Source organism: Falco biarmicus, chromosome 13, assembly GCF_023638135.1.
Source record: "Falco biarmicus isolate bFalBia1 chromosome 13, bFalBia1.pri, whole genome shotgun sequence".
NCBI lineage: Eukaryota > Metazoa > Chordata > Aves > Falconiformes > Falconidae > Falco > Falco biarmicus.
Genome location: NC_079300.1, coordinates 6,092,225 through 6,342,099, shown reverse-complemented (window position 1 = coordinate 6,342,099; position 249,875 = coordinate 6,092,225). Strand labels below are relative to the sequence as shown.

General features: G+C 48.5%; 4 protein-coding genes across 10 annotated transcripts; all 4 read left to right on the top strand.

The window, feature by feature from the left end:
• Window positions 1-11,572: 11,572 nt before the first annotated feature.
• On the top strand, window positions 11,573-174,714 carry TNIK (TRAF2 and NCK interacting kinase). 6 transcript variants are annotated; one of them, XM_056358792.1, is made up of 33 exons: window positions 11,573-11,909; window positions 39,962-40,027; window positions 97,415-97,471; window positions 102,256-102,381; window positions 110,241-110,351; window positions 112,714-112,804; window positions 114,180-114,310; window positions 118,765-118,819; window positions 119,628-119,706; window positions 123,951-124,126; window positions 125,716-125,782; window positions 127,183-127,387; window positions 136,179-136,289; window positions 136,771-136,857; window positions 138,060-138,260; window positions 142,565-142,729; window positions 144,643-144,882; window positions 147,204-147,310; window positions 150,035-150,198; window positions 151,371-151,468; window positions 152,189-152,212; window positions 155,737-155,921; window positions 158,130-158,256; window positions 160,466-160,630; window positions 164,100-164,214; window positions 164,781-164,951; window positions 165,209-165,352; window positions 166,936-167,070; window positions 167,335-167,435; window positions 168,939-169,088; window positions 170,349-170,508; window positions 171,103-171,242; window positions 173,133-174,714. In XM_056358792.1, the coding sequence occupies exons 1-33, from the start codon at window positions 11,853-11,855 to the stop codon at window positions 173,214-173,216; spliced, it is 4,095 nt and encodes a 1,364-aa protein (XP_056214767.1). In that variant the 5' UTR covers window positions 11,573-11,852; the 3' UTR covers window positions 173,217-174,714. The 6 variants fall into 6 exon arrangements, with proteins under 6 accessions (XP_056214767.1, XP_056214771.1, XP_056214769.1 ...); XM_056358796.1 differs by lacking the exon at window positions 160,466-160,630; XM_056358794.1 differs by lacking the exon at window positions 136,771-136,857 and having other exon boundaries at window positions 11,574-11,909.
• A 6,226-nt stretch (window positions 174,715-180,940) lies between these two features.
• On the top strand, window positions 180,941-193,393 carry SLC2A2 (solute carrier family 2 member 2). The gene is made up of 11 exons (XM_056358799.1): window positions 180,941-181,113; window positions 181,796-181,891; window positions 182,429-182,703; window positions 183,207-183,331; window positions 184,124-184,239; window positions 185,439-185,601; window positions 186,447-186,634; window positions 187,727-187,831; window positions 189,720-189,821; window positions 190,699-190,902; window positions 191,110-193,393. Exons 1-11 carry the CDS (start codon window positions 181,081-181,083, stop codon window positions 191,299-191,301), a joined length of 1,599 nt encoding a protein of 532 aa, XP_056214774.1. The 5' UTR covers window positions 180,941-181,080; the 3' UTR covers window positions 191,302-193,393.
• Window positions 193,394-199,477: 6,084 nt separating this feature from the next.
• On the top strand, window positions 199,478-208,049 carry EIF5A2 (eukaryotic translation initiation factor 5A2). Of its 2 annotated transcripts, none has more exons than XM_056358800.1 (5): window positions 199,478-199,625; window positions 199,951-200,140; window positions 201,543-201,647; window positions 203,211-203,342; window positions 204,034-208,049. In XM_056358800.1, the coding sequence occupies exons 2-5, from the start codon at window positions 199,976-199,978 to the stop codon at window positions 204,091-204,093; spliced, it is 462 nt and encodes a 153-aa protein (XP_056214775.1). In that variant the 5' UTR covers window positions 199,478-199,625; window positions 199,951-199,975; the 3' UTR covers window positions 204,094-208,049. The 2 variants fall into 2 exon arrangements, with proteins under 2 accessions (XP_056214775.1, XP_056214776.1); XM_056358801.1 differs by lacking the exon at window positions 199,478-199,625 and adding an exon at window positions 199,710-199,728.
• Window positions 208,050-208,346: 297 nt separating this feature from the next.
• Window positions 208,347-210,475, top strand: RPL22L1 (ribosomal protein L22 like 1). Its single transcript, XM_056358802.1, has 4 exons — window positions 208,347-208,490; window positions 208,787-208,879; window positions 209,288-209,409; window positions 210,223-210,475. Exons 1-4 carry the CDS (start codon window positions 208,482-208,484, stop codon window positions 210,365-210,367), a joined length of 369 nt encoding a protein of 122 aa, XP_056214777.1. The 5' UTR covers window positions 208,347-208,481; the 3' UTR covers window positions 210,368-210,475.
• The last annotated feature ends 39,400 nt before the right edge of the window (window positions 210,476-249,875 follow it).

Here is a 249,875-nt window from a genome sequence, read left to right as displayed (position 1 = left end):
GGAAGATGTTTGTCCTCAGGTGTCTCATGTTTTCTACATACCAAATCCCAGGTGAACCCCGTAGACCTGTTAGGACTGTATGTTGACCAGCACATACTGACTGGAAAGGTTAAGGCAGATACTGGGACTAGAATGACATTGTATGGATGTAACCTGTGTGTTGAATTGCATGAAGGAATTTAAGCTGTATTTCCGTGGGGCCACGCTAGTGTGATTTCACCAATGGGTAGCTTTTAGGTAACATCCCACCTAACTCCTCTTGTGCCTGCCGCAGCCCGAGGGACCAGAGGAAGAGCAGCCACCTGACTGAGGCGAGTGTCGGGATGCTGTGCAGCAGCTGAGGGATGCTAGGCTAAATGGAGCTGCAGCCTACGGCCCTCTGGGGACCACATGATGGGACCAAAGTGTCCATCTCCACACCTCCTAGGACTCCACTTCCAATTTGGGATAATCCTGCCATCAAGATAATGTTGGCTGCAGCTGGGGACACACCGGGGACCTGAAGCCCTGCAATGCAGGAACTTGAAGGACTTTTCCCTGGGTGCTGCTCCCCGGCTCGGTGGGGAGCCCTTGCTCCATCTCACCCTCTCCATCCCAGCCCTTGCCTGCAGCACTGCCCATCTGCATCCCCTCCAGCACCAGGAGGGAGATGCTGGAGGCCTGATGCTGCCCAGCAGTGGTGCGTCGCCCAGGCGAGCTGGTGCAGAGCAATGGATTAAACCTGCCTGAGGGATCATTGCTGGAGAGAGATGTTTTTCCGTGCATCTAAATCCTCCCTGAAAACAAGGGCTGGGTGACTGGGCTCCTCTAGAGGGTGCTGCGGGCTCAGCCTGCTCACCTGCCGGAGATGGGTGTCCGCGTTACCGGGGGGGCTGCAAGCCCCGACCCCAGGGTGCTGGGTGCTGCTGTGCCTGCAGCACCCCACAGCCGCAGCTATGCGGGAGGGGCAGGCTGCAGCTGCAGCACGTAACCCCATCGGGCTCCCTCCTCCACCGTGCCCGGACTCCCCTGGGAGCCTGGCCCTTTCTCTGGCGAAGGGATGCAAACCCCCCACGGGAGTGCACCCCAAATCCAGCATTGCTGGCTGCACCAAAGGTGGGCTGCTCTGGGGGCTCGCAGGTCAGCGCCTTCCCCTCTCCTCTGAGCATGGTCATGCTGAGCCACTTAAAAATGAAATACTATGTATACCTTGCTTAAATACATTCCCTGCCTAAAATGTTGCTCCCGGAAGGCTGTATTAGCTCTCAAATGACTTGCTGCAATATATATTTCCACTTTTGTTTCCTTGCAGACCATATCTGTATGACATCAATTGTACTGGCTAAGAATGCTTACAAACCTATTTCCTGCTGCAGGATGATCACATTATACACAATTACACACTCTAGGAATTTCTCCTGAGATCCAGCTGGGTACAGGCTGGAGTGGTGGAGGAGCCGGAGCGTGTGTGGAATAATGAATCATTCATTCAAAACTCCACGCTGACTTCAAGCTCTTGGGTTGTGCGAGTCTGTGGTGAGCTGCACTAGCTGCTTGTACCCTAAAAAAAAAAAAAAACCAAAAACCAACAACAAAAACAAACAACCAAAACCCCCCAACCCCCTGAATCATCTAAATCATTCCAAATTTGGTTTCTACTGTGTCTGTATGCTTTCTGTGTCTTTCCATTTCATTATTTATTTTTTTTTTACCATATCAGAAAGGTTTATGCAGAATTTATGCAAAATGTCTCAGCAGAAGAAGCCTCCCTGAGCTGACACATGCTGTTTCAAACAGAACCTTTCTCAGCAGGAGCAAAATCCAGTTGTCCAGGTCCACAAGGTTCCTGTCCTCAGAAGACTCGGACCAGTATGGCTTGTCCTGTGTTACTGGTGGTGATGGCAGCAGCAGCAACACTATTATGGATTTGCATTGCTGCACCATGGTGCACTGTTCCAGGATCCTGTGCTGCTAAGGGACCTAAAACCACAGCATTTCCCTGCCCTGCAAATCTGACACACTTGTATAGGACAGAGCCGACTGGAAACATGGAGATGCTGTTTGTCCTCATGGTGGGTAGTGATCTCATGCGCAGGGTTTCCTTTTTTTCTGTCAGTAAGTAAACCGATGCTTTTCTTCAAACCACTAGTGGCTCCCTCCAGCAACCCCATGTGTTGTAATGTCGTGGGAGGGACACGGAGATGATGCACGGACATGATGAAACGCCCCAGTGAGGAGTATGAAGCCCATCAGGCCATGCTGACCATCCCTGGATGCAGGGCTCTGGCACAGCCACGGTGCTGGGGCTGCTGCAGCCGTTGCAACACCCCAGGAAACCGAGCTGCCACTTTTCTTTTCTGCTTCCTGGCTAAGTGATGCCAGAAGCAGCTCTCCTGCTCTGCACCACTCACTCTGGCCTGCTGAAGCATCCCCCTGCATGGCACGATTTCAACTGTTTCCCTGAAATCCAGCTACATTTTATTCACATCATTATCTGCCAGCTCAAAAGGCTGGAGCATATTTGTTAGCTAAAGATTTCCTTTTAGGGAGCTGGCGGCAGATTATCCTGGCTGTTTCTAACGATGTGTAATCTAAGCTGTCACCCACATTTCCAATATTTTACTTCTGGTAAGACTACAGCAAGGCTGGAATGGAGCCGAGGCACTGGAGAGCCCTCCTCATGCAGGATGAGATGGTCTCTTCAGCCTGGGACCTCACAGATCACATCACCTCCACCCTCAGGACATCTGAATTCACCTTTAGTTTCTTTAACTTTCCCAAGGATCATATTCTATTGCTTTCCTAAGGCTATGGCTTTCAGGTTTTTATTGCTTTTTAAATAAGAACTGAAAGTCACATATAGACATGTGGTTCCAGGATCCACAAAAGTGCTGAATATAGCAAGAGCTGGGACAAAACCCAAGCGAGCTGTCTCTATCCTCTCTCCATGGTAACACCCAGATGTGCCGTTCGGAAGACCCATCCTTTCTGAACAGCCTTGTGCACTCTCCTTTTGTTCATTATAACTTATGTTCGTATTTACTTCTGCAAAAAGAAGCTAATAGGTAATATAGTGATAAACAGGCTTTTTGCTAGTTTTCTGATTTTGCACATTTCACCATCCAGGTGAGTTTAGCCAGTGCCTAGCATCTTCTTGATAAAATTAGAGTGGACATTCTTTAATGCTACATGAGATAATGTAATTTTGACCCTTCGTGCTTCTCTCTTTCTGATTAAACAGCTACTGCTGTTGGTGGTTTTACTGTGTTTAACCTGAACTCGGTATTAGGCTGACGTGCTCGTTATGTTCCCAAACTGCTTGCTTAATCCGCAGTGTCAGGATGTGAAACAAAACACAGGCAATACTGGTAAGGGCAAACACAGCTGTTTTGCATGCCTGGAAGAAACTGTTGTCTTATAGTTGTCTTACAGGTTTTTTCATTATTTTTAATGGGTAATTTCAGGTCAGCTGCATCTTAGATCTTCCAGTAGACAAGGGCACAAAAGTATCTCCTGCCTTTGCTGCTGCCCCGAGACTTTCAGTTGGCTCCTTGGCAGAGGCTGGTTTGGAAAAGCACCAGTAAGAGTATAGTGTATGGGTAAACATTGTGTTAGTACAACAGCATCAAAGATGTGGTCCTACCTCCAAAATAAACTATAAACCAGACATTTCAATGATGCATATTAAACTTGATGTGACTTCCCAAAATATCTCCTGTAAAGAGAGCAATGAGAGAAGCTCCCAGTAGAGCTGATGTTTTGGCTGTCCAGAGCCTTGCACTGGACATAGCTGGAGCACCGCTTTGACAGAGCCAGGCAGTAGCAATGGACAAAGAAGACACTCTCCAGTTGCTGTCATCTGTGGTTTGTCTCTTCCCACTCATCACCGCATGCTTTCAGGGACCTGATCTTGTAACTGTTGGGAGGCCAAAGCTCTTGGTAACCTCAGTGCAGGCTACAGCACTGTCAGTGCCAGCAGCCACAGAGAATCACAGACTTCTGAAACCGCGAGATCAGTTAAACATGTAAAGTCACTTTTCAAAACCTCTTTAATATGCTGGCTGCTTTGAGCCTGTAGGGGCCAGAATTTAAAAAAAAAATTTCCAGTTCATCCTTCCCACTCAGGACTGGTGCACTGGGGAAATGGGGCTCAGTCATGCCTTTGTTGTTTGGGGTCTATCTACCCTTCTTGCCAAGGTTTTTCGGAGTGTTCTGTTTAGTTCCCAGCTGATGGCTTCCTCCCTGCAAGCTACTCGTGACAGCCCGGACTACGGGCTCCGGTGTGGGCAGGGTTCCCCCGGCTGTGAGGAGCAGCCCACTCTTTTCTGCTTTCTTAACTGAAGATGGAGTCATTCCACCGAACACGCAGCACGCCTTTCAGAGACATTTTCAAAACCACCTAGTTTCCTGCTGGTGTTTTGGTAGTTTCTGAGAAATCACGTGTTAACACTAATATAATCAGTTTATTAAATATATCCGTTTTCTTTTGTTCTATACATCCCCGAACTGAACCGAGTGTTGGCTATGCTGTTCCCACCCTGGATGTCACTTCATTTCCAGGCCTTTGCTGACCAGTTGGGTGCTGCACAGTGAGGTGAGCCCCTGTCCCTTCTTCAGGGGTTGGCCTCCTGGCACTACCTAACACTTGTGTTTTCAGGACTTTTTCCCTGCTATAATTACCCAAAGTCCTTGTTGTCTGTATTTGTGGCTTTCTGGAGGTATTTCTTGGTGGTGTGGTGGGTTAGCCTTGGCCCTTGAGGGGTCAGCCATCCTTTCATGCTACATTTGTAGTTGAATTAACAGCATTAGGCAGTAAGCCAAATGGCAGTGGTGAGGACGTGGCCATATTGGCCAGGGCTCTTGTTTGGCTTTTCACCCTTTTGGAGACTTTTCCATCTGTACGTGATGTTAATGACTTTAGCTGGGATTTGTAGGAGTGAAGGCTGTTCTATATTGCAGGCTGAAAAGGGCTTTTTGAGGATCACAAAACTGATGTCAAAGTCTGCTGTTTGGCAGAGTTTTCTGACATGATCTGTAAATCAGAGTATGCAAGCTCTACAGGACCTCCTGGGCTTGAAGCCAGCCTCCATCCACATCCCTGCCATGCAGTAGCATGCTGCAGAAGACCTCCCATGCGTAATGTCCAGACTCAACCGGTTCCTTTCTGAGATGGTGAAGTGATATTTTTGGGTGCTCTGATGATGACTTTCTCTTTCAGCCAGTCATAAAGTCCCACGCCTTTGAAATTTTCCATCCGTTTCATGAGTGCAGCATGTCTTGCCTTCAATGAACGTTAGGGTTAGCTTTTTTTGAGTTTTTCCCTATTATGACAGGACCTAGAAACCACCCCACCACCACCACCCCCTTTTTTTTGTTGTTAGCAAAAAAACATTTTCATCTAATTCCAGGAGGAGTGCTTTCATAGACTGCCACATCTCCAGGAAAGCATGAGGAAGTAAACACCTCCGAGCAAAGCCTCCACAGAAAGGCAACAGCAGCTGGCTCAAACCCTGCCTTCCTACTCAGACACTAACACTTTAAGCACTACTCAGCCGATTACTTTAGGTTGCATTAAGTACCTTCAGTTGTTTTCTGATTTGCTTCTGCTTTGGTCATTGACAAGAAGTGGGAAGCCTGCAATACCAGACTTGAAAAGTCTGTTCTGTGGATTAACCTTTTGGTTTGGTTTTGGTGTGGGGTTTGTTTTTTTTTTTTTTCAAACAAAAGGCTTTTGCTGGGTGAAATGATAAGTATACAACATGCTTCCAAAAAGGCAGAAGCGTAGTGCCTTTGTGGCTCTACCTTCTTTGCAGAACAACAGAACTCACAAGCCATGGTGAAGACACCAATCATCAAAAATAAATGAAAATCTGGAAAAAACATATATGCCAAGGAGGTTTTGGATGCGGATTGTCCCTGATCTCACAGGTCCCTGAACACCCTGTGTGCCTGGACACTGCTGAAGCCCTACGGGGCCTTCATTGTCAGCACCTCTGCTAACTGCAATGCACCCTTCCAGTTTTGTAACCCCTTTCCTGAGGAGAGATGTTGAACCCTACCCACACCTTAGGAACAAATTATCATTTTAAAAAAAAACCACCTCACTGTTCCTGAAATATGTCTTAATTAACTCTCAGCAAATTTGCATTTGACAAAAGATAGAGCCAGTTTCTCTTGTTCTACTGACCTATGCTGAGTGCCAGATGGGGGTGGCTTTGGGTCAGGTGTTTCCCAGGCCTGGGGCTGCCTTTGGTCTGCAAGGCAAGCCAAGAAAGAAGAGAGGAAGAGAGAATATAAATACTGGTTGTCTTAGGGTAGCTCAGCTCCAGACTGATCAGCATAAAGAACATATTGGGATGCTAAATAATTTTGATAAAAGGCACTTGAAAAAAGGAGCAGCTGTTCTGCCCTGTGGACAGGGTTGTAAAGCAGGTATTTACGGGCAGAGGCCCCCGGAGGACTTTCCTGCTGCAGCAGGTAGGTTCTGGAGAACGTTCTGATCCAGCAGCTCCCATGTTCTGGACCTTATGCATACCGATATTATCCTTGAGATCTCGGCAAAGAAAGGAAAAATTAGTATTCCCCTGTGGGACTGTGAGAACATGATTTGCTGGGGGAAAGGCTGCACTAGATTTCCTGCAAGCAGTGCAGAAATGGGATTTTGATTGGTTTCTAAACAGTCACAACTGGCACATTTTAAATGATTATAAAAGACTTGACACCCTCCTGAAGAGCAGGGTTGCCCTTTGGTGGTTTGTTTTTTTTTCTTTGCAGAAGAGACACAAAGGAAAGAGGTTAATTGACAAGACAAAGTCCTACATTGCTAATGCAGCATGTTCCCAAACAGTGACAGGGAAATGTGTCCTGAATCAACAACGCATTAGGGCTCTGATCCCGTAGCCACACTGATGGGAGACCCAACAAAGGCATCAATGCCTGCTTGCATCTGCTGGGGAGACACACACATTATTATGTACAATTCTGCTTTACCTAAATATTGCAACTTTATATTTAAGTTTTAGTAGTCTGGTAAATAATACAAAGCCACTTCAAAGGGTGTGAGCACTTGCTGCCCTGGAAAAAGCTCCTTTAACTCATGCAAGGCAGACAGCGAGTCTCATCTACATAAACCAGGGAAGGGCACAGCAAGCATCCTGCTTCTTTTAGCACCTTGCTGGCCTTGCTGGAGGAAGGCTTCTAGGCTGTTGTCTCCTTGGTGGCTTTGACCCATGGTGGCAGCCCTCAAGAGAAGGCAAATGCAACTCCTGTGGAAGAGGCATAAAAGAAACCCTGTGCTGGTCCTTGGTGCTGAATATTTGGGGGAAGAACGGCAGCTTGGAGGGGTGCTGTGGGCGAGTTAAGCTCCTGGAAGTCTACCATCTACCTTCTCTTTCTCTGCAGTGCCCCAGGACTTTGCTATTTAAATGCACCGTGCTGTTCCCTGGGTATGAATCTGTGGAGGTAGGTTTTTGCAAAGAGCCCTCGATGATTTTCCATTTACTCCCCCATTGCAGCGATTACAGGGTTTTGTAGTTGAACAATGCTTAAGTGAGGGAGCGATTAACTCTTTACAGGTTTTGTTGGTGGTGGTTTTTTTATATAGGAAAAATCCTGGCAGCAGGGTTCACGTATGTAGTCCTGCTCAGCTCCAAGCATGCCATGGAAAAACACTTCTCTCCCTGGAGAGGAACCCATATCAGCAGAAGGACGAGCAATCAGTAAATGGTAATGAATCAGTTAAAGTGCATTTGAGAAGATCAATAGATGCAGTTTAGGGACACATGTAGCTATTCATTTCTGAGTGTCTCTTAACACAGCTGCATGTTAGCCTAAAACCCAATTATTATGCATTTAACAGAGTATTAATTTTTCAGCAGCCCCCATTCAGTTTGGGCAGTCATCTACCTGCTGCATTACATGGGCACACACTGGAGTAAACCAGCCTGGACTTTAGGGAACCAGAAAAATTACGCTGACTCCAGCCATGGGGCAGAATGGTCACAGAATTATTGGCAGCAAGTGACCCTTGCGTGCTGGAGGAAAAAATCATGTGTCAGGGCCTAAAATAGGGCCCAAATGCACTTTCTTGTTTGCTTCGTTCCTTTCCTTGCTAATCTGGACAATGATCCAAAGCACCTGAAAGCTCTTGCTAATCAGACAAGGCCTTATGTGCATACGCCCCCTCATGATATAATTAACAGTGGCGGCACTGTTAGATAATTAAATTTAGGTTTATGCAGAGGTCAAATGACCTGGATGGTTTATATGTGAGCAGATGCCTTCCAGTGAATAAATCAAAAATACTGACCCTGACATTAGCCCCCCACTGCCAACAGCAGGGCTTTGGTTCATTAAGGTGTTCATTGCTCACTGGGCCTGACCAAGGCTGGGGACTGCCACTCTGCAGGAAAAAAAGACATTTTCACTTTTCCCTGCTTTCCAAGTGGGGGTGAAATGGCAAACTTGCTACAAAATGGTCCCAGCTTCTGCGGCAGTGAAAATGCCAGGTATGGAGCTGATGAGAGATGCAGGGAGCTGAGCTAGGAGGGGCTGCGTCTTCTTCAACGGCTTTTGCTTCATGAAGGATGGGATGTGGCAGCTCAGTGCCTTTGTCTGGCTGGGCAGTGCCCTTCCTATGCTGCGGCTCACATGCAGCCATGCCAGTGCAGCAATGCAGCCAGGCTGGCTGGAGCGCAGGGCATCATGTGATGGGACCACGATGAGACACAACGGGGTCCAGCCGCCATTCCCAAGGGCACCCCCCTAGGTGGAAACACAATTTTGTGCTGAACTGACTCACAACAAAATATTCTGGGCCAATTCAACTGAGTACCCTGTTTTGAGTCACAGTGACTCCAACTGCAAGATTTTGTTTAGATGCTTCTGGCAGAAATAGAGAGTGCCACAGATATACACCTCCTTGTAAAAAAAATTTAAAAAATAAACCAAACAAACCAAAAAAACCAAACCCCAACATCTTGGAAACTACATTTTCTATAGAAAAAAGCTTCCTGCAGAAAATGACTTGCCAGCTCTAGCTCCTTTTGCAGCAAGGCCAGGCACTGGTACAGCCAGTGGCAGCCGCAGCATCTCAGGAGGTCGCGGGGTGCACACCTCCCTGCCGGGGCTGCTCCTGTTCCTGAAGCAGCCTGGAAACAGCAGCCCCCACTGGGACTTCCCTTTCACCTCATGCTAACACTTCATGCATTTCTTATGTCAGCGATATCAGAGAGTCCTCTACATTTTTACCACCTTGATAGACAGGGAATACATCATAATTAAACCCCGGGTTAGCTTGGGACTTTGTATTCATGCTGAGGATCAGGGCATTCTATTTGCAGGACTGGGCATATATGTATATACGTTTTTTAATCCTTACGTGTTTGACAAATAATTCCATGTATTTTTGGATGGCAAGTACATTAGAGCAAGTCAGGTTCCTCTTTCATCCTGTTTATTCTTCCCTTCTCTCCCTGAGAACAATGAAAGCAGGAGGAAGTCTCGCATTGGTTTGTTACTAGTTTCCAGGCAGTTTTTCTTCCAGCTTCACAACTACAAGCACAACATTGCAATACCCAGGTTTGAACAGACACAGACAACATCTGGTTTAAAACAACACCCCAGCACTGCAGAAGATTCAGGAGGGTGCTCAGACGGTCCCTGGTGTTTATTTTATCGCGTTTAGCATTTTGATCAGATTTAAATGCAAGTGAGGACTAATTTCTGTGCAAGATATCAAGGAGCAATGATTTGTAGCTTGGAAGAAGGGGATAAATCCAGGCAGGCTGCTGTTGCTGCAGGTGCTGTGCAACCCTGTGGACCTCACTCACGGCAGGCAGCTTCCACTATGGGCCACTTCAGCAGTTCATTAACAAAAAAAAGAAAATCACATTTTGCTGTGCCCTCGCAGCCTTTGCAAGCTGAAACACCGGCACCACCGCTCCCCTCCTCAGCCCCTCTCAGCCCTGCTGCCATCAGGACTAATAAGACTAACAAGCCGCTGATGCAGTCCCTCCGCTGCGGGCTACCCAGCGAGCAGAGGGTGGAGGCACTGGCAGCACCAACTTCTGCAACCGCCTCGGCGGATTCTGTTGCTCCTGGGGAGGTTTTGGCATCTCCTTCTGGCCTTTCGTCCGTCTGTCCTTCCCAGCCCAGCCCAGCCAGGCTGCACGTCCAGCACCAGCTGCGGCACGCAGTCTTCCCGCGACGGCACTGTTGTTTGCAATACAATTTATTATATCTTTCTTGAAGCGCGTCTCCAATCAGAAAGTATAAGAAAATCCCATCCGCCTGCCAATTGACTCATGTGTAGGGTTTCCGCTTCCCAGATCTGCATATTGTAAGCTCCTGACACAAGTTGATGTTGTAAGTACAGCTTCCATACGGTTCTCTCAAAGGCAACAGATTTTTTATACATATATATTTATATATGGCACCTGGTTTGGCAGAAACCACATCCGAAAAAGGGAAATAAGGAAAACAGTAAGAGCTGAATCTACCTAGTTATTGCTGGCTTTGGAGGGGGGGGTGGCCAATTCCAAAGGCAGCGTAAATCTCTTATTCTTACTCAGGAACAGCATGGGAGCCCATAGGGCTATCATGGCTCCCGAGAGCAGAGGGAACAGGTCACAAACCCAGATCCGACATCTGCATCCAGCCAGAGAAGGGCCATTTCTCAACCTGAGCATCCCGAGATGCCTGAAGCAGACAGATGGCTGCTCCTCTGGCACCAAGCAAGACCAGGCCCTAGCGCTTCCCAGTACTCCAGTCTGGCAGAATTTGGGCTTAGCACCTGAGATTTGGCAACTTTTCCCACCAGACCTGACAGGCACAACAGCTCTGGCACTGGGGTAGGGATCTAGGTAGCCTGGATTTGTCTGCCCACTGTTTGTCACGGGGTCTACGTGCCAAATAAACCTGTGCATGGGGCTTTGCGATGAGGTGCACCAGGGCTGGAAGCCTCAGGACAGGCAGCGTAGTTCTCACAGGTGTTGTCCTGGGCAGGCACACCTCAGTCCCCGTCCGCACGGCCCTCCGGAGGGTCCTGATGCCATGAGCAAGCGGCACGTGCTGCGAGGCGCTTCCCCAGCCCCAAGCCTCGACACCCCGGTGGGTATGGCGACCATGGCGGAGGCAGGCGGTGGAGCCCACCCTGGCAGGCAACAGGGTGAGGGTGGCGGACCGAGGCCTCAGGGTGGGCTGTGGGGCTGGCACCAAGCCCTCAATGTGACCAGGCCCCCAGGGTGGGCTGTGGGGCCAGGACCGATCCCTCGTGGAGGGTGGCGGGACTAAGCCTGAGCCCCCAGGGTGGGCTGTGGGGCTGGGACCGAGCCCTCAGGGTGGGTCGCTGGGCCAGGATGGGAACGAGCCCTCAGGGTGGGCTGCGGGGCGGTAGGGGCTCTGCCTGCGGGGCCGGGCCCGGTCCCTCAGGGAGGGTCGCGGAGCTGACACCGGGCTCCGGGCGGGCTGCGGGGCCGGGCCCGAGCGCGGAGGCCCAGAGCGGGAAGGGCTCTGCCCGCCCCCCGCCCGCCCCCGCCCCCTGGCGGCGGGGCCCGGCGCCGCCCCCGCCCCGCTCCGCGGCCGCCCCCTCCCCGCGCCGTGACAGACAGCTCCGGCGGCGCGCTCGGCCGGGGAGGCGGCGATGCGATGCGCCGCCGCCGCCGCCGCCATCCCGGCGCAGCCCGCGGCGTGCCCTGCCTGCCGGCAGCCCGCGGCCGCCCCTAGCCGCGCTGCAGGCGGAAGGGCAGGGGCGGCGGCGGCGGCTTCTCCTTCCCGGCGCCCCGCATGAGGAGAGGCGTTAAATAGCGCCAGCGCCGCGGCGGCCGCCACTGCCCGCTCGCTGGCGGCGGGGCCGCCTGGCCGGCGGCGGAAACATGGCGAGCGACTCCCCGGCGCGGAGCCTGGACGAGATCGACCTCTCGGCGCTGCGGGTGAGGCGCGCCGCCGGCTCGGGGGGGTACGGGAGAGGCGCCCCCCCCACCCCCCCCATCCGTCCATTCATCCCCGGGGCGGGGTGGGGGGGGCTGCGTGTGCACGCGTGTGTGTGCGTGTGCGCGCGCGGCTGGATGTGCCCGTGCGCCCGCACGTATGTCAGTACTGGTGCATAAGCGTGTGCGCGTGCATGCGTGCAGCCGTGTGTACACATGTGTGCATGCACCGCTGCACATGTGTGCCGGCGCGCACGGCCCCGTACGCACACGCCCGTGCGCGGCCGCGGGTACGCAGGTGTGTGTGTGCGCGGGTGTGTGTGCGCGGGTGCGTGTGCGCGGGTGCGGGCGGCGGCGCGGCTGGGGCAGCCCGTCCCCTCCGGGCACCGGCGGCGGCCGGGGCCGGTCCCCTGCAGCCGGCTGGCCCTGCGGCGGCGGGGCTGGGCGCTGCGTGCACGCACCGTGCGACACGCGTGGACACGGGGATGGGGAGCGCGGAGCCGGCCATCGGGGTGCGGGAGTGGGGCTGCACCACCCCCACCCCCCAGACTCCGCTTCCCCGCACGGCGCGGACACCGCAGCCCATCCATCCATCTCCTGCCGGGCCCCTTCGCTCGGTCTCCTCGCCCCCCCACCCCGAAAATGAAGCTCGTCATGTACCCTTGAAATGTCGGGCTTGTCAAACGTGTCAGCCTCTGCGTGGGCTGTGGCCTGATGTCACCCCCGGTCTATTTTTCCTCTGACTTTCTTCTTTTTCCCATTTTCTTCATCCTTTTGGTCATAAGAACAGCTGGTTGGTGACGAGCACGGGGAGTCATGTAGAGAAGCAGCGTTTATCCGGGAGGCAACAGCGAGGCTGCTTCTCTCAACCTGCTGGCATAGATAAATAAGTAAAATTAAGCAGAATCCACTGAAGATTTGCACAAGTGTATTTTTAGAAATATTATTTGCTTCAGTGCAAGAAAAAAAAAAGGGAGTCTATCTTTATTCGCTCGCCCTACTTTCTTCCTGGTGAGTTTCTGGTTGATTAATAGTGTAAATGATTGCTCAGCAATACAGGGTGTAGATGGGATTGGAGCAGGGGAACCATCCGGCTTAAAAACAGACCTGGAGCTCTTGTTTCCTCTCTTTGGTGGAAGGTGCCTCGAGAGAGAGGTTGCTGAAGCCAGTGGAATTAATCCAGGAAAGCAGTATTGTTTTTTGGGGGAAGGGGGCCCCCTCCTTCTCCCCCAGCCCCTGAAAATCAGATTTTTTACTTTTTATCTTTTTAACATCTGTGTTGGGAAGTTCATCTGAACTAGGGCACCATGTCTTTTTAAAATTGTATCCACACACGCTTAGGGGATTTTTTTCCTGTGTTTGTGGCTTTTTAATAGCAATGCACACCAGATACAGTCAGGGTTTTGTTTTTGCTTTAGGAGGAAATGTACATTCCCTCCCTCCCCCTGAGACCCACCGGCAGCGCCTGGTCTGCGGTGCTGGCATATCAGGGAAACCAGAGACAAGGGGACCTGAAACGCCGACTGACAGTGGGGTGGGGGTGCCCGGGTGTGTGCCCCCCTCTGCCCAGCCGTGGCCACTTGGGCAGGACCCCAGGGGCCGCAGCGGGGCTGCCCACCTCCCCCTGCCTGCCCGGTGGTCTGGTCACTTGGACCTCTGCCCCCTCCCAAGGGGAGAGACCTGCTGTGGTGCTTTCCTGTAAATGATGAGAGGTGTGTTGGTTTGTAAGTGAGGCAAGAATAGGAGCTTAATTTGCCAAGGAATAGATCTTCTTCTAAACTAAGCTCTCTTAGCACTTAGAATAATTGTTAAAGGTCATAAATTCAGCAGAAAGGGCAAGAAGCGTGAATCATTCCACAGGGTCTGAATCAGAAATCAATAGTAAATTTGCTGCTTGAGCACAAAACATGGCAGGGAGGAGTAATACCTCAAGCCCTGCAAAATTCCATTTATTAGAAAAGAAGTGTCACATTGCTGCGGGTTTGTAGATGAGTCTGGATGGAGGAGACGTTGCTCTTGTGCCTACGTGTTTGAAGGGGTGAGGGATGGCTGTGTGAAATGCTGGGAGCAGGTAGTGACTCAAAATCTGGCGAAGGGGGTGATTCGTTCCTAGCAGTGGGGAAAGGAAACACTTGGGCCACTTATCTCCCAAGTTTGAGTCACCGAAATATTCCAGGAGGCTGGTTTTATGAACAGCAAGTGAACGTATGTAAAGAAGGTGGACCTTTGACTGCCAGTTCACTCTGTCCTTTGCTTTGGCTTCCCTACTTCTGTCACAAGGGAGGAAGGTGGATTTGCAGGATGAGAGCGTGCTGTTGAAGGCTGAGCATGGCTTGGCACAAGCAGAACCCTGCACACCATCATTCCTTTCAGCTTGCCTCTCCCCGCTAGCTTACAGGGTAGGATTTGTAGACCTGGGCTGAGAGGTAACATAGGAGGTAGGCGCTTCGGGTTTTGCCACACTAGTTTATCTTGGCTACGTAGTCGAGCTCCACCGCAGCAGTGCATGTGCTGGGCCAGGAACAAAGCACTGAATTCTGATTAAAATGCATGGCCTGGTGCATCGAGTAAGCACACTTGGGGCTGGCTCCTGCCTTCTTTGCGACACGTTTCTATCCATCATTGTGCACCGTGCTCATTGCCATGGTACCCAGGTGTCCCCGTGTCGGTGCAGAGGGCTCAGCGTGCGAGGAAAGGGCAGGGTGAAGCCGTGGACATCAGAGATATTCTTAAAATAGAGACCTGGTGGTGGTGCTGATAATGAGTATTGTTAATGTTGCAGAAAACTGCAATTTTAAAATGATGAGGCCATTGAACAGGTAGTGCTGCATATTATACTGACAAGGGGATAAGATAAACTACATTATAATGTTCTTTTGTACGGGCAAAGAGATATTTTTGCTAGTCCACTCAGCATGTTTAATAGCCGAATGACCTGGCAGCACTATTAGCAGAATAATGATTAACACGGGGATTTGCACAGGCTGTTGACGGGCACATTTGAGAAGCAGATTTTGCAGTAAAATGAGAGTGAGTGTGGGAAGGGATGCAGTGGGCCATGCTCTCTGGTGGTAAATGCACAGCTGATCCCAATAGGAGAGCAAGCAGAAAGATGGGGTTGGGTTTTGGGTTTTTTTTTTCACCACTTTTTTTTTTTTTTTTTTTCTCGGCAAATGCAAGAGCCTGTCATATCTTGCTGAAGGCAGTGGCCTTGATCCTTCTAAAATATTCAGGTCAATAGCTTTTCCTCTGCTGCATCCATCTGCAGGGCTGGGCCTCTGGCTGATCTACCAGCGGTGGCAGTGGGCTCTTCTGCAGTAGCTGCCACAGCTGGATTCATTTGCAGTGCTTTGCAAGGTGTGTGGGAGGTGATAAAAGCTCTCTGGGAGGAAAGCCTTTCTCAGGGAGCTGATAAAACCTGCGGGGTGGGACCGGCTTGGGGCAAGCAAACCCCCCTGCTCACAGCTGCTCCTTGTCTGCTTGGCAAGGGGCTTGCCCTGGGCTTGGGTCCCAGCTGAAGGCTGGGGGCTTGCAAGGCTCACCTGGGTTGTACAGCTTGGCTGAGGGTTTCCTGCAAGCCTGGGAATTTAAAAAGATACTTTTTGGGAAAGAAGTGATTGTTTTCTTCATGTACCTGGATGTTGGTTTTGTTTTAAACTCGTTAACAAAACGCAAGCTTTTGTTATTTACTTGAGGAAAGCGCTGACCGTGCACTCTCTGGAAACTGGATCCTAAAATCGTTAGTTGTTTTGGAAATGCCTGCCCTTTAATGCTCAGGCTTGGAGAGGAGACAGCATAGAATTAAGGAGCCGGTGGGTATTAGCTGTTGCTGGGAGGAATTGGATCAAACCCAAAAATGTCACTATTCTAGCTTTGCTTTGTATAGAAGTGAAGTTTCAGTGGCCATTTGTTTGCATTAGTTGATCACTGTCAATGAAGATAAAAGCTCTTATATTAAAAAAAAAAGGAAAAAAACCCTAAACCCCAAACACAAAACTCAAACAAACGTGCTGGCATCGTCTGTTTCCAGAACTTGATCAGTTTATGGCATATTTCAGCATCATTAAAGATTTAGGAGAAGTTCTAATGGGGAGTAAGCACTGCAGGCCATCACTCAGGAGCATTATCCTGGCAGCATTATGTTAGGTTTCTTCTTCCAGCACCTTTAAAAAAACCTCAACAGAATTTGGGCAGCTTTTGTGAAGGTCACCCTCTTTCTAAACAGAAAGAGGAACGAATTTGACTAGAGACTACTTCTGTAGATTAAAAAAAGACACAAAAAGCTTATTTATTTGCGCTGTGTTTTACATGATATGCTACCATGCAAAATTTGGGACATATCTTCAACAAATAATTATATATACCCGCAATTTCTTAGGACAGATGCTCTCTGGAGTCTTCCATCAGGGACTTTATCAGTCCTCTTCCAGTGTTATTCAGTGCATGTGTAAGCTGTGGACCATGACTGTGTCCATGTACTCTGTATATTTTTGAGCTTGCTTTTTTTTAAACTGTAAAACCTTGGCAGCACAATACTGGTGGTTGAAGCATCCCAAAGGGATGACAGTGTCCAATTCTAAGCCTTTTTTCTGCATCTTGCTTCCATTCCTTGAGCCAGGAGTGCTGATGGTGGTGCAAACGTTTATCTTTTGCACATGCATATATATTATTGTATGTGTGCTTATAAAAAGTTACCACAGAAACAAGGCTGTCTTCTGTCTAATCCTTCTGCATCATTGATTATTTTTTTTGGTTTTCACCTTTTGGAGTTGTGCAGCCCAGATGCTGCTGTTCTGTAGTTCTCCATGTGTCCTTCAGCACTGGTGCTGTGGTTACTCTTTCTTATCTTTGGAGATCTTCCACCACATGAAAGTGCATGGTGTTTTTAAAGGCAGGAAGAGTCTCTGTTCTCATTAGTGTTCCTGTGCTGGTCAGCCGTAAAAATGAATAATTTGGAGTGAATTTATAGCAAAACATATGTTTGGGGAGGTTGAAGTTTGAGCAGAAACGTTTTGTTGAATTGAGGTTTGGAGCAGCAAAGAGTATTTGATTGGTGTACATATTTAAAATAAAGTGTCTGATTTTTAATCCATGCAAGAAGTAGTTAAAAAGGAGAAGTTTTATCCTTGCTGTGTGAAGGCAGTTTTAGCTGCCAGGCCCTAGTAGATGTAGTGGTACAGTTTCCATGGGGTGAGGAGGGAAACAGTTTCCATTTGATCTTTATGTAAATCTCCACAAATAAGTTACCCAGCTAAGGAAGAGGTGTCCTTGGAAGTCATCATTCATGTGGGGCCAGGTCACATGAGAGCTGCTATCGCCTCCTGGGCTCCAGCTCTGAGCCGCTCTCTGCAAACCCTTGCCTGACTCAGTCTAATGCACCCCCAGTCACTTTGCAAGGGTAATGACAGACACCAGCGGGAGTTCTCTGCCTCTGACCTGCGCTCCAAGGACAGACTGTTGATCCCTGTCTCATTTCTTCATGCCACAAATATAAACGGGGAGAATCCTGTTAGATTTCCCATCCTTTCCCCGGTAAGAAGCTACCAACAGGCAAAAGGGTGCGTGGTGTGGAGGAGCAGCATCGGTAAAAGCTGTTGTGTCTTTAGGGTGGGGAGGATGGTGTTGAGGGTTCAGGACCTACCTCCTGAAGGCAGCTTCTCACCCGGGGATAGCCAGGAAACATACACACCATTTTCCCCTGGCTGCCACCTGCAGAAGAGACCAGGAGCGTTGTGGGGTAAGGCACAAACCCGCAGCAGAGCTGTACTGGGTCAGTGCCCTTCCCTCTCCTGGGGCTTTGGCTGACTCTTCCTCCCTGCTGGTGGCAGTTTTGGCTCTGGCTGCTCTGCAGGTGTCCTGCTTGCCCATAGGAAGCGTAGAGCCTCCATCACAGGAGGTTTCTGTTTACTGATGCTCAGGCATCTTCTTTGTTACCTTTCATGCAGCCATTAAAGCAGGCGGTGGGTCAAAACCCACTAGCCTAAGTCGTTGATAGCCCCATTAAATGAGGGGTGGCATTTCCCACTTATAAAGCCAGTAGCTTTGATTTCCATTCCCCTCCTCCTGTTTCTTATTGTCACTTTGAACCTGGGCTGCACATTGAAACTGACCGGCTGCATGCTCTGGGCTCAGTAAGACAGTTTGTCAGTGAGATTTGATGTTCTCCATGTAAATTGCTTGTGATTTCTAAAGGAGGATTGTCTAAGGAACACAGTCCTTGGGAGCCAGGGACTCCCCCTCTCTCTGCATTCCCCCTCCACAGGGGTTTCAAGAGGAACCCTGTGGGGGGCTGAGCATCCCCTTCCCGCAGAGGGCCAAGGATGCTCAGCACGTAGGGCCCCAGCCCTGGGGTGCTCCTGCAGTAGCTTGTTGGTGGAAGGAGAGGAGAAGCCACCAAGGTCAGAGAAACAGCGATAAGCCGTTTAGTCAGAACTCAGTTGTATCTCTCTGCATGCCTGACTTGATTTTGTAATGGCAAATCAGAAAACCTTCCTCCCCTTTGATCGAGAGTGTTGCTTTTCCATGTTAATTTTCTGCAGTGCTTGCCAGAAGTTCAAGGTTGTGTGTTGGTAGTAAATGACAGATGATTGTAATTGGGCAGGCAGCCCTGGAGTATCCAGATGCGTCTTGTGTAGCTGAGAACCGACATTTACCTCCTTCTATGCTAGGTGAGCAAACGGCGTGTCCTGCCCTGTGCTCAGCTGCCCAGCTACCCCGAGCGCAGCACAAGGCGTGCACATTGCTGCAGGTAACCAACTCTCATCTGCTACAGAAACCCTATTAGATATTAATGGCTTCATGTGAACACCACCGTCTCGCCAGGGAGCGAGACCTGAGCGGTTGACACGGTCCCATCCATCCTACACATACGCGCTCAGGCTGAAAACAACTGTGGCCTCTGGCAAGCGCAGTGGCCGCTTCGTTTGTGCAGTGGGCTGTGAACAGTGAGTTGCTCTTCTGAGTAAAGCCTTAGCAATGTGAGCTTAACATCCCCTCGGTTTTAAGTGCTGTCGCTGCAGCGAAGGTGGGTGGATGTGTTTCTGTTCATGTGAGTGCACGTGTGGTTTTCAGCTTCAGAGTGCGTGAAACCTTTTGTTACAGTTTTTGCTTGCTTCCTCCGGCAATGGCATTTCAGAGTGCAAAATGAAATAAATTGTTCTGAAAGCAGCGCTTCTTAGAAGCCAGGGATATTGGCTAGAGTCTTATGTTCCCCTCTAAACTGACAAAGAATCAAAAATTTAATTTGGGTGGCTGACACTTCCCCCCCTCCTTTTAAAAATTCTCTTCACTCCTAATTTTGAAACTCAGCAGGAAAAAGCCTACTGCCAGCTGAGTCATATGTTTAGTGCATGACAGAAGTGACTGTTTGGGACCATGCCCTTAATCTGCTGGATGGAGACTTCGGGATGCATTGGAGGCGGTAGAGCCTTTGCCGAGGAAGAGATCGCACAGCTTGAATCTAATAAAATGTGTCTAATAACCACTGTAGCATGGTACAGGAATACAAGAGATCAAAGCTTTGGAGGCATGCATTTTTGTAATTTGTGGGTCAGATCCTTGCAGGACTAATTGGGTGCTGTTTGATGTCCAGGCAACAATAGAAATCTCCCTGTAAATCAGTATGTATTTGCCTCTTCCTTTCTCTTTTGTACACAAGCATAAAAGCCTAGTGTGATTTTTTGAGATAAACTGGCAAAAGCGAAGGTACAGATCTCCCTGCCTCGCTGCCTTCTTTCTTAGATGTATTACAGTGTGGGCCATACAGCTGATACGGTGACCAAAACAACTGCGTTTACCCAGTAGCCGGTGGTCCCTCTAACGTGGGTGCTCCTGGAGCACTAAGCCTGCTGGTTATTGACTGCCGTGCTTCTGCTCCCCAAAGCATGAACCGAGGTGAAACCAGAGAAGAAGCTTTTTATGGGGCAGTTCATAGGATGTCCCTGGCTGTGGCTCGCTAGTCATGATACCAGGTGGTATCTCACCTTTGCAGGTGGTCACCCCCAAAACACAGCAAGTCAGATATGCTGTGTGCTCTGTGGGGGACACCTACGAAGTTCTTCTATTTTTTATATATGTAAATAATAATATGCACACAACATATATCCAGGTATAAAAAAATAAGCACAGATCTAGCCATCCTGAGTGGAGTTGGACAGCATGGTGGGCTCGTGTGCCTATGAATGACCCACCCTGTACCGGGTACATAGACCTTCTTCAAAACACAGGCCAAAATTTTTCCAAGCCACTCACATGGGAGATGTTGAATTAGCCATAGACATGTTATCACACCTGAAACCTGGCTGGAAAGGAAGGATTACAGTCCTTGAAATTAAGGTTTTGGTGTATGAATACTCACGGTAGGTGTTGGGGGGGGGGGGTGGGGAGGTGGAGCTCTCGTGTGTGTCTGTGGATGCTACTATTTTGGGAGGAAAGAAAGATGGGTGTGCAAGGAAACTGTATTCTTGGAGCAAGACCAGAGGGCAAGGCAACCAAATTGAAAGGGTTTTAAATGCATTTTCTGGCTATGCAGACAGGCTGTCTTCAACGCAATAAATCTTCAGCCTTTACGTATTGATTGGCTTCAGTAAATAGTGTGATGACTCTGCTCTCCTGTTGCTGTTCTGTGGGGATCGGTGTGTTACTATGGCTGGAGAGGCCGTAATAGCTAAATGGGATTCCAGTGGTGAGAGCAGTTTACAAATGCTCTCCAAAGTGAACCTTGCAGCCAGCGTGACTGTGTGTGACTGCTATAAATATAAACAGAGTGCTCTGCTGGTGACCGGGCTGGTAATGGCCGTGTTTTCTAATGGGCAAAAACCATGTTCCCTGCGCCAAGTGCCGTGCGGTGACTGTGCCCTGCCCTGGCAGGGATGCCATCTTCTGGTTCCCTGGTTGGGGAGCTGTGATGGGCGAGTAAAGGGAGCAGGAACGGAGCGGGGAGGCTGGGCTCCTGTTGGAACGTGGGGCTGCTTGGCTATGAAATGGGATGTGGCTGGAAATGCCTCCTTTTCTAGCCACCCTGCTCGTGATTGTAATAGGGTTTTTTTTTCAGTAGTCGTGTGTCACTGGGCATAGTTTGAAGCTCTTGGTGGTTTTTTGGTGTGGGGTGGGTTTTTTTGTGTTTTTTTGGTTTTTTTTTTTGTTTGTTTGCTTGTTTTGGGGGCGGGGCTTTGCCCCTGCTCTTGGAGGCAACACTGTGGTGTGGCAGCCCAAAGGTGGTTGTGTTTGAGCACTGGGCAAGCCCCAGATCTTTGGAAAATGGTCACGATAAAGTATGAACAGAGCAGGAGGGTGGCGGGGACAGCAGCTGGTTGTGTCTCTGGAGCAGCAGCGGGAGGAGGGATGGAAAGCTACTTTAGCTATTAGGTGCCGTAGCTGAAAACCCATCCAGAAGACTTCCTGCTGGCATGCTCATGTTTTGTGACAACCTGTTACTACACCATGGTGGAAAAGCTCTTCCAGAGGCAGTCTGGGCTGTGAGGTGAAATCCCAGGTTCCTCTGGAGATAGTGGATGGAGAGCTAGGCTAGAGCAGATGTAAAATTAGCATAACAATATGCCTTTAATTCAACTTGAAGGAAATAATTGAAGACTAGTTGTCACTTACGATGGTGACCTCTGCCAAGATGACTCATGCTGCAATATAATATGAGTCACTTGTTAATGATGGCCTGTTAAGGAGAAAGTGCCAAGTCCCGGTAACTTCTTCATTGTGCAATACAAAAGTCAGGATGAAGAAGGGCGTTCAGGATATTGTTGTCTAAAAATAGCTGATACTTAAGAGCACTGAAGCACCTTTACTTGCCTCTGGGGGACTCTAGCATGAAAAGGCAAAGGCCCTGAGTAGAAATGCTTCTTCTTCTTTAGCCTTGGTTTAAAAGAGCCACAGGACACGCTTTGTACCTCTCCTCCCCTGCCCTCTGTATTGATGTAGTGGGGACCCTGATAACTCTCCTTCCTGCCAGATGGCCCAACTGGCCGGAGGGCAAGTGCCTGCTGGTGGGAGGGAGGTGGGTGGGTGCTCAGTTGTGCGGTGAGCATGGAAAGCCATGGCCATCTCTGCAAAGGCTGCCCAGCAAGGAAGGTAGGAACGAGATCCTCCATGGGAAGGTCCCTGTGGTGCCGGCTGAAGACCCGCAGTTAGGAGCCTGGGGCTGGGGGAGTGGGAGGTGAAGAGCTAACTGTCTGTGGCCATGTCATGCCTGCAGTGAGGGCTTGGCCAGGCACAATGTGTCCGTGAACTCCTTGCCTCTGATATCTGCCAAATGGGTGCAGGATGAGAAGCTTTTTATGGCCATAAGGAACCTGTGGTGCTCCTGTAATTGATTTGAGCACATACTTGTTAATCATCTACCAGCTGCCTTAAATGCTTCCTTGTATTGGACTAGTTTTTTTCCCCTCAATAGATTAGGTTTTGCAATCCACAGAAGAAAGCAAGAGCCTGGTGCCAAGATGCTCGTGACCAGGGGCAGGAGCTCTCCAAGAAGTGATAGAGGGACTAGCTCCTGGGCTCAGCCTGGGAACCTGCGCTTTAGGCACGCTTTTCTCTGTCCCTTAACGTAGCAATGGGACAACACGAAGGTACAGCAGAGGGGCATCTTGCTCCTGGGAAAGGATTTCTAACTTTCAAAAGCCTGATGATTTTGTCTGTGGTCATACAATCCTGTAGAGTCCTGACACCAGAAGTTAACTTGAGAGGGTGGTAGTTTTTTTCTAGATCTCATAATTGTTGAGAAGCATGGAAAAAAGGCCTTCCTGAAAGATCATAATCCAAAGAACATATAGAAGACTCCATAGAGTTTGTTGAAAATTCAGAAGAAAAATTGGCAGTAAATACATGAGGCCATGCATTCTTTCTTCCCAGAGTGATGCACCACAACAGCTGGAGATCCTTGGGCAGCTTCAGCCATGCTCTTGTTTTCTCACCTCTCATGGGTGAGAAGCTCTCTACCTGCACCGTCCCTCACCTCTGCCATCGGCTTCAAGGTGTGTCTTGCCCTCTGGACCTTGCCTGTTTGCAGTCCAGACCAGACTGCCAGATCCTGCTGCCTTACGCAGTACCAGCGTGGCCCTCAAGGAGATAGGAGGATGGTGGTGAAGGGCTGTGGAGAAAGGTTGAGGCTTGAGGAGATGACAAGGGGTGGACCTGAAGGAGGAAAGCTTTGCACCCAGATATTGCTGTCAAGGCAATCTGAAGCAACCAAAGGACATTGAATGTACAAGGGTCGCGTTGCAGAAGGTCGGTGTGTAGTACCTTAGGAATAGATCTCTGAGGGGTGGAGGAACAGCTCTTCCCGGAAAGCAACTGCCAGCACAGTGGGAGCCAGATCTTCTATGCATCTTCATTTTGTCTTGCTCCTTTGATGATTATCATTTTCTTGAGCAAGTTCCTACCGCAGCGGCCCTGCTGCTGTGGCAGCTCTGGGGAGCTCTTGTCATGCCTTTCTTGCCATCGTTGTCAGCTTCAGCACCAGAGGGGACCCGCAGTAAGGAGGGGTTTTGCTCCTTGTTAGAGCAAACCAGTGCTTTTGGTTTTCACTGAGCAGCTGGATCCTGGGTGCCAGCTCCTCCGGGGGCGATCTCCAGACCGGCTCTTAGCAGTGGGGGTGTCCTGAGAGGACCATAGCTTATTTGCCATGAGTGGAGTTAGGGTTCCTATGTTGGGGTGGAGCAGTACAGGCTGAAGGGTGGCTGGGCTGCCTCTCCATCGCGTCTTACACGTGTTCAGACCTGGGAAGGCCAAGTGCCCTTTACATGGAGACCTGCGCTTCCAAGGTGTACCATCTCACAGCCTTTGAGAAGCAGGTGGAGTCAAAGCATTACACTTTTGAATAGGCAAAGGCTTTATCATGTGCTTCAAAGGGAGAGATGCCTTGTAGGTGGACAGACTGTACCCCCAAAAAAATGAAGTAGTATGGTTGACAAGGGAGACAGGGGCATGAGTTCAAAGCTGGAGTTGCTTTCTCAAGACCCTTTCACAATAAGTTGTGGTTTTGTTTTTGCCAGTTGACATGACCACTTCCGTGCTGCTGGTGTAAAGCACAGTGCCTACTCAGAGGAAATGTCCTCGAGAGAAGATGCCAGAGCCCTGCTCATTATCAGAAACGAGTAAAACTGCTCCAAGCTAATCTGGCTACCTAAAAATAGAAGTGGTGTTAGGGGGAGGGACTGTCTTCTATGTTCATTTGCCCTTGATTTTCATGACATTTTGCTGTTCTATATTGTGTGTCTTGTAGGGGAGACTGTGTGTCCTGGTCACACTGGAGCAATTCATGAGAGCATGTGCTCATGTCAAAAACCATCGGGGAGGAAGGCTGAGCAGCTTGTTCAGGATTTAGCAGTTAACTTGCAAAGTGCAGTGACTCAGGTTTATTCTTCTGTTCTCCAGCTCCTTGTAGGTTCACAGCCTCTGCCTTGGTGTGATCTTGAAGCCGTCCCTGGGGCAGGTCTGAAGAAGCCCTGTGACTGGTGGTGAGGCTGGGGGGTTGGGAGGGTCCCAGGTGCTGTGAGGTGGTGGGAACAGGGGGCATCTGTCATGTGCACCTTGCCAGGGTCATGCCTCGATTGAAGGCTGCAGTATCTGCTTTGCGATTAAGGGGAGAAGAAAAAATCACCTATGAGACTTAATTACTGTGGTGTTGTTGTTATTAAGCATTTAAAACCCAGGTTTCATTACTATCTTGTGATATCAGCATTTATGTTCTTTTAGTATTATGCAAGCAGCTCACCTTGTGATCATGAAGTACTGAAATGTGCTTTCTAATGCTTACCCTCTGTTTCTCAATAAGACCATAAAACCTCTTCTGCTTTCCGTTAATTATGGAACAATAGGACATTTCTCTTCTCTTTTAAACAGACCTGAGCTTTTTCTTGGGGGGTTGTTTTTTTTTCCCTCTTCAAGTTCTTGGGCCAGCTGCTCCTCCGAGACTTTTCTGGTCCATGTGGCTAGACCACGGTGGACAAACCTTCTGCCCTTCAGTGCACTGTCGTTTGCCAGTCAGGAAGAAGCAGGAGGTTTGTAGACTAATTGTAGGAGCAAAGGTCTTGCTGTACTGGAGCAGTCCCAGCTGGTGCAGTGGCTGTTGCTGGCCCTGATGCGGTCAATGCGATCTACCTACAAGGTTAGCTGAGGCAACTGGGAAAGATGGCAACAGGTCCAGACGGGGTAACCTCCTTCTTCGCCAAAATAGCTGAAATACTACCTTGCTTGTTGATATTCAGTTGTTTTCCAACTAGAAGCTTCTCTTTGACCCCAAAAGAAGCCTGTTCTGCACCCCACCAGGAGTGCTTGGCGTGCCCCAGCCAAAGGCTGCTTTGCCAGGAGCTGTGCGGTAAGCGAGGCCCCGTGAGCTGAGCTCTGGTTTTCTCTGTCGGAGCATCTGTGTGGGTCTGGATTTTCCCCACCGCGGCATCCAGCTTTTGTAGGACAGTGAGAGTAGATTTCTAGCTTTTCTTCTATCAGTCCAGTTCTGCCACTCAGCGGCATGTAGAGCCGGGGTGGGAGGGGGAAGGGTATCCTCTTCTGTGGTGGTGTTGCCTGTGGGTAATTCACAGGTGACGAGCTCAACGTGGTGGGTTCTCTTGATGCTTTGTTGGAAGAATCTTGCATTATTTCCTTGACTTACAGAGACCCAGAATTTAATCTTTCCTCTGAGCTTTCTCAAGAAGAAAGAAACTGTTGAGTTTTTTCTTCCCTGTAGAGGAAAAGAATTAAAATGTTTCTCTAAGCACAGATGTGGTTCAGTTTGCCTGAATACACTGAAGAGGATGTCTCCAGGCTCCATGACCAGCGCTGCTTCTCCACTCTTTCATGCTTTGCTTTAGGTACACATCTGGAGATGCATAACTCTTTTCAGATGCTAATGAGGAGTTTATAGATAAGATCCCCTGTGAGGAAAGGAATGCTAGAGCAGGGGAAATAAAGGTGAGGAGGGGTCAAGCATCTTCTCTAAGATTCACTTACAGGCAATGCAGCCCTGGCAGGAGTTGAGAGTAGAAGTCAAACCCTCTGGCCTTTATCCTGTGCTGTTGCCATTAAACTATGCTTTTCTAAGATTAGATAATCTTTGGGTTTGGTGTCTGCAAGACTTGATGAGCAAATTCCTTTGAATAAATGCTTTTCTTGTATACTTGCCAACAGAGAATGAGGTTTGGGACATGAGGGAAGGGAAATAACTTGCAGGTGTCAATTTTCAGGAGGTAAATGGGGAGGTAATACTCAACAGGTTAGAGTCCTTGGAAGGACTTGGTGGTGAGGATCACATCCTGCATCTGTGTTTCGGTGGCAGCGATAGGGGGAACCCAAGGTGTGAACATACCGCCAGCAGTCTGCCACGAATTTCAATATTACTGAACAGTCTGGAGCTCCGGCAACGGTGAGACTTGGCACTGGAGTTGGTTTGGGGTCTGGTATAGACGCTAAAGGCAACAGGGTTAACTTCATCTGAATGTTGGGGTTCCTGATGGATGCAGTTGCAGAACTGTAAATTTTCTTACCGTGTGAATTGTAGTAGCACAGTATTCAGTGTCACCCTGATGGAAAAGTCCGTTCTGGCTTTAGAGCACTTGCAGTCTGGGGAAACACTGATAGCTGAACTGGTTTCCCAGCATAATATTCCTTTCCAATACATCAGGTCTTCAGAGGAGGAAAGGATTACAAGGGCATGTTTGTCTTATAGTAATTTGTCTTCCTCGCTGTAGCCTGGGGCTGTAAAGTGGACCGGAGCTCAGCTGAGCACGCACCGCAGCTGGCTTTCAATAAAACTGCTGCAGCTGCCCTCCCTTCTGCCCAGCAGAGGTGGTGATGGGCCAGCTGGGTCTGCTAGGTGGGATGAGGTGATGCTGTCGTGTGGGTGCTGCAGACAGCTCTGAGGATTTAGGGTGGCCTGGCAGAGTTTGTTACGCTATTTGTTTTACTTTCTGAGACAATGTATTGCTGAAACTCTTGCATGGATTTGATTTCTGGTTATGAGCATCCTTATCTGCTCCTGTAGCCATTAGCTCTTTGTCTTGCCCACGTGGGAAGCTGTAAGTTACTTCGTCCGATAAGGCTTTTCTTATCAGCTCTGACGTTTGTTGTGTAGAAATATTCTAGGAACTATAAAAAAGGGGCTGGAGCTGGGAATTGCAGCTGAGGTGTTACGCTTCCCTGCAGAGACCAGTGAGATGTCAATGGGAAGTATGAATCTCTCCATGCGTCAGGCCAGGGTTGAGTTTCTTGGTTGTGTATCATGTCTAGAAAAAGAAGCACATGTCCTGAGGTTTCTTTTCCTTTCCTTCCTTACTTTGTGCAGCATCATCAAAATGTTTTTTTGCCTTTTAAACTCATCAGCCTGCTTGTGAAATACTCAGAGAAGCTTGGGCTGAGTTTGCATCACTGTCAGTGGGTTGCATCTTTTTGGAGCGGCTTTGATCTTGCTTACTCCGTGCTGAGTAATTTACACTCCTCTCACATGAGCAGCAGCTTCAATGGATATGCCGCCCTCTGAGAGTCTGGCCTTGTAAGCTCTCTCAGTTTCTCCTAATGGTAAGCATTTAAATGGTATTAAAGCTGCTTATCTGAGTGTTGTGCTTTTTTAGAGTCATTAACACCTCTGCAAAGAAAGTGTAAAACTCTAGTAAGGCAGCTGGTGGCACTTTGCAATGGTTTGAATGGTTACCCCCGTGTGCCGGTGCTGGTGAGGGTGTTATGGAGGGGTGGTGGTGGTGGCTGCAGTGCCTGCAGGTGCAGAGCTGGTGCTCCCATGGATGTTGAGGATCACCCTTGGGAGGTGTTGTTCCCATTCGGGGGGGGGGGGGGGTGGAATCGAAGCTCCCTTCTGGTGTGAGATCAGGCACCTCGAGTATTTATTGGTGCGGGCTGGGTTGTTCCTTCTCACCCCTGTGATTCCCCAGGGGCCAGAAATGTCCATCTCAGCATGTTTGCTGTATCTCATTTAATGGCACATTTCAAGTGATGTTAGCAATTTTCTTCTAAAGGATCTGTGCTATTCTGTTACCTTTACAAGGAGGCATTGATGTGCAAGGGTGATCCTGCCATGAAGCTGTCAAAAAAGGGGGGGGGGGGGGGGGGGGGGGGGGGAAGCTGGCTTTGTTCTTCACCTTGAACGTTGTCCTGTGCAGCAACAGTGCTATAGTGGTTTGATCTTCTTTGGGGCAACTGAGAGGTTCCACTCTTGCTCTCATTGCTTGGTCTGTTGAGCCAGTTTTGCTCTGTACTAAGTAACGGGAAATTATTATGACTAACGTTAGGCTGGTAGAAAAACTAATAGGAGTGAATAATAGCACAAGATACATGGAAATCAACATTTTTCTCCTTGGAGGCTCTAGATGTAATCCACTTAATATTCTGTGGAACACAAGATTAATTTTCTTCAGCATAATGTAGGCGAGGGCTTTTCTTTTTAGTTTGCTGGCAGAGGCACTGCTGCATTGCTAAAGCTGAGGGCAGGCGATTAGGAGGGGGGGAAGGATGCTGACCCAACTTCCAGAGAATTCAGAAATGGCAAAATCTGGGTAGAGGAGATTAAACTTGTGCCTTGCTGGCAGGACTTTTCTGCAAGAAGTGTGGCTGGGAGTGGGTGTCTTGCACTGGGATGGCCCTTGTTGTGTTTGCTCATCAGGCTTTGCTGTGTGGTAGGGTATCTTTCAGCTGTCTGGAGGTCTAAAATGCTGGGGAATGGATCTGATTTGCTAGGGCTGTGTGGTGAGACTCTCCTGGTAGGCTCCCAGTGCAGAGCCGGCATCTGCAGCATATGGAAACAAGCTCCAGCCTTGCACTTGTCCTCCTTCACAACATACCTTTGCTGTGATTTAAACTTGCAGAACTGCTAAGCTTTGTAGAGGTTCCTTTAAATTAATAAAGCAAACCCCCCATTCTTTTTATTTCACAGGATGGAAAGAATGCAGTGACTTGCCAAGCTTAAAGAGGAGTAGATACAGCAGAAATAAATAAATCAAGCTCATTTATTTTAAGTTGATTAATCTGATATGTTCATAGTTTTCTAAAATAAAGTCTAGCACCAGAGAGTTTAGCAAATCAAATAACAATAACAGCAATTGATTTAGAAACAGTTACAAATGTTTCCCATCCCTACACCCACATGATTAATCTCACCACTTACGACTGAGGGTCAGAACCTGCTTGGGGATGTGCCCTTGTCTCTGTGGGGTTGGAGAAGGTGGACCTGAAGAGCTGACCCCATGCCTGAGAACGGGGAAGGACTGTGGGCAGCTGGTGCGTGCGGGGCTCCTGGGGCACTGTGTGCCTGCAGGAGGGCTTGGTCTGCTGTCAGGTGGGATTTCTCTGATGAAAATCAAGTAGTATGGGCTCTGCCATGTGCTTTATTTTCCTATTTCATACTGGTCTTCAGCGGGCTGGTGCCTGTGGTCTTAGAAGACTTGTTTTGCTGCTATGCGCATGTTGTGTTAATGTTTCCAGCCTGCTTGTGTGAGCTAATAAAAACCCTGGAGCTCTAGCAAAGAGCATTTTGCTACGCAGAGGCCAGATAATGTCACAGCTGGCTCCAGGGAGCAGAGCTAGCAAAGAGCTCCCAAAGCAGGGAGGTGTCAGGGGCTGTAACGTGACGGGGAGCTCAACTGATCTCGTAAAGCAAAAGGTGGTGGCTGGATTTACAGGGCATCATGGTGACTGGCAAAGCAAAACCAGCAGATCTTCCTGGGCTGCCTGTGTGAGGAAGGTCCCTCTGCTCAGCCTTAGCTAAGTGCTATTCTGATGCATATATCAAATGAACTAACTAAATAGGCCTCGCCCCCACCCTGAGTTTAGTAATTTGGGGCACTGGGATATGAAATAAAAAGCATCTCCCTGAATTTACAGGAGTGTTTCACAATGTTAAGAAGCCACCAAGAAACATAGAAGTCTTGCTATGGGAAATTCTTTACGACCTGACAAAAAATTCTTGCAGATCACTTTAGCAACTGTGGATTGTCCCTGACTTTCAGGCCATCTTTTTGGCATGCATCAGGCAGGAGCTTGCTTTTTGCTGTGGGACCTTGTTTCCCCCCAGCTTAAGTTAGCGTCTGTCGAGACCAAACCTCCAGCCTCCCTGCCGAGTCTGGCATTTCAGGAGGCAGCCTGTGAAATGTAGGAAAAAGGTGAGAAGCCTTCCCTCCCCCTGCCCTACAACTTGTTAACTCTTGGGTTCGAAAGGTCTTTCCAGATACAAGACATGCCAATTAACATGTATTTGGTATTCTTTTAAATACATTTGCTGTTTTGTCAAGACAATTCATGTAAAGACCTGTTTATAGTGCATGGTTTGGGGAGCTTATTGAATATAGTTGTGGGTTTTTTTACAGTCTTATCTTGCAGAGGTTGGCAGCTAGTTGAATGCTCAATAATTTGGTGTGATATGCTCTACAAAATATCCTTTTTTGGGAAATGCTGCTACCAGAGAGTTTCCTGATCCTCTCCTGCTAACCACCGCTTGCAGAGCCAGGTGAGGAGCTGATGACAAGTGCGGGCTGTGGGTAAGCTCTTCAGAAAGCACTAAACCAGCTGATAACTCCACCTTCAGATAATCTGTGAAAATTGGACTGGTGTAAGAGAAACTCAACTGAATCCAGTAGGGAGGTGATGTTTCTCCAGACACACATATAGGGACTCTGTCTTGTTTTCAACAAAATGTTAAAAAGTAATGGAAATCACTTAAAGATTGCTTTGCCTTTTTTTTTCTTCCCCCCCCCCCCCCCCCCCCCCTTCTTTTTTCTTCTATATGCATCTGGAAGTGAGATGCTCTCCCATTTTAAGACATTCCTCTGGCTGCAACTCTCCCGACAAGGAAGCAGCAAGGCTGTCCTTTCTTGACAGAGGCAATCTCGGGTGGCTTACTTCTTCCCAAGTGGCAGTGGCTTGGAAAGAGGCAAGCTGGCTTCGGGGCTGTCACACCTACAGGCATCCACAGCCAACACCACGGATGTGACCTGCAGTTGGAGTCTGAATTTTTGCCTGCGTGCAAGAGAGGGCTCTGGTTTTGGTGTGAGCTTGGCATCAACCTTCCTTTTCAAAGCATGCCTCTAAGAGTGGGATGTTAAGAGCCTGTAGTTCCCGAAGCAGCTGCTTTGGTAAGTAATTAAACCAACTCCTCTGAGACCCCACAAACCTTTGACAGCATTTACTAGTAGGTAGTAATTTCAGCTTGATGCAAACGTTTGCTGGCTGAGGTGAGGCTCTTTATTTCTCAGAGGGATGAGATCTAAACATTTAGGAATAATATCTTATTGGTCTGAAACTGCAGATAAGTGACTTACAGTGAGGAGAGTGTCCAGCTGCTGTGCTCTAATTGATGTCTGCATCCAAAGAAGTGTGGTACAATACTAGTAGTGACTTTAGATCTTCTGGGGACTATAGATACGATTTATAATTGGCACTGTAGCTTTTTAGAGACACTGAGCTTAGCCAAGTCTTTTATAGATTCTCCTGTTGAAGTTGTGTGCTTGAATTAGACGTGTGTTGAAGTGGCTGATTTGTACTGAGGCTGCATTCATCTAACACAGCACTGAAAACCTCGGGGTTCACTTAGCAGTAGTGCTTTTGCTGGTGCTTCTGGGCTGATTGACTTCTAGCTCTTCTAGATGAACAGCCTTCTGTGAATTGGAAGGAGGGCTTATCACACAGCTGCAAACAATTTGTGGAATCTGTCCTGGCAATCTATGGGATGTGCTGTAGAGGTTTAAAAATGAGAGAGGGTTGTCTGATTTGGAGGGAATCCAGCTTCATTTGAAGGGTTGTCTTAAGGATCATTGAATATCTCAGCCTGCATCTTCTTACTGTGGTGAGACTCGTGGAGGCCAGATGTTGATCTTTATTACCTTCAAGTCAAAACTCATTGCCTCGTGGTTAAGTCACATCAGGATGAGATGGAGTCGCCTTGTTGCTAGTGGTTCTTAGGTCAGGCTTTTGAAGGAATGGAGAGGAGGCTTGGACCCTTCTTTTTTCGATGAGCATGTGTAGCTTGTGGATGGCGCTTCCTTAGGCTGGGCTGCTTCAGCCTACCCTGTTGAGTGAAGGTTAGCTTTATATTTGTCAGTGTAGTCATTGTTGTCCTCTCCTGGTATCACTGCTGCATCTTGGGCTGTGGGACCCTCTGTCTGCAGTGGTACAAATACATCATCTTGGTTGAGGAAATCTTTGCTTCCAGGTCTGCACATGCTCTTTAGTGCCTTGGAGCTCCCATGTTTCATATTTGTGGAGAGTGTACAGAATGGCTGCTTTTTCTATTGACGTGGTAGGAAGGAGCAACTAAACCAGAAGAACTCTAGTTTTGTGTGTGCAAGTGCTCGTCTGCGAGCAGGACATCTGGAATAGTCGATATATTGTAGCTTCAGTGGCTTGGCCTCAGCAGGACCAAGTGGGACTGGGCTGCCTGTCTGCGTGGGGGATGTTTTACTTTCCTTCCCTCAGTAGTGGTGCTGGCTATATGTTTGCTGGGTGGCAGCTACAAATCCACACTTGTGTCTTAAATTGAACAGGTAATAGTTGAAAAAGTAATCTAGCTTCATTGACTGAAAAGCTCAATGTGGTGGTTAGTTATTATTTAATTTTTCTGCTGCCAGCTGTTGGCAGGTCTTCACATTTTGGGTGGGAAAGAGATGCATGTTTGGTGACGGGAGCCTCATTGCAACAAGAGACTAGGGAGAGGAGTGTTGGAGACCCAGGGCAGCTGATTTGCGATTTAGGAAGAGGAGATGGGCAGAGGAGCACAGAAGTGTCTCTCAGTAGGGGCTGGAGGAACAGCTCCTTGTGATATGCTGAAGACGAATGGTTCAAATAGATTTGTAAACAGGCTTCTCTCAGCTGTCAAGTGGAGAAATTTTTCTTCTGTTAATAACTTAGCCTTGACAACAGTTTTTCTTATGTTGTATAAGAGTGTTGTTTCTTGAACATCTTCGTTTAAGATACAGAGCTGGGTGTTTGGGGGTGAGGGAGGACAAACTGCTTCTTCAAAATGAAAACAAAACCCTCAGCAAGTTCCTTATTACTCTTCCAAGTAGAGCAGCTTGTATTGCTTGAGTAGGCAGGAGGTGCAGTGGTAGATGGCATTGATGATAGCTTGTCTTGTGAGTCTCTGGATGGGTGGGCGAAGGAGGGGAAGAGTACCAAAGCTAGGAGAAGACGTGAGATTAAGCAATCCCTGTGAGGGCTGAATAGCACCCAGTAGTCCAGCCTGGTTCTGCTTCGTTGCTTGGCTTATACCTGAAGCAGAATATCTCAAAAATACCTGTGCAGCCTCTTGAGGTTTTTTGCACTGCTTTAATTAATGGGCAGGCTTAGGGCTATGTATGTGTGAAGGAAAGGTAGTGCTTGAAGCTCAAAAAGGTAATGCCCCCAGCCTCTGTTTCTGGAAGTTCCCAGTGATTTGGTTAGTATTTCATTGTCTTGGCCTCTGCCTTCCTGCTTTGCTTGCTGTTGTCTGCAGTTACATTAGCAATCCTCTCCTGGCTTGTGCGGTCCATCTTCGTATGACTCATGGGGCTGTTAACTAGAAGTGCCTTAGAGATGGAGACAACTAGTTGATTTATTAAAAAGCAACTGTGTCTTCAAGTACTCTTCAAACCACTCCATTTTTCTTTGAACTATGTGCCATTTGGGGTAGCTTCCCCAAGGCGGTGTGGACCTTGGGGGTTTTGGTGGTTTTTTTTTTTTTTAAATCATATGAGCGCTTCAGTTTTTTCTGTAGAAGCCGATGTAAAAAGTATGGCAAAATGAGTGAGCTGATGTGTCTTCAGAAGGAATAGCAGTTGACTTTGTAAGGCTTGAGATTACTTGGGTCCTGAAGCTTGGGAGATATGCCCGGCTGTCTACAGAACTTCTGACTTTGCTAACATGAAGGATGGCTTCACAGAGTGTGGCCCAGCTCGGGTGTTTGGCCTTGGGAAACAAAATCTGGGCAAGTATATAGTATGTGAACTAAAGGCTTGATTCTTATACTCGTTCCTCATAGAGATGTTTTGCATGACCAGAAATATATGACCCTGATGACAATTTTAAGTATCGAACTGTACTGCTGAAGGGCTTTTCTGTCTCTCCAGCATTCTTTGTGAAGCCTTTCTCATGCTTTGAATGAATGATCTTCTTCTGGTTGGAGGCTGATGGAGTTAGAAGACTCTACTTTCTCCAGGCAGTTGTGTACATACGCTACATCACAAGACAACCTCTTGTGTTGGGAGTGCTGCCCCTTGCCATCATGCCAAGCTGTGTGATGCTGGGTGGGATTACAGTTCTCCTGGCTGTCTGCGTGCCGTGGCATTGCCGTTAATTTACAAGATCCAACTGTTTGGGGAAGAATGACCCTTTGGTGCTTCCCAGTGCTGGAATCTTTCCTTGTGACTGCCAGGGCTTGTCTAAGCAGAGGCATCTGCATGCAGACAGAGCTCGCTGGGTCTAGTACTGAGGGTCATGAGTAAATGGCTTTGTAAGCCTGCCTTGGTTCTTGAGGATGCCTGATCAGTTTAATGGGATCTCCTGTTGAGGCTGTTTTTATTATGGAGCTGTAAGGCAGAGGCTCATAAAATCCTGATGTTTGGGAACATTAGTTGCACAGGCTTTATTCTTAATGGAGATTAAAAAACCTGCTCTCTTAGTGCCTTTAGCTAACCAGTGCCTGGGGATGCTCCTCTGTTACTGACCCATGACTGTGTGCTGCCTCCAGTTATGCAGTGCATTTTCCTTTCTCTAGGGTTATAACATTTGCTTAATGACTGGTTATCTCCGTGATTTTTGGCTGGAAGTTGTCATTAGTTGCTGAGAACTGGGGGACTAAGTGCACGATGATTAGAGAGGCTCTGATCTCTCATTTCCCCTCCCGTGCGTTCACAGCAATCGTAGTTTAATTGGTGTGCCCCTCAGTTCCCCCCCGCACATCTCTCCACTGTCTCCCCATGTAATGCTTTGTTACATACCTTTTGCATGGGCTAGAAGGGGGGAAAATGAGGCTCCTTCAAGGAAAACAAGCAAGTTTGGTGTACAGACTGTGTATAAATGCTTCTTGTGTTTGGACATCTGCATGGTTGTGTTTAAGGACAGGTAACTGGTGATCCGCGAACTCAGTGATCACCATAGCCAGCACCGATACATACCTGCAGCCCCCAACCCTTAGCTGACTTGGCTCTGGATATGGATATTCATAGAATCACAGACTGGTTTGGGTTGGAAGGGACCTTAAAGATCACTGAGTTCCAACCCCCTGCCCCGGGCAGGGCCACCTCCCCCCAGCCCAGGTTGCCCCCAGCCCCGTCCAGCCTGGCCTTGAGCCCTGCCAGGGACGGGGCACCCACAGCTGCTCTGGGCAGCCTGGGCCAGCGCCTCCCACCCTTGCAGCAAAGAGAGTACATTTACTCTCTAAATAGTCTCCTCAAGCAAAGTGTTGGCTCTTTTGTGCCTTGGACTTATTGAAACGTCATGGTTTAGGTGAGGACATCTTTCAGCTTTAGTCCTGCGGGGTCTGGGTTGGGCAGAGCTGAGTGGGTTTTAACCAGGAGCGTGCTCCTGCTGTGAGCCCTGCTGCTGCGTGCTCGATGCCGATAAGTCCTTCAAAAGGGATGCCTGTTTTGTTGCTGAAATTTGGATACATCCTGCTTTATCATCCACATACAGAAGTCCCTTTTCTGATAATGCAGCAGTTTGAAATACAGTGTTTATTGAAATAAAGTGGACTCTTTTTTTCTTCCCCCCCCCTCCCCCCCCCGGTATTGCCGAGAAAGATGATGCTCTTGCCTTGTTCTATGTCTCAGACGGGTTTTAGCCACTGAGACTTTAGTACCATTGATTTTCCTGGGAGGTGAGTGAGGAGCATAATAATTTCCCACTTGAATTTGAGCCTGTCCTGGCTGCAGCTGTGGGAGCCAGATCAGATCCCGGCACGGGAGAGCTCAAGTGCCAGCCTGCCCCTGGACGGAGGACCACTGGGTCTGCGCAGCCCTTGCATGGGTGCCACTGTGTAAAACATTTCCCATCCCATGAGCAACTGAAAGATCCACTTGTTGAGTGTTTTTCTGTTGCTTTATGAAGAGCCACATGCCTGAGTTCACTCGAGTTGTCTTCTGGCACAAGTACTGAGTAACTCATCCTCCTCAAGGAGGCTTTGTGTGCGGTGGCGGGCGAGTGGCCGTGCCAGGGCCGGTTGCACCTTCCTACAGAGAAAGCTCCAGCTGGGCTCTTCTGGGAACAGGGTGCTGAGCCCATACCACCCCAGAAGGCTTACTCTTTCCAAACTAAAAATAAGCTTTTTTCTTTCCTTAGCAGGAAATGGTCAAGCTGTGCATCACTGCAAGTCTAAAAATGGGAATAGCTGGTAGTAGGTGATGAGCAAATGTCCATTGGCATCCCTGCAGCTCTGCAACCCCAGCCTGCCCCTGCCCTGCCCACCCTTCTGGAGCTGGCTGGCATGGGGCAGTGGGTGCTGCTGGCCCCCACGGACCCAGGACGAGGTTGTCATTTCTGGTGGTTAGAGCTAATGTGGTCTGAAATCAGCCCTGCCTCGCTGCAGCATGTGGGTGTAGGGGTCTCCTGAACACATCCCCAGCTGGCGCTGGGTTTTGCCTCTCCTGCGTTTCTGCTCCCCTCCGTCGTTCGGGCAGGCTGGCAGGGAGGAGGGAGGGACCCCACCTTGGGGGTGTAAGGGCTCTCCGCAGAGTCCTGGTGCTACTGCAACCATACAAATACTTTTCTGCACGAAGGTGATGTAGAGCTAAAATTTATTTGTGGGTCTGTCTTAAATGCTGTTCCCCACGCCTCCCCACCCCCCGTTTTTAACGGTGCATCTTCTCCTAAACTAACAGATTGCCTCAATTATTTCCTTTGTATTTGTGGGCTTGTTATTTAGTCCAGATGTTTTTGGTTTTAAAAAATAATAATACAGTAGTGCTTATGAAGGCAGTCCGTGGTGTGGGAGGAGGTGGCTGCTGTAGCAGGAGGGTTGCAGCCTCACTGACCGCATATCCCTCTTGGATGGGGGAGAGGGCATCAGCAGAAGGTGATAGGTGCCAGGCTGGAAGCAGCTGTCTGTAATGAGCTTTGAGGCCACCCCCAGCCAAGTGCAACCCAGCACGCTGCCGTGATCTGCAGCACGGGCTATATTTGGTCTGAGATTACTCCCTGCCTGGCCCGGATTGGTGCTGGTCGGGGCTCTGCAGGGTGGATTTCTTTTCCCCTGGCTAACACAAAAGCCCCCGTGCAGTGTGCCACTGTATTTTCCTCCCTCACTGCCCATTCCTGCTTGAGCTGCTGTCACGACACTCGTACCCTCCTGAAGCATCTCAGCAGGGACTTTGCAGGGTGGAAGGTGCAGAGTGTGCCCCTGATCCCAGGGACAGATTATTCCCCAGCAGCTATTAAGGTGCAAAGCTCTTGCCTATGCAGGAGCCAGTCCAGGAGAGGCCAGTGGAAAGCAGAATATTCCCCCCTCCCCTGCCCACCCCATCCTCTGCTGTGTATTGTCTGGAAGGGCCATTAACAACACATTACTGCTGGGCACTAGCAGTGGTAGCTGGGCAGAAGGGCTGTCCCTTTGCCTGCTGCCTCTGAAGAAGCGAGGCTGAGGAGGGCAGGAGGAGAGGTCAGCCCCTTTGCTGGCTGACAGTGCGTTGCCGGCGTTCCCGGCGCGTTGCCATGGCTGTGCTGAGATGGGGCTGCTTGTGCCAGCAGTCAGGGGAGAAGTGTCACTCAGCCTCGCGCTGCAAAATGCCCAGTTACCTTGGCGATGCTTCTGGAAAAATGTGGAGAGGAAATGGGACGGAGGGGGGAAGATGCAGCAGAGAAATTGCTGTGGAGCAGGAGCTGTGGGTGGTGGGAGCGGTGGGGAAAAGACCTCCCAGTGCATGAGGTGCTCTGGGCCACAGTGGGGTGGTGGCAGGCATGGGGCTGGCGGGTCTGCAACCAGGTGGTAGATGGTAAACCTGATGGAGCCATGCCACGTCTGACATTTGGACATGTGCAAGTGAGGTGACTTGGGATGGCAGGATGGGGTACTCTTTGATTGGCGTATTTGTGGAAAGATGTTGGAAAACACATTGCAAAAGGGTGTTATTTTTATCAGCAATGGCCAACTGCATCCCTGGATGTTTCTTCAAACCTTCTGGTCGTTTGTCCTAGGCACAGCTTGCTTCTGGTGAATATTCAAAAATAGATATACTTGTAGCACTGGAAAAGCCTCTTTCAGAGTTTCAGCACTGCAGAGAACAACCCTTAGGAAAGAAACTCAAAAAAATAAACAGCAGCTGCTGCCACGTTTCCCCCCATCCTTTCTCACCCAGTGTGGAAACCCGGTGTACCCCCCGTTCCCTTTCCCATCTGTTCGTGGCATTTCCCTGCCTAGTACCAAGGCAGTGAAGCCACAGGCTGTCCGAACCCGGCCGAGATGCTGCATGCTAGAAACCTGTTGTGCCACAGCTTCATGCGTGGTGCCCGAGTGTCCAGCTGAAGGTTAGCTGGGGTATGTTTGCATCAGGATAGATGTGTCCTCGGTGGTCTGGGAGCCTTCCCCAGCACAGCTTCCCTGCCCTTGGCTGCAGATGGTCCCACCGAAGGCTGAGCTGGGGGTCTCGCCCTCGGAGCTCCCCGGGGCTTCCCATGCTGCAGCCTGAGGAAGCTGTGGGTGTGATGGGAGAAACAGGCAGAAGTGGGATGTGGCATTTCTAAATGTGAGGGGTAATCAGAGGGTTCGCTGTGACTCTGCCATGGAGGTGTGCCGAACCCCGGCAGGTACGTGGCAGCGCATGTTCTTGGCTGGGTGGAAAGCTGCTTCGGTCACGTCGAGACTTGGATTAATTTACTTACGGCATTGCTAATATGCTGAACCTTGCTTCTCAGCTGCTCACAAAGACCCAGTGTTTGACTTTTGGATGCAGAGGTCATCTTGAGCTGATGTGGGCTTTGTAATGAATGAAATCTCTGTGTCTGTAATGTGGTGGTGGTTGTCCCTCTCCTGTCTCCCAAGGAGTGCTGCCGGCTGATCCTCCTTTGCATGTTAGAGCCGTTAATTGACCCGTCTGCATCCTCTCGGATCACAACTGGCAGTCCTTTGCTCACTGGAATGCCAGATTGTTTGATAGTTCAAATGACTCAAAATCCAGCAGGGGACGTTGGGTGGGCTGGGTGACTGCAGGGGTGCATAGACCCCCGAGATGCTGGGATGGCTGCATCCACCGGCTTCCAGGGGGCTTGCGCCATCCAAAACTGGAGCAATGAGTATAGGAGAAGGAGGAGGAGCGGAAGAGTACATATAAATAAAGCTCCTGGAAGGGGAAGACCCACCGAGAGGAGAAAATAGCAGCGCTGGTTTATTCTTTCTCCGCTCTCCCTCGTACCTCTCTGCTTGCATCATCTTTTGTCTGTGCCGGCGATGCTCTCCAGTTTCCGTGTGTGTGTGACTGCCCTTCCCCTAGCTGGGTGCAGACTGGGGGTCTGGGGACAGGTTTTGGTGCTTCCGTGCCACCTTCCAAATCATTGTGTCCTTGTGTGGCACTGCCCTACATCTGCTTGTCTCAGTTGACAAACCAGAATGTCAAGGGCCAGGATGCACCAAACCAAAAGTGACATTTAAGCCAAGTAATGCTAATGCTGCTGACCTTAGGAATAGAGCAGGAAAACCCTGGTTTGAGCCCCAAAATTGCATCCTGCCAGTTAGCTTGTTTTATTCCAAAACTGATGCATAACCCCCCCGCCCTGTTTTCATAGCAAATAATTGCTGTTGCATTTAAAACGTACACTGAGCATTCCAATTTCAAGCAGATGACTGTGAAATGGATCAGTGCTCGCTCAGAGGCACCAGCCTGGTATCTCCCAGCCCAGATGCTGGGGGTGGGCAGAGCTGTGCTGCCGGCAGTGCTGCAGCTGCCCGTGCCGGCATGGCTTGGCTGGGCTGCTGCTGGGGCGGTGCCGCGCGTCTGCTCATCGTCACTGCAATGCTGATCCCTGGGCTGCCTGAAAAAAATTAAAACACTCGGAATGTTTGTCAGTGAAATGTTGATCTGTCTTTGTTAAATGTATGTTTTTGCGGAAATGCGTAAATATGTATTTTCTTCCTTTTCTCCTAGGATCCCGCAGGAATCTTTGAACTGGTGGAGCTTGTTGGCAATGGTACCTATGGGCAAGTCTATAAGGTAAGGGCTCCACCTGAAGTTTGCCTTGGCAGTGTGTTGAACATGGAGCATCCCAGCACATCGTCTTGGCTAGGTTTGGCTTGTTTCAGCCCTGACAAGAAGCCTTGCTGAACTCTGGCTTTTTGGTCTTGCGTGCAAGTACTGTGTGGTGCACACAGCTCTTATAATAAGCAATTCATATTAGTTCTGAAACTGTCACTAAAAAATAAATCGCCTTTTTCTCTCCCCCCAGTTACTTTTTATTGATTATATGATGAAGAGGGAGTGAAAAGTCTGCGCTTTAATAGATAAATCTCGATCTCTTCTGAGAGCCGAGTTTACGGCTGCGATAGGCTGCCAAATGAGTTTGCTACAGTCTAGTGCTCTGCTCATGCACGGGCTGGCTGCCGCCCTTCCACCGGCACAAACCTGCTGCAGGATTAAAAACGCAACAGTCAATAGGCTTGCATTAAATTTCTATAAACATCTAAAAGCAGCTCTCCAGATGAATAGTGAGGGGACTGTGGAAAACATCATTTTAAACCCGTGCACTACTTTACAGGCATATTTAAAACTTCCCCCCTCTGCTAAATATACATCACCTGTTCCAAACACATCTTAGCTTGGGGGATTTCCAGAATTTGTCATCTTGGTGGGGTCTTTTTGTGGAGGATTCTTGTGGGGTTGGGGAGGGATTGAATTGTTTTGAAGTCTAGGCTTATCTGCACTTCGTATATGGTGGGGAGATATTTCTTGTCATGATAGCACAAGGAGTTTGCCAAATATTTCGGTCTCCTGGGAGACAGCAGCTCCCCTGGGCCCGGTTCTCCCAAAAACATCTGTATACACAGGCACAAGTTCTGTCTATACGTGTGCTCATGTATGTGTGCACACAGAGATCATGTTTGCCCATCATGCTCATGTTATCTTTTGACTATAAAAAAGAATGTATTCATGTGCTCTTACTCTGTCACTTTGGAGGCACAGTTCTTGCCTGTCATGTGGTAAGAGACAGCAAGCTGCCCCTGCTGAAGAGAAGAAGAGAAGGGTGCTTAAAAAGCTACCTGTCAGTAAATATTTGTTCTGGATTCTGGTTCCCCCATCCTGCTGCTGTAGGCTAATCCCGTCAGTATGAAGACAGAGGGACTGAAGTGAACTGAAGATGAACTGGAACTCCTGGAGTTTTGAATGTGTGAATTTTTGAACTGGAATGAATTTTAAAAAAAACCAAACAAAAGGGGGGGGGGGGGGAAGGGGAAACATCCCACGCCAAAACTGTTCTTATCAAGGTTATATTCCCGGGACCCTTCCCCTCTGAAGGGTTTTTCCACTGCACACTCCCCACCATGGGAGCTCCCTTCTGAACTGTTTTTCTTCTCAGCTGCTAAAATAATGGTAGAGGGTGACCTAATTTTAACTGGTGCATATTTCTAACAATCAGTGGAAACTATGCGCCTTTTAATGGCCTTTTGAAAGCGTCATGTTTTTGTGGAGAGCAGAAAAGGGAAATAAGCGAGCTGGTGCTGGCACTGCCGGTTGCAGGGCTCTGCTGATTTGGTTTCCTCTTGCTGTGTTTGATTCTTTTGGTGTGTCTGTGTTACCTCAAAGTGGGGGAAAAACCACCCAGAAACATCCAAGTGTCAGCTTTCCAGGAGGTGAACATATCTGGGTTGCCTTTTTATCCTGCTGTACAAGAAAAAAATCCTCCTCTTAACTATTTTTGAGTTGCTGGAGTAATCGGATTGTCCTTGGTGATTTACTTGGTACCGGTGCCAGGTGGGATGGCGATGGGGGTGGAGGGGGGAACGCTGCTCTCCAAACTGAATTAGTAAGTATTGAGGTATGAGTTCAGGCTAAGACTGGCTTCCGAGCTTCCTTAAACTAAAGTCTTGGACTAGCGCTCACCCTGTAAACAAAAGGGGACTTTGATATAAAGCATACATAACTGTTTATGGTGTCCCACCCTAAACTCAGCACGGAAATAAGATCCCTGTGATTTTTTTCCTCCAGATACCACTGCTGTATTTATTTCTTGCAGCAAAACACATGGATCAACTTTCAAGACATGTAGACCTTCTGGCTCCATTCTAAAACAGCCCTTAGAAGTGGTCCATGCCCGGGAGCAGCGTCCTGTGTAACTAGATGGTTGTTCCGCCACCACTTCAAACCCATCTCAGGTGGGGTTGAGGGCACCCCTCTGTTCTGGTGGTCCCCGAGGTACACCATTGCTGTCCTCTTAAAGGCTGTGTGTGCCTCTGGTTGTATTTTCAGATGTGGAGGGAATAATTCATTGTGGTGCCTGTGCTGGTGCTGTCTTCTTAGCCTGAGCTTTGCAGGTCCAGCCCCTTTGCTCTCAGCCAGGAGCAGTCACCTGGTGAGCATCACCTCTTCTTCGCATGGCTGGTCCCTCTCTGAAGCAAGAAGGGCAGCTTTCCCATTGGGGAGAGGCAGAAGTGAGATACTTCTTGCAGGCAGGGGAGAGTATCTTATGTTAGTGTGCTACAGGACTGCAGCCCTGATGTTTCCCCTGGAAAACCTGAGCTGGCAGCCAGCTCTAGCACTGCTGCATGGCCATATTTGTGTTGGAGACTACAGGTGTCCTGGTGGTAACTCACTAGCCTGCCCAGGACGTGGAGGGACACGTGCAAGGTGCAAACCTCCCATTGATCCCATGGGATAAAGTGCACAGTTACGCTGTTCTGATGACTGAACAATATTGCAGCCTGTGACAAGGTTGGGAGCCTGAGAAATGTCTGGTGGTACCACGGTAACGGGAGCCATCAGAGGTTCATGGAGCCCACCCTAGGATCTGCTCTGCTGGAGAGGCTGGGGAGCCCTTGCCACAGCACATGCCTTCTCCTTGCTTGTAGGAGAAAAGTATTGGCCAAGTCTCCCCTCTGCTGAAGCATGGGCACTGGGGTGAAGCTTGCTGTACAGGTTGCTTTGATCCTGCTTTCTGGGTCATGGTTTGAAGATCCCTTTCAGGTGGTACACAGTGCTTGTGTAAATCAAAGCCTTGTGCTCCAGAGGCAAAAGTAACTTGCTTGGATTGATCTCTGTATTTTCAAGTCGGGGCCTTTCTTTGCTCAGGACTGCAGGTTAAGACATCAGTTTGGTGCTTCCCAGCTCTGGCCATACCCCAGTGACACCTGAACACGGCAGGAGCCCTCAGCAGTGACCCGCTCTGCTTGCTGTCCTCTAACCCCAACCACAAGCTCTTTGCTTTAGGTAACTGTAGAGAGAATAATGTTCCTTGTTTGCCGCTTAACAATGTCTTGCGAATAGCTTGATTTTTATTTCAATGAGGGACCGCAGCGGTGATGGTTTATCTCTCTAATTGAATCAGAAGCTTTTCTTTATTTTTTAATAATCTTGCATCTAATGTTACGGATTGTAAACTGTTTTTGATAAAAGGCTGAGAGCCTGCTAGCTCCTGGGCCAGACATTGTTGCAGTAGTGTTGGGTTTTTTTGTCCTTGAATTGTCTTTTTTTTTTTTTTTTTTCCATTTAAGGCTTTTAAAGAAATGGCTAACAGGAGTATGATGAGTTGCACTGGGGGAATACAGCCATTACCTCACATTTTTAGCAGGTAGCTAGTGGCTGAATGCAAAAGTGTAAACACAAAAATCACTAAGACCCTTTAGAGCATTATCTAAAGTGTGAGGAAATGCTGCTTTTGTGTTCCAGAAAATTATTATTACTGCTTATCTCTACTTTGCATAAGAGAACAAGCAAAAAGTTCTTAGAATACTGTGTGTGCTTAGATTGCCTTGATAAATCTCAGCATCAGGGCCACAACTGCTGGCGCATCCAACACCAATAAATATGCAGGCTGAAAGTAAAAGGATACTAGGTTGTAAGTTACTCAGCAGTACCTTTCCAACAGATCTGTACAGAGCTGGGGGAAGACATGCAGTGGACTGCTTATTGTGCACTGAAAACGTTAAAAACCAAAGCAATCCTGCAGTAGTTTTAGACCTGCTTAGCCATGGGTGTTCGCACGCTGGCCCATGCACAGTGTTACCGAAGCAGGATTTTGATGCAAGCCTTAGCAATAGCAGAAAAAAAATAATCAGTAAATAGGTCAGATGGTAACTTTGCCTCTCTCATCTTTTATAGCTTTGCAGCTTTGAACAGGGTAATAAATGACAATGAGATTACATCCTTGTGTGCTTCTTCCCAACCATTCCAGGAGGACAGTGGTCATTAATGCCAAGTGCTGCTTTGCTTGGTGCCCCGGGGATGTGGCTCTCCATTTACAGCTTTAGCAAGGCTTTATTTTGCAAGGTACAGGATACAGTACTGTGGGCTAACTCCATAACTGCACAATAACTATTGATTGTTTAATTAGCTGGTAAATGCCATATAATCACTAAGCCATTAGGCAGCAGTATTCTGCGCTCTAATTTAGAGCGTGTGGGATCCACGAGCCACAAGTCTCACAGCTGTGGCTCCCCAGGGAGCTCCTCCATCATCATCACAGGATGGGACAGAGCAGGGGTCCCCCCTGGGAGCCCCCTCGGGGTGCCACCAGCCACCTCCTGGCAGGGCGCCTGGCCGCGGGCTGTCCCTGTTCCCTGCCAGCCCAGGTTAGGCAGCTGTTTGAAGAGGACATGGTTTTTGCAATTGCTCTTTGTTGCACTGTAGTGTCTGTCTGGGGTAAAATACATGGAGGGGGGAAAAAAGGAAGAAAGGCATCTCAAGGTCTTTTGTCAGGGTTTATGTATTTATTACCCAGCTAGCATTTGCCAGAAGCCAGGACTGATCCACCCTGGAGGCAAACCCCCTGGTTTGACCCAGTAGGTCAAGATTTTGAGGTGTGTGGGTATGACAGAGTGAATAAAACATTTGAAATTCAAGATCACCTGTTCTGGAGGGCTGGGAGCATCTGGAGAACTGCTGGGATGCTTTGGTCCTTGAGTCAAACCCCTGAGATGGTCCTGGGCACAAGCTTGTTCTCAGTAATGGTGTCCCGGAGCTTGCAGGTGCTGAATGAGGAGGGATAACTCATGTCCTGCTCTCCCGTGCGCTCCCCTGCACAGCAGCATCCTTGTGACACCCTTGAGCATCCCAGTGCCGCAGGCTGGTGGGCTAGCAGATGAATAAAGAAAAGCTTTTAGAAGAGCTTTTTCTGTCTGTCTTTTACTTTTTTTACTTTTTTTTTTTTTTTTTTTTTGAGGGGAGGTGTGAGAAAATAGCTAATCTGAGGTCTGTGCTGTGTTTAGCCTGCCTGAGGTCTGGCTCAGCCCGGCCGCTGCTGCTGAAGCGCTGGGCCCTTGCCTCAGCCCTGGTGAGAACAGAGGCTCTGCAGTTGCCTGGGTCGTTATTAGCAGTTCAGATAATTAGCCTGAGTCAAGAATGACATTAATTGTTTTTAATAATCAGTTGTTTTATTGTGCCTCTTTGTGAAAGGCTGATGGTCAATAGTTTGATAATTAATCACTGTTGCTTTTAGCCGTGTGGAAGAAGTTACCATGCTGCACGCAATTAATATTTCCTGGGGATTGTTGCTGTAAAGAATTAATCTTAGTTTACATACACAGCTTTTATAGCTGAAGATTGACTGCTGTGCCTTGCTCAAGAGACCAGGCTGAATGCATGCAAACCGCGTGTGCTGCCTGTGGAGCGGGTCATGCTGCTGGCCACCCCTGGTCCAAACACGTGTCCTGCAGCGGTGGCTGCTGTGTGGTGGTCCTGAGCGTGCCAAGGGCACCTGATGCTCATTTTCGTGGGCTGCCGAAGCAATTCCAGAGCTCCATATCTTGCAATCTAAACCAACAGCTCTAACCCTAGACAGCCAGCTATTGCATTTGAAGGCACGTTGTAAGCGTTTCCCTTTTTGCAACTTCTTGATGTTCATAAAGTGAACGGTGGTGTCATGAGGTTGGATGTGACTTGAGCCAGATAAGTTCTTCAAGCATTGTATCCTCAGCTTTGGGTCCTTCTTGTCTTCAGCCTCTTCAGAGCTTGCTTTTGCTGCATGACAGGGCAGGCTGAGTGTAACCGCATGTATATGTATGCATATAGCCATCCCTCATCATGGTCTGACAATTGCTGAAGCCGAGGCAAACCCATGAGGGGCTGGTCCTTTCTGATCTGAGGAGTTGCATGGCTTTCCCTGTGATTTGGTGCTGCGCTAAGAGGCAGTTCCATAGGGCTGAGACAGGGAGGCACTTTGCCTCTGGCCCACTGGGGCAGCAGAGCAGGGAACCAGCGCTGAGCTGAGCCTTGTCCAGGGCTGCTCTTTCTGCTGGGGTGCTTTGGTGGTGGCTGGGACTGCTCCCATCCATGTCCAGATACGGGCCCGCGTGGGCAGGCACCAGCTGCTTGGCATCTTCAAGGTCGCATAAGGGCCGTGGAAGTGTCAATGGATTTATGAGACTTAAAAGCTGCTTTATAATCCTTCCGTATTACAAGCACAGTATTAAATATTAAGCCGTTGTTTCCGCTGGGATGGCTCCCTGTGCTGGCAGAGAGGCCAGCAGTGCTGCTGTGTGAGGATGCTCGCTGGGGCGGGGGTCTCTCCTGCTCCCGTAGGCACCGGCTCCCGGGTGGTGCTGGGCTTTTATCAGCTCTTGCTGGGTCGCGGGAAGGGGCTGGCCTGCCATCCCAGTATGCAATAACGCGTGCTTGCATTATCAGAAGGAAAACGGGTGACCTCAATTTATCAGCTTCCCTGCGACGTTTCTCTAGAAGAGAAGGTCCTTTCCTTGCTGACTCAAATGGGGTGTGTACGTTTCCGAAACGGGGACTTGTTTTTGCCATGCAGGCAAGGAAATCTTGACTGGAAAATGCTTAAAATGATGTTTTACTTACTTTTTTTTGTTTTTTTTTTTTGTTTTTTTTTTTTTTTTAAAAAAAAAGGAAAAAAGGAAGGGGGGGGGGGGGGGGGGAGAGGAAAAGCTTTGTTACCAGAGCAACTGGTACATCTTGTGCTGCTTCATTTCTCTGAAACACAGAGAGCCCTCAGCCCTCCCTCCCTCCCCCCAAGAAACCAGCCCCCACACGCCTACGCACCAATATGTCACATTAACTTTGCTGCTTTCTGAATAATATAAGGGAAAGGTGCTTTTTACGTTTCAGTCCTATAGAATGCAGGTTACAAAAGGTGATTTAAAATGATCCTGTATTACCTCTCTTTTAAGCTTTATTCTTTTTCCACCCCTCTGGATTTTGTGATGGGAAAGGGCAGGGTGAAGGTCGGGAGCAGACCGATGCATCTGTGAAGTGACATTTGCCCACTCTCCCTTGCATTGCTGGATGCTCTGCTTCTGTAAATACTGCGCAAAAAACATATCTGCAATGGCATGGGGGGAAAAATGCTACCTTTGATGATGCGAAGTAAAGCCGGTGGTGTGCTAGAAAGCATGGGGAAGTGGTGTTGGGTCTTGCAGCACTGGTGGTGTGGGTGCCAGGCGTGGATAGGAATAGAAGGGAGAGCCTTCCACTTGACTTGTGGGGATTAGAAGATGCTCTGTGCGAGCACCTGCTCTGCACAGGGTGTGAGCAAGCACCATGTCCAGTACCACCTTCTGTCCCTTAGGAGTGACTGGACTGGGAACTCAGACCTGTCTTTTCTCAGGTCTTCTGTGAGGACATTTAAACCAATTCACTGGTTGGCTCGGTAGCCCCAGTATCCGTAGGTTTCATGGTTGTGGACCAGCGCTGCTGTATGGGTGGCTGTGCAAGCAGAGCCACAGCGGAATGGTCTGGTAAGGCAAAGATGAGGGCAGACATACCTGTCTGTGTCTGAGACGACTCGCTGCCCAGATGTCTCGAGCACCCCAGGAGGAATTGGTCCACGTGAGTTGTCAGGCTGGTCTGTGCTTGTGCAGCCACTCTTGAGGTTGCTCCGAGTCCCTTGTTTTGGCCAGGCTCTTTGGGGCAGTTCCTGGTGAGGTGCTTGGGCACCCAGCTCCCATCTGCATTGCTGAACCTGGGAGGTGGGGCTGCGGGGGGAGCTGCTTAGGAAAGGGCCAGCTTTCAGAATCGGGGTTATTGCGTGTGGGAGCGTCACTTTCCCTTTCAGGAGGTGCAGCTTCTCATCCCACTGAAGCTTTCATTGCTCACTGTAGTACCTTACAGTAGCATGTAGTATGTTATGAGGCTGAGGTATGGGTGCTGTAAGGCCTGGGTGGGTTACAAAGAACATTTACTGTTAGAGTATGTTGGTCTAATAGCAGCCTTGGGCTACAGGGCAACAGGTGAGGAGCATCCTGCTCTTAAGTAGAAGCTGGTACCTGCTGGTTTTTGTTGTTATTAACTTGTTTATGGTATTTAAGGAGTATAGACTTAATCTAGTGAATGGGAGCCTAGTGCAGTGTACAGGCAACCTAGGGCCAAGTCCTTGCTGCTGTGAACTTGTCAGGTCACCTTTGCTAAATGTCTCCTCTCTTCTCCCCTGTCCCTGTCCTCATCCTTCTCCCCGTAAAATCAGAAGCCGGGTGACACCCAGATACCTGGGGAGATGGGGCTGGCCAGAGCTGGGAGCTGCTTGGTGGTACCAGCACTGGGAAGCCATCTATGAGGAGACGGTGTGCTAGGTGCCCCAGCACCAGCGTTTTGAAAACAAAGGCTTGGGGGTGAGGCTGGTTCCCAGAGGAGCCCAGCACAGCAGCTGTTAGTAGGTCAGCTGAGCAAAACAGTCTAAAGAAGTATGGAAAAGTAGGTTTTGGAGCTGGGAGGCATTTTGTTCTTCCCAGCTCTGAAGGTGCCACTCTCAGCTAAGGCAGGAGAGGACTTTTTGGAAAGTTTAGAGGAGGGGATGGGAGGAGCAGTAGCCTGTAAAGCTTAGTCCATTGAGGCATTCACAGATGCTGAAGTGTTTGTCTTCAGAGATGTTTCTTGCTTGTCATTTTTTTACATTTTTCCAAATCTTGATGCAGCCTGACTTGCGGCCGACCCTGAAGACTTGAAGGCAAGCAATGCCTATGGGGAGCCAGCTGGAGCTCTGCATCTTCCCCTGATTACGCTTTGAAGGCTTGCTGCAGAGAGAAGTGTCTCTCTTGAAATTTGCAGTTTATTCTTAGGTTTACCTGGGAAGCCCTTTACACTAATTACCTAAAGATGGAAAGTGCCAAGCAAACACAGCCTGCTTCCAAATGTTGTGGGATTTTTCCTCCCCTCTCATAAGAATGGCAGATTGGCATAATTTTTTTTTGTTTACGTCTTTAAATTTTTTTGTGCATTTAGGTCTCTAAATTCTTGCATTTGAATGTGCTCATGGAAGTGTGTGACTAAGAGCCCAGCTCCATCCCCATGTCCCCACCGTGCTGTGCTTGTCACCCAGCCCCTGTCTCCCTGGGCTCCCTGCGTAGGTGGCTGAGAAGGAGGTCACTTTAGGGCTCCAGGCAGCGCTGTGACCAGCTGGCAGGGACGTGGGGAGCCTGAGCCTTCGTTAGCACGAGCTGTGGCGATTCAGCCCAGGGAGTCCTGTGTGGCACCAGGTGCAAGGCCAGGTGCTGTGGCCACCCCTCTCCCTGTGCCCCAGTGGGGATGCGGGGCTCAGTGCTTGCCCGTGGGTGTGGAGCATCCCTGCCTGTGTGCTCGGTGCTGCACAGCCCGGGGCACCCTGCTCCCTGCCAGTGGTCACCTGCCGCTGGGCTCGGCTGGGCAATAGACCTGTGTGCTGATGTCCCAAGCATTATTTGTATTCTTAGGCTTCTTCCTCCAAGATATCTTGCTCTCCACTGGAGCAGGGCAGTGCTTTTAAAGAAGTGTTGGTAAATGCTCCTTCACGTGTTGCCTTAGTTTTCCCAGCAGAAAGGGTGAGAAGCATGGGGTGCACCCAGGAGACTCAGCTGTGGCCCGCAGGTCTGCAGGAGGATGAGAAATCTAGGTGTTGGGTTGGGGCTGGTGGTCCTTCTCTTGGTGTGACTCTCTGCTTGAGCGTGGCGGTTGGACTCGGAGGGGCTGTAGGAACCCCCTGGGTTGTTGGGTTACATCAGTAGCGTGGCTCGAGGGTTTCATCAAGGGACCACAGCAGCACTGGCAGCAGGAGCACCCTGCAGCGGGAGGGATGCTGCTCTGCCCTGGTTTCCGCTGTTTTATGGGGGTGCTTGCAACCTGTGGCAGTAACTTTCCAAAATGAATAACCTTCTGCAGGTCTTTGTAATAATTTTATTATTATTATTTTATTGTTGTTGTTACTGCTACTGTTTTGGTTTGGTGTTTTTTTTTTTTAATCCACTGTGAAGATGGCAAATGATGCTTGAAACGACCTGAGCATACAGGTGCAAAGAGGGACAGGGAGGTAATTCAGCCCAATGTGTTTAAACGTGGGAATGGTGAAGGGGAGGGAGTTGCATGAAGGACAGATTTGGATTTCAGATGTCCATAGTTAATTTTGCAAAGCTGCCCACAAGCCCTGTCTGGAGGCTGTGCGTGCTTTGTTAGCGCTCCACAGGCACTAAAGATCAAGAGGCAGAAGCACCTTACCTGGGCAAGGCCCATTAGCGCAGCATGCGTCTGCCGCTGGAGATGATGCTTCACCTCGGCTGCAGGGAACAGGGGATGCACTGTGCTCCTGTCTGATTGCATTTCAGCGGCAGTTGCCTTAGCTTAATGTAACTTTTTTTTTTCCCCACCTAGTGCTGGGTTGGGATATTTTTTCAGTAAGTATAGGTATTGAGTTCCAAATAAATAGTGTTACTTCGTTACTGTTCTGCTCCCTCAAGGAATAGTTATTAACAGGGTCAGTGTGAATAAATGTATTTTATGTTTGTCTGCATGGTATCTAGATCAAATGAGATCAGGCTTGTACAGTAAAAAACAGCTGCATTAAAAAAAAACAACAAAAACTCACGGATGCCTCCTTATTAGTTAAAGGTGTGATTTGTTCCTCACAGGTTGGCATTGTGGTTTTTTGAAATAACTGTTGTTATGGAACTTCAGGGTAGTTCCTCCATCTGGGCAGGCAATTCCTGGTGGGGGCCCGGATGGGATGGGATGGGAGCCTCTGCTTCTGAGCTCTCATCTGAGCTCCTCCTGCAGAAACCCTGTTGTAATGGTAAGTAGTGGTCGATGTGCCAGGCAGAGGGTTGGAAATGAAAGCTTGGAGCTTGTTCCAAGGCCTCTCCTTCTCTCTGTCCATTTATCCTGGATTTTCCCGGTGTGGGTGTAACAGCCAGGGCACTGGGCTGGTAGGGCTGCATGCCAGCCCTTGGGTCAGCATCTTGTGTGGCAGTGCTGGTTTGCATTTTAAAAAAGCTCAAACTTTTAGGTGGCTGTGGCTGAGGAAAGGTTGAACACGCCAACCTCAATGACAAAAAAGCCCAAGTTTAAGCAGATTTTTCTTTTAAGCTTCTTTCTTTTAAACTCCACATGACAGATCTGTCCCTGCAGAGCCAGGACTGAGGCATGGCCGCGGTGAGCAGTACTGCACTTACCCCTACTGTGAATTAAGCTGGAGCAGAAAGAAAAGCAAGTCACTGCAACAGGACATTCATGGGAGCAGTCCCATTTTTCCTGAATTGCTCAGGCTTCTGGCTGTGTTTTCTGACACCTGTATATCCCCGTTCAGACTTACTAGTTTTAATCCTAGTATTTCACCACTTCTCTGTGGCAAAGAAAAAATCCCTACGAAGTGCTGAGCAGCTGGTGCCATCCCTGGGCTCCAGCACCAGCATCCCTGGGCTCCAGCACACTGCTGAGGCCAGAGCTGAGGCCCAGCAAGCCAAGGAGATGTATTGGGAGAGACCATCATCTCTTCTGCCAGAGTCTCTGGGGCCAGCCCCACATTGGCAGTGGTGGGATGCAGACAGGGAGCCATTTCATCTTTCCAGTCCTTCCAACTTTCTCTCTCTCTTTTTTTTTTTTTTTTTTTCCTCCCTGCTTTGCATTCCCTCTTGAAAAGATGGGATGTTTCTGCTCCGGCACATCTTTCAGTTGATAAGTCTTTATGCTAATACTTTCCTTGGTGTTGCAATTTGTCCCTGAGCAAAACCATGAGTTGGGAATACGATGCCTCATTGAGTATATTACTTGAGCATTCAGAAGTCTCCAGCCAACCTCCCTCCTCCCTGGTGCATAAAAACCTGTTTAGAGTTTGGAGCTCTTTCAGACAACATGGAAGGCTGGAAATGCATCTTTGTGTTTTACAGAAGTAGAAATTCACATGTAAGCAGCTATCAGGACTTAGGAAAAATTGCAAATACCACTGGACTTGCCATTAGTTTCTTGTTTTGTTAGAGCAATTATGGTTATAGCAGAAGTGAGCAGCACTGCTGGTACGCAGTGGAAATGCCTTTGTGTTCCTGTGCTTCAGACATTTTCTCTTTCACACTTTAATTCAGCAGGTCCAGGATGGAGGCCAAAGCTTTTCTTCTCTACGTAGCTAATGGAAAGACAGCCAATTCAGCAGAATTTTTGTAAATAGCCTGTTCCAGATCAATTGCGAATTGTGTATCTGAATGCCAATAGGACTAACTTGCGGAGTAGTTTGCAAAAGAAAATGGAAATTTGTGTTAGAGGAGCAGGCACCTGAAATGCAATGTAAAATTGCATTTTTGGACTTTGCAAAAATAATGTTTGCTGTAGTCCTAAAAATGCCCAAAATGCAGAAAAGTCTTTATTCCTATTTCCAAAGGGCAGCATCCTTTTGTTGGGATGAGCCCTCCCAGTTGGGGTGAGTCCTCCCAGACACAGAGAAAACACTCAGTATCTGCTTAAAATCCTACAGCAGCCAAGTAATGAGCTCAAATGGCTGCTGAAAGAGCTCCTCTGCTATTTTTCATGTTTTTTCAATTGACCAAGAACAGCATCTGTTGGGATAGAAGAGCCCTGGCAGTGGTTTGGGGTACTCTGCCTTCAGCATCTGCACAGTTGGGGTTTGGGGGGTTGTGGCTACCACAGGGGAGCTGCTCGGCCAGGCTGTGGTCTGGGGCGTGCCCACCCCCATGGCAGTGACCACTGCCCACAGGGTTCAGCCCTCATGGGAACGGTTGGATTTGAGGTTTGTTGACTGTCTAGCCTTTAAAAGCAGGCATGGATGGGACGGATTGTTCCTTCACGCTGGCTTCACCCTGTAACTCCTTGGACCATAAATGGATTTGCATGTGTGCTGCTGTGCTGCGGTGCCGGATTGTGCCGGGCACGGGAGATTCCGGTTACAGCTCTCTGCTCGAGGAAGGGCACTGGGGGCAGGGAGAGGCTGGCTGTTGAGCTGCCTGCGTGCGTCTTTGGCCTGGGTTGACTTGGGCTCTGTGAATCGTTTGCATTTAGCTTTGCCGCAAAGAATGCACGGCAAGTTTGTTCGCCCAGGGTTGCACCTCCAGCTTGCAGCCTTTTTCTCCCTGATGGCTAGCTTGGGGTTTTGGTTTGGTGTTATTTTTTTATTTGGTTTGGTTTGGGGGTTTTTTTGCATTTGCCTGTGTTAGCTGAAGCTTGGCACAGCCAAGGAAAACTGGTGCCTTCCCCATGCTGTTCTGCAGCAGAGGCTTGTATGCAGAGTGGTGCCAGCAGCCGACAAGGGCATGTAGCAAGGGACATGGGTTAGCCAAAGGGCTGACGGTAAGAGCACAATTTTGGGCTAGCCCACGTGCTGTAGATCAGCCTTCTTCCAGTCTGGCGCCTTTCTTCTAGAAAAAGCCCTAAAACCATCATAGAGTTGTGTTTGAAGAGGGCTCAGCGTGTCACCACGTTGGATTTAAATACAGTGGGGGAAGAGGCAGCGTGTGGCCCCGTCCCTCGTGCTGGCATGTGCCCACGGGTGAGGGTCTAAGAAGCCCCTGCCAGGCTGCAAGGGCAGCCCACGTCCCTGGGGAGGGGATGCGGCTCCCAGCATAGCTACGCCAGCGTGTACCATAGCCTCTGCTAATTACTGTCTTCAGCCCTACTCCGATAGTAGGGAATATCGCTTGGGTTGCGTGAGCCCGCAGGTGAGTTGGCATGGGGAGAAATCCAATGATGGGCAAGAGCAAATGCTCTTGAAAGCTCCAGTGTACACTTGGAGTGTTGGGGTTTTTTTTTCCCCCCTTATTGGTGACCATTCACAACCTATTTGGAAAGGCACTCAAGAAGAAATAAGCTAATTACCTAATTTAATAAAAGATGTGAGAGTAGCGGTGTAAGCATGCCGGCAGTGTGGAGGAGCTGGGGCTGCAGAACGTGACTTGTCTTGTGCGGCAGAGATTAATCACGTCAACTCCTGGGAGATGCATCTGCTAGAAAGGTGGCTGTGTTGGATGCACTGTTCATATTGTTGAAATTAGGCGGTGTACAAGAACTAATAAAAACAGAAGAAAAGATTTCTAGCAGAAGGGATCAATAACTTGAAAGCATTTTAATTCAAAATTAGAAAAATGAGAACAGTTATAGGCAAGGAGAGTGTATTAATAAAGGAAAGCGAGTATTTGTTACTGCTGTTGTGAAATGAGATAATTTAAAAGAAATGCTCTAAGTGCCTTTTGTCATAGTTAATGCCTTTTGTTACATTTCCAAGCAAAATGGAGCCTGTGACTTTCAATTTCAGGGTTCTCAGATGATCAAAATACCATGGGGCAGTCTGATCATCTCATACTTTACTGGAATGAGGTCATCAATAACTTCTGTCTGGGTGTGATTTACACAGTTGTCAGTGTCTGAATTGCCATAATATGTCTCTGCCTGGGAAGAATGCTGCATTTGGGGGGGGGGGGGAACAAACCAAAACACAAAGCAGGAGCTCTCTGGGTAGCTGGTTCATTGCTAATAATGGGTACAGAAAACTGATCGCTTGCGATCCATTCAAATAGAAAGCCTCTAAAGCTGGAGCATGGAAGCTGTTACAAGGTCAAGCAGTGACCTTTAAGGAGAAAGAGGTGGTGAGTACTGTCAGCTGCAGATAACACATCTGCAGCATCATGAAAAGGACATCTGAAATTATGATTAAAAGGTGCTTTGCACTCGTACAGAGATGGGGAGGGGAGAAGAGAAGATAGAGGCAAAATCAGAAAAAAAGAGGATTAGCTTTTTGTGGGTGACAAGTGATAGCTCTGGCCAGGGAGAGATTTAAGCAGCAAAGTACTTAGTAACCTGGGGAATTATCAGAGGTTTCTGCAGCTGCTTCCAGCTGATGGTCTTCAACAGTCCAAAATTCTTTGTGTTTGAACCTCTCTCTTACCCCATGGCTATGCGTGTACATGCACGTGCAAAATCTGGTCTGCAGCCCCATGTGTCAGGCTGTGAATCTGAAAACCAGAGGCCCTGGCTATCCACACTTGCAGAAATCTGCCTTAATTTTGGATTCCTTGGTTTACCTTGAGGCAAAAAGGGACCTGACCTGCAGCTGTGCCAGTAGACCTTTCTTTGGTTAACATGTGCAGCAGGTCAGGGAGCAGAGAGCTTCTGAAAATGGAGTCCTTGTGTCTTGGCAAGTGTTTTCAAGTTTCTGCTTTGATAAATGGGGCTAGGAAGCTTTGCTGAAGGTTCTGCAAGAAAAGCTGGATCTCTTGACTGATGGGTATCTTAATATGTTGAAGAGGGTGAATAGTGTAAGTTTTGTCCATCCAACCATGCTGAGAAACCCCAATCTGTGAGAATAGGTTTGGCTACAACGTCTCCAAGTAGAAGGACTTGACCCTTTATAACTGTGGCAGTGGCCCAACTTGGTGATCCCGAAGGAAAACACCTCCACTGAAGCAGAACAAGCAATGTCCAAGGGGTCTAATGTGCTTTTGCTCCACTTTGGGACCACAGCCAAACAAAACCTATGGGCTTTTCCTTCAAATCGGACCCCTTGATGCAAATCTCGTTCTTGCAAAAACCTCCAGAAAGTTTGGAATTTATTCCATAGTGGAAGAAAAATGTGTTTGCAAGTCTCAAGCATTTTGGGGAACCTGTAGTGGTGTCCTGGGGTCAGCAGTACCCAGGACCACGTCTCTGCTTGCTTCCTTGGTGGCGAGATGCTTGCTGACGCTCAGTTCATCAGGTCCATAAATACCCAGGCATCTGGGAGACCTTACTGGTGTCTGGTCCGTAGCTGACCTTTCGTTTTGCTAGCAGAAAGCTAAGATTAACCTTGAGCTCAGCAGACTATGGTGAAGATTCCACACCCATGCTATAGGATAAAAATAGACACACAAACTGGAAAGGGAGAGTATCGTATCTGTTAAAGATCATCTACGTGCTATTAATGTACCAGCATCCAGGCCTCACCCTGAGCTTGTGGAAGCTTTACCTGCATAAGAAATTTGCGTATGAACTCAAACAACTTCCCAGGTATGTACCCTTCTTGTACTGTACGTGGACCTTGACTTCTGCATTTTCTCATCTGCCCCAGCAAGTCTTATCAAAGGAGTGTAGTGTTTAATTTGAGGCAAGCATCAGAAGAATAAATGACTAGGGTTTTCACTAGTCCGGCACAAAATTCTTTCCGCATTTCTTGGCGCTTAGTTATTAATGAGGCATTTGTTCTGTTTGCTTAAAAACCTCCCAGCAGCTAGCACACGTGCGCTATGCAAATTATTTGTGGTCTGGTTAAATACTGTTTTTCTAGGAAGGGGAATAACTGAAATTAGTAGAGGAAAAATAACTAACATTAACCCTCTGTAGGCTGTTCCCTCGTTAATTATTTTGGTTACTCGGCTCTTGTGGAACTGAGCATGCCGCTGTCATTAACAGCCATTTGGGACCGTGGCTTGAATAGTCACGTACCCCTGAGTGCTTACTTTGGGTGGCAGTGGTCCAGAAAACTGCCAGCATCCTAATTAACACACTTTTTCAATGGACAATATTAATATTCATACTATTATACTGTAAAATGAGTAATTTGAATAGACAGAATGTCTTGCACTCTCTTGATCTCTTGTGGATTAACCTACAAAAGGCCATTGGCACTGTTTCTTTCAGGCCTTAATGGGTACAGAGGCTTCTAATAAAAGTGCGTGGAGCAGAGATACCTAAAAATGTGTAGCAAATATAATGCATCTGATAGGGAAGTTAATGTTTTGCTGGAGTGGTGAAGGAAAATGTGAAGGGAAATGCTTGTAATGGGTGAGCACCTCTGATGGAGGAATAAGGCAGTTTTCAGGGTGGCTGGTCCCGCAACATCCATCTAAATGATGTCAGCCCAGCAGCGGCGATGCAGAAGAGTCCCCCAGCTGAGCCAGTGCTTAGAGGAAAATGGTACTGAAAGGGCGAAAGCGAATGCATGTTTGACTGGAAAACAAAAGGCTTGGGAGGCTGGCCATGTTTTATTGATGCCTGACATTAGGGGCTACCACAAGATACACTGCCGATTTTAGCAAAGGGAATGGAAGTGCAGGAAATACTGTGGAAGAAGAGAGATTCACCCAGAGGAAAAAGCAGAGGTGCAACTGAAGCAGAAAACACTGTGTTTAGCAAATAGGTTAAGAGGCATGGGGGTTGCAGGATATGTTCGGCTAGGCACTAGCTCGGTTACTAAAATTTCCAGATTATTCCTTTCACCTGAGATAGGTGCCCCATATGGGCACAGACCATCCTATAGCAGATGCTTTCGGCCGCTCCCAAGGTCTGACTTGACCTTGAGTCTTCAAGGAAGGAGAAACTGGCTTTGGGTTCAGTATCAAGGCGAAACTGCTGCTGAAAAAAAGATGAGTCTCAGCACATCGTCAGTTCAACATTCAGCACAGAGTATGCTGTCAGCTGCAGGGACGAGCTTTCCAGTTGCTTTGCTGGTGCAAATAGTGCAGAGCAAGGCAGCCCTTTCAGTAGCTGCAGGTTTGGCTGTGCTCCCTGTGGGACATGACATCCTACAGAGACGTTGGTCTGTCTTCAGCAGCAGAGAACACCTGCCCGAGCGTGGCATTGATGCTAACAAATGGTGTTCTGACTGGCTCGGCAAAGGGACGAGATCACGTTTAACAGCGTCGTGGGATACTTTGAAGAATTGATAAAAGGGAGCTGAGTGAGAGAGCAGCTGTGAGCACAGATTACCTGGACCCAGGATGGTTTCTGGTGGCGTCACACACAATCTGTGCATTCACAGGGCCTGGCACTGGCTGTGGCCTCTTATGGAGGGTGTGAACATGTCGTAGGTCTCCACAAGCAGAAGGCATCTGTGAAGGGCAGCGTTTTTCTAAAGAGGAAGGTGACTGCAGTGCTAGTGTTTAAAACTGATTTGGTTCAGTTTGCATGCGGGCAGCTTTGACTTCTGGATGAAGGCTCAACCATGGAAACCACAGTGGCCAGTTGGAGCAGCAAACCTCTTTCTGCAGAGCCTGGCCAGACTGCTCTGCTGGTGGCATCTTTGTCCCTGTGGCCTGTGTAAGCTGTTGGAATGGGACAAGTCTCTCTGATAGCAAGTCGTACCCCTCTGCCAGCAGCCGAGACAGGGAGGAGACAAGGCTGAGTTACCCGACTGACTTTAGGGTGCTGCCTTTCAACTGGTGGTGAGACCTAAGGCCTTTGTGTGCATCTGCCTAAGCTGCATCTGTCAGATGTTTGGAGATGGGTGGCACCTGCTCTTCTCAGATAGATTCAAATATCTCTTATTCATTGTGAATACACCATAAAGTTTACCTTTGGTGCCAGGCATGGTCTCTTCCTGTAAGCTGGGACGTGGTGGGTCCTATGCAGACACTGAATGTGGATGATTTACATGCCTTTGCCCTTCCAAACCCCGGCACGTTTGTGCATCCAACCGCGATACCGGTGGCCATGTCAGCTGTTGCTTGGTCCGCCCTGTCCTGGCTGGAGCATGTTCCCAGCCTGCGTCTTCATCAAATATCATCCTGAGAAATGGGCTTGTAGCGCAAAGACTTGCACTCAGCCACAGTGCTAGGAACCTGTTCCCATCAACTTCTGGGCAGGCATGTTCCCATCGGTATCGGCAGCAGTGCCATAGTGGGGGTGCTTAGCTGTCTTGGCTCTGTGAACTCTGTTTAATATTAAAAAAAAATCTGTAATTAAGGTGAAAGGAGAAGAAAAAGAATGTCTTCAGTCTGTGCCAGACGTTACTTGAGTCCCTGCACAAAGGAACCCACTGGTGAGACTGGAGACGTCCCGTTAGCTGAGAGCTGATGGAGAAATTAGAGCCTCAGTCAGTGTCGTGATTCGAATGCTGAAAACCTGCTTTGTTATTGCAGCTTTAAGAGAACTAGCAAAGCTCCTTCAAGTAGTTTCTGTGATTGAATGAGTGGAAAATAAAAGTCCCCATTCCAGCTGTGGCCGTGGGGGGCTGGGGCTGGCAGGCCCCCCATCAGCTCTAGCTTTGGCTCTTCACAGCTCCCTCCCTCAAGCAGAAGATATTTTGGCTGGCAGTGAAACAGCCAGTGAGTCAAAAAAGAGGAGGAGGAGGAGGGAGGTTGGTATAGAAGAGAGAGGAATAATAATAAAAATAATACTTCAGCCAGTTAGAAGGGGAGGGAAGCGGGCAGCGAGTGGTGCAGAGCAGTGACTCACAGGCAGCGCCGCTCGCGCCGTGTGCCGAGCCAAGCGAACGCAATACTGCAGCATCGCAGCTCCGCACCAGCCGGGAGGCAGCGGGGCCGGTGGGCTGCAGCGCTGTCCCCGTCCCCTGCCTCCCTGCTCCGCTCTGGCTTCCAGCACCGCGTCCCCTGCCCGCGGCCGGTGCCTGGGCCAGCCCCTGCCTGCACCTGCAGGTTGTCCTTGGCCCCGGGCGCGGGGCCATCGAGGAATGGTGGTGGCCGCGCTGGGTGGCACGGGTGCCCTCCTGCTGGGCTCGTGTGGCCATAATCTGAGCTGAGCTCCCTCGCTGCTTCTCCCATCTGCCCGCATCTTTGCTGCCAGAGTTCATGGAAGTACCCACATATCTTTTTCCTGCCGACACTTGCTGTCCTTACGTGTCCTCCTTTTGCGATGTGCTTTCATTTTAATTGATTATTTTTTGGAACTTTTGGAAGATGTCCCAAAGAAGGCCTTAAAATAGAGAAATCATGTAGGTTTAAATATTTTTGAGGAAGGCTGGGAAAATATTCTGCAGCCTGCTCCATGACCTTTTCCTGTCTCCTAGGAGGCTGATAGAAACTTATTTTTAAATAATCCCCCAGTTGCATTCAGATATATGAAAAATAGTCATTTGTACAGCTGCGCGTTTTGCCTCAAGGTGACAGAAGGAGGCTAAGTCTGAAACGTATTGACTGTTGGCAAGGCAGGACGGATGCTGGGGGGTGTCTGCATCCATCGGAACCCCAAGGCACGGGGTACAATTTTTTATTTTTATTTAGACTGGCTGATGAGAAGGCTGGGGTTAGCCAGGCCAGGCTTGAAGATCAGTCTCAGCTCCACCCAGAAGCTTACGTGGCCTTTTATTCAGTTGAGTTTTAGAGGGTTTATTGCTTCATTCTCTAGGCTCAACCCAGAAATTATTTCCCCCCGCTTTTTGCAGGAAGGTCATTTTCTCCCAGATCCTTTGCTTTAGTGATGGGGGGTAGGAAACTCTTACCCAAAATATTCGAATGGTGGTTTCCTGGTAAAAAGACATAACTTATCCCCCCCCTGCTGCCCGCCTTGTCCCACAATATGTATATAACGCAATACGTCTGGGAAACATGGACTATTTTTGAGCTTTGATTCCGACTCTGGGGTTTTGCTTTGTTTTTAATGTGTCTCTGCAGCGGGAGCTGCTGCCGTTGCAGCTGGCTCTTCCCACTTGACATGGAGACAGTTAATGAGAGGTCTTCCAAGGCTCCCTTTTCTCGGCCACGTGCCTTTCCCTGCGCCCTGGCCCGAGGTTAAGCGTTTCTGCTCCTGGAGGAGCACGGCAGTGCCCTTTGCAGGAGCAGCTAATTGGCAGCGGCTGCGGAGGTGACGGTGCCCTTCGCCTGCCAGCCGGAGCGAAGCTGTTAGCCGGTGGCATGACAGCACAGAAACGAACCATTTATTTTCTAATTACTATTATTTTGGTGGATTCTTCTGAAGGGCTTGTAACCGATCTTTGCTGCGGTGACTTTGGCGAGCAGTGGCTCGCTCCAGCCTCGGCTGCAGAGCTGCGGTGTCCTGGTGGGGCATTCACAGCCTTTGTCAACGTATTGATTCTTGCTAGTTTTGTGTGATGCTGTCAGGGGTACTTGAAGCTGGGACTGAGCAGCCAGTGAAAAGTGCAGTGGAGGGATCAGTCTGTTCATCCGTCCTTCCCTGTCCCACAGGATCCCCGGTTGCCCCGGGCAGTGCAATGCAATAGGGGTGCTGTTCTGGCATTGGTACCCTGATGTCAGGGTTGGCCTGTGAAAAATGTCAAAACACGTATAATTTTGGACAGAAGGAGGTATCTGCTTGCAAAGCAAGCAACTTTTGTTGGTTAACTCGAGCTCCATCCAGGTTTACAAATTTTGGGCTGCGTAGAGGTGAGGCACCCAGTTTGCTTGGTGTTGTGGTAAGGAGAGGAGATCACCTCTGCGATTATTTGACAACAACTGGCTGAATCTTATCTATATTAGTTCCTAATGTGGTTATTTACATGCTCTGCCCAAGCATACAAACAGCCCTTTTGGAATCAAACGGGACTGCTTGGTTGTCTATGGATGAATGTCTGTGGGAGTGGTTTGTGCCTGCAAATTAACCGCACTCCCCTTTATTTTAATGGCTCTCACATGGTGAGGAGATAAAATTATATTTTTCTCCCATGAGACTGCATGGGTGTATAAGCCAGGGACAGACAGGTATAGACGTACCACAGAGGAGAACACCTACTCCTTCGGCAGCGGCGGTGGCCAAGGAGCCCCTGCAAATGCCCCTGCTGCAGTGCACGGGGAGATGATGCTCGAGTCAAAATGGAAAATTACTTTCTGCAGCATTTTATCTAAGATCCAGTCCCAGTTACTGCTCCAGGACGAGTTGCGTGTGATGAAGAACTAAGCCAGCGGATTATTTCAAATTCCTTTTTTCCTCTGGAGACGGGGGTGGGGGGGAAGTAATTTTTAAGCTGTCAGGGCTGTGTCAATTCTCAGAGAGTAAGAGGGTGGGAGAGAAGGCTGTGTGGAAGTCCCACGAGGTTTGCTGCTGCCAGGGTGGTGTTACAGGGGTCCCAGCCCCGCACCCTGGGGTCGCATCCTGGCCTGTCAGAGCAAATGGGCACCGATGATGTTCCTTCGTAGGGCAGGTAGGGTTCCCTGGCAGCTGGGCACCGGCGAGGCCGGCGGCTGAGTCATGGCTGCAGCGAGAGGATGCTCGGGGAGTGGGGACTGTCACCCTGGTTCCCCCCCAGAGCATCCCTGCCCATCCTGCTGGGCTTCAGGTGGGACCCAGCAGTGTCTGAGGGTAGCGGAGGGGGCACTACCTCCAGCAGTTAAAACTTTCTTCATTCCCATCACCTGTCAGTTCTGAAGCAGCATTCACATTCATACCCATTTTTTCCTGTGGCTGCTGCGAGATTTGTGCCGAAGGGACCTTTTTGGCGAATGCCTCTGACAGAAATGTGTTTTCTTATTCCTCGAAGCTGAAAGCCATAAAGAAAAGAATGACTTTAATGAACAGACCTTGCCGAATCACCACCTTGAAGCTCTAGCTGCTCATGGGAATCAAAACCTGCTGAAAGTAGGTCATATAGTAGAAATGAATTAGGTTTACTTCACATTTTATTGACTCTGCCAGTTTTTCATTCATAGAGGCTTACAGTTAGGAATGTATCTTATCTTTTTAATACTAGGCTGAGGTAAAAGGGGAAAATACTGGGTTTTATTCCTTCCCTTTTAGCTTGCATGGTTGGGGCGGTCAAGTATATGATGGATGCACTTTCTCTCTTCCCTGTTTATATATTCTTTTATTCTCCTGCACTGAAAAACTGCTTAATCGATGCTCAAAACTCCCATGGTACATCCACAAGTAGGAATTCGGTCCCAAAAGTTTGTGGAACACCTAAGTTACTCTTAAACCTTCTGTGAAGGGTTGAAGTGGTGCTGTGGTGCCTGTCTGTGGGCAGATTGCTGCATCTCCTCTTCAGTGCCCTACTGAACCGGGGAAACACACTTGGACCAGGGATGTTTTCTAGGGCTGCAGTCTGGACTCTGCAGCACGCAAGGGAGGAAGAGGGACCCAGCTGCCCAGCCGCCTTTGTGAAGGCTTTATCACCAGCACAGCAGCTTGTTGCGATGAGGGGAGTTAACCTGTATTTTTAAATTCCTGTTTGGGTTGCATTTATGCTGCTGTCACTAACTTAGCCCCTGTTTGTTTGGTTTGGCCGTGTGGGACCGCAGCAGCAGCGTGCCACCTCCCAGAAATCTCTGTGGATGGGGCCAGGGGGAGCTGGTGGTTTTGGGCACTGAGTAGCTGAGTCTTTGGGAATGTGAGGAGCCACACTATATTAATTTTGCAAAAACATGGGACTTTGAAGACCTATTGAGTTGGGATTTGTATTCAATGCTGTCACTGTCCCCGTGCTGTTGGTGGAACAAACCTGGCTGGTGCAGGCTTGGTGCAGGAGGTGCATGCCTGGTGGGTTTCAGATGCCCTCCGTGCTTGCTGGTTCATAGCCGCGTGATCAGCTGAATTGTCTTTTATTTGTATTGTTAAATGTAAGTCAGCGTGGCTGGCTTGCAGCAGGGCAGACCAAGGCCAGCGGGTTATGTGGGTAGGATGACCACGTACAAGTGTGACTCTGGGACTCACAAATGAGTCATTGTAGCTCAGACCCAGGGCTTTCTACAAGGCCAGTTGGCGGGATACATACGTAAAATAGCAAATAAATCTTGGAAACATCTAGATCTGGTGTGTCAATGTGATCCTGTGCCAACCCCTGCATTTCAAAATTTGGGGGGTTTGAACCGCGTTCCCATGGAGAAAGGAGGGACGGGAGTTGGGCTGGTAAAGAGGGGATGAGGTGGTGGGGATTTGCAGCATCTGTACACTGGAGCCATGGCTGTTGAGCTTTGTTAGCATACTACAGGTCAGGTACTTGTACTCGGGATGAACTGGTCAGATTCCTCCCCAAACAGCCCGTTGCTCCTCAGACATGACTGGGTGGGAATGCTGATGGGCCAAGGCAAGAGGTCTGGTGAGTCTCTTCGGTAGAAGGTACATAAACTGGGGTGGAGTGCCTTTGGGATGCACTGAGAGGGGGAGCAAAAACCACAGCACCCTAACTAATTCTTCAAGAGACTTGACCAGCATTGCAGATGACATGCAACACATCTTGGAGAACTTGAGGGATGGGCTGGAACAGCCAAGGCTGGTGCTGAACGAGGGGTGGCAATGACAAGAGTTCTGTGCTTGACACCTGTTGCTGGCAGGGCTGGGGGCTGGTTGTGCTGATCACTTTTAGCCTTTTTAGAAGGTTGGAATTCATTTCTGTATTGTAAGGATGATGATGGAGGGCTTTAAAGACATGAGATGCTGCAGTGGCGATGAGGTGGGGTTGGTCTCAGCTTTCAGTGCTGTGTGGTGATGGAGTGCCGCCTGGGCTTTTTAACTGGGCTTTTAAACTTTTTAATGCACTGATTAGTATTCAGGAATGTAAACAAGGGGGTGCAGCTCCATAAGTTCGTTTGACCATTGGGTTACAGCTTTTCTCGACAGTATGTAACGCATGAGGGAGGATGTTTTTCTGGTGGGAAACAAGGAAAAGGGAACCCATAGGCCAGGCTGCTCACCTGTCATAAGCAAGGGCAGTTGTGCTGGGTCGTGCCCATCTGCCATCCTGCAGCTGGGGAGCTTGCTGCTTAAACATAAAGGTCTGTGAACTCACCTACACACCGGTTTCCCCTGGGCCGGGCAGCAGGACAGCATCGTGTGGTTAGGGATGGGCCTCCTCTCCTGGCCGCTCCCCGGTGGGGTTGCCTCCTTGTGCAGTACTTTTTCTGGTTTTGTGAAATCCTGGATTTCAAGGTGGTCAGATCTACCTTGTCATCTGGTGGATGATGGACTCCTCCCATTAATTTCTGCAGCGTGGGCACAGCTGCAGGTTGGGCACCTTATTCTGATCAAACTTCTAGTTTTGGTGGAAAGCTTTCAAGCATCAGCGGTTCCACTGCTCCTCCATCAATCCCTGCTGGTGATTAATTACTCTCACTTCAAATTGATGCCCTTTATTTCCTATTAGACTTTGTCCATCTCCGGTGTGTAGTCATTGGGTCTTGTAGTCTTTGCCTGCCGTTTTCTGCCTCTGTCCAGTACTGTGATTTCTCCTGAAGTTTCTGCTGGAGTTAAAAAATCTGGTCTCAGCTTTAGCAGGAAGCTGGGAGGAAGAGGATGGAGAGAAGGCAGAAACGTTGCAGCAGTGGGATCCCATGGCTTTGTGCATATGGTGTTCTTCATTGAAAAGATTTTTTTTTAAGCAAGACGAAATAACATACAGCACTGAGATGATTTTATCTCTTGTGTTTGGGATTTCTGTTGTAGTTAATGGCAAAACTATGAATGAGGGCAGCTTCTCTAATGATTGATGATTATTCTTTTCCTGCCTTCCTATCTCTTCTGCCTGCTGTAGATGGTACATACTTTAAAGGGGTGAAAAATGCCTACTGATAAATTAGGATTTGTTTTGCAACCTTCTCTCTGCAGTTATAGCTAACTGCTTTGATCTCAGCTGAAGACCTTTATCCAGTGACAGAATATGTCTTCTCTACGTGTGATTTCATAACTTCATGAAGAAATACAGCTGGAAACTCTCTGGGTAGGAAGAGAGAGTCCCCACTGGTACCCCTGTGCCGGGCTGCCTGGGGAGGGCACAGCCGAGAGTACAAGTAGCCTCTGTCCTGTTAATTACTGCTGGACAATCCACACATTACCTAAAATCACAGCTTGAAAACATTAAACTATTTAATCTTGCATAATGCAGTGTGACATACAGATGAAGGCCTGTAAGTAAGCCACTATTCTACTCCAGAAAAGACCATCATTGACTATTATGTGAATAATAAATTTTTCATTTTCTCTTAAGAAACAGTAATTACAGGATCTTCAGCTGCGATGCGTGTCTCCTGCTGACAATAAATGTCTGTCCTTCAGCACAACATCAGTATCTTGGTGATGGATGCTGGTGTGGACTACGCTGTAGAGATAATATGAAATACTGTCTGGAGTATGTACTAGCAGCCTTTTTTTTAGCCTTTTTTTTTAAGCCTTGTTAGTACAGATTGGGATGGTGCTCTGTGTATCCAGGAACACATCTTGTTTGTCACACTTTCTTTTTTTAACAATTCCAAGATATTTTTGCTGTCTGGCTCATGGTTACTAGCAAGGAGCTCCAAGGAGATAAGCTCCACTCTTTGGTAGGTAAGAAGCTGCCTCAGCAGTTGCAACGGAGAGGGATGACCTGTTTCACTGCTTCACCAGCAAAATTCAAGTGGAAAATACAAGTGGATCAATGGGAGCTGTAATCCAGTTTCGCAGGGTGGAACTGGGTCACGGGGAAGCGCGGGTGGGCGGTTCGGAGGCTTCGCTGCTGCCTGCCACGGGGAGCCTGCCAGTGGGCTCAGCTCCGGCGCCCAGAGCTGGCTCAGGGTCAGGTTCGATTCAAGTCTGATGGACACTGACTGCCCTACAGTGGGGATCCGTATTTGTAGCAGGTGAGAAGACCAAAAAGCAATTGTCTTCAGTATACATCTTCATTAGGGCTAATGTGATCGTTGCTGGAAGGCAAACGTGAAGCCTGTCTGGCAAAGGACCTACAGCTGGAGGCTTCAGCTCTGCTGCCCAAGCCACCCCTGGGAATGCTGGCTTTGCTGCATGTTGGCATGTGTTTGGTTGCTGGTTACGGGAGATCTTGACTCTAGATATCATGGACCTAGCAGGACACCTGAGTGTACCCGGAAGCAACCAAGTGTCAGGGAATTAGCCCGGTGGGATTTTTCTCATTGTAGTAACAGCCGAGAGCTGATCTTCTGCGTGCACTGTAAAGGGCTGTCTACAATTCTGCATGCTGCTGGCTGTCTACAATTTTAACACATGGTGTCGGATGGATTATTATTTTTTTTTGATTACTGTTATTCATGCAGGTGGTGTAGAGGAGGTGAGCTGTGGTGGCCAATGGAGAGGATCCCCTCCCTCTCCCCTCGAGAGACAGCAGTTCTCCCATGGCACGGCTTGACACTTCCAAAAGTTGTTGTCAGGATTAGTTCCTGATGGAGACCATTGTGATGAGCTGGTCTTGAGCAGAAGCAGAAAAATAATTGTGATGAGGTCCAGATGAAAAAGGAAGCGTTGCCAAAACCTTGCAAAGTGCAAGTTTTAAAAATATACTCTTCAGCACTAGTTTGTTGACCACCAGGCTTCAGCCTGGCTTCCAAACCATCCACATACACCAGGGCTCTCTGGCTGTAAAACTGGACTCCTTTTTTTGGAAGGAAAAAAGGAAAATAATATTTCTGGACATTGAAGGCATCCGATCTTTAACTCCTGAATGTGCATACCTTCAAGACAAACATAAAACCAGACAGGCTTCTGTTTTGGAGAATGCTCAGGTAGATGTGATTTTTTTTGTAGTCTCATTAATTACAGGGCCTCTGTGAATCGCCTGGAATTCAGAGCGGATCAGGGTCAGGGTATCAGGTTGTTGCCTGCTTTGGCTGCCATGTCGCAGCTCAGACTTTTTCCATGCAGGGTTCACGTGCTTGAGACTTGAAACCATCTCGATAAACACTGGGAGGTGTGTGGGTGCCTGCACCGGTGCTGCTGGGGGCTTTGGCCAAGGCTTGTCTGTGGTTCTCCGAGTTCTAAAAAGCCTGCAGTTGGGCAAGCAGATGTTGTGCTCTGACCATGGTATTTTCTGTCTTCTCTTGCCTCTCTTCCAGGCTGCTCTTAACTGTGCGCTAGGCCTGCGAGGAACACAATAGTGGTTTAAAGAGAGCATCAAAATAGGCAAATAGCCGACTTTTGACTTAATTAATAGCTGTATTTCTTGCTTCCCTTCTCTCTTGCAGTGTATAGTTTCTCTGTTTTTTTTCCTTTCCCCTTTTCTTCCTTTATTTATTTGTGTCTTTCCCTAACTGGAATTGCCCTAGTTACAGCTGTCAGATCCTAGCTTTGCGCCGGTCTCATTTGGCAGCCCCGTTCCCTCTTAAAACTTGCAGACAAATGATGATGTTTAACTTGCAGCATCCCCTGGTTCCTCTAGACTGTCACAACAAGACTGGAGTAATTCACGTGAAAGTACAAAACCCACCTGTCTTCTAGGAGGAAAGCTGTACAGAGCATGAAGGTGGAGCAGGTTTTTCTGGAGAGCCAGAGCTGCTCTAGGTACGTGCCCGTGTTTAAGCCATGTCGGGTGTATGCTGCATCCTCTGGTATTGGTGGTGGTTTTGGGGTGTTCTGTGTCCATCCTCTAATTGTTTTCAGGAGATGGGGTCAACCAGGCACCACTTCATTGCTGCTGGTTTAAATCCCAGAGTGAGCCATATTTTTCCTTGGAAATGAGCAGAAATAACTTGCTGAGATGACTGGCTAAATAATTTACTCCCTGAGGAGCATTCTTTATGTGCTCTCTGAAGTGGTGATGAGGAAGGAAGGAGGATGCTTCTCCTACACAGCAACACGTTGAAAAACGTCTCCATTTCTTTTCCAGTGATAGGAACATACTTTGCAGGCCATCGTAATGTTCTGCTACCTCATGTCCAGTGACTGATGTGGTCCGTTTCATATTATCCAGTGTTTTTCTTCCTGTCTGGAGCAAAAATGGGTCTTGCCTTTGTGGCTGGTGACAGGAGCTTCTGGCATTTCCTGACATGACTCATCTCTTGCTGTGTTGATGCGTTTGGGATGACTTTGGGATCTGTGGTGGTTTGGTAATTAACTGGGCATCTTTCTGAAAGGGCTTTGAATAGTGACTCCTCGTGACTTGTTTTGCTGTTTAAGTCATTGACCTGCGGTGATGAGAAACTTTTTTTTTTTTTTTTTTTGTGGAAAAGGGAGCTTTGGGGTTTTCCTTGCTGCAGGATTAGTCAGATAACGCCCAGTGGGCTACAGCTTGAAAAGGGGGAGATGTATGTGGTTAAAGCACAGGACTAAGATTGAAGAGCTGAATGTTTCTGTGGTGCCACGTGTTAATGGTATGGTCTGGGCTGCTGACCTTTCTGCACCTCCCTTGGCTCATCGGTACCATCAGCCCAGCAGGGACATTGCTCACTTTTTTCTACATTTCTTGGGTAATTGATGCCAAAACCGCATTTTCTGGTCTGTCCTTCTGTCTCCCTGGGGAGTCACTGAACGGGCTTGCCAGCCTTGTGCAGCTCTGGTGAGTCCTTGGTGTAGTACGTAGGGTCTGGCTAAGAAAGGGGTTGTAGGGGACCTGGGTCCTCAGCTGCAGGAGGGCTCCACGGGTCGGTCCCTGCAGATGTGTGTCGGTGCAGAGCAATGTTCCTGCAGCTGAGGAGGAGCTTCACAGCCTGCACGGGGCTGTTGGCAGCTCTGAGCACTGGCTTTGCATCTCAGTAGCGTTTGGGGAGATTACATCCCTCATGGAGAAGACGCAGCCACCTGGTTTTGGCTGTACAGGTGGAAAGGTCGGGTCTAGTGGGCAAGCGTACTTGTTCCCAGGAGGGAGCAGAGGCTGCTCTTGCTCCCATGAATTTATGGCAAGTGCCCACCGTGGGAGCAGGTTTTTAAACCTGGGAAGTGTGTTGTTTTTTGTTGTTTGGGAATACGCTTGGTTACAGGAGCAGCTTTGTACTCTTCTGTGAACCGTCCCATAGAAGAAAAGGTTGGTCTCTGTGATAAAATACTTTGATCTGGGTACTGCTGTTGCAGTAATTACGATATGTAATACTCTATTAAGGACCACATTACTCAGCCTTGCTGTGGCCCCGCAGGGAGAGCACAGGAGAGGGTGGGCAGGTAATAGATGACTGCGGTAGGAGCGCAGTGAATTTAGCTGGAGGTGATCTGGGAGGCACTCTTCAAAAAATACTGGTATGGATAGAAAACCTTTGCGCTGGTTTTAAATGAAGTGGAGCAAGTGGGGTCAGAGCTGTCCCTGTGCTCTCCACAGTTTGTGGCATACGTGTGTCACCGGGCTGGGTCCTGCTCCTTCTGTACCTGTCTGCATCATGGGCTTCTTACTGCAAGAAAGAGCCCTTTTTCAGTGTGGCTTTGAAAGATGCTGTTTTTCTGACCAAATACCAGGACTTAGCTGTGATCTTCACAGAATGACTTTTATATGGACAGTTTGATGTGAACCTTGGCTGTGCCACTATTAAAAAGCTGTGATTTTTATGAAGGCTGGAGTTTATGGAAATAACAAGAAATTTCTATTTATTGTTAATACATGAAAACCCACACTGAAGATGAAAACTCATCTTACAAACTGCACTTTAAATTATATCCACGTGGTGTTCGATAGATTCAGCTCGACCCTTTTAACTAAAGACTGAACTCTACGAGGCAACCCCTTTGCTTCCTTGGCTGTTTGCTTAAAATGCATTCCCTCTCTTGGGAGGAATGGCTAAATTCTGCTGCCCTTTCATCTCCCAAATGTCCAGGGGCGTGTTATTTTCTGGAGAGAGCATATGCAGTAGAATGGCTTTGCTGTAGAAGCAGCAGGACTTCTGGGTCCCTTTTCCGCAGTGAGCAGCAAAACCCAATGGGGTACCATGCTCAGACCCTGACCCACGGGTGGGTTTGGTCACGGCCAGCTAAGGTGTCACCCAAAAACCTTTGGCTGTTACATGCCCAGCTTTCCTGCTTTTGCTGGCAAACTGGTCGCTTTTGGGCCAGGAAGAACTGATGGTGACCTCAGGGAAGACCATCGCCATGTTGTAGGGTCCCTATTGTGCCAAAAACACCCTCCCTTTTAGTAGGCATTGCTCTTTGTGGGTTTTTTTTTCCTTCCTATCTGTAACGGTAGGGTTGGTTGTTAGTAGCGTTTGTACATCATGGTGCTGCTTCAAGTGCCGTCGGCATTGCTGTGGCGGGGTCCTTGCTGTCAGTGCTTGGAAGGCAATCAAAGGCTTCGATGTGTCAGGTCAGCTGAGCTCACTGTAGCGTGAGGGTTCATTTGTGCCACCTAAATAAACAACGTTTTACCCAGTCAGCTTTGCTTGAGAACAGCTAGGGATGCTAGGGGAGTAGGCAGCAGTGATGTGAGGAGATTTGAGTGACTTCTCTGACAGACAAGTGGCCATCACAGAAGGACCTGGTGGTGGGCCCTCTCTGTTGCTGGTGCCCATCCCCTGTGCAAGTGGCAAAGCCCTGTCTGTGGTGTTTTCTTGTCCATCTTAATCTCTTAATACCTTGGAAATGTTTAATACCTCTTTTCTTCTTAATACCTTGGAAATGAATGGCATCAGTCCCAGGATCGAGGTTCAAGCAAGAACCTCCTGTGAGGTTGAGACAATTTTCTCTTGTGAGCAGTGTACGTGTGCGCTAATGACTGTAGGAGTCAGGGAGCGAACAATTGTAATGAAAAAAGCACTCTAATAAACCACTGTGTTCTCACATGCTGTTATAGGAGAATCCCAGAGTGTGTTCAGTTGTGTGTTTGCAAGAAATGGATGGGCAGAAGGGACCATAAGTGGGACAGGTGCTCTCGTATCACACCAGAGGAGACAGCAATCATGTACACGCTGTTCAGAGAAGAGGGATGCACCTATATTACAGCTGCAAATTGAAAAGTCGTGGGTAGATGATTAGGTTTACTAGCCTGGAGAACGCCTGCTGGAATTCAGGTACAGTCGTGCCGATAATAGAGCATTAGAATTTGATAGCTCTTGGCTTTATTGAAAGTCTGAATTTGCAGCTACTTACTGTGGACCCGGCAGAGGTGGTGGAGGGTCACTGCGGTGGCTGGTAGAGCATCCACCAGCATCCCTGTGCCACAGCCCTGCTCCGTCCTGTGGGTTGGCTCTGGCAGCCAAGCGGTCATGATCCACGGTGGCCCTGCCTTGGGCGGGGGTTGGACCGGATGGAGGTCCCTTCCAACCTACACCCTTACATATTTAAAAAAGAAAAAAGTGAGGACACTGGTTTTGTCCGTGAAGTCAGCAGGTGTGAGTAACTCTGGCTGAGCAGGGAAAGTCTCGTTTTAACTCTGCTGCTTTCGGACTGTGCCCGTATCTGAGGTGGGTTGCCAGATGACATCCCCACCAGCAGGCCCTGGGAGCCGGTGAATCAGGTGGCCAGGCAAACATCCCGATTCTGCAATATCTGTACCACTGGATGTGGTGCACATTTTCTTCATCACCCCTTCACTGTGGACCAGTAGCCAGCCACTGGGAAGTGAAGGAGAGATCTCCGCGTCATGCAGAGCGCTGTGACCTTCTGCTGGCAGTGCCAGCCAAGTGCTGGCCACCGACCCCAGCTCAAGCCGCTGGTGTTTCCCAGGCAGGGCTGGAGGTGGGAGCCGCGGGGCTGACCGGGCACGCTGCATGCCTGCGCTCAGCCCAGATCATCCTGACCGCTTGCTTTGGAAGGTTTATTATTTTTAGATGAAGCAGGAGATGGGAATGTGCTGAGCCAGCTCCGAAGACCTGCCAAAAAAAGAACATCTTTCAGGACTGACTGTAACTTCCAGCTCCACCTCGACACAAGAGCAATCTACCTGGAATTGATAAGTGATATTGCATAAGGTCAGTAAGGCTTTTGTAACACATCCGTAAGGTATGAAATATATTACGTGACTGTGAGAGGAAATCTGTCAGGGCAAACGGCAGGCTTAACAAATAAAGCAGGTGTTTTACATGCAGGAAAATCTAACTACTAAGTTTTTAGCACTAGTACTAAGAAGTACTAAGGTGCTTCTCATCACTTAGGGACAAATTATGGCATCTGTGTTTGCACTGCGGTTATTAGAGCTCAGTGCATGGCTGCAAGGTGCATGGCCCTCTGTGTGAGAAGTGCAGTGGAAAAAGCCAGAGTCCTGGTGCAAGGACAGGCAGAGCTGCTGACTCGTACCTCCGTGGGGTTGGGTTATTTTTCATCTGTGCATCCCTCAGTTTCATGAGTTGTGTGTGATGGCTCTTCAGCTCTGTGAGACCTGGCGATGCTTTGGAGCGGTCCCAGGTGTCGCCGGGCGATGGGAGCTGGGGGGATGCGCAGGCAGCGGGTGTCCACCGTGTGCCACAACCCTGCAGCAACTGCGGGTGGTTTGCGTGACAGGAGGAATGTGAGGCTTTCCCAGCGAGCAGGGCTGGTCGTGACGTGCACCTGCAGATACGGTCTTTTATTCTTGGCCCTTGCAACCAGAAGATAAACTCGTGACTTACAGGGTAAAGACAAACACCAGAAGCACACCCTTGAATTATCTGCTGTGATACTATTGCTGTGATGAACTACCTTGCAAGGACGTTACCACATCGTTTTTCTCCGTTATAAGGACAGCAGTGGAGGGATACAACATTTTTGTATTGCACACTGAGCTTAATGGGGATAACTCATTTTTTTTCCCAGGCTGATATCAAAGTTCCATTAGAAGTTTTCAAGACCTGTAAAATTAGGAGTAAATTTAAAATGTCTGGAGTAGAGGTAGCTTTTCTATGTAAAACTTTGTGTGCTTAATAAGCAGACCATTTAGAAGTCACGTTTGTTGTAGCCACGATGAACCAGGGACAGAAGAAAAGCCAGGTTTGTAGCGAGAGGTAACGTCTCTTATTAGAACAGCCAGCAGAGCTGGGGAAGCTGCCTGAGCTTTAGGGCATGCTCAGTCCTTTCCTCAGTCTGGAAAAAGGCTGCTGAAAATATTTTAAGCAGGCTGCTGACCGTGTTGGGCAGGATCTAAATTGGTGTCCCAGGGCGGTGATTCAGTGAGGGTGGGAAAGGCTGGTCCATCTCAATGCAGGATGGATGGGATTTATCTACCTCCATAAGGAAATCGGAGATCCTTGGGTCAACAGCTGATGTGAAACCCACCGAGATCAATTGGAAAGTGTTAGCGATCACGTCAGTTCTGGGATGGAGCGTGGGCAGCCTTATTTATGTCCCCCGTCTGGCTGCTCCCACAGAAGACAACTTGCAGGTGTCCCTGGGAGGGGGAGAGCTGGCTCAGCAAGCCTAGCTTTCTTCTTGGCTATCAGTGCTTCGCTTCTATGACTGAACACTTTCTGCCAGAAAAATGTTCCCAGCTCTATTTTTTTTTCCACTGGCTTTATGGAAACACTGTGCCTTTCTTCTCCTGGCGTCCCAGCTGGTGCCTGCCCTTCCTGCGCATACCAAGTCCTCCCTTCGTCACTGATAGGGGCTGCTCGGACTCTCTTGGTCAAAACTGGTTTGCCTTAGGGGGGGAAAATGAATACACTCTTATGCTAATTAAAAGTTTGTTTTCCATGGAGAGGCTTGACTTTGTTTTCATGTAGTTTCTTGGAAGGGGAGGGTGGGGAGGGGGTGTGTGCAGCTGAAACCCAGAGCCCGCAGGTGCCACCCCGGGGGGACATGTCCCCCAGCCTGCGGCCCCGGGCTCCCCGCAGCACCCTGCCCATGTCTCCAGAGTGGAATATCCACAATATTTTTAGTGAAATGTTCCAAGATTTAAATTTTATTGGGAAATGATTCTGCAGGAAGGTTTTTGGGAGGGTTTTGTTGTCGGTTTTTTTTTTAAATGTTGTGTGAGGTTTTTTGTTGGGTTTGTTGTTGTGGGTTTTTTTCATTTTTTAAGCCATCTTTACTTGGTGCCAGCATGGAATTAAGCATGAAAGCGATGATATGTTTTTTAGCTGAGTTTCTTAAAGAAGTGAAGCTGCTGCAACTTGCATGGCTATCAGCGAGACTCATTCCCTGTCTCCGAGTCAGGGAGATTTCCAGCTGCCCAGCTGATCCCAGCCAGATTTGACAAAAGACTCGAAGTCTCAGAGACAGGCGGTTCCAGCAGATTTCCCAAGGACAGGTAATCAGGATAAACGAGAGCCCCTCCATGCTGCTGAGGGAGCAGCTGCAAACACTAAACTCCAGGTTATTGAACATCAAAGAATTGATATTTACGAGTGGCAGAGAATAGGTTTCATAAACTGTGATGCTGCTTTCTCTTTACCTTCTTAACAAACAGAATCACTCGTTTATAAAAGATGCTTAAAGGACCCTGTGTGCACCACTTACTTAACGGCTTGTAGTGTGAGCCTTGATGGGAAAGTGACCTAGTTCAAGTCCCCGGAGGCTACTGCAATAAAAATGATTATGAATAAAACTTCTTTTATCACCATATGGCAGCTTCAGGCCTTGCATGCATACATAGTCTGCAACTGCTTTGTCCAGAAGTGGTGAGCCTTCTCTTAAATAAATCTATCTAGCAAAGGCAGAAGGGGAGGGGTTGACGTTATTAGTATTCTTCCTCGTGAACCGTCTGCAAAGTCCTCGGTTGCTGGAAAGGGGAGGATGGGTTTTCTTCTGCGGGCTGCCCTGGATAATGTGCTTTGGGGAGCTGAAATCCTCCGATGGAACAGAATCCGTTTTGCAGGTGCAGAGCACTTTTCCTTATAAGCCCAAGCAGAGATTTAATTGCTGCTCTTCAGAAGTTCAAAACAAGAGAATGTAATAATTAGAGCTGTCAGGGTGTCCTTTCTTTTATGCTGATGCTGACATTAGCTGGTTTAAAGCCTATTTTTAACCTTTGCAGTGTCGAAGACTTACTGTGTATTTTCAGTCTGGATTTATTTGTTTCAAACTTTTATAAAATTTAAGTAATGTAATCTGGAAGAGGAGGAGAGAAAGAGGGAAAAATGGATGAAAGTAGGAAGGAAGAATGAACCAAATTAAATGAAATATATGTTGGTAAATGATGTCCACCTTACAGTGAATTTTCTCCTTTTTATGAGCTTGCGAAATTCCCTCTAACTGGAAGCTAAAAAATCTCAAAACGTAAAACACTAAGTGCCTGGTAAGATAAATATTGTGCTCAGCATCCCTTCAGACAGTGCCCTGAATAGTGCAGACAGTAAGAGGACTGTTTTTTCTGCTTAAATAGTCATGATTTTATCCGGCTTCACCCTTGACCCCTCCAGGGGTTATCCTGGTAATCCAGCAGCAATACGACTGATGGAATCCAGGTAGGATGGGCTGTGCTGAGTCGGCACTTTGTATATATTATATATATGTACGTGTATCTATGTATTTACATAGGTGGATATATATGCATGGTAAGTGTTGAGAGTGACCCACTGCTTCCCTGCAGGTTTACTGGAGTGATGGGGATCCACTGTTTTTATTGGAGAGTAGAGAAGGCTGAGCTGGTGGAGATGCACCCATGGCAGGGTGCTGAGAACTTTGCTGTGATGGGGTGAAGGGTTCCTCCTTTTCCTGGATGGATAAAGCTCAAGGGCACGCTGGAGCTGGGGCTTCTTGAGATGTCAGAAAGGCCACTGTCCTTTGGGGCTGCTCAAGTATCTGTTTTTAACTGAGGCTGTAATGGAAGAATAGCAGTGTGGTTGCATGATCTCACTTTTGCTAAATTAGAGCCAGAATGGGATGCTCAGTCTTACCACATGGCTTTGCGTATGTAGGTTTTTTTCCTCTATCTGGCATTTAATTGCATTTGGGTTTTGTACCTGTCAGTGCTGTCAGCAGTACCTGGAGGCTGAGGGGAGAGGTGGGGATGGTTGGCCGGTGGAGAACTCTTCTTGGACCCATCTGGTGGTAGGGTGGACCCTGCCACGTTGCTGAGTAGGTGCTGAAATCTTGTGGCTGTAGCTGGAGACTCCCGGTGAAGGCAGTGGGAGTCTGCATGGAGGTGCATGTTAGCCCACCCGTTGCTACAGGAGAATGCAGAAGGTGCTGTTTGCAGCAGGTTTACTATGGTTTCTAAGAGTTTCTTGGCATGGATGGCTCATTCTCTGCTTGCCCTGTTGGTTCCTTGTGGATGGATTCGAGCGTTGTCGTGCCACTGCTCCTGGCCCTTTTCTCGTGCAAGGTATTGACATCCAAAATACAGATTTCTAATCCTAAAATTACAGCTTGCCCTTTCATAACACGAAATGGGTTAGTTAATCTCCAAATAGTTCCCCAGCCCCTCGTTAGTCACTTTGTGCTATTGTGCTCTCAGCAAAACCTTTATCCGAGCATTAAAGCGTGAATGTTAAATACACCCGCTGTTTCATGGAGCTGGCTCTGAACCTGCAGACCCCAAACGAGGATGGTGTAGCAAAGGACGGAGCTTTCTGCAAGTGAAAGGAGCCCCGGTGGGCTTAGCGCTGCCGTGGGGAGTTGGTGGCTTCACCTTCTCAAAGCTGGTTGCTGTGCGTTGTGACACCCAGTGGCCCCGACTTTCCTCTGACATGGGAGAAACAGAGATGTCAGAGTCACTGAGAAGCACTGAGGCAAATCTGATCTGAGAACCCGGATCGAAAACTTCTTCCCATGAGGCTGGTCCAGCTGTAGTTTGTATTTTGTAACCACAGCTAAGCCAGAACCAGGCTCCCCCCATAATGAGCTCAGTTACTTGCCCATGGTGAGCACCATCTTTCTAGAAGCGCTTGAGTTTTGCTTGGTTTTATTACTAACTTGTTCTGAAAGAGCAAGCTAGGACTGTGCTGCTAAGGTTACTGACTTTAGAATTTTTTTTTTTATCCCTCCCCCAGTAGTCAGGAACAAAATGGGCGTTTCTGCAAGCACCAGAACTAATAAACCTGGTTTCCTTTGTATTTATGTCTCTTGGTTGATTGAGTACTTCCCTAATTAAATTAGGATTCTATTATGTCTGCTTATACCGGTAGTCTCTCCCTCCCTTTACTTTTCTGGCAACACAGAGGCTGCTATAATTGACTGGAGAAAGGGGCCGATGGGATTAAAAGCTGTTGGAGATAAACCTTGTGAATGGCTGCATCCAGCATCCTTCACCACCCAGCCGCCTGCTTCCATGAAGTTGGTAGAAAATAATTATCTTTGATGTCTTTGAAGTTAGCTAATAGTGTTAAAACTCACAAGCATGCACGCATGCATGCATCCATGCGAGTCAGATCTCTGGGTCAGCTTATTTCTGAGGAAGCTGGGATAAAATGGTGGAGGGACGGTATCTCTTTAGTCCAAGCCAAGCTATGAGGATTTTCGGTTGCGTGCTTTGCTTCAGAAGGTAAAAAATGTGTGTGGTCAGCATGTTAAAGCGTGGTTTGGCAGTCGTAAAATGGCACGGTGCTTTGTACACTCGTGTTGTAGGAGCACGGTGTGTAAGGGAAATCAGCTTACAAGTGTGTGCTGGGGTGCTTTTTGCATATTTCCCAAATGTGGGTTGTACCCAGAAAATCAGGCCGTGCCTTGAAAACAGAGTGCCTGAGCACCGGGGTAAACCTTACTGATTTTGGGGCAGGGGGGATGTGGTAGAGCCCGTGTGAAAGCCAAGCTCCTTCTCTGGGAGTACCACAGCGTGGACATCAGGAGGGATAAATAGTGTCTAATGGCCCCTGGAAGCTGCTTCGTTTGTAAGCCTCGCAGCCCTCATCCCTCCTGAGAAGGGGTGACCCCCTCGGAGCAGGAGGCACTCCAAGCTGAGCCTCCTGGGTCTCTCCCTGTTGGACCATCCGTGGTCCTGATGTGGATCTGGGGTGCCCTCACCCCGAGGAGCACTGCACAGGAGCTTTCAGAAGCGGTGTGCCCAAGGCAGCGCTGTGGGAGCTCGGTGCTCTAACAGGCTTGAGAAAGCAAGGCAGTAGGTTGAAGGGTGGCATGAGATCTTCCTCCATATGTTACAAAAATCCTGGAAAGATCATAATTCTTGCTGAAAATCAATCTTCAGTCAGAGATTCTGGGTCAGGCTCGGTGGTTTGGAAAAGATGGGAAAATCGAGACCTTGCAGGGCAGATACCCATGTGTGTGTAACAATCTGGCTTAAGAGGTGCCACCAATGCTTAATGAACTTTGTTTTTAAAAAAGAAACAAAACACAAGGGTGTGGAGACAATCTTAGGACTGCAGTAAAAAGTGAGTTACCTGAGAAATGTGAATCTCTGTGTATATGGTGAGAGGGAAGAATTGCTTCATACTGGTATGGCAGCACAGCCAGGCCCTGCAAAAGTAGATGCGTAAATGGGAATTTATGCAAAAAAAGAGCCCACCTTTTTGCCCTTTCTTAAATGTATTCTACAGGATTGGGGTGATTTTGCAGCCTTGGAATTGCCGTTTGTTGACCTCTCATTAACTACGTTAGATGTATTGCTGCTTTTCTGAATTACTCTGGTTTATGCTGCGCACTTCTAGGTGCTTTTTGTTGTAATTTGTCTTGTGGGCATGTGCCACAAGCAGGTAAGTATGGGTGGGAAAGGAGAAATCCTCCAGTCAGTCCCATCCCTGCAATCCCCTCGAGATGGAACTGTAGGGTGAGTGGTTCTAAGTCTTCCAGCATCCTTGTCAGGTAGATACCTGGTATCGGATGGAAACCTTGCTGTCCTTACCCGGACCACAGTGGAAAACGGAGCGGGGAAAAGCAGGATGTGAGAAGGGAAGGAAAATGGGAAGAACTGAAATTAATGGAGAGAGGAGGGAGGCAGCGGGGTCTCGTAGGGCTTTGAAAGCTGGAGGCAAGCAGCTGTCAGACAATGCCGCAGGAAGCCTGAACTTGTATTTTTAGGGACACTTGGTTTTATACTTTACTGTAAATAATGGGTATGGGGGAGGAGGAGAGAAATGACTGCTTTTCGTTCCACCTGCTCCGCTAGGCTTTGTTTCACTTCTGTTTTCCTTCCTTCCGATCTCAGCATTTGCAGAGCAAGAGGTGGTAGCATCTTCCCACCCCATCGCTCCCGGCGCTTGTCCCCAGCTCAGCAGAGCATTTCCAGGTGCCATGTGAGCCAGGGTACTGTGTGGGGTGGGCAAGGACCCAGCCTGGCTCCTGGAAATCTAGTTTATTTAGTTAGTTGTTTAATAGTGACTTACCTAATCAGCAGCCTCCTGACACCCAGGACCAGGTTTGCTGTGTATCAGGAGGTTTTCCTTTGTGTTTCTAAGTAAATGATTGCATTGCAAGCAGCTCTCGGCTCAGAGCAAGGGCTGGTTAATTCAGTTTGCCTGAAATTGTTCAGGAAAACCGAGTGCTCGTGTTCAGAAGGACAGCTGTATTTCTGACCTGTTCACAAAGCTTTCAGAAGGAGAGATTATTTCCTATTTCCTCAAAGTGATTTCGAGCTGTCCAGGAGTTTCAGGGGAGACTGAGATCTTCTTTTCTGTCATCACATCAAGTGTTTTTCACTTCTTCTCTCTGACTTGTTTTTTGGCAGGACTGGGACACATTTACATTAGATCACAACATTGTGCGTTACTGATAGTTTTCGTTGAAGCAGGTTTCAAGAGCACTTTTAAAAGACTTTTCCCCCGTCAGCATCTATGACAGGACTACAAGGATGTCTTCATTTATCATCAGCATAAGCCTTTTCAGGAGGGACGGGACCATCATTTCAGAGCACATTAAGAGGCAGCTGCTACAGATGGCGTGTCCTGAGCAGGTGTAAAGGAGCTTTTACCAGTGTGCAAGTGCTGCTGAAATCTTTCACGCTTAACAGCTCTCCTCCACAACCACGACAAGCACGAAGCAACTCCCCGTCAGCCTTTCCTGCAGGGGACAGCCTGGCTTGGCCAGCATTCGGGTCTATTTATGGGGTGACTGATCTCTTCAGGTGCCTCTACATCTACACCGAGGCAGTTTATCCCCTCTATACTGCCATTTATCTTCAGGGTAGGTTTTATTTGCCGGGTCCCATTTCTGCCTTGTCCAGCATGTTAATGCCTTGTGATCCTGAGGAGACAAGGAAAGATAGCGCAACAGAAATTTTAGGGTGTGCGTGTGGGGCGAGTAGGGACTAGATTGGTGAAACTGGTAGTTCTTGATCTGAAAGGTACTGGGAACCGCAGCCTTCAGGGGATACCTCAGCTCATCTGTTTCAGAGATGGATAGGAATTTGGATATCTGGAGGAGGGAAACAAAATGTGAAAAGCTTAAAAAAAGAAGAAAAGAAAAAAGAAAGGGACTTGTAGCACAGGTGCCTAATCCAGTCCAGAGATTTGTGTTTCAGGAGTTTTGATGAGGGCTCATTCTTTTGTCTGAAATTACTCATCTTCCTCCTTTGTTGAGAGTGCTGGAGGCTCACAGCTTGTAGGCAGTGCTGATGAGTTGTGGCTTCTGCAGTCATCACCTGTGCAGTCACTGGTGCTGCTGGTATTGCCAGTGACTTCGCTCCTTGGGCCCATCACCACTGTAAGCAGTAACCCCAATTATTCACTTGTAATTAAATAGCCAGGATGGATTTATAATGGCACTGTGGGCTTCCTGGAGTGAGCTTGGTTGGAGGCAACATCTAGAGAAGTTACACTGGGGTCAGCAAGCACCACCCAAATGAAAGGCAGGAGCAGGGGGCTGGAAGGGAGGGCCCGAGTTAGGGGAAATGGCTGTCCTGGGTGTGCTTTTTCCCAGCTGAAAGATTTCTTTCCACACTTCCGTGTTTCATTTGTGAGAATTACCTTGTGCAACTTTTAAATCCTCAGAGAGTGGGAAGGGGAGGGAGGAGGTTTAAAGGCAGACTGGTGGGTCCCAAGCCAGGTGTTGAGGAGCACTTACATCTATCTTGCGGGGGGGACACTTTGAAAGCAGTTTTGTTTAGGGACAGTGATGGTGGTACCGTCACCTGCAAGGGAGGAGACTGCTACATCAGCCATAGAGACAGTGGCCCAAAGCTTTGCAGTGGTGTTAATGTCATCTGCGCTGCCCTGAGAGCTGTCAGTCTGAGGAAGAGGGGCCAAGACCCAGTGCTCCGTAGGGTGGCTGGTCCCTGCACCCCACGTGCTTCCCGTTTGCTGTTGTCTTGATTTCCATCAGGAAACGCTTCACTGAGAAGACTTCCTCTTGGAGGGCGATGACCTGAGTGCAGATGAGTTGGGTTTGGGGAGGGGACAAAAACATTCTATCACATTTGTTTTGTTTTCCGTGTCATCCAGTGTCTAATCTTCCGTTTCCATGTGATCGACTGAATGATGGACCACAGGGGTACACAGGTCTTCCCTACTGTACCCTGAGCACGGGTTCTCTCTTACAAGTCTGACACTGGAACGGCACCGGGGGCTGGCTGTGCCGGGGCACAGCTCTGCAGTACTACAGCGTGACAGAGATCCACCTCTCCTCATTTGCCTCTGCTGCACTTTGCAAGTTAAAAACGCGTGTTCCTATTCAGCATGGACTCATCTTTGTGATACAAAATCAACCTCTGCTGGAGGAGCTGTTTTGTTCAAAGGGATCTGCATGTGCTTTTGTGAGGGGAGGGAAGGAACGTCTTTCATCTCTCATGAGGACCCAGGCTGTAGAAGTACACCCTGGAGAACAGTAAATGACTGGATGTAGAGGCACATCCAGAGGTTTAAGGTCACAGCTTCCCAGAGCCTTTGCTGTAGACATCCTCTGCTCCTCACAGCACTGCTCCTGGTGGAGCAAATGCAGCCTTGGCATCTCATGACCCTCTTGGTACCTCCCAGGTGCTTTTGCCCCCCTTGGAGTCCCCATCAAAGGTTCACCTCTTGCAGAAGCCATCACCATGAGGAGCACCAAGGCACACCATCTTTGCCTCAGCTCTTTACCTGCATCAGTGCTGAATGAACAACAGAAAAAAAAGGGCCAGATGCACCTTGTGGCTCCCTCTGGGAAGTGTGATGCTCATGGAAATATTAGAAATTAAATCCCAGGGTGATACTTCTGCAGCCAGAGTGTCTTGCTGAGCTACAGCGGTGGGAGGGGTGAGGAATACCAGGTGGTCTGAGAAGTCAGTTTTCTGCTCTGAAAGCAAAGGGGCAGGTTATATTTGCGATGATATTTATACAGAAAAGCACGTGTGTTAATGGGCTTTATGCTAATTTTATAGACATTTTCATGCTGGTGTTAAAGGCTCACATCACAGTTTGGGTTCTGGTTGTTCCTGAGTGTGCCAGTTTGGTGACAGCTGACGTGGTGGTTCAGAAACCCTCTGCCTGCGAGGGGCTGGGTCGCCGCTGCTGGCCCCGGGGAGCAGGGAGGCAGGGTGGCTCTGCACTGCCCGGGGTGCTGCCGTCTCCTGCTCTCCCTCCTTCCCTTGGTGGCCCAGGGGGCTTCAGCATCCCATTTTGGGGCAGTTTACCCCCTGTTTCCTGGCTTCCCCTGGGATAGATCAGTAGTAAGTGAATGCCTTGGTCACGGGTTGGGTTGCGAGGAGGTGGCACAGAGGAGAGGTGTTTTCCTTGGTCTTCATATGGCAGTGCTGCTTTTGATCTGGTAGATGACCTCCTGTCATCTCCTGAGCCCTCTCTGCCCCTCTGCCTGGGCTTGTCACTGCACACCATGCTGGGGAGCATGGGGTGAGCGATGGAGCCCTCGCATCCTCCTCAGTACCAGCGTCAGCACCAGCCGCCCCTGTTCACATGGTCATGGTTAGGTGGAGGGTGAGGTCGTTGAGGAAAGCTGATGAGATTCATACAAGGCAGCACGTGGGCTGGTGTAAAGGATGGAGAAACTGGAGAGGAGAGCCAGGTCCTCAGCAGTGCTTTGCTGGTGCTTGTGAGGTGGTTCCCATCTCTTCTTGTCTTTCGCAGTTGGCTGGAATTGATCTTGGCATCCCCTTGGATTTGGGGAAAGACCCTGGAAACAAAGTTGCCCTGGATTACCCCTCCCTAATGCTCTTTCTGCCTCCAGCTCAGTGTTTCTGATCCCTCCTGCTGGCCTTGCTTGGTGGTTTCTTTGGAGATGCTGAAGACCGACCGGTCCCAGTGTCTGTATGGGAGAGAGCCAAGTCCCTTGCATTCACCGCGGCACCAGCACCCTTGCTGGGCTCACCAGCTGTTTGCACTGAGGGTTTAATCTGACCCTGGTGAGGTCCTTTGGAAAAATCCTTTCACTCTGTGACAAGGCTTCTCTCATTAAAATCATTAGCAAAAATGTAGTGTCCCCATTTGCAGAGCCACCTCCTCCGGCACCGGAGAGGGGCTTGGTCCTTTGCTCTTATGGGCTGCTCGTTTCCCCTCCGATGCAGCCCAGAAATTAGGTGGTAATAATTTAATTTTATCTTTTGCCCTTCATATTTAAGCAAACCTTCCCCTAATCCTCAATAAATGCTGGCAGCTCACTGTGTTCCGTTAGGAAATAGTAGTCCGCTGGCAGAGCTGTCTGAGGCCGGGGCTGAAGCCTTCAGAAGCCTGAGTCATCTCGTAAAGAAGATCAGCTTTTAATTACAATTTCCAGTGCACTTTTTAAGCAGTCTTGTGGAAATGCTGTGTAGGAGCATTTGAATTACAAATGTAAAGAAGTTGTGCTTTTTTTTCTCCTTTTTTTTCTTTTTTTTTTTTTTTTTTTGTAAGTCTGCTGGGAAAACAAAAGCCCTCTGCTATAGAAAAAAAAATAATTAAGAATTTATGGAGTGCTGTTGTTTGAAGATGCAAATCGGGGCTCTAATGCAAAGTATGGCTGCATGAAGAACAACTTCTTTTATTCTCAAACATGTTTCTACGTCTAGGCAAGGCTTTGGAGGCTTTTTGCAATATAGCATCATGCATTGCGTCATAATCATGGGGTAGCTGCAGCATTATGTTACCCTTTTATTGAAGGACGGAGTTGAGCAGCAAAGAGCCCAGTCTCTCCCCCAAGGCCAAGGGCAGTCGGTGGGGATCCAGGAATAGCACCCAGCAGCTCAGCTCAGCCTTGGCCCCACTTCCCAGGAAACTGGCCTATGCCGTGCATGGCTGGCTGCGCTTTCCCTCCTTCCTTGAAATTTAAGACTCCCTAGTGTACTTAAAAATCAACATTAACTTAATAAAGGCTCTAATATAAAGGGAATTTATACATCCTGTGAAGTGTACCAAAACTCACCCCCAGCTGTGGGCGTTTGAAGGAGCAGGCAAATTGGCAGGCTGGGGTTTTTTTTTTCCCTGGAAAAACGTGGGGAAGTCTTTCCTTGCTCCTGTGCTTTGGTGGACTTTTCTGTATCACCTTTGCCTGCTCCGTTACAGATGCCCTGAATACCAAGCAGCAAAACCAAACTGCGGTTTTGTCTTGCAGCCAGCTCGCACTGCTGGGAAAGATCTTGAATTTTTAATATGAATCTGCCTGTAACATATTGATGGCTTTTAGTTTTTAGTGCTTAGCAAGCCCTGATCCTGCTGGGAAGGGGTTAAAAGCCTGCAGTGGCCTGAGCGGGGTGGCATGTTGTCCTGGCTGTAGGGGATGGGGTGGCCTGGGATGCCTTTAGGTATGAGCAGGAAGCAGCTGGTCCAGAGGGATGCTTATAAAGCTGTATCTTACCATTTTCTTAGTACAGCTGAAATTGCAGGTTCGTGGTGTGACTCGATGCAGCGCCTGGCCTTGGTTCCTTCCGGACATGCCTACAGCATGGCATAGTCCGTGTGGATTAGCTGTGGATGAGGTTTCACACCGAGCCTTTCAGATTTCCACTAAGATCTTTACCCAGTGGAATAAAAGGCCATCACCCCCTGCCCATATGTGTTCTCCCTGCAAAGCTGCAGGCAGCCTCCGAGCTGCCCACGTTCCGGCAGGCACCGCGTTTCGGGCTGCTCCCAGGGCTTTTTTGTCAGCTTTGTTTCACTTGGCAAGTAACAGCGAGTAAAATCCATAGCCTTCAGATGGTTCCTTTAAACTGTACCACATTGATTTGTGTCTACACATGTTCTTGCCCTGTAAATAGGGCCCTTAATGGCTAGGTAGCCCTCCTGCGTTGATAACCATGGCAGGCAGTGGCTGGAGTCCCTTAATTACCAAACAGTGACGTGCTGTGCTGGTGCTCGGCATGTCCCCAAGCGCTGAAGGTAGCAGGGATGCTCGGTCCTTTCTGGCCTCCTCCCACTCACTCCTGAGCTGTATTGTTCCCATTCGATCCCTGGTACTGGCTTAACCTTCCCCTGCTAATCCCAAGTCCTCCTCCTCCTCCTCTCCTCCCTGCTTTCAAATCTCTGGCTAAAGCCCCCCCCTCGGCTGCGCTGCCTGCTGTGAGGCTGGATGGGGATCCTGTGCGGGGCTGGAGGGGTTCTTTTGGTTCGTGGGGTATTTTAGGGCTCCCTCTTTTCCTAGAGGAGGCCTCGCACCCCAGTTTCTCTATTTTGCTGGGAAATATGGATCACTGAGCACTGGCTGTCCCAGGAGGAGGGTCCTTTGCCCAGCAAGGGCAGCACGGTGTTGCCGTGGGGTGCGTTTTGCAGGTCTGTTGGGGGAGGCAGGGAGGGGCAGTGATCTGCCTGCCTTATTCCTTAATGGAAAAGCTTTGCCTGGCCAGTGCAAGGGTGGGAAATGCCTGCTTGAGAGGGGAGGCTTGGAAATTGAGAAGCTATAAAAGCAATGCAATTTAATCTGCTGATCAACTCTGTTGATCCTGACCTGCAAGGCTGGCTTAGGTGAGCCAAAGTGGGGCTGTTTGGCAGCAGTCAGAAATCCCATCTTTATCCCAGGCAAAGCAGTGAATGCACGTGTGACGTACGTAAAGCCAATATAAGGATAAAGGGGTCTGCATGTCATTTCTCAGGCTCCCTTTTCCAGTGAGTGGTTCTAAAATTTGGCTACCCAATATCTGACTTGCTTAAAGCAGCGGGCAACATGCAAGTCTTGATGGAGCCGAATTAGTATGTATGTCACATAGTAGTGCTCTAGGCACGGCTGGGTCTTTTAAATCAGTAGAACATAGGCAGTTCAAAATGTTTATTGACTACTGACAGTAAGTGACTTGGAGTAGGATAGGATGGACAGTAAGTTGTCAAGGCTGCTCAGGGCAGACAAAAACCCTGGGGGCAACTCTGGATAAAAGAGTGTGATGCCCATCTGCCTTCAAGTATGTGAGGTCTAAAATTGATATTTGAGCTGACATAGAAATGTGCAACCACGGGGTCTGCAGTAGCTTGAGTTACAAAACCGTTGGGCTTAGGGGAGCTCCTCAGCCCTCCATCGTACTGGATCTGGGGCTACTTGTGGCATTCTTACACTTATTTTTCCTAATGCTAAGACCTAAGTCACCCAAGAGACACACATGAAAGCTTCTGGCAGCTGTGGCATTTTATCCTAAGCCCTATGAAATGTTAAGTACCTTTATCAGCTTGCTCTTGTTATTTCTACCACTCTGAGAGAGGGACTTGCAGCCTTGCTAACAACTGATGAAGCCTGAATGTGTGAATTGGATCAGATGCCAGCTGGTGTTGCCACATGGTCAGGAATCAAGGTGGCTGGATCTGTATTGATCCAAGTGTTCGCAGGACTGGAGAGGCTCAGAAGGTGAGGCAGTGGAAGGGTTGTAAGGGTGGCTTGCTTAGAAATTGGTTGAAAGTAACTGGACAAATGTCCTGGGTCCTGCCGTACAGGTTCGGCCAGCAACGGGGCTGGGCCTCAGAAGTTCAACCCAAATTTCTCCTGGGTTTGGGGTGTTCGGGTTGGTGCACAGAAGAAACTGGTAGATTTGTGTACAGGCTTCTTTCTGCGAGCTGAGAGATGTGGAGCAGGTGAGGGTGAGAGGGGCAAGAGCCCTGTTTAACTGCCTGGATACCCCGCCCCCCCCCCCGAAGTGTCTGGTTATCAGATCTGGAGAGATCTGAGGTGGAACCCCAGGAGCTCATCCTGGGTCATTGTGTCTGCAGAGAAACACAAGGCCATGGGGGGATGTGGGGCAGCAGATGCAGCTATACCATGCCGTGAGCTGAGTTAAAGGAGATACTGCCCTGCAGTTACATGTAGAAACAGAGGGAGCAGGAAGAACTTGGTCTGGGAAAGCAAGCTGGGATGCTCAGCCAGCTTGGGTAATTCACGTGGACGTGGACATGGTCATGTTAATGCCATTGGCAATTCAATGAAATGCAATGGAAGCCCTTCATGGAAAACCATCGACAGCCATAGAGTTAAATTTCCTGATTAAATGGTTGGGAAATCACTGCAAATAGATTTGGGCTTTCTTTTGTACCTAGTTTTCCCTACGTAAGAACAAAAATAAAAAATAAAAAATTCTCAATTCGATTTAGCTGACGGATACTTCCGTGTTACCCGGCTCCCCCGTGGCTGTCTCCTGCCACCAGCGCCATCCGTCCCCGCTATCAGAGGATGCTGAGCACTCAGGTTCGCAGGAGGGGGTTCTCCACGCTGTTTGTTGATTGAACAACCACCTTGCACTTTACATGCCACCTCCAAAATTGGATCTTGCTACTATGAAACTCGAGCCGAAGTCAAGCAGATGGCACTGAAGAGGTGTTTCAAGAAACCACATTTCCATCAGCATGTGTAGTGTTTTTTCCGCAAGGGCCATTTTTTTTTTTTAACTCAGCTGCAGTTTGCAAGACAGTTAGTGATTTGGGGCATGGATTAAAGAGCAAGTGAAACTTCACATGTGGAAGTGCAGCTGTTTAATGGGTGGCACAGATAAATGAGGTACCAAAAGCCTGAGAGGACTTGCGGGTACCTGTGTCTGTCCGGTGTTCTGGGATGAATTGCCGTGGGAGGCAGCAACACACGTTTGCAGGTATTAAGCCCTGTCTGCCCTGCAGCGGGGAGCACGTTAGGAGCAATCTGTTTTGAAGGAACCATTTTTTTTTCTACAAATACAGAAGAAACAGCAGCAGCCCTCCCAAAGCATGTGGTGTGGTGGAGACCTTGAGGGTGCCCCTGAGCTCTGGACACAGCAGCTCGCTCTGAGCCCAAAGCATATGGTCTGAGGTTGTGAGTAATTACAGGGAAGGGCTTAGCTCCCTGGTGCCCTGGGACATCTGTTCCTCTATCCTGCACAGGGCCAGCTTCACCTGTGATGGGAAACTGGTGCCCTGAACTGGGAGGGCTTGTCGTGGAGTTTGGGTTTGAATGTTGAAACCAGTGTGGTTGTGGCATGGATAAAGCCGATGTGCCCTGGGACCGTGCGGAAGTGGTTGGCTGTGGGGCAAACTGGGTCATATCTAGCAAAAGCACATGGAAATGGGCGTCTGCCTGGTCTCTGTGGACATGAAAGCTCCCTGCTGCAGTCCAGACCTGGCCAGCTGTGTGGTGGTCCCCTGCTACAAGTCAAGCAGCAAGGGTCTGGAGGAAGATGTCAGCTGGTGGGACAGCCTGGCCCATCGGAGGAGGCTGTGTCTTTCTTGGGCCACCCCTGAGAGCCAGGTGTCTGCCTGCAGAGGATGGGGTGGTCCTAGCACACATGAGCAGCACCGTTCCCCCGTGGCTCAGTGCTTCCCACCGGAAGGAGCAACCTGGTGCTGCGATTGGAGTTGTGGCCTGTGCAAAAGGTGCCTCGTGGGTCTCCTAAACGCAGATTTAATTTTAGTTATGAATGCTGCAGCGTTGAATAGGCAGTGATGTGAAACAGAAGCACAGTGGGGGTGTTAAAGGGTGGTAATAACATGGCTGTCATGAACTAATGTTACTGGGAACAGGCTGTACTGCCTTCATTTAGCTGCAAAAATGTGCGCTTGCAGAGCAGCTGAGGAGCCAGGGCAAAGGGCGGATGGGCTGTGCCGGGGGGGGAAGGAGCACCCCCAGGGACCTGCTGCCCTCCCTGCCATGGGGGGCTGCAGGCGATGGGCTGCTGCCCTGGGAGAGCGCGGTGGGGATTGCCCCCGCGCTGGGAGCTGCCCTGCCTGTGCTGGGGCTGCTCGAGCAAAGAGCAAAGCTCACAGGGGAGGGCCTGGGAAAGTTGCCAGGGGTCCAGCAGCAACTGGCGGCATCCCTCCATCCCGCTCGTGCTCCTTTGAGTCCTGCTGCCTTCAGTGTGGAACCAGCTCTGGAAACGTTTTCCTGTTAGTCTTTTTTCTTTTTTTTTTTGGGGGGGGTGGTTGTTTTTTTAATACATTGCTCGTTGTCAGGACCATCTCTCCCTAGTCCTTTGGTGCCTCAGCTTTCCATAAGCTGTTCCTTAAACCCACCTTTGGTGTATTTGCTGTTGGTTGTTGATCTCTGTCTGCTCCATGCTGTTTTGCTCGGTCCACTCATCTTCCAGCCTAGACCTGCTCTCGTTGAGGCTTTGACCTCCCTTCAGGAGAGCAATGCTGGTTCCTGTGTCCTGGGAAACCCCTGCCAGATGCTGAAATGTCTTGAAATCTGGCCTGCCACAAGGTTTCCTGTGACCATGGAGCGCAGCTCTTCAAAACCTGCAGCTTCAAACACGTGTGGACAAAATCTGCATAGTCCTTAGCGTGAAGCAGATACACAGCCCCTCGTTGCCAGTTTGCTGGTGTTCCATGGTGGCAGAGCCGCAGAGTTGCGCAAGTGCCTTCTAACCAGTGGTTTTCCCTGGGTGGAATTAGAAGGGGTGCAAGCAACATCTAGAGAAACTTCTGGAAGGATCTGCGATCTCTGAGGCTGATCTAGGACCTCTTATGCTAGTGTGTTTATCCACGGAAGAGGGAGACCTCTCTGTTCGTCTTGATCTGGAGGAAGGCTGGTGTCCCCGGCCTCCTTTGAACTACAAAAGAGGGACAGGGGGCACAGCATGAGTGCAAGCGTCGGCGTGAGGGATGTGTTTCCCCCTGTGTATAAGGAAATATAAGATTATAGTCTTGCTAACCTATATGCTATAGTGCATGCTATTTCTGGACATTATTAATATTCTAATTTAACAATTTAGCATGTTAATCTAATAATCCTGCTGTCTTTACTTAACATCAGACCTATTGTGGAGCTGCAGTAATGGAATTGCAGCGCTCTCAGCTGCAGAGCCCTGATCAGAGCTTGGATTGATACAGAGGATTAGAAATACTTCAGTGCAAAGGTCAGCTTTGTTCGGTCAACACAGAGCATTAGCTTGGCCCTGTGCGATTAGAGACGTCTGCTGGGAGGGGATTTATGCCTTTCCAAGGGGAAGCTCTGGTAGTTGAATCTAAACTGAAATATTAATAACAATGCCCAGCTGAGAAGAACCAATTTAAAAAAAGAAAATCCAAACCCTTTATTTTTGTTTCTCTTTGAGTTTTTTGAATGTTTTGCACGATTTTACTTTTTAAAATATTGGCAAAGATGACAGGTGTAAGGGAGGATCACCTGTCTGTGACATTTGTGCTTGTCCTGCTTGGTGAAGGTCTTGTGCTCTCCAAAAGCAGCGCAGGGGGTGGCAGCAGGTTGGCCAGAGCTAAAGAGCCATGCTTGACTGAGCAACCAGCTTTCTGCTGGAGAGCTCAGGGGACAGAGGAGCAGCTCTGGAACCATCACTCGGCCAGCAAATGAGATGTCGAGCATTGGATGCACCTTTTTATCTTTTTTCATAGGGTTTCATTTCTGGTGTCAAAGCGTTGGAGTTTCAGGCATGCCATGTGTATGGGAGGGTGCTGTTTGCAGAGAGCGTGTCGGAGCCGGGGGTGGCAGAGGGTGCTGCAGGTAGCCCCATAAGCAGGTGGGGTTTGCCCCAAGTGGAAAGGAACAGCATCAAGTCAGCCGTGTCTTTGAGTGCCTTGGGGCAGTGGGGTTGCTCTGAAGCTCTCAAACTGTTTGAGAACCCAGTAAGTGATGGAGAGGTGGAAACACGCTGCTCCCAAAAAGGGCAGCACAACCTCCCCTGCAAAGGGCAGAGATTTTGCTGCAGTGTTTGGCTGAAAGGCAGTGAGATGGGGCTGAGTCTCTGGCCAGGGTGAGGACCAGGTCCCCACTCTGCAGGGTTGTCCTGAGTCCCCAGGGGCTTGAAATCCCCCTGCCACTGGCTGGGGTTAAGTGCAGGCAGGAACAATAAGGCCTGGCTCACCATCGCTCTGTTTTAATCAAGCAGATATTTTACTCTGGTAAAATAAACATTTTTCCCATCCTGTTATATGACTCACTTTTTCTTAATGCTGACCTGGTATTCAGAGTATCTGATGTTTTAATTACCTTCTCAGAAACATGGATTTATTTCAAATAAGTTTGAAGAGATGTGTAAACCAAGTGCAAAGCTAGAGTAAATCATTTACAGAACAGCTTCTTTTGGAGTTTGCTGGACTTTCACACTAGGATAAGCCTAGTTTTCTATCAATAAGTATTTTAGCCTCTTAAACTAGTTGGGGGTGGGGGGGTTGGCACCCTGAAGACTTGTTTTCAGTGGGAAACAGAGTACATAAACGTGCCTATGCTCTGTAAAAACCGAGAACAAATCACACCAGGTGCTATAAATGGTCTAATTTACTGCAGGATGGCAGTTTAGATGCACAGCTCCTGTTGGAAGGCAAAGTTCCTTCTCCCAGGAAAAATTGGATGCAATTTTCAATGTGTTAGTGCTTAAGTGCCTTCACGCTAAAAATCTTGGACCGAGTCCCCGAGTTGCCTCGGACTACAGGAAAACAAGGAACTGGCAGGACGTGGAGCAGGCACCTGTGTGAAGTTCTAGCCCATCCCAGGAGAGCTCTGCTGCAGAAGGGCTTGGATGCAGAATGGGGTCAGGAGCAGACGAGACTCATCAGTGAACACCTTGATGGTGCATCTGCAGAAGTAGGGCTTGGCAAAGAGTTTGTCATAGCGAGCACATACCAAAAATGATGTGTTAATGTAGAAAAATGTACTGATGATTTTTCACCTGGCAAAATCTCGGTGTTCATGCCACTCCTGTTGTAGGAAGAATATGTGCGTGCTGGAGTTGGTGGTGTCAAGGATGTTCCATCTAATGGCATGGTTTAGAGGCAGGACTTGGCCAGTAGAAAGGGCAGTTGTTGGGTTGCTGGCATCAGCTCGGTATTTTAGCTGCAACAAAAATGTAATGGAAGAAAATTAGTTTGGAGGCTTCTATCCTGCCAAAGTGGTGATATTTGGACTTTTATGAAACTTTTTGTTATTTGTCTCAGTTTCCTGAGATTTCTGCATGAAACTGGACGTTCCTCCAGTTATACTTTCTCAGCAGGGAGGGCTGGTGGGATGGGATGGTCCCAGTAAGGCGGTTGGTGTCAAAATTTCTGCAGTGCCTTGCAAGAGCACCCTAATCCCGCTTGTTCTAATATTTACATGTTACATGACTAAGGGCGTTGCAAAACGGCTGGATCTGAAGTGTTTTGTCTTTCAAGTATCAGATGTGCAACAGGGTTACTGCATTAAATGCCTGCTCTGGGGATTGCGTGGCCGGGGGTGGGGGCGTGGGGGCTGGGTGCCCTGGCTGGCAGGTTGAAGAGGCGATGCTCTGCCTGGCTGGAGGGAATGGAAGCTCTGCCTTTCTCCAGAAAGTGACAGTTCTGGTTGTGTCCCACTGGTTGCAGCAGGTGGCAAGTCATGTATTTTGTTGAATAAACAGGAGCAGACAGTGGAAGTTAAGTAAATACGGTGAGATACATTGCTGGGTACAGAAATCACAGGCTTTGCTTGAAGGCGATGTGCGTGCTTGTGCAAGCAGAATTCTAAAAAGCAACAATCAATCATCTTGTTTCTGTCCCTAAAATGGGGACTTGAATTTTGGGCAGGGTATGCAGGTTTTGTGTACGAAGGCTGATATTGAGGCTAGAGTTTATTTATTTAGTAAATATAATGCCCAAATGCATCAGCTGATGTTTAAAAGCATTTGCTGATGTTCCTTCCCATCGTGTGCAGTTCCGTTATGCGTTATGGAGTGTGAGGACCACAACCTTTCAAGAAAAAACTTGTGGTGCCTGCTTCATTTGCAGAAATTAGTCTTAATACTTGACATTATCAAGTTAGCGATAGTTGATATAACATTTTGAGAGTAATTAGGAGCATGAATTTATGCTCAGATGGATGTTTAATTAAAAACTGTGGCAGCTTTGAAGTTCACGCTTGAATAATCTTGGGGCTGAAATGTGGGTTTATACCCAAGTGAACCTTGACAGCAAATCTGGAGAGGAAAAATGCTTTAGTAGCTCTGATTTCCTCCTATTTGTTTTACACCATCGCAGCCATCACGGTGTCTGTAACGGTGCCAAATTCATGAAGATGAAAGCAGATCGAGCAGTTCAGCCAGCACGTCGCGTAGCCAGACGCAAAACCTGCTTCAGGGAAAGGAGCAGAGAGATGCTGGAGGATATTTGTGTATTTGAGACATCCAGGAGCCGTACCTCAGGTGAAGCTGACAGCGGTCCTTCAAGCGGTGCTTACTTTGTGACCAGCCGACATGGGGGGATGAAAGTGCCTCCTGGCGGTTTGCTCTTCCTCTCCTTGAACTTCTGGGGGTTCAGTCACCACCCTGTGTGAGTGGGGAGGGAGAGGTGAGTCAACCCATGCTGACATCCAAAGCAAAGGTGACGCCACACAGGAGTTTGAGCCTTGCGGTAGGATGGGGCTGGTGATGGGATGCCATGGCGGCTTGGGCTTTGGGAGGACGCCTGTCCTCTTGCATCTCTCGTTGTTATGTACAAGAAGCTGGAAGCAGCTCACACGCCACCCACAAGTGGAAAAATCCTGAACAATGCCAGGAGACAAAGACAGCAAGAAGACGCAATGTCACTGATCACTAAAGAGCAGCTCAGCTCCGTTTCTGCAGGCAGGCAGGTGACTGAGGGCAGGCAGGAGGCCGGGAGGGCGCAGAGAGCAAGGGTGGCTGCAGCAATTGCTGCTGTCCTCCCGCCTTCCTTCACTCCTGTCACCAAAAACGGTGATGGTGGTGTGGTCTGAAGGCTCAGAAGTGACTGCCTTACCCTGGAAGGATCCCAGTCCTCCTGGAGACTTCACCTCTGGGCTGCTGCACCCTCTCCAGCATCCCCCGGCCGAGCTCCCAAGCATAGGGGCACCCAAAAGGAGGAATTTTGAAAAAGCAGAGAATGTCCATTGAACTTCAGTGCAGGCACCTGCACTCTCACCTGTTTTAACCCACATGTTTGCTGTTGGGGGAGCAGGGAAGACCCCAGAAGCAGGAGCTGGGCTCAGTTGTTGTGTGGTTTTCTCGTGGAGGTCCCTGCTGTGGCAATGATTTAAAGGAAAAAGCCAACATGTTTTAATGGCTGGAGGACACGCAGGAGGCAAAAGCATTGCGACGGGGGCTTTCTAGTGCTTTTCTTGGTCTTGCTCACCCAGTTCCCATTTGCAGCTTCCTTCCAGTAGCACAGTATTTACACTGGACAGTGTAGTGCTTCCCACTCGTTAATTAACAATTGGCTTTGGCAGAAATAGCTCCACTGCCTGGTCCAGCTGGATATTTTGGAGGGACTGCAGGGGCACAGGTGCTCCTGGTCTTGCTCCCCACCTGTGGGCATGGGCTCTTGTTTCTGTATGGCCAACCTGCAGGAGGTGGTTCGTGGCTGTGGAAAGGGTTTATTGCTGCCAGCTGTGACATCTTCCAATGTATACAGGTGGGATGCTAATTTTTTTCCCCATATTGCATCTATCACTTCCAGTTCTCAGCATCTTTCTCCAACCTGTCTGTACCTGTATTGCAAACAAAAGAATGCCTGCCAGTAGGGTGAAAATCAACTGGTTTTCCTAAAACCATATATGATTATTTCATCAGTGCTGGGAACTAGGTATGTTGAATTAAAGGGGACAGTTAACTGGTGAGAACATGCCTGGTTTCCCTGGATGCAAGTGGAAATCTGCCAGGATGAAGTTCAACAATCCATTGCTGTGAACAAGCTGTACGAAAAAGAAATCTTTGTTATAAGATCCAGGCTAAATACTTACTGGTTCTACTTCGCCTGATTTTTGCATGACTAGGTGTCCCTCGTGGCTTACATTAACATAAGTTTCAAAGTGCTTTATTTTGTTTTGGTAAATGCTTACACAATATTCTTGTTCTTACCTTCATCTGTAAATATTTGGGAGGTGAAGGAGGCAGTGGCAGATCCCTGGGAGAAGGATGGTTTGGGCACGTGGGGCTCCTTTCCCCCTTAGCCGACAGCAGAGGTAGGCAGCAGCGCTCCACCACAGCAAGGCCGGGGCATTGGTTAAAATACAAAAGGAGGTGGTGATGTGTGAGATGAAGGTGGGTATAACTAGCAAATACATGGCTTGAAATGTCCCAACTTGCTTCCCATCTTCCTGCTCCGTCTCATGGAAGATGCAGTGTGCTGTGGCTGTGCCCGGGTGTATCCCTTCCTGGTGCTCTGTTGGCTTTAATTAGAGAGTTGGTACGCGTGGGGGCTTCCTGGCCACGCAAACAAGGATGAATTTAGGAAGAGGAGGATTTGTTTTTGCACATCATGCTGTCTAAATAGATGGTGTCTAGCAATTTGCCTCTCCTTCCCAATGGCCGCATCCAGGGGATGCTTCAGCCGCAGCCCAGTGCTGCTGGGCTGCCTGCGCTTTATTATTTTTTATGTTGCACGCTTTAAAATAAAGCTCTTTATCCACTGTTAGAACATTCGGTTGCTCAGGACATATAAATTGTGTTAATAAATGAGTGAGGAGCCCTGGTGGGTGAATTGGCTTCCTGGTGAAGTCATAAATTTGGAGAGGATGATGCCGCCGTGCTCTGCAGCTGGTGCGTGGGTTTGCTCCCCAGCACTGTGCCTGGAAACCCGAGGGGCTGGCGAGAGGTCCCTGTGTCTGCTAATTTGGGGTTCTTGCTGGAGGCAAGATGGTGTGAAGGACCATGTCCAGCCTGCGGGAGGGCTGGGAAACCCAGGCACAAACCCCAGCTCATCAACAAGCATGCTGATGGGGGGGGGGGGGGGGGGGGGGGCTGGTGGAGCCTGCAATTTAGGAAAAGCTCCTATTTTTCCCTGTTCCTGCCATGCTGCAGTTTGACCCCTCTCAGCCTCTGCTCCTCATTATCCTTGGTGTGTTAATTATCAGTGCTGCGGGGCAGGAGCTGCTGTTCCCTGTGTGTCACGCCGGGACTGGCGTTTGCTGGTTTTGCTGGAGAAGCAGCATCTTGTCCGCTGACTCTGCCCGCTTTGTAAGCAGAGCACGTGCCCTCGAATGGAGGGGGGAGAATATGAGCAATTTTAATGCAATGTTGGGTGATCCATTTCTCGGGAGAGGAGGAAAGGCTGGGATTTGGCTTACTTGGTAGCACTTATATCGGTTTTAAGACCTGATCAACAGTTTGGGCTCTTCATAGTTTTCCCCATTGCTTCCAGGCATTTTTCCATTAGGATTAATGCTGTCGAGCAGTGTGCAACAAGCAGTTCATTGCAGTGATTTGCTAATTTTTCAGTTGCTGAAAACAGAGGAGGCCATACGTGTCAACAGGCTTCTGTTCCCATGCTGGCTCTCAAGCATCTTCTCTGGATGCATGCATGCATGCTCCCAGCCTGTGCCAGCACCAAAGATGGGGTTACTTCCACAGCCAAGCAGCAAACCTGATTTTAAAAACCTCTCTAACCTGCTAACCAAGGCTTTTGCAAAGTAAATAAATGAGTGGACAGTGTGCATAGTGGTGCCCTGCAGGCTGCGAGTCCCTGGAGTGTCCCCAGGTCTGTGAGAGCCGGGGCTGGGACCCAGGGGACCGAAGGCAGTGCCCAACCAGCACATTTCCATCATCACCAGCAGACCATTTCCAGCCGAGTCATGCTCTGTGCTAAAGAGAGGCCCCAAGCTGTTTGGGATTATTTTTTTTTTTTTTTTTTTGCATGGCTGAGCATTAAAGGCTATTTGCAGCACTTGTTTGCCAGGAAAATACAGCACTGAAGGCCCTTTACTAATTAATTGTAATGGCAGGAGGAAGGGGAGGGAATTGCTTTCCCATCATGGCTGCTGTGAAGATGCTCTTGAAAAAGCAAAAAAAAATAAAGAAATGTGTGGATGCTGCCAGGATGATGAGATTGTTTAAGGATATTGTTCACTGCAAGGAAAACATTGCCACCAAGCAAAACAAACAAACTTCTCCTTTTTCTTTTGCAGGGTCGTCATGTTAAAACAGGCCAGCTTGCTGCTATTAAGGTTATGGACGTCACCGGGGTAATGTATCCTCCTCCTCCTGCATCCTTAAATTATAGACAAGAGGGGAAGGGGAACAGGGTGTGATAACGTGTGGGGGTTGGTGGAAGGCTTACGTTCCTGGGAAGCGAATCCCTTTGCCTTAATGTAATATGTGCCATTAAGAGGTTTTGGTTTTAATAAATGTGAGAGAGAAAAATAAATCTGGAAGAGTTTTGGAGATTAAATAATTTTATGCTGAAACAAAGCAGCACCCAGTTCCAGCAGTGGACCTTTTGAATGTGTTAATAAAATCTGACAGAAATCCTAACAGGATTGGGTATTCATAAGACATTTCAGTTTCTCCACATCCATGTTTTGCTTTTGTTCACCAAAACTATGTGCCAGTATTGTTATGAATAACTTTTACTAGGCAAGTTAAATTCCCCCTGTGCATCCTACTGATAAAGAGGAAAAAATGGATCAACTTGGTCTCAGAAATGTGGCTCTTTTGAAACTTGTATCAGACTAAGAACCAAGAATTTACAAGTTATTAAATGAATAACAGGATTTAGGGAAGGAATAATTTCACCATTTCCCAGTGGCCATAAAAGAAAAAAAACAGTGGAATTGCTATGATCCCTAAAAAACTGAACAGATGCATTTAGGAAAGACGTGAAAGTGCTTGTTCTTGAATGATTCTTTTTTATATTTTTTTTTAAGTGCAGTGTTGTACCTCCCGAAGTTTCTGCCTACATAAACAATGCTAGGTTTGGGAGTAAGAATGTGTTTTGTCTTTTATTTTTTACTGGAATAACACATTTCAAAATTTAGGACCCAATCCCAGTCTACCCACCTTATTTTTTGAATTAATGTTTTTAATTAAGCTTTCAGGAGCTCAGCACATACAGAACTGGCTCGCTGTGAAAGCAGTCAGCTGGCCTCAGGAGTATGTCTTGAAATACCTTAGATACCGTGGTGTGGTGTTAATATCTGCAGGACCTTCATCCAGGTGCTTGTGTGTGCTAACGGGTGAAATGATGCGTGGAAATAGATCTGTAAATGTGAATGAGATTTGTTTCTGTTTACTTGCAATATCTACAAGTGCCATTTATCTAGTTCTCATGGGAAGCAGGCTCTAAGGGAATGGGCAGACCCACCAAACATAACCCCAGGACATAAACAGCAGTGAGGTTCCCGTGGGATGAAGTCCGAGGTTACAACAAATTTAAGCTGAGAAATCAGAATATTACTTTGAGGCCAAACAGGGGCTTAAATTTGAGTCCATACTTACTTCAGTGGTTTTAAAATACCATCCCTTCCGAGCAAAGATGTTGGAGAAAAGTACCACAAGTCTGATCCCACCATATAACCAATATTTTCAGCCACGTCTTTTAAGTAGATCTCCCTGATCTAAAACTTTCCTTTCCAAAGCAGGGTCTCACATCTCTGAACGTGCAAGGTAGTAAATCAGGTATTTGGCATGGGGTGTGTTGTTGGGATATTTAATTATTTTCCTCTTAAGCTGCTTTTAGGTGTATTAAAACATGTCAGTAGTTTTTCTTTTAATACATAGTGCGAAAACTAATTTTAAAGTCAGTCCTCGTAAAAAAAAAAAAACAAAACCCAAAAAAAAACACCCAACCCAGAACAAACCTAACCGAACTTCTCTTCTACCCCATTGAATACCTCATGTGGTGGCTTCTCAGCTTGAGTGACCCCGGTGTTGTGTGAGTGGAGAAGTAACTAGCTAGCAGGTGGTAGCAGGATCAGGTGAGGTGCAGGGGTGAGACCTCCTTGTCCTCTGAAGGGATGCCACCGGCCCATAGCCACCAACAGAAAGCTGCTGAGAGAGCAGGACGAGGCTTGGGCAGGGCGGGCGATGACCACAGCGAAGACAGAGCAGAGCTGTGACATGGTAGGGGACGGACTGTGCCCCACAGCTGTCAATGCTGAAGTCAGATCTAGAGCTGTGTCCTCCAACCACTGCAGGAATGGTCCCAGGAATCACTTCTGGAGTCATTTCTAAAGCTGGTCCCTGAATCGTGCCTACAGCCACGTTTGGCACCCAGTCCAGGCTGTGGTGTCCACTCCAGCCCTTCACCACCTCCTGAGACACACTGATTTCAGCTCTGCCCCTGATTTGTTTTGTCCAGATACTCCATCCCACCTGTTTTTCCAGGATGTCCCTGATGACAGCTTGTCTTTCAGAAGCATACAGAGGACAGAACTAATGTGGTCATCCCAAACAAAGCCATCTGCAGTTTCATGGAGGAAGACTTTTGAGTGTAAAGCCCCAGTGTTTTCAGTGAGCTCCCAGCCAGTGTCTCATCCCAGCCATGTGCCTTGCACTAAACCCACAAAGGCTCCTGATGATGATGCTTGAACTCATCTATGCTCTTGCTAATTATCTTTTAGGGAAGATTGCAGCGTAGAGGCCCTCAAATTACAGCACTTGATCAGTTTGGGCAGCCACTATCTCTGAATTGAGAATATGGAATCATTTTCCAGGGACTGGTCCTGCTATATGCTGCATGACCTGCTTCCAGCGATGGATGTAACAGAATTGATTGACAGAGGCAAAGCACAGCAGCAAAACCTGGTCTGTGGGCTTTGTCAGTTTGGGGGCTGGAGGAGTTGCAACAACTTGCTGTGCTAGTGCCTTTATCTCCCCTCCCTCGCTGCATTTGCTGGTGGTGATCGCTGGCAGGGGTCCTGCTTGGAGCAGGAGGCTGGGCTGGAGACCCCGGAGCCTGGCCATGCAGAGATGCCCTCGGGTGCCATCCACAGCTCAGATGCTCTGGGGTTTCCCCTGGCCATTTTGAGTACTTCAGCTTATAAAGAGGGACTCAAGATAAAACCTTAGACCACGTGTCCCTGTGGCTTATCTCCATTTTTCCTGCAGAGCCAGGCGTGAGGTGGGGGACGACTGAGGAGCTGGCTAGTGGTACTTGGGGAGCTGGTGGGGTTTTGCACTGAGCACTCCTTCTTGCTCCTAGCACTGTTGAGCATCCAGCTGCTTTTTTTTTGTTGCAAAGGGCTTCAGTGAAAAAAAAAAAAAAACCAAACCCTCTGGGGCTTGATAAACTGTGTTTATTCCCTTGTTTCCTGGGCAAATGAAAACAAGCAAAGTTGTGTTGATTGCTTGAAGGAAAGAGGCGATAAAGGTCTTCCAGTAGAGTCCCCAGGTTTTCATTGTAATGTTTGGGCCCGTTCCTCATCCTCTTTGGCACTTATGCTCTCCATGTTCTTACCAAAGATAAAATTGGAGGTTATTTCTACAAGGTCCTCCTACCTACTTTCATGTGTTCCTCCTGTCCTCATCTTCACTGTTCCTCCCTGAATTCTCTCTCAGGAAGACCATAGTCATTAACTCCCGTTCCGTGGTACCTTGGGAAGAAAGCCATGTTCCCGTCCGTGTTGCGTGACACCTGGGCAGGGAGCATTGCTCTTCAAGCAGAGCTGCCCCTGCAGCTTCGCTGTTCGCCAGGGGGTCTCGGCCTTTGCCCATTTGTAAAACTAAAGTCAGGATGAAGCAGGTGAGGGCCACGAGGGTAATAAAGAAGAATAAAGAGGTAACAGCCCTTCTAGTCCTTTTATAATAAAACTTATTGACATCAAGGTGCTAACTGCTGCTCTGCAGCCCGTGGAATTACAGCAGGCTGGATTTCGGTCAGCTTAAAATAAAACCAGGGCGTGTTTGATGGCTGTGAAAGCAAAGAGGTAGAACATCAAAACGGATATGGGCGCAGTTCCCCTGCCTCGGCTGCTTCAGCTGTTGCCGCTCTGCAGACGGGACGGAGAGGGGCCGCGACAGCCCACGGGGATGGTGCTTGTCACCAGGGCTGAGTTACTCTGGCAGAGAGTTTGCAGACAGTCAGCATCTGCCTGCTCCCTGCGTGGTGCCACCATGCCAGCAGTAACACCTGGTGTCCCCAAATGTCTTGTGCTGCTTCCAGGGTGGGCAGGAGCGGCATGTCGGACGCTGGGATGCACTTCTGCCGTGCCATGGTCTCTAGAAAACCATCTTGGGCCTTTGATGGGTCTAGGGGTGCGTGCTGGTGCATTATTGGGGTAATGCAGGTATGGATGAGCTTCAGAGCAGCGTGAGACTGGTGTAAATTATGATATGAATCGGAAAGGGATTAGTTTAAAAAAAAAGGAGGAATGTTTAAACTGCTGAAAACACGTAATTTGGCTGTGATGTCAGTCTGGCACTGGTGCACCTCTGGATGGAGAGCGTGTCTCTGTGCGAGGGCTCAGTTCTGGCCAGACCTTGCTTTGCTTGGCCAGCCCCTCCTGGTGGGTACTTCAGCCCTGCAGATACTCAGCGGCTCTGGGGCTTCCCAGGGCTCGCGCTCTGCTCCCACTCGTGCTGCAGGGTTTGCAGCAGCACACAGGGATGGTCGGTCTTTAACACATGTGAGAGACCTGTTGCCTGTCTTAAATTCGGCCAGCACCTTTGGGATCCTGCTCTGGAGGAGACACCGTGATCTGAAGCGTTTTGAAACAACCTGATTTCCATACTGCCTCAAGATCTGGCCAGTTCAGGGTTCAGGAATGCAAGAGGGAAGGTGGCAAAGCATGGGTTTTCTCCACAGCTTTTTGCTCAAGGCGCAATCAATTAGCCCCTAGCCCAGACTTCAGGCTCCCAGGGCTCTGCTGTAAAAGCAGCTGTGAAAAATGGTGCAAGGAAATTTGGGAGAGGTCAGTCAGAAGTGGGGTGCTTGCAAGTTCACCCATGTACAAAGAGAACTGAGAGCCTGTGAATTTCAGTCTTTTAGTGCCTCTGGTTTTGTTTTTCTTTTCTTTTCACCTCATCCCAGGATGAAGAGGAAGAGATCAAACAAGAAATTAACATGCTGAAGAAGTATTCTCACCACCGAAATATTGCTACATATTATGGTGCTTTTATTAAAAAGAACCCACCAGGAATGGACGATCAGCTCTGGGTAGGTTGCTTTCTTTCCTTTAAAATATCTGGGTTCTGACACACATCTCTTACTCCATGTTGTCCTTTTAGCACCAGCCATATTGCACAGAAAGCCTTATTTTGCATTCATCTTTTTTGAAGTCGTGGCTTTGAAAAAACTCTGCACTGCAGAATGCTTCTCCATTTTGCCATAAAATCTTCGCAAACTGACAATAAACCCATTTTTATTCTGAATTGTCATTAACAATATTTTCGTTACAATATTCAGTTGAAAACTATTCTGTCCTGTCAAAATAAATGCATCCAAAAAAAAACCACCCAAAAAACCCCACGGTTGGAGGGAGCCAGGAGTGTTGCTGGGAAGATGGAGGCTGAGGGGGGGTGCTGGGTGTCTGTGATTCCTGCCAGCTCTCGTCACTGCTTCTCGTGGTTAATGTTTCACAGAGCCAGTGCAGGCCAATAAAGAGGAGGGAGGGGGACGGCGGAGGGAGGGCAGGAAGGTTTGTGGCTGTTCAGCCATTTCAGTGAAGATGCCTCATGTTGTTGAAGGGCTGCAAGCTGCTTTGCCTCCCCATAAATCCTTGCCTGCCTCCTCCCACTGCTTCCCTTGTCAGTGGCTTCTCAGTTATTAATTTGGCATTCCCAGACCACGGAGGACAGAGTTGAAATCCACCGTCTATCTCTGGAGACAGCCAGAGCATCAGAGCCCACCTCCTCGCTGGCAGCTGATGCTCGCAGGGGCTGGGCAGGGCAGCAGGCACCGCAGGTTTGGGCGCCAGGCACTGCCATAAGGGCGATGAAAAATTAATTAAAGTTACTGTGCTGTATTCTGAGCTTGACTGTGCTGATCTGAGTCTGTGGAGCCACAGCCTGCAGAGCCCGTGGGCGTTGGACCAGCCGTTTCAGACCCTGCTTTCATTAGGGCAGTGTTGAAGAGAAGGCTACGTTTGAGTTATCTTAAATATAACAGCCTGGATGTTGTCCTGTATTCTAAATAGCATTTATTTCCTCAGTCTTGTAAAGCCAGCCAGTTCTGACTTACCCGCGGGTGGTTTCCAAAGTTTTTCTGTGCCTGAACGAGATTGCTGGAGTGTTCAGTGGTAACGAGTATTTATGGTTCATCTGGGAGACTATGGAGATGCTGAAGAAGAGCAGCAGCAGGTTCTTTCCTGTAGTTTCCATGTGATCTAGGCTTTATTTTAGCAAAAAGTCCAGTGGCTTCAGCTGTTGGCCCCTGCATCTGTGTGCCAGAGCATCAGGGGCAGCAGGAACCCCGGGGGAGTTGGAGAATATTCCTCCTGGGACAAAGACAGAGCTGATCGGCTTCTGCAGCGCTTTGTTACCCGAGGCTTTCTGGTACACGGAGGTACTGGGAAGACTTGGGGGCTTGGACTCCAGGGGATTTTCTTACTCGGGTGTTGGGGTTGTTTTTGGTGGGAACTCTTAAAAAACATGTTCCTTGCAGCTGGCCTGGGATTCAGTGAGGAGAGAGCTGTCAAGCTGAGAAATGGCTTTTTATCCCGTGAAATTCCATTTGGCTTCAGTGGGTTTATAATCTGTTTATTAAAAAAAATAAGTAAAATAGAAAACCAGCCCACAATATTTCCCCTTGTGCTGCTGGAATGCCTGGGAGGGGGAAAAACCCCACCAACTGTGTGCCAAAGCCCTCAGCATGAAGAAGGCCCTCCCCAGAGCTGGGCTCTGCTCAGTGCCTTTGTGCTGCTTGGGTCTGGGGTTAGCATGGGCTGGCCAGGGAAGAGCGTTTTGGGGTGATTTTTTTTCTTTCCTCCAGCTCCAGTGCAAAGAGCTCTTGGCATATACAAGTTTTAATGGAATAATGGGTTATAAATGATCTTCCCAGCTAGAGCAGCCCAGATTTCCAAAAAGAAAAGCTCAGTAGAAAACTCCTTGGATTAAGAGAGGCTCCTTCATTGATCTCCATCACTGTGAAGCAGCAGAGGATGCTGCACTTGCTGTATCACCTTCAGGTGCCCAAGTCAGGAGGAGAAGCTGGGTTTTCCCCAGTGGGTCACCCAGCCGTGTAAGGGAGAGGGTGTTCATCACCCAGCTGTGCTGCTTGTCTTGTTCCCTGGGACGTGCAGACTAGGTAATCTAAATTCTCTTCCAGACCACTACCTCTCTGCTCAACTTCGGGGCCTTTCTCATGGGCTAGTGAAAAAAATTTGTGCAAAATCGTGTGAGGTTTTTCTAAGTCAGTGCCCAGCGCTGGGGCTGGCCGAGGTATTCACTATTCACGGGAAAGCTCCCCGGCCGTGGGGGAGAGGTGTGCTGGTGTCGCTGTGTTAAATAGCTGTTGTTTCAGGATCTGATTGAATTAGGACTTGTGCGAACTCTATCAGTCTTGCCGCACAGATAAAGGCTTGTTTATTTTTCATTGGCCCTTTGTTGAAATAAAATGGTTTCTGATAATGCCCAAGTAATTCTTTTTATCGACATTCAGAAGGCTGATACGGAAATAAAAAACAGGGAACTCTTTCAGTAGAGATTAAAATCTCTGGAAGCACGGCGGGCTTCTGACATGAAGTATTGTCATCGCTCCTGCTGCCGTGATGAGCGGGTCTGTTGGTGCTGCTTCTCCATTCAACAGCAGCCACTCGCCCTGAAAGATGAGCTTGCTAAACAATTGAGTTTTCCTGAAATTAAAGAGCTGCATGGAGGATATTTTAGCAGGTGGCAATGGAGATGTGCATCACAAATCTGATACATTAGGGAAAAAAGGAAGTAAAAGTCGTAGGGACAACCTTTTGTGGAACATTTGGAAAAGTAAAAAAATAGGAGGTAGGCTTATTCCTGTGTTGGAGAAAGTGTTGCTTTCTGGGGCTGCTGTGGACCTTTGGGAAGGATTGTGCCTGTCTCTAGCAGAGACAAAGGGGTCATCCCCGGGGGAGCCTGCGGTGCAAGGGGGCAAAGAGAGGGTGGGCTGCAGAAACCGCACCGGGGATGGTGAGGACCCAGTAATCAGTTAACTGCTGCTTCTTGGAGTTACATGCATTAAATTTCCGTTGCTTATCTCAGATCTAAGGTATGGATTACCAGGCTGCACATAGCCCAGGGGAGCTCGTTTGAGATAATTTGGGTGTGGTTTTGGCAGTGGGAGCTGGGGCATTCATTAGGAAGCATGAACTTGATGGGGAGGTGACCCCATCCCAGAGGACCCCCTCCCCAGCACATCACCCACCCCCATGGCTGCTGGAAGCTGCAGTCTCTCTGCTTCATTCCCATACGTTAACACACTGTATACATCTGCAGGGTGATAGTGGTGCCACTCAGCTCCATGTTTGCCATCTGCCCTTGCCATCCACGGTGCATTGAAACCACAAAGGGAGAATCGCTGCCGTGCATGGGCGGTGGGGGCTGTGCGGAGCGTGGGGGCTGCGTGGCGGCTGGCAGCAGCCCAGGGCAGAGCCCACCCAGGGCAGAGCCCGCCCGGTGCGGTCCCCAGGGGCCGCTGGCGCTGGCTGCCGATGGATGGCTGCCATGGCAACCCTGCCTGCACCCGCAGCCGCATCTGTCATGAAGAGGGGGGAAATTGCTAATAGGCAGATTGCCAAATACTTGCTCACGGTGAGCACGGTGGGGTTGCCTCCGGTGCGTCCCCTGCAGTGGGTAATCCGGGGTGATACGGAGGGAGAAGGAATTTGGGTGTTCAGAACCGACAGCTAAGTCAGGATGGTACTGCTGCAGCTGTGCAATGCTCAGCGCTGTCACCGCGTAGTTGCAGTGTGCTTTTTCACCATGTTGAGCTGTAGGGACCCATTGAATCGTGGCAGGGTGGTTTGAACAGAGTCACACTGGGGATCTGGAGAATGAAACTGGGGGCAGCAAGGCTCCGTTGAAAATGGAGCACAAGCCATCGAAGCACTGGGTTACGCCTGTGCAGCTTGGAGCAGGATTGCTGCTAGTCTGCTTTAGGCACTGAAGAATATTTTGGGGCAGTTGCTGATAACTTTGCATCGCAGGAATTAAATCACTGAGGGGGACAGGTTTTGGCTGAGCTGTAATTCTCTGTAGTCGCTCCAAGCCCTGCAGTCCCAGGTAAGTGCCGGGGAGGAGCGCGGCTGCTGCTCCAGCCCCCGACCGAGAGCCCAGGGTTAGCAGACAGGCTTTCTGCTGCTGTCTTGCTGAGTAAGCCAACACCATTTCATTCTCACTCCTCTTCAAAGCGCTGTCAGTGTGGTAAACACTGCAAGACTGTGAGCCCAGCTCCTTTCGCTGCCATCCCTGAGCCCAAAGCTTTCAGTCTGCTCAGGACCCGTGGTGGCACCTGCCCGCCGGCTCCCCAAGGGGCACGAATTGCTTGACTGCCCTCGAAGCGCAGGGAGGTGCGGGCAGGGCATGGCCAGGCACATTGGTTATTGATAAGGCATGTCGGTTATTGATAAGACGTGTTGGTTATTGATGAACGTGGGTGAGAGCAGTTTGATGCTGCAGCTGGAGAGGGGAGAGCAGAGCAGCGCTGGCCCCGCTGCTCCCACCCAGCTGTGCTGTGCAGCATCGCAGCCTGCTCCCGCTGTAGCACCGACACAAGCAATCGAAACCGAACAGAAGGATTTGGCTCACAGAGTTGAGGAGTTCCTCTGGACAAGCTGGAGTGGGTCACAGTCGGCTGGGTTGGGGTTTCTGTGCTGGAGATGCTCAGGTTTGAGCTCTTCCAGGTAATAGACAGCAGTGGTGGGAGCAGAGGTCTTACTGGCCGTTCCCAAACTGGGGAAAGTGATGGTGGATTTGAAAGCTGCGAAGGCTCTTTTAAGAAAAAAAAAAAATAAATCTTGAGACAGCAGCACAAAAGCAGCTGCTGCTTTTGAATTTGCCTTGCTTATGAAGTTTCCTGTCACTCTGGCATGAGAGCTAAGTAAATGCCAAGTGAACTGTATTTTAAAATACTTCGTCAATAAATGGGCTTGCAAATTGAATTTCAGAATATGATCTTACCTTTAGCCCATCTTGATGATAATTTTAATTATGCTTAATAAAAAGTCAATCTGTATTTCAAGTTTATGGTGTTACCACATCATGACTTCGTCCTTTAACAAGATTGTTGATGATGCAAGTGTGTGCAGGGCGAAGCGCTTGTCTGGAGGCATGGGGCTGGTAAGCAGGGATCTCAGTCTAAGTGCCATTTGGAGCCTTTCCTGAGTATACTAAGCTCTGCCCTAAAATCAGTTGGAAATTTTGTTTCCTTTTCTTTTCTCCTGGAAGGCTGTTGGTTGGTTTCCAGGCTAAATATACCCACAGGGTGTCGATAGGTTGATACTGTGCCAGCGTCTACCTTGTTCTTCTGCCTCTGGGGTGCTTACCCATCCGTACTGTTGACAGTATACATTCACGTCCCATAGCCATCCATCCCTTGGCTGGCTGAACAAGACCTCAGGTCCTCTGAGGAGACCTGCTCATCTTCCTGTACCTGCTGCAGCATGCATTGATCGCTCCTGGGCTCCCATCACCCGGCAGGGGACACCGTGCTGTGGGTGAGGTCTCTCCTGGCCCCTCGGGGGGACTCCGCCATCATCTGTGTTTCCTCGCTTCGGAGGCTGCATTGCACAAGCTGTAGTTGGGAATTCTGTCACATCCCTCTGTCTGAGGGGCAAAGGAAACTGTAAAAGCGTGAGGGGATCACAGCGCTGCTCAATGCCACAGCAGGCAGCTTTTCTCCCGTTCCATCCAAAACTTCTGGAAACGGTGATTTTTCACGTCAGGTATCCATCAGCTCTCCATGGCGGACGGGGATACTCAGGCAACTTTGTCATCTTTTTGCGGCTCATTTTCTTGGAGGGCTCGTGGCAGGGCTTTCGGGAAGTAAAAAGCCAGGTTGGAAACGCTCCCCCGGGAGTTCCTCTTCCCCTCTCTGTGGTTTGGTTGGTTTGTTTTTTTTCTTGAATCTCCAGGGTATTTCACAGTTACAGGTTTGGGATACATCAGCAGGTGGCTGTATTAGTCACCTCCTCATGCAAAATTAGTCTTTGCTCTGTGGAAATCAAGGGCCAGGTAGAGGACTGAGTGAACTTCCAGCTCCATAAAGATAATCCGGCACATCAACGGATGCGCTGTGTACTGTTAATGGGACGTCTTCCATCTTCTTTTAAGCATTGTGATTGCCGTACATAGCAAAGCACGCTCTTCCTCATCCTCCTGCTCCAGACCCTAGTGGGAGCCTGCAGATGAATTTCCAGGGAAGGGGACTAGGGAGGGCAGCCTTTTGGGTTGGAAAGTGTTTGTAGCTGGCTCAGCTATCCAGGGTTTTCCTTTCTCAGCCTGCTGCTGTGGTATCCCAAACAGTCATTTAATCAGAAACATGTGCAGACACTGATATTCCCCAACGTGTCAATCATTCAAAGGGAAAAAAGGAGGAAAAGCAACTTTGAAACCACTTGTTCCATTATTCCCCATTTGATGAGCAATGACTAACCCATGACTTGGGCTGTGTCCCAGTGACCCAGCTGGATTGCTGGTCTCCTGCTGGGATGGGATTGCTGCAAGCGCTGCAGCAGCACTCCTTGCCTTTGCACGGGGCAGACTTTCGCTAGTCACGCCAGTGACTTCTTGAAGCCAGTTTCCTGATGTAACAGGGATATACAAAGAATTTAGTTAGTTGAGGAAGAGAAATCTCATATCAAAACTAAAGATAGGAGCATGGTCAAAGCCAGCTAAGGTATAGTCTGCTCAAGTGTTTTTTTTAACCTGAAGGTTTATAACAGTGCTGTGTCTGGAGTTTATGATGGCTTATGAATGATAGTCTTTTAAAGTCACTGCATTTGAGTAATTGGTTAGGAGTAACCCTTTTGCAGTTTCTTTCTCTTCTTCTCTTGGCCTATGCTTTTAAAGAAGTGATGTCACCTGCTTGGAGAACAAATGCCGTGTAAGCTTCATGTGATAAGAAACTTTAAATGTGCACGTTGAAGAATCTGGCAAGGCACAAGTTGTAAGGCAACATCTTTCAGTAGCAGGCTGATCTAATTGAAAGCACGGTTTCACATCTGAAAGAAACACTTCCACAGGTCTCAGAGAAGACTCGTTGCATGCATGGGCTGTGCTCGCTTTCTGGAGCACCCTGACGGCTCCTGCACACCCTGGGTATCCGTGATGTCTCTGGGAGGCAGACACGCATCCCGTGCTATTTTCATAACGTTTATTGCATAGTTGCTCAATGACAAGATGAAGTTTGGGCCTGGGTTAGATCATTGTACTTTTGTATTTATTATTATGAAACTTGGGAAGTGATACAAGCGGTGGTGCCCCGTCTCATTTGAACCAACCTGAGCAGCAGAACAGCAGCTGTGTCCCGCGCAGCCTGAGCTGTGTGCTGAGCATCCCCTCAGGGAGGGGTGCCTGCTCAAAAAGGGGATCAAAACCAAAGACCTTCTGGTACCAAAAAAAATAAATAAATAAAATTGCAAAGTATACCTGGTTTCTAAGGTTGCAGGAAGCCTTCAGACATCTGTCTTGTTGCCTTCATGCTTTCAGAGTTGAACATACATGCAAGAGGTAGCATTTTGCTTGTATTGCTGTTGATACTAAACGCTGATTCTAAGTGTAAAGTAGGGTACGTAGCAGTGGGGTCTGAGATTTCAGGGTTTCCTATTTCTTCTGCTGATTTTCAGGACTGGACTAATTCCTGTTTCTTGTTCCCAACCTTCTGAAGAGCAGCAAGCCTTCCAGCCTTTTATTATTTCATTTTTATAACAAAACCCATATGGGTTACAAGCTGGTAGGTTCAAGATTATGTCCCGGTGGCTCTGTGAAGCACTGCGGTGGCCCCACAGCTGCACTGCCAGCGTCAGGGTCCTGCCCTGGGGTCGGCCAGTCCCGAGGCCACTGTCGGTGTCGTTGCAGTAATTGCACTTTTGTTCCATTTGGCAGCTGGTGATGGAGTTCTGCGGCGCGGGCTCTGTCACCGACCTCATCAAGAACACGAAGGGGAACACCTTGAAGGAGGAGTGGATTGCCTACATCTGCAGAGAGATTTTACGGGTAGGTGTCCGGAGGGAGCTGAATGTCAGGAGTTGTTGGAGTGTCACACTCGGGGCTTGGAAAGCCTTTGGCTCTGCAGGTTTCGTGGCTGCTGTGCTGCCATGGGCTGGAGCCTCTTTGGTGCCGGTAGGCGTGAATGATTCATGTGCTTGTGTGCTGCATATTAAACAAGCCCTGTTTAATGCCCTTTAGCTTTGTTAGTTCCCTGACTTCTAACCCTCTTTTTCCTTCAACAAAAATACAATTTCCTTTGGTATTAATAGGGCCAAGATTTATTTACATTAGAATTAAATTTTCAATTAACAGAAGGGTGAGGACTGATAAAGTCTGTGGAAGGAATCTTCATGATTAAAAAGCACCCTACTTTTTATTAAATCCTCATGTCTCAAGCTTTAATGAGGATGATGCAGCTTTTTATACCCACAAGATAAACGTTTGACTGGAGTCTCTTAAAATGGGCTGCGACAGTTTCATGTACTGGGAGATGGCAGCTTCAGCAAAGGCTTGCCTGCGTTTTGCACGACTGAGGTCGGATGCTGTGATCGTAATGGTTGTCCGGCATTAAAATCTATTGCTCCGTGGACTGAGGTTTTGTTCAAGAGAAAACAGAAATATTGGGCATGTGAAAGAAACCTGGAGAAGAGCCACTGAAGTCATAGGACGAGAGGACACTGGCTCAAGCTGCACCAGGGGAGGTTTAGGTTGGATATTAGGAAAAATGTCTTCACCAAAAGGGTGGTCAAGCACTGGCACAGGCTGCCCAGGGAGGTGGTGGAGTCACCACCCCTGGAGGTGTTTAAAAGATGTGTAAATGTGGCACTTAGGGACACGGTGTAGCAGTGGGCTCGGCAGTGCTGCGTTAGCGGTTGGACTCGATGATCTCAAAGGTCTTTTCCAACCTAAACGATCTGATGGTTCTACGAAAGAAAATGAACCTAAATGACTGCTCTGAAAGGGGGTATCTGACACTGCTGCTGAGGCAGCTGCTGGTGTCCAGAGGTGACACAGCACTTCTCTGTTGACGCTGAATGCCACTGTCCGCACCAAAACAATGTGCAGAAGATGCTGGCACTGTAGCTAATCGGTTGTTGTACGGACACTGCTTTCAGTGCCAGGAAGCCACAGTTACATGGGCTTACTTTAAATGTGTGAGCTCTGTGAGCCTGCTTCTTAAAATAGTCCCTGGCAGCTGAGTCAGAACCCAGTCACTGACTCATGTCCCAGGGCCACCATCAAGTGTCATCGCTTGCATTTAGGCTGCGCGTTAGGGCGGTGGGTTGGTGACCTCCGTAGGGTTTCAGGTGATGGAAGGCTCCCACCTTTGTGCTGCAGAAGGCGTCTGGGTCTCAGTTCAGACATCAATGGCCAGTTGTAATTCTGACAGGAGGCTTGAGCCCACATTGTTGAAGGATTTATTGAAATTCAGTCAAATTTTTGCTTTGCCTCTGGTGCACAAAGGTGTCTCTAACTGGGTACAACATGACTAAAAAAGGGCTCCTGTATAGATGCAATCTACTCCACAGTGTTGTGCCAAGGTAACAAGTGTAAAATGACTAATAACTACCGGTAGTGATAGCTGAAATTTTCTTCCTCAAATATGAATGCTTAATGTGAAATGTAAACCTAACGCAGAATTAGTTTTGAAGCAATCCATGGTTTTTTCCGAAGCTGGCAATATAGGTGGATGTTACTTCGAAACTGAAATAATAAATGAATGAAATAAAAATGTAGGCTGCAAAAAGAAATTAATGAGCTAATACAAAAGCACAACAGAAAAGCTAGTTTACCTTTAGCCTTTGAGACAGGCTTTTGATTTGAGCTATATCTCTGTTAGGAATACGTGCAAATGGTAACGTTTGTATTTGCATGGTAGCTTTTTTAATGCAAGCTTGGCAGTGCATTGGAGTCCAGTTTATTGGACCGATATAAAAAGAGAAGTGTTTTCTTCAGTTTCTGGATGGTGGAAATACAGAAAGGAGACGAAACCATTCTGTTATTTCTGCCGCAGAAATGGCTCCCTAAGGTAAGGGAGAATGTGGGGGGAAATGTGTCTGAAGCTGCGGAGGAATTCGGGTTAATATGAGTCCCCACAGAAATGGAAAGGTTGGTTTTAATCCCAGTAGAATTGACGGTTCTCCTGCAATGGCGAGCACCCGTCGGTGGGCATCTCCCTCGCTGGCCATGTCCTCCCAGCCTGTGACACAGGGATGGCATTTTGAACACACAACAAACAAAAGCATTCTCCGGTGCTTAACTCCAGCTGTGAATCTTTCATTTCTGGAACATAATTGGTTGAGGAGGAATGTCAGAAAATAACATGCTTTGAACTTGGATTCCTCTAACCTTTCTCTGAATTCTCTAGGGCTTGAGTCATCTACACCAGCACAAAGTAATTCATCGAGACATCAAGGGACAGAATGTGTTGCTGACGGAAAATGCAGAAGTTAAACTAGGTAAGAGTGGGTTAGAGCTCCTGGAAACTGCAAGTGGGCTGACTGGAGAGAAGGAGCAAAACTGACTTGTACGTGTCTTGCAGAAAGGGGACGGATACTAAGAGCTGCTCTGTGTGTTCTCTCCTACCAGCCTCTATAACGTGACCTTGGGTGTTGACCAAGGACTGTGCAATAAACTGCCAGCAGCAGATGGCCAGGTTCTGCATGCAAAGATGTACTTGCACTGGTGTTGCTGTTCAGACAGGTAGTTTGGGCAGCTCTGCCATCAGATGCTGGTTAGCAATCAAGACCATTTTTTCGTGCCCCAGATTGAAAACTGCCCTGTGTGCATCGCCAGACGTAACCGAAGGCTGTTCCCACACAGCTTTGTAGCAGTGTCCTACAGGATCACAATCCATTCGTTTTAGTGTGACATAATCCAGACGTGTTTTCCAAGCTAACCTGTTGGAGAGAGCTTAATTTGCGAGAACTACTCTGAATTTCATGTGCGGTGTTAGTCATCCTGGAGAAGACCAGGCAATCATGTGAAGATCAAATGGAAGACAGCAGATCAGCACAGCTGATGTGCTGATATCCTCAGTTGTCCAGCACCAGTGTTATTAAGGCTGTCTTTGCACATTTTAATTTATGCTAGCGATGAAGGATCCCTTACACTGTTAAAGTGAGGTGCAAGCCTTGTTTTCCCATGTCTCTCCCGTCTCTGCAGCAGAATAAAACCCCAGCTTAACAGATGGTACTACCACCTCGTTTGGCTTCGTGCTGGTGAAGATTCCCCTCCAAGGGGAAATTCTCCAGGGCAAATTCTCCAACCGTTGTGTTGCGCAAAGTGAGCTTAGTAGACCATAGTGTATTCTTTCATTGATTTGATTTAATCAGGTTTTGCTTCATTTTGCAGCTCTCTGCTTGACATTTCCCTATGGGCCTTCGTCCTTGGCCCTTAGTTCCTTAAGCTTTTTGCATTTATGCCATTTCCAGCAAGAATTTAGGTAGAGAAATGAGGCTTCTACTGATATTTGGCGGGCTTTAATTCAGAAGAGAAAGCGTAGAACAAAGGCTGCTGGTTATTCATGTTGCTAACCCTGTTCCTCATTAGTATGAGGAGCTGTGATTTTTTTTTTTTTTCATTGCCTCCTGGCAAGGAGCAAAAGGCACAGGGTTTCATACAAAACCTGGACATCAGATGATCAGCTTTGTCCTTGACTGACCTCTGTTGATCCCAGCAGAGATCAAACAGGAATGTCTCTGGCCACATCTTTCTTTCCTGACCATGCAGAGGAGCTGATCTGAATGAACTCAGTGTTTTACATTCAACAGAAGAGTGTTGCTCAGGTTTGTCTCTGACCTTACAATGCCCCGTTGTGTCTCTGATCCGCAGTGGATTTTGGTGTCAGTGCTCAGCTGGACAGAACGGTGGGCAGGAGAAACACCTTCATTGGAACGCCTTACTGGATGGCCCCTGAGGTCATTGCCTGCGATGAAAATCCCGATGCCACTTATGACTTCAAGGTACCTAAATGAGCATCTTCCCGCGATTATATATGTCATTAGAAGTGTAATCTTTGCCAAGCCTAGCGCATTAGCTAATTAGGCAGGGAAGGAGTTAAAGCAGCATTTACTGGTGCCTGCAATGAGAGCTGTGATCATAAACGTCTGAATAAGGTGCGTGGTGTGATCTCAGATTTTATGCCCCAGTACCCTGAACGTGAGCGCTCAGGAATTTAGTATATTCTTGCAGCTTTGACAACGACGTTGACGAGCAGCGTAGTCTCGTCCCGCTTTCTGGCTGTTGGATTTTGAGATGCCGGTTCAGGCCCAATGTGAATTTTTGTCGTGCTGTTCACGTATCCACATTTACTGTGAAGTCTTTCCCCGTGCTGGGAAAGGTGTCAGACTGCGGCTTCCTACCTGCTAGCCTGCTTTGTGGTGCTGCGTGTTTAAATACTACAGCCAAACATGCTGTATTTGCTCTGTTTACTCCGGAGGGAAGTCAGGTCGGGTTTAGAAAGGGCAAAATCACATCTTCTGGCCTGCAGGCTGGTGTTCACGGGGAGATCTGAAAGCTGCCACACAATCAGACGTTTAGGGGGCTGACCTACTTTTCGCATGTCTCTCTAGCCTGTTTGAAGTTTATTTTTGGATCGGCGGCAGCACAACATTGCTGCTGAGTTATAACGTGGCACAGGGCCCCGTGCCATGCAGCGGGTCCGCGGGGAGGGGGGGGGAATGGGTCCCACCTGCCCATTCAAACGACACTGAGATCTGATGTTTAAAGCAGGGAGAGCTTAATATATCTGACCCTGGTTCTGCCTTATGCCAAGTTCCTGGACACACGTCTGTGGACAATGTCCCTTGGCTTTTTGTCCCTTGGTTTTTTAAAATGTCCAGAACTTGAATTTCTTGCTCCAGAGCCCCTAAGGTCCACTGAGTGCGTCCAGAGAGGAGAGCGAGGCGCTGACACGTGAGCTTTGGGGGCAGAGGAGATCTATAAGCTCACTGTACCTCCGTTCGTGCGCATGCCGAGACATCGCTCTACAACATAACGTTTAAAAAGGACTTTGAGACCCTCTGGTGTGGAGCTGGGTAGCTGCTTTCGAGCTGTAGGACACTAGGTGTAATAGTGCAACAGCCCACCGTTGTGGAACGATTTGGGGTGCAGTTACCAGCCACTCTGAGAAATTGTTGAGAGATGAACCATTTTAAAGTAACCGAGCGATGCTTTGGTATTGCAGCTATTTAAGTGCATCCGTCAACTTTTGAACTGATGGCTTTCCAGAGAGCAGCTCTCCAGTCTTGAGTTCAGACTCTGGGCTACATAAATCATTAATGATAAGGACATGTAGAAACCATTTAATCTGCAATTACTTAATACTCTTTGATTAACCAATTACAACAGGCGTTTCCTCTGCTCTGCTGATGGCAGAGCTCCGTAGCTGGGCTGCAGCCCGTGCTAGCTGCTCTCGCTGCATCTCCACTGACAGCCGCCTGGTGCAACACTCTAATTAATCGCAGCTTTTTTATTATTTTTTTATTATATTACATTATATTTTTTTAAAAAAAAGGACTGATATCTTCATAGGCTACTTTCTACCCTCAAAAATCCCTGAGGTTTTTCCTCTTTCCGGAATAACTAGGGCACTTAATATGCCGTCGACTGATGCACAAGCGCCAGGACCAGAATCCCTCTATTGTCCCTGAGGATCAAATGCTCGTAGCGAGCTGGGCGCTTGCATCTCTGAAATTGGCATTGACCATTTTCCCTTGGCTGGAGGTGTGAGACAGAAGGCTGATTGCTGCCGACACACTCACTGCAGGGTGTTTTCTGAGCTCGTGGTGATGTGGGAGCCACTGGACATTAGTCCGTACCCCAGATCACATCCCTGCACCTGATGCTCTTGCTTTGAAGTGGTGGTGGTGGGGAATGTAAATGCCATTTTTTTCTAAAAGGGATGCAAATCAGATGCTCTCAGGTTTAGCTGGCCAGCTTAAAATAGTAAATACAAAAGATGAGATTTATAGGGTGAAAAAAGGAATCTTTGCAGGCTGAATCTGTTGGACCAAAAAGCCTCTGATCTCACTGTTTTCTTAGCCAGAAAGAGATGCCTGTGTAATCTGTGGAAGGAGGCAGTAAATACCTCCTCACAAAATAAACCACTTTAAAAAAGAACAAATAGAAACCCCACGTTGTTGAGGTTATTTGTTGATTTTTCCCTTAGCCGGTCTTCCTTTTTTCTGTAGAGGTAGCTCGTCAATAGGCTTGGAATCAAAAGCTGGGGGGGAAGGAAGCTTGCCTCCCTTCCCAAGCCAAGGCAATGCAAACATACTAGCACAGCCTCTTTTTGCTGGGTGGACTGAAAAGCTTTTCAGACTCAAAAATAAGCACACGCACACACTAAAAAACCTCTGAATTCCAGATCATTATAAAATGTGTGCTTCCTGCTGAGTTTTCTGCCTTCTCTGGGAGACTTAGGTGATAATCCCTTTCTATATTGCTCCAGCTTTAAGATCACTTGGCATCTTGTGTATAATACTAGGCACCTCGATATGGAAAGACACACTAGGAATTTGGAAGGAGTTCAACGGCAGCCCAAAGGGAAGGGGTCATGTGTGCTGAATCATGTGGAAAGACTGCGATAATTAAGTATGCGGCAGAAATCCCTGCTGACCAGAAACAAAGAATGGATGAGACTGTCCTGCGAAAGGGTTGGAAATGAGAATTGAGAGAGAATTTTTAAGCAGGTACGAAGATGTGTAGTAAGGACAGCATTTGTTAGGGGAGTGCTTGAGTTTAAAATGAGGAAAAGTGCCTTGAAATTGAAAATCCAAGTTGTCTTTCCTGGAACGTGTATGTGAGAAGGTGCTTGTGGTCCCTAGAGGCTCTCTTTAGCTCTAACTAAGCTTTTGGGGCTCTGTCCTGGGAAAAACAGCCTTTCTAGGATTTATTCGCTAAATTGGAGGTTTAAGAGGCTTGAGGCTTGAGGAAAGGGCAGCTCTTGAAATGGAGAGGAGAAAACTGTAGTGGGACTGCAGGGACAGGGCAGCAGAGAGCAGGGCGAGAGGAGAGCAAGATGTGAGAGCTGGAGTTGCAGGAGCAGAAGGCAGAGTCCATCCCTTCCACCCTGAGACGTACCTATTTACAACGTTATTGCTCTTGATGTGCTAACTGGAGTTTAGCTGGCCTCCAGCAAACCTCAGAAGCAGCTACGTAGCATCAGGCTTGTTCTGGTTCCCAGTGCACCTGCAGCTTCTGCCCTTGCCGCCCCCCCATCTCAAGCAGGTCTCTCCAGCCCCCCGGGGTTGTGTCGGAGGCTGCGCTTGAGATGAAGGCACCAAAATTAGTCTGGGTCCTGTTCCCGCTGCACCGGGTGCTGGGTTGTGAATCATTACCAGCCCTATACATGGTGTCCAGAATAACGAATTAGCCGCCTCCTGCCAAAACAGCGGGTTGTGGCAGTGCCGCTAGAGAAGGTGCTTGTTTTCTCTCGCCGGGCACGTTCTGTGCCTGCGCTGCTGCCAGGAGAGCCGAGCCGTCCTCTGGGGCTCGTTACCAGATCTGGAGGTGCCACCGCAGCTCATTAGTGATGTTGGGGTGGGGAGGAGGTGCTGGAGAGGAGCTCACCACTGGTCTCTGGCAGGGAGCTGGGGATACAAATGTCCCTGTTTTACAAGGGAGAGGATGGAAGGAAGAGAGATACTGGTATGAAATCAAAGAGTTTTCCAAAGAGGTGCGTTCTCTGTGCTCTGATCATTCAGGAGACTCAACCAACCATGTGGGCTGAGGGGTGAGCAGGGCTTGGGAACAGGGGAAATTAAAGTGTCCATTTCTCCTTCCCCTGGCGAAACACCGCTTTTCAGGCTTCCATTTAATGAGCAGTCCATGATACAGGAGCCTCCGGAGATATCTCAAGATACTTCATGTTTTTAATCTATTCCAGGCAGCCTGTTTTCTGTGGAGCTGTATCAAATCCATGGATGTGTATCACCCAGCTTTAAGCAGGGAGCTGGTGCCAGGTTTGCAGCTTACCTCAGCCATGAAGCTGGGGAGCAGTTTGTCACCAGCTCATCTAGGAGCTGGGGGTTCATTCGTTAGTGCACGGGGCTTGTTAAGGTGCCCCCACCAAGGGTCATCAGCATCTTCCCAGGCAGTGTCCTCACCACGGCTACTGGGAGTAATGTCCTGGGGGGGTGGCCATGTCCCACACCTTGCCAGCCTTGAAGGTTTTGAAATAAGTCCTTGGATAAACAGCGGGGTTGTGAGCCTCTTCTAAAGCTCCAACACATGGCAAAAGGATGAAGCAAGCTCCCAGGGGGTGGGTCTGGAGGCTTGCAGAGCACGCAGAGACCCAGCTCACAGGGCTGAGCCCCCTGGGCTTGGGGAGAGCCGCGCTTCCCCCCTTGCCTGGTACCCATCGCTGTGACAATGCTCCTCTGTATCACGTGTGTCCTTCTGCTTTCTTTTACAGAGCGACTTGTGGTCTTTGGGGATAACGGCCATTGAAATGGCAGAAGGTGCTCCCCGTAAGTAGATACGTTGCTCTGCTTTAATTAACCCTGGGTTATAATATGTTGGGGTTTGCTGAACCAGCCGGCACTTGCTTCTGTGCAAGAAACGCCATGCAAAGGTTTTCCCAAGCAACCTGGGCTCACTGAGATGGAGCTTGCAGGGTCCCACGGGGAAAAAGCTGCCAGGGCAGCGTGACCTGGGGGGACAGGATGGGTGTTCAGCAAAGGCACACAACCCTGTATAACTCTGATATGTCTGCTCGAGCACTCTGGGACTCCGTTTCCTTAAATAAAATACAGACGAGGACTGGAAGCAGGTAAAGAGCTGCTCCACTGACCTCTGTAGTGACACAGGTAGTGGCATGCTGGGCTCAGCTGGTGCGTCTGCACCCATCATCCTGCCATGGTTTTTCAGAGGTATCCTGGGACTGTCCCTGTGTGCTGGTAAATGCAAGTAAATAAAGCAGAGCAGAGCGGCACGTGGTCCAGCCGTACCCTGCTCGGGGCCCGTCGCTGTCAGCACCTGGCAGGGTGCTGAGGACACGCAGCTGCAGGAGTGCAGGTGTCCCCAGCCAGCCTCTGCTGCTCAGCCCTGTGGTGCTGGGGACACACACACCGCTTGGCTGGGGACATCAGCTCTCACCTGAGCTCCAGGCAGCTGCTGGGCCAGGGGCTGTCGCCGCAAATCCTCCTGCCGTTGTGAGTCTTGTAGCTTCAGAGGAAACTTGGGTCTCCCCAGCTGGGTGCGTAGCTTCTCTTTAGGAAAGCCGGGGGCTCTGCGAGATGCCGTGCCGTGTTTAATGCCTCTTCTTGCAAATTGCAGCTCTCTGTGACATGCATCCCATGAGAGCCCTCTTCCTCATCCCCCGCAACCCGGCCCCGAGGTTGAAATCAAAGAAGTGGTGAGTGTCTCTCTCAATCTTCAATGACTGGGGAAAAAAATCTCTGGAGCAACTTGTTTCTGCAGCCCAGGCACACCGCAGACTCGGCATTTGCATTGTGTAGATTCGGGGCCAGTGGCAGTCTCCAGCATCACAGCAGTGGGCGCAGGTTTGGGTCTTGATCTATGGAGATCTGTGGAGAGGTGGTTTGGTGTGAAGGAGCTGCTGACCGTGGGACGGGGGGTGTCCTAGGCGGGCAGAGCGGGGAGCGTGCTCTAACACTGCCATTTCGCACTGCGGAGCCGCTTCTCCAAGGCAGTTCGTGCAGCCTGAAGCCAGATGACGCTTCGCTTGGCTACTGTTTCTTTCCAGTCAGGTTCCATTTTCAAGTGGAAACATGAATCCACGCCAAAAAAAAAAAAGGATAGTTTATCTTGAAGGCCCAGGAATGCAGGCATTTGTTCTTAGTTGGGGTTTTATTTTAAAATTTTGCAGGAAAGAATACATCACTCTTTTGAGGGGGGGGGAAAAAAAGGAAAAAAAAATCAGGGCATGCCAATAAAAACCCGTAGGAAAAACATTCCTGAAGCCCAACAGATGTTGTTTTGTTACTGTATGTTCTGTACTGATGGAGCTGGAGTCCTGAAAAACACTCATCTCTGGTTCATGCTGTTTGCCTACCCCGGGTCCAGCAGTGGTTTGGTCAGGAAAGATCTGCCAGGTGTTAGAGACAGCGCTGCCCCTTGCTCCCACGTAGGCTGAGCTTGCAGAAGGAAGTTTTGCCTTATTCATTGAAATTATGGTTATCATCTTGTTGAAGACACACACACAAAAAAAAAAAAAAAAAAAAAAAAAAAAAAAGAAGAGGAGCAACCAGTAGGTACTGAAAACACTTGATGCCACAGCAGCAGGTATTTTGTTGCTGGAAGTGGAGTGAGAGGGGCTTGGAGTCCTCTGACACATGGTGTTGGGGTTTTAGGACCAGCCCCTAAAACCTTACCCAGGCTTTGGCAGCAGGCATCTTAATTTTGTCAGCCTTTATTAATTAAAAAATAAAAATCAATTTTTTAATGATTGCATCAGCTGCCCCAGTACCAAACCGGGAGGAGAAGGACCTTTCCCAGCTGGCTCTGCAGAGGGTGGCAAAGGTGTTCACTTTCCTTGCACAGCCTTTTGAGGATACCATTAGTCAGCTGAGAAGATAGTTTATACCCTTGTTTTCTGCCAGATCACCAGTCTCCTACTTCATTATCCTCACTGCTACAGCACAAAATGCATTGTAAGACCTTTATTTTTCATCTGAGAGTGCTGTTTATTCAGCAATGGCTTCCTCAGCCTCCAGGCAGAGGGGAGCTGTTGAAAGCTGGTGTTGAGCAGAACATTTCCCCACCTCCTTAAGGTACAAACAGAGCTGGGGTGGAACGTGTATGTTCGTCCCTGCTCTGAGATCCTAGGATGTGCTTTGTGCGAGCTGGGATTATTCCCTGGCACCACCTTCCCCTCGCGTGTCTGGTGGCTGTCCCAGCCGTGCACAGCTCGCGGTGGGCAATGCCTGGGGTCAGCTGGGCTCTCCAGGGCTGTGCTCTGCCCATCCCAGGGTCGGCATTCCGGGTGCTTTGAGAGAGGGATCTCCTGGGAAGTCGTAGGGTAATGGAACTCCAGCTTCAGCCTGGGGGAGCACGTGCTCACCTGGCCTCTGCTACCCCTCCGTAAGCCAGCAGGGATCTCTGGGGTCCAGCAGAGCAGGGACACGTGTACCCCGGGCAGCTCAAACCTCTGTCCATCTTCCAAGTTTTCATTGCAGTGGGAAGTTCCAAAGGATGCAGAAAAAGCTTCACCTTAGGAGCAATTTTTTTCAGCATTTTCAGTGGGACACCAGGCACACTTGCTGTCCTTGGCTCATTTCACAGCTGGAGGTTTTGGGGCTGCCCAGGGTGGGTCCTGGAGCTCTGCAAGCCCAGCCCAAGAGGGCAGGAGGTACCTGGCCAGGCTTGCACGGTGGCTCTCTGGCAGTCTGGGCTGGTTTTCACAAGCAGGGATCACAAGAGAAAAGCAAAATGAGGAAACGTTCAACTTGAACTTTGAGTTTGTCCTTGTGTGTGGCAACACATAAAAAGTACGCGGAGTGGGCAGGCCATCTTTTTCCTTATGTGAAAGAAATATGAAGTGACTCCAGCACCTTTGAGGGTAAGTAAGGGAAAGCCAGGAGGGAACGCAGGCGTGGGAGCTGCCCTGAATCGAAAATCTCAGAGAGGAAAGTATTTTTGTTGCTTACTAAATCCTTGAACTTGCTTTAAAACAGTGCTGTGTTCCTATGAAATTAAAGAGCCTGTGGTATCGTTTTCTTTCCCAATTAAAGCCAGCCAGCAGCAAAGCTTTATTTTCTTCCCGCGTTTTGCAGGCAAAATGAACTTGAACTTCAGTGATGTCGTTACCATGAACACTCCCTAGCCCTGCTTGTAAGAGGTGACAAAACCTCTTTGTTAATGAGGTGATATTTGCACTGTGATACCACTTTTCATCCAAGCGGCTGCAAAGACTTTGCAAACATTGATTTAAGCTTTACAAACTCCCGGGAGCTGGAGGAGCCCATGTTTCGTGCAGGTGGGCTGACCTGCACCCGGGGAGGAGATGAGGTGTGTGATGGTGTCCTTCTGGATCACAGCCAGGGAGAAAGCCTGTGTCTTCTGCTCCCGCTCCAGTGAGGGCTGAACTGTGCCACTGGACAGGTTTGGGGTTTTGTAGAGTAGATTTCAGGGAAACCAGAGGCCTGAGCTGGTCCCCGTCCATAGCTGCTCAGCCAGCTCAAGGATGCACAGGTGTCTTGGGGCACCGCAGGGCACCCATCCCCGAGAGACAGACAAACCCATCACTTTCTGGAGGATAACTTTTTAGCTGCTTCAACTTGACCGTATCTGTGGGTGCTCTGGACCACGCATCCAGGACTGAAGTCTCTCCGGCTTCACACCAGAAGGGGAGAATCATACTTTAAAAGCAGATTTTTTTTTGAGTATTGCATGGGTTGTCCCTTCTGGATACACTGAGACGCTGGGTTTCTTGAGGCAAGGTGGAGAAGGAAGATTTGCTCGTTAATAAAGCTGGATGGAGGATTTAATTGGATCCAGTAGCGTATTTTATTTTTGCATCTCAATTTGTATGGATTAGCACTTATAAGATAAATCACTTTTAGTCTGACAGCTTAAAAGTAAAATCCCTGAAAGCTTATTGTTTTACTTCTAATGCAATTTTATAGTATCTGTTGGCTTCTGACATTAATTTACACTCATTTTCCTATTTGCTAAAGCAACATAGACTATAGTGGCCTGTCAACATCTTTCTTGTAAATCCCTGTTCTCTTGGGTTTATAATGTGGCGGAATTAGTTCCAGGAGAACTTTTGATATGCATCACTTGACTAAGAGAAATCTGTTTATTAAAGATTTGGCTGAAATTGTTTTAGCTGAGATTGAATTTAACTGTTTGTGGGAAGGCAGGCTGTGAGGAGGGGCTGCATTCTGCCACCCACCACCGTGTTCCCACCTCTGCCCAAGCCGTGCTGCCCAAAGAGCCTGTCCCGTTCACCTGGATCCATGGTCAGGGAGGCTGGGGCATGGTGGCCTCCAGGAGCTGGAGGGTCAGTAATGCTGCTGGGTCTCCCTGAGAGAGCAGGGAAGGGCTGCAAGGCAGCGAGCATTGCCCAGAGGTTGTCTGAGCTTTAACAAGCCATGTAATGTTGGGTAGCTAAATCTAAAATAAATTAAAAAAAATCAACCTAGCTTGTCCCAGTCATCTTCAGAAAGGTAAATCTCTTGAAACGTAACTTGGGGCCATAAAATATGAGAAACAATCCATTAAGGAATTGCATTTGTATCTGTATGTGTTGTCTCTCGTTTCTACCTGCAGTTTCACAGGTCAGAGGGAAGGGAGGAGGAACACTCCCTTGCATTTTCTTGGTTCCCAACTTTCTCCAGCCTCTGTAGAATGGTGGTTTCTCCTAATCGTACCAGGAAGGCATAGACAGGAGTATGCATGGGAAGCGTAGGAGAGGGTGAAGCGATAAGAGGGCACCTGTGATGGTGCGGCTTTGAGATGGTGCTAAGCATCAACAGCGAGGTCATGGGAATCCTCTTGGAGGGCTGCATCTGCACAAGGACTGTGTAGCAGCCAAGTAATCTTCTCAAATACCCACACATTTCTCACTTTCTAGTAGGAGACTCTATATATTTACCTGTTCCTTCTGTACCTTCTTTTTCTGTCCTTGGCCAGGTCTAAAAAGTTTCAGTCCTTCATTGAGAGCTGCCTAGTGAAGAACCACAGCCAGAGACCAACCACGGAGCAGCTGATGAAGCACCCCTTTATCCGAGACCAGCCCAACGAAAGGCAGGTCCGCATCCAGCTCAAGGACCACATCGACAGGACTAAAAAGAAGCGAGGCGAGAAAGGTTAGTGGAGAAGCAGGACTCTGGGCGATCCTTGACCTCTGCCACGTGCTTGGAGATCCCCGGCGTAGACCAAGGTGCATCCGTGTAGGTGAAGCGTATGGGTAGAAGAGGGAGGGTGAAGAGGACTGGGTTGCTCGTGGTCTCAGCACCATTCGGATGGCTGAGTTTGTACCCAAACTGGTTGAGTTAAATAGGTGTGGTCCTTCTGTGTGACCACACTTCTTATGCTTTTGAGGTCAGATTATTTTGTTTGATTTAATTCCTCTCAGTCACTGAAATAAATATCCACCACAAAACAATCGGCGTTCCTATGAAGCCTACAGGTGACTGTCATTAGAGCTAATCAGGTTTTTTAAAGCTTTTTTGTCCCCTGATGAAAAATGCTGTCTTTTTTTGTCCAGGTGGTAATTTCCACATGGAACATTTAAGCTTTGATTCATTAAAATGTGTGTATAAATTTTACATCTGCATATATACATACTGGCATGTGGGAGGGAGAAGCTGCTAAGATGAATTTTTCCCAGCTCACGTATTTCATGCCAAGTCTGTTGATCTACGTGACATTCATGCAGCGCCAGCGATGAGCAGACGAACGTCTAGATAAGACCCTTGCCCCAAAGCAATTCCATTGACGAGGAATAACCTATTAATCCAAGTGATTTCAGTGAACTTTCCAGGCCCTATCAAAGTCCTCTGAAAGGAAGATCAGATAACTGAAGAAACTTGTTAAAGTATTCAACTGCTTGTGAACTGAATTTTAATTTGAAAGCTCATTTGTAGAACCCAGCAAATTAATACGTTGCTATTTCTCTTCCTATTGGTAGTGGTATTAATTTTTCATGCGTACCTTCCAGCCCCTTGTAATAGATTTCACTACAATCAAAACAATAAAATGGGATCCCAGTGAAGTATTAAATGTGTTTAGTCTGGCAAATGAAGGTTGGACCCTAGAGATGGAGAGTAATTGGATAAATGCAAGCCTTTCTTTTACTGTAATTCCCTTCATCCGATAAAGATGATATCCCAATAGAAATCACAGTATGCAGCACAACATTGCGGTTGGGCTTTTATGTAGATGTCTTCATTGCCTGGAAAATACATGGATTTGCATAGGAAGAGCGTATGTTTAGGGAGAGAGGGGTTGTTGCCTTCAGAGCCGTAGCTGAATCCCACCTTCCAGTGCATATGGCTTCAATAGCTTGTGGTGCACCTCCCTGTGAAGAACCCTTCTGAAGAAGGGGGTCACTCCCTGACTTACGAGGATAAATTATTTTTTTATGGACATCCCCTACCTTTATGTTGGGTGCCTGGGGTTGCTGGGGCATTGCCTGCTGTGCTGCCCGTGGGACTGCAGCCCTCTTCCCAGCCAGCGTGGGCATGCCAGGTGCCAGCACCCAGGGAGACCGCCCATGCTTCCCTGGCCTTGCAGCCCCCCCGAAAACAGAAAATACAGAGAAATAATGCTGCATGTTCTTTGTCCTGTGAGAAAAAGAGAGTTGCCTGTTCTGCCTTCAGACTTCTGGGGTTTTCGACCACTGGAAAAATAAATGAGCCCAGCAAAGGGCACTGATGAGCAATTCTCTTCCTAGATGAGACAGAGTACGAGTACAGTGGAAGTGAGGAGGAAGAGGAGGAAAATGACTCCGGAGAGCCCAGGTAAGAATCAGCATTTCATTTCTGCCCTTAACGTCTCTTTAACTCTGTATAAAATCAGCTTGGGTTACAGGCTGCTAGAAACTAGACATGGAAAAAGGATAGTCTGAGCACTGAGTCCCCTTCGCTGGCAGAACAGAGTGTGTCCCCTCTGCTGGATGGTGCCTGGCTATAAACTGGTGCTACAGGTCACCTTAGCCAGGAGCTGGGGAAGGAGACTGAGGTACCCCATTGCCCGTGGGTTCTGCAGCACAGTGCGCTGCTGTCATGGGACTGTTGTATTTAGGCATGGGAATTTAATCCAACAGGCAGCTAAACACCACACAGCTGCTCGCTCACACCCCCCCCACAGTGGGATGGAGGGCAGAATCGGTGGGGGGGGGGGGGGGGGGGGGAAGTAAAATTTGTGTGTTGAGATAAAGACAATTTAATAGGACAGAAAAGGAAGGGAAAATAATAATGATAAAGTAATTAGAATATACATAACAAGTGATGGACAATGCAGTTGCTCACCACCCACTGACCGATGGCCAGCCTGTTCCCAAGCAGTGGCCCCCGGCCAGCTTCCCCCTGGTTTATATGGAGAATGACATCATATGGTATGGGATACCCCTTGGGTCAGCTGGGGTCTGCTGTCCCAGCTGTGTCCCCTCCCAGCTCCTGGTGCCCCCAGCCTGCTCGCCGGTGGGGTGAGAAGTTGAGAAGTCCTTGACTTTGTGCAAGCAGTGCTTGTCAACAGCTAAAACGCCAATGTGTTATCAATATTATCCTCATCCTAAATCCAAAGCACAGCACTATGCCAGCTGCTAGGAAGAAAATCAACTCTGTCCCAGGCAAAACCAGAACAGATGTGGAAAAACTGTGAGGTGAAATTGGAGAAGGCTCTTTGAAATGCAGTTCCTTACATCCAAGTGTAACTCCCGATTTCCATGTAACTTTTCACCATGAAACCTCCCTGGTGCTTCTGCAAGCGTGACGGGGCTGGAACTTTCTTTGGTGAAATTTTTCAGAGCCGTTGTAATTAGTATCAGGTTATTCCATTATTTCACTGAGATAATGTAGTATTTTAATAGCTGGCAATGATTCATGCTAAATGTGCTTTGTGCACAGCTAAATATAGTGTGTGCCACTGCAGCACAAGAGGCTTTGGGTAGAAACTTCATGTAAAGGAGTCCTTTAGCAAATAAATTACTGGTGAGCCATGAACAGAGCGCTGTGTCGGCTGCTCTGCCCTCACACTAGTGGTCCCCGCATCCCTCCCTCTGCTGCTGCCCAAGCTCTGTTGGGATGCTGTTGGGATGAAGGGAAGAGGGGCAACGCTGGAAAATGACGCAGAACTCCCCCTGGCAAGAGGTTTAAGGATGCAGGGAGGGAATCTTCTCTGATGTTTCTGTGCTGTGCAGCTCCATCCTAAACCTGCCCGGGGAGTCGACGCTGAGACGGGATTTCTTGAGGCTGCAGCTGGCAAACAAGGAGCGGTCGGAGGCGCTGCGCCGGCAGCAGCTGGAGCAGCAGCAGCGGGAGAACGAGGAGCACAAGCGGCAGTTGCTGGCTGAGCGGCAGAAGCGGATCGAGGAGCAGAAAGAGCAGAGGCGAAGGCTGGAGGAGGTAACTGGCCAGAGCCGAGCAATGGGCTGGCAAGGCCTGTTTTCGGGTGGAACAGCAGGATTTCTGGTAGCAGGTCCCAAGTGACTGTTCCCAGCCTGGTTTAGGAATCATGTCCTAACCTCTCTAGTCGGTAACCCCAAAGGTTTTGTTACACTGGTCAAACCCTCCTGCTCATCGTTTTTGCACACCTGCCTCCAGGCACTCCCCTCACCATAGTAAGTGTTGCCAGCTCTTGTGAAAGGTAACGGAGCTGGTTTGCTGTAAATAAACGCTTGAAGTATCGCACTTAAAGGGGTCCCTGGAACTGCTGAGCAGAGTTAGCCCATTATTGGGGTGATGGCTGTATTCAGTTGAGGTAAGCAAAACTCACTGGTCCAAGCATCTGACAGGTTCATTATTGTTATTTGCTGCTGTGGACTGTTAGAGTTGATAAGAAGCTGAAGAGCTCCGTTTGCCATTTCCCCAGATCCATGTGCCACTTGTGTCCCTTTAATACCTAATTTCAACTTCAGACCTTCCAGTCCCTGCCAATTACAATTTCTCTTGCAGGGGAGGGGCAGATGCCTCTCTGACTTGTGCAATGATCCATATGTGCCCCGAAGGATAAGATTTCATTATCCTTGTCTTAACATACCAGCTACAAATGCGATCGGTCATAAAATTATCCACCCCATTTAAAATCCAGCTGCAGGATTTGACCGGGTGACTTTGGGTGTCCCTGAGCTGCTCAGCCTGGCTGCGTGCTCTGTAGGAAGCGCTTACTTTTGGTTTAGCTCCTGGTTCTTCAGCTGCAGAAGCCCACCAAAAAGTAAGGGAGCTTTTCTCCAGCTCTTAGGATTTTGATGGGGTTTTGCACAGACACCCATTGCCACACACTGAACCAACTCATCCTGAGTGTCTGATTGAAGGGTTCATATGTTAAAGGTAATTAAATTAGCTTTCTGAAGAGGTCACAGATATGTCTGAAAAAAGGATTTGCAGTAAGTGAACTATTAAGACCCCCCTTAATTTGCATGAGCCAGAGTGTCTGTTACATTTAAGCTGACTCTCCCCACCCCCCCACCCCCTCCCCCCCCCACCCCCACCCCCCTCGCGATGGGTAATGCCCCCGGGCCAGGGGCACAGACCAGAAGGAATTTCAGGCAGGTGATGATGGTGGTGATACGGCCCCTCTCTGAGGTGGTCCTCTGAGCTCCTCCGGGGCAAAAACCAACACAGGCAGATCCCAGGCAAAGCATTTTTTCAGTCTAGTAAATATGTAGGTCTGACATGTTGTCAGAGCGCAGAGCTTTGCGTGTTCAGTACACTGTAGGTCAGGCTTTGCTTGCGTCCTGCACCATTCCCAGAGCTGGTGAGCTGCTGGGAGAGAGGGCGAGGTTTGCACGTGGGTGCATCCTGAAATCCCCTGCCCCAATGGATGTTTGTCTGAGGACTGTCATAAGGAAGCCAGGCTCTGCCTTTGTCCCAGTCTGCTAGCTGCAAGCGGTACAGGAGCAGAACAACAGCACAATAAAAGCAGACACCAGATTAGCTGCAATCCTGTAATGAATACAATGCTTGCTGCTGTATTAATATGTTCTCTTCACATAGAAGCAAATTGTTCTCTCTCTCTCTGCTGCTTCCCAGGCAGGTTTTGAATGGAGGACTAATCCCCTTGCTAAGCTGGCGAGCTCTGCCCTGAGCTACAGGGGCACTGCCTTGCGGGGTCGGGCTGTGCGCAGCTTTCCCTGGGCTTTGCTGGTTCCCCCCATTCTGTCCCCCATGTCATCAAAAGCTAATGTCACCATAGCCAGGATTTAAAATCAATGCCTCTGTTTCTGGTGGCTCTAACAGCCGCCCTGGGTGCTTCACCCATTGCCTTCTTCCAGCCGCCTTACAGTTTTCAGACCTGAACTGGAAGGGAGCAAAGCCGGCAAAGAGGTGTTTTCATGCTCCTTCATGTTGGAGAAGTTGGGGAGGACAAGTGGGACCGTACCAAGGGACATGCTCAGTCCGCCCCGGCATGGGGCCACCGGCGTGATGAGCCCTGTGGGCTCAGCCAGGATCAAGGCAGAGCGGGCAGCCGCGTGCTGGCGGCTGCGATGGCCCCAGCATCTTCTCGGGCCCATCTAGCCAGGTTTAGCTTCACCTGCATCTCCAGACGTGGAGTAAAATGAGCTCTCCTCTCTGTTAGACACTGTTTGCATGGTGAGCAAGAAACGTAGCCAAATCGTTATGGTGAGGATTAAAACAGGAGTCCTTGAAGACGTACAAACCTTCTGTTGCAAATGTGGTGGATTGTGGCAGCAGTTAGGAGGGATGCTCCCCAGCGTGGCGGGCTGTGGCTTTGCCGGCTGCAAGGTGGTGTGAATCTGCCATGGGCTGCTGTAGAAAACCAGAAAAATAGTAGAGGCAGAGATTAGCAAAGTTTCATCAGTGCTGCAGGGGGTAGGCTAGGGGAGCTGCACAAGTAGCTTTGAGCATCCTCCCCTGGAGCTTCCTGCTCATGGAGGTGTTCACCCTGGGGAGGGATGCTGCCTCTGCCTGGGGACACAGGGAGAGGTTTGTACCCCCAGGCTCTCCCGGGATTTCTAGCACAGCCAGCCAGCGGTGGATATAGTTTGGTCTTTGTTCTTCCCAGATCCTTAGGGGCAGGAGGCATCTGATGGCCAGACAGAGGTACCAAAATGTTGCTGCCCGGAGGCACCCAGCACCCTCCATCCATGTCACTGCAGTTTTGCTCCAGAGAGCAGCACCTCCTACCCACCACAACAGCACAAAAGCTGTTGCCTTTTGGCCTCTCTGCTTTTTCTTATGCTAGCTTCTGTTGTTGACTCTTGGCTCTGGATTTATTTGGCTTGATGGGAACAGGGTTTCTTCTGTGCTGCTTTATGGTCTGACTAAGACAGGGTGTGCCTCCAGTAGGCAGCACTGTACCAGCAGCCCTCTGGGAGGGGAGTCCAGGGGGAAGACTCAGATTACTGCATTTTCAAAATAAAAGTTGACCTTTAAAACCCAATAGAGCATCCAGGACAAATAAACACTTGGAGCTGGTGGCTTTTGGGGCTCCTAAGTCAGCCTGTTCAGTACTGCCAGGGGTATTACTGTGTTCATAAAGAGAGCTCTGACGACTCCTAAGATGCTGTGAAGGTGGCCAGGCTGAGCGAGTGCGTTGGCAGGGCCCAACTGCAGAACCAAAAGGACTGACTTAGGAGGATGCCCAGCTCAAAAATGCTTGGAGTTAACTTTTACTGGAGATGCACAGCAAAAGAGCTGGAGAAAGGCCTGCTAGTGGGATAACTACTCCATTCCTCCGTCAGTGCAGACCTTCAGTAGATTTTGTTTGGTTGGTTGTTTTCCTGTCTTGTCTTTAAATACTGCCAGGGATAGAGCTCCTAGCATTTCTGTTTCCTTACCCAGTAGAGCTCAAAATGAAGGAATCTCATTTTTTCTGTCATCTTGATCTTCCTAAACCAAGATTTCTGAACCTCTCACAAAAAGTACCTCTCATTTTAGGGCCTTTGGGGGGAAATCCACTGTCTCATAATGTTGCTCCAACGATAACATCAAATGCATATATGAAAAAGTCAAGTGAGGAAGTCTTCTGGTTGTCTCTCGATGCACTCCATGGTGCCCCCAAGAGCTGCTGCCATCCTTAGGATGCCTCCTTGCATCTGTTGGACATTTGGGTCTCCTTTTCCAACAGCTGACCAGTTTCCTTCTTTAAAGCTCAATTTTCTTCCAGGCAGCCAAGGAGGTATAGATTTGCAGCTGTCTTTAATTGCAGTGGAAGTAAACTGGGACCTTCGTGGGAGCTTTCTGCATGACGGCATGCAGAAAGTTGGTCTCATGAGTTCAAAATGTGCATGCAAATCCCCCCCCTCCAAATTAGAGAATTAAATATCAATAGATCAAATAGCAGTAAGGAAAATATTTGTGTAATGCAGAAGGGTGAATAGGCTTGAATATATTTTAATTTTTCCCTGTATATACATATATTAGATATATATAGCTCCCTAATAAACCCTTCATTTGTTGCTGGCACAGAACGAGCCTTGCTGTGCCAGTTTAACCACCAAAACTCCAAGCGAGCTGTAGGAATAACACATCTCCCTGTGTGAGTGTGAGGGATCCAGCGAGACAGTGCTCTGTGCAGACCCCTTGGCAGCAGTGGGCAGCTGTGGTCAGAGAGGGCTTTACATAATCTCATTTTTCTGCCGTGTTGTGGATTATTTTCCTTTCTAGGTATAAAATAAAGGTCAAATCATTACAGGGGATGTAGAAGGCAAATCTAAGCATTTTTGCTGTTTGCATGTGACATTTCATTCCACACAGTTACAGAGCTGGATGTTCAAGGGATAAAAAAATCACAGCAGCTCCTTTATATGATAACCAGCAGAAGACCGTCTGCTGGAAGCTCTTATAAAGCAATGCAAAAATTGCCAGTAAATAGTTCTAGATAAACTTAGGTTAGCAAAAATGGTGGCTGTTACTGCATATGAAGCCTCCTTGCAGTAATATGGTACATGGTGCTGCTGCAGCGGTCCCAGCAGCAGTTCTGTACCCATTTCCAAGAAGAGCTGCATTACAGCAGTTCCTGTAGGACAAAAGCGTGTGCTAAAAGCCTTTTCTTTGGTTAGAAAGCACCTAGAACTGATAGTTTCTGAAGCATGAGCCTTTTCCTGCATGGAGCATCCCGTCATGATGATCCCACCTAAAAGCTCCTGCAGTGGTGCAGAGTGTACCTGATCCCTGTTTGCCATGGTGGGAAGTTCTGCCCCAGTTTCTGTACCAGTGGGAAACACTGCTCCGTGCTCCAGTTCTTGGTGTGTCAGGAAAGATGATGATGTTCCAGCCACAGTCACTCTTTCCCTGGTGGCTCAGATAAATGAGCCTGTCGCAACAACGCAACCGCCTAGAATATTTGTTTTCTTTTGTCACTTGGAATTCCCCTTCCACTTCTTTTTTGGCTGATGCTTGTGTTTGGGAGCAGCAGCCAGGGTTTCCAGGAGCCTGTCCTTGCAAGTGTTGGTGCCTCTCTGAGCTCAGCGGGTTCATGGGGCGGCGGCAGCTCTCCGATTGCTCGTAGCCCCGAATGCATCTGATCTAGCAAAGTGAGCTTGCTCCTTTGAAGTCCTTGTTTCATGCCAGGCCTCCAAGGACCTTCCCACCAGAGGTTTTGACTTCGTGTGTCTTCCCTCATCAATATTTAAAACCTGTCATTTCTAGTGCAGCGCAAATAAGATCCCATTCTGGCTTACAAGCAGCTACATATAGCTTTACCTGCAGAGTTATATAAATGCAGTCCTAATTAATTGGTGCTCTCGCCTTGCATGCATAATAGATCTGGATAGTGTAAATATACACAGTAGTTTCAGGCTTGGAGAAATGTGGGAAGTGTGCATTCGCAGTGGGAGAGGGAGGGCAGAAAACGGAGGGAAGGAGGCAAACTGAGATCTTTTGACTTTTTTTTTTTTTTTTCCTTTCTACACACACTTTTCACATGCTGTTTTCAGCTGCATCTTGCTGAGCTCAATCCCTGCTTTAAGCAGGGTCCCCATCATCCTGGCGCCGCTCAGCAGCGGCATGAGTCATGATGGAGGGGAGATGGGGGCAGAGCTGGAGGCTTTGCCCACCGCAGTGCCAGGTCCTCTCCAGATGTTTGCCAGCTGCCGAAGCGGGGCCGTATGGGGAAGGCAGCTGAGCGGCTGTGCCACTGCTGTTTCAGGCCCACTCTGCTGAGACGGCGATGCAGTGTTTAGCTGAAGGTGCTCATAACGCAACCATGACAAATGACTTGCTTATAATGTGACCTGACAAAACCGCTGTTGAGCTGGAGGGGAGCGCTGTGCTCCTGGCCTCGATAAATGTATATATTGCATCCCACTCACAGCCTCAGCCCGAAGAGCCCGGCTGCCGCAGGGCGCAGGGGTCCTTTAGATATCCAGGAGAGCATCAGGCCTGGCTTTGAAAAAACGCTCTGCCTGGGGGGCTCGATTCCCAACTCCCAGGGTTGAGCAGGCTTTTAGGTGTGGAGGAGGCTGATGGTTAGATGCTGCCTTGCAGGAGAGCAGCCAGAAGTAGAGCAAGCTCGCCGGGGCCGCTGGGCTCATGAAGCCCTGGAAGGATGGTGGTACACTGCTCCCTCCCTGGGAAAAAGGCTTTTGTCCCCTTCCTTGGGGGGGCTGGCTTTGTTCACCTGCTGGATTGGAAATAAAGACCAATTGGATGATTTTTATTAAAGAAATAGCTGTGGCATTCAGGGCCTCGCCTCCTGCCAGCCAAGCCCAGCCTACACAAGCATTATGTGCTTTATTCAGCAGCGTGCTATTTCAACTGAAAGAAACCACATTAAACCCCACCCCAAAACGAGTGTGACACACGCTGTCATTGGAAGCTCAGGGTAGCCTGTGTTCAACCTGTTATCCGTGCTCCTGAGTGCATGGGAGCAGTGACCCAGCACTGACAGCACTCATCTGAGGAGGTCAGGGAGTGCTAGCGAAGGCAAGAAATCCCGTGTATTGCCGTACTGCTGCAGTTACTGTGTCCCGGTGGCGTATCCTCTGCAGTTTCTAGTATGGAGTCCAGACAACTACACACAGCCCTACGTGTGCGTTGCGCGCCGCAGGACAGGCATACGCGCCGAGTAACACATGCATCCCCAGCTTACGTGGGCAGTGCGAGTGACTGCGCCTGGCGTGGGACACGCCGGAGTCTGGAGCTGGCAGGTTATTTCAGGTTTGATGCGATTTTCCTTCCCTGAGGCGAGTGGAACAGCAGTGATAAATATGGCTATAGGTGGCACTAAATCTGTGCTGCAGCTCGAACGTGAAGCTAGAGGAAATCATCAGAGTCCCCGTGCTGCGTGGCTGTGGATGTTACCTGTGGGTGAGGAGGCAGCAGCAAGACAGGCAGTGGCTCCTCCGTGTATGGAAATGTGGGGGTGTCTTTAAATGTTTGTTAAAACATCTGTATCTCTATCTGTAGACATATCTTATCTTTATACGTATTCTCCCTATAAAGGTATCTGTAGATAATCTGTCGAGAGAGGTAGAGATAGAGTAGGTATAGAATTGTACCTATAATAGATACCAATCTGATAGAGTAGATCTATATATTAGATAGATATCTATTATAAATATACATGAGATTGATCTATTGTATATCTATTCTAGAGATAGATCTATATAATATCTTTATATCTGTATAATAGGTATCTGTTGTCAGTATATAAGCTAGATCTATTGTATTAGATATCTGTTCTAGAGATAAATCTATGTAATAGCTATGGAATATATAATATCTCTATAGACAGATATCTAGCATAGGGTTAGGTGTCTATATAGAAAATACAGATATCTGCTATAGAGATAGATCTATGTAATATCTATATAATATCTCTATAGACAGATATCTAGAATAGGGTTAGATATTTATATAGAAAATACAGATATCTGTTATAGAGGTAGATTTATGTATTATCTATGTGATATCTCTATAGACAGATCCTTATGATAGGGATAGATACCTATATGGGAAATATCTATACAGATACCTGTCTATAGAGAGATGCAGATTTCAGATCCCATCTGTATGTACAGCGCAGGTTTACTGCAGAGCAGCAGTTTGGCCTGGATGCATCTGTGTCTGCGGGCAGCTCAGCCAGCTCCTTGGGCAGAGCTGCCGTAGTCAGCTGCCGGCCCCAGCCCTCCACGTGATGGAGCGAACGCATGGCACTGCCAGCCCTGCCGCACCTGCCTTCCCACTGCAGCCTGCTCAGCCGCTCTCTGTCGGCAACAGGGGAGAAAAAAAGGGAGAAAAAAGGACCAGCTTTATCGGCTTGATGCTTCGGGTCGCCTCCCTGTTAGCGCTGCACGCGTGCTGCTGCAGCCAGCCCACATGGAGCCATGGCAGGCTGCGGCGCCCGCCAGCCAGTGCTGGCATGTCAGTGCCCTCTGCCGATGTGCTGCCCGCGGGGCTGCCTGCGCCCCGCTGTGTGCAGGCACCGGCTCCCCAGGGTGGGGGAGCGGCGCTTTGGGTAGCTGGAGGAGTTACGCCGGGTTAAAAGCGGGGGGGTGGGGGCTGCGGGTGTCACCTAGGTGCCCTGGGCACCCTGGACGGCTCACAGCAGGCTGTAGGTTGTCATTGCCCTAAAACGCCCTGGGTTGCTGTCAGCAAAGATGCTACAGGGCAGAGCAAGCAGGGGTGTGACCCGGGAGGCAGAGGTGGCCTGAGGATGGCAAGGGAATCCCCCCAGCCTGCTCATTTTGTGTTTCAAAAAGGAAAAACCTTTAGGGTTTGGGTCTTCTGTGTTAGCTTCTGGTCTCAGCAAACATCAAGAGGGATGAATTCCCCCGTTGGCAGGCAGTAGCTTCCCCGGCGCCCTCCCTTATCCTCACGGATGGGTTTGGGGCTGGGGTATGTGTTCCCCATAGGTGACGGGCTTGTGCAGTGCCTGCATGGCTGAGGCTTGGTTAACCCACTGGCTGGGTGCACTGCCAAGCGGGTACCGTACGCTGCCCGCATGCCTTCATCTGCCAGTGGGAGAAGAAGTGGGGTTGCGCGCGTGGTCCCACGCTGGCTGGGAGGATGCTGGGGGTTCTCCATAGCCAGTGCCAGAAACTGGAGCGTGTGAGGTTGGGGTGGGATTGACGAGCCCCTCTACCACCCCTGTCTGCTGGCAAGGCACCTCCTCGGGTGGGTGGGAACGTTGTGGCTGGGCGAGGTGGCTCCCCAAAAATGGTGACAAAAAGGACTTTGAGCCTCTCGGGGAGAGGAGGGGGGTGTTGACCTGTGCCTCCTGCCCCCACAGCAGCAGAGGCGGGAGAAGGAGCTGCGGAAGCAGCAGGAGCGGGAGCAGCGGCGGCACTATGAGGAACAGATGCGGCGGGAGGAGGAGCGGCGGCGCGCGGAGCATGAGCAGGTAACCCAGCGGGAATGGTACAATAGCCTTCGGTGCAGATTCCTCTTCCTCTAATCAGAGATTTTCTTGTAAGCACTCATATTTTTTGCTACTTGAGAGCAAATTGCTTAATTGTTAACGCTGCGTGTCGCTTTCCACTGCTGTCACTTACTTCCATGTGGATCCACTTGCTGGCCTGCAGGTGTAGAGACACTTGACACAGATTTTTCCCACCCACTTGTTCCTGGGGTGGGATCCCGTGGTGTTTCCAGTTAACGTTTGCTGTTTCCCATTGGTTTTCACTCTTTACCCTTGGAGGTCCCCTGTAGAGTGGTGGACACCCTGGGCTCTTCGGGCAGGGACGGAGGGGGCTGTTTGACCAGTGCCAGCTCTCGGGTGGGGTGGATGCGGGTGCCCACCTCATTCTCCTTCCTCCTGGGACATACTGGCTCTTTTACCTTCTCTCTCTTTTTCCTTTGACCCTTGCTGCCCATGCCTCCAGGAATACATCAGGCGACAGTTAGAGGAGGAGCAGAGACAGTTAGAGATCCTGCAGCAGCAGTTGTTGCAGGAGCAAGCGCTACTTCTGGTAAATGGGAGGCCCCGGCCACGCTTGCTGCTTTCTGCCCGTGTCGCGTCCGCATGCACCCGCGTGCACCCACGTCCCCGAGTGCCTCCTGCCATGCCGAGACGTGGGGGACACACTGTCATCGCCGGACCTGGAGCCTCCTGTCCCGCTCCGTGGCCGCCAGCATGCCTCGATTCCCCCACCGCCGCTTCGGGCTGGGTCCGCTCGCGGTGCACGGCTCCTCGTTGCATCCCTCCCAAAGCACCATCGGCATGCTTGTTGCCTTCGCGAGAGGAGCAGCCCTGTTTGTTGCTGCGTAGTTTTAAGGCTGTTTGCAGCATGTTGGAGCGTGGTCAAGGTGTTGCATGCCTGCACCCGGCAAACCCACTCTGCCATGCGGGTTTTCATATTTTGAGTGAAGGCTTTCATTTTAATTTCCTTGCAGAAACACTGTATGTTTCCCTCTTGTGCTGTTTGCATTCTACATGTCCTCTTTTTTTTTTTATTTAACTCGGTTTTGAGTTATGCTTTTTAATGCTGATAGCTGTTACTCTCACTGCGTTTTCTTTCAATCTGCAAGGATTATTCCTTTTTGCCCTTGCTGTTAATTTTATTTAGGGAAAAGAAAAACCCTCACGCAAGCCCTTGCCTTTTAAAAAGGCCCTTTCAGAATGATTTACTCATTAAACCTCGTAGAGCCGTAGGGATGCAGAAAGATCATAGAGCTGGCTCTGCTGTGTGGCTCTTCCCACCAACAGTGAATTGGTCCTACAGAGGAGTTGGCCTCAGCTGGGTTTTGTCTGACCCAGTGATGTTTGGCACCTCGTTGGATTGATCCTTCATTCTTCCCAGCCAGAAAAATCTGGGCAAAGTCCATGGCAGCTCCTAAGTGGACATCAGCCCTCGGGGGGGTTTGCAGGGTCTCTGGGGCGAGGCAGCGCTAACACCCCCCGTTCCCAGCAGACAGGGCTGTTCGCCAGCTGCAAAGTGTTGACGCCGGGGTCCCGGCTCTGAATCTGTTGGCTCTGTCCTCCCAGCGGTCTCTCCTCTGGGATGCTTTACAGCTCAGTCCCCAAAGTCTTCCAAATAGATGAGCTTTGCCAGAAAACAGCTTTTCAGATGTTCAGGCCCCATTTTCCACCCAAACAGATAAGTCTGCAGTTTGCAGCCCTGCGTTTGCAGCCTGGCCGGGCACCCGTGTCACTGTGTTTTTTTCTGGGTAGGAGTATAAGCGCAAGCAGCTGGAGGAGCAGCGGCAAGCGGAGAGGCTGCAGAGGCAGCTCCAGCAGGAGCGGGACTACCTGGTGTCCCTGCAGCAGCAGCAGCAGCAGCAGCGGCAGGACCAGAGGCCGGCAGAGAAGAAACCCCTCTACCATTACAAAGAAGGGATAAATGCCAGCGAGAAACCGGCGTGGGCCAAGGAGGTAGGCGAGAGCAAGGAGCATGGTGGTGCTTGTCTGCATCCGCAGAGCTGGGCGCACGGTTCGGTCTGAAACACATCGAGCAGATTGCGCTCTGCTGGGTTGGCTTCCAGCAGATGCCATTAGCTGTGCTGGAAACACTCCCAGTTCAATGCAATGCGTGTGCATCTACATGTACGTTTGAGCAAGCAAAGAGAGTGGAGGAAGGAGGTTTTGCCATGAGGGCAGCCAAGGAGGAGGATGGACCCCTCCTGGAGGGGTTCAGCCGTAGCTGGGGACTTGTGGATGTGCCAGGAGCTCCTGGTGCTCCTTCCTGGTGTGTCCGCAAATCTGCTGGGGGTAGGGGTGAATGCAGAGGGTGGTTGTAGCAGGGTTCCTTGCTGAGCACTAATTCAGTTCCCCATAGTCAAACAGGTCTTGGACAGCTTTTCTTCCCATGCTCAGGGCTGTATCTCTTGACATTGCTCTTTCATGATTTTCAGGCAGGTGAGCCACATCACCAATTTTCTGGTTCTCTCCAGCAAAAAGAGGGAATTGTTGTAACAGTTGTGAGATCTTGAATAGTAATTATTGCCTGGCTGAATAGTCTTGACAAGATGAAGACATGCATTGTCTGCAGTGTAGTTTCAGGATCATGTGCAACTCTTTCTCCTTTATCTCTTTGTGGTAGCTCCGGTAAGGCTGGTGCCCACTCTCGCTATTAATTTTTCTAAAGCTCTTTGTGTTTAATTTGTTTCATTTTGTAACCCTGCTCCTGGGCAGAAAGATCTTTTGGTAACTTGTCTATTCTTTCTACTAAGCAGGGTCACTGCCTTGCTGCCGAATGTCTGGCACCCTTTAGTTCTGGCAGAGATGCGACGTGCATCCAACACATAGCTGTCTCCTGGTCTTTCCTTTCGACAGCCTTCAGCTGCATCCGCAGTATGTGCAAACATCAAATGCTCAAAAAATTCAATCAGCAAAGGCCAATAATACGATCAATTCTTAGCCTTCCAGTGTCAAAAACTCTTCTCACCTCTTTATACCCCCTTGGGTTTCTCCTTTGTTCCCTTCCAATTTATTCTTAAGAGTCTTTCGGTGGCGATGCACCAGACGACCTATTTTCGTGGAGCTGCAGTGTCGTTCTCCAGCCCTTCCAGTGGAAGAAGAGGTTTGGAAGTGGGTCTGTGGATGAGACGTTCCAGATGTGCTGAGCCACCTCTGGCAGGAGAGGCTTCCACCTGGGTGGTGCCCCTGCAGCTTTGTGCAGAACTGGGTCTCTTGTCCGTCTGCAGAAGCGTTGAGACTAGGTAGCAGGCAGGAAAAAGGGAGTAAACTCTGTCTTTCATTGCCTGCTTCTAAATAAATCCTCTAGAATGTTGGTAAAGTACCTCTGGCACAGTCTTCAAAACTATAACAAAGATACATGAAAAGGAATCTTTTTCTTTATCTGAGGTAAAGGAGAAAAGTGCTGGATTTAGCTTTGCATTTCAAACACAAAGGCTCATTTCTTCTATCCCATGGGGGAGGCATCTTTTTTTTTTGATGCCGTCAACTGGAAGCGGGGTGTTGGGAATTGTGCAGTGTGAATAAGAGCAGCAGAATGTGGCCTCGTAACCTTTGCTGAAATCATAAGGAAGATGAGGTTTTCTGTTGTTGGGGAACATCTCCAGCTTCCACCAATTAGCCCTCCAAACCATTTGGTCTTTACCTGTGTCACTCTGTCTGGTTTCTCATTAAATGCTCGAAGCAGTGACTGTGGCATCTTTCTGCTCTCGGGAGCAGTAGTTTGATGGACTGCCTTGACACAACACCCTCGGGAATTTCCCAAAACTACTCCTCTTGCCTCCATCCACTGTTTTATCTACTGTGTAGTCCCACTTTTAGCACAATTCAACTATTTTGCTGTGTATATCGAAGTACAATCCATGCTGGCTATGCAGATAGATTTGCGCTCCGTGGTTCTTGCTATATTTCAGCATTTTCCATACCCAACCCATGCATGCTAATTTAACAGAAGTATTGAGTCTTTGTTTTCCTTTGGAAACAAAGAAAAAAATAAGTCTGATGCTCAGCCAACAATTTCTGGAGGCTCTACAGAGTTTATTGGGATATTTCCCGAGTGTTTTGCATGATACCCTATACCGTCCTTGGTTTTATGCTCTTTGGTCTCAAGTCTTTTCTCTCAGGAGCTTGATTGCCGCAGCACCCATGCTGTGCCCCTCTCTGTTTTTCATGCCTCTCCTTTATGCAATTATTTTCCCACCTCACTTGTCTCCCCGTGGTGGCTTCCAGCCCCTGCACACGTGGGGTGAAGCATACGCGTGAGGCTGTGGCACTGGAAGCAGTAGTACCATAACTAGCAGCTCGCTCTGTTCCTGACTCTTCTGTTGCGGACCTGTATCTGCTGAAGAAAACGATGCAGATAGCCGGGTCTGACTTGGTCAGCTGAAGGACGGGTTTGGGCAGGTAGATGCCATACATGACCATGTATAACAGAGGGGACAGGTTTAATCGGACGTTTTCCATACCATAGCCGGGCCCTGCAGTGCTTTCCCGCAGCTCAGAGCTTCCCAGGGGCTCAGGACTTGGCTGTGCGTCACGAGCCGCGCTGTTCTCTGCAGCAGCCAGCGCACACATCAGCTTCTCCTTCAGACCCCGTGGCTTTTATCCTTCTCTTGCTTTGAAGTGATGTATTAAAACATTAGCGGCCTTCCACTGGGACCTGCACAGAAGCTGCTAAGGATGTTTCCTGTTTGAGGGGAATCTTGAGTTCAATTAGAGATGGCTTGAACTGGAGCGATGATGAATTCCTGCAGGCTTTTGCTGCTTTCCCCTCCTCTCTTTGCCTAATGGCGGAGTTAGTAAGGCTCCACAAAGAACAGCTGGAGAGTCCCAAGAGCATCCTTTACTGCGCTGGTGCAACGCAGTGCTAGCAAGGAGATGCTGGCGGTGGGAAACCAAGCGCCTTCCTCCTTCCCAGTACACAGACATCCTCATTTCATCACTCTCCTGCCCTCTCCTCCACGCAAGCTTTGAAGTCCTCCATAATTAGCTGCGCATTAGGGTTTGGCAGCGTGCCGGAGAGTGCCTGCAAACAGCCGGAGGACTTGGCGGCAGCACTGTCTCTGCCTGCTGCCGTTCATGCCAAGGTTTGGCTGACACGGAGATGTACTGGACCAGGCCGGTGACCCAGCACTCGTGCTGCTGCTCCCTTGTTCAGGGAGAGTTCTCCTTCCCTTCCTTGCAGGATGCTCCCGTGGGCATCGCTAAACTGAGCTCTGCACGGCCTCTGCTAGCCAGTGGGCAGCACCTGGGGAGGGTGTGGTGACCTCTTAGGATGCAGCGGTGGCCCACGTAGTCCCTCATGAGCTAGAAAGAGTCCATGACACAGATCTCTTACCTAAATTTTACTCAGACTTCAGCTCAGTATCTGAAAGAGGAAGAAGATTCATTTTTGTTAATGTAATGACTCTCGTGTTTTATGAGTATTTATTTACTTAAACAAGAGCTGTGGTTCTTTCCAAGCAAACCTGTTTTAAAGATTGCCTTTCAACGTGCCATTGTCCGTGGCAGAGTCAAGACACGCTAAGGGTATTTAACACGTTAATGATACGTAAATGAAAATATACTTCAGATCTCGAGGTATCAAAAATTCTGCATAGTGTATGCTGCGTGAATACCAATGCATACAGCCTAACTGCAGGAGCACCCAGCCTGCACATATGTCTGGATTAGCTGAAACCACGGTATTTCGATCAAGGGTAGCTGAAAGCAGTGGGCTTTGGGTTTGTTTCTCTATCAGTAATAGCGACTTTTCCCCCTCCGTACATGACAAGGTGCCAGCCTCACTAAATCTAGATCAAAGCCAGCCATTTTCTGGCTGCCATGTTTACTCTTTTATTCAGATCAAACAAAGGCACTCCTCGCGGTGCTTATAGGAGTGAAGGAGAAGGATCTTGCTTAAAGATACATTTGAGAAGAAGCAAGGGCTTCTCGGGAGTCGTATTCTAGAAAGGCATGTTGCCTTTTCTTTATTTTTCCATTTCATATTCAGAAATTAATTGCACACATAAACACAAATAGTCCTTTTGGTTCTTTAAAAGGCATTTATTGCACAGTCTGCCAGGTAGCTTGGATTCCGTGATCATACAAACCCCATGATATACCTAAAAAGAAAAAGAGCTTCCTCTCTCGCTCCCTCCCTCTCTCTCTCAATCTCTCTCTCTCTCTCTCTCTCTCTCTATATATATATATGTATACATGCCTTTGTTTTCAATTGGAAATGGCTTTTTGTGGGGCGTTCACCCCTCCCCCTCTCCCCGCAGGTGGAGGAGCGCTCCCGGCTCAATCGGCAGAGCTCGCCGGCCATGCCCCACAAGGTGGCCAACAGGATTTCTGACCCCAACTTGCCTCCTCGGTCAGAGTCTTTCAGCATCAGCGGTGTGCAGCCAGCCCGGACCCCTCCTCTGCTCCGACCCGTGGACCCGCAGGTAATGGTCCTTCCCCGGCAGGCTCACCTACCGGAGCCAGGATGCTGGGGTGCTGGTAAGGCAACAAGGAAAAGAGCAGATTAAAGGGAAATAGTGTCTTGCTCCCTGGTTTCTCAGCCTTAAGCATATTCGTGAGTAAGAGCAGCATCTACATTCATGAGCGGATTCCTCTTGTCACCTCCATGTGTCAGAAACATCACGCTGGTTTATACCTTCCTTTGAAGCATCGCATACTGGTTACTGCCAGAAACAAGCTAGAGGACCAAGAGGAACTGCTGGTCTGGTCTAGTGCGGCAGTTGCTCTGTTCCTCTTTGGATCTGGTTTGTGTAAAGGACTGAAACCACGGCGCCTGGTACAAAAGACCCAGGATGCTCTGATGCTGAGGATCATCAGAAAGAGGTTTTGCTTTCTTTGCAGCTTTAATTCAAGGTTTTGTTTTGGTTTTCCATTGAGTTGACATCAGTCACAAACACATCTGGAGAGGGCATAGATCACCATGACCGTCACAGAGGAGGGGCATCGTTATTTTAAAAGTTCTTCTCAGCCGTGAGGTCTGTAAGTAAATACTCTGCCACCGAAAGCTGTAGGAATGTTGGTGCTGGCTCTGGTCCAGCCCCTGCAATTGCTTCCGCAGATCCACAGGCTCCAGCAGGGATTTCAGAGGGGAGTGCAAAGCCTTTGCTCCCGGTCCAGCTGGGCTTTCTATGGGAAAATGGCCCAAATAAATGCCACCGATGCGTGGCACGCGCATCTGTAGGACAGCAGTACAATGCCAGCTTTAAATAAAATACGTGCAGGAAAGCCCTTCAACATACAGCTCTGGTTTTTGCCCACTGTACGTGGTGTCTCTATATATTGGGAAGTAGATGAAGCCCCACTTCACTGTAATCTCTCTGATGGACCAAATATTTTTCAGTGTCCTTTTTAGCAGCCTCCGTCATCAACAACTAGAAAGACTTTCGTTTGGCAGTGAAATACTAATGAAAAAATCGCTTGAAGCCCAGAGACCCATGTAAATGCATGCATGCGTACACCTATATGCATGATTCGTGCACATGCATACATAGACGTGTATGTAGAAATGTCAAATAAAACTTACAGCCCTTCTGGATAAAGGAGTGCAGCTTCACAGGGTCCTTGGAAGAAGCTCTGATTTCACAAACTAACTTACTGAATTTCCGAGATGTCCCAAAACAGAAAGTCAGTATTCCTTTCACTCGTAAACTTTAGATCTGTAGGGCTGATCCATGGCATAGGGGCTACCTAGACCTGTAGAAACTCATGCCTCAAGATATTTTTTTAAGCCATCTATGCCTCAGAATTCCTGACAATTTTTTTTTATTACTTATTATTTATTATGGTTTCCTTATTTTTTTCATTTTTAACAGGGAAAATCCATGCCAAACCTCATTAGCACAGCCATAGAGGTGCAGGCGTGGGAGCTGGAAGCGCGGCCAGCGTCAGGCAGCGCCTGGGGCGGGCACGGTGCGTGCGGGGCTGGCAGAGGGAGCAGCCTGCCCCGCCGGGGTGGTACCCGCAGGATGCCGGGGTGGTACCTGCAGGATGCTGGGGTGGTACCCGCAGGACGGCGCGGGGCTGGCATACGAGCTGTGTCACCCTGTGCACGCAGGAGCAGTCAGCACTGGAGCATGACGTTGCCTGATTTTAAAAGGCTGAGCTGTGCGAGCGTAATTTTTCCTAGACATTGTGTTGAAGCGATGTAAGTCAGAAGTTCCTGAAACCAAGGCAGTGCTGATCAAAAAACCGGAGGGGGCTTTTTAGTGCATCCAAAGTGCTAACCAAATTTAAAAAAAAAATAAAAATCTAAATTTAATATTTTTTTTATTATTCCTTTTTTTTTTTTTCTTTTTTTCATTTTGTACTGATAGTTCTGTTTTGACTTGGTGCTTAGATTCCACATCTGGTCACTGTGAAATCCCAAGGAAGCTCCTTGTCTGGGTCTCAGTCACTGCATGAACAGCCTGCAAAGGGACTGGCTGGGTTTCAGGAGGCTCTGACGGTGACCTCTCACCGCACTGAGATGCCAAGGCAGAACTCGGACCCCACCTCAGAAAACCCTCCTCTGCCCCCTCGCATTGAAAAGTTTGACCGAAGTTCTTGGTTACGGCAGGAGGAAGACATTCCACCAAAGGTAACACTATCGCTCCTCACTTTCAGCACGTCAAAGTGGCAATCCCAGAGCTAAGCCCCTGCAGGACGGTGCTGCGCGCAGCACCTCCAGCAAAGCAGAGTGGGCAGGACCGAGCCCATCCCCGTGGCTCCACGGCGGGTACCCACCTGCCCAGGGGCTGCGTTTCCCAAGGCAGGTTTTGCGCAAGATGCTGGGAGCTGCTCTCGGGTGCACAGACAGCGCTGCAGAATAGCCTTGCCCTCCAGCAGAGAAGGTTCTCGAGCCCAGACAGAGGCCAAAATAAATTAATATCTCCTTTCCCCAGGATAAAAAACAACCTTCTGTTTAAATAGAATTATAGGAACATAAGATTTGTCATACTCAATAAGAGAGGTCCTTTTTAGTCCGGTACCGTGCCTCCAGTTGAAATCAATATTTGATGGAAGACTTGTAAGGGCTCCAGAAGCTTTATTCATTCATTGACATTTTGGCAGCGTCTGGCAGTACCTCTTTAATTAAGACTCTTCTGGACCAGTATTTCGATTGCGTTGTTTATACACCTTCATTTGGGAAGAATTATCACTTGGCCATTAAAGTCCCCCTTACAGCGAATCAGTGCTCAGCCTGGGAGGATTTTTGCAGAGAATAAATGATTACAAATTGATTAGTGACAGTGAGGCAGTATTTGGCCCTGATTGAGAGGCAGTTTTTCTATGTGTTAACAAAGTAAGTGACTTGCCTTCTCAAGAGCAAAATACCAGCTACCAGGTAAGCTTGCCTCCTGTGCGAGGCATCTGTGGTGGCCTCTCACATGGGTGAATAATGCCCCTATTTCTGCTACCACCAAGCAAGAGGAGACATTGCTGCTCACCTACAAGGGAAAAGAAGCCAACAGCTCCTGGAGCTGTTCATGTGCTTTGCTCTTCAGTAGTGCGGGAGGGCGGCTGCCTGGCTGTAACCTAATTTTGAAAAAACCCTTGCAATGTAACGTTGGGTTTTGCCTTGAGTCCTTTGAGAAGGGCATCTCGTAACAGCAGTGATGCACTATGCAGTGAGACCACAGCACCTGCTCCTTGGGAAAAAGCTGTTTTCCAGCACTGTGGGGTATTTTCCCCCTTGGCTGAGGGAACACGAGCTGTGGAAGGGGTCGCCACCAGATCGCATTTAAGCCTGTCGTGTAATACCCATGAGGAGTCTGACTTTGCGTTTTAGTGCCTGAAGTGGGTTGGATGTGTTTGTAAGCGGGAGCTAAAGGACTGCCCCGTGAGGCAGGGCCAGCTGTCTCTGTGGTCCGGGGTCTTGTTTCTGCCAGTGCTTATGGCTGGATGCTTCAGAGGAAGGTAAAAAAACTCCCCAAGTCCTGACTGCAGAGTACCCTGCCTGGAGGTGAGATGGCTTTTTAATGAGACAAGCTGTAGCTAGCGATGCCGCAGGGTATAAAGCTCACTCGCTCTCTAAATCTTTTCATCTTGCCTAACAGAACTGTGTGTTTATTCTCAAAAAAAACAACAAAGCCTAATCATTTTTTCACTAATCCCGCCAAGCCCTTGGCCGCTCTGTTACCTGGTGCAAGGTATTGCATGGTGAGTATCGTCGTGCCTCTCCACGTCAGCCTGCGCTGCCGGAGGGTGAGACCTCCGCACCTGCAGCCACACAGCGATGCCTGTGCTCCCACGGGATGGGGCTCCAGGGTTACCTGCCATGGTTGGCTTTGGGTTTCTGCTGGTGGCAGTGCTGGGGAGCCATACGAAGCAGCAGCATCTGAAGCTTAATGACAGTCATAGTGTTTAATGCGAGTGTTAGGTGGATGGGTCTGGATCTTTCCACTGTCAACGCTCTTGTTTGCCCACCTTGACCACAGTCAGCACCACCTCCCTGCTGGCAGCCTTATATCCAAACTAGAGATGCTAAAAACTCCACCTTGGCTGCTGAAATGGCACTTGAGTCTGAATTTTACTTGAAAAATTACATGTCTGGGTTTTGTTAGATCTAAATTATGTGTATGTTTGCGTGTGTATGCATACATTCATTTTTGGAAAAGTAAATGTCCTGCCTGATGGTAGCGGGGCTGCGCTGGGTGTTGCTCGGGGCTGTTCTGCCGGGAGCATCCCTGAATGTACCTTTGCAGCTCGTTTCTGTCTCGCATTTGGGCGATTCCTTCTAAAAGCCAAGAGCGTTGTGGTTTATAATTGCTGTAAACATTGCCCATCTCTCAGTGGGAAATCAATTGGAAATCCAGTCTTAAGGCAGTGCTGGAAGGTGATCTCTCAGATGGGCGAACGGCTGGCTGATGTGGTGGGGCAGACTGGGTGACGGCAACCGTCTGCTTGGTTTTTTTCCAGGTGCCTCAACGAACCACTTCCATATCCCCTGCTCTGGCGAGGAAGAACTCCCCGGGCAACGGCAGCGCCCTGGGGCCCCGGCTGGGCTCCCAGCCCATTCGGGCAAGGTACGGACACCGAGGGGGATGGGCAGGAGCGATCCCGGTGCGCTACCGCCTGCACGCCTCCCAGCATCGCCCAGCTGGGGAGCCCCAGCATGGGCTGGAGTTTAGCCCTGCTTTAGCTGGCTGGTGGAACCACCAGCTTTGCAATGCTTCTCTTGTCGCTGGGGTGAACTTTTGCACCTCTTAGTATTTTGTACCAAGGGCTGTGAGTGCTTGGATCCCTGGAGGTTTTGCTCCCTGGGCTGGATACGTTCCTGGGCATTGCAGGGTTTGGAGGTGGATAGTGTCTCCTGCTGTGGGGCCAAACAGGAATTTGGGTGCTCCCTTTAGCGGAATTAGGTTCTGGTTCCCCCATTGTCACCCCTTGCATGTAAGGGCACCCATGTAAGCCAGCGGGGAGATCTCAGTGATGCATACCATACATTTCCTATGCATCAGAGCAGCTTTTCACAGATAAGGACCAAGGAATGTGCTGGGAGACAGACACTGTGGTACAGCTTGGTGAGATCTTCCTTAGATGTAGATCAAGGATTAAATTCCTTTTGGCTTCCTAGGACTAAGGCCTTTAGCTTAGCCAGATCCAGCTCTCCAGCAGGGCGCAGGGTGTGCTTATAGCACCCTGAGGGAGGACGCTGCACCACAGCAGCGGCCCGATCCTGCCATGTCGGAGCTATGCCTGGGCATGCTTAAAACAAGCAGGGAAGTTGACAGGCTTTGCTCAGAGCTGGATGGAAAAAAACAGGGCTTAGTCATGCGAGAGCTTGTGGCTGGTTTGCAGAGCATCATGAGCAAATCTAGACCTCAGACAGGCAAATCTCGGGGTTCCACATAGCCTTGTGTGATGGAGCTCCTTGGTTTCTTCTTCCTGCCTTGTCCTTTCAGGATGAGGTCAAAAAGCAAAGGCTGGGATGTTCATAGCCGTGTGTTGTCACCAGTTTCAGCATATGGCTGCCTTTCCAGCTCAGTTCCCCAGCCATGCATCGGCAAACTCGCTCACAGTGGGCAGCAGCTTGGAGTAGCTGGCAGGGGTAGCAGGAGGACAAGTAGTTGTTGTTGTTGTTGGTTTTTTTAATTAGAGGGGAAAAAAATTGTATCGTGCTTTGTTCTTTATTGCTCAAGGCTGAAGCATTTTGAATCCTTGGAAACATTATTCTTTTAATTAGCTGTTGCTTGAAGGACAACTTAAAATGCAGGGGGATATTGGACTGCGTAGTCCTAGTAAGGGATGGTACAGAAAGTAAAAAGGGTAATGGGAGTCTGGGGTTCAAGGTGAAGGTTGCCCAGTGTTTCCTGCAGCCTCCTGGTCCCAGTCTTGGCCAGTACAGGTAAATACATTAATTGCCAACGTTTTCAAGTACATTTCATGAGTTAATTTAGCTAAGGACATGTCAGCCGTACAACACAAGATGGAGGCCTTCAGTTTGATGAAAATCGGAGATGATTAGGATGCTCCCATATCCATTAAACTTAAGCGTTCAGTGAAATGATTTTATATTTTGTTTCTCTCACAGTAATGTAACATTTCTCCAGTTTTCCTGTTTAACCATCTCCCCTATTGGTTCTTGATTCCCCCCATGCATAAATCGGAATATTATAAAAATACGCTTGCTTTTATTTGTCACCCCGTTGTACCAAATGGGGGGATATATTTCCTTGCACACAGAAAGCCACTGTCTCGCTCTCATCATTTCACTACCCACCTGTGTCAGTAACAGTAGGCAGGGATTTTACATCATGCCCATGCTAGGCAGTGTCCGGATGGTTCTGCCAATGAGCCTGTTATGCCAATGGGCCTTCGCACAGTTTGCACCATCGTGGTGGTTCTGAGGGATGCACCATACATACCCCGCAGACCTTGCACTTCATGTGCCCGGCCTCCGACTGCAACTGCATTATGTCATGTGGCACTAATACCGCATCAGCTTTAAGTACGCGATGTCCTAATTGAACTTGAGCGAGAAAGCTTTCTATACATTTTTAACAGGACTTTGAATAATAAGATCAATTAACAGAAGTATTGTATAAAGCCAAATTGGATAACTCTGCGTGAACATGTCTTCTGATGTCATTTCAGTGCCAAATAAGAATTAATTTCCTAAAAGCGTCTGATACCCAGAGAGATATTAGTCATTCTTTGCGTATCGAGGATGCTTTTTATTCTAGATTTATGCATGTTCACAAGGGTGAGAGAACTCAAGGAAGAAAAGTGGATATCTGATGCAAGTTTGAAGAGAAGCCATAAAAATTGGGAAGTGTGAATAAGTGGTAAAAGTGATCTGCAGCCTTCTTGCAAACCTGAGATCCTTTCTTCACTGAAATACTTCTCTAACTGCTATTTGCAAATTCCTGCTTTTATGATGAATATTGGTGGTTAGTTAGGTAACACCAGCATTGCGCATCTACAGGCTGAAAGGGAGTTCTGAGCAAATAATCTTTTAATTTTTGCCTAATTTGCCAAAGTAAGCAGTAGTTTCTCTAGCAGAAAGTTTCTCTAGCCCATTTTTCATCATGGTTGTGATGCGATGTTCAGCGTCCAACCCTGCATCATCCATCAGTGGGGCTTGCAGGCTCAATAGCTTCAGAAGAGAGGACCTCAGCCCTGTCTTCTCCAGCAGGGGAGGTGTCCCCTCACCCTTGCAACTGTCCCTGCCACTGTGGGAAGGGGTCTGAAGCCCCAGAGGTGTGTGTGACACAGGCTGACGGTGACCCTGTTTTGTGCTCCCGCAGCAACCCGGACCTGAGGAGGACGGAGCCCATTGTGGAGAGCCCACTGCAGAGGACCAGCAGTGGCAGCTCCTCCAGCTCCAGCACTCCCAGCTCCCAGCCCAGCTCCCAGGGCGGCTCCCAGCCCGGCTCCCAAGCTGGCTCCAGCGAGCGCAACCGAGTCAGAGGTGAGATTCTGGAAAATATCCCCTAGCACCAGGCACGCTTCCTCAGGCTTGCTTGGTAAGCAGGAGGGGCAAGAGGTCTGTGATTTGTTTTTTAAAAAATTTAAAAGAATCAAAGGATTCATCGTTTCTGGTGTATTTCTGTGACCAGCCGGCCTCCTTGCAAACGGAGATGCCGACATTCCTTTTGCCTGGTTGTGGATGTAGGATGCCCAGGGCATCATGCGCTGCTCCAGCGCTTGGCATCACAGTGCCAAGGAGCTGGTACGGAAGGAGGTGGGGATTATGCTTTAGGGTGAACAAAAAAAATACCACTGTGCTGCCTGTCGTCATCAACCCAAGCTCGCTTCTTCTATGATGGTTTCTTTGGGAGTGATTTTCACTTTTGGTGGCTATATAATACGATTTTTGGAGCTTTGTCTTTGTGGAAAGCCTGAGATGGGAGCGGAAGAGTGAATTAGCCCCTAAGAAGTTTTCTCTTAAAATGTTTTCGCCAGGCAGCCGTGCTGACACTGGGTTTATGTTCCTAGCCAAATTGTTTCCTCTCATCCTAGAGCCACTCTGAAAGATGCTCCATTCCCCATTTAATAGCAGTAGGAGTTGCTAAAGCACATACAACCAATCCATCTGCATTTCTGGCGCAGCCTCGCAGTATAAATCCCCAGGGCTGAAGCACATTAAAACAAATGTTGCCTCCATGCTTTGAATTTTTTATGGCTTGGCCGTAAGATGACGTGTCTGTTGTTGAAATCATCGCTCCAGGTAGACAGTAAAAGGGGTTTATCACCAGTTGTCCTTTTTGGTATAGTTTTGTTTTTACTAATGAGGAAGCCTGTGACAAATAATGTCCTAGCAATGTCAGATGCTGCAGAGCTTTTAATTTATCACACGCCCTGCTCTTTAGCAAAGTGAATTTGTTTCTTGAGTAGAAAAAAGGGCAGTAACGCTGCGAGAGGGCAGCTGTCAGTGGGGGCCGGGCTGGATTGTGGCTTCTGTTGCTGTATTGATGGAGACTTGTTGCAGTGACAGTCAAGCACAGAGGAGCAGGAGGGCTTTTCGAGACAACAGAAGGAAAATGATGATGAAACCCCCACGCCCACCTGTCCCAGGCGACAGGATGGAGCGACAGCTTTCAGCATTTTAATTCCCACTCTCTCCGCTTGCCTTTTGCCCAGGGAACGCCAAGCCCGAAGGGTCCCCTGTGCTCTCCCATGAGCCCGCCAAGGTAAAGCAGGAAGACAACAGGGACGTGACGCGACCAAGCCGACCCGCTGTGAGTCTTAAATTATTTCCCAGGGGAATGTTGCCAGCCGGCTTGGCCATGTTTCCCTTCGGTGCGGTAGCACAGCCGCGGGGACCCCGAGAAAGTGGCTAAGTACTGTTGCTCCTCCAGCAGCGAGACTGCAGAGCAGCAGTACGGCGAGAGCCCGTGGGAGAACTGAATGCTTAAGAGAGTGCATGGGTTTTTATCAGGAGCCCAAGTCTAGGGGAAAGCGCTTAAGCCTGTGTTTTCACATGAAGCAGATGCTTAAGAGCTTTGCTAGCTTGGGCACGGTGGTTGCCGATGGCACATTGTTGTGTTCCGTGGTGCATGTCCCCCCGCAGCAGCCCAGCGGAGGGATGCTCTGCTTGGGAAGGCTGGGCGACCGGCCCCCGACAGCCTTCACAGCTTAAACCCAAACCCGGTAGCGGTCTCTGTACGCTCCCGCTTTTTTATTCTGAGCAAAATCTCATCCAAAATGTTTTCTCCATGTTTAATGCTGTTGACATTTGTATTTGAAAACTGCAGTGTTGGCCTAATAACGAAATGAATTTCCACTGCTGCTCTTTTTTAATGTGTATTAATGTTTTGTTGATGTTGTTTTTCTTCTCTACACTCCACAGCGTTGAGCTAACAATTCTAATTTTATTTCTAACCTGCTTGCCCTTCCTCTGGCTTTTTCCTGTCCCGATCTGTTTCCTCTGATGCTGATTATTCTTCCTTTACCCACAGAGCTATAAGAAAGCTATAGATGAGGTTAGTGATATCTTTTCTCAGTGGGTCATGCCTATGCAAGGTTGACGAGATAGCACTTAATGTCAAACCGGGTTTTCTTGGTGCTGACATTGAAAAAGGCGGCGATGCAATCTCGGGTCAGACGGGCGACCGAACGATTGCGTTGCAGCGTAGGGAGCGTGCCGGCGGGGAGGGGAGCAGCAGCACCGCTGTGTTCTGCTCAGCCGTGGGCTGCCTGAGACCCCCTGGCCGTGCCACTCGCGTGGCGGCCGTGGCAGGCAGCAGCCCAGCGTCCATACACGGAGCAAACGGTGCTGCCCTGTTCGGTGTGTTTGCAGGAGGAGCGAGAGCGGAGGTTGCTGGTGCCGGTGGAGGTGTTGCGGGCAGCCTGCACCGCTCACCGCATTCTGCTCGCAGCGACAGCCCCCGGCTGCCCGCTGATTTCAGTGGGGCCATCGAGCACTGTTTGAAATGCGTTTTAACCTAAATTTGGATAAAGGCCTTGGCAAATAGAGGAAAACAGAGTGGTGGAATACCGTGGGTAATTAATTCTCAGGGACCAGACCATCAGCTGCAAAGCCAGAGTCAGCAGAGCCGTCTCGCATGTCAATGGGCGATGCTACTCTGTCCATCCTCTTAAAAAAATAAGAAACCTAAATGACACCTTTTTCACTGTATGGTAATATTTTAAATGCACATGCATCTGGCAGCAGTGAATGTTTAAATGATTATGGGAAAAGACAAACACTCCTGATGTAGCATTTCACCTGCCTCACACGTGCATCGCTGTGCACACGCTGCCGATACTGGTGCCTGCGGGGCTGCAATGGGAAGCACCGCTGTTGGCAGCCTCTGCTGCAGCCTCTTTCCTCTAAAAATAGAAGATATGAAAGAAGGAGGGTGTGCCAGTTAGTTAACTTGTTCTCTTGGATAAAACATGAGCAAAGCATTTTGTTTAATGTGGTGCTTTGTTAAGAAAAAAGCACATAAATCAGTGTCTAAATAGAGGCAGCGTGTGTGCTAAATTCAAGGTCAATGAGCTACGTGATTGTTGGAAACCAGTCTGATTCCAGCAAATATTAAATCTAAAGAAGTTTTTGTAATTAAAAGTAATTAAAGAGCACTGATACTGCTAACTTATGTGTTATGTCACCCTTAGTAGTAACGTTTCAAATGTTCAAACACATGGAACTACAGAGCACTTTCTTTCTAGTTGTCAGATTGTTTTTGGTCCAAGAGCAACTCAGCGAAGCCATTTAATCCTACAAAGTGCTCGTTATTTAGAGAAAACGATAGCATCAAAGAATCAACCATCCCGAGGCCAAGCTATAACTAGGGAATATGACTTAACTGTCATATGAATATGATACTGTCTGGGAGTGTTATTGCTGTTATAATTTCCAAATTAGTTATTAAAAACTATTTAAGCTGGGGTTGAAAACACTTGACTGTCTTCTAGTGACGACCAGAGAAGGCTGGTGGGGTGCCTTGAAGCATGTTAGAAATGGAAGGTGTGAACCAGAAGTAATTTTCACGGTCCATCCCTGTGATAGGGAAGGGTTCGGTCCTAGCCCCACGCTGCAGCAAGTCCAGCTGCAATTTTAAAAGACTCTTACACAGTCCTGAAGTCTTTTTTAAAGTTGAGAAGGCTCTAATCCAACTCCAAGGCAAGTGCTCAATGAAGAGCATATTTTATATACTCTTAAATGGAAAAAGCATTGTTAAGCTGTTGAAATTGTCATTGATTCTTATTTAGGAAAAAACGCAATCACATCATAGAAGCTGCTACAGCGCTAATTAAAATAATTAGTTGTCGTGACTGCAGATTTGACTGTATTTCAATCCCAAACGTGTTGGCATCAAAAATAAACTCTTGAAATACCACATTCTCTCTTTAATCATGATAAAGAGTCCTTCTTTAAAGGTACAGAGAGCATCTGGAGAGGGATATGTAATACCCATCACAGGTACCTGCTAGGAAGCAGGTATTGATCTTTTTCTTTTTAAAAAAAAAAAAAAAGCTTTTTTTTGGCATACCAACATTTATGGGTCTGATGCAAATTGCTCTGACACCCATGGGCGCATCTCCCCTCCGTCAGAGGCCGGGCAGGGCAGACCTGGGAGCAGAATGTGGGGCTGTCCGCCGGTGGGAGCCCGCCGGGAGGTGTGGGTCAGCAATAACCACAGTACAAACGGCTTGCAAAATATTCCTGCTTCACGGTTAAAAAATAAACCGGGTTTGCATCTCAGCCATAGAGGTTTTCCATCCTTTTCTTCATGTGTCGACGGGATAGATTTTAAGAGCTTTCCTTTGCAACCGTAATTAATATTGCCGTAGTCGCCCTGCTGGAACGGTAAACTGGAAGTGCAGTAAATGAGAGTATGGCCGTAAGACAATTGTGGAATTTAGTCTTTTTCAATGAGTTTCTTTCTCCCTAATCCTTTATCTCTGACCGAATGCGCTGATGCCTACCTCGGTCACTAATATAGGGAGAAATGGTAAGACTGACAATTGCGATGCTTTGTTCGTCATGTGCATGTCTTGTGCAACAGAGTTCTCTAACCCATTCTAATTCGAGCTCTCATGCTTTTCTGCCCTACTGCTTCCCCCTGCATTGCTATAAAAGCATGTAAGATAACAAAAAGTCTCTTTTCTACACGGTGCCTGCCATGTTCCTTGTTTTGAAATAGCAGTGTCTATTTTATATGACTGTCGGGTCTGAGACCTCATCAAAGTCATGGTAAACTGAAAAATTATTACTAGGCTTTGGGACTGCTCCTATCATTTTTTTCTTGTTTCAAGGCTTTTTTGTTTTTTTCCCCCTTAGCTTGTAGGCTGCCACATTTCACATAAAGTGCTTAATGGGTCCCGCTGAGGGAAATTTTTTTTATTATTTATTTATTTATTATCGTGTGGCTGACTCAGAGCTGTGACTCCAAAGTCTGGCTGAGCTGGGCGCTTCTCCTCGTGCTCCTCACCGCCTCTCGGCAGCCACCCGACAGCGGAGACTCACCACGGAAGCAGCTCTTGACGTGGGGATTGCACCACTCCATGGGAGACGCTGTCATTGCTTCCTTCCCAAATGCATTTATTACAGAATAAATACAGTTACGGGGTCTCTTTGAGAAGTCTGAAAGAAGAGAAAACCCTGCAGGAGAAATTCTCCGAGCCAATCTTTGAAATGACATTGTTTTCCAGTTTACTATGATGGTGACTGAACTTCACCTTTTCCAACAAATATAATTTTGTCGTGTATATACATATAAGTGTGTGTATATATATGCACATACACGTTCCAAACAGAAAAAGAAGAGGTTGGCTATTGATTTTTCAGTGAGCGTAAATCAGTTTTGTTTTGTTTAATAAATGCTACATGCTACAAACATTGTCTTAACGTTCGTCTCATGTTTGTAATGACTCTGTAAAGCTCTTTCTTGTTGCTTGTGCTGTTAGCATTGGCTTTTGAAGAGATGTATGTGACGTTCTCCTCGCTTTAAATATAATAGCCATCGCTTTCTTGTTTTCTTGCCCCCATCCCCCTTAGGATCTGACGGCCTTAGCCAAAGAGTTGAGGGAGCTGCGCATTGAAGAAACCAATCGCCCTCTGAAGAAGGTGACGGACTACTCCTCCTCCAGCGAGGAGTCAGAAAGCAGCGAAGAGGAGGAGGAGGATGGGGAAAATGAGACACATGATGGGACTGTGCCTGTCAGTGACATCCCACGACTTATGTAAGAAGCACTTTCTTTCAGGGGAGCAAACCGTGAAACCGCGGTGTGTCTTGGTCTGGAGGAGCGGTAGCTGTGATATGGGGCGTGTTCACAGCGTGTTTGGTGGCTGGTGTTGGGAACAGTGTCACGGTTGCAAGGGGTAATGTACTCAGATGAGCCTTTTTCCTGGTCCAAACTAGAGATATTTAACGGGCAAAACTGAACTATTTCCACTGCACATTCAGTGAACTTGGACTCCAGGCTGATGGACCTGGTCCTGCTGATGAGCAAGGCGGGTGTTTGGCCGGGGTGGACGTGCCTGACCTCATCCACACCTTGAGTCCTGCCCGTGGGGTTGGCATGCTGAAGCTCTGCCTGCTCTTGAGCCTGGTCTTGCCCCAAATTGAGCTGTGCTGACATGCAGTACCCGGTGGCCTGCCCAATGCCAACTGGTAGAGCCAGGATTAGAAAAATTCTGAATCTTTCTATTCGGTTTTTGTCCTAGCATAGTCACTGTGCAGGCAGCAAAATGTGCTGGGCTAAAACATTGAAACAAAGTCATCAGGTTGTACTGGAGTGTCCCCATTACAGGTCATGGGACATACGTGCTGTTGAGTATCTCTGGATGAGGGAGGAGGGCAGCATAGCTACAACAGGCACAAAACAGCTGCCACCACGCCGAGCTCGCCCGCGGAGCATCCCTGCCTGGGCTCCCCACCCCGTGCTCTGCAGCACCAGCACCGCACGGGCACTCGGGGGGCTCTGCCTGGCCGTGGGGCCTGGCTCCTGCCCCTTTGAATTCACAGGGGAGTTGTGAGAAGGCTTTGAGGGATTATTTGCATTTTAGTCAGTTCATTGCCATTCTTCCTGCTAAACGAGTGATAGTGGATCCAGGTGTATCTGGCTTCATAGTGGTGGGGCATGGAGCGGCAGGCAAGGAGAGCTAGGGGGTCCACGTTACGCAGAGTGCCAGGCTCCGGGGCTGGAGCTTCCTTCCAGCAGCAGAAGAAGAATGAGAGCTCTTGGAATTTGTTGGAGAAAGTCAGGAGACAGAAGGGTGGCTGTGAATATGCAGCAGTCAGATGGGCGGTGTTGAAAAGCGATGGTAGGCAGGTGTGAGCTCCTCACATGAAAGGTGCGGCAGAAGTACAGCACGCTGTTCGGAGCGCTTTGGTGATGCCTGTCCCATCGTTTGATAGGATGTAGGTGAGGATCCGTCATCGAGCCAGTCCCTCCTTAGGGTCCCTGGGGCTCACATCTTTCGTTGGACCTGTAACCCCCTTGACCAACGCAGGCTTGCTTTGGCTTTTCACACTGCCCGGCTCTCTCGGGAGCCTCCGGGCATCGACAAGTGGGTGGGCACGGGGGTGACGTGCTAAAGGGTGGATTGCTTCATCCCGGTGGAAAGCAACCGGTCTGTATGGCTTTTGGATGCAAAGTAAGGGGTCTCATCAGCAACATCTTCATAACCACCCTTGGCATTCTCCAGCGCGTGGGCAGGGCTGGGTAATCCAGAGGCACTTTGCCATTTGCTTTTGGTTTTGTTGGAATTATATTTAAGCAGCTGGTCTGCCAAGAGCCATAGTAAAGTAACGGTGGCTGCTCACCACCTGTGACAGCCGCTCTCAGGCACTCCTAAAATTTAATGTGTGTGAGAATAAATTCCAGCCTCTCTCTTGAGACAGGAGCCCAGAAATAAACTCAAGGCAGCATCACGGGTCAGGGCTCCGTTTTCAGCTGGAAGACAGCGGAGAGCTACAGGAGACAACTTGTACTCCTGCCTGCACCTCCTCCAGACCCCATCCCCTCCCTGGTCATCTTTTGTCATCGGATGCTCTTATGTACTGTTCCCTGTTCAGGGCTTGAGATGGGGAATAAAGGGAGTGAATTATTAAACTTTCTTAAGCAGAAAAAATGATGTAAGGTAGAGCGGGACTGCAGCTCCTCGTTCCCTGTTTGTCAATGCTCCTCTCGGGATACCTTGGGATGTGAAAGGCCTTTCAGGTTGGTCTCTGTGCTGTATCTGCAGTGGATCAGCCTGACCCCGGTCCTGTATTTCTGGCAACATACGTAATTTCTCCGTATATTTAAGTGGATTTATTTTCTAATTTTTTTTTCCTGTGAGATACAAAGCCTTACCCTTACTGAAATAATACTGTATTAGAGGCTTTTCCATGTAGCTTAGCAAAGGAAATAATCATCATTAATGTTGCTCCATTCTGTCCCCAGACCAACAGGAATTCCTGGAAGCAATGAGCCGTACAACCTGGGAATGGTGACAACCCACGGGCTAGAGACTTCCCACGCAGATACGTTTAGCAATATTTCAAGGGAAGGGACTTTAATGGTGAGGGAGGTAAGTTGTAAAACAAATATTTCCATGGAGCATCTTCAGGAGGTTTTGCCCATGTAAGCACAAAAACTAACAGTGCTGTGTGTCCGGAACACAAAATGACTGAGTAAATTGTGCTCGTTAGCGCTCTCGTTAATACAATTTACACTCAGAGCAAATGTGACAAGTGCAAATGTTTCTCAGAACTACAAACAGCAGTGAATAGTAATGCCAGGGCACGGCAGGGAGGATGCTGATACAAATGACTACCATAATCCCACAGTAGCTCCAGGCGACAGAAGTTATCTTCAATTTACGGCATTTAGTTAATACACTTGGAACCTGGCCCAAAGTTTCCCCTCTTCTTCCCGACCTTTTCCACCGTGTCACTGTCAGAGGCGTGAGGTGTTTGTAGAGCATTTGGAGGCTTTTAGCAGGTCCTGTGCTCACCCAGCGAGCCGGCTGCGGGGACACGGGGCATCCCCCGCGGATGCGAGCCCCCATCCCGCACTCCAGCGCTGCAGAGGTAAGGCTGCGGTGGGAGCAGTCCTGGGTGAGGCAGAGCAGGCACGTTCAGTTGGCTGTGGAACATCTGCCCCATGTTTCTCGGTTTCCCGGTTGCTGGAATGGGCTGGTGATGCTGCTGGAGGCGCAGGCGGGTAGCAGGTCTCCTGGTTAGGTGCAGGGGGCTCTGGCAGGGCAGTTAGTAAAATAGGGGAGTCACTCTCCTGGCAGCATGTAAAGGCAGTGGATGGGAGAGGAGGAGGAGGGAGGGGAGTTTGGAGTGAGCAGTCATAAAGGAGGGATGTTCAGGTCAAATGCAAACTAGACTTGAGCAGCATGGTAAGTCTTAATTCCGTTCATGTAAAATGTTCACATATGAAGGGGAAAAAAATGAACGCAACTTTGAGAGAGAAGGAGTAGTTAGCAAAAGAAGTTGCAGCACATTTGCTGCCTTTCTCCACGAGTTTTGGAGGTGGGCAGCAACACACAGCTCACCTCACCCCTCACTGGCGTGGAGCTGATTGCAGCCGGGACCCCCGCAGCCTGGGCAGCCCTCTGAGCATCCTTGTAGCAGGGAGGCTGATGTGGTTGACTGGGAAAACAAGTCGCTGCTGTAACAGGCAGCCGTTTCTGAAAGCAGCTTGGTGTTAAGCAGCACTACTGTAGAACACGTGTTGTGCCAGCAAGGCCGTATGAGAAAGCCAGAAGGGTTCAAAAGCCACGGGCAAGACAAGCAGCTGGGAGGTGCCTTCGGGAGGAGGGAGCACGATAAGAAAGCCCCAGTGCAGCCTTGTGCTGGGTGCTCGCTGTCTGCTCCCCACCACCGCTGTGGCCATCAGGGGACAGTCCCACTGAGGTCAGCGGGCTTTGGCAAAGGGCTTTTTGCTCTTTGGCGGGATGGCAAGGTGGTTGAGGGTGATGGTAGTGAGCAGTCAAAAGATAGATCTTGTCAGGACTGGTCAGAGACTTTGGTGAGCCTGTTCAGAGGGAGTTTTCCACTAATGGGCAAGTCTCTGTGACAGCCTCATCGATGTGCTCCAGGTAGGTGAGATTCATCAAAATGGCAAAAATCTCAAAATGGTAAGTGGGGAAGGGAGAAGCTTCCCAGCACTTGCCTTGCACGAGGTGGGGATGGGGTGGAAGGGAGCCCCCGGGAAGCCCCGGGAACCTTGTGCACAGAGCGAGATGCCAGTTGTGCTGCCAATGTCCTGCCGATGCTGCCGCTGTTCACTGCTGGTTTGGGTTACAGAAACATGCAATGGGGCTGTGTTGGCATTTGCAGTCAGGCTACTCACTGGCGTAGCTGTGCAAAGCTGTTCAGGCTAACGCTGATCAAGGAGTCAGATTCTGCCATCGCTGGTGGCCAGTAGTCATGTGGCAAGAGAGCTGGCCATGGGGTTTGCACCCATGGTGGCAAGAGCGGAATCTGTCCTACGTTCCTTGTCTCAAAACAACAGTGATCAGGCTTCTCTCGCTGTAATGTGGCTAATTACTCTGCATTGACTTTGTGATTAATCCTGTCTTTATTTCTCCTGGGGTGGGGGGATGGTTTGCTGCTTGCCCGATTGCATGGGGATGGAAAGAGAGAGGGTCCTTCTCCTGTGCTTGCTCTGGGAACTGGGGGACTAGCAACGACTTGGTTTTGTTTGGATTTTTTTTCTCTTCTTTTTCTCTTCCCCCCCCTCCCCCCCCCCCTTCTCTTTCTTCCTCATGCCTTGTGTCTCTGCAGACCTCTGGTGAAAAAAAGCGTTCTGGCCACACAGCCAGCAATGGCTTTGCAGGTCACATCAATCTGCCTGACCTGGTGCAGCAAAGCCACTCGCCTGCAGGCACGCCGACCGAGGCCCTGGGGCGAGTCTCCACGCATGCGCAGGACATGGACTCGGTGCCTGAAGTAGGTGGTGGGGGGCTCCTCTTTTCTCCTTTGCATCGCTTTAAACAAGTATTAACATCTCTGCCCCGTGAAGGGGGTTTTCCTGCTTTCCTCCCTGGCTTTCTTGTCTCTGTCTCTGTTTCTGGTCCTCGTGGATGAGTGTAGTGGAGATGCAAGGGAATCTGGTGGCTTATTGTTGTATGGGTCTATATTAGGTCTCCTGTCATGCCCACCAGCTGGAATTTCGGTGGCGATGGCTTGAACGCTGCTAAATGATGTGAAAGCCCCATCTTTTTTTCGTACTTGGAAATACAAGGCAGTTATGAGAGCCAGCGATGCCATTGATTTCAGCCGGGCCCAACTTCCACCTGTGCAATCCCTGATACTTGATGTGACTCAGAAGGTTAGCAAGAAACAAAGCCAACAGAACTCTGGATGGTTCTTCAGACTAGAAAAAAATCTGCACATCTTTAAAATTGTGTGTTTCCTGTCATGGCAAAGTATTCCCTCCTGGTAGCGGTTTTACAGGGACATGATAGAACATTAACATTGTATAAGGTGTAAAAAGTCTTAGAAATAAGACAATTGTTGTGTCCTGCTTACCATCACCAGCTATGGGAACCAGGCACGGTTCTCTGTTTCCCCACGAGAAGTCAAGCCATTTGGTGCTAAACAAACTATTTAATTTAGTTTTTTCTTGTCATTTTGTTGGTTATACATCAAAACTTCTGTCATCATATTCTCTCTCATAGAAAGGGTATACTCATTTTATGGTGTACTTTTACTACCAGTATAAAACCAGAAATTGCTTGGAATTGGGCATTGATAAAATGTAAGAACAGATGGTGCGTGACTTGACCTCAAGGTTTTACCCATTTCCTCGTTGCCTTTAAAAGCGGCGATGAGCGAGTTGATCCTCGAAGTGACACCTTCCACGGTCATCCTGGGACTGCTTAAATGCAGGCAAGGGTTGGCTTTAAATATATGCATTTTTAGAATACCAACCAAGAAGATCTTTTCCATTTCTAAAACTGCATTTTTAGGGCTGAGCCGGGAGTGGGTGTAAGTGGAAACTTGGGGATTTAGTTCGCAGGCTTCCAGGTGACTCATGGTGCTGCGAGCAAAAGGAAGAGAGCAAGCACAACCTCACCCTGCAGCTTGATGCTGTCTGTAAGCCACCGTGGAGGTTTATAGGCAGTTGAACAGGACCTGAGGGAAGATGAGGCCTTAGTATTTAAATAACAGACTTGGAAGTTATTAAAATGCCAGCTTCTTAGGAGAATAGCTAAATCTGAGCAAAGAAAAGAACTGCTCGGTGCATTGGGATGAGGGGTCTCTTTGTAATTCATTTGTCGGAAAGCGCCTGGCTCACAGCTGGAAAGCATCCGTGTAAATGCTAAAATTTTTCGCTTTCTTGAATTGTTGGTGTTTTATGGAAAAGACATCCAGCACAGGGAAAAAAATGTGTTGTTTCTTGGGTATGAAAGAAGCACAAAGTAGCAAGTGTATCTGACATGCGCACACAAATACGGCCATACTGTGTATGTAAACGGGTGTCTGTTCCTGCAGCCGTCCCTGCCGCAGGCTGTTAACTCCTTCCATGGGTCTCGGTTACCATGTACTTTTTGGAAATCCATCCCGTTTCTATGGAAACCGGTGGGCTGTCAGGGGAATAGAGACAGGAGGGAGGCGGGATGTGCAGCCTGGTTTTGGCAGGCGCAGGGCATGGATGCCTGCTCACCCATGGATGCCAGCTCCAGATTGCTTGGAAAGTCCCAAGCCACAAGGGTGCTCCCACAACCGATGGGTTTTTTTGCCCCTAAATCTTTTTGTGGCCCGCTGGAGGACAGGTCCGAGCCCAGCCCCGTTTGGGTATGGATGTGCCGGGGTGGTGGCATTCCCTATGGCACACCTTCCCGGGGCACTTGTCAGCACCGGGGCTGCGGCAGTGATGTGCATGGGGAGCAGCCTGGGCTCTGGTGGCTCGGTGACATGGAAGCTGAGGAAGATTTATTTCAGGGAAGGAAGATGTCCTGAGGAAGAAAAACGTAAGCAGTGCTGCTGCTGCAGCGTGACTTGGGGTTTGCTGCTGTTACAGCTCTTAACGGAGCTCATACATAGAGCACAGCCTGGGTGAATACTGGAGCAGGAAAAATAAGCTTCTTGACAAGTGGGGAAAATCACATCACTTCAACTCTCAAGGCAAGGATTTCCTTTTGCCTGGGAGAAGGTCTTAACCTCATTTTCTGCCTTAACAAAGCAATGGCTTTAAAAAGAAAGCAACGCGATGTTGCGGTTTGTTCCTCCCCAAATGCCCTTGGCAAAGTGTTGGCCCTGATGTTCCCTGCGAATACCTTCAGGTTAAGTTTTGGCACCTTAGAAGTGGCCCTGTCTGCAGTCCCACCTGAGATGCTGCAGACAATTTAAAACACTTCACTGAAATGGCAAGCAACCGTACGTGTTAGCCCCGTGAGGTGTGCTGAAGACCAGACCGGGGGGTGCAGGGGATGCAGCGATGTCAGGGATGCCCTCTGATGAGCCTGAGTATCCGAGGCATCTTCAGGCACCCCCTGTTGAAATGCCCTCCCTAAAGCACTGCACAGCTCACCCCGAGCCTTCCCCACCTCCACCGCTTAAAGATCCTCCCAAAACTGGAGCAGCCAGACGTAGTCGAGCGTTGCTGGGTCCTGTCTCAGCAGTAGGTGTGAAGATCAGCGATAACAGCCTAGCAGAATGAAAAACAGGTGTTTTCCTTTTCCTAGAGAGCTGACTTTTCCTACTTTCCCAGGGGCACCGATATTTTGGGCTTAGCCCAACAAACTCCTAGATAACAGGCAGTAAAAGCAGAGTGATATTACGGCTGCATGAGCTCTCCTGCTTTACAGGTCCTAAAACAGATTTCCACGACTTGTTCGAATAAAATCTTTGTTTGGACTGTGCTAGTTAGCGTCTGGCTTTGGCACAAGGAAAGCAACGGTCCCACCTTTCCCAGCTCCCTGAATTACTCTGGTGGGTCATGGGTGCCTGTCAGCTGCCTTCCTGGGGCTCCCAGCGTCCTGCCAACCTTGGCTGCACGGTGGGCCAGTGGGAAAAGCAAACCCTCGCCTGCCCGGCCCCCAGAGCGGGCTTTTTAAGGCAGGTGTGTTAGATGCAGACAAGTTGTTTTTTACCTGCACTGACTTTTGCCTCTGGCCCTGCGGCTTCTCCGCTAACCGGTCTCATGGCTGGGCTGTGCTTCTGCCTGCGAGGAGGGCAGAGCCGAGTCCTGCTCCTCTCGCTTTCTGTTGCTCGTGGACACTCACAAATCCAGTGTAATGTTTTTCCTGATTAGTTATGGGGAAGGAGGAGCAAATGTTCACAGAGGGCTCGGAAAGGGCACCGCAGGGGCAGGCACTGTGCCTGCGCAATTAGAAACTCTGACATGTACACACACGCACAAAATGATTGGTTTTTTCTGTGCTCTGAGCTCTCTTCGCTGTTTATTTTCCAGTATGGTATGGGAAGTAGCACCAAAGCCTCTTTTACCCCATTTGTGGACACCAGAGTGTATCAGACCTCACCTACTGATGAAGATGAAGATGAGGACGAAGAGTCATCTGCTACTGGTAGGAGACAATGTGGCAGGTTTAGGAGGGGAGGGCTTCATGGAAACCGGGTTGTGGAGCCTGGATAACCCCACTGAATGTCTTCCACGTTTCACTTGCCCTTGTCTGCACATTGCTCGTGTCAGCAGCCTTGTGCTTTCCAGTTTCCATCCAGCTTCTTCTCCCCACCAAGTGAAATGCCACCAGAAAGGTCAGGGAGAAAGCCTGGAGCAGCAGCAATCCACCCACCCACCTACCTGTGCAGCTGGGAGAAATGTTACTGGCAGAACCAGGTGGCAATCGCTCCAAAAAGCTGGCAGCTGCTCCAGAGTTGTTGAAAGTGGCTGGATGTAGGCAGGCTGCCCAGCGCGGTAGGCAGGGCTGGAGGCATCACCTGCTGGCAGCTTTGGCGTTGGTTCCAACCCACGAGAAAACCCTGATGATCCCTCTCCCAACTAGTAGCTTGTAACGTAGTGGTGCCTTCCCCCATCAGGAATTAAAGCAAGTATGGTCATCCTGTCCCCAAAAAGAAGTGACAGGAGAGTCAATCCATCACACCTCCCTGTTTTGTTGTGTTTCCTTGCAAGCCCTGTTCACCAGCGAGCTGCTCAGACAGGAGCAGGCCAAGCTGAACGAAGCCCGGAAGATCTCGGTGGTGAACGTTAACCCCACCAACATCCGTCCCCACAGTGACACCCCGGAGATACGGAAATACAAGAAGCGCTTCAACTCGGAGATACTCTGTGCCGCTTTATGGGGTGAGCCCTCGGCATGCTCCCGGCAGAGCTCCCCGAGCCTGGGGCTGGTGAAACCGAGCCCCTGCCGCTGGCTGGCCCCTTCTCCATCCCGGGCAAAGGCAATGTCCTCGAGTCCCTGTGCTGTAAGGGTGACCCTTGGTGGGAAGATCCAGCCGACGCTGGGATCAGTCGCTCTCTGGGTGGCAGCAGAGGCAGCTCCGGGTGTCGTCCGCGGGCACAGCCGTGGCTCCTGGTGCCCATTGCGCTCTCCTCTTCAGGTGTGAATCTGCTGGTGGGCACGGAAAACGGCCTGATGCTGCTGGATCGAAGTGGGCAGGGGAAGGTCTACAACCTTATCAACAGACGGCGATTTCAACAGATGGACGTACTCGAGGGCCTTAATGTCCTCGTGACAATATCAGGTATGCCTCTCATGCTCGCACCCCATCAGTCACCTTCTCAGCCGTGTGCCTTGAGCAGTTCCAGCTCGGACAAAACCTGCACGCTAGTGTCAGAGGGAAGCTCCCAGGCGAGCTGGAGGTGGTTTATTCCAGAATCAAAGGCATTAGACCTGCAAGAATGCCTCCAAGAGCAGTTTGCTCCCATCACCTGCTGGATCCACTTCATCTGCAACACTCCATGCTCCTTTAGCAGGGAAGGGGAGGTGCAGGGTCCCGGCAGATACCCCAGCAGGGCAGGTAGGCACAGCTTGAGGGGGCAGCGAGCTCTGCTTTTGGGTCTGTTCAGCTCTAGCCGGGGCAGCCGTGAACCTGGCCTCAGGGCTCCACCTCGAACTGTGGCTGTGCTTGGGGGGCCCCAAGCGTTATGAGGGCCACGGGCTTGTCACTGTCCCCAGGTCCAGCTGGGAGCTCTGTAACTCTCAAATCAGGGTGTTTTCTGGCAAAAAAGCAAAAATTCTGTAGTCAGTCTCCCAGGAGAGCACCCAGCGTCCTCCCTGCAGAGCAGCCCTGTGAAGCACACGGATGGCGGAGCTGGGGCAGAGCTTTCTCCTGCTGATGATACCCGCCCCGCGAAGCTCACAGAGGACAGCAAGAGAAATGCTTGTTGGGGAAACTGCTTGTTCTCATCCTTCTGTTTTCACGTTGTTCAACACCCCCCTGGGCTCGCTCTGCATTTGCTTGCAGATTCCTGCTCCCTCCATTCAGACAGAGCCCTTTAAAACCGCCGCGCCATTTACCTCGCCCTGCAGCTCCCCTGTGCTCTCGGGGGTACAGCTGTAGGAGTAAGGGGGTTAGTACAGCTGGAAGGTGGAGTGGGGGGAGCGCTCCCCAGAGAGCACTGGCCCCCAAGACAGTGCTGAGAAGAAGCCCTGGGAACTTGTGGAAAACCTGTGAGCAGACAGAGCCCCTGGTTTATGGTTTGGGTCCTCTCCCAGCGGGCTGGGTGCGAGCTGTGCCCTGTCCCTGCAGCAGGGGCTTCGCAGCACCAGGGAGGTTTGTAGCCAGGTCACAGCCGCCCGAGAGCAGGCAGGAGTGCAGAGCTTTGGCAGCCCCTCAGCCTCGCAGAGCCCAGCACCAGGCTTTGTGGCGAATAGCAGTGTCTGTTGCAGGCTGAGGAGCTCGTGTCTCAGCTCCAGGGTGGAATCAATGTTGCATGAAGGAGAAGGGAGGAAGGCAACCAGGTATTGCACGGGTGCGTAAGCTCTGAGTTGCAAGAGAGCTGGGGTCGTGGCCCCGCTGTGCCCAACTGTTCCTCCACGAACACTGATTTATAGGAAGAGGAGCATTTCCAGCCTGTGCGAAGAAAGAGCCCGGCTCTTCCAGTACCCACCTGCAATCTGGGGGACAGAGGTCTGGGCTCTGCTTTCCATACGCTTTTTCCCCAAGGGAAAAAACCCAGCACAACAGCTGAATTACTGTTTTCACCTTCATTGTGAAATGAACTTTAATTTTATCATCTTGTGGGTGAAAATAAGCACCGAAGTCTCAAAGATGTCCAGTGCGCACAGGCTCTGCTCTGACAGGGAGGTTTCCTTTGCCCACAGGAAAGAAGAACAAGCTGCGCGTGTACTATCTCTCCTGGCTGAGAAACAGGATTTTACACAACGACCCTGAAGTGGAGAAGAAGCAGGGCTGGATCACGGTCGGGGACCTGGAGGGATGCATCCACTACAAAGTTGGTGAGTGGCCTCTCTGAAAAAAAATGCCTGAAGAGGTGCATTTTTGTTCTCTAGTCGTAGATCTGACCTGACGATTTATTTTAAAAGTATGGGTAGACCATAACCACAAATAGATTTGGAATTCATCTCTGTGTGTCAGGCGGACACTTTACCAAACGAGAACCACCAGAGAGACAGCCTGAGAAGCTGTTCCCATAGATGAGTTGTTCAGTCTTGTTGGAAAGACAGTGAAGTTTTTTAAAAACAGTTTTATTTTCATTTTAGTGAAATACGAAAGGATCAAGTTCTTGGTGATTGCCTTAAAGAACGCTGTAGAGATCTACGCTTGGGCTCCTAAACCATATCACAAGTTTATGGCATTTAAGGTATGCTTATCTTTTAACCGAGATACACTCAGTAATTGTAAATACACAAGATTTCTGTGCTACGTGGAGCTGAAAAGCTGCTTGCTTACGTAGTTGAGCTCCTCAGGGTGCCTGGCAGGCGTGAGAGATGGGATACGTTCCGTCTGAAGGGACGGGGTACGTTCTGCTTGTGGCTAACACTTAGACATTAATATTAGTTTGTGCTGGCAGGCTTTACTTGGTAAGTTTGCAGAAAGCTGACCAAATGCCCATGAATAAAATTGAGTTGGGGTTTTTGATGGTGGTTTGGGTGTTTGTTTGGTTTTTTTAAAGCTCTGACTAATTTTTCACGTACAGTATGAAAACAGGTTGGCATTATTTTCCATTTTTACTTTGCAAGTTACTCTCCCCTTCTGCAATGTGGATTCTGTTTCAAGACAGAAAGTCTGAGAGAATGACCCACTCTTTCTCTCTTTTGCTTTCCCTTTGTATCTACCTCAGTTTCCTTCAGTGAGAACTTTCTCCTCCGTAACCTGCCAACGGGTATTTTGTACTTAGTCCTTTAAAGCACTTTTCATCCTAAGCTCTGTGCAGAGACAAGTCACAAGGGGCAATGCCTTCTGGAGACGTTCGTGCTGAGTAATCTCATTTTGCATCCTTCCAGCACAAATGGGCTTATTCAGTACTAGGTCACATTTGCTTTTCCTGAACAAAAGCCAGAATAAATGGTCTCAGTGACATGGAGAGCTCAGCAGCACTCAAATGGCCTGGGATCCAGCTCTGGTGAGGATGCTGGTTAGTGCTGCTGGTGCTGCTTCTCCAGTCTGGGGGGGGGGTCTGGGCATCCTTTCCTCGCCTCGTAGGCAGGGATCTGCTGGGAAAGTGGGAAATCCCACCCACTGATTTTCCCTGTCAGAGTCAGAGCGGTCCTTGCACAGAGAGCCAGGAGCCCTCTTCTCTCCCTGGGGGTGTTTCACCCTCCTGCAGGGTGCTGAAGCCATGGAGAGACACTCTGTCCTGGCTCGATCCGTGCCAGGGAGCTGGTTCCAGTCTGCCTCCAGCAGGTTAGATCAGACAGAGAAAAGTAGGTCTTTGTTTCAGCTGCCCAGACCAGAGCAGTGGTCCCTGCCCAGAGGGGAGGTGGGTAGCTGCAGCTCTCTGCGGACTTCGCTCACTACCTGGGGCAGCGCCGGCGTGGGGGTCCCTGTGTGCTGGCTGTGTGCACGCTCATGGGAGATCCAGCTGTTGCCTTCCTTTGGAGACCAAATCCTCAGGCTGGCCTCAGGCTCCTGGGGGGGGAAAGAGCTGTGCGTGGCAAGGGTGAGCGCTTATCTGCTGGGATGGCTGGAGCGAGCGGGTAGTACCCTCTGAGGCATCTGACATAGGAACAGAGAGACAGGAATATAAATAACCGCGCATTTAGCGAGAAACACAGTCAAGCAAACACGATTTCAAAACCGTATCGGGCTGCTCCTACGGGGATTTGTTGGTTTTCCATGAGACTCACTGAAGGGATTATAAAAGTCTTTTGCAGATCTCCAGCACAAGCCGTTGCTCGTGGATCTCACTGTAGAAGAGGGTCAGAGACTGAAGGTTATCTTTGGATCACACACTGGTTTCCATGTGATTGATGTAGATTCTGGGAACTCTTACGATATCTATATACCATCTCACGTGAGTACATGGGGGAGTGCTGCTGCATGACTAACGTAGGTCACCAGCGAGGTCTGGACAGGTTCTTGGTGGCTCAGAAATGGTGACCGGTCAGGTGACATCTTGCCATGGGTATGACATTCTCCAGTGCCGTCCTCATTGATACTCACTTAAAGAGGACTCGGAGGTATCACGTACTTCATGTTCGTTATTCGCACGGGCTGTTTGTGTCCTCGTGCCCGAGCAGTCAGGTTTAAGGTTGCCATGTCCCACAGAGAAGAGAATCTGTCATACGCTGCGTGGAGCAGTAATGGAGCTCTCTGCAGGGCTAGATACTGTGAAACCAGGTTCTTGGTTGTTGAACAACATAGACCCACCCAGAGGTGGATGCCCAGTGCACTGTCCCATTGCGTGGTGTCCCAGATGTGCTCACCAACACTTGATCCTGCTGAGGCAGCACAGTTTGCCCAGGTGAATGTTGCAGGGTAGCCCGAATCTCAGTAAGCCTGCTTCTCAAACCTCCCACCCCCCTGACAGCAGGGACTCGCCACAGGACCTCTCTCAAGTCCATCAGCTGTTTCAAGAGAGAACCAGTGCTACAGAAAATACTGTAAATGAGGATTTTCTCGTTGGCTTATTTGAGCTCCATCCGTGCTGCTGGCCCAAGCAGCATGAGAAGCTGGTCTAGAAGAGACCGTGTCACTAATGAATGCAGGAACTGCTGAATCTGATCCGAGCGGCAGAGCCTCGCCTGCAAGAGGTGGCAAGAAGAGTAGGGAGAAACACTGGAGCAGTTTGGGATGGTTTTGTTGTCTTAGCCATGGAAGGGCAGACACGGGTGGAATGTCACTGTAGCTGCCCGTGGAGCTAGGGACTGATTGTTAAAAAATGGGAATATTTCCTCCCTAGGGCTACCTGTAAAATTCTGGGTTTATTTGCCTTAATTTGATCAGGAGATGGATTCATCAAGTGAGCAGTTGCTTATTTGTGTTACAACCAAGTGTCAGCCATCAGTCTTGGGGGCGTATATGTTGTGATCTCTCTATAATTGCTCAACCTGTTTATCCTTGACATATCAGACAGCTTTGATGGTAGGGTAAACATGACAGTTTATTCCCCTTCAAGCTTATCTGTGAAAGCCAATGCCTGTTTGGTGAATGAAGGGAGGGCTTTGTTCTCGGGTTGGTTTGGGGTTTTGTTTTTCTAAGGTTGTGCTCCCTTCCCCCTACCTCTTCCTCCATTCAATGTAATTCTGACTTTTAGGGTTTATTTTAACTGCAGATTCAGGGCAATATTACTCCTCACGCCATTGTCATCCTGCCTAAAACAGACGGGATGGAGATGCTTGTGTGCTATGAGGATGAAGGCGTATATGTGAACACCTACGGACGGATAACTAAAGATGTGGTGCTCCAGTGGGGAGAAATGCCTACTTCCGTGGGTAGGTCAACCCTTCCTCTTCACCTGCTTAGAATACAAGTGGCAAGAAAGATGAGGAGTCGAGAATGCTGAGATGGAGTCATTTGGGCTTTTGGTTATCAAAGGAGGTTCCTCTCAGCCAGCTATGAGTTGCGGTTGACTATATTTCTGCACTTTGGTCCTCCATAATAAAAGCGAGTGAGTTCTTGAAAATTTGATCTCTGGTTTATCTCAAGTGTAGGATAATATAAGCTGTTGCCCTGGTGGGATACTGCGTTGAGCGGGAGAGGGGCTGGGTGCGGAGCTGGGAGCACCACTTGGGTTGCTCTCCTGGCTCTGTTGCTCAGCAGCTCCACGACCCCCAGAGGCACGCCACTGCCCAGCTCCTCACCCACAGAAATCGGAAGAAGTGATGCTTTTTCCGTTTAAATTACTCAGCAATTTCTGGATGAAAGGTGCTCCATAAAGGCTACTAACCCTGGGGGCACGGGCCAGGCGGAGCTCTGCCATTGATCTACATAGGCTTTGAGTAACAGCTGATGAGAGCTTTTCTGCCCGTTGCATAATATTTAGCTCAACGCGCATTGTAACACCTACCAAACACTTCTTTTGACAGCCTACATTCATTCCAATCAAATAATGGGCTGGGGAGAGAAAGCTATTGAAATCCGGTCAGTGGAGACGGGACATTTGGATGGAGTATTTATGCACAAGCGAGCTCAAAGGTTAAAGTTTCTATGTGAAAGAAATGATAAGGTAAGTTCACTCAAAGCTTGCATCCGTGCTTTAAGCTGCAAGCTACTTTTAGACTTTAAGTCTGGCTTATCTTGAGGTTAATAAGAATTAATCTGAAGGTTCTGTTTAATAAGCAGTGCCCAGAAGTCCACTGCCAATTAATTCTCTCCAGTGGATGCAGACCTTCAGCCTGCGGTGGGAAGATCTGCAAGATCTCTTCCACCTCTAGCTTTGGTCAGCGCTGACTTGGCTTGACTTTCTCCCAAGTCTTGCATCTGGACATTAACTATTGAGACTGCGAAGTAAACTCTGTAGAAGTTGAGAAATGCTAGCGGTAAGGATGTATGGAGTGACCTTGATTTGAGCTTTGGTGCAGAAATATTTTGATGCGGTTTTAGATGCATTTTGAAGCATCATGAACTCTTTTTGGCCTTGGAGCCCTATCTTTTTCGTGGGCAGTACTGTTAAATACTGCTCTGGAGGGTCACCAGCACTGCACGGGGGATGCGGCTGGCAGGTGGATGACCCCTGCCGCACGTGCTGCTGCTGGGCGAGGGGTGCAGGGAATGAGGGAAGCAGAAATGGCTGCAGGAAGAGGAATATCAGCATGGAAGAGACGGTTGAATGCTGAGGTCTGTTTCTGCTACGGCTATTTCCTCATCCACAAAGTTTCACCAAGACGAATCAGGACCACGCAGCGGGGAGTTCTTTAGTAATGAGCACGAGCACAAAATGTGTGAAGAAACTGATTGCCCTGTCCACAAAGCAGGGTTTAATAACATGGGATAAATAAGGTTTGAGGCCATGACCAGTTTGTTGGAGAGCTGCTCGTTAGTCGAGCGTTGCCCTGTCTGTTGCATGGAGTTGGGATGAAGCTCTGCAGGGACAGTGTATCCTGCCCTTGCAATTGAGTGTACCATGGGAAGCTGCCCAAGAAGGTGAATTTTACTTGCCTAAATACCCCTAGTTTGCTTTTTTCCTAACTTTTGAGTCCTTGACTCTGCAGGTTTTATACTGTTGGGGTTTTTTTTAACAATTGTTTTTCTGGTTTGCTCATTTTTTTCCCCCTTTTCTAAGAAAACCGTAAAAAAACCCACCTCGGTCTTTCTGAACTACTGAAACCAACTGATCACCGGTGGGTTTGAAATACTGAAACCAGATGTTTCTGGATAAATGGTTAATGATGAAAGTCATGTGAAGATTGAATAATTTTTGGTTTAAAAAGGACAGGGGCTTCAGATTGTCTCCTTCAATATTTGCAAATTATAACTTACTTTTTTTTTTTTAAGACTTCCATTGGGGTCAAATGCTGGTGGATCCTGGCAGAAGCACCAAAAACTGTATTCTTCGTAGAGAGTCCTGATACGATTCTGTGCTTTGAGCATATTGAAGGAGAAGTAGTTTAGTTTTATCAAGCTTTAATTTGCGGAACAGCTGAAGTGCCAGGACTAACTGTTCTGAAGAAAACCATTGCAAAGCGAGGCAGACGTTGACCCGAATGGTTAACATTTAGCAAGGTGCAAACCACTGCCAGCAGTCGCATTAATACTGCGTAATAAATGGCGCTGTGGCACTATAATGTGATAAACTTGCTACTTTCAAGGTGTCCCAAACCTCCCTCTCTTTGATAATGATGGAGAGGGAGGTGTTACTACTGTGTTTACCAATAAGCGGTTCGATTTGATGCAAGTCTGGCATGGGTTTGCTCCGGACCCTTAGCTCCACAGAAAACTGGGAACTGGGCAGCAGGTCTGTGTAAAATTCCTGCGGTCAGCTGGAGAAAAGGAGCCGGGAGGGAGGGTTGGGAACCATGGGGTGTGGGGCAGCTCCTGCTTGCCTCGCTCACTGAGACAATTAACAAACTTTTTCTTGTACAAGTTATTAATAAGTGGGTTTTTTTCTTTTGAACAGGTATTTTTTGCATCGGTGAGATCTGGAGGAAGCAGCCAAGTGTTTTTCATGACCCTCAACAGAAACTCCATGATGAACTGGTAACAGAGGAGCACTTGGCACTCACCGCCATGGCATTATTTCTAATTTAAAGGACATTTAAACATGTGGACTAACACTGTAGAGGCAGATGCGGAGCGCGCCGAGGATCACCGCTCCCCATGCTCCCCCGGCACCGACAGCCCCAGGGCGGGGGCTGCGGGCAGGGATGGACTTTCGCGCTTGGACCCCCCGAGGTCTCCTGATTACGCTGTGTTATAGTGGGTTATGAGTTTTCCTTTTTCCTTTTTTTTTTTTTTTTTTTTTTTTTTTTCAATTTTACTTTTTCTTTGTCCCCTACTTTGTAAGAACGGGGAAAAAAACAGTGTCAAGAAGTCTGTTTTTAATTCTGTCTGCCTGCTAGCATCAAATATATAGTATGTTGTAAAGTTACCAATTAAATCTGGTGAGAGACAGCACAATAAATGTACCTTTTATCTTTGTGATGAAGGCCATAACCATATAGCTGGGTAATTTTAGAAATCTTTTGCCTTCACCAACATTTACATGTTGCTTTTGGCAGCAACGGCTTAATGGATTTTTAAAGAAGAGAAAAAATAATAGGTTTTTTTCCCCTCTTTTGGGAAATGGATTTTAAATGGCTAAACTACTAGCCTTAGACTAATAAAAATCAGCTACCATTTTTGTCAAGTCTGTCAATCCATATTTCTATATGGATCTTCACATAATGGTGTGTCTTGATAGGGACAGAGGTGCCATTTGTTGTTGCTCCGGAGGTGCCCGCCTGCCCCGGGGCTTGGCCGCGGGCGCCGGGACGGGGGGATCGGAGGAGGAGAGGACGGCGGAGCGGTCGGAGGAGCCCCGCGCTCGCCCATGAGGCGGGATTTGCGGCCGCAGATGGCTCCCGGGATGCCGCGGGCGCCGGACCCCGATGCTGAAGCCGGCGCCAGCTGTGGGTGCTCGGTCCCCCCCCAAGCCCGGAGCCGGGCGCTGGCGTGTGGAGGCAGCCGGCGTGGGGGCAGGGACCATGAAACGAGCTGCCCGTCCCCCGCGTTGCTGGATTGGGCTTGTAAAGAGCTTAAAACAATATATATATGTGTGGTTTCTTCAGCCGAGGGTCTGAATCTCTACTTGTTTTCCGCCCCCTCCGCTCCCTAGGAATTACCCGACATACAGTGGAAGACAACATCTGTGCCGAACCGTGTGTGTGTGTTTAGTTCAGGTTGAATCGTGTCCTTATAAACTCTGCTCAGTTGATTTCCGTTTTCGGTGCGTATCTGGGGTTTTCTTTCTCAGTAGCTGCAAGCATGGCCGCCTGTGGTGTTGGGGTGTCGCATAACAAGGTCTGTGTTGCTGGTTTTAACCTACCTCGTTTCAGTTGGGGTTTGTTTTTTGGTTTGGTTTCTTTTTTTTTTTTTTTTTTTTTTTTTTTCCGTTCCGCTGTCGATCACAGCGCTGTTACCTCCAGCGACATATAGAGAGCTTAACTGGCAATCTTGGTGTACTCAGTAACGATGGCTTTATTAAAAAATGATTAAATCAACAGGACTTGGTCCAACTTGAATCTTTATCAAGGGTAGAGGCGATGCGGGGTGGCGGGGATGGGACGGGACGGGAAACCCTCTCCCGGAGCATCCCGTGGGCAGGGCTGCATGGCAGTGGTACCCACACGGGCAGGGCATCGCGGTTTGGTACCGGCAGGGATTGCCTGCGCTGGGACTCCCCGGCAGGATGCGGTGTCCGGAGGAGCACAGGCAAGAGGTGCTTTGTGGATGCTCTCTTCACCCACTGTGCACCCTCCGACTGAGCCGGTGCAGCCTGCCCAGTGCCTGGCTAAGCACCCTGCACAGTGTAGGGAGGGCTGTGAGACCACAATACTGGAACTAAAACCCCGTACAAGTCCGATCACAGGCACTGATTGCCACCAGCTCTTTATATTTTCACTGTGGTTAAAACGTAAGTAAAATAAAGCCCAGAGCTTTTTATTATGTTGCAAACTGATAACTGGTTTGGGGTTTTTTTGTCCCCCTTGAAGTGACAGATACACAGCTTTGGACGATTATTTTTTTTTTTTATTGTGGGGTTTTGAGTACAGTGATGACGTAGAAGGGAATCGTTGTGTTTAAGCATAAGGTAGTTTGTGGATGTATTTTTTAAAATCTTAGAGTCATTTGAAACAAAAATAATGAGAAACCAATATTAACGCAGTCTTGTCTACAGAGTGTGTATATGGAAGTAGCATAGAGCAAACGCATTTCTGGTGCCAACCACAATAAAACACAAAGCTTCAACATTCAGCCATGCCTTTTATGTTTGGGTAAATAAAACCTGGGGTGTTAACCATTAGCAGGTCATGGGGGTAAGTGGTTTTTCAGGGCTCTGAGTCGCGATGCCCTTGGCCTGGAGGGTCTCGGGAAAGCAGCAGGTTTGGGCAGGATGAGCGCGGGGGGACGGGGTATGTCCCCTGCGATGTTGCCCAGCAGTGAGCAGTGGCTGAGGGATGTCTCCATGGACCATCACCACCTGAAAACTTCTGCTTTTCTACAAAATCCACCTGCGATTATTGTAAAGACATGCTTTCCCCTCCAAATATTCCTAGCTTTGATTTATTTGTCTTTTGTTGTGAGTAAAATATGCTTGTAGTTGATCTATGCTATCAGAAACTACTTAATTTTAGTGTTTAAAGAAATAAAACCTGGGGCTCCTTTTAAAGCCCTGTTTCTGGGAGTTTTTACCCAGGAAAGGAGATGTATTTGTTCAGCTGAGCAGTGCTGCAGGAGGCAGAAGAGAAGTAATAATGTCTGTGCCTGCCGGAGTCATTTGAGCCTGTTGCAGATCCAGTTATTTACAGAGCTGCTGTGAAATACTGCAAGAACTTCAGGGACGAGTCGTACCCTCCATGGTAAATGAAAGAAAAGCCCTGAGAGCTGGCGTGAGGCTGTGCTCGGCCACTGGTTACCCCCCAGCACACTGCATGCACTGGGGAGGCGCTGGGTACCATTCCCAAGGTAAAGGATGCTCAGAGGTAAGGCCGTAGCAGCTACTCGTGGGCATTCAGTGTCTTCAAACCTATTTAGAATGGTTCTCAAACAGAATTTTTCTTGTTGTGAGATGGTTTTGGGGTTGATCACGTATTTTGGGACAGAAAGGGGATGTTCGAGACGACCCTGGCGCAGGTCCCAGAGCTGGGCTGGTTGCTGAAAATGGTTGAAGTTGTCGTGCTGCAATTCCTTGTCTCAACACGAGCCCACACGGGTCAGTTGCTGCTCACGCAACAATTTGCACGTTGATGCTACGTGACTGGGGCCAACGTGAGCAGCGGGGACCGAATCTGCCTGTTCCTGAAGGTGCGGGGTAGACCTCCGTACTATACTGTGCCTGTGCCCAGGATGGCAGCACAGCTTCTCTAAGGAGATCCAGCAGAGATGCTCTCAGCAGTAAGGATGCAGTTCAAGGCATAGGATGCTTGTTGCAACCGCTGCACCCCTGCAGCATCTCTTTATTGCCCTGGGTACCGCTGCAGAGCTGCTGCTTCCCGTCTTGGCTGTCACTACCTACTGCAGAAGAGGTCTGTGGGTTTGCTTCCCAGTTTTTCTGTTTCGGGAGATACTGCACCACCCCGAGCTGGGGGAGTGGGAAGGGGCCCATTAACCTCCCCTGGTTGAATGCCACTAGTTTTTGCTGGAAGGGTATAAGGCAAACACACCCCTCTCTTTACAACAGTGCTGTAAATGCACCAAATTCTTCCTCTCAAATGTGTTTTGTCAGCCTGAAGCCCCCATCCCATGGGTGGCCCCAGCAATCCTGCCTGCCCTGGCTGCTGTGCACATAGCAAAAATGATCATTTGTTGTGTTCTTTTTGTGCCAGCCTCTGATGTGCTGCATCAGCCTGCTCTTACCTGGAAAGCCACAGCCTTACGGTCGGGATCTTCCATTTTTTTCCTTTTTGTTTTTGTTTTGGTTTATGTTTTCTTTTTTTTCCTTTGTTTTGTTTGTTTGTTTGTTTGTCTTTTAACATCAAAGCTCCTTCAGAATGACTCAGAGGCAGTCAAATGGGTGTGCAAATTACCCCAGCCACAGAGAAAGCCTCACTGTCCTGGAATCTTTACATTCCTTCTGCTGATGTGACAGCACGTTCAGTTGTTCAAAAGCAAAGCCCAGCCTTAAACTTCAACCCATTGCTTTGATCACATAGCATTAGATTTAGCAACACCACCAATAACAGCAGACACAATATATATAGTAGGCAATAAGCATGGTAATTCTGCATAACAGTAACATACATAGTTCTTCTACTTCATTATTAAAATAAAGCATTAACAGCAATGCAAGCAGTTGTTTGCAAATAATGTAAATTATCTTTTCCAGCCTAAATGATTCTATGATGCCCTTCACAAAACATGAAAGATTCATGTCACAAGGTGCAGTCACCCAGGGCAAGGAGCTGGATACTCTTTGGGATTCTTGGCATTTGCCTATTGTGCACGCTTGGGCAAGGAGAAGATAACAGTTTGGAGCAGCTTCTTTCTGGGAGCCCTGAAAAAAAGCCACAAAACGCTACAGCACTGGCCAAAGTACTAACCGGGGCTGTGGTGTGTGCTGCTGTCCTGAAAATAGTGAAATATGTATTTCTGAGCACTGCACCTGGGAACGGCAGTGATGCCCTCAGTCCGGGGTCACCTGGACCCACGGCAGCACTCAGCCACATGCGTGGAAACCCACATTTGTCACCTGCATGTTTCACCTCTGCATCGCACCATGTTCCCTGAATAACTGTGGGATGAATCCATCTGGCTGAGCAGCTCCGTTTGCCCTGGCCAGGAAAGCCCTGTGAGTAGAAGGGGACAGCCTTTGTGCAAGGCAGCATCCGAGCTGACCCAACACTCTCATCACCTTCAAACATCTGGGGTTTTTTTCCAGGGTTTTGTTTTTTTTTTTTCATTATTCTGAGGGGCCCTGAAGTTTTGTGCATCACTTTTTTTCCAGCATCTGTAGGAACTGGCTGGCAAGCTGAGCAGCTCTGCGGGCAGCAGCCTGCCAGGTAGTCATGTGGCTGCTGCAGCTGGGGCTCAGGCAGCTCGGGCTAGCACATGAGGCGTAAATGGGGTGCTGAGGGTCCCCTGCAGCTGCATGAAGCACATATGCTCTTGTCACCCTCAGACACATCCAAACATCATCTGAACACCGCCAAGAGAAAGTACAAACAAGCCCCAGGGCTGGCAAACCTGGGTTCCCGGCAGTGAGGATGAGGATGGCAGGGCTGCACCTCCCCTTTGCCCCTGTGCTCTCTGTGCCCTTGGTCAAATCATTTACCTGCTGCCTGGTGGGGCTCACCAGCTGTGGGACGGGTTGGGATTGCTCCTGAGCTGCACTGCGCTGGTACCCACACCCGGCGGTCTGTGGTCTCACAACCGGCTGTCAAACATGCGAGAGATTCGATGGACTGATCATTCATCCCGGTGGAGTCGAGCCCAGTGCTGTAGCATGTAGGAATGTTGCACTTCAGTTTTCCAAGCTAACAGTGAAGGTGTGATGCTCCGACAGTCCCTTTGGGAAGTGACTGCAGTGGGAGGCAGATACGCACACTGACCTTTCCCATCTGTTAGCCTTGGGACCTCGAGCTGGCCTCTGCTGACCAGCACGCTGCCTCCAAACCCCTGCTCAGAAAAACACAGGAGCTTGAATCTGGCGGTGTTGCTGGCAGCAAAATGTGTGCTTCCACTGCCCAGGGGCAAGGCTCTGGAGGAGCACACCACAGCCCAGCCGGCATCAGCTGGTGGCTGTACACCAGAGGTGAGGCGAGGCAGCATCCAGCCCGGCAGGGAGGGTAAGAAGGGCCAGGGAGGGATGGGAGAGCCCCAGGATAACTTGGTGTCTTTTGCCGGCGGACCTGGCCGAGGGAGGCTGGTGGCCATAGGGCTTCCAGCCTTTGGCATCCAAGGTTTCCATGGAAGTCTCTGGGCTGCTCCTGGGGAGGTGACTGATGCTCACCCATGCTGCCCCAGCCGCTCCGCACCCCCTCCCTGGGAAGCCGGATTAAGGGAGGGTTCTGCTCTGTAAGCAGCAGCGGGGGGGACAAGACAGGCCGCAAGCCCCAGAAAGGCCACCTTGCTCTCTTCTTCTGGTATGTAGGTGGCCTTTGCCCCTCAACTGCCTCCCAGCTGGGAAAAGCATCACCCTCCCTCGGCCAGGCAGCCGCAACAGCATGGGGACCCCGGGGGGGCCACTGGTCCTGGCCAGGAGTTTCACAGTGCCGGCAGGTTTCAGTTTGGGATGTGGGGTCAGGGCTTTTACTGTTTTCTGAGTCAAACTTGAGCAGCCTGTTAATTGTCTAATCCTGCCAGCCCCCAGCGTGGAGGCATTTAACCTCAGTGCAGAGAAACGGTGCTTGTAAATGCCTAGGTATCCACACAGCACAAGCAAACAAATGCCATGGGCAAAGACCTCCGCTGGAAGGACAAATATTGGGGCAGCCTCAGGGTCCTCCCCCTTGCAGCTACCCCAGCCTGAGAGGAGAATGCAGGTGTTTGGAATCAATGCCTGCATGAATGCAATGAACTCTTCTCCTCCAGTTAAAGTTTTACTTTACTGGAGGAGACCAGTGCAAAGATTAGTGGTCTTACACTCATCTCTTCTTTTTCTTTTTTTTTTTTTTTCCTTCCTCTTCCTCTGTAGAAAGTACATTTTGTGCCCATTTGAAGCCTGGCTGACTGAGAGCATCACTCAATGAGTCGCTGTAACTTGACTTTCGGACCCACCAGGGGCTTTTCTGGAAGGTAATGGCATTAATCACCTTCTCGGCCGATTCAGATTCTGGCATGTCTGCGATGGATGCCACCATCCGCCCTGGCCCTGCATCTCCTCTTGCCAACAACATCAAAGACAGCAAAGCCCAAGCCTGAGCAAGACCAGCTCAGACCAGCTTTTGTAGATGTGCAAAGTTCATGGCTACGAGTGAGCCAAGCCAGGGCTGCAATATTTGGCAGCATCAGTAGGATTTGCTAGCACCGGCAATATTTGCTAGCATCAGCGATAGTTGACAGCAGAGCAATCAGCTGGGGGTCTGGAAGGCTCAGCATTCGCGCCGTGTGGGCTTTGTAACAAAAATGTGTTATCATAATATTCTGGGTAATTTTGCTCTATCTTCACACACACCCCGACATCTCCTCTGAATGCCCAGGGTACATACATACAGGCGTGCACTAGGGTAATACATACAGATGTGTACTAGCGTTGCAGCTGCGTGTTGATGGGGCTTTGTGCGTGCGGGTATGTATGTGGGTATGTATAGAGAAACCTGTGTACATCTGTATTTATATATGTTTGGCTGTGTATGTTATATACACACATAAATATATTTAAAACAGGTGCCAAATGCTATCTAAATAAAACACTCTTAGTCATTTTCTAGCTTCTTTGCTACATATGCTGAGAAGGTTTCTTCTTGCTAATTCAGCAAGAGCTTTGTAACGTAGCACATAAACCCAGCACAGAAGCCAAGAAAGGTGTTGAACATCCCTAAATAGTCTGTAGCATGTTCCCAGGTCCCTGGCATGTCACATTGCAGACTGTTCAGCTGAGGGCCAGCCCCGAACCAGCCTTTCAGCTGGATCATTTGAATTTCCCAGGTCCACTCCATGTCTGTGCAGATCTCCCATTGTTTCATTTGTCCCCCCAAATGCCAGGATTGGTAGTGGCTGCTCTGAGCCGTGCAGTGGCCAAAGAACGCACGGAAGGCTTGGGTTTCTCATTAACTCCAGAGTTGATATAGTCCCATCTCTCAGAGCACCAGCCAGTTTTGCTGCCTCCATCCCAGTCCTGCTGTCCCTCTTTCCCTGTCCAAGCTCTCACCTCACCCTGCAGCCCAGGACGGTGACCGCTCCCGGGAGGACAGCGGCGGAGCTGTGGGATGGACGAGAAAAGCAAAATGCAAGCAGAGAAGGTAACCGTGGCTTGGTGGTATTTTTGCACTAGAATTTCTGTAGGAGCCCAGCAATAAGCATTGGTATTTTTCACTTGCCAGCACTGAAACTAACTATAAAATTTCCCTCCTCCAATTAATTGCTCTTTGATGTCTGTATACTGAGTGCAGGGGCAAAGGGGTGAAGAGATTATTTTTTATTTTTAAGAGCTCTGGCAGCTCGTTGGATAATTGTAGCTGCGATGGAAGGATATAAAACTTAAAACAGCCCTGCTGAAAAGCACCGTTTTGGTCATTTTTTCCTAGCTGTTCTGCTTCACTGGTGGTGCTGCCCGTGTGCTGGGGACGGGGCAGGGCACGTCGCTGCTGCTGCTGCCTGCGCTGCTGTACCAGGCAGAGCTGCCGCCTGCATGAGCACTGGGACAAGGACGGGCAGCGCAGCAGGGAGAGCCCTGGCACACATTGCTCTGTGTGGGGCAAAGCTGCTCTGCCCCTGGGGGCCTGATCCTGCCTACCCCCAGGGGCTTTCCCTTCTCTTTTGGAGTCAGCCAAAGCGCCCGTGCTGCTGCAACAGCATCCCTGGATGCCGCTGTCCCAGCCAGCTGGGCAGTGGGGTCCCTTGGGATAGGAATGGGGTGCAGCCCCCCAGGTTTGGGCAGGACTAGGACAGCGGGGTGAGGCTGTTCTCTGCTTCCTCCCCCAGCACCTCACAGGAACACTGGTCCTCTCCGTCTTCACTGCAGTGTTGGGCTTTTTCCAGTACGGCTACAGCCTGGGTGTCATTAATGCCCCCCAGAAGGTAAGCTGAGCCCCCAGTCTGCACATGGCCAAGTGACAAGGGCTTCAGGGCAGCCAGGGCTGGTCTGTCCCTTGCAGAAGCCCTCAGGAGAGCTCCGTCCCTTCCCCAGCTGCTATCTCCTGCAGTTCAAAGTCCCTGCAATAAGGCAGTGGGGTGAGAAAATGGCGAGGACCCCCCCCTGCCACCTTACTAGTGAAAGGAGTAGGGCTCCGCACCTCGTGGTGCCGTCCCCACTGCAACGCAGTCCCCGTGCCCAGACCGAGGGACAGCACCTCTCCGTGGGTGCCGAATCCGGACACCACACTCACCCCATCCCTGAGAGATGGCACTGGATGAGGGGGGATGCTCCGCGCCTGCCCCTGCGGTCCCTTCCCTCTGAGAGTCTGGGTGCTGGGGAGCTGTGGGGGACCCCAAGATTTCACCCCTGCAGAGCCTGTGAAGAAAAGCTTCTCCTGGGGCAGGAAAAAAAACCAAAACAGGGGTTGATGGTGGCTATAGATTTGAGCTGATGGCATTTTTCCTCTTTGCCTATCACAGGTGATAGAAGCCCACTATGGGCGTGTGCTGGGCATCGTCCGCCTGGACAGACATGCCACCAACACTTCTAGGGAGGATGGCACCATCCCTGTCCCTGGCACAGAGCCCTGGGGTGGCACCCAGGGCACATTTGCACCCCCAGCCAACATCAACGATGACCTTGCCACCTCCCTGCACATGCTCACTATGTACTGGTCCCTCTCCGTCTCCGTGTTCGCTGTCGGCGGCATGGTCTCCTCCTTCACCGTGGGGTGGATCGGTGACCGGCTGGGGAGGTGAGAGGACCTTGTGTGCTACAGCCCAAGCTTTTTTCTTTGATTTTTCCTCTAGAGTCATTTCCTCTTCATAGAAATAAAATTTGCATTATTTCCCCCTAATTTAATGAAAACACTCCCCCTCAAATCTCCAAAATACTGTTCCAACCATCACAGAGGTCTGGCTTATTAAAATCTTCAATTATAAATCAGACATTTTGTTGCAACTTTTAGCGCTTCAGACAAGCAGCTAATGAGCAGCCTTGATTAACTTCCGAATTCCCCTCGCTCTTTCTTTCCATGGCAAAAGGAAGACAAGAGCATCTGAACAGCATTTGCACAGGATGTATAACATACTTTTAGCTACCCTGACTGCACCTCTGCCTGGTATTTTTCAGTGCCTACATTCATTCTTTTTTCCCCTGTAGTGCTAATTAAGTCACTTAATAGCTCTGACTGTATGTCGCGATGGCTGCTTTGGCTGAAGAGGTGCCAGAGCAAGCTGTGCTGCTGCTGCCTTGCAGGGTGAAAGCCATGCTGGTGGTGAATGTCCTCTCCATCGCTGGGAACCTTCTCATGGGGCTGGCAAAATTTGGGCCATCTCACATACTCATCATTGCCGGGAGAGCAGTCACGGGGCTGTACTGTGGTAAGTCCAGGCAACGTCAAGCATTGCAAACTAGTCCCTCAGCAGGGTGCTGAGTGCTCCAGGGCTGTCATTAAGAGTTTCCTATATTTTTTCATTAATTTTTTTTTTATTTTTTTTTTTTAATTCAGAAGGGGTTTCACAGGTTGGAGTTTCCCTCATCTCCCTCTGTCTGTCCTTCTCGATCCAGGATCTTTCCCAGAAATATTTGGGTTGGCTCTATCATGAAATCAGTTTATTTTGTGTATCCTAGAAAGGAGCAAGTCCCTCCTCTGTATCTCAAGGCTTAATCTTGCTGGTGGCAGTTGTAACAGTGCGTTATTAGCCATGCTGTTGAACAGGTTCCCTAGACAACAGTACTATCTAGCAGATAGTACAGGAGCATTGTACCTAGAGAGGATAAAAGAGTAGGCAAATAATATGGAATTACATTAGAATTAGCTTAGAAATAATAGCTCATTATCACTGTTACTGGTATGCAAATACAGTACAAACACTAAAGGCACGTTTTAAGAAAGCTCTTTACTCTGTGATAACTTCTCCTAGCAGATGATCTCTGCTCCATGCTCGCTAGTGTGTGTTCAAGCAAAAAGGCTTCCTGGCTTGGGGCTCTGAATCCAGGGATATCCGAGCCCCTTTGCAAGGTGCAGGTGGCTCCCAGCCAGGCACGGGGGTCTTGGTGGGATGTGGGATGCAGCACACAGGCTCCATCCTCCTTTCCTGTTCAGGAAGTGGTTTCTGCTGGTTGCGGAGCTGTGGTCTGGAAGAGGTAACGCCCATATGTTCTTGGTGCAGGGCTCTCCTCCGGACTCGTGCCCATGTACGTCAGTGAGGTCTCTCCCACGGCCCTTCGAGGAGCGCTGGGAACATTGCACCAGCTTGCTATTGTCACGGGTATCCTCATCAGCCAGGTAAAAAGGAAAGTGCTTGAGTCCAGAGAAGCTATTTCAGACATGAGGGATACCCCAGTGATACGCTGGGGTGTCACTCACCATTCCACCCAAAAGCTGAAGGGCAGTGCAAAGCAATCTGCTCTGATGGGGTTAAACTCCCTCCCACCTTGAGTCAGAGGTGTCTTAACAAAGATGACTTCTCATGAACTAAAAAGTACTTCTGCAAACAAATTCTCTCCTCTCCTAGCAAGTTTTTGTAAGCATCTCGTCAGAGTCAGGCTGGATCCTGAACACGAGATCCTTGATATTCAGGTACTCAAAAGTGGCTTCATCACAGAAGCAGGGAGCCCAACGTGCCCGTCAGCATTGCCCACCGTGGCAGGAGTCCCAACTACATGACAGATGAGCACATAAATGTACCAAAACCCAACACATCCAGAAAAACTTAATGCAGCCACAAGGTTCATCTAATCTGATTTAGCCACAGACTATGGGCAGACCATGGGGAAAAACACGCACAAGGCAGATCCTGCCAGCTTCACTGGCTGTGGGCATACCAAAAATGCTTTGCAAATTATGGAAGGAAAAAGGTTGCAAGTACTCACAGCCTCTCTGGAGCACCTTGTCCAATACCATAATCACACGCTGAAGCAAAGCTCGAGTTAGCTTGCTTGCTGAGCCTCATGCTGCACTGCAGCCCCAGTGCTCAGGCTGTGCTGGTTAACAACTGGGCATCTGGGGCATCCTGCACTGCGTGGACCTCCATCCACACTTTGCTCCTTTGTAGTTGCTTAGGTCACATATGCCCATAAAATCCCACACCCTAGAAACCCACTGTAGCAAGGTCTGAGGAGAAAACATTTCATCATCGTGCCTGTATTTGCTGAGCTGTTTATGCTGTGGTTCTGGCCAGGCACAGGTCTGCTGGTGGCACATCCCAAGGAGGACTGAGTCACCCCAGGGTGGGGAGCAGGCTCGCAGAGGATTGTCCCACGGCATCTGTAAGCCAAAGTCTTGCTCATGACATTTTATACCATCTGTTCGTTCCCTCCTTGTAAATGTGCATCACAGTTAAAGAAATCTAATTGCTAGGACTGAGAATTGGTATTTGCTTCTAGTTCTCTTCCAGGTTGTCACTTTGAAATGCCACGGTGGTCAATTGCTCTCATTTTCTAGGGTATAAACTAAGCCATTCAAACATGCCTCAATTATTCCAGGTTCTCGGACTAGAGTTTCTCCTGGGTAACGACAAGTTGTGGCCCCTGCTCCTCGGTCTGTCTGGTGTGGCTGCCCTCCTGCAGTTCTTCCTGCTTTTGCTGTGCCCCGAGAGCCCCCGATACCTTTACATCAAACTGGGGAAGGTGGAGGAAGCTAAAAAAAGTAAGATAAACATTCTGGGCTTGCTTGGAGTTGGTTTTATACTATACATAGTATTAAACACAGATGGAAAAGCCCAGCTGAGGGCTCACATGAGTAACTGGGTATAGTTGCTCCGTCCCACAGAGCACATTTGCAGGAGGGATTTCAGACACCTGATACAGTCTCTGCCTAAGGCACGCTTGCTTCTGTGTTGCTGAGGGTGGTGTGAGCCTTAGCATGTTAGTCCTTTCCATCAGAGATATCGAATCTAACAGATGCTCCCCCCAAAAAAAACCCCGTTCAGTTGGAAGGGATTTCAACCAGGTGTATGAAGGACATCACCTAAGGGCAGCTGATCCCTTTGTCCTTGGTGCTATTTGCAACTACACAGCAAATCCACAGCAGTTACTGCAACCTCCTTGGCTGGTTCCAGCCATCTCTACAAGGAGTAAGAGCTGCCAGTGGTAGGACACAGCTGAAACTGAGGTGAAAACCCGTGGTTGAGTAAAACAGAGCATGTCCACGTGCTTGGGGGCAGAGTTGCATGCCCATGCTCCGAGGTGCTGCAGCATAAATTAGCTGTGGACCAGAAACTGTTGAGATGTGTTTGCATGGGATTAATCAGCATTGCTGAGGGATGAGGCTCAAGCCGGGTGTCTCAGAGCTTTCGCAGAACTAATGTGCTGCTGCCTCTTGCCAAGCAGACACACCTTTGATCCTTGATGTGCCATAGGAGTCCTCAGAGTAAGAGGACACTGCTGTCCATGTGGCTGGCTTACCCTGAGTTTTGGCTAGACAGATTCTTGTCCTTGCTCTGCTCCCTATCTACCATTGAAAATAAACTGTCAATCTTTTTTTTTCTTCAGGTTTGAAAAGGCTTAGAGGAAACTGTGACCCCATGAAAGAGATCGCTGAGATGGAAAAGGAAAAGCAAGAAGCTGCTAGTGAAAAGAAAGTCTCCATAAGACAGCTTTTCACTTCTTCAAAGTACAGGCAGGCTGTCCTCGTGGCGCTGATGGTGCAAATATCTCAGCAGTTCTCAGGCATCAACGCGGTGAGTCTCCCCAAAATGTTTGTCTTTAAAGAAATGCGTGCTGAGCATGAAAAGGCAATGCTGGCTCTGTCCAAGCCATGTAGGGGTGAAAAGAAGGTTTTCCTGGGATTGCAGTAGCCTCCTCGGCCACCGCCATCCATGTTGAAGGTGGACTTCGCTGCCAAGCTGGGCTGCAGGAGGGGAGAAGGTGCAAGGGAATTCCGCACAAAACCAGTGGGCACAGCAGGTCCACAATGAGGTCTCCCATGACCCTCCGCCTATCTGAGTTCATCAGCTGTTTGCTCTCTTTAATGATTACGTGCTCACCCCAGGAACCACAGAATCACTACCTTCTAGCTATTTTTAGCTAAATAGGTTGTGCATCACCTCCTGAGATACCAGAAATCACCATTTTACACCCAGGAGCACAGAGCCTCCTTTTCAAAATCAGCTAAGATGCAAATTTTTCAAAGTCTGGTGGCAACTTTACAAAGGTTGAGGCCTCTGTCACACCAGCTTTTAAAATTCAAAGAGCATTTCCACATCTCAAGGCACAGCAGCACTCAGGGATGCTCAGCCTCAAGGGGCTGAACTGGGGTGAGCATCCCACGGAGCCCAGCTGCCCTGGCTCAAGGCCATGCCCAGCCCCAACCACCAGCCACAGGGTCAGCCACCCATTTACCTCCTCTCCTTAACTTCCACTGGATAGGAATTGTCTTATTTTTGGACAGAAGGGAGAAATTGGAGTCATTCCAATGTAGTGATAATATTTTAAAATTAATGTAAAACTCAGTCATATTAAAGTATTTGTCTTCAGCATGCAGTGCTGGTGATCTGACTTTCAAGATTAAACACGGGCCTACATAGGAGAAAACAGTTTTAAATGTGCAAATGCAGTAGCTCAGGAGGGGAATTACAATGAGCTTTTTAGCTCCCTCAGGCTCCTTTGAAAGTTTCAGCTTTAATTATTATAATAAGCCATTAAAAGTTGAAAAACTAATCATAATTAAATTACTTCACATCTCAGCCAAGCAAACGCAACTCTTCCCTCAAGAGAACAAAAAGTTCCACCAGCCCTGTTGCCTAATCCTTCATCCTAATGTATTTTGATAGATCTTTTACTACTCTACAAACATTTTTGAGAGAGCTGGAGTTGACCAACCAGTTTACGCAACCATTGGTGTTGGAGTGGTGAACACAGTCTTCACTGTTATCTCCGTAAGTAAATATTTCTGCCCCCCAGACTACAAAAATACATAAGCTACAATGTCATTTTGAAAGGTGGTTTTATCCTCGAGCTGGGGCTGGGATTTGCAGTTTTGCAGGGCTGACCCTGCACATCTTAGAGTAAAACTCATTCCCTGGGCAAGTCTCGTTTGAAAAATCAAGCCTTGAAATGCAGCCTGTCACTACCAAACAGCACTGCTAACTGCCTTATGAGTGAAAACTGCAACACATTGTTCAGGGAAGCTTTGGTAGCTCAGCATTTCCCCCCAGAATAAAAGTTGTCTTTGAGACCAAAATCCTGTAGGTCCTGTTTCCCTTGGGGAGCAGGCAGGGGACTGGGGGTGTGATGGGGAAGGCAGCAGCTCACAGTCTCCTTCTTACCTGTTATATTTCAGATTGTTTTCTGTATGCACATAGCACCTGCAGAAGCGGTATCCAAAGGCTGTTCCGCAGAAACAGAAGTAATCTAGCACCTAGCCTCATTGTAGCTGTGCAGTGCTCTGCAGCAACGAAGGGATGGTTCTGTTTTCACAGCCTTTCCCTTCGTTTGTCCCTCTCCTGAGAGTATTAACACAATTCCTATCAGCAGGCAACTCTTTTTTAATGTGGCCATTAATATAAAAAGATCAGAAAATGCCAAGCCCATTTCCCTCACACCTCTAGAGGGACTTAGGGAGCAAAGGACTTACACCCACCACGAAGCAGGACCAGCTGCAAGGCAGAAATACACAGCTCTAAGAGATCTTCGTACAGTGTGCATGAGATAGGAGGGCTTGGGGTGAACCTGCTTTAGAGGAACTCTGTCACAGGTCCCATACAGAGGAAACAACATGAATATTTATTGGGAAATGAGGCACGGAGGCGTGTGGCTGGGAGGGGTCTTTCGCCAGCTTGGAGGGTCTCCTGAAGTTTGATCTCAACCCCAGGGCTCTGGTACTTGCAGCCTGCGGCATTTGCTCTTTGCTTCTTTTGGCCACAAGCACTTAAAAATTACCTGCATTTGTCAATAAATGACAGACCCTGATCAAAAGGCAGAAGCACTGACAGCCGGGTGGACCTTGGCAAGGGGAGCACGGAGTGCAGGGGCTCACCCTCTGCAGCTTCATGAGGCAGCAGGAGGAACTGCCTCCAGCCAAAGAGGTGGTCTCTTGGAAGCATAAATGGCTCACTGCAGTGGCAGGAAAGGTTTTGCTGATGGCCAAAAGTGTCCTTTCGAGCAGAGGGGAAGAAGCAGGCAGCCTCAGAGGCTAGTGCACAGTATCTTAGAGCAGGCCAGATGCACCGTGCTCTGGAGCTACCTACATCTCCCCATGGGGTGAAGTGATTGGTACAGACTTAGATGTCAAAAGTTGGGTGAGATGACCAAGAGGAGCTGAGAAGGAGCAAACTAAGCCTTGTGGCCTAACAGGGAAGCAAAAGGTGTCTGGGAGCAATCGGAGGAAAAATCCTGACTCCAGCTACTACACGACTATCCCTGCCATAGGACAGGCAAGGTGCAATGGCCCGTGATGTGACTTGAATCATGCTACATTTTGAAGGCTGCTTCCAAATTAATGCAGACCTAGTAAGTTTGTTCTTCCCGGGGAAAAGAGGGAGAGAGAAATCCCAGAGTCAGTAATACATGTGTAAGAACAGTGGGAAGTCCTGAGAGCTTGGGATTGCACGAGTTCTGAGTATCCGAGGTTTTGCCTCACCCTCAGTCTGGCTCCCCCCCCCAGCCACCATCTGAGTTTCTGACACTTGGAAATCAGGACATAAATCTCTGCCACAACAGCTAAAAGAGCAGGAGTGTGGCGTGGTTGTTCACGGCTAATGGACCTGATTGAACCTCCTGGGAGCAGCGGTGCTGGAGACTGAGCTGCTACATGTGTTTCTACAGGTCTTTCTGGTGGAGAAGGCGGGCAGGCGGTCCCTGTTCCTGGCTGGTTTGATGGGCATGTTAATAAGCGCCGTGGCCATGACAGTTGGACTTGTGCTCCTGGTAAGGATTTCTCTCCATTTTTCCTCCATGGTTTTCAAACAAGAGAAGAGAACCCACCCCTTTAAAGTGAATGTTTGCATTTTCATCTCAAGTTCAGAAAACATTTGTCCTTAGAAGGGACAGTTCAAATAGCTGGAGCCACCTCTGGTTACAGCAGTGCCGGAGGACATTGCACTCTTTGGCCCCCGAGATACACCCAAGGCTGCTAGAAAGGACGTGTGTCCCCTGTCCCCTCCCTGAGCCCGCTGAGAACCTCAGCTCCTTACACTGTGCCATTCCCACAGCATAATCCCATGCCTGCTAAGAAAACCTAGGAATACCTCCACGTGCAAACAGTGTGCCCTAAACCCTCAACCTGCATCTCCCTGGTTTGGTGCAGGGATGCTAGTCTAGTATCTTCTCATAAAAAAGGGACAAATTATTCCTTCCGACATCCAGCAGAGGGGTCAGGCTGTGAGACACGGGGCAGAACAGGCAGAGGATGGAGCTGGCCCCCATCGTAGTCAGTCCAAACCACTGGTGCAAGCTTCTGTCAAGATGTAAAACCAAGCGAGGGGTGGCCTCCTTTACTGAACACCCTGGTTATTAAAGACAACAGCATTTTGCCTCTTCCTGGCTGGACTGCAGGCAAGGAGAGGGCTTGAAGGCACAGCTGAGCTGATAGCTGTGAGCTCCACCGTCCCTCTGCAAGCGGCCAAGGTGGCACCACACACCTAGCTGGCACCTTGCACAAGAGTTTAGAGCTTTAACTATTCATGTCCAGTCCCCACTTGTCTGAATAGAAAGAAGTTTCTGAAATAGAAGCCTAATTAAAATTATTAGTGGTAATTAATGAGAGTCGCGTTGGGACCACAACACCGAGTGCACCCCCTTACAGAGCCAGTTTGCCTGGATGAGCTATGTCAGCATGGTCGCGATCTTCCTCTTCGTCATCTTCTTTGAAGTTGGGCCCGGGCCCATCCCCTGGTTCATCGTAGCCGAACTGTTCAGCCAAGGCCCGCGCCCTGCTGCCATCGCTGTTGCCGGCTTCTGCAACTGGGCCTGCAACTTCATCGTGGGAATGTGTTTCCAGTATATAGCGGTAAGAAATCCCCCTAAACCCACACAAATCAATGACGGGCACGACCCCACTGCTGGGCTCCCGAAGCAGCCCAGTGGGACATGGCCGTGCCTCCCAGATCTCCGCCCCCAAGTCCCGTGGGGCACCTCAGCCACCCAGGGTAGGAAGGGGAAGCTGTCCCTGCGGCGCTGATGGTGGTGTCCCCTGTTCCCACTTCCCCCACTGCAGGATCTCTGTGGACCGTACGTGTTTGCGATCTTTGCGGCTCTGCTTCTAGTCTTCTTTCTGTTTGCATACTTCAAAGTACCCGAGACGAAAGGAAAGTCCTTTGAGGAGATCGCAGCCGTGTTCCGCCGCAAGAGGCTCTCAGCCAAAGCTATGACTGAGCTGCAAGACCTGCGAGGCAGCGAGGAGGCCTAGACATTGCCATGCACCCGGAAAGGAAGGACCAAGCACGGACCTTCAGGCACTGCGGAAAGAACATTGGGCAAAAGTCTCATTTCACATAAACCTTGCAGCTGGCAGACCAGGAGGACCCCTCCAGCAGATGCCTTCTGGCTGCTGTGGCTCACACCTCTGAGCTGCAGGTGCTAACCTGGCATTTTACGCTGAAATACTCGGTACAACTGTGCTGCAGGAGAGCCAGGGAAAGGACAGGAGGAGTATGTTACATGTGTGTCTCCATGACCCACTGGAAGAGCCCAGTGGGATGACGATGTTACTAGTTGACAAAGCATTACATTGAGCGGGGTCATCACTCACCTGGAGCTAAGGACAGACAGGCTGGCTGATGCTGTAGCCTCATGTTTTCACCTTTTTGTCCCATGCTTGCTGCCTCCTGCTGAGTGATCTGATGCCTTTGAGAAACCAACTACTAGTGCAGTTGTGCCACCAGCACACAGCGCTGATCACCTGAGGCGCTAAGGAAAATGGACTGAGCAAACTCCCCCTTACTCTTGCCCGTGCAGAGGATCAAGGTGGATCCCACCTGCATCAGTTGGGATGCACATCACTTGCTTTTCTCTCCAGGCATCATGGAAAGGCTGTCCGATCTCATAAGGATTTCTCAAGTCACAACATTTTTAGGAGATTCTTGGAAACTCTGGCTGGGCTGATGTGCATTTTTTTTCTTCTGTTTCAGCCCGAATATTTACCTCCTCTTTCCTCCTAGGAAGCCTCTCCTCCCTCCCTTATCCCTGCTGCAGCACAAGACACAGCACATCACTGACCACACGACAGGCCCAGGCACTCCTGGCCACCAGGTCAGGACACTCAAGTCCTGCTGCCGTTCCTCCCATGGCGTGACCATGGCCAGGTCACCTCCCCTCACTGCTCCTCCTTCCCCACCCTCTGCATCTCCCTTCCCTCCCTTCTGCCCCGTGCTTTGACCCACAGGCTCTGGCCTGAGGCGAGGCCTCGGGCTGCCCGTACCATGCCCTTACAATTAATGACAGCCCCAAGGGGAAATGGGTATTGCAGCATTAACTGGAAGGTGCCCCACTGACCTGACCCCCACTTTGCACCACTTACAGTTTTGCTGGCTGGACGTGTTTCAACCATGACAGTGTGCAAGCAGGAGGTTGTGTTGTTTCTATAGCCTTGTTTGTGCTCTTTGCTTTACGAGATACCTTTATGTGACAAAATCAGACTGCAAGGATTTTTCTTCCTTTTTTAGGGCATATGTTGGACTAATTGTAAAAGCCTGCTCTCTGCTTGACTTTTAAGATTTGCATGTTCCTTGTTGTGATACCAGGTTACCTTCTAGCAACTTTCTCAGGACAGAAACCCATTATTTACTGAGAGATGAAACACCAGCATTGCTCGGTCACTGCAAGCTCATCACGACTGCCAGTGAAGCAGTGACCATAACCTAAGAGGATCAAGTATAATGAAAAGCGTGAGAATAGATGGGCCAAGGAGGATCATAGGTGCTGCTCTGGTTTTAGTTTTAGGGAAAGTTCATGCTCTTTTTCATGTGCCTGAACTTCTTTCCTTTATAGACTTTACTTTCTTGGTATTAAGACCCTAAAGCAAATTCTGGTCCCTTCCAAGTGATTGGAAGTGTAGCCACGAGGTCCCCTGGGACCAGGATGTGCACCGAGGCAGTAAGATTGCACCAAAGGCTTTCCTGAAGTGACTGCTGGTATTTAACTAGAGGAGAACTGGATCAATGCTGTCATGTGCTACAGAGGTGGGGGACCTGGGACTGACGTGGGACACGCAGTGCATGTGGGAACCAGGGCCCAAGCTGCAGTGCACGGAAGTGAGCAGCAGAGCTGGGACACAAGCTCTGGGTTGAACCATCAGTCTGTGTGCTGCAAACAGGTCTCCCCAGGTGAGACTAGCAGAGACGGCAGGCTCAGAAGCTCTCCCTGTCTACCGCAGATAGTTAAATATTATAATGGCTTGTCTGAATGCAAAAAAAGGGGGGAAAAAAAGAGACCGGTTCTTGCTTTCAGCAATGTTATCTATGACTGTTACATAAAAGTGACAATGAACAACATCTATGGCATGTTTTGGCTTGCGCTGTTGTTTTTTTTCTCCCCTCTGTACATCTCAGACATATGTCCAGCTCCAGATGGGAGGTATTTTCCTGGCAGGACACGTTTGCTCCATGGGTGGTAATTGCTGTGCAAGCCCTCAGCTAAATCCCTTTGAAATGGATGGTCCAGAGCGGGGCTGGGAGGCAGCCCTGGAGCTGGTAGGAGCTGGCTCTGCATCACGATGAACCCTTACCAGAGGAGTGCCCTAACCTAGCTCCAGCTGTCCCCACTGCCCACCTGCAAAACCCCACTGTGAAGCACACCTCTGCTTGCATGGACACTGGTGCAGCTCCAACTTGGTCCTGGGGCCTCTCTAGGCACAATAAGCAGGAGGAGCATTTGGGGAGTGATGGGGTTCAAAGCAGACTTGTCCCTGCTCTGAGGGCAAAGCCAGGCTGGGTTCCCCCCAGGAAGGAGAGGATGGGACTGCAGAGGCAGGGCGGCAGTGTGGGTGCTGGCACCGGGCTCCCAGATGTCCCTGCTCTGTCCATGTGAGCTGACCAGTCTGTACAAACAGAACGGCTCGAGCTATAGCTGCCCAGTGCTCACACAGGTGGTTTAACATGAGAAAGGCTATCCGAAACCGCTTCGCTGAACTTCTGCTGAGCTTTGTCCTAATGCTTGAGGGGCATCAGTCAGTGACACTGTCGGTAACTCAGCAGGGAAAGGTCATTTATTTAGGAACACTCTGAGCAGCCAGTCTTTGCTTTCCTGTGTGTTACTAGGGGAATGATAACAGAAAGCCTGATCGATTACAGTAGCACAGCCCATAAATTAGTTTAACAAAGCCCACAGCATTAACAATTAACATAACCCATAGCTATATCACTGAACTTGCAGGAAGATCTGCCTGGGATTCAGAGGCATTTAAGTAAAACTAGTCGGTGCCAAGTTTCAGGCTGTGCTTCCCCGCAGCAGCTGCTCTATGGAAGGGAAGCAAGCGAGAGTCTTTTCCTTCCAGGTTGGGACCTCCCACTGGGGACCCTCTCAGACCTTCTTGGGCCACAACTGGACAAGGTGTCTTCATGCATTTTACTGTTATCATTCAATTTCTTTGTATATTCCCCTGGAAATGATGCTTCTCTCATCCTGGGATGTTTCAATTCTGTTAATGGTTGCTGTGGGGCAGGCTGCAGCCTGGGACAGGTCATGCCGAGCTCAGCACCGCTGAAGGCTGCAGCAACCCCTGTCCTCACCAGGGCTGCGCTGGAAGGAATAAGATGATACACTGGGCTGAACTATCACGAGCACTTTTACCGTGTCTGACAATGCAGGAAGGGGTCATACGAGTTCGTTAAATCTGCCGATATGTTTACTTCTGTCCTGTCCCATCCGGCTGGTAATTAGGACTGTACACTTTAGCTATCCTGGCTACATGCAAGCTCCAGTTAAAACTTGTTCTTGAGAAACAGCTTGTTGAATTGTTATTTTTATCTCTCAGTGTTACAGTTTTACTAAGTTGCTAATCATTAAGAAAATTTAAAAGACGGAGTCATACCTATTAGCTAAATGGTCGTTGCATTTTAGTTAACATGCGAAGTATGTTCTTATACTGTGGCTGGCTAATAACGCAATGTAATTAATAATCCCTGAGAAAGCATCTTGTCAGTAACAGCTTTGACAGGGTTCTCCTAATGTGCTGAGATGACAGCCATTAAGACTGTTCTGTTGTGTCAGATAAATGGCTAGTGATATCTAGTTTCCCGCTCTCTAGGCATAATTTTAAAATTAGTTTGACTTCCCTAATCCAATAACCTCTGGACATTTGGCCCCATTAACACTTTCCACACTAATTTATCACAGATTTTTCTGCCTCACTTCAACTTGTTTTTCATCACTGAGAAATGCTATCCTCTACTTCCCAAGTCAAACAGCTGATGAGGATGAAGCTTATCTAAGTGCTACATATGCAGGGACCCAGTCTTCGAGGCGATACATTTTCTGAGGTGCTCAATGACCTTATCTTTCACTGAAATCTATAGGAGCTGAGGAATTGCATGGCAGGACATCAGGTCTGGATCCAGCAGTATGTGGTGTAATTTAAGGTAATGGAGCCTGTGCTCGAGTGTTTCACTAAATCCCGAAGCAACCATTGGCAAATTTTGCCCAGAGGCACAGCCTGAATAGCTGTGCTGAAAGGGAAGGAATCTCCTTCCCAGCAGGGTGGCAATAAATCCTGGCTGTAGATCAGCAGTCCTTAAATTTTACCGGCTGTGGATATAACTGCAGATCCAAGACATGGGCAGAGCCTTGTGATTTTGCCTCCCTGCATTCTGCCCAGGAAAGAAATCAGCTCCCAGGACTATAAGAAGCATCAGGCCTCCCAGGCTGCGGGTGGGTATCGCTGTGCCAGCACCATTGCAGCCCCAGCAGGCAGGAACCGCTGCAGCTCCTGTTACCCCAAATCTGGGCTCTGCACCCCATGTGTGAGACCCCATCCACAGAGCGCAGACACCATTTATTGCCTGTCTGTGCAGAGAGGGGTGCAAGGTGGTTATCCACAAAGCTAGCTGGGAAGGGGGCTTTTAGTAGGGGCCTCTCTTTGCTCCAGGGTGGATCTTTTAGTATGCTAATTAGGATAGCTCACACATAGTTCCAGCAACTTTCTATTTAGTCTCATTAACCATTTGGCTCTCCTTAAGGTCATCTTGTTGTGCCCCAGCTTGTCATACTGATGGTGCCCGTTCCTTCTCCCAAGGCCATGTTTTGTTAACTGTAAGGATTTAACTAACATCTCTGTTTTTCAAATTCTTTCTTGTTTTTCACTATAGATAATTACTTTTTTTTAGTTTCCCCCCTTTTTCTTTTTTTCTTTTTTAAAGTAAATAATTCTTACATCATTACTACTTGCTTTCCCTCTTCCTAGTGGGAGTTACAGGTGGCTCCTGCTAGCTCGGTGTCCCTGCACTGCCACCGCTGGCCTCTGATCTCCAGTGTGTGCCCAGGGGAATTCAAGCAGCGTGGTGGTGTGCTCACGCCTCATCCAGCCGTGTTTGCCCCGCTGGGCGATTGCGTGGACCACAGAAAGGTCAGCATGACCACGGAGCAGGCACAGGCAGTACTGCAGCAATTTTTAAGCGTCCCAGGGCATGCAGCCCCTAATAGGAACCATGCAGCAGCCCCCAGTCCCTTCCTGAAGGCCGATGTAAGTGCATGGTGGCTCACAGGCACTGCACAGGAAGGAGAAAGCGAAGGGCAGGATTATAGCAGTGCCTGGAGCAGAGCGGGGCGCCTATGGCAAGGTCACTACAGAGGCTCTTTAATCTGGTTCATGCTACACGGAGAGTGTACGTCGGAGCTCAGAGGGTCTGCTGAGCATGGCACTGTCCTTTGGAGGTGGGGATCATTGGTCCCCAGCCTCTCTCATGTTGTCCTGCTCGAGGCTGCACCCAGAAGCCAGTGTGAACCCTCACCCCCAACAGTCAGGACACAGTGGTGGTTCCCAGGTAAGACAGCTCAGCAGTTGAAACAGAGAGACACTTGCTCAAGTAGGAATGGGGTTGTTTACACTGCTTTGCTCATGACCTGCCAGTTCTAATCTTTTGACTTGAACCAAGACTTGCTGAATGAGCCTCCCTCTCCTTTCCCGTGTTGCTTACCCAGCACTGAGGGGAGCAAGGCCGGGTAAACAGCTCACCGTGACTGGCCCTCTCTCAGTTAGCCTGCAGGACTTTCCTCCGGCACCCTCTGTGCGCCCAGGCCACCACCCCTGGATGTCCCGGGACAGGGCTGCCCTCCTTGTTGTTCCCCAGAGAGACTGCTCACAGAAAGCAGCAATGCACCAGGCAAGTGGCTGGAGCAAGGAGGCAGTGTAAGCTAGGCTGCACCCACAGCTCCTGTTGGTGTGACCACCACCTCCTGCATTCTGGTGGGTTTGCTTGGAAACAAGGTGGGATATTTACCCCAGCGCTGGCTACAATGCATACTCTTGAGGCTAGGCTTTAAAGAGATGCTTTAGGGCGTCAGACTTTTCTCCAGAACATAACTGAGAACAGATAATTTAAACATTCCAGAAGTTTTCTAATCCTTGATCAATTCTGTAATGTAATTCATATAAAGACTTAGATAGGAAAACCAAAGCTTGATAACATACTTGAGTCTACTAGAAAGATGTGTGCGTGATTCACCTGTGCAACACTGGAAATACATTTTAATGAGAAAGGCCAAGGTATTTACAAATACGATTTGAAATTGAACTGTTGCTGTTGTATAGAAAAGCAGGATCATCACATTAGTACTGCCAAGAAGTACACTTTAGAAAATAAACATTGATCCAGACAAAGGAATGATGCCTGCAAGCAATGGCTGATGGAGCTGATTTCCGTTTTTTTTTTATTGAATCTCAAAATAAAGACTGCCTTGGAATACTTATTTTGTGTCTCAAAAATAAGTATCATCTACAGCTGTACTTCAGTAAAAAGTCTTGATTTAGTCGAGAAGATCTCTCAAGTCATCCAGAATGAATCTGTTACTTGTGGAAAACCAACCAAATTTATAATCTGCTACTTGAGGGAAAAAAATTTATCAGTAGCGCTTAGCCCCAGCCTGCTCCAGTTTGGCTTCAGAACAGTTGGTAATTCTCCCACAAAATATTTTATTAGCGGAAAAAAAAAAAGCCCTATAGCACATGCAACTGGTCAGACACCTGCAGGTAAACAAACACTCACTCCAAATGTAAAAACACTTAACAGAACGCCCCAGACCCTGCTTATCAACTGGCACAGAAGAAAGATGGGCAGTTCCCCGGGGTAAAGCATATAATCTCCACAGCGGACTGGGTGAGGCAGCATCTGCTGGAACCCTTGGTGACAGAAGAGAGTCACCATCTCGACCTGCTGGAGCATTACGAAGGGGCCCCGTGTAAACAGCCGAACCTATCTCCTCGGGTACAGGCGGCACCGTTTGGAGTGGAACCTATGTAACCAAGGGTGGGACCACAGGCGAACAGACCACACAGATTAACACGAATGAAATAAAAGATGGCAGGACGAACTATTTCAAAAGGTGACGTTCAACGTGACTCGTGTAGCAACCCCATTAGAGCACAGACGACAAACTCAGGATCTCCGCACAGAAGGCCCAGGCCAGCACATGTGGCAGAGGCCAGCTCTGGCAACGCTGCCGCTGCATTTTCCTGCGTTTCCCTGTGTGGTTTAGAGGTGATTCGCATGGCACCCCCGCGGCTGGGCCCAGCCACTGGCAGCGCCACACAACAGTCAGTGGGTGAATTTGGTCCGAGAGCTACAAGTATTATAGTCTCTGACTTGGGAAGTTTTATCAAAAATAAAACGCTTGGGCTGCGTTTTGCCCAGGAGCCGGCTGCCTGGCTTCGGCACCGCGTTCATCGCCGTGGCTCCCCTCAGCGGGGCTGTGGGGGCGAAGGGGGCCCGTGCCGCCAGCACTGCTGGCGAGGGGCAGGGCACGAAGCCACCCCGGCCTCACGGCGTTAATGGCAACCACCTCCCGCCACGGCTTCTTGGTGCTTTCAGGCCGTTTTGCCCGGTTACTGCGCCCTTGCAAAGCGTTCCTCCGGCTGTTCTGGAAGGGCAAACGTTAAGCAGTTGTGTTGACAGTCAAACATACCTCTCCCTGAAGCTTTCTCCCGCCAGGCTTTGGAAACACCCATTTATTATTATTATTATTTTTCTTTAATTCGTTTAAAACCTAGTTTCGTGGCAGCGAAGCCACCTGGCCGCCCTCCAGGGGAAGCGGCCGCCAGAGCCGCCCACGCGCCAAGATGGCGGCGGGCGGGGCCGGTGAGGAGGCGCACGGCGCCGCCTGGCGGTCGAGGGGCGGCCCCGCGCCTGCGCCAGCGCCGGGGCGGGGTGGGGGGGACGTGCTTCCGCAGGGACGGCGCCGCGCTGCCGCGCTGGGCCCAACCGCGCTCCGTAGCGGCGGCGAGGGGCGGGGCGGGCGAACGCGGGAAGCGCCCCTGGCACGTGGTCGGGCGGCGGGCGGGCGGGGGAGCGGAGGCCGGCCCCGCCCACTCGGCGGGCGGGCGGGGGGGGGGGTGTCGGGGCCGCGGGCCAATGAGCGCGGCGGGCGGCGGAAGCGGGAGGGCGGGGCCGGGCGGTGCGCGGTGCGCGCGCTCTCCGCCGCCCCTTCCCGCCGGCCGCCGCAGTGGTCGGGCGCGTGTGCGCGGCGCCGTGCCCCCGCCCCGCCCGGCCCGGCCCGCCCGGCCTCCCCCGCCGCCCTCGCAAGGTAAGGGGGGCCGCGCCGCCGCCCCGGGGTACGCGCGGCTGGGCCGCGCCGCCGAGTTGGGGCGGGGAGGAGAGCCCGGGGCCGGGCTACCGGAGGGAGGGAGGTGGGCGGGGGGGGATGGGGAGGCTGGGGGCCTCGGCACGTGGCGCGGCGGCGGCTCCCCGCCCGCCGGGCACGTGTGGCGGAGCGGGGCCTCCCCGCCCCGGGGCGCCGCCATGGCGCCGCCTTGCCCGGCGGTGGGGGGGGGGGGGGGGCAATGTGGTGCCCCCGGGCCGGCCCCTTCCCGCCGCCGCGGCTCCGCGCTGACGCTCCGCTTTGCGTGCAGCCCCCGCCGCCAGCCCCCCACCGCCATGGCCGACGAGCTCGACTTCACCACGGGCGATGCCGGCGCCTCCTTCACCTACCCCATGCAGTGCTCGGCGCTGCGGAAGAACGGCTTCGTGGTGCTCAAGGGCCGCCCCTGCAAGATCGTGGAGATGTCCACCTCCAAGACCGGCAAGCACGGCCACGCCAAGGTGAGCCCCGGCCCGCAGCGTGCGCCCGCGGGCTGCCCGGCCGCCGGGGACGGGTGTAGCGTTTCATCTGGCAGAGCCTGCTGGATCCTGCTGTGCTCTCCTCGCGGCAGCCTCTCGTGTGTCTCCCGGCTCCAGAGTTAGCGCCAGGGTTTCCAGTAACGTAAAGCGGGAAGGATCGAGGACAGGGGGTTGGGCGGAGGGTTGTTTTTTTTTCCTCCTAACTTGTTAAAAAGCTCTATGGCTGATCGAGATAAAACCTGTTTCTGTAGTGGGGGTAAGGTAAGTTCTGGAAGGGGGGCTGATGAAATCGCGAGGGCGTGGTTGGATTGGGCTGTTGCTACCCACCAAAGCACTTCTGTGCCTGCCTGTGCTAGCGGACTTTCACTATCGCAGCGGTCGACTTAAGCGCTTACTAGAAGTGCCCATATTCCATTACATAAGCCAGAAGAGCTCGGCAGACCGTCGTTACCTCTCTGGGCCTGCTCTGGCCCTATTTTGCTGGCTTGCCTCGCTGCTTCTTGCCTTTTTTCAGCACCGAGCGAGAAGTACCTTCCCCCTCCTGTGTCCCAGCAGGGACATTCTTAGCTGCTGTCTGGGGCTGCAGTCCTGCTGCCTAAGCAAGTTGGCTTATGCAGCTGTCCAGAGCTTGGACCGAGGCTAGACTCCCCCTTCATTCATTCAGCGACACTTTATGGTGGGTATACTAGAGTTTAGAGACAGATCCTTTACAAGCACCGATTAATTAATTTTTACATTTCCACAACCTTGTATGATAACCTGTAGGTGTGTAAGGTATTTAAGGTGTTGTCAAAGCTAGAATATACCGAGCCCTTGCCAGCTTTTCTCCTTCCCCTTGCTTTTTTTATGGCTTTTTTTATTAGACAGATCCAGTTTTCTTAAATAGTGGAACAGTTGTGAGAGTGAAAGGACCTGAGAAAAGCAGACGCTGAACTGGTAATCCCAAGTGCTAGCTGCAGCGGACAGCTGCGCTAGCATAAAGAGAGATGGGAGCTCTTTTAATCTCTGTGCATAACTACCTCTTCTTTTCCTCTTAACCTTCACACTGTCACTGTGTTTCTCAGAACAGCTGGAAGTCAAAGTAAATGTTTCCTTAACTGCCGCAAACTGAGATCTAGTGTGCTGCCGTAAAACTACGGAAAGCTGTGGCTATGGAAGATGACAGTGGCTGATCTTTGTTTTCATGTAGTGTTTCTATAGCGTGCTATGAAAGGGTATGAGGCCTTCTTCCAGTGCTTGGGCTGCTCTCATGCTGCAGGCAGAGTCTAGGCAGAATCTGATATTGCACGTGATCTCTTAGAAACCTACGTGGAACCAGCAATACCGATGCCAATGGCTTCTCTAGGACCGATGGTAACTCATGTTACGATTTTTTCTCTTATAGGTCCATTTGGTTGGTATTGATATCTTCACTGGTAAAAAATACGAAGACATTTGCCCATCAACTCATAACATGGATGTTCCAAATATCAAGAGGAATGATTACCAGGTGAGTTTAACAGTCACTGTGTACTCACACACACTAAGAGGCTTTATACTCCTCATGCCATACATAAACCCTCTTCATCCCAAAACTTGCCTCTCCGTTAGTAAAGTACTGCTGTCACAATTAATGGAATTTGATTGTCTAGACACGGTATTGCTGAACTTGTAGCATTTACCGAACTGTTGAAACTGGCAGACCTTGCTGATGGAGAGCTCCTTACTATACTAACAACCTCATGTTACAGTAGCGATCTTTAGAAATGGCAGGTGTTAGACGCAATTCAGAACTGCACTTTTTGTAGCTAGTGTTGTAAGGTCACTTTATTGTTTGTGATACTGGCATCCTTTAGATTCTGGAGAGGTGTTGTCCCTGCTGCAAGTTATTATTAAAGGATAATCAAAATCTCACTACAAGTAAATTTGAATCTAAGCATGTATTGTCAGTCACAATTTCACCCTTACATAGGATAGACAGATCAATAAGACAGTCTTAAACTGCATCTGATGCCACTTCTAACTTGCCACAGTGCTTTCTGCTCCTTGAATGGAAGCTGGCTTCGGTTGATCTCAAGTAATTTTGAATTTTGGTTCTCCTGAGCTCTGCTCTGAAATGGATGTAGGGAGGGGACTTGGCAGGCTTCTGTAACGCCTTCTGTGATACAGACAGCGAGCTCTTAAAAGCAGCACAATTCCGGTTCTGAATTATCAGCTATCTTCCTATTGTCTTGGGAGTAGTTCTGGTCAGGAACTGATACATAAACATCAGTTGGGAAGCTGCAAGTGCTTGACAAAGCCAGAGTTCAGCGTGTTAGCAACCCTTTAGCACAGCCAGTACTGACTGAATGAAGGGTGACTGGGCTTAGACCTTCCAAGAAATTCTTAACGTTATCTTGGGGATCTTTCTCTCATGTTCTTGGGTCCTTACTGCTACAGGAATTCTTGATGTTTATCAGACTTGGTAGGGCTGCCTTTTGGGTTTACTGTTATGTGTTCCAAGTTCCCTAAGCTGCTCTGTCAAAGTAGGTGTTCCCCTTAGCTCAGGTTTTTGGTTTGGCTGAAAACAGCATTGTGAAAGCAGTCCAGAGCTTGGTGGATGTAACCCAATTTATTCATTGGCTAATGTAAATGATAGTATCTCACTCTACAAATGAAGGTAGAGAAATGTACAGTTCAACCATTGTGTACTTTGCACACTTTATGGAATAGTGCTGTTCAGTGAACAGTGTTCCAGTTATGGTTTCTAATTCACAGATGTAAAAACACTGAACCAGTGACCTGGAAACTGTACATTTTCTAAATCACAAAGATGGGTTGTGCAGTGCCCCAGGTACAAGGAAATAACCAGCAGGGTTCTGGTGTTATTGATAGCAGACTGGCTTTTGCTACAGTTGCCCCAGCCCTCGGAACTGTTGCTGAAATTTGACTTAAATTAGGTTCCTAACTGTTACAAACACAGTACTATAGAATTAATGTAACAGGTAGAGTTCACTGCCTTTTGCTTATCTTCAGCTGCTGCCCACTAGTGACTCTGATGTTAAACTTCCTAAAAGTGAACTTCTCTTCACAGCTGATAGGTATTCAGGATGGGTATCTCTCCCTGCTGACAGAAAGTGGTGAAGTTCGTGAGGATCTAAAGTTGCCGGAAGGGGATCTTGGCAAAGAAATAGAAGGAAAATTCAATGCCAACGAAGATGTGCAGGTAAGTATAGAGGGCAGACAAGAAGAGTTATAGTTAATTACACTTGATTATACAATGAAGAAGGCTTACTTTGATACTGACCATTTGTATCTCTCAGTGAAGAGCGGGTTAGAAGTAATGGGAATCAGTTTTTAGAGATGTAGAAGGGCTTTTGTACTGGAGCACTGAGTATGGCACTGAAACCCAGCTCAGTTGACAGTAAGGTGATATGGGTGTCTCTCAAATGTCTAGATAAATCCGTCTCTCAAGTGTCTAGATAAATCCTTTATTGTTGTCCCCACGGTATGGATAGGAGCCTCCAGGCTTTTTTAATCGGGAAGAAGTGAAGAATTTTGTGATGTAGTCTGAGTAGTTTAATTTGCTGTTAGCAAACCGGAGCTCTGCAGACTGCAGCCTGTAGTAGGCCCCAGCAGTTGCTGGTTCAGCTCTGTTGCAGGAGCTTGTTTGTCTACCTCTGTTGTGTGAACTTCAAGCTGTCAGCCAAGGTAAGACAGCAAAGAGGAGGCAGCAGAAGAGCAGACTGGTGTGGGAAGGGCATTAGTCTAATAATGACTGAATTCTACCAGCTTCAGCTTCCTTTTTTTCCTCTCTAGAAAGATACAGGATAGATACTAAGATGTGAAAGTCTGTAACTTCTAGGAGCACTTCCTCTGGTGTCAGTTGGAGCTCACCTGCCTGTCTTTTCTTCCAGATATCCGTCATAAGTGCAATGAATGAAGAATGTGCTGTAGCCATAAAGCCTTGCAAGTAGAGAGGATCGCCAGGCTCGGGCAACTGCTCAGGTCTGGACAAACCACAGATCTATAAATTTGGTTCTTATTGTCACCAAAGCTCTGGCCTTCACAAGCAACCTCATTTCTTTTTTGAATTGTTAAAAAGCAGTGCTGGATTCTGGATTAGTGTTGCAGGCTAACTGGCAGTTTTCAAAATCACTGAGATTTTAATTCCTTAATTGTAACTATTTTAACATTCCTGTGGGTTTCAGCTACGGATTGAAGAAACCAATCAGGTGTTACTAGTGGATATATTTTTATTTGCTTGAGCAAAACAGTGTTTGTCTGTATGAACAGACAAAATACAGTATTCAGGGGCTTTTAGATAAGCTGGTAGGTATCTAGGATTATAAAGTGACCTAGAGCACAAATAGTATTTTTCTTGACATGTTTAGGTAGAACTGACAATAAAAGTAGCTTATTTTTGGTTTTGTTTTTGGTTTTTTTAAAGCTTAAGTATTTTGTGGATTGGGACTCTTGCAGAACTGTAGGTGCCAATCGCAACTTTTAGACCAAGAAACTCAAGTGATCAAAAATGCCAGCTGGCTTGACCAAGCCCCAGTGGCCATGTGCAACTTAACTGTATTACCTCTTTACTCTTCTTTGCCAACTTGTTGGCTTATTGTAACGATAAAATTGTGTCAAAGCCTACCTGTGGTTTAGGCAGGCAGTTGGAATATTGGGTAGATAAAACATAGATAGGTCAAGGGGACACAAAGGTGAGAATGGATGTTAAAGCTATAGACTTTCACTCGAGGCCTTTGTCAGACTTGAAAAATAAAATAGAGAAATGCAGTTCAATTGCTTTCCTTTATTGTATTTATCTTAAAACTATTAAAGGGTGACAAACTCCATTGGAATCTGTTGCAGTGCTTCCAGCTTTAGGTTTTAAACTTCAGGTTCAGACCATATTTTTGTAGCACAGGGACCACATGTTTTTCAAAAAGTGGGACAAACTGTAGCATTGAGCCTAAACTAAATGCATGTGATTCTTTTTAGAAAAATAAAACTATTGTATTTTCAAGGTATAGACTTGACAAACAATACTGAACAACCATGGCTTAACTATAAAAGTAAATTGCTACATAGTTAGGAAAGCTAGCTCCTTTTCAAGGGAGTTCTGAGTCACTGAAACACGCATGCATGTCTCTTAACTATTTAGTAGCTTAACAGGCAAACACAAGGCTTCACAGCAATAGTTATGGAAGGATAACTAGCCTGCTCCTGTTTAAGGCGTTCAGCTTGAATTCTAAGACTTGATGACTCTTCACAAGTGGGAAACTTCCTTAGTCCGTGGTTCAGACCTCTCTTTGCAGTTGATAAATCGTTTAACGAACTTGCCTTAAGCTTCAGTGGCTGTTGGCTAATGGAGGACAACTTGTAAGCATGTGGCATGCTGCCCTGGACAGCGTGCACAATTCACACTCTATTGGCAGCAAGATCAGACTTCATGCTGCTAACTGCTTGAAATGTTTTCAGCTTAATAATATGTACTCTTTAACCCCCAGAGGGCTCACGGCAACGGTCCTGAACTGTCCTTGTACATACTGTGGCAGGGCTTAGGAAGTCTTGGAGGTCTAACGTAGATGGCAAAACCATGCGTTTCTCACGGACTTCTCGTGAGAGGCAGAGCAGTACCAGTGAAGGTGAAGACAGCAATAAATATACTCTGGTAATAAAGCACAGTTACTTGCGATACCTGTCAGAAGTAGGATACTGCCACATGCTCTTGCCTAGCACAATACCCATTGCAGGTGAACTCTAAATAGCACCTTGACTGAAATGGCAAAACAGCTTTAGGAAAAAAAAAAAGGCTGTAGGTGCAAGAGATTGAAATGCATTCAGAATACTTTTGAAGTGCATGCTAGTCTGCACTATGCTCCTTTCTGCCTCTCCGTTGAACTGGTACCTGAAAGACAGGTTTTGTCTTGGAGGTGGCTGTGAAACCGTTGATGGTGGTCTTGACAGCAAGCTGAGCTGTGTGATGTTGAATGGGAAGTCACAGGTTGCTATGCCAAACTAATGCAAGTTCTAATGTTATCACCATATTACAAATAACTACCTTGAAAACTACAAGACTTGGATTTGTCTTTGTTCTGGTAGTGCTTTAGTCTCAGGTGCCTGTCTGTCCTCTAAAACCTTGTTGGAAGACAGGTATTTGATGCCACTGGCCCACAATCTAGGCATTTGCTTGGACTGCAAGCTCTCTGGGGCGAGGGCTGGTTTATGTCCTGTCCCTACAAGTGGGGTCCTGGTCTGACTGGAGTTTTCAGGTACTACAGCAATCTAAAGATAGAGGTTTTATGACCTCCAGCTTGCTGGAAGAGCCCTCCTTGGGACTTAATGGGTGTCCTTCTATTGCAACCTTCAGTTCTGCAAGATTTAAATGATTAAGTACTTCATTATAGATTTGTTCTTATATACTTAGTTGTCTTTTGTGAAGCACTTCAGACACTGTGGAAGTGCAGAGCATTGGCTCATCATGCATGAAGTTTCCCATAGGTAATACATAAGCATGAGTCTTAAGCATAATCTCCAAGTTTCAGTAAGGTTAAAGGTTGCTTCTAAATTAGAACATGTATTTGAGGCATTTTTTTTTTTCCAAAGTAAGATGTTTCAGTTTACTGTCAGAATCGTTTGCAGCGAACTTTGTTTGTGATCAATAGTCCATATAGATGCGTATTTTTAAGATCCCTAGCCACGTGCTTAGGGAAGGTCTCCTTTCATAACTTTACTTTAAAAACAAATATTACCAATGTGCTTGTTCTGTCGTACTGTCTTAACACTTAAATTGTGTCAAAACCGAGAACTATAAACTTCTAATAGCTGATGGCAATTGCTTAGAGTAAAGGCTGTGAAAACTAGAAGGTGAAGAAAAGTATTTCCACTCCAAATAATGCATATTTTTTTTACTGGCTCTGATTCATTGAGTTTCTCTTACTACTTTACAGAATTGGAAAGACTGCAGTGTTTCCTGCCTCAAACGTTGGCAAATAATACTTCTAAGATTTCAATAGATCCTTCTAATTTTTGCTTATAATGGTGGTTTTTCAACTAGGCTCTTGCTAGTTGAGCCATGTTCTCAGGGCTGTTTTTTTTAAGAAGTTAGCTGAATTTCATTGTTTTAACGTAACTGCTTTCAGGCCTCTTGCAGGTTTTTCTAATCCACAATGTACCCAGAAATGGTGCACAGTCTGTAGTTTCACAATACAGGTAATTTTACATGATCTGTAAAGAAGTCAAATTTGTTGACAGTTCAAACTCTTATGGTTACTGCAGGTCAGTGTCACGGAATTCAAAATTCAATAAATCCCTTTTATTTTATTTTTTTTTTTTGAGTAATTAGAATGTAGTTTGTTACAGTAGAACTAAACTTCAGGATTTAAAAAAAAAAAAAAGACCTTGTTAAGGATATTTCAAGTATCTCACTTATACACTGAGAATGTTAATGAAGGTGTAGATCCTGGAGATGGTGTGGTGGGAGCGCGGTGGAGCGTTCAGCACAGTACGCCGAGATGGTCAGAAGCCTCTCCAGCATCTGCAGCCTGGCCCTACGGTATTTGGCATCTGAGAGTTACTTGGTTTGTGAGCTGAAACCGGAATGTTTGCTATGTATCACTGTATCGCAGAAACCCCCTGTTGTCCTGTGCTGTATATTGTAAGCGTAACTGTTGTTCGGTGCGGCTTTCGAACGGTGGGGGGGGAAAGGAATAATGATGGCGATGGCTCGTTTTACTCATCGTGGCGAAAACCAAACCCTGTAAATCATACGAACCAGGCATGGTGGTCCTCGTGGTGCCGACGTGTATCTATTTTGGAAGCTGTATTGTTTTCAACACCACGCGAACGATCAGGAGAAAGATGTGTATGTGGTTTGTTTTTGTTTGTTTTTTATTTTTTTGCTCCAGAAATAATAAAAAGATGTCAGTGCTGTGGGGAGCCGGGTGCTCGTTCAGCGGAGGGGGTGGCGGGAGGGTCCCTGGCGCTCCGGTGAAGCCAGGGCAGCTCCGGGCCTGCCGCTGGCAGCGGGTGGGCCCTGCCCCGCTCTGCCGGCGCCCCCAGCTTCCCCCGGGAGAAACCCCTCGCCGGGCGCGCCTCGTACGAGAGCAACAGAGGCGCTTGTGGTTTATTTGTGTCGGTCAGAAAGAACACCGGAACGCAAAAGCAGAACAAGACAGCCGCTCGCTCCTGCCCTCGCCGTGTGGCGCCTGCTACTGCCGCGGGGGCGGTGGGGCCTCCCGCTTCCCGGCATGCCCCAGGCCGCGCAGGCGCCGTGCACCGCGCGTGCGTGACGACGTCACCGCGGGTATAAAAGCGTGGCGTGCAGCGAGAGGCGCCCTTTTTGCGGGAGCGGCGGGCGGGCAGCATGCCGCCGGTAAGCGCCGCCGGGCCGCGGGGCTGGGGGCCCGGGCCGGGGAGCTGCGGGGGGCGAGGGGGAGCTGGCGGCCTTCCTGCAACCGGTGGCGAGCGGGCCTCTCGCCCCAGAGGGCCGCGGGCGGGGGGCGGGCGGCCGGGGCCCGGGCCGGGCCCAGGCGGCTGCAGTGAGCCCCGCTCTCCAGGCGGTGTCGGCCTGGGCCGGCCGCGGGACGCGCGCTGCCCTGTGCCCCTCGGCCGGTAAAAGCTTGTCGGGTGTGGGTTGTTGTTAATGCTGGGGGTTTTGGTGTGTTGCAGCAAAAAGACAGAAAATCTAAAAAGTCGACCTGGAAGTTTTGCCTTGATTTGACCCATCCTGTGGAAGATGGAATCTTTGATTCTGGGAATTTTGTAAGTCGTGGTTTTGCTTGTATTTCAGGTGCATAGTATAATAAAAGCCTTGGTACGGTACGATAACTGAATTAACAGCCGAAAGGTTACATTCTAAACTAGTAAAATCAATAGCTGTTCTTTAAGTTACCAGCACTTTTTGAAACTTTCTTGCGTTTAGATGTCTGTCGTAAACAAGATGATTCATACCTGTCCTATGAATGCAACTATTTTAAATTGCATCCTGTTTTAGCACGGGAGTGATTTTTTTTAATTACCTGCTGTAAAACTTTACTGTGTTGTAAATGCTTGCTATCGGGATGTAAGTAAACAGTGATTTTTAAACATCGCTATATGGCTAGGGTCCCTTCCCTAGTTCATACCTAGGGTGCCATTCCCTAGTGTTCTATTTCTTTAATGTTGAAACAGGAACAGTTCCTAAAGGAGAAGGTTAAGGTCAATGGAAAAACTGGAAACTTGGGCAACACCGTTCACATTGAACGTCTGAAGAACAAGATAACAGTGACGTCAGAGAAGCAATTTTCTAAAAGGTTGGCACAGGTTTCCCTCTGCTGTATTTGTGGTGGTGGAATTTGAACTGTGGTATGCTGAACATGATGCACCTCTCATAGGTATGGAGAAGGTGTTAGCTCTAGCCTTCGTAGCAGTTGTAAATATTAGTGAAAGGTGTAATTCAGGCAAATTTATGACATTAGATACATAAAAACCTGCTCTTTAAAACTCAAAGACTTGATGGAAAATTAATGCTCCCTTTAATATAAAAATGTAAGAGAGAGGTGCTTTGTACAGGTTGTTAGAAGTGAATCAAGGAAAGATAGGCTTTCACCAGCCATACTGAATTCACATCACAAGTGGCTGTTTAATTACTTAATTGGTTGTGTTAAAATGTGTGTGTACACAATATGTGTTGTGTCAAAAGAGCCCCTTAAAGCCAAATGAAGTCTTAAGCCTCGTAGCATGTTAGGGCACGCAGCTGATGAGTATGCTGATAAGAGGTGTGTGAGTTCGTTCCTTGCATCTCCCCCTTCAGTTGCTGATACAGATGCACCAGTATCTCTTATGGTAGAACAGGGTTTAGAAGCACTTCTCGGTGCTTCTGAGTTACTGGCATTGTGCTGTGTAGCCAAAAAGCACCAAATAATAGTTTCTTGTGTATCTTGAATGAAAATATATTTTTAGTTGTCTGTTATATATGGTAATTTGTTGTTTCGGGATATAATTAGTGTGTCGTTGCCCTGCTAGAGCCATGTCTTGGGTGGAGCGCACACAGAAGTAAGGGTTGTTAAAATGAGAAGGTTCTAACTTCTGACTAAGGTTCTAACAATGTAACTACTGTTTTCAAGGTACCTAAAATACCTCACAAAGAAGTACCTCAAGAAGAACAATCTGCGTGACTGGCTTCGTGTTGTTGCATCTGACAAGGAGACATATGAACTACGCTACTTCCAAATCAGTCAAGATGAAGAGGGATCAGAGTCTGAGGAATAATTCAAGCTTAGCTTTATACTCGATGTGGTGTACAAAAGACTACAACATCTATTTATAAGAACACTTAACTTATTGGTGAATAAAGATTTCGTACCCTGTTTGACAGAGCATGGTTAGTTTTCTGGTTTGTTCTTAAATTCTAATTCGAAACCAGTATGGGGAATCATTTGATTTAAGTTCAGCATGACATCAGTGAAAGTCCAAGTAGAAAAGAACGGAGCCCTTCGCCCCGTACTAGTGTAGGACAGTTACATCAGTGTTTTACTCATATTGGTACAAATGCTAGAGCTTTTTGTGACTCAAAAGTACCGGCTCCTGCTAATTTACTAAATACTGTATCATTTGCTCCACATAAAAGTTTACTTTTAATTATTTTAGTTGAAAAACAGGCTTAGATATTTTGAAATAATTTGTGTGATTTATCTATGTCAATTGGTTGTAGTATTCCTGTGTATAACCACAAGTCAAATGATTATAACATGGCAACAATGTATATTTAAAAACAGTAATATAGCAATGATATGTTAGCCAGGTTTATATTTGGTTGACAAGTAAGAAGGTAGAGATCTCATTGCCAGTGTCTGTCTACAGGTATTTTTTTGGTACAAGAGGTGGGTTCTTCATTAAAACACAAATCACTCCAGTTCAAATAAACTACTTTTGTTCATGTAATACCAATAGAAGTTTGATTAGTTTACACTATGAAAAAGCATTTGTGAGCTTGCAGTAGCTGTTGCGTGCTTATGCATTTCAGTACCATATTCTGTCAAGCTGGTAGTATACTCTGCATCTGATTAATTAGAATATTTACTGTCCAGTTCCAGTGCAGTGGTGAACTTTGGAATAGACAGCAATGTGCATAGGCTCTGATACTGAGCTTTATGCTTGAACAAATCTGCTAATTTAGGCTGAAGTGTGCTTACTAAATTGTCTCATTTCCCGATTTTTTTAAATTAGTATTATTTCAGCATTGTTTCTGCTGGCAAACCTCTGAGAGACTATTTAGAAGGTTGCCGAAGCACAAAGCAATGCATTAACAGTCGCATGACGCCCACTTGTGCTTACCTAAATGAAGAGTACAGAAAGGGAGATGAATGTTGTCAGCAGCCTTAGGGTCTCATTTGTCATTTTTCAGCGTGCTTCAGTAGCTGTTCCTGGAGATGAGTGAAAGCAGCAGTGGAACAACAGCTACTTGTATGATCTCTGCCTTGCTGATTTGTTTCATTTTGCTGTTTCGGAGCTAGCCAGAGGAGTGGAGCAGCATGTGTAACTGGCTGCAAGGCCAAGGAGTATTGCCCAGTTCATGTATGTTGAGCTTTATATGCTTCCAGTGTTGCCCCCTGCTTTACGGTGCTGGATAATGCTGGAGTGCTGCTTCAGAATTTCCTTTTTGAGAAAAAAATCAGGCACTTCTGAAGCAGTAATTGATGGAGATCATGTTCTTCCTTTTCTGGAAATCCAAAAGATTGCTAATGTTTTAATACTACCGATACCGTAACTAATCTTTTAACTACTGTGTTGAACAAGCAACATTGTTTTTCACAGTAAAGCTACAAATATTTGACCACCTCTGGTCTGTTTTCTTTGCTGCACTAAATTAAGCAGAGGGCACAACTTAACAGTTGTATTTCAAAATACATCCCCACCATTTTTTTTTTTTTCAGAGCTGTGCTTTTATGCAACAATACATCCTTTACACTAGGCTGACACAACAGAACTGTTCCGATTAAATGGAACAAACCCAAACGAAATCAGCTAATAGGATCTGCTGCCTTGTGATCCTTCCTTTTGAAGCAGGCTGGCAGCTACATGTGTGGTTGTGGAGCCTAGCAGATACAGATTGTCACTAGTCAAAAGACAGGAAAACAAGGCCTGGGATTTCAAGCAGAGCAACTTACTTCATAGCTGGGTTTGGAGGAAAACTGCCAAAAGTGCTCGTGTGAGTTGTATTACTCACTGAGCTTCATTCACAGCAGTGAGGATGGAGCCTATGAGTTCCTTTCTCCGATGTTTGAAAACATAGTAACCTGTAAAACCAAAACTCCCAAGTTTCTGGTAAGTATATGAAGTGTGAAACTGTAGAGTGCTTAATAAATTCAGGAAAAATTTCCATCCTGTTCAGATAGCAGCCAGATATTTTTGTTCTATTCCTGTGCTGCTGCCTCAGCTCTGCTGGCTGTACCCAGAGCCCCGGCCCGGCTCTGCCCTGCAGAGCATGCAGGCTGTTGCCGCTCTCATGCGGTTCGGAGCTTTGTTGGGTCAGTGGAATCTGTCAAGGTGCATATGTGTGTGTTATGCACAGAAACCACAAAGAGCAGGGGGGTAAATTTAAATGGAGTGTTGGTTTTTCACTGCTGGTTGTTAGTTTCATGGAGAAAACTAGCTGGAGTACACAGATGAGAAGCCAACCTCGGACAAAGCTTCGGAAAAGCGGAGATTCTTTCATACTTCCCCATATTCCACAGCTGAAGAGGCCAGGTGCAATCAGGCAGCAGGCAGGAGACAGCCTGTTACTCTTCACATAAGGTAATCAATACGAATTATCCAGATCAGAATCAAGGCAAGCTTTTTTAAAAGCCAGAGGTCAGTGTTTCTCTGATCTTTGATGGGGTCTAACTCACTGAGATAGCAGCTCTGCTGCGCTGGGAGCTGCCAGGTACCTTCATCGGGGGACCTGGCATGCCGGTTGTTTTTTTCCAACTAGAATCTGCTGTAAAATAAACAGTTGCATTCATCTTTGTTTTTAAAGTTCAAAAGTCCCCAACAGCTTCAAAACGGACAGGATTGACTGCTGGAATTTTCCATATTTAGTGCTGGACACGAGCCCAGAAAAGCCCTGCTGGAGGGAGGGACGGGCTCTCCTCGGAGCTGCAGAGACACACGCTCCTGCGTCAGCCGGGCGATGAAGCTGCTGGGAAAAATAACGTGCCCACAGTGCGAAGACTTCACAGGTGGCCAGGGCTGCTGCCGGGGTCGGTCCCTGTGCCTCCACAGTAACATCAGACGATGCTCAGGGTGCTTTAGCATTTCCAGAAGGCACAAGCACAAAATCCAGCAGGAGTTAGTGCTTCAGGAGCACCGCTTTGCCTCCACCCAGCTGAGAGCCCTGGGCCATCGAGCCAGGAGTTTAATGTGGAAAGAGGAATAATCATTGCAAAGCACCAGTTGTGCTGGTAGCACAGCAGATGGGCCAGGGCCAGCCCCTGTGGGCTCGGGGCTCAGGGGACAACGGCACTGTAGCTCTGACAAGGCTTTAATATAGCCAAAATTGTGTGTGTGTTATATATATTCTCCCCCTTTTATTTTTTCAATAAATGTTTCTCCCCTTCATTTCTCAAAAAAAACCTTTTCACTGCTGTCTTCCAAATAAAATCCATTTATGAGAGACCTCCCACACATGGAAGATTTCAATGTCTGGCAAATAATAAAAAATTAAAAAAAAAAAAAAAGAAACAAAGATTTCTAAGCGCATGAGCTACACAACTGTTGCCAGAGCAGCAGCATCACCACACAGGCTATTTATACGTGAGCATACAGACATATTTTTCTGCACTATCAGTCCCTTATTGCCTTTACTGCAGCAAAACTCTCACTGATGTCTATTAAAAAAAGAACAACAAAAGCCACAAAATTCCACCAACTGTAACCACCGGTAGTAAAAGTTACTTGTAGATGTCCCTGTGTACCAGCGCGCTTTCTGTCCACTTGGCCTTCTGGCTTATAGCCCCATCAGAAAACAGCTTTATCATATATGCAATAGTAGTAATATCAGCAATAGAGAGGTAAATAATAGCAGGAAATACCTGAGAAATGTGTTGGAGTACTAATGTACGCAACAGACACAGCATGTGGCAGGTATTAAAGGCAACGCAGACTCAACATATTCACATAGCATCAGCACAAAGTAATTGGAAACAGAGGGGCCCATGGAAAAATAAATAATAATAGCTTCAATGTACCCAACAGGAGGAGATGAGCTTCAGTGGTGGGAGTGATCTGATTACACCAAATTTAGACAAAAATAAGGAACATTTGTTTCTTTTTAAAGTCAAGAACCAAAACAAAGGCTTCTTACTGGGCACTTACAAGGGACTGAATGCCTCCTCACCCTGCCTGTGCCGTGATACCCTGCCAGGTTTCCACCTAGTCCCATCCCAGTGCCCTGAGCAACCCCCTTGCCCTGCCCTCGCAGGGGCACCCACACCAGTTTGAAAAGTTCTCAGACACGAGTGGTTTTCCTACTGATGCCCAGGTATGGTGACCGGCACCCCACAGCAGCAGGAAGCCAAGCAGCGACCTGGGCATCTATTGCCTTTGGAGATCTTTTCCACCTTCCCACTGTGGAATATATATATATGTAAAATACAGCCCCTGCTTCCCACTTAAGGCAAAAAAATACTGTTTATTTTATATGGACATGCTTGCTATTGGAAGTAGAGCCTTTGTCCCATGAACTTAAATATCTGTGCCAGGTGATGTGTCCTGGCATGAGCCCACTCCGTTGAGCAAGGGACTGCGGTCCCACTGCACGTTCAGACTTTCTTCCTGCTGATGCCTGTCCCAAGGGCCGCTCTCCAAGCCACCAATTTGTAGGCACAGGAGCCGTAACTCAACACGGTGCTGCCAAAGCCGGGAGAAGGAGAAGCAGGGAGTAAGTCAGAGGCACCAGGCAAGGGCTGGCTGGGAAACCTCCGGCCAGCAGCGTGCTTCTGCCTGTGATGGCAGGGAGGGCACTGGGGCTGCCCCCGGCAGGGTGACTCCCGCAGCCCCCTTATTACGCCAGCTTTACTATTAAATTTAAGTTGCCCCAGTGCTTGCTTCCAGGCCTGCCAGAGCCCTCTGACTTGGCTGGCAGGTTACAGCTCTGTGCCAAGAGGTTTTCACTAGCAGCACTGCGGCAGCAAAGTGGTTGAGAGATGTAGAAGGGCACCAAAATTTGTGGTATTGGCTTAGAAGTCACAACATTGAATAAAAAATTATTTTTTACTCTTCTGCAATTTAAGGCAGTTATTCACCTAAACACCATCCCATTTCATCATCTAGCTCCAACCGACACGTCCTGCTGCTAGCCTCCGGTTGCTGCCCAGCAGTCGTGCAGATGCATGAATATCTAAATTCCCATGGCACGAACATTTTTGGCCGGGTGCTGGCATAAAACCGCTGTTAGGCTTACCTTGGCGCCGCCGCCGCTGCTGTTTGAGCCCCATCTCATGCCAAAGCTGCTGCTTGAGGGAAATGCTGTTGCAGAGCACAAACCGTGGTGGGAGAGGTGACCTGGGGACAACAGAGTCAAGAGGCTACAAGGTGCCCCAAATCCCCCCCCAGCAGGAGCTGTGAAGCCCTCACCGAGGCAGTTGAGGGATGGGGGGGATGTTTCCAAGGCAGGTGCTTCCCTGACCCTTCCCAGCCTGGAAACTGCCCTTAAGCAGCTTTTTGCACCTGAAGCCCTTTGCTAATCAAGGGCTAATAAACTCACAACGTACCAAAGAGCCACCAGCTGGGAAAGATTTTTCCACTGCTGTCCATCCATGTTAGTTTTAAAAGAACAATTAAGAGACAAATACCTTAAGATTCTACTAACAAATCTTTTTTCTTTAATTAAGAACTTTAACTTGGCAAAGGCAGTTCAAACAGCCCACCCCTGTGGGTGTTTGAAGCATTAAGCATAATATAAGTCTCACGTTTGTTACAACATTCTTGTTGTCAGGTTAGGGTTTTGGTAGGGATATGAAATGAGGCAATGGGCATTTTTTTTCAGTAGCTCATTGCCCACACAGTGTCTTGATCACTGCACCAACGACTCCCCGCATGCCAATGGGATGCTCTGAGCACAACCTCTGGGTGCCAAAGCCAACAACAGCATCAGCATCTTCTTAATCCCTGGCACATGGGGCAGGGGGAAGAAAGAGAGCACCAAATAATCAATACAGCAAGCTGCACTGACAGCAGAAGTGAAAGCAGAAAACTAAAATGCTTCAGTTTGGTGCAGAAGGGCAAGGTGCTTCTGGGTGCAGGCTCCAGCAGGGACCCCCAGCCGTGCCCCGCTCCAGGGCCAGGACCGATAACCAGTTCCCAAGTCAGTGACATTTTCCAGCAAAACTGCAATTGTCAGTATTCCTTCCAGCTCATTTAGAAAATATTTACACTGTTGGAAGATAACGGCCCTGAGATAGGGGTGGTGTTGCTGACACAGTGGGCTGGGAGTTGTAAAGCTTCCAAGCTTCTCCCCAGCAGCTGTTTCAGGGCTCTTTTTCCAGCCCCAGCCTGGGATGCTGAGCCCCCCCTGGGGGTAAAGACCCTCCCCATGGCACCCAGCTGCCATGGGGCACGGCATGGGGCTGGCAGAAATAATTGGCAGAGCCTGCCGAGGGTCAACAAGGGGTAGCTGAACTGGGGTGACTAGTCTTAAGCCCGAAGCAGGAGGGTCCTGCCATGACTTCTGGCTGCGCAGCACCCACCACACACCCCAGGGACCTGTGTTTTCCTCCTCGTGCAGGTTTTGGAGTAGATGGGTATATGCTGGAAGCAGGGATCAAGTCATCTTTTCTCTGGATAGCCTCAGGAACGCAAGACCGAGGATGCTGCTGTGGAACATCACAGGGAGCATTGGCCTTCTGGAGGTGAAGGGTGTGCTGCCACGGCTTCCGTGCTGCTGGGATGGGTGGGTGTTTCCATGAGAAGCCATACTGGAGCTGAAAAATACTAACAAAACCCAAACCCAGGAGCCCCCTTATTACGCCAGCTTTACTATTAAATTTAAGTTGCCCCAGTGCTTGCTTCCAGGCCTGCCAGAGCCCTCTGACTTGGCTGGCAGGTTACAGCTCTGTGCCAAGAGGTTTTCACTAGCAGCACTGTGGCAGCAAAGTGGTTGAGAGATGTAGAAGGGCACCAAAATTTGTGGTATTGGCTTAGAAGTCACAACATTGAATAAAAAATTATTTTTTACTCTTCTGCAATTTAAGCAGTAGTATTTCCCAACTTTTCTTGGCGGAACAGTTAGAAATTCATTTGCTTTTAAGTTGAAGTTTCAGGAAATCTAGTGATGCCTAGGGCTGAAGTTTTAAGCTAAATACGTGGAAAAAAGGTGTAGTGGGTCTGACCGAAGGTGCTGGACCCCAGTGCCCTTCCTTCAGTGGAGGTCGGGAACAGGAGGCAGCACTAGCCGTACCCACCAGCCTGCAGCAGTCAGGGACTTTTGCAGCCAGGGCTGGTGTCTGTGTGCTCAATAACCCTCGCTAGATTCCTTTCCTGCCATAAATGATGTCCAAGTATTTCTCCAAACACTAGTTATTGCCGGGCTTGCAGTTATACAAAAGCAGCGTACCTGTGAAGCCAGCAGAAGATGGAGCCAAATCAAGCAGGCGTGTTCTGAAGATGAGGTGGGTGCTGCTCTCCTAGGGGTGACCAGGGAGCAGGGTTATCTGCTGCAGTGCTGCTGGCTCTGCCTGCATCCTTCTGCTCCTCCTCCATAGGCAAAAGGACATCCATTCATTTAAGCAGAATTAAAACACGCACCACATTTCAGGCACAAAATGGGTCAGTTTGCCTACCTCCTGCAGCCCACTTGGCCCCTTGGAGGAAAAAGTCCTTAATTAATTTTTGGGGAGGATCAAGCCAAGCCCAAGTGCATGCTTAGAGCCCAGGGTTGGGCACAGGGACTGAACATGACCGTGCCACAGCTATAAAAAACCCGTATATATATTTTATATAATTATTCTATATAATAGCTATTATTCATAATAATAATATATAACACATGGAATACATAGGTAATGTGTGTATATATATATATATATATATATATGCAGATTATATGTATATATTATAGTATTATATATATGTATAATTCCCAGGGAAAGTACCTCTCGGAGGACAGGGATGACGGAGGCAGGGTGCTGACAGCACTGTACCACATCCCAGCCTGCAGCGAGTGCTGAGCCACCGCACAGCTCCAGACACCATCAGGGTACCTCCATAACTACATGCTGCACCCATACAAGTGTAACCGCGTACTTGGTGGCAATCCTGAGCCCCACCCCTTGGGTCTGGGACAAGCTGTATGGTGTTTGGAGGTTAGCAGAGAGAGGAAATCTGCTTTTTCTCAGTGACTTCTGACCATCAAACCCACCCTGGAAAGCTCAGGAGGGCTTTTTTCCTCTCCCTGCAAACACAATAAAGAGGCACAAAGTGAGCGGTGTTTTTGCAGGTGCAGGGTTATCTGTTGGGAGACCAAACTGCAGGGAAAGTGATATGAAGCTGCAACTCTTCTGTCCGTCTTTAGTGCTTCAAGCATGACTGATCACTCTTTTTACATTACTTTTAACAATAAAATGAAAAGCGAGGGAGAAGATCCAGGTCTTGCAGCAAGGAGTGGTACGATGAACGCCAGGCAAATACCCACACACAGTGTCTGGGGAAAACTCTGAACTGACGCCTGCAGGGAGCACTTGGATTGAAACCAAGGCACATGGGCATGCAGGGGAAGAAGCTTTCAAGGCTGTGACAACCCACCCCGACCTAAGTAACCACTGAAGTCTCTTCTTGGGCCTTTAGCAATCAACTCTGAGAGTTTTAGATTATATTGCACCTCTTGCAGCGCCTGCGTGGTGCGGAGCCATGGCTGGGGTTGTGTACAGCTCATGAGGCAGGTGTCCTGCTGGGTTGCGTAAAGCAGGATTATTTTGGGTTCTGTAACACTGCCTTGCAAATAATTTGAAATTTGAGTTTAGTAATTAAAAGTTCTAAGGTGAATCCAGGATTATGGAAAAGGGCTACTTGCTCAGCTGGTGCACAATATTTCAGACATGCACAATATACTTTTTCAGCTGTGTGCATTATCTATAACCAATTTTACATTTCCCTGGGTATTTTTTCCAACTAACTTCCAGAATTAACATGCTGGTATGTGCATGCACATCCACTTGTACTTTCAGATTCCTCCTTTACTCCTATTTGTAAGGAATTGCATTGCTTTCAGCATCTAGCATCGTTTACAATACCTTGAAGCCCAAATATTGAAACTAAAAAGCTTCAAGACCCTACTATTAATGAAATTACACTTTGATTCATTGCAGGTGCAAAAATGACGACCAAACAAAAACAACAGGCAAATGGGAAGCAGAACTAGGATGCAAGTTATCATCCACATCGTGGGATGTTGGTCTATTAACTGTGACAGCTCAGACTGACTCAGGCAGAACCACAATTACTTTATGCCAAGCCTTTAAAAACCAGAATCACGTGGAAGAGATGAGATATGGTAAAGCTAGATCCCAAGTGAAGCTGGAAACAGCCTAGATCCAAGCAAACTGCTTACTGAGAATAAAATAATGGGATGCTCCAACTTGCTTGCTGAAATAGCTGCCCAAAAGTATTGCATTTATGGGAAAGCATATGTTAGCACAGCCCAGGAGCAAATGATGGATCTCTAGGAGAAAGAGCTGGGGGGAATTGTTGACAGGCTGTTTTTTGGTTATTTAATGAAGATCAAACACTCCACGGATACTCCCCAGTTTTGGTGAAATGTTTACATAAGTTGGGAAGGTTTCCTCCTGTATCTATTTCCCTGGGCAGTTTATCTCACTGATTGAAAATTAATATTTTCCCTTAAATTTTAAGCAACCAGCAGATACAGGAGCCTTCCCAAGGCAGCTCCTGGGAACGAAGAGGAGGCAAGGGAAGAGCTGTGACCCAGAGAGGCTGGTCTGAGTCCAGCTGCATCCCAACAGTCCACTAGCCTCAAATACCCAGCCAAAATAACGCATGGGAGTTTTGTTGTCACGTTTGGCAGACTAATTAAATACCTTGGAACACCCCCACAGCCACAATCAGGTCACACCAGCTCTGTTTGCCACCTCGCCAGCAGAGACACCTCGCTTGCGTGCCATTCTATGCCGGCTGCTGCCTAAAAATGAGCACAGATGCCAAAAGATGCTTCATCGTCTACTGATAGGCAGCTCTTGCATCCCCGCCATCTGTTCCCTACCGCAGCCCAGGGACCAACACAACGCTGCGGTGCCACGCTACGGTGGCAGCAAGCACCCCTTACTGCGGTGGGCAGCAGCCTCAAGGGCAGCACCCGTTTGCTTTGCGGAGATACCCAAGGACAGGGTCTCGTGTCCGCAGCCCGGTCCTTCTGACGCGGTGCAGAGGCTTCCTCGCACAGCTCCACGGTCGCTCCAGCAAACGCCATGACGTCCAGCTCCATGCCTGGAGCTTTCCAACTGCCTGGTGTCATGGAAGATGCACCAAGAAACCCCCTCGGCTTTCTGTTGGGAAATAGTTAAAACACCAGCTTTTGTTTACAACTGGGATATTTAAACAACATAATGAATGTAAGCTGCTTAACCCTTTCCCTGAATGAGCTCCCCAAGCCTGGTTGGGGCCCGTCACAGGAAGGTGGAGGTGGCCTGGAGAGGCCGATGTGGTACCCACACGTACCCCTGGCTACAGCAGCACTCTGTATACACCAGTGTCATTGCTACAGCCAGACTATACTAAACCAGTTTCTCTAAGCTACGTGCTCACCACTGAGAGATGATTATGCCTCTCTCCTTTAATCCCGAATCCAAGGGACCAGGACAAATGAAAGATGGTTGATCACTCAGCAGACAAAATTCCCTAATGACAGTTTCACCCCTGTGACTGCCTCCAAGGTCTCTGCCAGCACAATTTAGGTGGATGCATAAACATGTACAAACAAAAATGCACCCCGATTCAAGAAGCGTTGCCCTGATGAGGGAATATTTGCTGTAATTTGTTTTGCAGGCACTTAGCAAAAGCAGAATAGGAAGAAATGGGGAAAGTGCCCAGCAAAGTAATATGAAAATGGAGCCTCTGGCAGCCTCTGAGCTGCACAATTTTAATACAGTTAGAGCAAGGAGTGGATGATGGACCTTGGACCTGAAGTAGCCAAACTCTAGTTGGTTTTTTGTTTGGTTTTTTTTTTTTTTTACACTGTGGAAGAAGTACTGATGTGTCTGCACTTCTTAGCTCTTCTTCCAGCCAGGGAGTGCAATGAAAAACCAAAACGCAGAGATGAACACCCTCTTTGCCAGCAGTCACTGGCCACAAACGATGCCGGGTGCCGTAAGGGAGCTCTCCCGTGGTCCCCTGTGTGTGGCCTGGCCCCAGTGCTGTGCATCCCCAGGGAACACGCCCCAGGGCTGAGGCTCACCCTGCACCACCAGTCCCAGCAGTGGGAATGCTCACACTGGTCTGGAGCCAGCCACCTCTCCATGCCCAGCTCGGGCACATGTATCTGAGCCCATCGAGTTCAGGCGTCCGCCTGGGCACGAGGGCTTGCCTGCAGGTGCAATTACTCCTTAATAGCCATTCTGATCAGAAACCTTCATCAAAAAATGGCTTGTTCCCAAACAGCTTAATCTGTGTGGGATCTATTTGGACAGATGGCTCTCGGACAGGCTGTGCAGACAGGAGCTGACCTACCGTGCCCAGCTTCCCCGCCGGTGCTGCTGCAGCTCATCTCCTTGTACCTGCAGTGTCCCGGAGAGTCCGTGTCTGGGGCTTAGCCAGCTCAATTGACAACAGCCACGTGCACCACCTGTGAGGGCAGCTTTGCCTCATCATATCCCCAGAGAAGGAAGGGTCCCGAGTGGGACCACCCTGCTCGGCTGACTGCAAGACAGGAGCCCACCAGAGACACCTCCAGCACATCAACCACCACCCAAACCTACGGTGGAGTGCCTGAACTGCAGTGAGCGCTCGAATGCTTTGGAGTGAAAGGAATGACAACCCCACCCAAGAAATACAAAACTTGCTGTAGCCTGAACACACCACACCATGCCAGAGGAAGGAGAGCATCTACAGCGCAGCCTCCACCACCTCCATCCCTGTCTGAGCTGTGTCAGTGGTTAGAGCTGCAGGTCTGAGCACAATCTGTTCCACAAGTAACTGGAAAATACATTACAGCTGCGATGAAAATGGATTTTTCTTTTCTTCTTCACCTACTGTGAAATACGAATTGGGAATTCGTTAGCTATGAGCTGCTGCAAAATAACATTGCTCTTAAAATATTCAGTAGTCTCCTGGCTCCAAAGGACCTTGGTTAACTAGACAGAGCAGAGGGGTTTTTCATTTTTAAAATGTCTTGGAAAGGATCATTAGGAATTACTTACAGTTTCTTTCAGAGGCTTTTTAATTTCCATTTGCAGACTCTCAGCAGAGATGTGGAGAGTGAATCTGCAGCGGCGTTGAGTCATGAAGGCGAGAGTACCGCACGCTCTGCTGCTCACGGGGGCAGGAGTGGGGAGGCAGAAGGAAAAGCATTGGGGAAAGCCAGTTGCGGCTGTGGTTTAGCAACATCTCAGCACCCTCCTGTGGGATGCTCAGCAGCTTTAGACCTGCTCAGGTTCTTGCAGGTCCAGCCAAGGGTCAGTAGACCAAAGACTGTGTGAGGACAGGCACGGGCAGCCTGGATGTTGTTGGAGATGTGGGGCTGCTGCCCCAGGTGGGGACGGGTGTGTGGCCCTGCGTGGGCTGTGCTCCATCACTGCAACATCTGAGCAAGGTTTTGGAGGTACAGGGACCACCAAGATCCGCCAACAATAGGCACAGGCAGTAGGGGTGCGAGGGATGAGAGTCTGGGACTTTAAAGCCTTCTCAGTAGTAGAAGAGTTTGGTCTCCACGGCCTCGGCAATACTTGATATTGCTGCCAAGAAATCACTCATCATGCTCAAGTCTGTTTTTCAAGCAAATGATTAACAGTCCTGCTACTCCAAGGTCTACTCAGGGCCGGTGTAAGCCACCAAGCGTAGGTGGCTATACATCTATCTGCTTTACACAAAGCTGGGGCACAGTCTGGCTCCATGGCCAGGTCCCAGCTATGTTTTGGTTCCAAACAACCCAAAACTCCCAGGAGAACCAGGTCGATGGCTTAGACTCAGGCCCCCAACAATCACCGTGTTAAAGAGCTGCTGGGGTTGTTATCAAGTGAACCCAGTGGACCTGATGGGCATGCTTCCAACATCATCACAGAGTTGTAATTAAACAGCTGCATGATGAACTGGACCATGCCAGAGTAACTCAACACCACCAGAGCTGGAGCAGCCTTTGAAGTCAGCACTTGCCACCACCATCCACCACCCGCACAATTAAACCTTTTTTTTACAAAACAGCAGATGCCAACACAAACAGAACAAGCGTCCCCCGCGCTGCTCTGCCCACCACTGGACAAAGCCACGATGAAGGTGACCCCAAGCCCTTGCGGGGAGCAGGGATGGGGGCGCGCCGGGGCACGCGGGGCCTCAGAGGCAGGAGGACCGTGCTTGGGAATGGCAGCGTCATGCTCTGCAAATGAAGGGACGCAGAGGTCCTCCGGCATGCAGCAAGCAGGGCAGGGTACTCCCCCCTGCCCCAGCCTGCCCACCTCCCACCACACATCCCCTAAGGGCTTTTGGACCTGTTTGCCAGCGTTGTTCTGAATTTGATGTGACAGCAGAGCTCCCAGAGTGTTCCATGTGCTCAGATTTCAAGAAATTGGTGATTAAAGCAGGAACGAAAATGGGGAGAGGCAAAAGCACCTCCTGCCCACCACGGCCCGATGGCACCACGGGACACAATGCGAGCACTGGGGACCAATGGACACCCCTGGGGACCTGGGGAGGGAGAGGTGGCAGGGCAGGGCAGGGGACCAGGCACACCAGAAGCTCTCAGCTTAGCTGCTCGGGGAACAATTCGGTTTTGAGGGCTTTGAACAAAAACTCAGAGGAGTAACATGATGATTTCACAAGTACCTAAAAGAGGAGCTGTAATATTCTTTCTTCTGGCTGCAGCTGAATAGATTTCCCTGAAGTTTGAGAGGCCAAACAGCTCCAGAAGTCCAACACCTCTCAACAGGCAAGAAGCGTCCGGCTGAGAATTAGGAAAAAGAAACATGTGAGGTCTTCTTCAAAGCCAGAAATATCTTCAGAGCTGTAAAGACAGATCTCTTTGAGCTGAAGAGTCACTCCCACCTCTGCTGTGACTTACCTGACCTTTTTGTTTGGCAAAACTCTGCCGCCTGGAGAGCTGATAAAAGCTGGTTAAAAAAAACTTGCTTACAGGTTTTTGGTAGAAACAATATGCTTCCCCCACAAAAAGTTTGAAACAAATCAGTTAAAAAGAAGTTTCAAATCAATTCAAAAGCAATTTGCAATTTGGTGGTTAAGTTTTTTCAGCTCATTCCAACTGGAAAATACCAAAAGAAGATGGTAACTCGTATAATTCTGGATGTGTATTTCTGCTGGCACGGTACCTTCATGTCAGTCTCTTGGAAATGGTGAATAAATTCCTGCCTGGAGAACTTGCAGTGAGGAAAGGGGGAGCCTAAAGGGAAAACTGACAGCAGAAAACAATAAAAACAATTTCTTTTTTTTTGGGGGGGGGGCGGGGGGTAGGGAGGGAACTGACATTTTCCTGTGAAAATGTGAAGTGAAAAATGTCTTTTTCAGTGGGAAAGCAACTCAAGGCAGTCAGTCCCTGCCAAGAAGCCATCCCACCTGCCCTGGAGCGGGGCTGTGGGCTTTGCAGCAGGTGGAGGTGAGCTGCGCACCGTGATGCTCAGCCAGCCCAGCTCTGCTGCCTCCCCCTCCCTTCCCTCCTGCTGCCTCCCCCTCCCTTCCCTCCAGAGAGGCTTTCTTTGCCCACCTCCCCACCCCCTTTTTCTTCTTCTTTGCATTTGCCTGGGGCTCACCTCCCAGGAGGACTTATATTTTACACCAGCATGCTGATAGCTATTGAAGTCCCATCAAGTTCTCCCCTGCCAGCATCCATCAGGTCTCCATCAGGACCATCCTCGCGCACCCTGCAGTGCTCCTGCATGCCTTGGAGCTCTCTGAAGCCCCAGCACTAACACCCTGCTCTGCACCCAACTTTCCTGCATTTCCCCGCTGCCCTTTGCCACCACTGTTTGATTCCGTTTTCCCAGCGGTTTCACTCAGATGCGAAATGCTTAATTTCCCACCCTGCCTGTGCACCCACCCCCCTGCTGCCAGGCACCAGGGACCACCACCACCACCGCTGAGCTTCACCTCCCCTTTGGGCATCCTCCCTCCAGGTATCACGCATGTCTAGTAATGAAGAACTGGCATATTTTCAGTGAAAACCATCTCCCTCATATATATTCATAGCCACCAACCATGGCAGATGCTGCATCTCTCAAATGTGTATTCAGCGAAGGGAAAGTCTCAGCAGCAGCTTTGACTCTCCAGATGCCAGCGCAGAGGTGCCTCCTCCTGCTTTCTGGCCCCAGCGAAGAGGAATGATTGATTTTACAGTATCACAGCCAGATCTGCAGTCACAGATGACAGCCCTGGGGAAGGTTTTACTGCTGGCTCCTTGTGAGCTTTGAAAGATCCACAGTAATTATTTTTCCTTAAGAAAATAGATGAATTAATCCTTCTGCTAGGGTTGCGGTTAGTTTTGCTAAAACTAGTGTTTTCAAATGATTTCAGAAAGCAAATAAGACTGCCTGGCACAATTTTTCAAAATGATTCCCAGTCGTGTATTTCAAACACTCCATCAGATTTTCAGAAGAAAATAGATCAGATTTCTGAAGTGCTCTGTGGGTGCTGCTGGCTGCTAGAGAAAACGGGGATGTTGTCTTGGTGCCTCAAAGGAGAGCAGCAGATTTTGCACAGACCTAAGATATCGGAGATGGATGCCAAATACGTGCTCTCCCTGAGTTTTAGCTACATTTTCTTTTCTGCAATGATTCATTTATAGCTCCAAATATGAAATATGGATAAACCCAAGAAAGAGAACAGGAGAATCCAGCAACGGATGAAGAGTCATGACACGGGTTCTGTGCACGGCTGTGCTCCTGATGCCAGCAAACCAAACCGCTCTGCTCCAAGCCTCAGGAAAACATGTGAAAATGCTAGGTTTTGCAACATGCAAATCGCATGACACAACTAAGAAGGTTTGGCAAAGGGATTTGATGAGGGAGCTAAGGAAAAGCCTTACCTTTTCAGATGGAAATGCCTTCTGTGAAAGGCAAAAGGCACTGTAGAACGAGATCTCACAAAAATGACTCCAGTTTCCTACAATTTAGTGCCAATTAGTTTCATCAGTAACAGTTAAGCAGAAATGCAACCTGAAAGACCTCTAACCTTTCGATGTCAGACTTGGACATCAGCAATGCAGACGGCTCTTCTCTGCCACTGCTCTGCAGATCATCAACCAGGCTCACCACCTTTCTGTGGCTAGACATATATAACCCCATGTTTAGAAAGCAGTTTATTTATCAAGTGTCTCTGTTTGACTTTACAAGCACTTACATTTGGCAGGGGAAATCGTGGTCAAGTTAAACTCAGCAGAGGCTTGCTCAGCAGCTCCACGGGGCAGCGTTTCACCTGCTGAGCAGAGATAAACTGTTACAGGTCATCAGGATCCTGATCAGGTCTTCATTTATGGGTTTAATAATTTCATTGCTTGAAATAAGGGAGTACAACTTTACGAAGAGATTGGAAAAGTTTGACTTACTTAGCTCAAAAAATAGCAGGTTGAGAGAGAATACAACTGCCGTTTATAAATATATAAGGAATAACAGCAGGAAAAGAAAATAATTAAGCTAACAACACAAGAACTAGTGGGAATGAGCTGCCCATAAATTATTCAGGATGGAAATGAGAAGAAGTTTCAGACCATTAAAGGGAATCTCCATAAAACCATCAATTCTTGTCTCCAATTAGTCCAATTATCATGGGGCGGGGGTTGTTACATCTTCAAGCCATGACCTGAATTCCTCCTCCCAAGCTGCTGAGCACCGGGGGAGGACATACCCTGGAGACACCCTGGTCCTGTCTCAGCCTCCTCTGCATTAGCAAACTCTGAATGCAGCATGGGGAACCCTCCCTGGATTGCTTTTTCTAGGTTAGCCAGCCAAAGTCTGTTTGTCCATACATAGCAGCTGGCAAATATTTATATGTATTTTGTAATATATGTATGTCCTGGCATTTTTTTATTTCCCTTCTCCATCCCAATTTTACCGTCTCTTGAACTGACCTTGGGCTTTACCATCAAGGGTCCAGGCTGGCAGTGGAAATGAGTTCGTACCTCTACTTTTTGTATGTAAAACGGGTTTCAACTTTTGGCTCAGGCTTTTATGTAATTTATCCCCTACTCTGGCAAGCGGAGCTCCTCAGCACAGTAATGCAGCTATGTAAGGCAAAACGAGCTGTCACCCAGCACGAAGACAACTTGGACACCTCTGATGTTTCTTGAGCAGGTCCCTGTTTTGGTGAGGGCTCAGTCCACCAGGAGTCAAAGAATGAATGTGCCCAAGTTCCCAGCGTCCCACTTCGTGACCCGGGGGTGGCCAGCCCCCCAGCACTGCAGGGAATGCCTCAGGCAGGATCAGACCCCAGCACCGCCTGGCAGTGAGCGGCAGCAGTAGCAGGGTAAAAGCCTCTTTAAACAAGGCAGCAAATACATGACCATGGCTCAGCCCACAAATACACATATTACGGACTAATGAACAGTCTTAGGGAAGAAATGGACACCATTCTTGGCTCCTCTTAGTTTATGATTTCTTTATTACTGCCATTAAGCATACTCAGGCATTTTCAGGGATGGTCTGAGAGCAAATTATGGGAAGGTCAGAGTAAAAATAGGTCCGTTAAATAAACTATTATTTTCTTAAACTTCCTTATGAAAAGAAATGTCTCTGAAAATTTAATAAGACAGCACTGCGGCCCTTGTCTAAACCCAAGGTCAGGGCACAAGAAAGACTGGTGTGGTTAACTGCAGTCTGAGTCTAATTTAAATGCCAAAAATGGAAGAAAGTGCTTGGGGAATGAAGGGTTCATTAGTATTATTTCACTCTCGCCATCCTGAAAGCAGGCAATGCTGGTGACCTGCAATCTTCTGACCAGAAAAGATTCCTAGAAAGGAAAAACTAAACATAATTGGCAGGCAGAGGGTGGTTTTAAGCAACGTCCCTTCTGCGATAGCACTGTGGCCACGACATTGTCCACTCCCAGTGGCAGCAGGCTTGAAGGCAGCCCCCTCGCTCCCAGGGATCTGGATCCTACCAGAGGCATTAATAGATACATCTCCCTTTGCTCCTCAGAAATACATCGTCTGAGGGACAACTCCCAGCAACCTGCAATATATTCCCAAGCTGGTTGATTGCAATTCCTGGAATTTGCAAAGCATCTTTAATTGTAGCACTCATCAAGGCAGTTTTTAGATTCTCACAAAGCCTTCCTCAGAAGGCTGCTACACCCAGAGAGAGAGAAGCAGGCAGAGATTAACTGATTGGCACAGGGTACGTCACCGCTCAGCAGAAGGAGCCCTGCCTTGCCTCAAATCAATTGCATTGCTATTTTACAGCAAAACCATGCAAAACCACACCAGACAGGCCTGGAAATCTGTGCCCCAGCAAAGTGCCGGGCTCTGGGCTTTGCTGTGCTGCTGGCTCGTGGGTACCGCCATCACTGCCTGCAGCTCCCACCCATCGCCCTGCTTCACAGCGGGTCATTGCAAAAGGCAGGGATGCAAGGACGGGAAAACTCAGCTGGAAAGGTTTGAAGCTTGTTGTGCCTCTTTCCAAGGTGGTTTGCTTCTAACAAGTCCTAACAATGAGCTCCTGGATTGGTCCTATTGAGTAATGGTGACCCTTGGGGTGTCCCTAAGGACCTGGGAGTCCTTCTGCGCATACGCTCCCCTCCTTGCCACCACCAGGAGCTCCCCTCTAAAACCAGATCCCCCCGTATAAGCCCCCCAGCTTCTCCATGCAGAACTCATGACATGACCAGAGTTTTCCACAGCCATCCCAAATCTTTTCTCTTTTAGCCACCCCAAACCCAGAAGGGTAAGGGCTTCAGGGCACACTCCCACTTCCACATGTCACTCAGCAGATGAAGCGCCAGTGTTTCACCATCAACTTTGCTGATGGCAAATCCCTTCTGGCACACTCAGATCATCCTTTAAAGAGCTGCTACGGATCAGCCCCTGTCTGGGGTCAGCCGGTGCCAGTTAAGCATGAGCTTAGCAGAGTCGCCTTCACCCACCCCCATGGAGGACCTGGTGCAGAAATGCCAGGTTTGCTTAGCTCAACATATCCCTTATCAACAAGGATGCTCCTCACAGTGCTTTTTTAAACAAGAAACATCTCTGTGCAAGCCAGGCACTGTGTCTGGGAGAGGCGATCCCAGCCCGGAGATAACATGGATACAGCCGCCTCTGTTCCCTGGGAAATCTGCTGACAGGAGAGAGGGTCTCACATGGGGGAGCTGCTGTTTGTGGCCATTCAAACCGATGTTGCTGATTATTTGATACGAGGCAGCGTGGGCCAGGCTTGCTTTCCCAGTGTGCAGGACAAGCGAGGTTGTGAGGAGTCCGTGTTCTGTACTGCTCCACGCAGGGTTTATCTAAGGAAAAGGCACCAAGGACGAGCTGCAGACACACAGTGGGTGGTGGGAGGAGAAAAGCCAAGCACAATGATATCATAAAATGCTCCCTGAGTCATTAGCTACAACTCATATCTTCACTGGGGCTAGAGAGACAAGGGTTTGCAAATAGATGCCGTGGATAAATGCCAGGAGAAAGAGTTTCAATTTTACTGACGAGGCTATTGCTGATTAACTACTTTGCAGCTTGGCCTGTACCAAGGGCTATATCTGGACACAAAAATCCTTAAATTGTTTCTACTTCAAGTGTGGGCAGCCAGGGAACCATAAACTGCACAGCAGACACCTCATCCCCTTCCGAGTCCATAGTGCCCAGATGCTGGCCCGCATCCCTCAGGGTTGGGATTGGATGGTTAGAAACATGCACAGTGGAGCAGGTAAAGGCATATATTACATGTCAACAGGAGCTAATTAGTGCCATAAATACATCCTCCTTCTGAAGATATCTGAACTGGTTAGTGATTTTTCATAGCTAAAAGGTTTTGACAGGTTTTTTCAAGATAATGAAAAACTGTTTAACTAAGGAGTAAACAGGTTTGTGTAGATCTAAGGACAGAAGAGCGAGAAAACACTTACAAGATGAGCTCCTCTGCAAACGCAAACCCTGAAAGTTCCAGAACCCATCAAGTAATGAACAATAAAGGAGTAAATAATAAAAGTAATAATCCATAGAGCAAAATGCTGCACTTCCTCTCCAAAATGACCCCAGCGCCCAGCTTGCTGTGCTACCGTACCTGAGCACACGTCCTGCTAACGCACACATTCCCTCCCTCTTAGGTATCACACACTGTGACTTTCCAAATCATTTTCCCTGAGCATTGCTTGGCAACTCATTTCTGATTATCAATAACTCCAAGCAGTTCGTCCTAATGACCATGCTGAGGTTTTTTTGTGTTTTTTTTGTTTTTGTTTTTGTTTTTTGGTTTTTTTTTTCCCCAACACTTCCCATGCTGCTGCTTCTAGTGAGAAACAGCAAGTGGCAGCAATTGGAAAGCTCTGGACAGAGACCATGGTCTCTGCAGGCCAACCTGTTCCCTGCTCCCCTTGACCGCCAGGATGCTCCTGGGCAGCCAGCACAGCTCCCCTGGCCCAAAGCACCCAAAAGGCTTCACACTCATTTAAGGCTCCATCATGACCCATCCAAACCTTTTCATAATTTTGAAAAACCATTTGAGCACCAAAGGCCAAAATGCCTTGTTCCCTTGCTGGGGCAATCACTGGCTGCAAAATGAGGTTGCTCTGTCCCCATCCCCAGCCAGCCCCAGGTGGTGGCAGAGCAGCCCTGAGTGCGTGCAGCAGGTCTTCACCTCCAAGGAAGGTCTGCAGTATAGACCGCCACACTGGCTTCTACAGTTTTCCATGCTACAGCAGGCATTAATTAACGTGCACATGCAAATTATGCTGGAGAATTGTATGAGAAGAGACCGTCATCCAAAACAGAAGGAAAAGTGGGAGATGTCTCTAATTACGTGCATTTATTCCTTCAAAGTGTGCTTCTGGTCAGATCATTAACTGCAAAGAGCCACTCAGACTGCAATCCAGTATGCAGAGGTTTCAAATGTCTCATGTCTTCTTGTGCCAAAGGAATATTTCAGCCCCTGCATCAATCTCTCTTTCACCTTCCTCATCACCACCACAATGACAAGTGCCTTTTCATGGTTTGTAGCATCTTGCCGGTCTCCTCAGGCAGAAAATTTCCCTTTCTGAGTCACCGTAGAACACCACAGGCTGCAGAGCAGCCAAAGCCTCCCCCTGCTTTCCAACTTGCTGTACGGTGTAAGAAAACCTTTGTCCCAGCCAGTGGACAGAGCTGCAGTCCCCTAAACAGCATAATCATCAAGAGATATCTGCTATACCCTGCGCTTTGCAAGCTGCAGGTGAATTTATCTCTATGCTGCTGGTCAAAAGTGTGGTACCTGCGTGGGCAAAGGCAGGTCATGAGTGCTGTGGCCTCAGCTGCTGAGTTAAGGCGCAACGTGCATCTGATTTAGGTGGCCTGCAGGGAAATATGTGTGGAGGACACAATCATGGCTCCAGACAGACCAAACATTGAATCTCAGGATGGAACTAGGGTCTTCTGAAACATGAAGACACGCTGAAACAGGTCGTCTGCATCCTGAAACTCAGCTACTCTGAAGCTTAGAGTCTGCACACAGATGTGTTGCTAAAATTTTATTTTACTGGGACAAACAGCTAAAACCCAACAAACCCTACTTATTTTTGAATGACCCAACCTGAAACCCTCTGAGATGCAGCAGATGAAACCTGACTTTCCTGAGCAGGAAGGCTGTGGCATCAAGGAAGCAAGGGCTACCCCAGCACTGCCATCCTGTCCAGGTTGTGTGATCCTGCTCCTGGCTGGGCAGTCTCAGCATCACATGGGAGCTTATGCCAGGCTACGCAATAATTGCTTGTTTAATGCAAAACCAGTGGCATATGGCTGATAAAATAACACTGGGAGCTTCCACACCACCCAGCACAGCATGACTTGAGTGATTAAAGCTGGAGATTTCCTACCTGTGTGTGATCTGGCTCCACTGTGGCCTAAAATCAGCATATAACAGGAAAGGGCGGGTGGGGGGATGGCAGCAGGGCAGCATCACCTGAGCGCTGCAGCTGGTGGTGCTCCTCTGCCCAGCCTTGACCTGCACCGCTGTTCAGCGGGGAGCGAGCCCGAGGCAGGATCTGTGCGCTAGTGGTATGGGTTGGGGCAAATGACTTGGGTTTCTTGTTTCTACCAGCCTGTAACACCAGCTTCTCATCTGTACCACAGAGCTGTTTTGAAGGTGAAGGTAAAGAAAAATATAAGGAGGAGTTTGGTATCCACCTCCCACTGATACTCAAGTACAGCTGGCATCTGGAGATAGCAGAACTGAGGAAAATAACAGAAATAGAGCCATTATCCCTTTCTCCTTTAAACAGCATCTTCCTTTGTCTTTTTTTTTTCTGTTTTATTTTTGCACGTGGAATCTGAAGAAGACTGAGAGCATTAACGCCCTGTATGTGCTCGCTGAACTGTGTGCATGTACCTTGCAGCAGTGACCGCACCGTCCCGGCTGGCAGCGAGCAGCAGGTCACAGCCTACTCCAGGCTACAAACACCAGCCCCTAGAGAAGGGGGCCAAAATATGGGTAGAAAGTTGCAGCCATTTGGTGAGTAGCTGCGGTCTGTGGTTATTTCAGCAAATGAAACTGTAATGTTCTCAATGACTGGTCCAAAAATAGGTTATGATTTTGGAGACAGGCAAAAAGCATTCATCCTGCTTCTGGGGTCGTTCCCTGCCCCGCAGCTTTGCTCTGCTTTCTAAAATACCAAGCTTTGCTGGCAATGCATGGCTGCAAATGCTCAGCTCAAAGGTAATTAGAGCAGGAGATAAATATGTCCGGTGGCCATCGGTCCCCCACCATCAGGGGCATCCTGGGACAACACATCTTTTAGTGTAAAAATATTACTGCAATCTGTCCGATCTGCAGCTTAATGTAATAACGTCTCTCTCAAGCGGAGCACTGGCAGATGTACAGCAGCTAAATGGATTTTGTAGGCTGAACCAGCCACCCGAACAGCAAAAGGGAAAAGCAAAGTTTCCCCCGGTGGCACAGGACTGGCGGGGAAGCCAGCAGAGCCCAGCCTGGGAGGCTGGAGGTGCACAGGGAGCAATGGTGATCCCTGCTCCCTCCATCCCACACCCTGGGGTGGGGGTCCCCGGCCCCTCTGCAGCACAGCAAGCCAGCAGCTGCCCCCCTCGGTCAGCCCAGGCTCAGCTGCTGGATGCAGACAAAATATAACGCAAATGCTTTGCCCTGGTGAACTTACATTAAATTTCTGCAAACAGTAATCTCCAGCAGGATGAAGAGCATGACACAGACCCTGAGCACACAGCATGTTGCAGCATCACAGCATTTCCTACGCGTGGAGAGCGCAGACGCAGACCCTGCACCCCAGCTGCCCTTCGACCCCGCGCTGTGCAAGACCCGGATCTGCCTTTCACCCTTCTCATTGCCTCAGCCTTGAAAATGGCTCATCCAGTTTAAAGCCAGAGAATTGCTAAAAGCTTTAAGGCAAGCAGTGAGTATCTTGGAGAGACTCTGAAAATATTAATGCTATTCCATTATCCAACAATGTTAAATTCATTAGCTAATTAAATCATACTACAGAGTAATAACAGATTTTAAAGGCAGTGTCTGGATTCTCAAGTCAATACAACCTTCCCAGTCTCAAAACAAAACCTTTCTTCAATAGATACTGGCATCAGACAGAATTTAAGACTATTCAAACTGCTGTTAAGAGCCTCCCATATTACCTCCCCCCCTTGCAAACACTATCCAGCTTTTGCATTTTAATTGGGGTCCATCAGTGCACAAGACTGATTTGTTTCCCTTCTGATCTTCAAAGCAGGCATGCATGGTTCAGGCACGAAATTGAAAAGGAAACCTGAGCACTGCCAGTATTTTGAGAGACACTGAAACAAGCAAAGATTGTGGGAGAGGAAAAAGTGTTACATACCATGCAAAGAAACTAAGCAAGAGCAGGAGCAGCAGATGCTCCCTGACAGTGGGTACAGAATAGTGACATGCAAAACTATGTTTGGAGCCAGAGTAGGGCAGTGAGTAGAGAAAACACACTTCTGACTGTAAAAGGAAACTCCCACCCCCTTTTTTCCTCTTACTCTAATAAAATTGTTTCCTCTGAGAGCTGCAGAAGTTGCAAGCACAGCCACCTTTCAGTGTCAGCTCCTCATCTACCCAAGCATGGAGGTGCTACTTGCTGGTTAGTTTTCCAGATTCCTTTGTGGGTCATGTTAAAGATTTCCTTTTGTTTTTTGGGAGGGTTTTTTTGTGGTTTTTTTTTTTACACTAGCAGCAGAGCTGCTAATTACCTGCTGAAATTTATAGTGAGGATCCAATATCTGCTGTGCAGCTACCTCAGTGCTCATCAGCTTCCCAGGGTGACTGTGGTAGGGGTAGAGCAGAAGCAAGGATACAGAGAGAATGGTGGAAATATCCAGCAACTTTTGGAAATACTAATGGGTTGGGAGTGTTTCTAACCTGAATCTCACAGGAAGGAATGAAAAAAAGCCCCAAACATATATATAAAAATTGGATATCCGAAGTGGAGTGCGACCCAACCCCACCAAGCATTATCTCCTCTTTGCATCCTCTCCAAATGCTGGGTGGACCACTAGCATTTTTTCCGATTCTCCTGCAACTCTTTTGTAAAAATGAATAAAGAAAAAGCAATATCAGATGCTCTCCTTCTTTGCTAAAAGCACTTTTAGTTCCCCCTCCTCTCTGATGTGCTGGCAGACCCTGACACGGTGAAAGAGGGGAACACTTGTTTAGATGAAACTTGACGTGACATGACAGCCATCCTGCCCGCAAGTGATCCTGAAACCCTGGGGCCAGGATTCTTTATTTCTGATGCAAGGGTCTGCTCAATAACAAGATCCCTGTGGGAGTATAGGAAACGCACATCAAATCCCTGTGGAGCATCGGAAAACGTACAATGGCAACTGGCCCCTCAAGATGTGCCAAATTTGTATGATTTGTGTTAATTTTCTGGTTTCATCTTGACTGGACCTGGTCACCAGGAGAGGAGAGGGGCTGGGGGTAGCTAATAGCATATGAAGTGCTGTTGCTTGAGGAACATTTTGGGGAGAGCTTCAGCCAGGCTGGGAGATGCTTTTAATTAAACCATGTCCTTAAAAGGCTCTTCTTGATGAAATGCCAAAAGTTGGAGCACTAGGTAACGAAACAAGCGATTCAGGTGAGATGTACACTGTCTAACCACTGGAAATGACTCAGTGAACTGCCCTTAACTCATCAACAGAGCTACTGAGATAGTAGATGCTACTGAGATAGTAGATACTACTGAGATACTGACGCAAGTGGAAAAGATGTTTGCACAAAAATTCTGGTTTTTCTTTTCTCCTGGCTCTGATGACCTCCTGGAAATCCCTGTGCAGCCTCCCCTGCAGGCTGAAGGACCAGGGCTATTGACAAACCTCCTTCTTGCTCCTTGGAGGCTGCCCCACTGCTGGGCTGGCTGCCCCTTGCTGCCAGGGAGAAGCCCTCCCTTTGGGAGATTCACACCTTTGTTTCCTGGTGCTCCTTGTGGGTACATTTCACAGGAGCTTAAAAAAAAAAATAAATTAGAAAATCTGACCACGGTTAATTAAATAATATCTGCCTGAGCAGAAACATGACTGTTCCACTGCATCCCTCCATAACTCAAGAAGAAACCCAGATGGTGCAGGTGAGTATGTATGGTGATGCTTCCTATGGGTCCTCCTCAGGGGACCCAGGGCTTCAGGGTGGTCTTTCAAGGCCAAAGGAAGCCTTTTCCTATGCACAGATTAGCTGAAGGTTTTAAACACACTATTCAGTTGGCTTCAGTCGTTGTTGCTGAGCTCTTACATGTTGTTTATGCTTTGCCCACTAAGTGGAGCTGGGGACTCTCCCATCCATCCCCTCCCGGGATGGTACCAACACATTTATTTTCCTCCATGGACAAGTGGCAGGTCACCTGCTGCCAGCGTGGCTGCAGCTCACACAGCCCCGCAGGCAGGCAAGGACGATGGTACTTCGCTTGCTTTCCATCATATAAGTTTGAGATCTTTCTCCTTTTCCTGCAAGGAGGACGTGGTTTTGAACCCAACCAACGTAGCCCTGTCCAAGCAGGACGGTGAGGAACGAGAAAAGGAGGGTGAGGAGTGCCAGAGGTTCCTGCTTTAACACTCTCCTGCTTCAGCTTTTCTCACAAATTCCATTAATCAACCTTTCCAATACCTACATATACTGAAAGACACATCTATTAACACAGAGTCTTTTCAGGCACCTCTTTGTAACTTGGTCCTCTGCCGTGTTTTTAAAATCTGTTTTATATAAACCACCTAAAAATACCTATAGCATGATATGGCAGGTCAGCTACAAAAGCATTGCTATCGTCTGCCACGAGGATCGATTCAACCATTAAGGCAGCCTGTTTGCTTTGCTAGAGACCATCCAACACCTGCACGAGTTTATACCTTCCCAGTGAGACTCCCCCAGGAATTTGGGAAAGCAGCTGATGATGAACTCATCCACACACCACCACCTTTCCTGCTGCCAAGGATCATATCAGAAATAACCTCAGAGGAGAACAGAGCATGTCTCCAGAGAAAATAGAGGACATGGAAACAAACCAGGATAAAATTACAGCTTTACAGAATACATTGCTTTACCCTGCAATGGAAAGATAATTAGGAAATTGTTTTTGTACTAATGATTCATATCGAGCGGGGCAGGAGCTATGTCAGGAACATGACTTTAGTTTATCCTAACATTGATGTACCAAAAAATGGTTTGCAATATTTTTATGCCCAGGAATCAGATGTACTGCCCTTCCTCACCCTGCCCCTTCTCCCCAAATCACTCAGACAGGAGCATTTGGAGATTACCTCCACAACCTGAACAACAGCTAATTATTCTTAATGTTGTTTGCAATGATGCAGATTCAGATTGAAATAGTTGGGTTAGTAGGATTATTTTCCATGAACCTGATTATGATTTTTGAGACTCAGTTTGTTACAATATGAACTTCTGATTGGTAAAGCTGGAAAAAACCCTTAAGAGCACTGAAACCTTATATGCTGAGACTGGTCCACATAGTGCTCCTACCTGGAGCAGTCTCTGAAAAAAAAATCCCTGATGTTACTTAAGATGTTGGAGTTTCCTCCTGAATGTCCCTTTCCTGGCAGTAAAGCTTGTAGTAAAACTCCAAGCCTTTCTATTCAGTTATACCAAACCTTGCCGTATATTAAAGGAAATAATTGCATCCAAATGTCAGCACGTTAACAATGTTGACTGAAATAATAATTTGTAAAACAAGTGTATTTATGCAGCACAAATATCTTATGGTTGCCTCTGCAAGGGTTTTCTTTGCAGACTAAATACTTGGCTGACAAAAATTTGTAATTCCTCATGGAAATGTTGTCCATGGAAACTGTACTGTTGATTTGCAATGAAACAGAAATATGTTACCCATTGCTGCATAGTAACCCGTGGGTGAGCAGTACATAGAGCAGATCGATGCATAGTTCAGCTTATGAAACAAAGTCGACTTGGTTTTCAGTGATCACTATAGTTATGTGGCAAACAATGAGTTCTTTTTAGTGTGTAATGACATTAATGAATTTAGAAGTGTTTAGTGACTAGTACATTTCATCTTTTTCCCTTCCTTTGCATCCCAGACTTTAGAGCAACTCAATGTCTCTTCCAAACTTGTAACGGGAGCTTCTTTCTCAGTGGTGGCCCAGACCAGCACACAAGGCACAAGGAATGCCTTGGAGGAAAGCAAGCTCATTGTAAACCAGGTCCACCCTAGAATGTAATAAACATATACTGAATATTGTGTATTTAAGTAAACTAAAACAAGAAATATCCTTGTAGTCAGCTCCTTTTAATCTAAGAAAAAAAGATTTCATAGCGTGGAAAATTTGCCAATATATTGAAACATATTGTCGTTATCGCTTTATTGCCAGTTATCGCAGGGGTCTTATCAGCACATCCACTTGGTAAATGAATAAACCCTTTCAAGATGCAGCTCTAGCACAGACACTGACTGCAGGATGGGATGATTGAGCAGAGCCCCAGGCAAGGCAGAGGATGCCTGTCCTGACCACCGAGGACCCACCAGCAGGCACGTGTCCACCCGGGCAGCGCTGCTGTCCTTGGAGGCTTGACACAAAGCAAAGAGTTGGTGACTTAAAGACAAACAGGACCACATCCAACTACCGAACCCTCGACCTGCCCATTCCAGCCAAAACCATGGCAGGGGCTGGTGTCACACCAGTCGTTGCTGGGGGTGACAGAGAGGGGACCCATGCCACCAGCTCTGCTCTCGGGGCACAGATGTGGCTCCCTGGCTGCAGCAGGTGCGCACAAGTATGTTACTGGGTAGGGTTTGCCTTGAAGGGCTTAATTCAGTGGATGTCTCACTCCTGAGCAGACTTTACACATTCCTGAGATAAAGCGCTTCAATCCTGATGAGAGGGACACCGTGTATAAAGGCACTGCTGCTGGTGGTGGGCTGTAGTTTCATGAATACATGGGGTTGAAAAAGAAACATTTCCGTGCACTTCCAAGATGCCTGAAGGGGATCCTCCCAGTTAAATCTAAGTCTCTCTCACTCATACACACACATATAAAAACATAACACCAGTCTAAACTTTCACATGAAGCCAGTTCTGTGCCAAGTGACTGAAAAAAATCCCTTCACTGCACCGATTTCCTATTTGTTTACATGCAGACCAGTGCTACCTTTCCTGTTAGATAGGGTTCCCATAGCAACGTTACTTTTATCACATAAGAGGATTCACCAGATTAAAACAGACACCTTCAGGTAATTAAAATACATGAAATTTATTTGTTATTTACATTTCTGCTAGTGGGGAACCACAATACTCGATTCAAACCAGGATGCTGAGGATCTTCGTGGCCGAACAAACAAGAAATAAAGCTGTCAGTGTTTGTCTAGTACAAAATGAGGACTTGCCAGCTGCAGGAGGCATTGCACACACAAAACCTCCCAGTCTGGAGCATGCAATGCAGAGAAGGGCAGGCTGTGCAACCTGGTATTTGCATTCGGAGCCGGTGCCAGAAGGTTGGGCTGAATGACTTGGTTTATTTTCTAGAGAGGCAGTTTTCAAGAGAAGACATAATGCATGGGATGCATAAGAGCTATCACCCTGGTGTCCTGGTCTGAATGATGGTGAGGGGTGGATTTGAGTGTGGTCACTGTTTCTCAGTTGATTTCAGCTGGACATGGTATTTGACACCTCTGCCTTGCATCAAACGTCCAGTTTACTGGAGGCTGTGCAAAATTCATTCTTCCTGAGACTGCAAAATTTGAGTTCCCATCAGAGGAGCTCAAAGATCCAAACCAATGAATTTAATCCTTTCCATCTTTGTCCAAAAGGTCTGCATTTTGGATTTTGCTTTGCCCCCTTAGCACTTCCAGAGGGAGGGTGCAGGGCTCGCTCCCAGCTTTACCCTTGCGATGCTCGTGGCTGCCCCAGCCTGCTGCAGGTGAAGGCGAGCGCAGGGCTCTGTCTCTCCCGTAAGGTCACATAGATCGGAGCAGCTCTGGGAATGCTACTGCTGCAGTTGAAGCAAAAAAGGAAAGTTAGCAGGGAAAGCTGGATCTGGAAAAGCAGCCTTCCTCTGGGCGCTGAAGGGCATTTTGCCTAGAGAGCAGGTTTCCTTCTGCTGGTTGCTATGGCCATCAGGTGCTGGGAGGCTGGAAGTAGGTGTTTGTCCTTGTCCTGCATGAACAGAATATCCAGCGAAAGGACTTCAGCTAGAGAGCTGAGTGAAACTGCTTGTTCCTCTCCATGGCAGGAACAGCAAAGACGAAGTCATTCAGAAAGCTGAATCTCAAGCTGCTTCACTGTGACACTAGATTCGGCACCACAGTATTTTGTACGTATTCCAGCAAACTGAAGCACTGAAAGCCCTTCTCGAACTAAACCCATCCTCGGTGTATTTGAAGATCTTTTTTTCTAGTGAATGTTCAGTTTGAGTGGCTGCTATGGAAAGCTTTCTTGTTTGGAAGTATCAGGAACATTAAATCCAATGTTGTTCTTAACTGCGTGCCTAACTACACCACTTCTTACTTACTCCACAGCTAGACACTGGAGGAGTGAGGACTTAAGTTGCACTACCTAAGAGGCAACTTTGGCTTCAACAGCAGAGACAGTTTGGGCTTCCAGCCTCCTTCATCCCTACTTCGAGATACAGTGTTTCAGCAGAGGTTTAGCATTTATTGTCCAACCTTTGGCAAGCCTCGGCTCCTCCCAGCAGCTACCACTACACAGACCAGTGGTGGATGAAAGATAGGGGTGTCCTCATCCTTTCCTCTGAGAGTCTTAACAGTTTGTCATGGAGATGAACAGAGCAGCTCACCCTCTCAGAAGCGAGATTCAAGGTCCCCACCATACAGAGTCACATTTCCAGCTTTTTTACCGGACACTACAACTAGGAACTTTTTTCTAAAGTTACAAAAGAAGAGATAACTTCCATTATTTGTGTTAAACACCACGTTCAACTTTGCACAATATGGAACCGCAATTAAAACCTGACTGCTCTGATGACAGAAGCAACATGCAGCTGAAAGTACACCCGCCCCTGGAAATCCAGTTTAGTCCCTGGAAGGCCAATCTGATGCTGTCACAGATATTTCCATTGTAAATGGCCCATGAAGTCCATATGTGACATCACTGTGGCCTTGCGGTGTTCTTTTTATTGTCCTGGCATATCATCAAAAAGATACATTTGTTTTCGGGAAGATGAAATGGAAATAAATTGTAATGAAAAATGAGTGCAGAACTGATTACACACAAGGAAATTAAACCAACACTGTTATGTCTGGCAAGTCTCCTCCACCCTTTGAATAAGTCAGTCATCTCTTAATTAAAAAAAAAAAACAACCAAAAAAACCCCACACAGATAACTGGAAGACAGGACAGCATCCATAAAACAAAACTATAACCCCAGCCAACACTCTTCACTCATCTGGGAAAAAGAATGTTGATTTGGGGATATTTGGAGCAGGCTTAGATTGTACCATGGGGCTTTAATGGTGCTGACGCTGCAGCCCAACCCAGCAGGCTGCTCAGCGGCTGCTTGCAAGAGCCTTGTCGTTGCACGGGCTGGTGATCTCTCGGTGGTGAATCTACCTACTCCTTAGTGCAGCCTGACCTGCAGACTAAATCCAACACCAAAGCAAATGACTCACATGAAAAGATGGCAGCCTACAGGCTCAGATGACCATCTCAGTAGGGTTTTGAACTCATAAAACATTTATAAATTAACAGAAAGGAGTACAACTCTCTGCTTTTGGATGATGATGAGGAGCAGGATGCCAGGAACTGCATGTTCAGCTCCTCACTGCCCCCAGACCTTTGCCTCATCCATAAATTCTCTGAGCAGGCCCTGACGCCTTGTCACTCTCTTAGAGCAGAGCTATACAAGCCTAACGTCCAGTAGCTCCAACATGTAGTCATCACAAAAATAAGACACCACCTTCCTACCGACTTTGAGCACAGGATGCTCACAGACCCACTCAGACTCACAAGAGGCACTTGATCTCTGCTCTAGAAGGTAAATAAACCAGCTGGCTTTGTGCAGAAGCAGCCACGTGTGCCCACACAGCAGTGGTGACCTGGCCACGGGGGCAGTAACCCCACGAAGGGGCACTAATCAGCCTCTGAGCCTCTTCAACGTGTTCCTAAAGCATTAATTTACTGAAGGGCTCAACCTTACCAGTCTTTACAATGCAAACATTACCTGCTTGGAGATACTTGGATTAGACCTGGAACCCAGTTATTTTCTAGACATTATTTTTTAGTATAGAATTGCAAACCCCATTGTGAAAACTACCCATTCCCTACCACAGCTGAGCAGCGCACAGTAATGCTGCTGGCACACGCCTCTGCCAGGCTACACCTAATCATTGCATGCTGAGCCACAGCGCAACTACAAAAGCAGGAATTAACAGAGCTGGTGTAGATCATAAGTGTGTTCAACTGGAATCTTATTGAGATATGTGGCCATAAAACGTACGATTGTCAGAACATTTGAAAGAGGAGGTGCCTGTACCCTGGTAGTCCTCCCGCAGCTCATTACTGCTGCCTAGGTGGTCTTTGGACTTCAGTACACCTTGCCCCAGGCATTGCTCCCAGCCCTGTAACTGGTTTCATCTCTGCTTGGGTGAAGGACGGATGTAGAATCAGATCTGAATACATTTAGATTGGACCTTTAAGATCATCGAGTCCAACCGTAAATCTAACACTGTGAAGTCCACCAGCTTCAGGGTGGCATCATCTCATAACAGGATGAGACGCGGCTGCCTGAAAGGTTCCCATCTAGTCTAAGACCTTATCCTTGCCCTACACAGCCAGCCAGGGATGGTGGCGCTTCCTGATCATCTCACCTGCCCTGCACCGGCATGAACTCCAGGGTTTCCTCCAGAAATATCTTGGATTAGACATGACTCATGGAGTGATTCAGGCACCTGAACGTAAATGTCTAGTGACTCAGCTCTTGATTGATTATAATGTTCATAACCTATCTAGTAAAAGTTAACGTGAGGGTCGCTTTGAATGAAATAGGCGTCTTTCTAAGGATGGCTACTACCTCTGACACTTCCCTATATATTTTCTTATTTTGGAAAATGCAGTGACAACATACAGTATTGTTGAAACAAAGCCTGGCTCATCCATACAAACACGACGATCAGAGACAGAAGGTTAAACCAGAGTGGTTTCTTACTCTGCCATAGCATTTCCCTCAAGCTTAGGCATGGCCACTTTACTCCTGTTACCCTGCTTCTCGTGCCCATGGCTTGCATGCCTTCCTGCTGTCCTCTTAGCTGCCCGCACAACAGCTGCTTTATTTAAGTCCATTTTCAAGTCATACAGGTTTTCACCTTCCCTAATAATGGAGACTTCCCTACCTGGAAAAGGACATCCATTATAGGTTAATTAACAGTGGACATGAAACCCCAGCATAACTTGGTGATAGCTTGCAGCAAGCAACACCACTGTCAGCAAGCAAAACATCACATGGTGGTCCTGAACATACTACAAATATTTTCTTTTCTTTTTTTTTTTTTTTTTTTAATTAAATCTGGACTCAAACCATCAATGTCCTAATTCTGAAAGAAACCCCTATAAACAACAGTTCAGCTGGGTCTTTGCTGAGAGATAACAACTAATTTTATGCTTCCTCAGAAAGAACACATTTCAGTCCCAAGAATAATTTTAATCCTGTTCCTAATTCACATACATTAACGCTCCAAAGTAATTAGAGTTGCACAACATAATCAAGTGTAAGCACTGCACACAACGCTCAGCAGTTTCTGCCCAAGGCAGAACATACCCTCAACAAATTTCTTTGCAGGGTTGCTCCTTTTAAGACTATCTGTGGATTTTTTGTTGACAAAAATATTTCCTTCATTTCCATGGTATTTGCCTAATGTGCTCCCTGGAACATCAAAAGAAAGAGGACAATAAAGAGGCTGCCTTCATAACTCTTCATACACAATTTATGGTATTTATGGTTTGTACAAGGCCCTCTGAGCCTTTCTTGCTTGGCTCTTTGACACATCTGAACTAATTTACTTTGGGTCAAATCCAGAAGTCTTCATTGTGGCAAAGATTTATTGCCTCCAAATGACCAAATCATGGAAGAATCTTCAGTCTCCAGACAGAAACCATCTATTCAATTAGGCTACCTCTCTACTAATAAATTAAATATGCTCAGGACCACTTTCTCAGATATTGGCCAGCTGGCACAGGATGAGCTGTGTCCATAATGCTCAACTCTCTCAACCTGCAAAACAAAAAGTTTGTGTGCAAATTTCCCGTGGGAGGTGTTGACCCATACTGACTCCTGCACAGTGGGATGGTACCAAGGACTGACCTGCTGCCCCAGGGAACGTGACCTCCAACACGAGGTCAAACTTAACCTCAAAGTCTAACTTGGGTCAACACTTGTTGCTAAGTTTGAACAATCCTTCATCAGGGAAGCTATCCGTGAATCCAAACATAGAAAGTGAGCCCAGGCTTCCGAGTTTAGCAAAATATTACAGTCTTTGGGTTAATCTTGGAAGCTTGAACTTGCAAAGTTTTCTGGTTATAATACCTTGTTGATGCAGTTGATAGGAAAACCTGATGAATTCTTGTGCAATCCACCATGTTATTGTATTTCTTCACTTAATCCCTCATGGATAAGAGCGAGAGGAAACATTAACAGAGTATGATAAATTGACACTGACTATTGACAAAACAATGTTGTGAAATAACCCAGCTGATTCAATATCCTCAGTGCTGAACATATTGCTGCCCCTGAGCAGCCACAAGGGAGATCTGGGCTTTGGCTGCCTTGGCACCACACAGAAACCATGGCATGGTGCCTTGCTCTGCTTGCCGCCTCCTCCTCAGGCACAGCTCTTGCCTAAGGAATGACTAATGCTGTATTCAATTTCCTTAATATGGCTTTGTATTCTTCATACTGCAATGGAAATTATATTTGAGTGTCAACAGAGAGAACCTGTACTGAAGACATGAGGAGGACAGCCAAAGCCAGAGGGACTCAGGCTCGCCACCAGCTTCTTGCTGGTGGCTCAGCAGTCACGCTCCCTGAAGGGCACCATGGCCCTGTTCAAGACAGCATCTTACGCTTAAATCAATTATTTCAAAGTATTTGCTCCTTGCTCCAGTGTCTGCTCCCTCCAGAGGTCTCCCAACAAAGCCAAGGGGAGTGTTAAACACGGACTCCGAGCTGCGCTTTGCACCATAACCTCTGTTTAGCACCGTCCCTCTGGTGCTCAGCTCAGCTTACTTGTCTAGTCCTTCACTCCTCCAGGCCAAGCAATATGTTAAAGGGTGTCTCAAAGCCTCAAAAACTCCAAAGATGGCTTTTCTTCTCTATTGCTTGAAGTACTTAAAAACCATTAAATAACTTCTATCGCCCGTGTGATACAGGCAGTATTGTACCACCCGAGTTTCACATTCAGGGAAAGAGAGGCAGCAAGCACACACCCAAGGAAAGGCCATCAATTTAAATAGTGCACTGGGGAGGGAAAGAAAAAAAAAATATATCCCGTAACCCACAGTTTTTGTTTCTACAGAGTTTAGGATGATATGGAAGTGAAACCACTTGATCAAAGAAAAGTTTCCAGGCTATTGTACAGCCAGTTGGGGTTTTCCTGGGTGCTGAGCCGTTTCCCAGTTCCTGCAGACATTTAACCTGCAAGCACTGCTACCGCAGCAGCCTCAGCAGAAGACTGGAATTGCCTGCAGGGGCCTTAAATGCCCAGCCACAACTTCACGTGTGTTCGCTGCCCTCCCACACAGCCCATGGGCATGTGCCCTGAGCCTGGCACAGCTCTGCACATCTGCAGGGACCAGGAAAGCCAACAGCACAGATCTCTTTTGGACAGAAATTAATTTTCCCCATGTTTGCTACATTTGTCATCCATTCTGATCTCCAGCACGAGCAAAATGGGAAAACAGAGGGAACACCCCCCCTTCACCAGGCAGTGGTGTCCATCGGCATGAGCTTGGTGGAGGGACCAGACCGCGGCTCCATTGCGATTTCGCCAGAGCACGGAAAGTGGAGGCAGGGAAATGGCTGTGGTAGTTTGGGGTAACAAGGGTCCCGATATCCTGATTTACCGAAGCTAACGTGCCTTCCCCCCCGTGCTCTCAGTTCTGCAAGCAAAGGCTGCTCCATGGCTGGGGCATGAACAGCAGCGATTCAATCCCTCACCCCTAGACACCACCACGGGATTACACAGTGTGTGCTGCAGCTTCAGCATTAAAACAAGGCACTAATCCACACCCAGCTCTTTTCAAACTTAAGAGAAAAAAAAAAAAACAAGACATTATGGAGCAGCAGGCTGGACTGGGAGAGCCATGAGCAACAATTTTTGACCCCATGCTGATGCTGTTAGGTATAAGGAAATGGTTCATTCTCTCCTTTTCCTACTTTAAGTTCTTTAGAGTTTTTCATACCTCTCACAGAAACTCTGAGTTATACCACCAGCCTCCAAAACAGTCTTCCCACAGCACAGCATGGTGTTAACACAGCACAGCAGTTCTGTGTGCATGCAAAGCAGGCAAGGTGCTGGTGGACACTGGTTCTCCCAGGCATTGGCAGAGCTTTGGCCAGGGTTGGCCTAGTTTGCAAAGCCTGAGATATTCTGCATTGACATCAGCCAGGTCTTTTACAATGTAAAATTGAAAAAGAAAAATAAAGAAAAATAACTGCACCAGAAGTCAGGGAAAACACATCTACTTTAACTCCAGGGGAGAAGAATGAGGCAGTGAAATATTCCATCCTAACAGCTCAAATGGTAAGTATTGACTACTTCTGAGAACAAAACTATTATTATCACTAAATTCGTATTATTATTTCAGGATGTTAACTCCAAGCTCAAAAACTGTCTCTGACAGGAGTCAATGGACTGCAAAGGGAATGATTAGGGCAGCAAAGTGTTTTGGAAAATGCCTTCTACCATCTGCCAGCCCCCATAGCCTTCCAGCACTTGGATAGCATTAATGCTTGTCCGTCTGCAAGCACACTACCTTGTCTCCAGCTGCTCCATAAACATTTCTTGGTTTCTACTGCCCTTTGGTCCTTCTGCATTTATAGTTACTCCTCCTGATTCAGCTATGTGCAATGATCTCCAACAGATCACCAAGCTGTAAAACATCAACACTCCCCCAGCCACCTCCAAGCCCTCGCATCAGCTAAATAACCTCAGGACAACACCCCCAACCCGTGTTGCTCTCTTCTAATCACTGTACATTTGTTGTCCCATGCCACAGGCTGCCCAATGGAGCCTTTACCAAAGCCCACAGGCTGGTCACAGTAATCAGCCGAGAGACGCAGCGGATGAAGCGCTGCAATCCTTACTGATAGTAGCAGGGTTTATTTGTCAGGGGATCTGGCCTCCTGGAGAGCTGGCAGTCACCGGTACCCACTTGCAGGAAAGCTTTAGGAGACAGGCACCACCAGGTGACAGGCACCTACCAGGTGACAGGGACACAGTGTTTTAACTCAAAGTCGTCCTTGACAGACACCGCCCAGCCCTCCTGTCCCAAGCCTGTGTTGCATACCAGACCTCAGCTCCAGAGCTGCCCAGCAAGGCCCTGCGTGAAGTAACGCTCAGCACAGCCCTGACTGAGGGATTCATCCAGCACAGAACTGAACAGGGATGGGAAGTAAAGCAATTACATTAGACAAGAAAGACAGGAAATTTTCTTTTTTTTTTTTTTTAGCTAACAACAACAACAAAAAGTAACAGCAGGGAGATACTGTGATGAGTGATGGGTTAGCAGCCTAGCAATATCTCCAGAAGAAATTCTGCATCATTTTGTTTTGCTCTCGAGAGCTGTGATGGACGAGCTCATCCTTCACATCTTCCCACTATTCGAGCAGACTCTGACTGAGCTGGATTTGGCTTGCTCCCTGTTTGTCTTGACCTTTTGGGAAGGAACAGGGTAAATCCCCCCCAAGGTTTCTCAGCAGGCTGTGCCATCAGACCCAGAGCTGCCGGTCTCTGCCCAAACAGCCTTTGGCCAGGCCAGCACAACCCAAGGGAATGGTCATCACTGCATCAACCACCTGAAGTCACTGTCCGTACCTCTGCAAGGTGGAGTCCCACCACCATCAGGCTCCAGGGTTACAGCCAGGGACCGCTGTGCCACCTGTGAGACGGGAGGCCAGCAATCTCTTTCTAATACAGAAATGTTCAGTTGAAAAACACAGATGCCAAAAATCAGAGAGGAAGGTGAGCATTAAAGATCCAAGCAAGAAAAAGCCATGTCAGGTTGTTACTCCATAGCACCAAACCTGAAAATGGGACAAAACATGTTCTGGTGCTCTGCTATTACACAGTGCAAATAAACTGTTTCTGCAAGAGAAATAGAGTTGGTTTTTTTCTTTTTTTTAATCAAAAGAAAAAGCAGAGTGAGCATCAATCCAGTTCTGTGTTCTTCAGCAATATAAGGCATTAGCTACTCCAATGTCATTCCAATCATTTGAAAACAAAAGTAAAACCTTTAACATATATTTTGCTTTCCTTGTAAATGTTTTAAAAATCACAGGGTCTCAGTACACTGGTATCACTCCACAAGTGTTACTGAACTCACCTCCAAAAGCCTCCTGGAAGCAATGGAGTAAAAGGTTAGTCACCAAGGTGGTTAATTATAAAGATGATGGTGCAGACCTAAAGGTCCAGGGTCAGTCTTGGTCTGGACCTCAGACATGTTGTGCACCCCCAGAGCAAAGTGTTGACTGCTCACTTGTTCCTTGCTGATACTGATGTAATGAAAAGCTGGTTGCTTTTGGTGCTGGAGAAAGCACGGTACCCCCTGCCAGCTGCGGGCAGGGAGCAGATGTGTTCAACTTAGGGAAAAGCAGAGATTTTAAAGTCTCACTTGATCAAATTCACTAAGCACTATGATAAATAAACAAACTTAGTGCCAGAGTTTATTTTTCTTATTTCCAATCTATACTTATTGCTTCTTTCCTTCATTTCTGCCCAATGTTTGGCTGATGTTTACTACGTCTGGACTGCACTCCTCCCCATGGGTCAGCCTCCCAGGGATGAGCGAGGCAGTGGAAAACATGCATCCAGACCCGGCTCAAGAATTTGCATACTCAAAAGCTTTGGGGGGGATCTCTTACATTTTTAGGGTATCTCTCACATGCACTGTTCAGACCTACCCTTCCCTTAGCCCATCCATTGGGTGCTCAGGTGGGAGGTCAGAGAGAGCATTCATCAAACATTAGGAAAATAAAAGAAACAGTGCAATAATGTGGAAATGCTGAAGCTGGGAGAAGAAAAACCAAACCAAACACTGTTCTCCTGCCCAGAAGCAATTTACCACTGACTAGCCATGTTTTAACTTTATAAATATCTGCTTGCCATTAAGCATTACTCATGCTGCCAAAAACAGACTTCTGTTTGCCAGCTCCTTCTTGTAAACTGCGACCTCCTTCCTCCTGTGGAAGCAAAGCTGTGATGAATAAAAGCACTGCAGATTTACCAGATAATTGAAATCATCACAGACAGTAGTGTTATACACTCTAGACTTTGCCTTGAAAGCATCAGAGACATGCATATTCACAGCATTAAAAAGTAAGCTTTTAAAAAAACATCTATTCACATCTTGGACTAGATATGGTTTTCAATTTTAAAACACAAATCAGCCCTTGGTCAATAGTGCTGGGCTGGCGCTGAGGGGGCTCTGACCCAGCTATAACAACAGAGCTTTTCTCCTACAGTTACAAATGGACCACAGGTCCCTTTTGGGAAGGTCTCCTCTACAAAGACAATGATTAAAAAAAAAAAAAAAAAAAAAAAAGTTGATGAACCTCAGGTTCCCAAGTGCCAACAAAAGCACAAGCTTGAGCCATTTCCTCAGGTGGATTCGATGATGGCAATATCTACTCCCGAAGGAAGCCGCTGAGCTGCATCCCTTCCTGTAGCACATTTCATGCCAACCACAAAAGGGAGCATTTGCTTACAAAGCACTTGTTTTAAA

Bases quoted from the DNA above. Each gene is read 5' to 3' on its own strand.
- TNIK (XM_056358792.1), top strand. From the start codon at position 11,853: ATGGCGAGCGACTCCCCGGCGCGGAGCCTGGACGAGATCGACCTCTCG. The intron at 40,028-97,414 runs GTAAGGGCTCCA...TTTCTTTTGCAG, and splicing joins CCTATGGGCAAGTCTATAAG to GGTCGTCATGTTAAAACAGG. The intron at 127,388-136,178 runs GTAACTGGCCAG...CTGCCCCCACAG, and splicing joins AGAGGCGAAGGCTGGAGGAG to CAGCAGAGGCGGGAGAAGGA.
- RPL22L1 (XM_056358802.1), top strand. The intron at 208,880-209,287 runs GTAAGTCGTGGT...ATGTTGAAACAG, and splicing joins TCTTTGATTCTGGGAATTTT to GAACAGTTCCTAAAGGAGAA. The intron at 209,410-210,222 runs GTTGGCACAGGT...ACTGTTTTCAAG, and splicing joins GAGAAGCAATTTTCTAAAAG to GTACCTAAAATACCTCACAA.
- EIF5A2 (XM_056358800.1), top strand. From the start codon at position 199,976: ATGGCCGACGAGCTCGACTTCACCACGGGCGATGCCGGCGCCTCCTTC. The intron at 200,141-201,542 runs GTGAGCCCCGGC...TTTCTCTTATAG, and splicing joins GCAAGCACGGCCACGCCAAG to GTCCATTTGGTTGGTATTGA. The intron at 201,648-203,210 runs GTGAGTTTAACA...TTCTCTTCACAG, and splicing joins TCAAGAGGAATGATTACCAG to CTGATAGGTATTCAGGATGG.
- SLC2A2 (XM_056358799.1), top strand. From the start codon at position 181,081: ATGGACGAGAAAAGCAAAATGCAAGCAGAGAAG. The intron at 184,240-185,438 runs GTAAAAAGGAAA...CAATTATTCCAG, and splicing joins CGGGTATCCTCATCAGCCAG to GTTCTCGGACTAGAGTTTCT. The intron at 185,602-186,446 runs GTAAGATAAACA...TTTTTTCTTCAG, and splicing joins GGTGGAGGAAGCTAAAAAAA to GTTTGAAAAGGCTTAGAGGA.